This window comes from Athene noctua, chromosome 13, assembly GCF_965140245.1.
Source record: "Athene noctua chromosome 13, bAthNoc1.hap1.1, whole genome shotgun sequence".
NCBI lineage: Eukaryota > Metazoa > Chordata > Aves > Strigiformes > Strigidae > Athene > Athene noctua.
In genome coordinates, this window is record NC_134049.1 from 9339728 (window position 1) to 9628085 (window position 288358).

General features: G+C 44.7%; 2 protein-coding genes across 10 annotated transcripts; one reads left to right on the plus strand and one right to left on the minus strand.

Moving 5' to 3' along the window:
• The first annotated feature begins 3292 nt into the window (after positions 1-3292).
• On the plus strand, positions 3293-92894 carry CHD2 (chromodomain helicase DNA binding protein 2). Of its 9 annotated transcripts, none has more exons than XM_074916668.1 (44): positions 3293-3367; positions 5980-6208; positions 23290-23361; positions 24055-24145; positions 28321-28381; positions 33920-37084; positions 37419-37552; positions 53468-53675; positions 56443-56529; positions 62811-62872; positions 64239-64361; positions 64671-64820; positions 65720-65853; positions 66498-66723; positions 67435-67535; positions 68200-68244; positions 68403-68578; positions 69276-69400; positions 70029-70245; positions 70871-70960; positions 71854-72044; positions 73078-73266; positions 73761-73923; positions 74313-74465; positions 74983-75054; positions 76201-76350; positions 76971-77119; positions 77642-77738; positions 78617-78709; positions 79191-79364; positions 80331-80506; positions 81881-81922; positions 82925-83064; positions 83813-83951; positions 84090-84240; positions 85557-85679; positions 86002-86130; positions 86868-87005; positions 88220-88354; positions 89708-89886; positions 90256-90355; positions 90909-91125; positions 91471-91720; positions 92358-92894. In XM_074916668.1, exons 7-44 carry the CDS (start codon positions 37491-37493, stop codon positions 92689-92691), a joined length of 5490 nt encoding a protein of 1829 aa, XP_074772769.1. In that variant the 5' UTR covers positions 3293-3367; positions 5980-6208; positions 23290-23361; positions 24055-24145; positions 28321-28381; positions 33920-37084; positions 37419-37490; the 3' UTR covers positions 92692-92894. The 9 variants fall into 9 exon arrangements, with proteins under 9 accessions (XP_074772769.1, XP_074772768.1, XP_074772770.1 ...); XM_074916667.1 differs by lacking the exon at positions 3293-3367 and adding an exon at positions 5078-5714; XM_074916669.1 differs by lacking the exons at positions 3293-3367; positions 5980-6208 and adding an exon at positions 10374-10565.
• A 5771-nt stretch (positions 92895-98665) lies between these two features.
• On the minus strand, positions 98666-125216 carry RGMA (repulsive guidance molecule BMP co-receptor a). Its single transcript, XM_074917264.1, has 4 exons — positions 124866-125216; positions 117601-117716; positions 104727-105238; positions 98666-102276 (listed from the first exon to the last, which is right to left on the minus strand). Exons 1-4 carry the CDS (start codon positions 124877-124879, stop codon positions 101575-101577), a joined length of 1344 nt encoding a protein of 447 aa, XP_074773365.1. The 5' UTR covers positions 124880-125216; the 3' UTR covers positions 98666-101574.
• Between the last annotated feature and the right edge of the window lie 163142 nt (positions 125217-288358).

Below are 288358 nucleotides of genomic sequence, written 5' to 3' on the forward strand. Positions count from 1 at the left end.
AACCAGTTATTAAAAAACCATCTTCCATAGGCACATGTGCTGGTGCCAGGAGCAGCTCTGCTTTCTTCCAGGCAGCTCTGCTTTCTTCCAGCCCTGGCCACTGTTTCCCAGCACTGCAGTGCCCTCTCCTCATGCTGACGGGTGGTTTCAGCCAGATCTGAGCTGGCTGGAAGCTCCTGGTTAGTTGTCAGCTAAATTAGTTCCCTGACCCACCACCCTGGGTGGCTGCGTGTGGCCGAGGGTGGTGAGAAGGCCATCCATCTCTCCCATTCAACACTGCCATGGATTTGTGCCCAATTAAAATGACTATTAACTGTGGCCTTTGTTCGTAAGATTGACGTTGGCAACTTCTAATCAAGCATTTGGCTTGCAGAAGAGGTGGAGGAGGGAAAGGATCACTTCTCCATTTACCACGGATATGTTTAAAAAAAAAAAAAATTCCCCATGAGCAATTTGAGTGTGATACAGCTGGATTTTAAAATTCAGGATTTAGGTGTGGGAGGGATAAAATATATTTTAAATCCCCACTTTCTCTTCCTAGCCAGATGAATTTTGCTAAGGATCAGGTTAAGGTGGTGACTGTTTTCCATGTTGCCTCTTGAATGTTTCTGCCAGAACTGGATTTTTATGTACCATACAAAGAGAAAAGGTGCTGTAATGGAAGTGCTGACACCACTTCATCGCACAGCAGCCCTGCTAACGATGCCCACAAAGCTAGAGGAGCTGACTTGGCAGCTTATACGGGGCCAAGCCTTACAGAAAAGCTCTTTGAAAATGACTTACTGCTCTAAAAATAAACACAAAAATACTAACCTTCTTTGCACTGAATGGGTGGCAAAGTTGCTCTCAAATTTATTGGAGTCCCAGGACATTGTCCAGGGCTTCCCCAGCCAGCACTGCCACGGGACAGGGTTAATTGCTTGAGGTGTGGTGGGAATTGTTGGCTGTGATTTATTAACACTCTTTATTTGATACAGGAGGTACCTGAAGGAGAGAGGAAAAGCTAGTTGAGCTGGAATGGGGTGCAAGACTAAAGGTGTCTTATCTACACTGCGTCCTTCTGTCCCTGTGGGACTGCAGGAGAGAGCCACTGGCCACCAAGTGTCCTCCCATCCCCACACCCCAGTCCTGCAGGACTGTGCCAGGCTGGTGCAGTCCTGCTCTGGGCTTCCTCACACATTTTTCATTACCGTGATCCCTTTTGCTTGTACGGAGTGGAAATCTGTGCCCAGGTAGGAGAAACAAAGGCTGGGTGCTTTAAGCGAGGGGATTTACAAATCTAAGTCACTTTTCTCCCTCATTTGAGAGGGACGTGACATGTGGTCTTCAGGGGGTTTCCAATTATGTTCCTGGAGGAGCTGCCTTTCTCTTTTCTCCTGTTGAAACACACGTTGTGCCACAAACCACAGGGCAAACAGTCGGCAGAGCAAACCAACTGCAGGTGCAGGCAGCAACCGCTCTGCTTGGCGCAGGGCACACGAACCCAGGAGAAGTGGTACTACAGAAAATAAGTTGCTGTTTTAACACCACGTGAAAGCGCTTCAGCTGGGGGCACCACCATTTATCTTTATTTTTCAAGAAACCAAGTCCAAAGCTGAGTTTTGAGCAGAGCTGAACTCAGTTGTTTGTGGTGGGGAGAACTGTGCAAAAATCAGGAAGTTCCAAGGCTTGCTGAAGCAGAAACGCTTGTTCAAACTGAAAAATTTGAAGTGAAAATTCAGTGAGCCTGGGCCTTTTAAGAAGAAATTGTTGTTTTTACATAATGAGAGTTTCTCATGGCAATGCACCAGTGTTTCAGCAGAAGGTGACACCTACCCATCAGGACCCAGAGCAGTGGAAATGCAAGGGATGCTCAGAAGGTGCAAGAGCAATGGGGACATCACATCACAAGAGCTGGGGAAAGGAATTCAAAACGTGTATTTCAGTTTGGAAAAGCATAGGGATTACCTGAAAAGCAGGCAGAATGAGCAGATGTTTTAAACTCAAAACATGTTAAGGTGAAAAGCCCCAATGCAGCTGTGCTCAGGGAGGCCCCTGGCAGGGTGCAGCACACCCCTTACTGCAGTGCACTGCCTTGCTTTGGAAATCGTATGTATTTAGTGGCTGTGTTTACCCATTCCCCTGTGACAACAGTGTCCACTGTGTGGAAACCCAGGTTGCATTAGTAAAGCTGGAAAGCTAACAAAGCTGGGGCATCTTTGCATTCACTCCCTTGTGTGTGTTTATCGAGCTCAAACCCTTTTGCTTTCTTTGTCTCAGACCACAGCATTGGAAAGGCAGTAGAAAATTCCAGCAATTCCCTCCAGCTGAGCAGAGGCTGCCACGTGGGCAGGTCCGTGCATGACCACCGGTCCTCTCCACCATCAGATGTCTTTATGTAACTCCAGACTCAGACCAAGATTAGCTTTCACCCAGAATGCACATTTGCACTTCTTCCAGGGAGTCTCTGTAGGAAGCCTTGTGTGCTGCTGAAGGATTTAATTTCATTTCTCTGTACAGCTTGTAAAAGGTTTCTTGGAAACCAGATCTTTGCATTTTACTTGAGTTCACTTATCTGCCAAAAGCTGTTTCAAGTTACTGTTTCAAAGCCATATTAAATGAATCCTTAGGTAAGAAGGAGGTAGCAACAACATATATCTTTGTTGAGAAGTCACCTCTTCTAATTATGTTCCCTCCTTATAAGCTTTAATATCAAGGCCTACAAAATGAGGTCAACCTCTATTAAATGTAATGACTTTCCCTGTGGAGCTTGCAATGAAAGCAGCTCCGCAACAATGGTTTCCATTTAAGCAGGGGGGTGGGGGGGAGTTTCTATTACAAAGAAGTCCCCTAACTCAGTGCAGGGGCTTCATTTTCATTTGCTGGCTACCACAAAATGAAAAGATTTGGGTTGAGACTTTAACTAGTGCTTATCTGAGAAAAACAGACAGGAGAAGATGAATCAAAACACAAGACGGGGAAGAGCAAAAGCCACGTTGCTGCTGCAGCAGCTGACCTAGAACCAGTCTAGCAAGAAACACCTTAAACTGCCCGCAGCTCCCAAGAGGGCAGAAAGCACAGCTGCATCCTCGAACCAAGGGCCATCATGAGCCACAGCTGCATGCAGTGAGCAAAACGGTTATAGCAAGAGGAGCAGGCTCTCTTCTCTCTTTTTGCTGCAGGCTAGACATAGTTGGCTCCCATAGGTGCCCTGAGGAACAGGCAGCGTGGTTTGCTCCTTGAGAAGATTAAATGAAACTTGTAATGGATACAGGAGCTAATTCTGAACCCTGCAAAGAGCACTGTTTATGCAGCAGTGCTGTGACCATCCTGCTGGGCAGCTTTTGTGGCTGTGTGCTTGCCAGGCAGATGTTGCCCTGCCCAACTGGTAAGTCTGAAAATCTCTGATTTTTCACACAGCAAAAGTGCAGCAGTTTGAACGGGGCTGTTTAATGCTACTGTAGCTATTTGTGTGGCTCTGTAGCCTGGAATTTTAAGCTGGGTAGGCATAATGCTGTCTTGAAAAATAAGCTTTCTTTCACACTGGAAACTGGAGGTAAATGTGGCCATAACTTTTAAAAATTGCTGTTGCCCTGATAATAGTCTTAACAACTAGCAAAGTAAGTTTGCTCTTTCTTTAAAGGCATTTTCTCTTTCTGCAGCCTTGCAGGCAGAAATTTGCCAGGCAGTTGTTAAAACATTGCGCCTGCCAAGTGCAAGAGGGTTATTTTGGCATCAGCTCTCGGCTAATATTAGCCGTGCCGCGTTAAGGTCGCCATGTTTGAGGCTGTGTCGAAAGCAGTTTTAGAAAGGCAACTGCCGGCTTGTTCACCTCCTGCCTCTGGCTGCTCTGCTCTTCTTCCCCCCCCCTGCCCCCACTGCAGCTTAGCTCTCTGCTTTACATTTTTTATCACCGCAGTCAGTCGAAATATCATGCAAATGATATCTGCCTTTATTAACGCCTCAGCGTGCTAGTGACGCACTACAGCCTTTCTCGTAGGAAACAAAAAATTACCCTGGGGTGCGCTGGGATGCGGACCAACCTTCTCCGCCAGCGGAGATTCTCGCCCTTTAAGAAAAAGCCTGCAGTAATTTTCCATTACCCTGCACGGTCTTGTCTACGTGGCAAGAATTGTTTGTGGAGGCTGGAGCATCACGGGTGAGGCGCAAGGCCCGATCTGGCTGCCGTTGCTTGGCTACGCGCTCGGCATGCCGGCAGCACGCCAGGCTCCTGGGAAGCACCTTTGTTCCCGAGGAGGGATTTGAGTTGTGTTTCCATGCTGAAGGCAGGGGACAAATGCTGCCTTTCTCGAGCAGCCTGGCAGAACTGGAGCTTCTAAATAGCATGAGCCAGCCAAAATACTCAGTAATAATAATATGCTCGGGGTCCATCTCCCGTGATGGTTTCTCTGCCTTTGCACAAGGAAATGTCTTATAACGAGCTTGTGGTGTTTGTTTGCTGTTGCACTGATCATAACAGTCACTTAATCAAGGCAGTGTGTTGAATTGGGGAGGAATAATGACAGCAAAATCTCCCCCTGCTTTTGTTGTTTCCATCTAATAAACTAGATGGATAGTTGCTGTTCTGCAACTTGATAAGCAGATATTTTTTTTTTTTAATGTAAGCTCTGGAGTCCTGATGGGTGCGTCTCTGCTCTAGCCCACTGAGGGCTGTCTGAAATGCCTGAAATATTTCAAATGCCACCAGAAAAATCTGCAGCAGCATGGAGGATCGAGTTTACATGCTCTCCCTGCTTGCTGGGGCTAGGCTTCAAGTAGGGCAGCAGCGTTAGTGCAACAGGCATTTTCATGACGTCTCGAGCATGGCTTCAGCTCCAGGATAGCTTATTTCATTTGTATGAGGCTTGATACTTCCATTAATAACACAGCTTTGTGCTCCTCTGCTAGCAGCCTGTGCTGTCAAGGTCTCTCCCTATGCCAGCTGCCAAACCTATGCTGGTAACTGTTAAGCAAACAAGTCCTCCCTGTTAGGTAACGCTGCCATTTGCTTTTTGCAGCAGCTCCAAGCACCCTCAGGAGCGGGCCCCCAGGAAGAATGAAGGAACATGTTGTTTTGGGGTGTCTGGCTACCACTGGAAACCTGATAATTGAAAAACCTGGTATAGGGTGGAACACCCTGAAGCGTCAGCCTTAATTTTGCTTTGCAGAGTGTGAAGCCGCAGGGGAATTTTATGCTCATAACCTGGCATCCTTCATCACACAGATGAACGAACCTCACCCAGCAGAGCCCTGGCACAGCTACAGAGGGGACCACCTACTCAGCCCTGCTCCTTGGGGGGGCTCCAGATGAATCATGGCTTTGAGGCATCTCTCCCTGGGCACTGGTATAGACCTACCTGCAGCCCTGTGCCCCACCAGTGTTTGTCTCCTAACCACAACCTCTCTGAGGTTTATAGTTTGAAGATGTGGCTTCCTGGAGTTGCTCTTGAAAGCTGGCAATATTCTCTGCTTTCTGTGCTCCTTTTTGGTCCTGCTTCCTCACATCCAGTCCTTCTACCACCTCCTCCTCATCCCTGCTGCTGATGGTTGGGCTGATGCCCCTGCTATCTGGGGACCTGCACAGCACTCCCCATGTCCCAGAGATGGGCAGGGAGGGTGGAGCTGGGCATGTTTAGCAGCTTGGCTGTGAGCTCTCTCTCACCTGGATCATGCTTGTCCTTCATCACTGAAGTCTGCCTTGTATGTTGGGAATGACTGAGCAGGTGTTTAGGATGGTGAGTTTCCATTCCCCTAGGTCAAATTTTCCCATATGAATAAATCGATGGTTAGAAATAGCACCTTATCCACCTTAAACACCGCTTGGCTCCCCTTAGTTAACTTTTGAACTTATCTGTCCTTGGATTGTTGTTTTTTTTTTCCTAAAAAAGTCAACTACTGACTCTTAGCAATTTCTGAAAACCCTGGTATCCAAGAACATAGGAGTTTTTTGGCTCTTGAAAAGCAATTGTTAGTAGTAGCCCTTTTTCTTTGTGTTTTCAGATGTGAAAATCAGAACTTCTGAACTCTTGCATCTTTTCAAGAAGGCAAGCTAATACAGCAACTTGCAAAGGAGGATCCCTTACATGTGGCCCTGTGCTGTGTCTGCTATACAATGTGCCCCCACCGCGGCTTGCCTTTGCTTGGGATTTGCTCTGCACAATAAAAGGCGGAGGGACTGGTCTGCCAGGAAGAGGGTTTGCCTCCCTTGTTTGAGCAGTTAGGAATGTGGGTGAGTCACTGCCTTGTCTGAGGAATGAAACCTTCCATCCTACTTTCTTATGCCTTTGTTTTGCTTTTAGAACTGCAGTGTTGTTGAAGGTAACTCGCAGTCCTGTGGCTTCTCTGTGGTTCAGTCTTAACATCTGGTTTCACATTTTGTATTTCCCTCTTAAAAGCACATAGATGAGACTACATCTTTCTGTGTGTGCTCAGAAGTCCATAGGATCCAGCAGACCTCATGAGATCAGAGCAGGCAATACCACTTCTGTCCCCAGTGAACAAGGCTCGTTTTCAGTACAACCGGTGCAGCAGGGTGTAGTTCTACAGCAATGTCGCTAATAAAAATAGTGGCAATTTCCAAATACAAAATTAGAAGAGTCTTTGAGGACAGTCTGTTTCAGGAAGACAAGAAAAGCAGAGAAGGAAAGAACATGTAGGAAAGGGACAAAAAACACAGCCTGGTTTTCTAACTTTTCTACCTTTCAACTATTTGATTAAGCTTAGGGGCCAGTGGCCATTTTGTGAAAGAATTAGCTGATTTCAAAGGTTTTAAATACTTCAGATTATATTGCTACCTTTGAAAAATAAAGTTTGTCCTTTATGTGGATGCTTAACTATGAGTTTAGGTTCTTTTATGTTTTGCAGATTGAAAAAAGGAGATATTTTAAAAGACTCTTCATACATATGTTGTGCCATTTTACTGCAATTTGACATCTAATACTGATCTCTCTTCCTTATAATAGATAGCTTTCCTCCCTGGGTTTTTTTACACTTCGATTTAAGTCTGTCAGTTACTCTCAAAAGCTCAGTATTTATATTTATTCCACAGCAAGCATGTGATTTGTGTGACTGCATAATTACATCAAAATGAATTTGGTTTCCTTTTTGTTGCAAAATGTTCTAGGGCTACAGATACGATTTGAATGCCTGATAAACTCCAAGTATTGAGATTACAAGAAAAACTATCTAAAAAATCCTATGGATTAAGGTCATGCATGAGATCTTTAATTCTCCCTCCTGTGAGGTTTCATTGGAGATACAGTCTGCTCCCACTGACTCCTTAAAATGAGGAAGCTTGAAAAATTTACTAGACTCTGTCAGATTTGCTTTGCTGCTAGAGGAGCTGGAGGTGTTGAAGAAAGAGGGAACTGTGAGGAGAGAAAGAAAGAAGCAGGGACCAGGAGGGTCAAAATCCCTGCTGGCTCACAGCTTGAAAGGGAGGAAAGCCACCAAGATGACTCTCTTTCTGCCAGAATTTGATCCACTGTAGAATTAACTATATCAGAAGGGATGGTTCTTCCTTGTTGCTGTGATTGAAGCAGTGTTTCAAGGCTGCAGTTGGGACCAAGGCTCCATTGCGCTGGACCAAAGAATATATGTCTGTGCCCTTGCAAGTAAAAGATGGAAGGTGAGAGTAGGAGAAAGGTGGACAGAAGAATGGCAGTCATGGGGGGGAAGCATCTTGGCACTATGGAAATTCAGTTGTAGGTTTCTCCCCCCCCCGGGGCAGATATATGATCAGGCAATATGTCACAGAGCCTTGACTTGATGGAAGGTAAAATTGGGATTGCTCTCTGTGGGCCAGGCAGTCCCTGAGGCACTGAAGACCACTGCTCACCTCTAAATCTGCCAAGAGCTGATTTTTTTTTTTTTTTTTTAAATAGAGGTGGCCATTATTATTCTGCTTGAATTTGCTCTGGGATCACAGTTTTTTCCACGAGCTATTGAAAATCATCCAATGGGAATAACTTCCAGTAAACTGATTCTGACATTCAAATGGGGTGTATCCTTATGGAGATCAAACCACCCTGTTTTTAAGTTTGTGATCAGCCGCATGCAGTCCCTCTCAAAATAACCTGTGGATGTAACAATTTCACCCTGTGGTAGAATTATTAGTCACTTCTGTCCTTCAGGATGCCTTAACTAGGGCATCACTGCTGCTTATCTGCATGTCCCAAGGGAGCCTGGTGGTGTTTGTGCAAACCTGATTGGGCTGAGAGAGGGGTGGAGAAATGCAGTTCTCTGCCCAGGATATATTTAGTGAATGCAGCTGTGGGAGGCAACAGGAACAAGAGAGCTCTTGTATTGCCAGAGCTGTGACAGCTCACATGCTTAAATAATCTGCTTTTTTCTTAGCCATATTTTCCTCCCTCTACAGTGTTTTTAATTTGAATGTAAAGTTATACCTTAATGTAGTCAGAATTCTTCCTGGAGCTTAAAAGTGAGATGCGTTATGGTGCCAGCCCTTCAAGGGAAATAGCATTCAGCTTCCACATGCACTGGACCTTCTCCACGGCAAGCAGGGAGATTTCATTTAATTTTGATGCACAGTGGTGTAGGAACATGCCTTTCATGTACTCTGCAGCACTTGCTTGGACTGGAAGCAGACCTGCAGGGCTAGTATGGCCTGTCCCAAGCAAATAAACTCTGCTTCTTGCTAGGGCTGACGAGCTGGGGTGGAGAGGCTGCTTTCAGCATGCCAGGATGCTTCACTGTACTGTGCAAGCTCTGCTGGTCTTCTGGCAGCCCTGGGAGTCTGAGCCAATATTCGCTGGTATGTCATAGAATTAAAAAAAAAAGAGTACAAGAATAGGTTTACCGGCCTGCTGGGTCAAGTGGGAGCATGTTACTGCTGCTCTGCATTACATCTAATTTGTCTGTGCTCCCTGGCTGTGTTCAGACTTGCCTCTGGAGAAAAAGGCTGAGGCTGGGAATTCCCCATCCATCTTTTTCCCTGGCTTGTTCAGCAGCGCAGGACAAGCCATGAGCTAGTCTGCCTCGGGCATTAAAAGTTTATGACAAATTAAACTACAGAATATTAAAACTGGTTTTTTTTTGTCTTGATCTAATGGAGGGGTTAGAAAGGGGTTAGAAAAACAACACTGGTTGAGGGAGGTCCAAAGTGTGTCTTTGTGTCTGGGCACAGTCCAGGGATGAGGGAGACAGCCATTTCTTTCTTAAAGTTTGCCCCAATTCTTGGTGTTTTTCCTGAGAGGCTGCAGTGACACCACCGCTTTCCTCTGCCAGGGCAGCACCCTGACCCTTCCCACCCCACGGTGGGCTGCATCGCTTTGCCGTTCCCATGGCAGGGACTTGCACCCACCCGAAATCTGTATTGGAAGCGCAGCTCCTGTGGGTGGCTGCCATGGTTCTGGCACAGATCCTGAAACACATCCAGCTTCTATTAAAATTGTGTGGTATGTGTGTTCTGGATATAGCTGTCCCACCTTTGCATGCTGTGATTTAAGGGAGGTTGTGTTATGTATCGAAAGTATTTAGGACTAAAGTATGGGAAAATGCGTCTGGGAACAAATCTGCGCTAAGGTAGATGCCGTGGGTACCCACGCAGTATTTTCTGTCCTTACTCTCGCTGAGTCTGTGCCCGAGATTTGATTTTTTTCAGCAGTTAAATGGTTAACTTCAGGACTAATTGGCTTTGAGAGCTCCAGTCCTTTGCAACAGATTATTGGCATGCTGGTAAGAGCAGCTCCCTTCCTTCCCTTCCCCCATCATTATAAAAACATGTACTGTAGCGAGAAACCAAATACCACATGGCGCCCTACACGGAACCCATCAGTGCTCCAGCCCAGTATTTAGCACAAAAGTCCCTTTATATTTGGGAAGCGGAGGGAGAAAATTCTGGAAACGCAAGATCGCGGTGATAGCGGCTGAATCAGCAGATTTATTTGCACTGTGCAGGGGCTGGAGCGCAGAGCCCCGCGTAGCAGCCTGCGGGCAGAGCAGCGGCGTGGGGCAGGGTCCCGGGTGTTTCCCAAAAGCTGAAGGCAGGTGGGAGAGGCTGGGCGCTCCGCTCTTTGTCAGGTTACAGCTCTGCGGAGAGCTCTCGGGAGTCCCCGAGGGGCTGAATGTAAAGAGAGAAAAATGAAGGGTTAAAAAAAAAAAAAAAAAGTTGCATTTCTGGTTTCCAGCGGGGGATGTGTGCGTTTTTAGGCAGCTGTCTACAGAGGCAGTCGCCATTTCGTGAAGCTGCGTTAATGCAGCAGGAGGAGACATGTTGTGTTCATGGGAGTCTGTATTTGAAGGTTTTTCTCCTTGGCTTTAGGAGGCTTATTCATTCTACCTTCATCCTCTTTAAGTCCATGTGCTTTCATTTTAAAACTTAAGGTTAAAAAAAAAAAAAGTAATAAGTAAGAAAAACAAGGGAAAAAGGGGGAAGTTCTCCTAAGGGGATCTCTGCAACCAAAATCAGGTGTCTTTCCAGGAGACTTAAAAAAAATTCAGAGTTGAAACGTGGTTCCAAAAATGCCACCAAACCTGTAGTGAGGATAACCAGGATGATAACGTGGCAGTGCACCCAGCACCATGGAGGCACAGCTGAGGTGTTCAGGGAAAACATAGCACATCAGGTATGTTTTAAATAGAGTATTTGTTTCTGGTGTATAAAGATGTCTGGTCTGTGAACCCACGATGCTGGTTCTTTTTAACTTTAACAGGTTGACTTGACCTCCAGTATTGAAATACTAGTTTTGATCTAAAATCTCAGACTACTGCTAGTGTTGGAGAACTGCTCATTTGATCAAAAGAGAAGTACTGATAGTGACAGGAGCGAGGTCAGACTGAATCCCCCTCAGTACAAAGCTCGCAGAGCAAGCAACAGCAATTTTTGTTAAGGGTCTTGGTGCTGGAGTTTACTTTTTCCACTTTGGGATCTTTCACTTGCAAAATGTATTATAAGGCTCATTAAACAAGTCTGGGAGCTGGGAGAGGGAGCATTAATGCTGACATTTGGCAATACAGGCGTTATTGTTGCATTTGATTTTGGTTTCATATCATTTTCTGGTTTCAGAGTCAGGAAATGCTGCTCATTTATTTTTCATGTAGCTGTATTTTTATCCTGACTGCTTAAGGAGGCAGGGCTTATGAAATCGAGCTGTTAGAGGCCTTGAGCTTTTGATGTGATGTTCAGTTTCAACAAATTTCAGTTCTAGAGTTTCTATGCTCTGGGGGAGGCTGGAGGTTATAGAGACAAATTAGTGCTTCTGCTAAAGGAAGAGCTACGAAATGAGTGCAAAGGCTACCTTTTCTGCTTTCCTTGCTGACCAAACTGCCAGCATCTATGTGCCAGTTGACTGGTCAGTAATGTATAGCTCAGAAATGTTGCAGCCTCGGCCTGAATATGGTGCAGGAGTGGGGATGCTGCAGCAATGGTGTGTGCCTGCCGACTACCAGGGAAGCAGGCCTTGTTATTTCAGCTGCTCATAAAACACTTGATAACTTCTAACTGTGATCTCAAATCCAAAGTAGGATTGCAAAACGTATTAGTCGTATTTAAAACCCAGAGTAAGTCAGATTCCTCCATGTTAGCCACACCGGGATTTTGCAGGGCCTTTGGTCTCCTCACTCTGGGTGTGTGTCTCCTTTTCAAGCCTGTCACCTGCAGAGATTTCTCTTGAGATGGTGACTCCTCTATCACAGAAAAGCAATGTAAAGAAACCTTTTTGCCACCTCAAGATCATTACTTTCTTGATTTACCTTTGTACTCAGCTGAGTTTACATTAAATCTGCGGGTCAAATGTAACTTGAATGCAGCACGCACCCTTGATCAGCGAAATGTGTACTACAGAGCTCTAGTGTGGAGTTCGTGCCCATCTTTGATGTGTCCATGTAAGACTCTGCATTAGAATGATAATACAAAGCATTAAAGTTTTCATATATAAAAATTACTTTTCCAGCATATGCTAATGTGCCTTTCTGAACCTCTCAATTAGGTTATATTTTCTCCTAAATTTAACTCCATTTTATTAACATCACTTGAGCAGACTTCAGCTTCACTTTTAGTTCCAATTTAAATGATCTTATATATATATATATATATATATATAAAAGATAATGCTTTATTACTTTTGAGCAGGTTTTTTTCATGGAGAAAAGTACTGTCCCTGAATATTCATTATCAGCACCTGATATGCTAGCCAGGAGCAATTTAGTAATTGAAGTTTAAGCAAAAAAAGAGCTAGTTATTAAAGTCCCAGTGTTTAATTTTTGTTCATGTTATGATACTAAATTATTCAAGCATTTGACTTTATCTCCTATGTATATATACTCACGTTCTCAATTTTTTTTTTCTGGAGTGTTCTGTGGTCGTCTTTATCTTATACATTAGGTCAGAGTGTTCAATTGTACTGTTTAATGCCAGTAACATGTGTGGCTTGTTCCAAGAAAATTTTAGATGGTTTCCCAGTTAAATGCATTTTATTTTGACCTATTTGCTTCTACTTAAGTCTAACATTTGGTCTCTTGATGGTCAGTATTCTATTTTATGGAAAGGTTTTAAGGTATACCGAAGGAGATAAAGGTGAAATAGCATAATTTAATTACTATTATTCCTTTGGCTATTATTAATAAAAAATAGGCAAGAAAAAGAAATGTTGGGGGAAAATACAAAGAATAGTGATGCACTTACACCTGCACGTGCAAAACTATATGCTTGCTCTTACTCTTGAAATAGAGACCTCTGCTTTATGTTCTCTTTCCCTTCTATGGACTGGGTTAGTTCACTTCAGTTGCATTTTTCCAAGTACTGATATACATGTTCATTCCTAAATTCACTTCATATGCTTCCAAATCCTTAGGACAACATTCATTTTAGACACACTAAGAAAAACCTGGAGTGATTCCACTGACCTAAATGTAATTACTCAGCACTGAATTAAAGGTACAGGCACATACTCCAAATGTGTTTGGAGTAACACTAAGAGATCAAAATCTGTTTTTGTCATGAAATTAATTGTTTCTAGACAAAACAAGACACATTTGTAGAGAGAGGTAATAGCTTCTTGTTCAGTGCACTATTAAATCTTGATGAATGTAAGTCACATTTTGGGTGTGTTTAACCTTGTTTGGGTCTTCCACTGGGTGAAATTGCAGTGAATGTTGCAGTTAGATTTTTCAGTGATGAAGTGCTGTGGATGTCTTGCTCAGGATGTCTTGCATTCCCTCTGGTGCATTAATTGTACAAAAAGCCATTGACCTCATTTTGTGACAGGACTAATACCAAAAGTGTTTTTCTTGGGCTGCTTAATTTTCTCACCAGCTCACCTTGTAATACTAATCTTTGACTGAATATATAAAAAAATAAACTGTGAATGATTTCAAGCTGAGACAAAATTACCACCATTAATGGCTTGCTCAGAGAGGAAGTATTTGTTTCAGCATGCAAATCTGTTGCCTGCAAGAGTTAAAGCTGCTAATTCTGGAGTTTAGATGCCTGACATGCACAAAACTGCTCTAGTCCCTAGGCTGATGAGCTCTCCTGGCTGGATAAAGCTCTGGTAGGAGCCAGTTTATAGAGAATTGACTGTAGGAAGAAAATATAAAAGCTCATGGGAAACATCAGTCTGACACAGAAGCTATTTCTGTTCAGGTGACATTCTAATCCGAGCGTGTCCCTGATATAGTATCACTACATCAAAAATTGATTGGACTCCACATCTAACAAGGATGGACAAATACGAAAAAAGTTTGGTTTGAGCTGCGAATATAAGGGGTCTTCTCATTTACAGATATGGTAGATGACAACAGGGTGATTCAGTGTTTCTTCAGACTGTAAAATAAAAGAAGTATATGCTTGTAAGATTTCAGAAAAAAGGCACAGTTTCTTTTCACTGCATGTGGCAATTTGCTGAATAATGCATCATTTTGTCAACTATTATATAGCAATCAATAAAATGCCCTGTGGTGTTACCTGCACACAAGAGACAAGAATAAAGATCGTTATGGAAACAGGCTTGAAGCTTGCTTCAAATAAAAATCCCAGTTCTATACTTGCAGTTTTGGAGGACTGGGTTGTTTTTCTTTTCATTCTAGAGTAGCTATAATTTATCTTGTTCAATTTGAGTGAAATTCATCATGTTTGTAAGGCTGGTATGAAGCCCTTTACCTGCAAACCTCCAGGGAGATTTACCAAGAGAGTATAATTGTTGTTATGCTTGTCATCTAAACTTTCCAAAGTCTGCACTAGAGCTCAAATGGAGAGTTGGTAAAAAATAAAAATTAGAACTTATAATTGTTTTGGGATTTTTTTTTGTCCTTGATTTTTTGATGTGTAAACACATTTGTGCTAAGTCCCTTTTCTGCTTTCCCTTTTATAATCGTATTCCTCAAACACTTAAGCAATATAGCATCACTGGCTCATGTTTGCAGCAAATAAATTTCAAGGATGGATAGATAAATGCCTTTGGAAGATGAACTTTAGATCTGCACAAGTAATGCTAGAATTTCAAATTATCCAAGATTAAAACAAAACCCAAATTGTTACTAATTTCATTGTCTAGATCTTCTAAAAATGTATTTTTTCCCAGCTACATTTAAAATCCAAATATTCTGAAGATTTTGCTTAGAAGTTAGAATATGTTCTCTCTGACTCTCTACATAACAATCGTGTCATCTATTGGAAAATGGGGAAACCATATCTTTATTTTGCAACATAAGGTTGGGTATGAGTTTTAGTCTTGCCAATGCTGTTTTTTTAAGAGACTCTTGATAAAATGATGACCACTTCCCAGCTCAGCAGAACACTGCTATGACTGCAGACTGTATTTACAGCCAGAAGGTAAGATAACGAACACTGTTTGCAGGTTCTACCTTTTAAAGAAACTGAAAACCCTACCAATATGTCTAATTCTTGCATGTTTCCAGTCCTGCAAGTTTCCAAGCAGCAAACTTCATCAATACAGAGAAGTTAAAGTGTGTAAGTCAAGTCACAGAACCTGCCTTTGCATGCTGCAGCTATAAGTGTTAAAGTTCCTGGGAAAGTACACCTTAATTTCTTACTTGCTTTCAAAGGTGATTTCAGTAATAACCAAAGTTGCATCATTCTTTTTTCATGGAAGGAGACATGTAATACCTTGTTAGAACTCTTATAAATTCTAGTCTGTAAGTAGGTACAGGCAAAGTGGTCAATCAGTGTTTTTTCTGCCATGTCCCAGTCCTCTTATAAAAGTCTCTTTGGCTTGGTGAAATAGTTTGTTGCCTAAAAGCTGACCTTAAAAAACCAGATCATTTCATACAAGTAGCAGGGGTAAAGAAACAGATTTGTTGTTTCAAGCTCCAGTGGCTTATTTTAAGAAGCAATTAAATATATTATTAAACAGTCACCCAAATTCTTGAAGTTTGAAACAGTCTAGAGTTTTGAATTGTACAAGATTTCATCAAAATAAGGGCTACTGTATGTTTTCCACTCTTCTTATACCTCTAAGGCTCCTGTTTAAGGCAATGGCTGTATGTTAAATGTTGACCAAATGCAGCATAAGTACTTTGACTGAGGTGGCTACTATTACAGTTAAGATGGCAACAAGGGATAATTCAAAGATGATCTGTAATAATAACAAAGAACTTCAAGTTTTGAACCTCCTTAAGAAAAGTGGACTTGATTTCTCAAGAAAAATATGTATATATTTCTTAGTCAAGCTGATATAAAGCAGAATAATTAATCTTCTCACTAGACAACAGTTACTGGTCTTTGCTTTATTGTATACAGGAACTCATGCAAAACTGAAATAGTGAGGTGGGTGGGTTGTTCAAGAGCTCTTAGATCTAAAATTTGAGCTCAGGCCACAAGACCATGTGTACAGAAAGAATACTGATTCTTTGATGCATTGTGACCAACAAATTAAAAATTTATGTAGGAAAGACAGTTAAATCCCACAAAATATATTGGTACAATTTCTCACTTCCATTACACCTTTATAGTTTTTATTGAGAACTTATTTTTCCTTTGAAAACAAGAATAAAAAGAGCTGAATCTTGGTTAAAATTGCTTAATTTTGCATAAATTGAAAAAGCACTGGAGTTTAGCTTAGCAGACTGTGAGATTTGTTTCCTTTACCATATGTTTATGGCACTGATAAGAATTGTTTCTGATTATTCATGGTAATAAATCTTTTTCTTGCTGCTCACAAGGGTCATCGTTCTGAACATGAGCATCATAAAAGTGCTAGCAAACCCCACCATATTAACATAAGCTTATTTTTCAGTGTTAAATCCTAGGAACAAGAAGGGCGTATGTAAAAGTTCTCCCTATGTGTGTAGATGTGTTTGCAATTATTCATTACAGGCTGGAACAAAAGTCTGGATTTGAATTCCAGTTCCAGACCCAGAGCAGAATGAATAGCAATGAGCTGATTGCTAGAATTTTTATCCTTGCTGCTTCTGCTGTTACGACTTCTGTTGTGATAGCAGGAAAAACTTTTGCTAGGATCAATAGGCCGTAATTGTCTTAACCAGTCAGACAGGGCAGTTGGTTCCATGCTTAAAAGAACTTTGTCTTTATTTACATTTCTGTCATTGTTACTCTGTCACTGCTATGAGAGGTCCACAGACAAGAGCAGCGCAGGCGTAGCCGTATTCTCACAGTGTCTTTGTGTGTGCTGCTCCAAAATCCCAGGTTTTCAGGAGAGTGATAGAAGGTAATTTGAATCTGCCTGGACAATTACTGGGATTTTAATAGTGAATTACTGAGGAAGGAAACAGAAGCGGGGGGTGGGGGGGAGCAGATTGTTTGGTTTAGTAACATACTACAGATTACATACAAAAACAGAAAATAGAACTATATTCAGGACAAAGTGACAATTTCTGTGAACACACAGTTTGCAGGAAGTTAAATGCCTACCACAAAACAGCTTGCTGTGTTCAAAGGGCATCTGATACCCTGTTTGCATATTCTTTATTGAAACAAGCCCAACTATTATGTTTGGCTTAGGGCCTATAAAATTGTTGATTTCTCCTGAAAAGTGATAGAATTTTGGTTGAGGAAAAGTTTGGTGACATTGCACATCTCTCAGTCTTGTTTTGACTCCTGTTTTCCCCTTCAAAAGGCAGATACAATATTTAACCATTTTGTCAAACGTTGGAGTCAGATCTCAGGCCTTTCCATTACATTTGTGTCTCCAAAGTGCTGTGTGCTACATTTGCACCTCCTGTATCGCGAAGAACACGCTGCTTCACCAATCTTCTGGTATCCTCTGGTACAGAGGGCATGTTGGGGCAGGCAGGGAAGGGGCACTGCTCTCTGAAATTACAGTGTGCTTTCACATGTTGTCCTGAAGGGATAATAACAGTCTTCATGGGAGCTGGGGGGAAGGAAAAAAGGTTGTAGAAGAAAATAGTTCCGGTGAGTACCAGAAAGTGAGGTTGTGTGCCTCCATCTGGAATGCTAGCCACAGATGCAGTCTCAGAAAATAGTTCCCAAATTAGTAATGGAAACATGAAATTCTCATTATCAGACATGTGGTTCATAAAGCATGGCCGAAGTATTCGTTCTAATGATACACAAAGGAAGAAAGTGTGTCATCTAAAAGAGAAGAAACAAACTGTATGGAGGAATTTGCAGTTGTGTAGAAATGCTGAATTTAGAAGGAAAAAACCAAAAAAAGGGATAACCACAGAGGCAGTAGGAATGAGAATTTTGTGTTTCTAGAGAGCTGACCATAGGAGATAAAAATGTGAAAAAGGCAATGAGCAATGTTCTACTGTTTCATTAGGAAGGAAGAATGCAAACAGTTACTGGTACATGAGCAGCAAAGTTGTCTGAGTGCCCCAGCGCTCTACTTACGTTCACATATGTACAAAAAGAAGCAGAAGAGGAAATGGATACTTGTGTAAGCTTTTTCAGAGCTGCTTGAGGCCTTGGTGGCCAGGAAGCAAAAGAGCAGCACTGAACATATTTAATGAGGATATTAGACTTCCAGTAATTTTTTGATTACATGTAGCAGCAATACAGTAAGTGACTTTCAAAAACATTTTTGAATGTAAATGTACACGGATAATTTTTTTTGAAGAGGAATATATTATACTAGGTAGTCTGCTATAGTTAGAGAAAATCAGGTAACTGAGTATAAAGGTTAGGTCTTGTTCAGTTACCATCTTAGACTGTGGCTGGAGTCACTACTCTTACAAGGTGCAATTATGTCTTGAATGCCTGATCTCTCCCTTTCACGTGGTTATTGTAAGTGATCATACTTTATATATTTTTCTAGAAATGTACTTGAATTCTTGGAAGAAACAATAGAAAGACTGGAAATTGTACACTGAACTTCTACTCTTAGGCCTTGCCGTGAAGTCAGACCTTGCAGTGTTGGCTGAAAATGCCGACATAAGAAGTGTTTTTGCTGTGCCCTACTTTGATCTAGTTCCTGCCTTATCCTTGGTTGCCTCTCCCCCTTTCTTCACTGCTGGTAGCTTTCCAAGGAGACAGCATCTATGTTCTGTCCATGCAAATGCCTTTACATAGTTGTATGTGACTAGTTCCACTGAGAGCAAGAGGATGAGCCTTTGCAAGAGTCTGAATAAGAGTGAAGTTGCAGAACAGGCTTCCTCTTTCTGCAGCCTCTGTAGATTTCAGCTTGCCTTGTGGAGGAAAAAACCTCTTTTGCCCTTCTCCACTGAGAAGCAGTATCTGCTGTTTTGCTCCACCACTGGTTCCTTGGCTGGAGGCTCCCATGCTGTGGTACCTTTCTGCAGGCCACCACCATCCCTATCCTATATAAGGAAGTCAGCTTTTCTCTGCATTTTGAAAGGAAATCTCTCAGCTCAGAATAATTTTTCCTCAGGGATGTTAGCGATTGTTTTCAGCTGACCAGCTATTCTGCTGAGCTGGGTTGTAGAAAGCCAGACCACTGCTCAAGCCCAACTGCATGATTTCAAGTGCCAGACTAGTTCCTGAGACCTTCTGTAATAATTTTTAAGCATTTGGTTTAATTGCTGCCACAACAACCCACATCGTTAGCATAAAAAAGGAAGAATGGAACACCTTTCTCGCTGCTTTTAATGGAGTAAGCTGTGCAAATAAAAGGAGAAAGGCATGCATATAATTAAAAGTGACTGCTGAAGTATGTAAATATTAATTATGCTATTCTGTCATGTTTCCTGGGTGTGCCTCTCGCAGAGGAACATCATAACTGACTAGCCAAGGACAGGCATTTATGATGGTGACCAAGAAAGTGGGGGATGCCCCTCTTATCGTGCTGATATCTGAAGTGGTTTCCATGGCAGTAGTCAAAATAGGAGGCAGTGTCCTGGTGAGGTTGGCATACAAGCCAGTTTCTATGGTTTTGGCTAAAAAAAGCACCTGGTTTTATTTGGGTGTCTGTGGTGTCTTTGAGAGGTATTAAGGGGGACTGGGATTGATGCTGTGGACAGGCAGGTGATGTGGTTGCTCTGGCTCTTTCTGCCAGCGGGGCTTATGAGCAGGTTGAGGAGGAAGCCCAGAGCAGTCGGTTCTTCTCGGATCAAGAGAGCGAAGGTGTCTGTGGCAGCACTTTCTGTGGTGAGGTGGAGCTGGTGCCAGGGCCCGGGCCGGGCTGCCGCGTCTCAAGGGCTAACGAGAGCAGCGGCGGTGCCGGGTGCGATAGCAAACCGGGCCGTCAGGTGAGGGGTTCCTACAAGCCGAGCTGGGGGCTCCGAACCTCGCTGTGGGTCGGCGCAGGCTAAGGAGGGGCGCCTCGGCCGGGCTGAGGTACCAAGGGATTTCTGAGGCGTGGGCTAGAAGAGAAGGCGGCGCCCAGAGCTCGCGGGGTCACGGCGGAGCTGGGGCCGCCCCGGCCAGGTGGGGCCGGGGAGGGGGTGGCGGCAGGGCCCAGCGCCGCCGGCGGGGCGGGCGCTCCGAGCCAGCTCCCCGCCGCCGCCCCCCTGCCCCTGGCGGGAGGCTCGCGCGGACGGGGCGCGAGACCGCGGCGGGCGGGGCCCAGGCGCGAGGGGGCGGGGGAGAGCCAATAGGCGGCGGGCGCTGAGGCGGGAGGGGGGGGGAGCGCGGCCAATGGGAGGCCGCGGCCGCGGTGCGCGCGGGCCCGGGGCGGGGAGGTCGAAGGAGGGCGCGGCGCGGCCAATGGGAGCGGTGCGCGCGCTCGGGCCTGGCGGGGAGGGCGCGGCGCGGCCAATGGGGAGCGGGGAGCGGCGCGCGCGCAGCCGGGGGCGGGGCCTCTCGCCGTGCGTGCGTGTGTGTGCGAGTGTGGCGGGGGGGCGCCGCGCGCGGTCGGTAGGGGGCAGGGGCGCGGGCCCGCCCCTTCCTCGCCGCAGTGAGTAGTGAGCGGCGGCCATGTTGTGCGGGGGGGAGGGGAGGAAGGAGTTGAGAGGAGACGGGAGAGACTCTCTCTCTCACACGGCACAAGATGGCCGGGGAAGCAGCCGCAGCTGCAGCCGGGCTCCCGGGCGCTCTCCCCGCCGCTCCGAGCGGGGAGGCCCGGCCAGCGCCCCGGGTGCCGGTCTCGGGGGCTAAGTCGGGCCCGGCACTCTGGGGGTTCCGGGGCGACGGAGGGCGGCGAGCCGGGCTGCCGTGCGGGGCTGCCGACGGGCGAAGGGCAATGGCGGCGGGCTCCAGAGCTCTGCCCGCGCCTCTCCCTCGCCGGGCGGGCGCGGGGCCGTCCTTCACCGCGGGCAGGGCGAAGAGGGGAGCAGCGCCCCGTTCTCGGGGCCCCCGTTGCCTGCCAGCGGGCTGCTCTTGGCTGGGTAAGTGCCTCAGTCTCCTCGCTTCTCATTGTCCTTTGTCCTTGGGAGGAAAAACAAAATGTCCTTGGAGCCGGGAGGGGGAGGGGGCGCCTGCCTCTCCCTGCCCCCCCCCGCCGCTCCCTCAGGGGAGCCTTGGAGACCCCCGTTCGTCTCTGTGACCCTTTTTGGGTGAAGGGGGAGCCGCGCAGTTCGGGGAGGGAGCGGCGGGAGAAGGGGTGCCGCAGAGGGAGCCCGGCTCGGCGACCGCCCCGGTGACACTCGTCGGCTCCCGGGCTCCAGAGCGCTCCCCCTCCCCCTGCTCCTGCAGCACCGAGGGGGCTCCGCGCACCCCGTCCCCCAATGCAGCACGGAGGATGGGGGCAGCTGCAGACGGGTTCCCCAGTGCAGCAGTGAGGAAAGGGGGGGCTGCAGACCTGTTCCCCTCTAGTGCAGCGTGCAAGGGGGGTATCTGCAAACCAGCTTATAACTCCAATGCAGCAGTAAAGGGAGGGGGGGGAGAGGTGAAGCCTGTACGACATCATCAGTTAAATGTTTAGCCCCAAGTCCGTATCTGTTTAAAGAGCATTTGTTGCCCATTGCTGTTCAGATGAGGATATGTTTTCGTAGTTTGTAAGAACAAAGACGCCATGTCCTTTTCTCTTAAAAATAAAACTTGGTGGGTTTTTTGTGGGGTGTTGGCTTTTAACTCTTTCTAAACCACTAAGAAAAAACAGGCTGCGGATGAGACAGCTTAATACTTTACTGAAACAATAGATAGAAATATACTTCACTTGGAAAACAGCAGTTCACGTGCAGAACTTTAAAGAAAACTCTTACGTGCAATATGATTTTGCAATTAAAACGGTGATACAGAAAACTTACGAGCTTAAAAACAAAGCTCGGTCATACCAAGTCTACAGTTTAAAGTTGGTGAAATACTACAGTTGTGATTTAGACGACACTATGAGAAAAAAAGGTAGTTACTTAAATAAGAATTACGTGATAAGGAAACGAATGGGTTTGTGACATTAAAAGCTTTTAAAAAGCATTTATTGGGTCAGTTTTCAGTATTCAGTTTATGCATTTTTCAGGGAGCTTGCAGTCATTTTTGTTTACGTAGCATTTTTAACGTTGTTTCGATGGTTAATAATTTAGAAGTTGTACAACACCTATTGGAAGTCTTTCTAAAAATGCGAGTTTAAATGGAATGCTTGTTTGTTTTGCGTTGGCTCGCATTCGGCAATTAACAATTTAAGGGTAAAATTGTAATTCCAAAGGTATAAAAAGTCACTAGTGTGGAGCAAGAGGTAAATGTTAACAACTTTAGTTTTAATTGGAGATTGTATATAACCATATTTGTTGGATTTATCTGGTGGACACTTGTACAGAATTATAAAACTCCGGGCAGGTTTTAAATATTGCAGTTTGAGGTAAATCTACATTTTCGGTACTTCTTCAGCAAATACGAATCTATCATTAAAACAATGAAAGTTGACTTGGTGGTGTTTTTTTTTTTTTTTTTAAATATAAATACAAGTTTCAGCAACCGTTGGACTTCTATCACCTTTATGCAAAGTGTTTGGTATCTGTATTTTAGATTTGGATTATGGTGGTTTTATAACCCCAGCAACAGTTCTGCAGTGTAGAACAGGTTCTGACATACCCACTTTGCTGAAAAGAAAGTTCTAGCTTTAGGTGGGTGTCTGCTGTAATTTTTTAAAAAAATAAATTAGGGGATAATTTTTTTAAATAGCTTTGACTTGTTTCTTTCAGTTACCGAAAAATATTTTTTTCTAAAGCAGCTAAGTGTCTCTGAAATTAATCTTAATTCTTAACACATTTAATGGTTCTGCGGTTTTGTATATAAAAGGTGTAAGATTTTTAATTTAGATATGTTTTAATGTAACATTAAAATGTTTTTTAAATGCCCCACATATTTACAGAATGATTTCAGAGTTGAGAGTATGGAAGTGGTGATAAATATAACTGCTGCAAAATAAAATGTTAAGCCTTTTCACAAAAGGCGAGAAAAGTTGGCTAGAGGTGGTGCAAATATGGTGTTCCTTGTGTTAAAGAGCATAGTTTGGGATCTGATTAAAGGTTAAGAAGCTTTAAAACTGTATTCTGAAAGGCGAAAAAAGGTATCTTTTGGGGGGAGATCAAGTAACTTGCGACTTAAAATTCTGAGAAGCTGATGACAGAAGCCATTTTAAAATTACTTTGCTATCACTCTAGGTTTTATTTAATTTTGCATAGCCTACTTCCAAAGACTTTAATGTGAAAAAAAGTACAAGGGCTGAGAGGTATTGTGTGATTAATTACTCTTAAGAAAAAACTTAAATTGGCTAGACATTTGATCTTTAAACCATTCAAAATTAATGGGAGACAGAAGAGCAGATTGCAGTTATTCATGCAAAAATACAGATCATGCGTGTTGTATGTCAGTCACTTCAGTATTTTTCTTCAGCCAAGTATGTACAGGCACCCGTACTTTTATTTTTAGAGTTGAGTTCTAAAGATACAGTAACTGCTATCATAAGTTTTTCCTAACTTAATAATTACCTAAAAATCAATAAATTTCAAGCATCTGACTTGTTCTGCTGTTCCAAAGCAAAATGCTGAAAATTTCCATACTTTCTTTTTTTTTAGGTAGAATTCCATGAACAATACCATATTTCCTGACTGGCTTCCAGAAGAATCGTTCATACCTTACTTCCTTAGGTAAGAGTGGTTATAACTTGTGGTAGTATATTAATTTCCTTATTTTTTGATCTTGGGATTTGCCTTTTTGCTACTGTGCAGACGGGATTAAAAAAAAATCTAATTTTTAAATTGGTGGGGACACATTTTATAAATTATCTCGTTTTCCTAAAAGCTTTTTTTTGCAGATATGGATAGACTGTCTTAAAATAACGTGATGTTTATACTTCTGTATAAATTTTAGTCTACTAAGGCTATTTAAGTGGGTTGTTAGTTTTTTATATATGTATATACATACATATGCATTGCATTTGATGGGAAATGACAGTGTTTTCATATAAACCCAGAATTCTGTTCAGTATGTTCCATTTCACTAGTGAAAACGTGCATTGAACTTTAGAAATTGTTTGGGGTTTGTATTAAATGAATTTGTAGCATTAAGGAATTTGTGTGTGACGGTAATAACCCTAGAATTCAGGTATTCATACAGAAGGAGATTTTTGGGGCCTGTTTCTCATTTTTGGAGACCTGAATGCTAATGCTTGGCAAGGATAGAATATTACACTTTTGTACTGTAGGTAAAATTTTTATTAGTAGTAAGACGCATTATGTGTTTTCAAAAAATTTGTATCATTCATGAACACCAGAATTGTAGGTAAAACTTCTACCTTTGTTTTCAGACAAACCTGGTTTTGTATTTTTTTTTCTTTAAAGGCTATTTCTGGATATTGTTCTTCCTTCCAAAGATTCAGATGGCTGGTTGGGTAAAAGACCTTGAGCAAAACTCTGTACTGTGCATACCCAGGTATGTTATACTGTATTGTGTGGGGTTTTTTTTAGTATTATTATTCTGGAAGTTATTTTTTAAAATGCAAAATAAACATGAACATTTCAGCTACAGTGTTTTACCTTGTTGAATTTTCTTGCAAATTTTAGTACATTTGAAAACTATTAGTACGTACTAAATACAGTAATGCTAATGTCTACTTGCACATCTAAGATTTTTTTGTCACTCATAAATAAGACTTTTTTAAGAATCTGAGATGACCATGTCAACATGTTGTAAAATAAAGCTGAGTTTGAGTATTGCCATCTCTAAAGGACATTCAGTCTAATCGAACTTTAGAAATGCTTTTCCTTCAGTTCAAGGTATTAAGGTATTGGTTCATTAGCAAGTGACACTCATAAGCTTTTCTTCTCCAACAAATTGTTTTCATACAATAAACTTAAATTTATACTGAAAAGAGAATTTCTTACTTGAAAAGCCTCAACCTGTACCCAGTCGATATGAAGTATCTTGCTGTCCTTCTTGCAGTATAAACAGATTGGCTTTCTAATGTTTTTGGGATTTTTTTTACACTTTAAGGTTCTGCATTTAGAGACAGAGTAACATGTTACATTTGAGTCATGCTTTCACTACTGTGTAATTAAAAGTTGGGGATCTTGTTTGCCTGTCTTAACTGGTTCCTTTTCACAGCTTGCCATGCTAATGTCCTTCAATACATATTCAGGACCTCAAAGCGTAAGATGTCTTCATGAAGACACATGTATCAGCATTCTCAAAAATACTCTTAATTTATTTTTTAAAATTGCATAATTTATCATGATAACTTAGAAATACAGATCTTGTGTACATCTACCTGAGTGCAGCTGTTCTCTTTGGCTTGGATAAAGATAACCAGCTTTAGCCTGGTCATATGAGAAAAGTCATACACCGATTTTTGCATAAGCTTTTTAAAAATGTCTCTTTAGGTTGCAGTAAGGCACTGCTAATATGCAAGGCAGAATTCAGATAATAGTTATAGATAATAGACATGTACCATACACCATGGATGTCCAGCAACAAAACACAGCTAATGAACAAGGCTGTTAGCTATGTTCTAGAACTTCATTGTGTAACTGTCTGATACGAAGTTCGAGAATTAGAAGTTTGTATTAGAAATGATCTGGTACCTTAAGAAGAACAACAGAACATAGTTGAAATCCCACATGAATTTTCGATTTAGAGGGTCAAAATCACAAGATAGTGTGCAGTCTATTAGAGTAAAGGCAAGAGTAGCTTGATTCACATAATGATAATAATGGGACTGAACTTGTCAAGCTCAAGACTTGCATTCCTAATGTTCAATCCTTAAATGTTAAAGTTGCAACTTTGATTCAACTGCTCTTAAAAATAATTTAAAAATAGTGTGCTCAAGAGCAGAGTCATCTTGACTGACCTGAGCATTTTATGATGAATATGAAATTGAGCACTTTGGATCTTAATGTTCTTACATATTTTCTGTCATCATGCTGTTTGTGCTGAACAGATTATAGTAAAGAGTTTTAAATGTCCCTTGCTACTTTTGTGAGCTCTTTTGAGCTGTCTTTTCTTGTGAGAACAACATGTTTTTATCTAGTAGATGTCAGCTTGATCTTTAGGTTAGGTAGACCTGAGTAGGCTAGATGCACACTAATGGGGACTTTAGTAAAGTTTTTAAGTTCGTGACCACCGTAGAGCACACTAAGAAGGATTGATGAGGTCAGAATAATGTTTTCTTGTTGAGTCTTAATAACTTCTTCAGTAGAGGAAGCTGTTCCTCTGTGGTGATACAAAGCCATGTTAAGTATTCTCATAGAATTAATTTGTAGCATTGGCAGCTTATATAGAAAAACATTGGTGTGGTTGCCAAAATACTTCCTTAATTTATCCTAAGAAATAATCTGGTGTCAGGTAAATAGCTTTAAAGTGCCTTACCTCACTCATGCTGTAAAAGGAGATACGTTTTCCTGATTCTTGGAGCTAGCAGTGCCAGTCTTTTGGTGAAGGAGTCATGGACCTATGATGCGAGGCATGTTTTATGTGGCTTAGGCCATACTGTGCTTATGACACCTCATTCTAGAATTTAAAAATAAATATAAGCCACAGCTACAAGACTACCTAAAAAATATTAAATCCATGTTTATTTTTAAATAGGGAATGAATTTTTTTAATCACATGAGGGCTACAACAATTACTGTGAGTAGTCTGATTAAAAGATTTTTAGTTTGACATTTATTAATGTGAAATAGGAAATACAGGTGTTCATCTGAAAGTCTAATTTTTTTCAGCTGAAACTTGTATTTACTAGCTCTAGTTCATGGCTCTTGGCATAAACCTTCAGCTTTTCTGATGCAGTCTGTAGTTTGGGAGTGAATGTGTTTGGGATATTAAAATTCAAAACCTCAGAACAGTGGTATATTTTATAATGGTGGAAAAATGATTATTTGGGTGGTCATACGAATGAAATGTACTGTGTTGCTAACATCTTGGTACTGTTTTTACAAAACTCAATTATTTGGTTCATCTCTTCACTTCAGAGTAGAGAAGTTTCATTACTACTAAGTGATACCACCCTGTCAAATACTACATTGCTTTTGCAAAATCTTGCTGAGAGTAGAATGTGCTCTGGTTGAATGAGTAACTTTCTCAGTAGAGGAAGCTGTTCCTCTGTGGTGATACAAAGTCATATCAAGTATTCTCATGAAAGTTTCTGTGAAATTACCATAACTGGATACTAACTCTAGAATTAAAGAAAACAGGGATGAACTTGAATGCAGATGATGTATGTTTAGCTGTGCTGTAAATTATTAAAAGTAGCTGGGAGCTGTAAATTGAAAATCTTTCAGTCATTAACTTTACCTAGTCTTCATACATTAGACTGTAGTTTCTAAGTGGCTTATTTTGAGTGAAATGGTACATATAAGACAGAAAACGATTTAAAGGGCGTAAGTAAACCTCTTTACCTAGTTCATTTCTCATGCTTTGCATGACTGATAGATGCCTCTTGGATGATCAAAGTGCAGCAGCCATGTTGTGTTTCTTCTATGAAGTGCCCATCCACCATTTTAGAATTACTTCAGTTTTGTTCTTCCATTTAATAGCAGCTGTGGATCACACCTAAATCCATGTTTTAAACCTCTAAATTTCATGTTCATTTGGATATTCTACATGTTTGTGCCAGTTTACTAATGTAACTTTTTATCATTTCCCCTGTCTAAAGGGATCTTTTTCCATATTAATCATTTCAAGTAAATTATATCAACAAAGAAACTACAATTCTGTCATCAAAGCTTACTTTCTACACATCTGAGTAACTATGAATGTGAAGAGAATTTAGAAAATTGTAGAAAAATATGCACAGTATGCTATCACTGAATAGGTTCATTAATTTTTACATATTTAGGGTTATATTCCAATATAAGTAGATCCTGAGAGATCACAAGAAAAGCAGTTTGCTTGTCCATGTTAGGTGGATAACTTGTATGGCTCATGATAGTGGATGGCTTGAATCAGTTGAAATTTGTAGGGGAAAAAAAGGAGGGTTCATGACTTGTTTTAGAGTTTTAGGTCTTACTTTAATCTTACCTCTGCTTAAGGAGATTTTGATTAAATGTTTATTGATGTGGATTGCCAGTAAGTGTTTTCAAAGTCAAGTTCTCAAATTTGGACCTTGCCCATACATGGATAACTTTGAGATACAGAGTAGATAATCTGTTCTGTATCAGTGTGTTAAATAATTCACTGCATCTAGCTGATGTGACCTCTCGGTAAAATGAGTATTTTACATATTTTTATGTGAAGGACAGATCATTTAGTAGACATAGTTCTATTTGATGCCCAATTGATCTTTCCAAAAATTTCAAAAAAAGATTTTTTGTTGCTGTTGCTTTTTTCCAAGGGATTTGTCTACAGGATTGTGTCTGAATTTCTTGTGTGGTTTGCCCAGGTTCTTCAATAGCAGGTTGCCTAGTGATACTTCATTTTTTTTTTTTATAAAAATCTTTTGTACTGTATGCTGTGATCTGCTGAAAATGGGTGTTTTTTTCATGTGAGGATAGGGTTTTTGTAATACTCCTGGGCTAGTGCTCTGGGTTCTTCTAGATCCTTAAGTGTTTTGTGGGTATTTTAGTTTTGTTTTTTTTTTAATTTAAGTGTTTAATATATCATTTTCCCTACAGATGTGTTGAGGAATTGATTTACTCACTGTAAGCAAAATAACTGCTCTTGGTTGAAGCACTGGTAAGTTATTATTCCTAATAACATTTACTTTTTAGCTTTAAACCACCCACCACCACCCCCAACAGATATGGCTATAATGTTTAACTTACTGAAGTTTTTGGCTGAATACATTCTGAAGTTCCTTACAGTGTGTCTGTGTGTGCGTGTGTGTTTCTAGAAGGCTCAGAAGGACCACAGGATCATTCTTGCTGGGCTCGTAGGAAATGAAGCTATACTTGGATAGTACTCTCAACCTGTTTTGCTGGAGAACAGTTTTCATACCTAATTGTAGTTCTTTGATCTTCTCCTTCTGTGATTTGACTCCATATTTTGTTGACAACTATTAAATTGTAAATTTGCTTGTTCAGAAGGGTTTGGTACACAAATACTTGTCTCTGTAGAGAAGTACTACACATAATTTGGATACCAAATGGTGTGGAACGTATCATAGCAGGACAAACTTGTCCTACCAGCATTTCATGTTGTCCTTTTATGCTTCTGTCAGGATGAGTGAGAGTCTTTGAGCAGATAGTGAATGTCATATGTTCTGTGACTGTTCTGTTTCTGTTCCTCATTCATAAAGCTTCAGCTTTGAAGAACATGGTATGTAATGCTGATACAGTTTCCTGTATTAAACTGCTAGCTGATAGACTTCATTTAGGAATCATTCCTCATGTAGTCAAAAGGCAAAATTGGCAGTCTTGATTAGAAAAATTCATTCAGTTCTGTACTGGATGAATATGGGGACAGGGTTTTCTCCCAGTTTCCTTAACTAAAAGCAGTTTGGTCTTGATGACCTTTTGCTGTGTCTGGCACATTCTGTGACTCTTGGGAGTGGTGTCTGAAAAGACCCAAGTCCTTTTGTCTTCCTGTCTGCTTAAAATTCAGACTCCTTGATTCTACATTTTTAACTAGGACATCCATTGCATTTTGTATACATGAATTAACTTTTTTTTTTCAGTGGGAAGCTCTATTCCTGTAGAACTATGCTTTGGATTATCTGCTTTTCTTTAAAAGAGACAGTTTCTTGGAGACAGTTCTTTCAGTACGACATGCTACCTGATTGAGTAATGTCTGTCTTAGAGTGCAGACAGCTTGAGAAAATGTTGTTCCAAGATGCAAATATTCTCTCCTTTCAGTGGATAGATGATAGTGATTTTTCACTGTCCAGTGACGATGTATGTTAGCAGAGACCTTCAGCAAGCAACCATGCTTGCCTTGAACAAACTGCCATCAATGCTAGCTCAGGTACTAGAAAAGCAGCCACTCCCTCTTTGTATTCCAAAGTCCCATGCTTGCTTCTGATCTGCTCACGTGATGTGGAGACTAATGTAGAGCTCTTCCAAAAGGAGAAAGCAGTTTGTGGGGATAAGGTGCCAGCTTTGCTAGGCCATGTTACCATGGCCTTGTGCTGCTTTTAGGTACGATTCATTTTGAACCAATTTTATCACTGAGTTTTCAGTCATGAAGCAAAACACAATTCAGGAACTTTGAGGAATTCAGTTCTTACTGGGCATACATGTGCTCAGTTTTGGTGATCTCTGATTAGGGTTTCATTTCTTCTACTACAGTGTTCTGTAAGTTTTATTCTTTCAGAAGTCTTAAGCTACTTTTTACACTGCAGGTATGTGTAGAACAGCATATTTCTTGCTATGCTAGAAGTAAATGTTACTCCTTCCAACTGTTCCTTTCTTCCTATGCTGTCCAATGTTGCCTTTTTCCCCAGTCACCTGCTGTAATTTCTAAACATGTGACTCGTTTCATTTTTATATTAATTTTCATCTGTCTCCTACCTCTTTCTGTGAGCATTTTTTCTGTTTTTTTCTCATTGGATTGTAAGTTAGCTGTTGTCAGATCTAGCTTCTTCTTGAGCAGGAATTTGGCTTTTCAATTGCGCACAGAGTAATGCTTCTTTTCTGTTTTATAATCCTTACCTAAAGCAAGGAGTGAATGTGAAATTCTATTTGACTTAAAGAAACAGATGCCTTTAGAAGAAGTTGCTTCAAAATGCATTTGTAATCACATCCTAATGTATGGATCTTGAAAGATCTAGTATTACCCTCTGTGGTTAACATAGGTAATGTTTAATTGAAGCACCAATTTATTTTTTTTTAGTAGAAAGGGGAAGATACTTGAAAACACTAGGATCTTTATTGGAGTTGGCATAATTTGCTTAAGGCAATAAAATTTATTATTTAAAAATAGTACCTGCAAAAGAGTGCATTTGTAATTAAAGTCACATCTTACCCGAAATTAATTTCTAAATCAGAGAAACATGGCAAACAGCCTTTCTTGGCCAAAAATACCTGTTAATACATGAATTGTGCTTTTACTGCTGTGCTTACTTGAACATCTAATAGCAGTGAAAGCAGACTTAGGACTGTCTAGATTACTTAGTGACTTTAGGGAGACTGAACAGGATATTCGGAGATTGAACAGAAGTTACGGACTTTAGATGTCAATAAAGGGCATGTCTGCTTTTTCCTCTAGTGTAAAAGTTACCAGAGGATGTGTCTTTGAGAATAAAATCTTTCTTTAATGAACTTCGAAGTGTAGAACTTCAGGTTTGGTTTGCTCAGAACCTTATTCTGTCCATTCAGCTCCCTCTGTTGGAGTGAATTCCCTTTACTAGCAGTATGTCACCTCATTTTTAAGTTTAAGCTTCAGAGTGTGAGAAATTTCACTCTGGAAAACTTTGTAGATGTGTCTTATGCACTTGCTCTGATGCATGGGTGTTTTACACATTGTTACTGGCCTTCAGTCTCATGCTTAAATACAAGGGTTCAGTAGACATGAAGTTGCTGAGGCCATGGTTTTGGCCATAAGGGTTGTCTTTAATTGCTGTGGTCTCTTAATAGGTAGAGCAACAAATAATTACAAAAAACTGAAGAGAAAAACCTTTGTAAACTCAGATGTTTTAAAACTTTTTCCTTAAACCTTTAGATATGGTTGTGAATGGTTTCTGTCCGCTGATTCGGAGTGTCATTATGTTACCAGAGATTTGAAGGAAACTTTGAAAGTATTACATGACTACCCAGGTCCCTTACTTATCACAACCAAAATACTGTATTTGGAAACAAATACAGTAAATTATAGATAATAGAAACGTGGAAAATGAGATGATGCCTAACTGATGTTGCAGAATGGATGAAATAGGCAATTAAAAAAATTGGACTGTTCAGTGTCTTACGTGTAGGATCACTGCATATATTTTGGTGGAGGAAGTGTGTTTTGCAACATCATTGAAATTTCTTAGTAAAATGTGCCTTTATTCATAAGTAAACAAATGCTGTGAAATCTTGTAAAGCAGATGTAGATTTCACATGAAAAAGTGTGCAGATGGCTATTAATATTTTGGCCATTATTGTGGCATCTTTTTGATGTATGAATAACTTCAGAACAAGGGCTGTTGTAGCATGTTCGTAGTTGTTATATGTCATCAGTTCCGTTTACTGCTAATTATTTTACAAGGTCAAGAGTTTAAAATGAATGTGGGGTTACTTGCGGAGTTTTTGGTACAACCAAATGTAGGTGAACCTGGTAGGGAAACTTGCCCTTAAATTGGTTTTGGCAGATCTCATTAGTGTCTTAAGGCAACAGGCTAACCCAACTAAAAAGGGCCTTTCAAGGTTGACTAATATGTGACTAAATTATATTTTTGAGAGGTGGGGAAAGCTGATGCCAGTAATTAAATTTCGTTATGTAAAGCTTCTTACAATAACTATAAACATTATTTTAACAGTCATATTTATGGGGTTCCCACTGTGCTCAAGTTAGTACTTCTGAATATTTGATTGTGACAATAATGGACAACTTTGTGATGGTTTGTTTTTCATGTTTTGGTACCTTGTTCAAAGCATTAGCATTAAAAATTATTCAAAGTTCTAAATTATCTTCAAATGCCTAAATGGATTTGAAATTAGGCTAGTATACCAATAAGAACTAAAAAAAACCCCTAACCCCAAAACAACCCCCCAAACCTGTTTATTCAGTTTAGCATGGGGGGGAAAAATATTTCAAAATATCTGATTCCTGGATTAGCTGGGGAAGAGTAGAATTCTTGAAACAAAGAATTTTCTGCAAACTTGAGTGTTCAATTTCTGGTTCTGGAAATGAAGATCGTGTGGTTGAATGCTGTACAACTATGCATGTTGCACAATGCAAAGTGAATTACCAAATCCCGTGTTCCACTCCTCTGTGCTGTGCTCCTTTTCCATTGTATTTAAAACAAGGAAGTCTGTAGAGGAATATAGAACAGGACATACGGGCAGTTGTGGAAGTCTCTGAGGCTTGTTGCACCGGTTCCATTGCTCTTTGCTCTAACTGGTTATTTTGAAATGAGAATGGGGAAACTGGAATGATGAGACAGAGACCACTAGATGGCTCCACTGATTTTTGCTGTACTGTGGGCAATTTCTGCACCACTTGTGAGAATCTTCCCAGGATTATCAGGGGAACAACATAGTGGTGGAGTTGGCTTTGAGTAAAATGTGGTTAAGGCTGTACACATTCAAAAGGATAAGTTGTCGTTAGAGTGCAGATACTCAAAATCACAAAGATATTTTAAAACTTCTTTTCTATGTCAGTCTCTTCTGCAGTTAGCATTGGCTTTAGAATTATGTTCTTAACACTTAGTAACTTCCTGTACCTGATTTTTGCACGGTAGGAGGAGCTGTGGTGGGGTTTTTTAAGTACATGAGCTTATTCTCTTGAAAGAAAATGTGAAGATGGGGATGTTTGGTTTGTGTTTTTCCACGTGGAAGTCATTGATAGTTTGATTTGTCACTCACCCGTGGACTTGGTCACTGTTGTAGGAAGAGTAAAGTTGGAATATGGATCAGGAGTAGTACAGAGGTCTTGCTAAAGTCAACTAGTGTAACTTTTTACCATTTTCATCTGACTTCTGACACATCCTTTCCCACCAGTAACTAAACCAGTCATTCTGTTTACGTGTGTGTTTGCTGTTGCACTGTATGTCTTTCATGAACTGGAAAACTGGGTTAAGATGGTGCAATTGTCTTGTCCCCGGCCACCATCTCTATAGAGGAAACCAGTTTTCATGCCTATTACATTGGCTCTGATGGATCTATGCCTTTGAAGAAAGGAGCATGGACAGTAGTTAAAAAAATTTGCTTACTGTAATAAACTTGGTTTCCCACTAAGCTTTAGTAGATGGTTTTCCACTCTGCTTTAGTAGATGGGTCAGTCCAATAAAGATGGTTGCCAGAGCAAATATCTCAGATTTCCCACTATTGATTTCTCTAGTGTTTTAACACTATGGAGAAATTTCAAACTGAATTTATGGAGCCTGGAAGGGTTCTTGAACTTCTGATCATTCCTCCCCTACTTCTTTATAGTTTTGGTTAAAGTTTATATTTTTGACTCTTGAACTGATGATTTGACATTGTTCATGATAAAAGTAGATGTTCTGGAATGTGTGATACAGAATGAAGCATCAGTTATATGTTTAAACTCTCCTTAAGGTACAGTAGTTTAATGTCTTAGTTTAAAGATATGATCTGTATTCCAACAGCATTTTTCTTTTAATTTTCCATAAAGAATCCAATCAGATGAAGCGTGTCAAAAGGAGTCTACGAATGAGACACCAAGATGGCAGTTCCACTGTTGATTGAGAGGTTGAGGAAATGGACTAATGCATGAGTGCTGTGATATGTCTGTCCAAGAAAAGGATGTTAAAACGTGGATTCTCGTGTTATTAAACCAGAGAAGATCTGGGTTGGGATCATCCTATCAAAATGGACTTTGCATTTGAATTAGGGGACCATATCAGTGACTGTCCAGTGATGGATCTGTTTGAGAACTGGGTGGCAAAATTTTACTCTCGGGTTGTGCATGCATAACAGGCAAATTTCATTTGGTAAGAGATCTGTTGCTGTCCCTTTGGAGAAAATGTAATGTTTTTTTTAAGTGTCTTAATAAAAGGTTTTGGTTTCTTTCACACTTTGTGTTTGTCCTTTCTGGCTGAATATTTATTTTTTTTTCATTGTGTTGATATTGAAGTGGGTTTTTGGTTGCTATTAAAGTGAGAAATATTTTAGTTGCTAAGTACTAAAGGAAAGGTAAAATTTTGTGCTATAGTTGATTTAAAATGTGGTTTTCATTTGCAAATTATGTTCACTTTGCCATGACTTCCAATGAATTTTTATTCGCTGGTTTGTTCATTCAGGTGCTTATGTTAGGGGGTTTTAGTACTTGGCCTATTGTCAGAGTACTTCTGCTGAACTTTCTGAAGTTATTTTAAGATGGAATTGATACCAATTGAAGGCTGGGCAAATATGACAATAAAGGAGTACTTGAATGTTTTGTCTTAACATTTTTAGGTATGCTTCTTTGATTGTATATGGGTACAGAAACTTTTCAACAGATTTTCTGGATGATATACTTCCTGAACAGTCTATTCAGTCTTAAAATTGTTCTGTACAAGTGTCCAATCTACTTCACTGCTGTTTAATGTAGACTTAGGTACACGATCCTGTACCATGTATTTGATGAGAAATAATGGAGTTGGTTTTGATATTGCTACAGATGACATGTTAACCTTTACAAAATAATTTAAAAATGGTTCTAATGGTCAAAAAAACAATTTTCTTTCAAGTTTCTTGTGGATCAAATAGTTAAACTGTAGCCACCTTCCTGTGTAGGTTTCACCTGAAACTCAGTTGTCTTTGTTTTGTGCTGGAGGGCCAAGTTGACAAACCTGGTACTGACATAACTTAGGTGTTTTCTTTTAAAAACACAAACAAAACTCCACTGTGTGTTTAACCATTTGGTTTGCTCAGACTTCTTTGTAAATATCCATTTTTGCCGTGATGAATTGTTCATACTTGTTTAATCCAGCCATTTTGATGATACATGCTTGCTCAAGTTTGGTTTTTCCATGTGTTATATGGTGTTGGATACTGGGACCAACCTACAGGGATCCCCATCCAGATGAGTGGATTTCCTTGGTGTTACCCAAGATTGCTTGGAATGGTCTTGCATTGTGTTTTTAGTTCTTGTAGTTAAGGTGCAGGGGTCTTTTGTAGATAATCAATAAGGTGAAATTCTTTAAAATGGACAGTGGCAAGAGAGCATTCCTACTCAAACCCCTTCATGTGGAAAGATGATGGGTTGGTGGAGGATGTGAATGGCAAGTGTGTGGAGGAGTTGGCAGGGACTATCTTGATTCTACTGGTAGAAGTTGATGTTTTCATGCTGTTGGGGTGCCATGCCATGGATGTCCTCATAGAAACCCGTTAGCCCCTTCCCTCCCAGAGTCCCCCAGTGTCTGATTTCACTGTCTTGTTCTGATGCTTTTGAATATGACAGATGTCCTTGCACTTTAAGGAGTCTGTTGCTTGTGGGAAGACAACTGGTAGTTGGAATACAAGTGGCTAGGGGATGCTTGGATCTCCTCCATTTCCTATGGGATACATCCCCTCGCTACTAGGATGTTGTACTTGAGATGGTGCTTGGTGTCCAGTTCTACAGCTTGGCTATTAGATGGCTTTAAAATGCATTTGTTGTGTTAAAATCTGTTAATGAGCATTAATGGGTTAAGAAAGTGAATTAGAAATAACCCTTTTAATGGTGTCAGACTTATTTTACAGTAGTGCCTTGGCATAACTGATGAAAATTGTGTTGCTGTTGGATTTTTGTTGTTGGGGAAAACCACTAGGGAGGCGCTGTCGAGCTGGAGGGGGTTCTCAGCAATGTGGGGCTTTCCTGGGAGCGTGTGATGCTCTTGTCCCAAGTTTTAAGTGCAAGTGTTGGGTGACAAATGGTGGAGCTATTGTCTGGGGATACTGCCACTGAATTGAAAAAAAGTTACCCCTCGGGTGGGGTGAGCCCCAAGGTGGGTTGTTGCTGGCTGCATGGCTGTTAGCTCCACTTCCATTCTTTCAAAATGGCTTGCAACAGCACCACTTCCTGTCCAGGGAGGAAGTAATTTTAGCCCAGGCACTGAAATATTTAGCAAATCTTTAAAACAAAAGGCACAAATTCCATTTCTTTCTGGTTTCAAAAGGGTGCCTGAGCCACATGGGGTTAAGGTGCCCCTTCAGCTGGGGTAGTTGGAGGAAGCCAGGGCTCTGGGGGTAGCAGGCACCCTTTAGGTGGAGGCTATCTCTTTTTTTGGTAGAAATGAAGGGGTGGGTCTATGGTACATCACCTGAGTTGTGGGGTAAATGTAGAGAGTGTCAATCAAAGGCAGAGCTCAGAGCTGGGAAGGAGCTCTAGATGGCGGCTGTGCCTTAGAGAGAGCGCGCTCAGCTCCGTGCCTTCCCCAACACTTTACGCAACTTTCCCTAACTTTCGGGCAGCCTCAGGGGGCCCCCACAGCCCCTTGCCTCTCCTAGGCACTAATCGGGGGCCGAGCAGACCTTTTTCGGGCAGAAAAGCAGCTTTTGAGGGCTCCCTTTTCGTGCCTTGCTGGAAAGAAGAAGCCGTGGAGAGAGCCCAGGTCGTTGTTTTTCCAGCTTAGAAGCCATGGCGTACCTCCATTTTTGTGCGCTCTCCTAATGAGCTTTTTCCCCCGGACATTTTTGTACTAATTATCGCTTCTTTTGCTTTATCGGCATCATATTTTTGGGATTAGAATATATATTTTTTTTCATTCTCTGAAATTCGTATTTTATCATTATAACTCTAAATATTTTGGATCTAATGTTTTTCCACTACCCGAAACTAATATCGACTTGGTCCTGGCGGCGGTGCATGGATCAGGTAGGTGAGCAATTAATAATAATAATTTTTAGATTTCTGCCGTTTTGAGTACTTTGATTTTCGACCGATTTGAGCTGTATTGGGATGACGCAATAAGATACAGAGATTATTTGCATCCAGTGTTACTTTGGGAAAGTTTGCAGGATGCTCCTCTACTGTGTTTATTCTCGGATTTTTCTTTTAAAAACGATTATTTGTTTAAATCTCCGTTTTGCCGTGTTGATCAGTGTTGTGTATTGTTATAACAATATCATTGCAGCGTCAGGACTTTGTTCCTGATAATGAAAGCCAGTGAAACGAACTGGGACCTTACCTTTCTTTCAACTTTTGACAGTAAATACCTGGGCACAGGACTTCAAAGCAAACAGACACCCCTGACCCCCTCTTAATATTTAAGAATAAAAAGATGATGAGAAATAAGGACAAAAGCCAAGGAGAGGAGGGTTCAGTCCACAGCAATGCATCGAGGTATGATCTATCAACTTACTTTTTTTTTTTTTTGTAAAACCTGTGAATACCCCGTTTACTTTGACAGCCTTGGGTTACTGTCAGTGCTTAATACAAAACATTTTATTGATTTTGCTTCCTTTTTAAGGAATGACCTTGAGATTGTTAGCATGCCACACCCTAATTTTTTTGGTAGCAATTTCTGAAAGTTGTGTTGTGACTTAAGGGCCCATGTCATAGTCAAAAGGTACTGTACCTTTATTCAGGGGAGCCCTTTCCTCTGTATTATGTTTTTCCAGCTTTTGAATTTCAGTTTTTAGGTTTTTTGTGCTGTGAAAAATGACCTTGTCGGTTTAGCCATTGCTGCATTGCACCATTTTACATACAAGGCAAATTTTTCTTTGAAGAATCTCAGAAGTCTAAACTTTAACTGAGGGCCATACAGAAGCCTGGTGTAGTAGTAAATTATAGTAAATAGGTACAAGAAAAAGTTACATGAATGAAAAAAACCTCATTTTAAAATATAAACTGGAAAGTGCCTGTTTGTCTGATACCCCTTACCTCAAATTTTATTTGAGGTTGTAGAACTTTGATACTGTTTAGGTATTTTAGAACATTTTTATACAATTTAACCAGACTTTCTCCTGCTGGTGATAGTATTTCATATTATAAAATATACACTGGGACTGTTAACAAGAGGCTCCAAATGCTTTGCTTATTTGTTTAATGTATTTTTGCTCAGAGTGTTTTTATTTACTTTTGTTGAATAATGAGATTCTTTACAGATTTTTATAAACTTAACCTTGATGTGGGAAAAGTATGAAATACTGGAAATGTCTGTTTGCTAGGAATGCAGAAGTATAATTACTGAATTGCTGATTTTGTATTTTAAGAGTCGGCTTTTTTGAAAATTGGAAATTAAACTGCATTTTTGTTTTCTAGTTTGTAAATAACACTTGAGTTTTGCATTTTGTTAATTTTAATTGAATCGTGGCCTGTTTATTTTTCTCTGGTGTTGTCTTCAGTAATTTTTAACCAACATTAATAAAAAAGAATTCTGAACTGTCTGTATCACACGTGCCCTATGTGATGTTTGCAGGTGTTTGAATAGTATTCTTGATGTCCAGTATTTAACCTACCTTAAACACACAAACTTGAAATAGTGTGGGAATATATATATAAAATCAAATTACTGTAACCTTTTAACATAAACTTGGATGGTATTCTGGATGTATTAAAATTGCAGTCAATTTTAAAATCCTGATATGGGTAAGTTTGTTTAATTTGAAATTATTATTAACTAAATTAGCCTCAGGGACTGTTGAAGCATTGCATACAGCACCAATACAGAGTTTTAATAATAATGCAGTTTAAAAACACATCAGACTCTCACACCATTCTATCTTTATAATACTGTAAATACTGCACACAAAATACTGCCTCAGTTTTTTAAAAAAAATACTTATGATTCAGCTTATTTAAGTCTTTATGATTTTTTTTTTACAGTGTAGATAATCAGCAAAAGCAATAATAAGTATAATTTGTTCAGATAATTTAAATTAAGGTATTTTACCGGTGTTAGAAACATGCTGAATAGTAGATTAAATTGGAGACATCTCACAGGAGTTCCACAGAAAAGACGACCTTTGGGTTTTTTGACCTTAGGGGTGTTATATTTGCATAGTGTCTCATGTGTGCTTTTGCTGTTTTCACTGAAAGGTTATTTATCATAATTGATCAATTTACATGTAACACCTGTTGTGTGAGGTTACCCTTCTCCCCCTTCACAATTTTTTCTCAGAATAAACCTGCTGTGGGTAACATCCACTCACCTGAAGTGTGGGAACAATTGAGCACAGGATATTTGTAAGTGAGCCTTGTTGAGCTTATTTTTGAGCTGTGAGTCAGCTGAATGTCGTAAAATGGGCTTTACTTCCTGAGGTTGACTTGAAGTTGTAGGGGAAATGATTTCTAGGAAGTGAAGCCACCACTTTGCTTTACTGTAGCCCAGAAATGCACTGATGTCTGCACTTCACATGCTGCTGGCCAGCTTCCTTCCCAGTTGTGAGACCAGCTCGGCATCTGTGGAAATATGTGAAGTCCTGTTACATAAACCGTGGTGGGAGGCCTGGGTGATGGAGACTGGTGGAAAAAGTAGGTATGGCTGGTGCCATTCACCTGGGCTGGAGAAACAAAAATGCTGGACTAGAGAAAGGTGATAAAGCAGAAGAAAATACAATTCCTATACACCACCTTAGTGTCCTGACTGGGGGATATGTTTGGAATTGACTCCTGCCTTTCCAGTCCTACCAAAACACAAAGGCACATGCTGAATAAACAAAAATGCCTGAGAATTGTTCCCAGACAGATGCTTATTCTTGGGGAGGGAAACGGTGTTAACTCTTCACGGTTTGTAAGCTGAGGGCTGTACTTGGTGCTTTCCTAGATGAACAGCAACACCTGTCATTTGTGTATTGACAGTAAATCTTCCCAAACTTGAAGCTGATTGATTTCATGCAACTTTCTCCACCTAGGATAAAAGTTGGTAAGCTGCAGTTACTAACAACCACCACCTGCGTATCTGGGACTTATATTAAATAATTGAACAAAATCCTGGTGTGTTTTCTAGCATCTTCTGTGCTGCATTTTTGAAAGGCAGGTGGTATGAGAGGGTACATCCATGGTGCAGCCTTCAGAGGCGAGAGGCAGGCTGGGGTCCCCCTGACATCCAGAGTGAGTTTTGTAGAGGATAGCAAGTAACACACGATGGATATGTTGTTTCTCTGGTATCCCCTGGCCTGCGTCTGTAGCAGTTGCTCTTGCACCTCCTAAATACCCTTGTGTGTGAATGGTTTCTGCTACAGTAGCTGCAGGGCTGAACAAACCCTTGCATCTGTATCCAGCTCTTGGCTTCCCTAGCATTAAAACATTGGGTTTTGGGGGAGAAAAAAAAAAGGTTGGCAGTGGGTTAGATCTCAGCCTGTTTTTTGTTCGGAGAGCTGGAAGCCTGAGGTCTGAAATGGTGGTTTTTTTGCTCAGCAGCCACCTTACAGAGGCAGAGTGCTCTGCAGCGTGTGCTGCAGCCTTCACAGAGCAGAACACCCTTGTTTTTACGTGGCAGCCATTTTATGAAGATGTAGCTACATACGAAAGAGGATTGGGGGAGGAGGGAAACGAAGACGTTAAACAAAAACTGCCCTCCCTGGCTGCCGATGAAAGCAGAGGGCATCTCTTTGTTGTTTTGGTAGCGCTCGGGAAGCCCCGATTCCCCGCGAAAGGAGAGGGGAAGGCTGCACCGCCTGGCATTTTGGTGCGGGTCCAGTTCAGTCACAAAATGGCTGTTCCTTTGTGCCGCATAGCTGACAGACATACTGCATTGCACTGTGTGTACTCTAAAAACAGCAGGAAGTTGCTGGTGGGGAGTTCAAAGGCCATCTTGTGCTCGCTGGGGACGGGGATTGGCTGCGCTCGCTTGGTAACAGGCGGACGGTGGCGGCGGCTCATGCGGAGGCAGAGCTGTGCCTGCGCACCGTGGCTGCGCACCATGGCTGCGCACGCCGCACGGCCTCTCCCACGCCAGCCCCGGGCTCTGCTGGGATGTACTGGGCTGAACTGGGAGTGTGGCTGCCTTCCCTCGCTTCCTCTCATCTGGCGGGCGCGGGCTTTTATGATTTTTTTTCTTTTAATAGTGCAGGCTATTTTGAGAAGCAAGGGACTTGAAAAGGGAGTAGGGTTATTTTTGGTGTGGCGCTTTTCTTTTTTTCTTAAACTTCAAAAGGAATTGCAGAATATCGTAGTATTCCTGGAACGTCTGGCTTTTTTTTTTTTTTTATAGCATTATGGCTTTCAGCATCCTTTAAGTCACTACAACTCATTCTTGCTTTCAATATGCATTTTGCAACTGATTTTGAGCTGAGTGGAAACATTAAAACACATTTATTAAGACACCTTTAACTACCGGTTTCAAATTTTTGTCCAGGCTGACGGGTTATCTTTTAGCCGTTGTGGCCATCGTGTATGTACAGTCTGTCAGTTTCATTTGCACTGCTGGATTCTTTAAGGAGGATTTTTTTTTTCTCTTTTTCAAGCTTTAACCCTTCATGAAACTGTCCGGAGGCTTTTTTGAAAAGGGAAAATGCTTGATCAGTGTAGGGCACAAAAGGAATAATGTGCAGGGAATTCATATGAATAATGATGTAATCTGTGTGCAGCACAAAGGAGATTGTTCTTGTTTTGCTTTGTTACTTCTGTTTCACATTACCCTCTCAAAGGAAATGTCTCATCTAATTACGAATGCACAATTCTGAGACTTTCAACTTCTCTGTTTCCTGTTTCATGATTGCTGCCAGGAATGGATACAGTATATACAGCGCTATAAAAAAGGCTCACCAACTGCAAGAAGCTACATTTAGCTGCAATTTAATCTCTTTTGGATTGTTCTTTTTAGTTAAACATCTTTAATCAAATTTTATGTATTCTCTAAATGCATGAATGTTTTGCTGAACACAAAATGGAAGAATGGGAATAAAGAGCTCACCTGGTTAATTCTGTAACTCGGCAAAGATGCTTCTGTGGCACGCAGCATGAGCTGCTGCCGGGGCAGTGCTGTTCTTGTGTGCACGTGCACTCACGCATGCTCCCACACCCCTCCTGCCTAAATTTATTAGTGCCTTCAGCCAAGACAAGTTGATGTGGCAGAGATTGTAAGATTAGAGCCTGTTCCGCTTTCTGTTGGCTTGATGTTTCACCTGCTGTACTTTGAGGGCAACAGTTACCCTTATCTGCACCTTCCCCCATTTCCTTGACAGGCTGAAGCCAAACTCTCCCACGGTTCAGGGAGAAATAACATCGTGTTGCAGTGCCACGGGGTCATAGCCCAACTGCTCGTAGGGGATGGCACTTCTGAGAACACAGGATCTCACGTGTGTGTCTTGGGAGCACTGTGGCTGGCTGCATTTGGGCTACAATAACCTCATTTGCATTAAAACAAACACTTCCACTGTTAACTTTGTGTTAGAGCTTTGAGAGGGCTCGGAGGGGGAGGGCCAGGAAGGCAGTGATGTTTAATTTGAATCTCTACAACTCGGTATAGGGAGAAACCAGTTCCCATCTTAGTTTTCATGTTTTCACCCCTCGGAAGCTGTTCATATGATTAGCAGGTTACTGAGTTGCTAAGCCTGGCTCTGAGGAATTTTTATTCTGGCATGTCTCTTTATTCAGGCTTATCACTGCTAGTGTTAACGGAGCAGATGAGGATAGCAGTGGCAAATGTAGTGCAACTAGCCCTGTGGTTAAATGCCTGGGACTCTGAGCAGGAGTGTAGGGACTGAACATGACTTTTGAACTCAAGACAGCTAAACTAAACATACTTTGGGTCGTTTTGGCAGTTTATACTGAAATTGTGTCTCCTGATATATAACCTGGAGGTGTGTATATCCACTGTATCTTGTTTTGTATTGCAGACAACAGTTCCAGCAGGAATTGCAATGATAAATTAGACTTAAGTTCTGAAGATGGAGAAGCGCTTCTAAGTCTCCCATTGCCCCTAGCTGAAATCCAGCTCAGGAAGGTGTTGATAATGGATGGAGGAAGATTCTGTTCTGCATTATCTCTCCTCTCCTTCAAGGAAAATAAATACAAACAGCATGGCACTGGGGGAGGGGGGATGGTCTGGATTTCCATAATTAGATAAAAGCAGCCTTCTAGCAAAGGATGTACTGTTCCACTAACATTGTGTCTTACATAAATTTTTCTGGTGTGTTTTTATTAAAAGACGTGTGCTGAAATAACATTTGAAGATGCTCTTTCAACAGGTGGTGGTGTGCTTGTAAAGTCTGCCTTTATATCCTGTAAAGGATACTTGAAATGAAAGCAAAAATGACTAGATGAAAAATTCACATCTAGTGACTTGTAGTGAAGCCTTTGTAAGTCTGTCATACTGTTAATGCCTCCTTTTCTTGGAGCAGGGAGTGTCTTTTTGGATATAATAAGAAGTAAATTAATAAGTAGTAAAATGTTGGTGAGTCTTTCCAAATGTGCAGTAGCTCTTATTAGATCACTGCTTATGCAGCACCGCTGTTAAACTGTAGGTTTCAATATACAGCTTGCTTTATATTTATTTGTGGGCTGAGATAATCTACAGTGCAGTATATGCATTTTCCTGGTCTTGATTTCTAAGGTTAAAAAAATAAAGAAGTTTGAAAACAGTGATCTCAGATTCCCTTCTGGTCTTGTGTTGGTAACGCTCGCATGGCGTTTTGTCTTGGCAGGGCTTCTTTGGAGTGTGTTTGCCAAGCACCGGGTGCTTCACAATGCTTCATGGCTCACAAACCTTTACCCCGGCTATGAACAAGTGTGTTGCAATGTCAGGAATCCACTGACTCCAGAACATCTGGCTCCTTAGAAAAAACTTGTGTTGTAACTATTTCTGTTTCTTGCAAGTTTTATTGCTAGGTACAGATGACTTATAGAATTGCTACTATATTAATTATAGGAGTAATTTGCATCTCTTTCATGGAGAGGAACCTCTGCTCTTAACTACAGAGTTGTGAACTGGTTGAGAGCTTTGAATGCCATGTGCTATCAGTAAAACAGAGGCTTAATGATGAGCCTTAAATCTCTTGGTTAAAAACAGCTTTTAAAAGTCACTTGGAATAAAACCCTCAGGCCAGGTCAGGCTCCCCTCATCTGAACTGCAGGTCATCTGGAACCAGAAAGGAATTTGTACACCTTCGTGTTCTTATTAATGATTTTGGGTCCTAAATTTTTGTATTACTGCATTTCTTTAATCCGTTAGCTCTTAAAGGAAATTTGCAAACGTTATGGGAGAAAAACCCACTAGCCTTTCTGTACTAAGCCAAAACTGTGTGTGCACACTCCAGTCCCCCCTGCATCTACGTGTCCTTATAAAAAATGGGATGGAGCCTATGTGCAGAGTTCCCTTTGTGCTGCCACTGCCTTCAGCCTGGCTGTGTCCTGCTGTGACAAAGCAGAACCTGTGGTTGGGATGGCAGAGGGGCACAGCCACTTAACCCCTGCCTGCAGTCTTGGCCTTACAGGAAGGTCTGTGTCCCTGGGCTCCTTCCCTTGCGTGGGTGCGAGGAGGTTGGCAGTGGTGGGTGCTGCCGAGAGCCAGCCCGGGGCCTCCCACGAATGGTGGATGTGGAGCGCTGAAATGCTCCACTGCCTTCCCGGGGAGGGAGAGACGGGCCCTTTTCAAAACCCTGAGAACTGCAATTGTCCTTCCCCTTCTTTGTTAGGGAAGGGGCAGGATGCTGCCTTTGGAGATTCTCAATGGCACTCCTTAATCAAGCAGACAGGTTTTGATTCCTTTTGTCCCTCTGCTGCTTTTTTTTCTTCTTTTTTTTTTATTTTCCCACTAAACATCCCAAGCATTTTCAGCCTCTGGCTCAAAGATCAGAGAGTGAGCCAGCTCTCCTAATGATGAATGAACTGCTCGTTTTGCTCGCTTATGCAAGCATAATGTGGTGTCTTTGTAGTGTAGGAAAAAAAAAATGCTGCTTTTGGAAAATACTTGTCATTCAAGGTGGCCCAGTGTGCTTTACAGGGAGCTGCAGCAGAGTAGCCAGGGATATATTTAGCTCACTGGGTGCTCAGGATTACTTTGCCTTTGGCATTTGGGAGTCCTGTGCCGGGGCAAGCAGGGGTGATCTGAATGTGTGTGAACATTTCCCTGCCTCCTCCCCTTCCCCTCCTTTGAGCCAGGCTGGAAACCTGCACAATCCATTTCAGATGGTTATTTAGATAGGATACCTGCTGAGTGCTTAATTCCTCAGTTGTTACAGTAGCACGGTGCCTAGTGCTCTGTCAGTGTAATTAACACCCAGGCTCTGCAAGCAGGTTTTACAGCCACCTGTGGAAGAAGTGTCTATTCTCCATGGTAACTATTCTCATTTGCCTATTTAAGTAAAAAAAAAAAAAAAAAAAAGGTGCCCGGACAGAAAATGAGGTTGGAGAAATAGTTTTCTGTTTTTTGAAGGACGTTGGTTATCTGGCAGTGGCAACCCAGTAGCCTTGGAGTGTTTGTTGTGCCCCTTGAGTTGGCCAGATTATCTTGTGGGTATTCAGAGTTAAAAGATTTGCTTCTAAACAGTATGTAGAACCTGACTGTTTCGTATAGTCTAGTTTAAGTTCCTGCTTTAGGGCAGATCACTGTTAGGAATACATACTGCTCATGGGTACAGATAGCAGAGTAGCTATCTCTGGGATACTTTTCATCATCCACTCCCCCCTCCCTTTCCAGTTTGGCTGCAGGAAGTAAATTGGGAAAAGCTCTTACCCCAACTGACCATTCTCAATGCTTATCTCTCAGAAAATCTTTGCCTTGGGAGACAGGCAATCACTCCTTTTAACAGACTTTCAGAATAAAATAAAGGGAACCCAAAAAGCTATGAATGTATTTATCTTCAGTATCACAACGAGTGCTATTCAGTTAGCTTTCCTGCAAGCTCATGGTACTGTCTGTCAGGCCTTGGCTACGCTTACTATAGTGTTTACTCATGTTTTTTTTCCCAAGGCAAGGAATAGGTCCCCTGGAGTCATTAGTCCTCTGTGGTCCACGTATTATCATCCCCTCATTATCAAGTGTTATCCCCTCTTCAGCAGATGATCTGTAGCCAGAATCAGTCTGGTGTTTCTCCCTGATTGTTTAGCCAAGAGGTGAAATTTAACGTGGTTTGGTGCTTTTCTACAGCTACCATGTGACTTGGGTGCATGGGTCAGTATTCCCTGATGGGGCTTGTTTTTCTTTGCAGTATATGCAGACATTTCATCTATGTTTCTATACAGTGTCAGGGAACATCACATTTATAGACCAGCTAGTGAGAGGAAATGTTTACCAGCAGCATGTCATGCAGCTGAGTCAGTGCGTTAGCATGGTCAGTCGTTTGTCACCGTGTCTTTGTAGGAGAGTTTGTGTGCAGGTCGCTTTAGGAAGACCCAGGAGTTTAAATAATTTAAAATTGGTGTCCTGGCCCGGCTTTGCTGCTGTGTGCTTTGGCCGGTGCCCGTGGTGGGTGTGTGAGGCTGGCAGCCCTGGCTGAAGAGCTGCAGGGGCCGAGAAGCCTCTTTCCCTGTCAGAGCTGGATCCGACCGTTAGGCCTGGTCTGGAGAAGACGTCCCGCTCGGTTCAGAGCGGCACAGCTCGGCTGCCTGCCGCTGTGCTGGGGGTGGTGGTGCCGCATGGCAGCAGGTGGAGTGGGTTGACCTGGGCTCCAGAACTTGACCCTGCTGGTGCACCTGTGAATGGAATGTTTACGCAGGTGCAGGCCGTTGCCTAGGCACTGCCCGAGGGGGGTGTTGAGGAGCCAGGGGTGTCCAAGCTGAGCACTGTGGCTCGCTGCTGCCCCAAAATTGGGATCTCGCTTGCTCCTTTTCTCCTCTGCGATACCAAATGTGGTGTATTTCCTGGTTTCTGTGAAGGTTTGGTTGTGTGCACATTTGTGCAAATGTGCACACACATTTGAGTGGCTAAGTGATGTTTTGCTGGGCTAATGCTACTGAGTTGAGGTGGTTCGTGGAGAAGTTCATCAAGCGAGTCTGTGTTGGTGGAGGCACAAGGTGAGTGCTGGGAGCATGGGCTGTGGGGTCGGGGTGGGCAGGACAGGGGAGAGGCTGTCTCCCAGCTCCCTGCTGTTGACCGTTGGGTGGCAGCGAGCTGCCATGTGGATGGACACGTGGAGCTGTGTCCAACAATGTGTAAGGGTTAAGCGTACGTTTGCTGGAGGGGAAGAATAAATTTGGTTTCTGACGTTATGCAGCCCCCGATGCTCTGCAGCTGTGGGAGTTTGTGCCAAGAACCTTCTTGAGCCTGCATGAGGTGGTTTTGCTGGTGCTGAGTCCCTGCTGAGCTTGCGAAGCCCAGCAGAACGTGGCCATTGGGATTCAACCTTGTTTAGATTCAAAATGTTCACAAGAGTTTTTAAAGCTGGGAGGAGCTTGGCTTGTGGGAGGGTCTTGGGTCATTAATCCTGCTTTGTCCCCCTGGATGAATTCTAGTTCTGTCCCTCAAAAGCAAAATTTTGAAGTCTGCTGCAGAATGATACCAGTTAAGAGCCACCCCCTCATCAGCTCTTGGTTCCAGAAATGTGTATTGGGTCATTTCTTCAGCTTGTCTTGCACCTTCTGGAAACATATCTACTGTTTGTACTTGTTGAGAGCTTATAAAATGTTTTGTTGCTTTTAGCAAAGATGATCCCCTATAAAATGAAGTCATAGGTGAAATATTAAACGCCAAGGCTGGAGGCTTCAGGCACGCTGTAATTGCCTTGTAAACTTAGATGCCTGATTGTAAAGGGCCTTATCAGTGCCATTCAGCTGCTTATTTCTTGAAAGCAATGTGTCCTTCTTGGTAAGGGATGATTTGCTTTTCTTCCCCCTCAAATAAGGAGCACGCTCTTAATTAAAACAGAATTATAGCCTGAAGTATTTCTTAGAAGCCGGGGGAACATAATTGGCTGAGTTTTAGCAGGTCTCAATTTTTATAGGAGTTTCTCACTTCAAGGTTGGACCAGCGGTTGGACCAACGGTCTAACTGTAGCTTTTCTGAAGTTCATGGGTGTTTCTTTGCTGAATTTGGAGGAGGGTGGGCTGTTTGAGTCATGATTTTTGAGACAAATAATTATAGCTTACCCCCACTTACAATTTAATTGAAAGTAGGTCTTGTTTTGATGTTAACTTAGGGGCATTAAAGCACTTAAATCTCCAGTTATGTACAGTGTAAGGCCTGAATTGACATATAATGTTGCTAATCGTTCATACTCTGTTGGCAGGTAGAAATGCTTCCTGATTGTCTTGGTAACAGAAAGGATTATTTTCAGTTCTCTTTATTTCTACATTGATAGAATAAAAAAAGACAAGCACATGCCCATTTGCCTTGATAACAGATTGTTTATTAAAAGGTAATTATTTGCATCAGCCTTCAAAAAGACATACCAATTCTCACCTACATTTCATTTCTTAGTAGGGAAGCGTGTGCATACCTGTACATACAGATGTGTACGTCATCTGTCTCTGTCACTAGAGGAGTTGCCCTCTTTTCAGATGACAGTTGGCATCTTGGAAAAAAGAATTGTAGTGTCCAGATAATGTTCTGGATAAACCATGTGAATTATGGCTATTGATGTGTGGAAAGGCTGTGTCCCTGTGTCCTTGAAATAAAGCTTAGGGCCTGGAGAAACAAAGAGCTCCGGAATAAGAGGAGGCCAGTAATTGCTGCTCTGCCTTTAAACAAATACTGCCAAAGCTGTCTGGCCTCAGTCTAGTCTGGGTGGTTATAATTTCTTCCAGCTATTGGTAATAAATCTGATTGAAGAGAAGTGTCTTCCTCTTTCCTGAATCCCTGTGGAACATGGCACGCCAACATGGCTCAGCCACAGCCTGATGTTGCCCCTTTGCGTCGTGACAGTAGGGGTTTGGATGGCTGCAGATCCCCTTCTTTAGGGTTGAGTCCCTGTCCCCGCAGGAGGCTCTGTGGGACGGTGTCCTGCCGAGCCCTGCCCGTGGAAACCAGCTGTCCCCAGAGCTGCTGGGGTGTCATTTCCTTGAGTGGTGTGGCAATGCTTCTTAATAAAATTCCATTGGTTTTCTGAAAAAAACATGGAAATCTGGAAATTCTCCAATGGAGAAATTTCATCACTTGCTCTTAAGTAGACTGGGTTGCAAAGTGATGTGTTTGAGAGGGGTGTTGGGAGCAGATGTCAGCAGACTGTGAACGTGCTCAGCGAGAAGCCGTGTGAGAGTGGCAGGGTGACAGGCGAGCAGGGAGAGATGCCATGGACGGTGCTGGCAGCGGGGTGTAGCAGGAGAGCACAGCGATGAAGGGCTGTGGTGGTGGAGAGGGGACTGGAAGCTGCAGAAAACAGAGAAAGGGACAGGCGGCGGCAGGGTGTAGTGAGTGTGTGGGGCTGTGCATTTGGTTATTGCGGAGAGGAGAGGGACAGGCAGAAACGACCGTTGGCCTGGAGGGGTGGTAGTTCAACTTGATTTTCCAGCCCTGCTAGGAGGAAGCCATGCGATACCCCCTTCTCCTTCAAAACCAAGCTGGGACGGTGAAAGCAGCAGCCATCGGTGGCGGCTCCCCCTCGCTCCTTGCTGAAAGGGCTCGTTTTCTGTTAGTTCAGCCTTAGAGATTCTCGCTCACCCCAGTTTCTTTGTCCCCTGCGCGTGTTACGCTCTCCCATCTTAGCACTTGGGAGCAGACCCCGAGCCGCAGCCGCCACTGCCAGGGGATCGCAAGATGGTGGGAGAGGGATGGCTGTGAAATGGCGGCCGGGAGCCTGCCCGCCGCAGGGATCTCTGGAGCAGGTTCCCGCGGCGCGCGGCTGCCGCCCGCTGCCCGCTCCCTGCGAGAGACGGCGGGGAGCCGGGGGCAGGCCGGGGCGGCGCCGCTGATGCTCGAGCTGCTGCCGGCCCGGCCTGTTAGATTTCACAGATACATTAAGAATTTTTTTCTGAGAGGGGAAAACTCATTTCCGGGGTGTAAATCAGCCCTATTTGCACGTGGCTGTGCCTGTGAATAGGAGCTGAGTCTAGTGGTCCCGTCTCTGTAGCCCGTGCTGATTTCTGTAGAACTGCATGTAATTGTACAGATGCTTTTGCGCTTTTTTGCCTTTCTATTATTTATTTCTTGAGTTGTGAACTCTGAGCAGAGCCTTTGATGCATCTTGTAACTTTCACAGTTTTGTACAAAAGGAGAAAAATTAAAAAAGTGTCTTCCCTCTGCAAAACTTTCCCGACTCTTCTTTCATGATGTTATATCTGCAGTACGCTCTTAAATATTACCAAAGCACCCAGCTGCAGATCAAGAGCTGACTTGTAAGGAGATACTCGTTGTTCAATAAGTTTGTAGTATCGTTACTTTCTGCACTGCATTTTGGTCGGTGTCAGAGTGGGCTTTGTAATGTTGCCTTACTAGCGTGTATGTTACGTTGTAATGAGTCTTCAGTTTTCTTTAATTGGATTTTAAATGAGAAAAAAATGTTGCAGTGATTGGGCAAAGGTATTTAAATATTTTGGCCACACCTAAAATAGTTTGGCCTCTCATTGTTTTGCTTTGTGAGCCTGCATTTAAGTGAATATTCTGTGTATTAACCTATTTTAATGTAAGAGGAAAAAAAAACCACCTCAATTATTTGATGTTCTGCTCACCCATGACTGGCTGTTTGAGAAGTGCAGTCTGCAGACCATTGGTGTAATCCTTTAAATAGGAACTGCCCCAGCCACATGCCTGTATAAACTCCTTTCTGCTGCTTTGTTGCTGAATATATTCCTTTCATAAGAAGCAGGATATTTAATATGTGGTATTATGCATACAATACTTGATGCTGGCCTCTTCTAGAAACTGGATGTCAGATTTTTGAACCACTGATCCGTGCTAGGATGTAGTGGAGAGCTCTGCTGGAGCAACTGCTTATCTTTAATACAGCAGGATGGATACTCCAGTTCCCAACATATCCTTACTCTTGCTAGCTCTGAGTGAGCCAGATTCTCCCAGTAGGGCCAGTGCTGCTGGTATTGCTAATGCTTCTCTTTGTGGTATCACCACTCTTTTTGTTCTGGTTGATGAGTGGGAGATACTGGGCAGTGGTTTTTGAGGCTCATGTTTTTTTTCCCAAGGCAAGGAATAGGTCCCCTGGAGTCATTAGTCCTCTGTGGTCCACGTATTATCATCCCCTCATTATCAAGTGTTATCCCCTCTTCAGCAGATGATCTGTAGCCAGAATCAGTCTGGTGTTTCTCCCTGATTGTTTAGCCAAGAGGTGAAATTTAACGTGGTTTGGTGCTTTTCTACAGCTACCATGTGACTTGGGTGCATGGGTCAGCATTCCCTGATGGGGCTTGTTTTTCTTTGCAGTATATGCAGACATTTCATCTATGTTTCTATACCGTGTCAGGGAACATCACATTTATAGACCAGCTAGTGAGAGGAAATGTTTACCAGCAGCATGTCATGCAGCTGAGTCAGTGCGTTAGCATGGTCAGTCGTTTGTCACCGTGTCTTTGTAGGAGAGTTTGTGTGCAGGTCACTTTAGGAAGACCCAGGAGTTTAAATAATTTAAAATTGGTGTCCTGGCCCGGCTTTGCTGCTGTGTGCTTTGGCCGGTGCCCGTGGTGGGTGTGTGAGGCTGGCAGCCCTGGCTGAAGAGCTGCAGGGGCCGAGAAGCCTCTTTCCCTGTCAGAGCTGGATCCGACCATTAGGCCTGGTCTGGAGAAGACGTCCCGCTCGGTTCAGAGCGGCACAGCTCGGCTGCCTGCCGCTGTGCTGGGGGTGGTGGTGCCGCATGGCAGCAGGTGGAGTGGGTTGACCTGGGCTCCAGAACTTGACCCTGCTGGTGCACCTGTGAATGGAATGTTTACGCAGGTGCAGGCCGTTGCCTAGGCACTGCCTGAGGGGGGTGTTGAGGAGCCAGGGGTGTCCAAGCTGAGCACTGTGGCTCGCTGCTGCCCCAAAATTGGGATCTCGCTTGCTCCTTTTCTCCTCTGCCATACCAAATGTGGTGTATTTCCTGGTTTCTGTGAAGGTTTGGTTGTGTGCACATTTGTGCAAATGTGCACACACATTTGAGTGGCTAAGTGATGTTTTGCTGGGCTAATGCTACTGAGTTGAGGTGGTTCGTGGAGAAGTTCATCAAGCGAGTCTGTGTTGGTGGAGGCACAAGGTGAGTGCTGGGAGCATGGGCTGTGGGGTCGGGGTGGGCAGGACAGGGGAGAGGCTGTCTCCCAGCTCCCTGCTGTTGACCGTTGGGTGGCAGCGAGCTGCCATGTGGATGGACACGTGGAGCTGTGTCCAACAATGTGTAAGGGTTAAGCGTACGTTTGCTGGAGGGGAAGAATAAATTTGGTTTCTGACATTATGCAGCCCCCGATGCTCTGCAGCTGTGGGAGTTTGTGCCAAGAACCTTCTTGAGCCTGCGTGAGGTGGTTTTGCTGGTGCTGAGTCCCTGCTGAGCTTGCGAAGCCCAGCAGAACGTGGCCGTTTGGATTCAACCTTGTTTAGATTCAAAATGTTCACAAGAGTTTTTAAAGCTGGGAGGAGCTTGGCTTGTGGGAGGGTCTTGGGTCATTAATCCTGCTTTGTCCCCCTGGATGAATTCTAGTTCTGTCCCTCAAAAGCAAAATTTTAGTGTCTATATAATTATAGTGTCCAGATAATTTTGTAGATAAACCATTTGAATTATGGCCCTTGGTGTGTGGAAAGGCTGTGTCCCTGTGTCCTTGAAATAACGCTTGGGGTCTGGAGAAACAAGAGGGCTCCAGTGTGGGAGGAGGCCAGTGTTCTGCCTTTAAGCAAATACTGCCAAAGCTGTCTGGCCTCAGTCTAGTCTGGGTGGTTATAATTTCTTCCAGCTATTGGTAATAAATCTGATTGAAGAGAAGTGTCTTCCTCTTTCCTGAATCCCTGTGGAACATGGCACGCCAACATGGCTCAGCCGCAGCCTGATGTTGCCCCTTTGCGTCGTGACAGTAGGGGTTTGGATGGCTGCAGATCCCCTTCTTTAGGGTTGAGTCCCTGTCCCCGCAGGAGGCTCTGTGGGACGGTGTCCTGCCGAGCCCTGCCCGTGGAAACCAGCTGTCCCCAGAGCTGCTGGGGTGTCATTTCCTTGAGTGGTGTGGCAATGCTTCTTAATAAAATTCCCTTGGTTTTCTTGAAAAAAACATGGAACTCTGGAAGTTCTCCAATGGAGTGAGTTTTGAAGCCGCATTCTCACCCATGTGTGCAGTGCCTGTCCTGGGAAGCAATTGCTTCTGCTTCAATATGCCAGTGGAGAGTATCTGTTTGGGACCGTATGGTTCACACTTGCATTTAGGCTATTGAAAGCTTCTTGTAGCTTGGAGATGGCTCAGGTTTTCTTGCTGCATATTTCAAAGCCTGTGACAGTACAGTTAAAATGTGATCTCTTCTTTCTCTACCATCAGTCACTCAGCATCCGAAGAAGCCTCTGGCTCTGACTCCGCAAGCCAGTCTGAAAGCGAGCAGGGCAGCGACTCAAACAGCAGCTCGGAGTCCTCTGAAAGTCAGTCTGAATCTGAAAGTGAATCAACGGGTTCAAAATCCCAGCAGACCCCTCCTGAAACCAAAGAAAAACCTGCCTCTAAGAAGGAAAGGATAGCAGATGTTAAAAAGGTATTGCCCCTACTGCTCTGCATTAGCCGCGTTACCCCTGTACCCACCATGAACGGGCAGACAGCAGGACCTTAACGAAGCTCTCTTCACCTTCTCTGCCACTTTGCACAGTGACCAGACATCCTTTGACCTCTGGTGTCCCCAAGTCACTCACTGCTTTTTGGTCTGTGTGCTTTTGCCCTTCTGGTGTCATCCTTGTGAGCAGGAGCTTGTGTGTCTGTTGGAACAACCCTTTGGGCACCAGATAGGTAGTGGTGGGGCTGACTGGTGGAAATGAGGGGCACACACCTGATCATCAGTACATGGCCCTGTCACTTCATTCTCTCCCTCTGCCTTTCCACTCCTCCCTCCTGTCTCTCCTGTCCTTCAGAAGTAGTAAAGCTTCCCTGTGTGATACATAAACAGAACGCTTATCTAGGCTTTGGGACACTTCAGTTTGTTTCCATCACTGTCTTCCTCTTAGAAAAAAAGTAAAGAAAAAAAAAAAAAAGAGGAGGAAAGAAGCTGTTCAACTTTTATTATGTCCAGAATAGTGGTTCTTTGTGGGTTTTTTCTGAAGCTTCCCAGCTACTCACTAGCAATACTCCCCTCAAATAGGCAAGTTTGCCCTCCACCTGTTGCTGCACAGGAGGAAAGGGATTTCAAGTCTCTAATGCATGTGGTGTCCCTCTGGTTGGTGAGAACCTCCCCAGTGCAGAAGCTGTGTCTTGGGCACCTGCTTTACCCAGGTGGAGGCACCTGAGTAACGCAGTGTAGTGTGAGGTGAGAAAGAGGAACCCAAATACCCATTTGGAGACAGGAACTCTGTGAACTGAGTTTACATGGAGAGAGGAAAATCAGGTTAGGTCAGGGTTTTGTTGTTTGTTTGTTTGTTTGTGGTGTGTAACTATCCTATTGTTCTTAGCTGTGGTTTGCACTTTGCACAGCTTGTTCATGAGAGGGAGTTTTACGGAGAAAGTTGCTATGTATGTAAGGACTGAGAAGGAAGGGCATGCTTTCAGCTTGCACTCCCCACGTACCTGCAGGGGAGAAGTGAAGGATTTTGTTACCAGCTTCTCACAAATCTCTAGGCTGCTGGCTGAGGTCCTGGCTAGATCTCCTGTGTTCAGACTGCATTTACAAGGCAGTCGGGGTAAAACAATATTCAAATTCCTGTTTTATTGTTGGTATGTGGGGACTGAAGGAAGTTTTATCTTCCTCTGTGAGCTTCTAAGAGCATGTCCCTAACAATAAACATAAAAATTATCCTATGAGGGAGCACATCCATACGCAGGGTGATAATTAGCATGGATGAAACATGAAAAGGTCAGGGCACCCTCTAATAAGAAAGCCTCTCCCTTCCTTAATTTCTTTGTTAATGGGTGTTTTCCTTAGCTAGGTCTAACCTAGGCATGTTGATACCTGTTCCCCTTGAATAACCAATGCAATTAATTATTATATTATTGTTTATTTTGTATTTCTGTCTAGATACACCCATGAAGGTGAGGTTAATTTGCATTAGGTGCTATTCAGATTTGTCATGGGAGTCGATCCCTCATCCAAAACCTGTGCCATTTATAAGATGAAAAGACAAGTTCTTCGTACGGTTCGGGGAGTATTTTGAGTTTTTCTTTCATGTGAATTTGCCTTATCTGTACTCGCATGCCCAGCAGATACACACCTTTGCAATCTGTCTATTCTAGTTTTATCCCATTACTCTTTTAACAGTAGCAGAAAAATTGCTGGGCTGCAGCCTTGTATTAATCATGCTGTCAGTCCCAAGTTGCTGCTGCATCTGGCATTGTATTTTGATTTCCTTTTCCTGCCAAGTGGCTTGCAGAGACATTTGAGGACTGGAGGGAGAGAGAAGCAGGAGTATGAATAGGTTTAGAAAACTGTAAGAGAGTAAGGTCTGTTGAGGGAGAGAGCAACTGTTGGTGTAGATGTTTGAGAGACATGGTGGTGGTTTGTATCTGCCCTGTAAACCTGGTGTCCTGTGTCACCAACACAGTTCTGCATCCATATCCCTCAAGGCATCAGTTCTTGTCTCCCCCTTCTCCTCCTGTCCATCCAGCAAGAACAATGCATGCTGTTATACACAGTGTATGAAACTATTTAGGGCCTGGTTACAGCAAAGAGAGCACAACCATTCCCAGTAGTCAGCTCTGCACATCCACGTGTCCTGCGCTGCCAAACCACATTCGCATCAGTGCATTCAGGAGAAGAACCGGCAGCACCACTGCCTTGCCTTGCCAAAGGACAGGGTGTCCTGGTCCATTTGCCATCCAGGCTGGGCCACAGAATTCACTTTTGAAGTTGCTGCTGGCGATGTCTCATCACTGGGCTTGTCTGGCAGCCAGTGGGGTATTCCCTACGGAAAGGAATTGTGGTGGAAGCTGTTAGTGACAGTGAATTGTCCATTTGAGTTGGTCAGTCCATTCATTCCACGTGCGAGGCGTTGCCTCCTTTAGCGCCATTACTTGCAGAGGGCTGGTTGTCTGGATGCTATATCCTTCAGCCTGAATGAGCTGGGGGGTAATTTGTACCTGGTGGAAAGATGGACCACTGTAAGGATAATGCTGAGATAAAACATGCTGCTTTGGAGTGTTACCAAATACCCCAAAAGAATCATAATCCTTTTCAGCCAGTTTTTTAAAGTGTCCATCTACTGGTTGCTAATTCCCTAATGGTTTTATGCTGATTTATTCTAAAAACATTCACAAAACTTCTAAAATGTCAGAAATAATTGGGGTGAAGCAGGCCTTCTGATGGTCTGTTTATTTTGCAGATGTGGGAAGAATATCCTGATGTTTATGGGGTTAGGAGGTCAAACCGAAGCAGACAAGAACCATCGCGATTTAATATAAAAGATGAGGTAAGGAAAAAAAAAAAAGGATGAGGGATTACTGAACATATAAAACCAACCAAACCCAAAGAGCAAAGGCAGGTCTCATCTGCATATTTCCTTGTAAACACCAAGTCCTATCTTGGTTTGTGGATGTTGGAGCTCACAGTTAAGGTCCCAGTCCCGCAGTTGGATCCTCTTGGCCTGAGACCTCTGGAGTCAGCGGGACCCTGCGTGGGCTGAGATCTGCATGCACTGATCTGATTGCTGGAATGGGGCGTAATGCAAGTCATGCTCTGCTGTAGGAACATCCTGGAGAGAATGAGTCTGTGTGAAAAAAACAACACAAAACAAAACCAAAACAAAACACAACACAAATCCAACCAGGAATAAAGAAAACTTCCCAGAAATACCTCATAACAACACAGCAGTCATTGTTGCCCATCCCGGAATGGATCACGCTGATAATTGCATTTGTGTGTGTTCAGCTTTATGAACTGTCAGCTCTGGTTGAATACTGGGGAGTCTTATGCTTCAGTTGGAGGTGAGGGTGGTCAGAGCCTGGCAGACAAACCTTCTAATTGTTCCTTTTTCAGATCATTGGGTTTTTTCTGACAATCAGCTGCCACCTTCATTTGCATCTTTCTGCAATAGAGCTTTTCATCTGCAGGTCTTCAGGAAGGATGAGTAGCTACAGCACAGGGGAAAGAAAACCAGGGAGAGGCTTAGACTGAAAGTAAAGCTTGGGGCTTAGAGCTAGGTACAGAAACATGCAGTTGGGAATCTGAGGATAAGCAGCCAGATTTTCAGCAGAGTGGGAGCCCAGTGGGTGCTCTCTGACAGTCAGGATGTTTGTGCTTTGCCACTGAAAAGTGCATTTGGATGCTTGAGGGGTCCGAGTCGTGCAGCAAGCGCAGGTCTCCGGCTCCTTACTCTGGTGCGTTATCCTTGAGCCTTGCAGCACCCTTAGTGTCACCACCTGCCCCTCCAGGCTCCTGTGCTGGATGTCCCACATAGCAGCAGGTTAGGAAGGGGCTTGGGGCACATCATTGACTTAGCTTTTGTTTTCCTTTTCAAGTTCGGCAAAGCCCAGGCTCGCTGGCCACCTCTCTGTGCGATGCCCCGGCATGCACTGTGCTGGCGATGTCACACCCACCACTGACCTCCGCTCCAGACCCGAGTGCCCTGTTAGGGGCTCAGGTAAGTCCCATCTTTTTTTGTTTTACAATATTACGTGGTTTTGCAAATGTTGTTTTCTTTTTCGATATCTTTATTTCCTACTACTTAAGGTACGATAAAGTTTTTAAAAAAAAAAAAAAAAAATCCGAGATGTAAAAACTTTGCTATACCACAAAATATTGTAAAAAACAAAAAAAAAGTCCTCCAAATGACCCCACTGCCACCTTTGTGAAACAGAAAGCCAAAATTAAAAAAATTGGACCACCCTCTTCCCCTCTCTCTCCCCAAATCAACACTGACTGGTCCCTGTAGGGCAACTCCCATCTGCAGCAGAGGCCGGTGGAGGGTGTGACGTGTCAGGAGCACAGTGCTGGGGCCTCGCAAAGAGCAGGAGGAGATGAAAAGTCTTGCTTTTGGAAGACCTAAACGCCAAGAGAGAGGAAATAGCGTAGCTCAAGCCTGCATGGTGCTGAGCACTCCTTGCTGCTGCTGGATCTGGCAGAAACCCAAGGCGCTTGACACCTCTTAAGATTGCTTTTTACCTTCACAGGGTTAAGCCTGTCGCCAGTGACCTGCTCTTGTCGCTTGCTGCTTGGGACTTCCAGCACAGTGTCTAGGAGCTTTTAATTGCCTTCTTCCCTCATGCTTCTCTGCAGTATTAACAAACAGCATCGGCCCGGCAGCGTGGCAGGTTCAGAGCACACAAGAATCAGCCATCACACCTCCCCATGTGCTGCCCCGTGACTCACCCTGGTTGGGGAGATGGGGCGTAGGTGGAGGTGGTTCAGGTTTTGGGGCATTGTTCAATCACTAGTCTGTCCTCTTGAGACCAGCAGTTTGGGCAGGGTTATTTCTGTGTTAGAAATTACTGCCTTCTGGGAACTGCCCAGAGGCCACCAGGCACATTGTGTAGGTCTCTCAGCTGCAGTCAGAGAGGGTGATAACTTGTGATCCGTACCAAGGTGTGGGCTGACAGATCAGGAAGCGAAAGTGCAGTTTTGCATACGAGTACAGAGATGCTCAGAGGACTAGAGCTGTCTCCAGGAATAAGAGCACGTGTGAGTTTTTTAGTAAAAACTGTACTTGCCCTTGCGTTTTCTTTGCAGTTAATAAATCAGCTTCAGGTTTCAGCCAGGGGAAGTGAGACTTGCAGAGCCAGGTGCCTGTCAGAGTGTTCTGGGGTAGTCGAGAAATAAATGTGCCCAAAACCGATGCAGTCTTTTTACTATAAAAAGAATGATTTGAGATTGGAGTTAGTAATAAATGGCACGGTGCATCTTTTCTGTGAGAGGCCACAAGTCATGCACATTCCCAAAATGCAGTTGGTTTTATTATTAAATAAAAAATTCTGCTCATTTACATGTCTTTGCTGAAAATTAAAATGCTACCAGCATTGCTGGGAGAGAGAAGTTCAGCAGACATAAGAAAACTAACCTGGCAAGATGAGATTCTAATCCAGCTTTTCTGGAGCATTAGAGCTTGGCCTCTGTTAAACCTGAAATGAGCAAATCCTCACTTTGACTTTAGTCTGAAATATTTATTGCCTCTCTTTAAGCAAGTCTTCATCTCTCCTAGTGGACAGTGTGGGCTGAAGAGGCTCATCTGGACTGTGACAGTGGCCTTGAATCTCCGTTTGTCCTGCCCTGGGCTAGCAGTGAGGTCACTCGTGGACAATCTGTAGGACCAGAACTTCAAAGCTGCTGCTATGTTGCTCTGCTTGGTGCTATGTATGCAGCATCGTTATATTTTGTACAGTGTTGCTCCACAGCAAAATACGGCATAATTAATCTAGTAAAAGTGTGCACACTTTATGTGTTGGGAGAGAGAAAGAATAAATTAGATGGGAGGTGTCAGTGAGACGTGGAGAGGGAAGGCTGATCCCTTCAGCTGGAGGTGGGGAAAACAAATTGCAAGAGACCAGTTTCTAGTCCAGTTGAAAGTATTGGTGCAGGAATAAGTTGGGCATGTTTGTAGCATTTGGTAGGGAAGGGAGGGGACTGGGGAAGGCAAGTCCTCATTCCCTTGGCCACAGCAGCAGCACCCCAGGGGGGCAGCCTGAGCCCAGCAGAGCTTTGCCAGCACTGGTACTCAGGCTCTGAGAGTGAGCGGTGTGCCCCTGGCTCATCTCTTCCTGGGCTGACAGAAGCCCTGCTGGGGACTGAAGACGGATTTTGTCAGCTTAGCTTGTGTCATTCAGGGAGGTGACGTTATTAAAATTCAAGTGGCACACAGTTTGCCAGCCAGTCTGCTTCCTGATGATGGCAGGTGGCAGGCTGGAGTGCAGACGGGACCTCAGGTGCATGCTCTGGACCTGGCGTGCTCCCACCTTTCTGGTTATCGTCTGCACTTCCTTAACCGAGGAATTTACCGCCGGCCAGAGCCTGTGGGTTGATGCTGATAATGGAGCGTTACAAGCACAAGCTCTCTTTGTGCTGCAGAGTGCAGGGCAGAGGTGCACATCTCACCCTTGGGCTGATTTGAGCAAGTCGGTGTATGGTTTTGCAGCTGGGTCCTGAATTGTGGAATTAAGAGGTTGCTAAAATGTACTTATGCTTCCCCCCCCCCCCCTTAATATTTCTGTATAAAATGGTAGAAAGCAGCTTTCAGGCAGAGTCAGGATGCCAGGAGGAGTTGGTGGAAGGAGACATGGGTCGGTGGTAGGCGAGGGAGTGGGGAGGAGAGGCTGAGTCATGGGTGGCTGCACGTGTGGGGCTGCAGGCACAGTGCTTCCCCACACTCGGACTGGGAGGATGTGGGAGCACAAGGCAGGCAGATGACTCAGGCTGGGGACTGGCTGTGTCAGAGGAGATAGAGCTGGGATTGACATGCATCCAAAAAAGACAATGGTGTCTTTGAAAAATGTAACTGAAGGCGGCTGAATTGCAGTCACAAGTTAAATTTTTCAAGGCAGGAAGAGGTAAGGAAAAGATGAGTCTCTTAAGAAATGAGCATCAGCTTTACAGAGGGAGCGACAGAACAGGAGGAGAGTAGAGACATTAGGAAAAATGGACACTAGAAACTTGGAAAATGGGATTTTGGCAAAGAAGTGGAGTTAGTTTCAAAGAGCCAAGTTGTCTTTAGTTTTCTCCAAATCTGATCTTTGACAAAGAGCAGAAGAAAAATCCACCTCTCTTTTCTTGTGGTTTGCCAAAAGACAGCAAAAAGTAAATGTGCATTAAGGGACAGCTCTCAGAAAACCTGCCAAAATTGGGATAGCAAAGCAGCACACATCAGAAAGCGGATAAGAGATTACAAGAGAAAAAGAAAATTGAGGACTTTAAAACTTTGCTTGTTGAAACTAATCTGTGGAATGCTGGCTTATGTTGCAAGGGTAGGCAGGGCTTTCCATGGTGTTTGTCAGTCACTTGCTTCCTGAATGCTTGGTAAATGAGATGGAGATTTCATGCAGGGCCATGAAACAGGTGGATGAATATGTGTTCTTAGTAAGATATGGTGCAGAAGGTATTACTGTGTCACATGTAAATGTGACAAGCTTTCAGTCTAATGTGGCAGCCAGTGTTTCAGCATATTTTAATGGAAACACTGATGCAAGGGAGAGGACAATTTCTGTTGGTGGAGGGGAAGCTGGAGAATGGGAATAGAGGATGCAGAAAGCAAGCAGAGGGATGGGCCATGGCTCTCCAGAGCCTTGACTTTTTCATGTTGCAGCTCACACCATTTCACAAAATTCTTGTGTGAGCAGCTCTCAGTTGTAAACTGTGCTAGCTGTATCCAGGAGGGTGGTGAGTGTACCAGGAGATGCAAACTGCTGTACCCATGGTGATGGACAGACATTACCTAGACCTGAATGCTAGGGCAAAAAGTAATATGGAGTGGAAGATTTCCAATAAGCATGTAGAGCAAGCAGTCGTGGACGCTACTTTGTATCATTTTAATAATCCTTTAGAAATTTCACATGGGTGTCTTCAGTTTTCTCCCTGCTGATTTATATTTTCTGGGCAAGTATATAAGGTGAAGTCATCTGTTGGTTGAGGGGTATTGTGTGGTAATCTGTTTTTATGGTTGATTAGTTTTTACAAAAATAGGGTTGTGTACAACCAGCCTAAAGGATTTTTTTTTAGCTATCTTGGTCTGTAGGAGTTAATGACGCCCACATTTAAAATAGTACAGCAAGTAGTTAGAATTATCTCTAGATATATTTAGCCATAGAGACCTCACTGGTGGAGACTGGAGGATTAGGAGGAAGGAAAGCAGCATGACATAGCTCTGACCCAGTCAGATCCTTAGTGACTCAGGAAAGCAAGGATATTCTTGTGGCGAGAATATTGTCTTTTTATAAGAATTCCCTTCCTTATAGGCAGTTTTTCTAATGAAGGCGGAGTTCCCAATACATTTGTTTGGCTGCAAAAGTTTTTGTAATCCCCAAAACTAAGCCTGAACACCCCCAGATACTGCAGGATTCCTGCTGAAATCGCAAGTATGGGCGCTCACGAAAGGACATTCAGCCACTGCATTTGGAGTTAAAAGCCTTGTAAAAGAGCTGAACCTTAGTGCTGTGGCGGGCCATGAAGGTGCTGTTCAGAAGGCACAAAGTCACACTGCTGCCTGATTCTCGAGCATCAGGCAGGAGCGATGCTCTCCTTGCACGGTGGGCAGAGTAGCAGCAGCTGAGCTGCCTTCTCTCTCTCCCTCTCTGGGGTTTTGCCTCCAGCAGTGGGCAGTGCAAGGTTTGGTGGGTTAAATTCACCCCGCGGTTCTGTAATCCACAGGGTATTGCACACACTGCGGGTCTGCTCGGCCGCTGCCACCCCCGAGGTGGCATCTGCCGGGTGTGGGAGGGAGATGCTGAGGGGTAGGTGAGTCGCATCCTTCTGCCTCCCGAGCTCAGGGGCTCCAGGACAGGTGTAGCAGAGCTCTCCAGCCTTTCTGCAGAGTTACCTTCTTCACACTGAGAGTGCAGCGAGAATAACCCTGCAGCAGAGGGAACGGTACCAGGGAGCTGGCTGCTCTTTGTGCAGCCCCGTCGCACCAAAGCATCCTTCCAGCGCTGTGGTGAAGGAGCACTCGGGCTGTGCCCGGGCTCAGACCATGTGCATGCCTTTCAGTTGTGTCCTTGAGAAGACAGTCCAGAGTGAAGCCTACAACCTGATTTTCTTTCTTTTCAATTAAAGGCAAGTAGCGAGTCTGAAAATGAGAGCCCAAAAAGAAGAGGCCAGAAGCAAATGAAAAAAACGTAAGTTTATAAGGAAAGGGTTTTGAATAGTGGTACTTTGTTTTGGTTTATTTTTCAGAAGAGTAGTATTGAACTGTTTGATAGGCGTTGTCAACACAGAGAGCTTGTAAAATAAATTATTTAATATTTCCAATAATAATACTTAGGAAGACTGAAATTGAAATACAAATTTGAATCTATGGGTGGATGCAACTTTCCAACTTTTCTGTTGTTTGTATTTTCCCACTTTGCCTGTGATGGAATCTGAACAAGTCAGGTTCACTTTCTGTTGTCAGTCTTTCACTTCTCCATCAAGATACTAATTCTCCTTCAGAGATACTTAAAATAGTTTAATCCATTCTTCTCCCACCTTTTTGATTAGCAGAGAATAAAATGCCAAATTATTGCCCTCTTTTATAACACTCTGCTAAACCAAAGGAACTCCCATAAAGGATATTTTGAATGTCTGATCACCGTAACTGAGTTCACTTACAGTCACAATTCACTGCCTTTTTCCATCTAATAAGTACTTTTTTGTTTTTCCAAACACTAAACTGAATGGAAGGGAACTGCAAGCTGCCTGCTGGAGAAAACTGAAACATAGTCACATGATCCTGCTCTCTTTCTCCTGTTTCTCATGTCTTTTAATTTTTCATTTAGTTGTACACATCAGTGCAGGAAGGAATGTAATAAAGCACAGGGAGGACTGTAGTAGTATGGACATCTCCTGGACAAGGGAAATAATCCCTGTGTACTCTTCATGTCTCCTTGGAGAGAGAAGGGGCTCCTTCGAAGGGCATTTTGGAGCTGCAGTTTTGCTCTGAATTGCCCACAGAGAACGTGCTTCCTTCTAGTAATGGTGTGGTGTGATTTGGCTTCACGCTTGGAAACTTTAATTGCCTGAATTTAGATGTCAGGAGCCTTTTTGCTCCATTTTCCAGGCTACAAGGAGATCATGTAACTGCATGTTGTGAGTTGTAGTCCGTAAGTGAAAGTGAGCACTTCTCTTGAGATTTTTTCCATCTAATTTCAGAAATATAGAAGTGGAAAGAAAAATAATAAATTGAAGCACTTGTCCACCCAGTTGTAAGAAGTACAGCTCTGCCACAAGCACTGTTTTAGTTAGTATGTGTTAAGAGCCACTCTCCTGCAAGATACACTGCCACTACATGAACTAAAACCTAGGTGACTGAGTCATCTTCCTAAAAACAGAGAATCACACCATAAAATCCCCCATGCATTGCACTGAACAACCTAGAGTGCAGTTTTGAACTTCTTCTTGTAATTATGGCTTGCTAGTATTAACCTAGATGGTTTGGATGTTTGCTTAGCCAAGTATTTGTGTTGAAATATGATTGCCCTTCATGACCTACATTTCTGACCTTAGAAATAAATGGAAAAGAGAGGTTTCTGGTGAAGACGAGGATGAAGATGGAGGGGAACAAGGAACCAGTGGAGAGAGTGAACCCGAACCGAAGAAAGTTAAAGCAAGACGACCTGCCCAAAGGAGGTAAGGAGTAGTTTGTTCACTCTGTCTCTTTTTCTGCATTTGTCTTTTCTGCCTATACTAGGTGGAGAGGTAATTTCTATTTATCACTAAAGAATTTATTTATTTTTCTGCAATATTGCCCTTGTTTACAGTCTAGAAAACCTAGGACCTAGTTACTCTCTTGTCTACCCATTTCATGCTCCAGTGAGTGATGCAGTTGTTTCCATGGTAGTTAGAGCAGACTAAATCCCTAGGAGTCTAATATTCGAGATTCATGCTTTCTTATGGAAAACGCACTGTATTACAGCTTCCTATTAATTCTTATTTTAGAACTGTGGCCAAAACCAGTGTTAAAAAGCCTCACAAACCCCAGCGTGGGAAGAAGAGAAAGAAACCGGTCTCATCTGAAGATGACGATGATGACGAAGATGATGAGACCCCCAAGAGACAAACTCGACGAAGAGCAGCCAAAAATGTCAGGTATCAAAAAGTGTGGGGTTGCTTGATGATGAGTGCTGGCTTGGCTGGGAAAGAGGGGACACCAGAGGGCCCTGGCTCCCCGTGTGATTCTGCAGAGACCCTGCTCTGCCCTGCAGATATCTGTTTGCTGAGATGTGGTTCGTCAGACAGATTCATGCTGCGAACATCTGACTTCTCTCTGCCTTGTTTTGCCATCTGTAAAGGAGGGAATATTTACCAATCCCTCTTAGAGAAGTGTGAGGATGTTTGCATAATGTTTCTAAAGCACTCTCAGATGAGATTAAGAATTGCAAATAATAGATTAAAATGAGTAAAAGGGAGCAGCTGTGCTAGATTGGACCAGTTGTCTGAGAGTGGCTGATAGACAGTGCCTTGGGACAGAGCATTGAGACATGGTAAGGTAAAGCATTATCTGTTCCCCAATGTACCTTCTCACCTTTTGGAAGTCCTAATAAGGGGCATGCAAAGAGCCACCATTTTTGGTGGTTAAATGTTCATCAAAGATGAGAAGTGTAGTTCCTAGGGTGGTGTAGGCACCCATGCAGCCTTTCAATGCTCTGCAGCCTCCGGTGTTAAAATAATCTGTCACCGGATGGAGGAAGCTTCTTCTGTTGATGGTCTTGCTTCTGCTGCAGGAATTGCTCCACCTCCTTGTGAAGCATCTGGTGTTGGCCATGGTCAGAAAAACTATATGGACAAGATTAGTCTGATAAACTGTAGCTGTCTGATTGTCTCAGGGAACAATACTGAATGGTTAACTTAAGAAATGACGTGCTGAATGTGCACTGAATCACAGGGTAAATGCTGGAGGGGGCTTGCTCCAGTGTGTGCCATTCTGTGTGTTTCTGAACTGGGAAGAGTCAAGAGCTTTTCATCAGTTTGGTTTTCATCTTGTTCAGTTACAAAGAAGATGATGATTTTGAGACGGATTCTGATGACCTGATAGAGATGACTGGGGAAGGAGCTGATGAACAACAAGACAACAGTGAAACTATCGAGAAGGTCTTAGACATCAGGCTTGGAAAAAAAGGAGGTGCGCAGTTCTGGAAAAAGCCTTCATTTCTGATGTCAGTCATGTGCATTCCTAGTTTGTCTTGAGCTGATGCAATGCTTTTCAACTTCATAGTGGTGGCAAGGGTTGTTTCAGTGCTCTTTACCCTTTCTTCTGTGTCTCTTATTGATGTCTTCTAGCAGCTTTTGTAAAATCTAGTATTGAAAAACCTAAAATGTCAAGTTTATGTGCTTGGCAGCTTTCATTTAACATGCACACATTTTAAAGACACAGTCATTCTACAATTCTTGCTTTTCTTCTCTTTGAAATATAAAATAGATCTTCCAGTAGAGTCAGTTTTCATAGCTCCATTGATAAAACCATAATGAAGATAAAGCCGATGTTTTTTCTCATAGCCTTAAAAAAGTGGGTTTGTAAAACTGAATGGTTGTGAACATTTTCAAAAGACTTTGAAATATCCTTAAAAGACATTTGTGACAGAGAGATTAAAAAAGATTCTGTTGTATGGAAAACTTGCATGCCTGTCTTATAGGGTTGCAGAATCTGTAGGATTTTATTTGTGCTATGTCAGAAGATGCATTAGAAAAATAACTTTCTGCTCTAATGCAGTTTATGTCCAGTGCTTGGTGACAAAGGTACCAACTGCAGCCCGATTTCTTTTGCAGCCACTGGTGCTTCCACCACAGTGTACGCAACTGAAGCCAATGGCAACCCAAGTGCTGACTTTGATCCTGAAAAGGATGAGGGAGAGGTTCAATACCTGATCAAATGGAAAGGCTGGTCATACATCCATAGCACATGGGAGAGTGAAGAGTCCCTACAGCAGCAGAAAGTGAAGGGGCTGAAAAAGCTAGAAAACTTCAAGAAAAAAGAGGAGGAGATCAAGCAATGGTATGCTTTACTTCAACCAGTGATTTGAAAAATCTTTTTTAGCCAGAGGTTTGCAGAGTTATGACTGAATTTGATTTCTTCTTGCAAAGCACATTTCATCCAAAGCAGTTGTTTTTGGTGCACAACACTCACATCTCTCTTTGTCTCCTGATGAACATCCCCCCTTATAGAGATGATATCTGTGGCTGTGGTGTAGAAAGAGAGAGGAAGAGGCATGAAATCCACAATATTGCCACTTCCAGGCTTAAGAATTGGGTAGCTGACAACAAATAAATGGTGCACAGATTCACCTGGCCTAGGAGGTGACATGAGGGCTTGCAGCTTTATTAACCCTTGTCTGTATGCAAGCTTATGCATCAGTTTATGTCTGACCTCCCCAGGAACTATAAGAGAAGCTTCGATGTGTTTCCAGAGTTGATAAAGCTGGAGTAGAAGCTTCCATCTCTGATTCTGGTTTTGAGACTGATTCTTGCAGAAGAGTAAGGTGTCGTTTAACAGGGAAGCAATATGAACATCTATGACATTTGCTTCTCAGTAATAATTTATAATTATAGGAAGCTTTAAGAAAAGTCATATAAGCAGTAGTCTGCTTCAGTGACTTGTCTGAATAACAGAACCTTATAGGAAAGTAGAATTTCTATATGTGGCCTCCATAAGCATTATGACAGAAGCATTATAGTGGATTTTTGTTTTGGATTTTTTTGCATCTAGGCTGGGCAAGGTATCACCTGAAGATGTAGAATATTTCAACTGCCAACAAGAGCTAGCTTCAGAGCTGAACAAACAGTATCAAATAGTGGAGAGAGTAATTGGTAAGTGAACCCAAGACTTTTGTAAAGGGGTGAAGACGTGGGAACTTTAATCTCTAACGACAGCAGAATGAGTGTACGGTTCACTCTTCTCTGTCCTCTAGTGTATCTGGAGAAAAACACTGGTGTTAAGTGGATTTCAGTGTGTGAAATCCAGGGATCTGACGAGTAGAAATCCCAGTTTACAGACTTGTGTTTATAAGCGATACAAATCAATTGTTCTTCTTGCCTGGAGTGTGGGACGATCCACTGCTTTCCCAGGGGATGTTGAAGTTGCTGCTGCTGAAGTTCTTTGACTTCAGCCCTTTGCATGCAAGGTGTTTGCATCCAAAGCAGCAGTAGATGCCTGGCTTTTGTGGGGACCACCTTTAGTGACCTGGTTGAGGATGTGGTTAGGCTGCAAGGCAGCTCAGGGGTTAGATTTTCATGATTACTTACTAAAAATAAAACCAGGACTTACTGAGCACTTCAGTAATATCACAGGCATGTCAGTCAGAGGTGCTGGCATCCACTTGCTTTGGGAATTGGCTTGGAGAGCTGTTGAACCAATTTCCATACAATTTCTATAAAAATGCCTGTGATGGGTGGCAGTGACACTGCCTGCCCTGCTCCCTCTGCTGGCTGCCAGCACTCCAAACCCTTCCTCCCCTTCTGTCTCCAAACACAGCTGTGAAGACCAGCAAGTCTGCGACAGGACATTCAGATTTTCCAGGTAAATGAGCGTTTTTTTGGTCTCTCTAAACTGTTCCTACTAGTTGAGACCTGTCTTGTGGCTGAACGGGTGGTTCAGACTGCCCCTGTGAACCAGGCTTGTGGTTCAGCCACAGAACCACAGTTGCTGAGGTTTGGGCTTTTTTGCATATTTTGCAGCAAACAGTCGCAAAACATCCTCAAATGACCCTGAATACCTGTGTAAGTGGATGGGGCTGCCCTATGCTGAGTGCAGCTGGGAAGATGAGGCTCTGATAAGCAAGAAATTTCAGCACTGCATTGACAGCTTCAACAATCGTAACAACTCCAAAACAATTCCTACCCGGGACTGCAAGGTTTGCTTGCTTCTCTCCTTACTGGGTTTCTTCAGGCTGGGTGGTGACACAAGCAGTGGGAATGTGAAGTTTTGTCAGGATAAATGTCAGGGAACATTTTCCCATCCTCCCACCAGTGTTTGAATGGTGGTTTGCTGTTCTTGTACTTTAGGCAGAGATGTGAACCCCTTCTAGTTTAATTTATTCTGTGCACAGTGAGAATGTTAGGTCCCCCTGGGGAGTGGGAGGCTTAATTAATCCTTACAAAGTGCTTCCTCCTCAGAAGGAGCTGCAGCAGAAATGCAAAGTTTTAATATCAGTTGGATGAAAAAACAGCACACCTGGGAAAAGAGGAAACCTACAAGATGCTGATACAGTGGAGGGGAGGGATGGAAATAGTGGGAGAAAAACCAAAAGAGGACACAAAGAAAGGGGAGCTTGTTCCATCTAGTGTGCATTATGTGTAACTTAGTGCACTCTTGAGGGGACTCACAGCCCTGGTCATCAGAACCAGAGAACAGCAGGCAAAACATAACACTGCAGAGTGGTTGTCTGGAATGCAGACATAAGCACTGGCTAGGAAAATGTGGACAGACTTTAACCGATGAAGAGATACAGAGTCTTTGACAAATTCATCGAATTCATAGATTTCATTGCTGAATTTTCAGCCTTATTTTGTCTTTTTCCTCAGTGGACTTAATGGCCGAGTCTTTTTCAGGTACTGAAGCAGAGACCGAGGTTTGTTGCCTTGAAAAAACAGCCTTCTTACATTGGTGGGGAGAATCTGGAGCTGCGAGATTACCAACTGGAGGGCCTCAACTGGCTCGCTCACTCGTGGTGCAAGTATGTGCAGATGCTATCTGACATTCGTTTTGTCTCTCCTGATTTTTGTCCCAGTAAGATCTGTCTCTCTTGTTTTCAAGTGAGGTCTTTACCTGACCTCCTTCTGCACCTTGAAGGATTTCGAATGTTATCACACCCAGCTGCATTGCAGATACTGCAAGCAGGAATTATCTAAAGCATGAACTTAAGAAACCTTGTGCAAAAACAAGAAGCATTTTCCCTGTCTGGGCCTGTTCACACGCTGGACTTGGCTGCTATGTGAGCTTACTACATATCAGCCCGAATTTTCCATTGCCTTAACTGAAAAAAAGGTTTCTGGCTCAGCGTACACACTTGTTGAAGTATTTGAGAAATGTCCTTCTGAAATTAGGCCACCGATCCTGCTCTTCCTTTGCCTTTGTCCTTTCTTGCCAGTTTGAAGCGATCATAGTCTCTTCCTTTTTGCAACTTACTGTGCTACCTACAGTCTGGATGTTGCTGGGATTCGCTTGGAAGTGTTTGGATAAATGTTTTTGCACTGCCCCCTTTCTGTCCCTGTCGTGGATTGCTATTCATGCTGGTGTGCAGTAAATGAGTAGTGGCAGAAACATACTCAGACAGCATTTATGCTTTTTCTCTTCTTTCTCAGGAACAACAGCGTGATCCTGGCTGATGAAATGGGACTGGGCAAGACAATTCAGACAATATCATTCTTGTCATACCTCTTCCATCAGCACCAGCTGTACGGCCCTTTCCTGGTGGTGGTGCCCTTATCCACTCTGACCTCATGGCAGAGAGAGTTTGAAGTGTGGGCACCTGAGATAAACGTGGTGGTTTACATTGGAGACCTCATGAGCAGAAACATGGTGTGTAATCAGAAAGCAAAGGGTGCGGTGTTGGGTAGAAATGCTGGGTGCAAAGCAGCAGTTTCTCTGTGACGTGTGACACGTTCTGCTGGAGGGACTGACAGGTAGTACTGGCAGTACTGCAGGCAGCTAGAGCTGGTGTAGCTGAGCACTTGGGTATAAATCACTGCTGCGGTGGCTTTTCTGCCTTATTTTCCCTCTTAGACTGGCTTCTCTCGGAGTTTGGAAACCACTACTGTGCTGGGCTGAAACATGCTGTAGGAAGGAGTGTAGCAGTGTAGAAGTGTTAGTCTCCTATGTTCTGAATTACTCAGATGTTGAAGCACACAAGTGTTGTGAGTTTAGTGGTGTCAGTTGTAAGGTGATGCCTTCATTTGGCAGATGAGGGTAGTGTTACAGCAGCAAGTTTTTTGACCTTAATTTGTTATCTGTGCAAGGGCAGTTGAACCATGTGTGCCCTAAAACAAGCTGCTCCTTGGGTACCCTGAGCTTATCACATGGCTCCTTGAACAGCAGGGTTTCAGACTTCATTGGAGTCTCTGGCTATAGCTACACTAAAATTATGATTGTTAACTCATTCCTTTTGATAACATTGGTTGAAGTTAACATTTGTCTCCTCTCACAGATACGTGAATATGAGTGGATCCACTCTCAGTCTAAAAGATTGAAATTCAATGCACTTATCACAACATATGAGATCCTTCTCAAGGATAAGGTGAGGAATGGTCCAAGGATGTTTTTATTTAGATATTCTCTTGCTTGTAAAGGGGGAAGCTGGCTCCCAGCTAGTGGGTTTCACCTCTTTCCTCTGTGGTGATGGAGAACATATAGCCACTATTTGCTTTTGCTTGCCAGTAATGCAGAGGGAATGTGGGATACCCGTTACAGTGTCTTCACTCTTGTACTGCACAGTTACTCATTTTATTTGTAAGACACCAGGCAGGACAGTAGCTGGATGTTACCTGGTTTAATTCAGGCTAGTTAAGAGGACAAAACATTACACTAAACTGCTGGACACAGTGTTAAAAATATCTGGATTTGTGCACTGATGAGAAATCTGTCTGCTCATGAAATGGTCATCAACCCTGTCAGTACATCACTGAGTCCTAGCAAAAAGCAAAAAGCTTAATACTAAGAAAAAAAAAAAATCAAAACTCTCAGGTTACCTTAACTTTATAGGCTTGTTTGTCTGCTCTCCTGCTGCTGCTCCAGTGGAGCCAGTGCTACAGCAGGGCCCCAGGGGCATGGAGAAAGGGAGGAGTAGGGGTCTGGAGGAGGACTGTGCTTTCTGGGTAAAGCAAAGGTGGATTAAAATAAGTATAATTGCTGAAAGACTATTCAGATATGGCAGGAGTGCTACACAGCATGGCTAGTTTTCACCTTTCCGGGAAGTAAAACTAGTGCTGGCATCTTGTTTTTTTAACAAGAAACTCTTGTGAACCCCACTCTATTGATGGTGGGTCTGGCACCGGGGCTGAGACAGGACATCCTAGAAAGCACACACTGCAGTGCTTTCTGGCCATGGAGAGAGAGGCATGTGCAAGGTGGTGAGGCTTGTCTGACTCGGCACCTCCTTAGGGCTTGTTTTTTTTCCTTATTTTCCTCCAGGCTGTTTTGGGAAGTATTAACTGGGCCTTTCTAGGCGTGGATGAAGCCCATCGATTGAAAAATGATGACTCTTTGCTGTACAAAACATTGATTGATTTCAAGTCCAACCACAGGCTTCTGATCACTGGGACCCCACTTCAAAATTCACTCAAAGAGCTCTGGTCCCTGCTGCATTTCATCATGCCAGAGAAGTAAGTCTGTGTTAGGTCCTCTAGAAAAATACTTTTGTGTCCGTTCTTGTCCATTAGATAGACTCAAGGGAGTGAAGAATGGCAGAAATCCCTGAATTAAACTCGGTGCAGTTAGATCAGTGAAAGGGGAACAAACACTGGTGGGGAAGATCAGAGGTTAAATGACTAACACAAGGAGTATTTCTGGCAGCAAATTGAACGGGGAAACCTAATACTGCCTTTCCAATCTGTCTGCTGTCTTAGAGCCATCTCTAAAAAGCTGAATTTGTTTGAAGAACTCATCTCAACCATTTCTGAGGTTTCCAGTGCCTTGCGGTTCAACCACACTTGCCAGCCATTTTATGGCAGTCTCTGGGGGTGTTGCTCAAGGGTAGTGCTGTCTAGCTGATTGTTCACGTGTCCACATCGTAACAAATGTTTTGTTTTCTTTAAAACAAAATGGGTTGTGTGCGTTGCTAAGGCTAAGAGAAACATGCACCAAAACTCACTAAAATTGTTTGACTTCAAGAAGAGCTGTCCCCCAAATTCTTTTTGTTTCAACACAAGAAGACTGAAGGAGAGGTTTGAGGTCTCCCAAGTGGAGGAGAAGAGCAGATCTCCGTGTTTCAAAGGAGCTGTTGGAGGAGGCAGCAATCCAAAAGAACCTTCAGAGCAATATTGAACACAGTGCAATTGTCAAAGCCCTGCCTAAGGGAGGACACTGGGGAAGGTTCAGAAACTGCTGCTAGGTAAACACCAGCAGGAGACAGCAGAGTGGAATACTGGAAAACTTGGGATTTTGGGTCCCAGGAGTCAGTGTGGTGCTCAAAGATAAGATGTTCGGAAGGCATCTAAGCCCAGAGAGCTTCTAGCTTTGCTACCAATCTGTTTAGTTAGCCAGGGCAGAGTGAACCTTTTTATCCTCCACTGTATCTCCGTTAAATTGAAGATTTGCTGTCTTGTTGTTCAGCAGGAGCATATATGATATATATACTGTTCGATGTGATAAGACAAGGTGTTTTGACCCTTCCCTGCTCCTCATTTCTGTTGCTAGGTTTGAGTTCTGGGAGGATTTTGAAGAGGATCACGGCAAAGGTAGAGAGAATGGCTACCAGAGCCTTCACAAAGTCTTGGAGCCGTTTCTCCTGCGCAGAGTGAAGAAGGATGTGGAGAAATCTTTGCCAGCCAAAGTGGAGCAGATCCTCCGTGTGGAAATGTCTGCTTTGCAGAAACAGTATTACAAGTGAGTCATATATTTTGTTACTGGGAGTGCCAGTAGAAATGGGCCCATCTTTCTCTGTGCTTTGAGAATGTGTTTCAGTATACTGTGTCCTTCAGAATCTAATGTGACAGCCATCACCTGTAGTACCAGGAGCTTCCCAGTAGGAATCTGGGTAGGTAGGTAGTTGGTATCTTGCCTTCTAAAATAGGTTGTAGAGTGATAAAATTCAGCTGGCCAGCTTTGCAGGACAGAGACTATGGCTTTCCTGGGGGAGTAAAGCTCCCCACAAAATTGTGGTGCTGTTTAATATTAAACTGTAATAATATGAATAGGAAGGTAAAATCAGGGTTTCTAGTGAGGAAACAGCAGTATCCTGTAGAAGTGAAGAGAGATTGAGGGAGGGAATTAGAGTGATGTCTGAAAAAGATGTCCCTGAAAGTTTTGTTGCTCCAGGACTCCATCATGCCCACTCTGCGCTGTGAAATGATCTGGACTTTTCATTTTCCTGCCTGCAGGTGGATTCTGACAAGAAACTACAAAGCTCTTTCAAAGGGAACGAGGGGGAGCACATCTGGTTTCCTGAATATTGTGATGGAATTGAAAAAGTGCTGCAACCATTGCTACCTTATCAAACCCCCTGAGGAAAACGAGAGAGAGAATGGCCTTGAGACCCTGCAGGTGGGCAGTGTCTTTGGTTACCACCTTTTTTCCTTAACTTTCGTCTTTCTTCTGTCCTCCCACCAAGATAAGATCTGGTGAAGCTTTAGCTTCTGCAGCTTCTCCATTAGAAATAGTCCTCACAGCTAAAGCCACTTGGATCTCCACTGCTCTGCTTGCACTGTAGACCATGTTTTGTGGCCATCTAGAGTGGGAGTTGCATGCAATATAAAATCTGTCTTGGATGATTCATTCTGCGTGTGACCTCTGCTGTATAAATCCAGATGATGTGATTAGAGATGTACAGGAGAAGCATGACCCCAAAAGAACCAAATCTCTGCATGTCTCTGTGTAATGTGTGTAAGGGTAAGGTTGGAAAGTATCAGCTGGAATGATGGTTACTTCTTCAGTCCCTGATCAGGAGCAGTGGAAAGCTAATTCTCTTGGACAAGCTGCTGACCAGGCTGCGGGAGAGAGGCAACAGAGTGCTGATCTTCTCCCAGATGGTGAGGATGCTGGACATCCTGGCAGAGTACCTGACTATCAAACACTACCCTTTTCAGGTGAGAAACATCGGCATAGAAAACAGTGGGGTTCACTTGAAAATTCAAGAAAATGTAGACAGAGCCTGAGCAACGGGTTTCATTGACTTTCCCAGAGATTGGTGGCTGGGATTGCCTGTTGCACTTACTGAAAGACACTGGAGGGAACTGGGAAGTCCCTTCATTTCAGTGTGGCCCCATCTCTGCAAAACGCCTCCTGTGACAGGCCCCTGCTTTGGCCTTCGTCCTGTGATAAACCCCGAGGAGAGGATAGCAAATGCAGAGACCCTGGCTGGGAGTCTGTAACGGGAGCTGCAGTGTCACCCCCTGTGTGACTGTTCCCTGAGCATGCCCTCCTCCTGTCCTCGCGACACAGCGGGCTAAGGCAGTGCAGTTATTTTTAATTGGCGGTTATTTTTAATTATTAAATGCTCCAGGCAGGGAAGGGAGCTGTAGGTCTCCCAGAACAACTTGGGTGCAGCAGTTCCTCGGGACTCTTTTACCTTCTTTCTTTTATCGTTGTTGTTGATTTTTTCAGCGCTTGGACGGCTCGATCAAAGGGGAGATCCGAAAGCAGGCGCTGGACCACTTCAACGCTGACGGCTCTGAGGTACCGCAGCTGGGGCTGTGCTGCCGCAGGAGGGTCCGGGTGGGCTGCCCGAGCAGCGGGCGTTTATGGCTCAGCCACAGGTTCTGACTGCCAAGAAGGGGATTAGTTCAGTTCATTTCTTTTTACAAGACCCCAGATACTTTTAAAGACACAGACATAGCAGGTTTTGTAACTAGCCGTATTGCTTATTTTAAATCTTACACATCCAAAGCACAGGGCTGCAAGTTGCATCTCCAGAAAGTCCTGAAGAGGCTGGGAAGAGCCAGAATTTAGCAATTCTCTCCCCATAGTCTGGGGAATGAGATGGTTACTAAATGATTCCTTGAGTCTGAAGCTGGTTTGGAATATGAAATGGCAGAGGCAAAAGCAGGGTTTTAAGTGTCAGCAGGCAGTGGAGTCTGGTGTCAGAGGTGAAAGTCTCCAGCGTAATAGGAGAGGGCATCTCAAGCCTCTCGTCTGGGCTTGCTGACTCACAGTGACTGGTGCAAGGCACTTGTTTTGGGCCACAGTCAGCACAGCCTTGAGAAATACCTGTCCTTGCTCCAGAAGTCTGGACGGGGTGGGGGGAATCTTCGCTGATGCCCCTGCATCAGCTAGGTGCTTCATGATAGTGGGAAACGTAACAAATAAAGGTGAGAAGGAGACAACAATATGGGGTGGAAAGGAGCAGGAATGCCCACAGATGCTGCTCTTTCCCCTCTCCTGGGGGAATCTGCAGGGGCTCAGACATCCTGGCTCTAACCTGGCACCTCGTGCCCTTGGGCAGTGACTCAAACAGTCCAGTTGCTGACTCACCCCCAGCAGGCTTCAGGCAACAAAAAGCATGTGTTCACCCACTACCTTTGTAGGAGTCTGGTGAGCAGTGTGCTCTGACCTTCCAAAGCGGCTGCAAGGTGCCCTTTCCCTGAGCCATTTGCTTTGCTTTCCCATAACAGTGTATGCTGGGCTCTACCTGGAATAGCACAGGTACTTAACCTGCATGAGCAGGGCATGTGGGAAGGAAGTGCTTTTTCTGCTTTCGTAAGAAGCATGAGTGCAGTAGAGCCCTCTCTGTGTTTCCTTGCATAGCTTTGAAGTCACCACTGCTATTTTATGTCCACAGTTACAGGCTGGCTAACCCACAGATGTTTTTTTTCTCTCCCCCAGGACTTCTGTTTCTTGTTGTCAACACGAGCTGGAGGGCTCGGAATTAATTTGGCCTCTGCTGATACTGTTGTTATCTTTGACTCGGACTGGAACCCCCAAAATGATCTTCAGGCTCAGGCTCGGGCTCACCGCATTGGACAAAAGAAACAGGTTGGAAGAGTAATCTGAGTCGTTTTGTCTGTGGCTTCAGTGTGAGCATCTAAATGGGCTCCCACCTCACCAGAGCTTCTGAAAACATGGTCTTTTTGGCCCCAGTCCTGAGTCCAGAGAGTACTGCCAACTCAAGGGAGGCTCATTTAAAAGCCAGGAAGTACAAAATCAGCTCAGGTTTGCCAGATGCCAGGTCTTTCTATTGACTTTGGATTCTGACATGGTTCAAAACCAAGAACCCAACCTGTGGCATCACACTTCTCGGCCTCGTGGACTGTTCTTTCTTGCCCTGAAAAACTTAGAAAGTAGAATATCCACCTTTATTAGGGTTTAATTAGATATGTGAAAAGTTTGATGATAGTTTGGATTTAGAGGGATTGTTTCAGAAGATTTTTACTCTGTGCTTAGTCACATTGCATGATGTGTGTTAACCAGCCTGATTTTAGCTGATCCTCCTGACATATAAAATGTGATGGTTTTTATTCTAAAGAGACACCTCTGTGCATGAAGGGACCATGTCAGCAGGTTAGTCTCCTGTGAAACCACTGAGGGATGCATCGCTGTGTCAGCAGAGTGTGTTCAGGTCCAGGAAATAGTTTTGGTTTTTTCTTCCCCTTCAGGTGAATATTTACCGCCTGGTCACAAAAGGTACGGTAGAGGAGGAGATCATTGAGAGGGCCAAGAAGAAGATGGTGCTGGATCATTTGGTGATCCAGCGTATGGACACCACTGGCCGGACTGTTCTGGACAACAACTCTGGGCGATCCAAGTAAGTGATTGTGTCCGGAGATAAGAGTTGATTGGTACAGCATGTGGCGTAACCAGCTTCACCTGCTGGCATTTCCCAATATTTGTTTGATAGGGTACAGGGCAGAAGGTTAATAAATAATTGCAGCTTCCACTAATTTGGCTTACGCAACCATTAATTTGGACACATAGGATAAAGATGATCAGAAATAAAAGAATAGTTTTAAGGCATTACTTGCTTTTCCCTCAGTCTTCTTCCCAGAGATCATCCTGGTCTGAGAGAACCTGGTGGTGGTCATGGAACAGCTGCAGTTTGGCAGTGACCTCTGACTCTCCCCGTTTCCCACCAGTAGATGGAAGTTATTCCCTTTACAGAAGTTGTCTGTGCTAGAGCAGGAAAGAGATGAATAAAAAAGCTTTTTATAGTGCTGGGTAGAAAACATAGTCCTTGCTTTAATTAGGAAAAACTTTGGTATGGTTTTGTGCTGTAGCAGTGCTGACTTAACAGCTCAAAGCACATTTTCCTTCTTGTTTGTTCTTGCAGCTCAAATCCTTTCAACAAAGAGGAGCTGACAGCTATTCTGAAGTTTGGAGCTGAAGATCTCTTCAAGGAGCTCGAAGGGGAAGAGTCAGAGCCTCAGGTAGTTTGAAATTGAAATCAGATAGCTGTTTATAGTCCCCTGCAGGTCTGCATGGGGTATGGAGTCTGTTAGCTCCCTCTTTATACTTGCCCAGTGCATGAGAATAGGTCGGTGAATAGGGCATGTGTGAGTCCAAGAGAAGCTGAAGAAAACTGGAACTGAAGTCTGGAGAAGCTGAAGCTCTGGGGTTGGGGGATCAGGGGGTTGAGGAGAGCCTTGTTTTAAGGAGTTATATAGTAACGGTCACCAGGAGAGTCCCTTGGCTCCTGAGGATTCCTTAGCTAGTTAGAGCACAGCCTGCTGAAAGCTCATCTCCCTCCCTCCTCTGAGCACTTTGTCAGCATCCCTTTTTGATTGTCAGCACAGTGAAGTCGGATAGGTCGCTGTCTCCTGCCTCCGTGCAGCATTGCTTGGCAGTTTACTGTTGAGTGCTTTGACCAGTTCTCTTAATGACAAGAGTAGCAGAGCTTCCCCTGAGGGAAAGAGTCCACAGTTAACATACCTTACTGTCCGGAAATTTTCCAGGCTGCTCAGCCTCAGTATTCTTTTCTTCTGTCCTATCACCCTTATTTCTACCTTCTGTACCACTTGAGATAGTTCATCGGGTTGACATGGCACTGAGGGATATGGTGGAGTTGGGAACTGTCAATGTGAGGTTAATGGTTGGATTAGATGATCTTCAAGGTCTTTTCCAACCTAGATGATTCTGTGATCCCTGCCCTCAGTGATGATGCCCTGCAGATATCTGCACTTTATTTAGCTCATATCAGCACAGTGCATGTTTAGCTATTGCACCCCATGAGTCTGTTCTCAAAGCCTCTTATTTCCTGCTGTGCTCTGCACCCTCTGCTTCATGACTTTTTCTTTCTGACTGGTAGGAGATGGACATTGATGAGATTTTGCGTCTGGCTGAAACACGAGAGAATGAAGTGTCCACCAGTGCCACCGATGAGCTCCTCTCCCAGTTCAAGGTACAGACTCACCCCTGGCTCTGTAGTGGGGTGCAGGGATGTGGCCCCCCACATCTTGCTACAGAGGTCAGGTCCAAAACAGACAGAACAAATCGGGCTCCGTGAGAGGTGACCTGTACAAAGCAGTTTTCTGAGGGGTTGTCTGGGTTTGGTAGCTGGGGAGGTATGTAGGTATTAATTTCACTTCAAGTAAGTGGTTTTGAAGACTGTGAATAAAATGCAGAATTTACCAAACTTGGAAACAAACCCAATAACTTACAGAGGCTCAGCAGTACTTCTTAAACTGCACGTACTTCCTCAAAAGCTGCTAGCCCAAAGACATGGCAAGGAACCAGGAATGTAGTGACATAGGGATCAATTATAAAGTAGTTGTGGAAATGTTGGCAAAATTCCTATGGAGAAGGAGTTGAGGCTTAGCAGACAGCTCTGGGGTATTCCTGCCAGGGGAGGGAATGTTTAAGTGTTCCTTTGCTTATAAAAGGTGGCCAACTTTGCAACCATGGAGGAGGAAGAGACAGAGCTGGATGAGCGGTCCCAGAAGGACTGGGATGATATTATTCCAGAGGAGCAGAGGAAAAAGGTGGAGGAGGAAGAAAGGCAGAAAGAATTGGAGGAAATCTACATGCTGCCTCGAATCCGGAGTTCGACTAAAAAGGTACAGCCCATCTCGAGGAGCTGAGAGGCAGGAGGAAAGAGCTGGCAAAGGCGACGCTCAAGTGAAGCCTCTTGCCATCCGAGTGCTTCTTTCCCTCCTCAAGAGTTTGTTGGGGGTAAAGCACAGAGGTAGCACAATGGCCCCTTGTTGGCATCGTGCATTGAGCCCATGGTTTGTAATGCAGTGTGAGGGTCCATACTGGATTTGGTATGACTTGCCTTGTCTTAGCAGGCAAAATAAAGAGAACCTGTAGTGAGGACGGGGCAAAATAGCCAACTGTATAATGCAGATTTTACTGCAGCTTATGCCATTTTCTGGCTGTTTCTTTTCCTGGGGCTCTCTAGCTCCCTGGTCTGCTCTTGCTTAAAGGTGGCTCTTTCAGGCAAAAGAGATGGCATCTTCTCAAGTTCTTTTTTAGATGATGGGATCTACCCATCCAGCCGAGTCCCAACCCAGTCCCAACCCCCAGTCCAACGGAGAGCAGGCTGTGCAAGGAAAGCTCTTCTGGGATAAGGGGACTTTAAGGGGCTGTGAACTGCTATCTAGGATAAGCTGGGGAAAAACATTCAAGTGAAGACTGGAGAGAAGGATAATCAATACTGGATGATTCCAGATTCATTTCTGAGGTGTCCTGGTTTTCAAAACAGCCTGAAGGACTGTGGCACAAAACCATGGTAATCAGTATGTTTTAATACAGCTTATACCTTAGTAAATCAAAATACAATTGTGAAATTGCTGCCTAGAAGGCTCTAAAGGGACGATGACCACCAGATCCTTTGTTAGCTGGGAACTGCAAGGGTGTGTGCAGCCTCTCTGGGTTAATTACATGGTCTTCTGCATCTTCAGGAAGAGATGCCAAGGTGTTTTACGATCTGAATGTGAAATAGTGCTACTGCATGGGAGGGACAGAAAAGGTTGGCAGGTTAGCAGTTGTTAACTGTACTGCTGTTTTTCTGGTACATACAGGCTCAGACAAATGACAGTGAATCAGATGCAGAAACTAAGAGAAGGCTTCAGAGATCATCTGGATCAGAAAGTGAGACTGATGATACCGATGACGAGAAGAGACCAAAGCGCCGGGGGCGTCCTCGGAGTGTTAGAAAAGATACTGTGGAAGGATTTACTGATGCTGAAATCAGGAGGTCAGTTCTGAGCCCAAGAGACAGTTCAGAAAACAAATATAGAAATCCCATGCAGGTGGAGAAAACCCCAGATTAATCCAGGAGGTGTTTGCCTGTAAGCACGTCAGTGGTTTAGGTGGAGCTGGTTCTCAGCTGATGACCTTAACATTCAGGTCTGTGCAAAATGGACTGGGTTGTCTTTAGTCAGGCTGCAGCGAAGCTGATACCTTCCTAAAATTAATCCTTGTTGTAACTGCCCTTCCTGGGCCAAGTGGATTGAGTTTATCCCGTATTACATGTGAGGTCTTAAGTACCATAAGATACAGAGCTGGAGAAGCCAAGGACTCTGGCCTTCCTGACATTTTTCTGGCAGTAGTCCTGCTGATTTGAGCTTTAAGTGAAAGGCAAGCTCTGGCAAAATAACCCCATGAGAAGCACTAGTCCCGTTGATCCCAGCAGTTGCGTATCCTCTTCTGCGCTGTGTCCCTGAAGCCAGCTGGGGGCTGAATTCCAGAGCGATATTTTCTTATCGTATCTTCTAACTCCTGAGCCTTTTCCAAAGATCTTTGTTTTATGGCTCTATCCAGATGTTCAGCCAAAGTTGGAGAAGAGGGGATTGTGAGTTTTCCTTGACTTTCATTCCATCTCTGAGTTGATGTATTTTTAAACAGGAGATGGTCAGACTTTTCAGATTTTGGTAGCTGTTTAGGTTATTGTGATGTAGCAGAAAGAGGCTGAAAGAACACAAGATGAAAGAAAGAAGGGGAAATATTAACTCATTTAAAAAATAATCTGTAGTTGAAGCTGTTGGGTCTACTCCCAGCACAAGGCACTGTTCAGTTGCAGTAACAGTGTCTGACTCTTACCCTAAAGTTGTGTGTTAGCCATGGCAGTGATTTTCACAATAAAAATAAGATATAAAAATAAATAGCAATCCTTGTCTGCAGACCTCTGTGATGGATTACACCACATTTGGCTCTTCTGTGATGGGTTGTTATGCTTATAGCCTGAGCGTTAAAATTACTGATGACATTGATTTAATGCCTTTTTTCTTCTTAGAAAAATGGAGTTAATAATTACCAACATGGTGTGAGCCAGTGCTTGCTTTTAATTTTTTTTATGCTACAGTTATGACTCTCCTCTTTTTTTGCTTATCTGTCAAACATCCAGCATTCATAATAATGTTGTGTTCTTCTCCAGCCAAGGTCACAAAACTCTTTGTGGGGCTTAATGGATTAGGCTTCTCAGTCCTGAGTGATGCTTAGCTAATCAGTGTGGAATGCAAGGTTGATAACGTGGCAAGCTGTAATTAATATATTCAAGCATCTTTGTGATATTGGACCCACTTTGTATGGCAGTTGGTTTAGTTTCTGTTTTTGTTTTTTTTTTACTTAGGTTTATCAAGGCTTACAAGAAGTTTGGACTGCCTCTTGAACGGTGAGTCCCAACCTGGCCCTGCTCCAGAGGGTTATCATGGGAGGACATTGTGTTTGATACAACCTCCACGGAGAGCACAAAGCTTTGCTGTCGTGTGATCAGTAACCCAAGCACTGCTGTACGGCCCCTCCTGTCTCAGTTGATGGGCACTGATGAATGCTGGCCAGAAAGCAGCCAGAGCAGTAGTGGCGCCGGGCCGCACACAGCATCATCCTGCTGGCAGAGTCTGGCCCTTGGGGCATTTCCACTCTGCCTAGAAAGGAGAGGGAGCAGCTGTCTGAACAGCAAATGCTACCCAGAACACTTGCCAAGTTTCTCTATGCATATTAGTTTCAAGACTGAATTTGGAACGTCTTTCTCTTGCTGCCATATCCCTCTTGAAGGGAGGCAGGGGGAGGCACACACCATCCTTGAGCATGGGTCTGCAGGGCCCTGCAAGAGTGATGTGACCCAGCGTGAGGGAGGGAGGGAGATGGGCACGTGTGCTTTGTCTGGAAAGCTGTAGCCCTTGCTGAGGTCTCAGAGCTGAGGGAGGGATCCCTGCATGTATTGTATGATAAATGATTGTGTTTTTTCAGCTGGTTGTACTCTTCTGTTGTGAAACGCAAGGTTTGCGTATGGGCCTTGACGTTACTAACTTCAGGCAGGCAAAAGGGACAGCAGATGGCAGCTTTGGACCATCAGATGGAGTTAGTATGGAACAGAAAGCAGGAAGAAACACTGGACAGTCACAGAGGGTGTCTGTTGTGCCCATGATAGACAGTTCTCACCTTTGTTTTAATACTAAACAATCCAAAGGATTGGATCAGTTATACTACATCTGCACTGTACTGAAGCTGTTAGACCTAAAAAAAGGTTGTTGTTTCCTGCACAGACTTGACTTGTGAAGGTTTCATACATTCGTACAGCATTGACTACTAAAAGCTATGAAACAATTGCTCAGGAAGTGACTGGGAGGAGATAATGGTGTATCAAATGCAAAACTTTTTTCCCCTTTCCCAGGCTGGAGTGTATTGCACGGGATGCTGAGCTGGTGGATAAGTCTGTGGCTGATCTGAAACGGTTGGGGGAACTCATCCACAACAGCTGTGTGTCAGCAATGCAAGAATACGAGGAGCAGCTGAAAGAAAACCCAGGTGAAGGTAAGCAAAAGGGTTGTGTGCTGCTGTTGTTTTTGGGGTGTTCCATGGAGCTGGTGAGAAAACTGTTTCCTTGCTGGATGGGGAGGCATGCCACATTGTGACTAAAAAGCAAAGAACAAGCACACATGTAAACCATCCCGTCTTTGCCAGGCACCTCTCACTAACAGAGAGAAATACCTGAGTCTTCTGCTTGCACTGGTAAGTGCCATTTGGGTCTGTTGGCTTCTCCTGAACATGAGTTTTCATGGGGAGAGGCTGAAGTAATCAGCTTATTTAATGCTGGGCCACAAGGCAAAGCTGATCATATTTTAAGTGCTCCTGGGACTGGGAATCAGACTGGTGCTGTGTACTCCATGGTAGAGCTGGATCCACAATTAGCATTTCCCATAGCTGTCATCATCAACCACTCCATGTATGGCTGTTCTGTGCTGTTGGTTTGGAGATACAGGGGTCTGGGCTGGATTTCCTGCTGGGTCTCTGCCTGTTGCAGCTGAACAAAACTACTGAAGCAACAGCTCCAATGTATTTAGACATATTTTTAAGAAAATGATACTGGAAGGTGTTTGGATTGCAGATCTGAGCAAGTTAGTGAAAGAAAACTTTTATTTTGGGTCTGCCTTAGCAGACAGCCTTAGGTTTAAATAAGAGGTTGTGGGCAAGATCTTGATCTCTGTGTGTCTAGACATTTTTACAGAGGCACTTCTTTCTGTAAGAGTTCTCTTAGTTGCCATGCTTTATTGTCGAGCAGGGAAAGGACCTGGAAAAAGAAGAGGTCCTACTATCAAGATTTCTGGTGTCCAAGTCAACGTGAAATCCATCATCCAGCATGAAGAGGAGTTTGAAATGCTGCATAAATCCATTCCCACGGACCCAGAGGAAAGGAAGAAGTGAGTTTGGCTAAGTAGGCAATGCAGAAAGAAGCTCAGGGAATTTAGATTTTGTAGTGGAAAGAGAATAGCCTAGATATGTGGGTTTGCTTTATCCTCCACAGCATTAAAAGTAGCTCATGTTTGAAATGTCTTCAGGTACCGCCTGACGTGCCGTGTCAAAGCTGCCCATTTTGATGTAGACTGGGGAGTGGAGGAGGATTCTCGCTTGTTAGTGGGAATTTACGAGCACGGTTATGGAAACTGGGAGCTAATTAAAACAGATCCAGAATTGAAGTTGTCTGATAAGGTAGGTCACTTTACTTGTTGTTTGTGTTGGGTCCATTGCAGTGTTCATAGACGACATGTTTAATTTATTCCAGAAACAGATGTTTGTTTGTAACCACTCCAAAAATAATAATAAATAATAACGAGGAAAACAGTGACCTCCATGGAATGTTGCATGCTTGATGGAAAGCAGAGTTGCATTATTTGATTGGCAGTAAATTTTCTCTGAGCATTACCATATGAACCACACTGAAATAATGCAGGAAGAAAATGATAATGCTGACATGTGTGGTTACATGCACAGTATAGAGGGTGCATTGCATAATCGTGGCTTGATAATTTCCTTGAGCATCTCTCAAGAATCTGAGTCTGAATTTCTGTGTGGAAATAATTTTTCACAGATTTGACACTGCTTATGTCAAGACTGCTCTGTCTTCGCTTTGAGGGCATAGTTACATGACTGGCTATGGTGGCAAAGCCAGCTGGAAAGCCTCTGTCTAGTTCCTCTGTTCCTCACTCATTCCCATAAGAACTGTTTATGGGGGCCCTGTTGAAATTTCGATCCAGGTTAAAAATAAGCTGCCATCCTTTGTGTCAGCACAATGGAAGGAGAGTGAACTGCAGCACAGGGCTGAGGAACACCGACAATCTCTACACCAGTTTTCCTGCCAATATGCTACATTCCCATGACATCCCCGCTGGTGTGTTTAGCAAAGATCAGACTGTGGCTGTGAGCCCTCCTACATGAAGTTCAAAAAAGCATTCTACAAAGGGAACAATTATCTGAGACATGCCGGCCAATTTCCAATAAAGTATGAAGGTAACCTAGTTGGCAAACTGAGATACTTCCCCCACAAAGTGGCACCTTGCAGCTGCCTTTTCCGCTAAAAATTCTGCATCTGTGTCATTGCTGTGGCAGTGTCTCAGGTTACCAGAGGGGACCAGCCTGCTGTGACAGAGCTGTCACAAACAAATCTGATGTGTTAAGGAGAGTGGACTCAGTTTTGTAATTTAAGGCCCCAAATCTAGTTTGCAAAGTTTTTTTTTTTTTATTTTTGCATACTTACAAGAAAGCTTGTAGAGAATCTAGAGAGCTGCCTTGGGGTCCTTTCACTTCTGCAAAAGACCAAGGGGAGGGATGGTTGCTAGGAGCTTTGCCTTTGGCTTTTGTCTGTGTGTAAGCTGGAAGAAATGCTTTGAACCTTCTTGTTCCCCCAGAAGGTGAAGCATCTCCAACCATCTGCTGGGTCTGGAAGAAATTCTGCTAGTGTGTATCTCTTTTGTCAAGGATTGATAGGTGCATTTGTTTTGTTTTGTTTTTTTTCTTCTTTATCAAAGATCCTACCTGTAGAGACAGATAAGAAACCTCAGGGAAAACAGCTCCAGACCCGAGTTGATTATCTACTGAAACTGCTGAAGAAGGATCTGGACAAGAAAGAAAACATGAAAGATGGGGAAGAGGTGAGATGTGGCTGCTTGATTCTGGGGGTTTCAGGCTGAGTGATGGACTGGTGGCAGGAGTCAGCCTCTGTTCCCAGGTCACTGAACATCATCTACGTGAAAGAATATGGACTTGTCTGTTGTGTGATTGTGTTGTGATGCTGAAGTGATAATTAGTAAGGGGCAGGTGATTATTACACTTATTGAAGGACTGGGGCTCATCAGGCTTCCTGCCGCCCTGCAGGACCTGCAGCTGTTTTCAAGATGTTCAGGAGATGAAGTATGTCCCCAGGAAGTAGCTGTAGATGTTTCCTTGTCCTGACTTGTTCTGTGTTTTCACCAGGGCAAGCTAAAGAAGAGGAAACCACGAGTAAAGAAAGAGAACAAGGCTCCCAAAGTCAAAGATGAGCATGGGAATGAACTCTCCTCTCCTCGTCACTCAGACAACCAGTCAGAAGAAGGTGAAGTCAAGGTGAGTCAACTCGGTGGGCAACAGCTTTTCCAGGTTTCATTGAGCTATGTTGTTACTGCAGAAATCCACCTTGAGAAGCAAATTCCCTGTGGAGTTGGGGGGGCATTAGAGAGTGCATTCCCCCAGGAGATTGGCAAACTCACAAAAACAGCTGTCAGTGTCAGAGGACCTTTCCAACCCACTCTTTTAGGTTAGTGCTTTAAGGGTTTGGGGGGATCCTAGAATGGCCACACACATCCACATATTGACTTGGAGGAAAGGTTGTCTCAGGACAAAGTCTGTTGCCCTTATAAAGGAGAGAAAGAAGAATTGTTTCCCTTTCCTTTTCAGTTCATCAGCCAGTGGTGAAGCTGGAGTTTACCAAGGTTATGCTGTTGCTTAGAAAACCTTCTGTCTTTGAGTGGTTTGGCTTGTAGTCTAAGGCTTTTTGTTCATGTGCTGATCAGTATCTACCTTAGGGGCTGAGCGTTCTCGAGCGCAGCAGGCATAGGAAAGCAGTGCTTATCTACAGTTTGCCAGCTAGTAAGAGGCTGGGGCTCGTCTATTTTTTATACCCTTTTGTCAAGGGTTGGGTGGATTGCAGCTGGTTAAGCAGGGCTTGCTGTCTGGTTAAAGAGGTGTGAGGGCAAATTTGGATGGACCTCAAAAATTGCCTGTGTGTCAAGGATGTAAGTTTTATGGAAGAAAGTTTACGTGAGGTGATGGACTCCAACTTTGTGCTGTGACTGATTTTCTAGGAGGATGGCTTGGAAAAGAGCCCAGTGAAAAAGAAAAGGAAGAAAGAGAACAAAGAGAACAAGGAAAAGCAGACAACCACTAAGAAAGAAAAGGAAAGTGACAAGGAGAAAAAGAAGACAAAAGACAAGAAAGAGAAGGTATGTGGTACTCTCAGGAGCAGTTTGAGAGAGAAAAATTTCTCTGAGCAGAAGGGCAAGTTAGGAGAATTGGCATTCATTAAAGGCCTGGTGTTACAGGGTGTGATACATCAGTGAAGCACTGTGGGGTGAGGTATTACCTTTTTTCAGCCCTCCTGAATGCTTATTGTGAAGAATTGCAATAAAAAGTAGAAAAGACAATATATCCTAAAGCTGGATGAAATGTGAGCAAAAAGGAAGAGATTTTGTCAGACTGCCTTTAAAGTACAGCTGTCCCTCGTGACAGCAGTATGGCCCAATAGCTGATGTTAAGAAAGGAAGGAGGAAGAGCCGGGAGCATTCAGATCAAAGTTCTGTTCAGCTGTGATTTATCACAGGGTTGTCAACAACTTATCTGTATTCTCCTTTAATTTAAACTCACCCCAAATAACCCAACTGTCCACACCATCAAGACTGTAAGTTGGTGGTGGGGCTGTTCAGGACTCACCAGAATGAATGTTTCAACATCAGTGGTATGTTGTGAACTAAAATGTCCCCTAAATTTTGGGTACAACTGCCCTGAGGCTGGGTTCAAATTGGAAGGAGGGTAAAAGTTTCTGTTACAATGACCTGAAGTGCCTGTCCAAGGAACAGGTATGTACTGCATGCCCAGTGTGTTTTGACAGTGAAGTCACAAGTGCAAACCAAGGAATTTTGCTGCATGTGTAGGGGAGAGTTTGCTTTCTGGTGATTTTTGGTATGACTTTGGCTCTAAAGGGTTTTGACTGCAGATAAGTTGTATAAGTCAAAATTTACACTAACAGGCCATGATTTGAGGTTGCTTTTCAGAGGGTCTGAGGGCTAGCAACATCACATGACGTTGCAGATCCTCATCGACAGGAGACTACTCTGAGCTCTGTCTTTTGCAAGGGATATATGTTCTTTAGCTTAACCTTTCTTCCAAGTCTTCAACATTGGTTTTCTCTCCATGAGTATGAATATCGTATTCATGTCCAAAATGCTGGCTCTGATTTCTGTCTGCTCCCTCAGGGATGAGGTAAAGCTAAGTAGAGGCATTGCAGCTAAACTGTTTGAGATCTTCGAAGGAAAGTTGTAGGAGCAGTGCCCGGGGTTTAACAAGTGCCAGTAACAATAGTGTGGAGGTTGTTAGTTGGATCACTTGGGATCCTGCAGTCTGGCTCATCATGTGATGTGTGTAATTCGTCCTTGTAAAGCCTAAAGGTGGTGAAGCCAAATCTGGAAGTAAAGGGAAGAGATCACAAGGTCCCGTCCACATTACCGCAGGGAGTGAACCGATCCCCATTGGAGAAGATGAGGATGATGATCTGGACCAAGAAACATTCAGCATAGTGAGTATTTTCCTCTGGAGATGGGAGGGCAGTGGCAGAGAGCCCAGCAAAGCAGCCAGGGTTTGCTTACATGTTATTCAAAGACATGTTCTAGGTTTCAGGGTGTGAGCCCCCTCCTGGTGCCCCACAGTGATTTCCTCTGGCTGGTCCTAGAGCGTGGCAGAACAGCCCTTGACGAGAGTTGTCCGCCAGCCTCCTCTGTGCCTACCAGCTGCCTGCTGTAAATGGCACTTCAGCTGGAAGAAACTTCAAAGCTCTTTCAGCTCCCGATTCTCACCAAGCAATTGCGATGTTAAAGGGTTCAGATAACTCTCCAAAATGTAGCTTTGCATGAGTGCACATGTTCATCCCCTCCCTCTGCCAGGGATGCCAGCCAGGGCAGGAAAGGGCAGCATATCAACAGAGCATGCAGAAGGGCTCTCTCCTTCAGCTGTTAAGTTCCCACCGTTCATTTGACAGTGCTGGGTTACAGAAACCCTGCAGTGTCTCTCCTGTAGAAGCCTGGGAGCCATCGGGGCTCTTCCAGGCAGGGAAATACAGGAGAGTATTGAGGGTGACCTTGTATGGCTGTAGGAGGTGTGGTGTTGTCTGAGCTGTAAACACTTCCCTAGTTGTGTAAATGCTCTTGCAGCAAACATGCCTGCAAGGATCCTTGTAAAAATAGCCTTTTAGTAAAAGTTGTCATGGCAGACTCTACTTGGCCTGACTTGCACAAGGAAATGCTGAAATACCACTTTTTAAAAACAGTTCTCTAAATGCAAATCTGTGTATTCGCTGCAGGTCCTGTGTTATTTTTGTCTGTTTTTCTTTAACTTTCCCTCTGTGATACGTGAAAGGTCCAGTCAGGCAGTAGAAACCTGTCTGATTTACTGTCTGTGCGCAGCGTTGATGCGCACAGCTGAAAAAGATGGTGCTTTCATCTCATGTCTTCCAGTTTTGGTAAAAGCAATAGATTAAAGAGACCACAGATGGGGATGGACAGGGAGGCTATTGAGTGAGCGCTCATTCAGCTGGGGCTGTTGGTTCAGCGTGTGGATGCTCGGTTACGCTTCCCTGCCTGCCGTGGGATCAGTGCGAGAGCAGACCGTGTGCAGTTATGGTTTGCAAAGCAAATTGTTCCCCTCTAAAAGGTGGGGGCAGTGGAGGTGGGGACACTCTTGTCTTTTCCTTATTATTTTCTGCAGCATGTCTAACAAATTGAAATTTTCATAGCTGATTTCTCCTTGCCTAACGGTCAGATAAAGCTAGTATCTTGTTCTAATGAACTTTTTCCAGCTCTGTCTCATTAAGAAGGGAACAGTATAGAGCCCTGTGCCAAATTAATTACTTTCTGCTCTCTATTGCTTTTTCAAGTGCAAGGAAAGGATGAGACCAGTCAAAAAAGCACTGAAGCAGCTCGATAAGCCTGACAAGGGACTGACAGTTCAGGAACAGCTGGAGCACACACGCAACTGCCTCCTAAAAATTGGGGACCGCATCTCTGAGTGCCTTAAAGCCTACACTGACCAGGATCATATCAAGCTATGGAGAAGGTGAGGGATCATTTTGCTTCCTTTGGCTGGTCTTTGATATTTTAAAATGGTAGTTCAGAGACTGATGGATTTTATGTGGATGAGTGTGTGATTTGCTGCTTCTTTAACCTGTGAAATCTTGTGTTCTGTAGCCCACTCAAGTTGTGCTGGTTTCATTTAAATTGTTTTCAGAGCTAGTTTAGATAAACTAGTGCACACATCTTTATTTTACTTTGAAGAATTTGGTTCCGGTTCTTGCAATCGTCTTGTCCTGAGCTGGGTTGAGACTGTTCTCCAGGGAGGATAGATCTGATTTGATGTTGGTTTGAAAGCAGTTGGTAGTTAAACTGCTGATGTAGCAATTAACATAAAATGTTCATGTCCTCCTAGGAACCTATGGATATTTGTGTCAAAATTCACAGAATTTGATGCTAGAAAACTGCACAAACTCTACAAGATGGCTCACAAGAAAAGATCGCAGGAAGAGGAGGTGAGATCTGAACTGACTTTCCCCCTCTGGTCGCTGTCTTTAGAAGTTGTCACTCTTGAACTGTCAGTAATTTCTGCCACATTGCTGGCTTTCTTTATAGTTGTTATTGGCAGTCTGTGGTTTTCGTAACATCTAAATAGTGTGATTGCATTTGCCTCCTCTTCCCTGTGGCAATTTCTCCTTTCACCTAACAACACTGGTCACTCTGTCCTGGCTGTTCTGACCAAGAAGCAGCATTGCTTGCTGTGGCACGTTGTGTTGAGTTGACCCTTAGAGTGAAAAGCCTGGGAGTGCTCCCCTGTAGAGACAGGATGTAGAAGCAGAGCTGCATGGGGCAGAACTGTGCCTCTCTTCCACCACGTTTGTACCATTGCTGTTCACACCATGCTGGGGCACAGATGGTTCACCCAAGTCCTCAGAAGAGGTGGGTGGCCCACAACATGGGGAGTCTGCAGAAAAGTCCAGAGCCTGACAGACCAAGGCCATTGATCACATAATCTGAATCTTACAGTGGAAGAGCAGTTGATCTGTAATCCTCTCTTCCACCCTGCAGGAGCAGAAGAAGAAGGAGGACATGTCCAGCATGAAGAAGCCATTCCGCCCAGAGCCTTCAGGCTCCAGCCGCGATTCTGTGATGTCCCAGTCTCACGTGCCTCACAATCCTCATTCCCAGAAGATCCACCTGCCCTCTTCCCATGCCCAGCAGCAGATGCACGGGCACCCACGTGACAACTATGGCCATCCAAACAAGAGGCATTTCAGCAACACAGGTGAGCTTTCCCGTCTAACCTAAGGGCTGTTTGCTCTTGGACACAAACCCTTCTGTGACTCGTGGCTGGTCAGGTTTAAAGGTGATGGGATAGAAGGTATATTATCACTGTACTTATTGCTGGACTAGAAAACACAATATAGTGATGAAAAGAGTATAAGAACAGGACATAATAAGATTTTCTAGAATAATGAAAGAGAAATTCAAAGAAAAAAATTGGGTCCACATAGTTTAGGGAGAAGGTCAAAGGGGCACAGCAGTAGTTATAATTTCTTTGAGAATTTAGAAAAAAAATGGGCTTAAAGTAAAGTGTGAAAGACCCTTACTGGTGCTTTCCTCATTGCAGACCGAGGGGAATGGCAGCGGGAACGAAAGTTCAACTATGGTGGCAACAGCAACCAGATGTGGGGCGGGGAGCGGCATCACCAGTATGAGCAGCACTGGTACAAGGACCACCACTACGGGGATCGGCGATCTCGTGGAGAGCCCCACCGGAGCTCTGGGAACTACAGACCAAATAACCTCTCCCGCAAGAGGCCATACGAACAGTACAACAGCGACCGAGACCATAGAGGCCACCGAGATTATTACGACAGGTAAATGCCCTTTCATCTCAGAAAGCTGGAAGGAGAGGCCGCACCTCGATGACTGTGTTCAGTTTTGGGCCCCTCACTACAAAAAGGACATGGAATTACTTGAGTGTGTCCAAAGAAGGGCAATGAAGCTGGTGAAGGGTCTGGAGTTGTATGAGGAGCGGCTGAGGGAACTGGGGGTGTTCAGTCTGGAGAAGAGGAGGCTGAGGGGAGACCTCATCGCCCTCTACAGCTCCCTGAAGGGAGGGTGCAGAGAGCTGGGGATGAGCCTCTTTAGCCAAATAGTAAGCGATAGGACAAGAGGGAATGGCCTCAAGTTGTGCCAGGGAAGGTTTAGACTAGAAATTAGGAAGCATTTCTTTATAGAATGGGTTGTTAGGCGTTGGAATGGGCTGCCCAGGGAGGTGGTGGAGTCCCCATCCCTGTGGAGGGGTTTAAGAGTCGGGTCATCTTAGTGCTGAGGGATGTGGTGTAGCTGGGAACTGTCAGTGTTAGGTTAATGGTTGGACTAGGTGATCTTCAAGGTCTCTTCCAACCTAGATGTTTCTGTGATTCTGTGAGTTTGCAACTGTGTGCCTGGCTGCAGCGACCAGGCTTTCCTTGGGGAACTGATCTCCATCCACTCGTTTTCTCTCTGCAGGCACCACCACGATTCCAAGCGTCGACGATCTGATGAGTTCAGGCCTCAGAACTACCACCAGCAGGATTTCCGGCGGATGTCTGATCACAGGCCACCCATGGGCTACCATGGCCAAGGACCTTCGGACCACTATAGGTCCTTCCACACAGACAAGTTGGGAGATTACAAACAGCCTCTCCCTCCACCTCACCCTGCAGTGTCGGACCCTCGCTCACCTCCCTCTCAGAAATCCCCTCATGATTCCAAATCACCTCTTGATCACAGGTCACCTCTGGATAGGTCATTAGAACAGAAAAACAATCCAGATTATAACTGGAATATTCGGAAAGCATAAAGTGACTGAGAGGAGGAAAGCGCACATCGGAAATACTTGGTTTGATGCAACAGTGGCTGGTTTCTCCAAGCCAGCAACGAGAAACTCTGAACATGCTGCTATCATCTTGCTGGGTCAAGGAGGATTTTGGGGGGGTTGGTGGAGGTTCTGGTTTGGATTCCTGTTTCCTTTCCCCTCTTTTATCATTGAATGCTGGAATCAGCCTTACTGCCTCATTCTTTGTTTTTGTTTTTTTTTTTCACCACTTTAATGGACCCAAGGGAATTTTCTCTAGCCAGTGTTTCCTCAAACCAAGAAGGTGGATCGATGCTGCTTAGGATTGTGTCGAAGGCTGTTTGCCTGCTCTGACTTGACATTATGTGACAGATGCTGCTTTGGGACTGGGGGTATAAACCGGTTGGGCTGGGCTTTGTATGTAACCAGTATAGGGCAATAGAAGGATATATTTGAGGAGGGACAGGAGAGTCCCTCAGCAGCCAAGCTTGGTTGAAAGAGGGACTCAGTGTCCCTGCAGAGTGACTCCAAAGGAGTTGGAACCATGCTGGTGACAATCCATCACTTTCCTGGCCACGTTATCATTTCTCATGTCTTTATCCATTTCAAGAAACTGGCTCTGCTTAGATTGTTGTTGTGTCCCCTGCAACAGAAGAGTTGTGGGGATCTTCCTCCCATCTCCAGGGCTGGAACTGGCAAATCTTGACTCCGAGGGACTTTGGGATATTTTAAAAAAAAAGGACAGACTTCCTTAGCAAAGGCTTAGTTCACTTCTAACCAGTAGGAAAGAAATTGGGGTGGGAACAGTATTTCCCAGTGGACAGGGCTCAGGAGTTCCTTATAAAACTCCTCTTCTGACGTGGGCAGCTTGGATGGTCCAGGAACTAACAGATGCTGGCTGGGAGCTGCAAGGTCAAAAATGGCTCCGGGCATCTGGGGATCCTGAAGCTCCTAATCCCCCTGCTGCTGAAATGCTCCCATCTTTGGGCAAGTCATTTCTCTCTGCGCTTTGCAGAACAGTGATCACTAACCTTTCCTGCACCCAAAGGTTGAGGGATGATAGCGCAGACCTAAATAGGAATTCAGTGGGCTGATCACTGTTGGGTGAACAGGTCACCTTCCTGCCACCCTTCCAGCAGTCAGCAGTCACTCTAAATTGCTCTGAAAGACCTCCTGTCTGAGTGGGAAGTGTGCCTGGGGGCTTAGCACCTAAGTGAGCAGGGAGAGAATGAGGAATTCAGGAGTGGGTCCTTAAAATTCCTTGGAGCAAATATCTTAGGAGCCCGTGGTGGCAGAGGGAAAAGACGAGTCTGCAGCCCAGTTCAGTGGACTTCAGAGCAAACACTCCTCCAAGTATTCAGAACCACAGCATTTGATGCAGAAGAGTGTCCAGCTGGCCAGAAGTAGCTTGGATGATTATTTTTCAGGTCCTAGGTCTTTGCTCATAGAGTCACGTCCCCGGAGACCACAGAGCTCTCCCAGCAGCCTGGCTGCCCTGGGCATGGTGTCTGGGGGTGTGTCATCTCCCGGAGGTCAGTATTAACCACCAGGCTGTTCCAGACTCCTTTTGGGGGGGGGGGGGCGGGAGCTGGGCCTCCTTTTAACATGCCAGTATTTGACCCTAATAAGCTGTGATGTCCTTTTCCCAGAAAGACTGAAAGGAGATGGGTGTTCAGGGCTGGCTTCCTGACTCCAGCCAGCCCCTCGAAAGGCGCACACAGACTGACACTAATAACCCCACATCCCCCTTCCATGCAGTGCATCCCTTGAAATCTGCTACCATCACTCACTCCTTTCTGAGCCCGCTGCTTTAATGGGGCACACGGGAAGTGCTTTCCTCCCCTTTTGCTTTTATTTTGCAAGTTTTCCACCAAATGCAGGGCAGTTTTTTCTTCCTTAGGGGTACTGTATTGCCCTGAGAAAGTGTTACGCTTGTGTTTACCTGTGCAGGAGGACGTGAAAGCATGTCTTCCAGTCTCCCATGGAGCTGCCGGGTGATGGGAGGTGTTGAGAGAGCATATTTCCACAGCATTTCTCACTAAGCTGTGATTACAGGTGTGCTTGCTGTGGTATTCAACAAAGAGGTCCTTTCTTTTCAGAGGTATTAGCTTTTAATGTGAAAATGGAAGAAACCTCGGAGGGGCAAAGAGAATTGTTCTTTTTGTTCGCCAAGTGGTGCTATCATGTTGGAAAGTTTGTGCCATACACTTGTAGCAAAAAGCAATACTGGCCAGACCAGTGTTACAGTTGGCGCAGGAAAACTTTGAACCCCAGCAGGAGGCATTTTCTGTGTCCAGGTGGGGGAGTTTCTGCTCGTCCCGGGTTCCAGGTAGGAGGTTGGTTGGGGTTTCTTTCTTGTGCAACACCAAAAGCTTCACCTGTATCCACCGAAGAGCTGTCCCCACTGTTGTGTTAGCTGATGCTGAAGTTACAGTTTTGTTCACTCATGGTGGGTGGGTCTTTGCTTTGGCTTTAATGAACCTGGAGACCTCGATTTGGGAGAAAGTCCTTCCTGAGCACACACAGACATGCATTTTTGTGTCCCCTCCACAGAGGGACTGTAAGCAGACACAGTCACTTGGATGTGAGTGGGATAGGAGGGGACAGGTCCACAGCCATAAACTCCACTGCGGTGTTTGTGTCAACACCTGGTACAGCTCTTCCTTCCGAACCAGCTGCAGGATTCCCTTGAGCCTCTTCGCAGGAAGAAGTAGCATCTTGCTGGGATTTTATTTTTTAAAAAAGAATTTTTCAGCCTGACCCCTTTGGAAATGGTGTAAAGTCGTGAATTCGCGTGATGGAAGTCCTGCAGACCAAAACCACCTGCTGGGACAGGCAATGTGGTGCCCAACCAAAATGGATACTTAACAGCGCTCTTAGGTGAACAGTTTAAGTGATCCACACAAAAATACTATTCCGCTTTCACCCGTTTCCTCCTGACCTCCACCTCCCCTCCGGGGAGAGAAGGACTTTTACTGTAAAAATGTGGACTTTTAAACCTGTTGACTAAAAACAGTAATTAATATTAATTTATATTTGTGAAAAAAATGCCACTGTCCTAGTGATTTCTGATGTAAATATGTTGTTTATATAGTAAGTATTAAATTTTCCTACATTGTAAAACTGCTGTACTTTTGATTCTTGTATATTAAAAAGTGTTACTGAGATTTTCAGAACCGCGCCAGCGTGGTGTGTCTGGGTGGTAGGTACAGTGGCAGCTCTGGTGGAAGCACAGCATGAGCACCTAAAACCAGGGCTGTTACGGGATCCCAGGGCCCTTTCCTGCCAGCCACGGGCATGCCGTGATGGGTATTTTCACCATGCAGGAATAAGCATGTTCTTGGCTGTTTTACATAGTTTCAAAGTCTGCGGTGATAGACTTGGAAACCCCTTTGGATGGGAATTTCCACCCCATCAGGAGAAGCTGTGTATTTCCTCCCCCATTTCCACCAGGATTTCACTGGGATCGTACCAATGTTTGTGTGTTTATCTACCCTCTGTCTTTTCTGGATCTCTGTGGGTGTGTAAACTTCTTTTTGACCCTTTCTGGAGAGAATTCTCCTTTCTCTAGAAGTGCTGCTCCCACTGTATCAGTGGAGTTCCCTACCCTGTTCCCAGCCCGTCCCAGGCAGGACGTGCCTCTCCCCTCTCCCCAGGCGGGACGTGATGGCATCCAGCAGGCTGTTTTGGTTTGGTTTTTGCTCTCCACCCGTTCACAGTGAGGCCCACACGGCAAGACACGCTTCAGGGGTTGAAGCCATTTCTCCCAAGTTACAAGAGCTCATTGTAAAAAGGGCTTTTCACACCTGTAGCTGCTGGGTCCAGCCTTTCCCAACCTCTCTGCTGCTGAGCCAAGTTTCAGCCAAGAGTGAAATTTCACAGCTGAGCTACATGCCCCTGAAAAATGGATTTCCTAATGGAAAGAGTGACAGGCTGTTTGCCGTGGGGCTGCGGCAGGGGAGGGGGATTGGCTGGAGGGAGGTGCAGGGACTATGGAGACCTGGTCCGGGTGTCCCTGCCCAGAGCACAGGGGTGTGAGGCAGGTGATATTTTTAATTCAGCGCTGGCTCGTTCATCTCTTACCCAAGGGTACCCATAGGGAAGCTGGAGAAGCAGCAGCCTGAGGAACCAGAGCAGAGGGGCAGGTAAGGATATGGTCACCCTAATGCCAGGGGGCATGGCATTGGCTCCCCGGCATCCCCCCGCCAACCCAATCAGCAGCACCACGCTGCAAACAGTTAAAATCCTGAGGCCTCATCAAAACTGATGGGGAGGTGACCCCTTGACGTGATGCAGCTTCCCGAATCTCCCTGCCAGGCAGGTCCAGTTGGTCTCCCAGGAGCGTCTCCTCCATCAGGACAGGGTCCGTGCAGCGCTGTGGCCATCCCAGGGCGCTGGGCTGTGTCCACCCTGCGCGGGCTGGTCGCTGCTGCTGGCGTGTATCGGTGAGGGACCATTGCCCAGTGGTCAGCAAAGCCGTTGTGCAGCCGCAGGGAGCAGGACCCCCAGCCCTGCCTCGCACCCTCCCCAGCGAGGGGACCGCAGGCCGAGAGACCCCGCTTTTTGCTTCAGGCCGTGCCAGAGAGGACCCTCTAGAGGGCAGCCAGTTCCCAGCAAAAAGCCGTTTTTTGGTGAGCAATATTCTGGAGTTGTTATTCCCAGACAGCCGGCTGTGAAGAGCAGCCCGGTGACCGCGGTGTCCCCGCTCACCCCGAGCAGTCGGACGCAAAGCTCAGAGCAGCCGAGGCGCTGGCCTGAGGCCAGGCTATGGGCAGGCACAGCCAAAACCGAGCTTGAAACCATACCCGAGACATGAGGCTGCGGCACTTGAGCAGCCACCCACCACAGGAGGATGTGCTTCAGACAGAGGGGTAGGATGGGACGGGACCTGGGAGCCCCCGGGAGCTGCCCACAGAGGCTGGGGCTGCCCCCTCGCCTCCCGTGGAGCATGACCTGGAGCAATCTGAACCTCTCGGATGCCATATGGTCATTGCTGCCACCACTGCCCGTGTCCTGGTGTCCCTGCATGGCCTGTGATTAACATCCTGCTCACTGAGGGGTCACCGTCCCCTTACACCCAGCACTTTGCCCCACCAGGAGATGCAGGTGTGCTCTTGCTGCTCACTCGCTGCCCAAGGCTGGAGAGCAGAGGCCCTTTGGTGATGGCCTTTTGGTGATGGCCCTTTGGCAGTGCAGTGAGCGAGGGAGACCCCCAGCTCCCCGTGCTCTGGGCAGTTTTTATATGACTTTGTAGATTTGGCTAAAGCTGAGCTCTTGTGAGCTGATGAAAGTGCTGTCAGAGGGAGCGGGTTTGGCTCTTTCCAAAAGCTGTTGGTTCTTCAAGACTCTGAAGGAGGGGGAGGTCAGATCTCAAATCTCTCATGCTGGGTGTCTTTGCACGGATTTGCAAACACAAATAATGTGTTTTCCATTGATGCCTGTGTCCTACCCGGCTACAGTGTCTCCCTGGCCCAGCTCCCTGGCACAAAGGAGTCCTGCAGCTTTTCAAAGGAAAATTAACAAGAAGATTGCAGTTTTGGTTTCCCTCATTAGAGGGCAGTAACAGACCCAGCTGGGGACAAGAGCGATGTCCAAGAAAGGGGAGATGATCAAAAGCAGGAATTAGGAGGGATATATCCGAGCTGCTGGGGTGAGCAGGGGAAGGGCAATGGTACCCACCTGGACTCCACTGTTGCACATCTCCATTCCCAGTGAAGCTCAGCTCTGATAGTTCATTAACTGTATTTTTCCCCCCCACACCCTTTTTATTTTTCTCATTATTTCTGTAGATAAATTCAACTCCAGAGTAAAATTCTCAGGAGAATTTAGGGCAGAAATGGGCTCTCAAAGGGTCCTTGGGTTACAGGTGGAAGAAAGCTGCTTTAGAGCGGATGCGGAAAAGGAGCAGCATTTGCATCCTGCGTGGCAAACAGCTCCGACACACCGACACTCTGTGGCAAAAACCCTCCGACACACCAGGAACAAAACAAGACCCACTCATTTATTGTCAAAAAAACCTCAAACTTTACTTGTGTTTCTCTCAATAAATAATTTACAGTATATACATGCGGTGACACTCCCGTGGGTCTCAACACAGGGAGGAGGTGGGGAGGCCTTCTCGTAATGCCCCCCCTTTGCCTAAGTATTTTTTTGTTGTTTCCAAGTATTGGGTCTTTCTTGGCCACACTTCACCTTTAACCAGAACTGGGTCAAACACAAACCAAAATAAAGTGCTTCACTGTTTGCTTCTAAAATAGGGATACCCCAACCACCGTACGACAGCTGGCCACCACTGGAGTGCTCACCTGGACAGCGGGACTGAGCCACGCCATCAGCAGACAGACTTTTCCTAGCTGGAAATTGCCCCTAAACCACAGCCCATTGTGCCATAGGGCAATCACTTGGTATGGCAGGGAGGTCTTAAGGGAAGTATTGACTTGTTGTCACACTGCAGCTTGGACAGCTTAGACTGCTTTTAAGAAGCACCTTGTCTTCAGAGGAATGCTTTGCACAGCTGCTGTTATCTATGGGATAACACAGAATCACACAAGCATCAAGGTTGGAAAAGACCTTGAAGATCACCCCAGTCCAACCATTAACCTAACAGTGACAGTTCCCAACTGCAGCACATCCCTCAGCACTATGTCAATCTGACTCTTAAAACCCCTCCAGGGTTGGGGACTCCACCACCTCCCTGGGCAGCCCATTCCAACACCCAACAACCTGTTCTGTAAAGAAATGCTTCCTAAAATCCAGTCTAAACGTTCCCTGGCGCAACTTGAGGCCATTCCCTCTTGTCCCATTGCTAATTGGTACTTGGTTAAAGAGGCTCATCTCCAGCTCTCTGCACCCTCCTTTTGGGTAGCTGTAGAGGGTGATGAGGTCTCCCCTCAGCCTCCTCTTCTCCAGACTAAACAACACAGCAAAAAATAAATGTTCCCTCTTACCCAGTGACAAATATTAGTTTTCAAAACTTGCGCTTTGATTTTCTAGGGAAGACAAAAACTTGGTTCTTCCTTGAACAAAGGAAAGAAAAAGTCCAAATCAGCTTGGCTGAGCAATTAGTGCATTGGGAAACTAAACTGTCCTGTGCCACAGTCCAGTGGTTGCTCTCCTTGGTGCCTCCAAACTGTGATACCCTTATTTCAAACCCTCCCTAAACAGAATACCTGGGGCACCAGCAAACAAAGCGAGGAGCAAAGTAGTAAACACATCTTTTTGTTTCTTTTCTTTCCTTAAACATTTAAAAACCAATTACATCTCTTCATCTGTACAGTCACACGAGATCAATGCCAGGGCTCTATATATTAAAGAGACAATATAAATTACATCCATTAACACAATTTTGCATTTCTCTGCTGCTTTACAAATGGAGCTCTAGAGCTGTTAGGACACAATGAATAGTCACGTTGAGTATTTACACCAGGCTGCCTCTTGGCACCAGTTCAGATTGCCAAACACAGCCTGTTCCCACCTCTTTTGGTGCTAGCTTGTCTCATCATGCCCAGAGACCTCCTTTGAGAGAAGGAGGTGCCCCCAAGAGTGACACGTTTTGGGGCTTCTTTCTGGGAACCTCCCCCTGAGGAAAGGAGGGGAAGCCCATCAGGAGGTCTCTAACATGCAGACCGAAGATGGTCTTGCTGTTTGTTCGGTAAGCGATGAGGTGAACCACAGAGGAACACGGAGAGGAGGAGATGGGCAGCACTATGTGGTGGGGGAAGACTACTGATGGTTTCGAGGCAGGGAACAGACATTTGGAGGCAGTTGGGGGGGGTCCTCTGCTGCATCCCATCTCCTGGCTGGATTTGTAACATTGCCCCATTTCCGATTCAAGCCCAGAAGGGCTTAAGGTGCAACTGGTCTGCAATGGGGTTGCAAGTCGTGGCCCCAGGATGAGGAGCGGAGCAGAGACCTAGCAGCAAACAAACAGAGCGCGACGCTCCTGCTCCATCCCAGGGCCCGGCCGAGCCACGGGCAGACGAGTGGGTGCAGGGCTGGAGGGAGGTGCGGATCAGGTCTCCCATCGAGCAGCCTCCCCGCTGCCAGTTTTAGGGGACTGGAGAGCAAATGGTGCAAGGAACTCATTCAACGCTGGGCAGAAGTTGCAGAAACCGCTTGAATACTGGCCAGGTTTCTCCCATTGCCTTCAAGAGTCTCAGTGGGTCCAGGCAGAGACAAGGGAGCCAGAAATAAAACTACTGAGTGAATCAGCCGAATGAACTGGCTAAAATAGAAGATGCCCTTTGAACCACAGCAAACGCAAGCCGAGGCTTGAGGAACGTGTCCTCCTTCCACCCAGAAGATGCCTGGCACCAGTGGCCAGGCAAGTGTGGGACCGTTCCCCACTTTGGCCCCTTGCACCACTTCCTGCAACAACGGGGCTGTGGGCAGAGTGGGACATGCCCAAAAAGCAGAGCACGGCCCTGCTGAGCAGTGAGCCCAGCCCTGTTGTGCTGGCCAGGCTCGGCCCTGTCTCACTGGTCGGTGCCCTTCTGGCGGGCTCTGCTCTCCAAAGACAAAGCCACGTTCACGCACACCAATGTCACATTCACCATGTGCATTTTCGGGGACCTGGGGGAAGCGCTACAAGGAGGTGGGGGCTCCTCAGGACCCACACTACTGGGAGGAGGAGGAGGAGAGCAGGAGGTGAGGAAGGTCCAGACAAGGTACAGTCCAGCAAAAACTCCTGACTGGTCCCACTGGCAGCACATTCCTCCCAGGCAAGAACTGGGAAGATGGAGGACCTGGTGCGAAAAGAGAGGGGCTGATGTTTGAGGACAAGCCACGCAGCTCTGACATCCAACCTCCTATTGTCCAGCACTGCCATCTCCTCCCTGGTTCCCTCCTGCTCCCCATTCCCCACTCTCCATGATGTGAAGGAGCAAGCCTCTATAACAAACACAACCAACTCTGACTCAAACACAGCAGTGCTACCCAGAGGGCAGAGGGGGTCCCTGAGGGAGCCATGTTGCCCGGGGCCAGGTCCCGTGTCCTTTCATAGAGGTGCAGCTTGTCTTTGTTGGAGTGAAGCATCTTCACGTCCTCAAAGGCATAGTAAGCAGCCAGCATGAAGTTGACGTCCCCTGTGGTGAGGAGGTCGAAGACGCAGGACTGAAAGTAGAGGTCCTCCACGGGCAGCTTTTCCCTGCATTTGGCCGTGGCTGTTTCGTACGTGAAGGCCTCGGGGGAGGCTGGCAGGCTGGGTCCCTTCCTTCGAGCACGACCCTCTGTGGCCTGAGCCGAGCGGATGGTCTGGAAGTCAATCTGTTGGTTGAGTGGACAACCGCGGAGGCACAGGTAGAGGCCCTGACTGTCCCGGTCCTCCACGGCATTGACCACCTCCTCCGGCATGCGCACGGCGAAGGTGAGGTACCGGCCCACCTGCCTCACCACGATGGTGGTGCCAATGTACTTCGCCTGGATCTCAATGTGCTGGCCCGACACCTTCTCGGTGATCTTCAGGCTGTTGGCTCCGTGTTTGTCCCCACCGTTCTTGGAGCCATCAGCAAAGGCAGCAGGGAGCTCGTCCATCTCTGCCTGGTACACTTTCTGGTCCACACACTCCTGGAAGCTCTTGAAGATGATGGTGAGCTATGGGGAGGAAAGAGAAACAGGCTTACAACCAGCCACGACCACCTGAGAGCACATGGCCACCACCAGGAGAGCTGGGGGACCTGTCTGCTCAGCTCGGCCAGGAGCTTCATCCTAAGAAATTGCCCAACTTCCAGGCACCCAGACATGGTCATCCTGCTTCAGCACAGGGGTGAGGACACCATGTATGGACTCAAGACCCAGCAGCTGGACTGAACATACCACCTGGATCCGCACTGTTATCTCCAGGCCCAACACAGGAGCTGCCTTGTAGCTGGAGCTGGGTGGAGTATCACTACTCACAGGCCTGTGGCGACATGCCTGTGCATGCAGCACTGTCTTGCCTCCAGGGCCTGGCAGATGGCAGAGGAGGATGAGCCCTGGCTTTCTCAGAGGTGGTGGAGCCTCTCCTCTGGCTCCCATGACATTTACATCCCAAAGGCTGGGCCTCTTCCCTTTCCTGGCCACTCACAGACCAAGTCTTCTCCTCTGGGCTCCAGAACACATTGTGCTCCACCTCAACCACGCAGACACACCGTGTTTAGCATGTTTGGGTGGGCAGGCCCTTCTAGGGATGATATGGGCGTAGACTGAGCCCAACATGGCTCCCCAGCCTTGGCTGGGCTCAAACAGGGGTCCCTCACTGGAGGAAGGTCCTCAGCACTTGCTCCTCCCTTGCTGACCTGGCTTTGGGGGGAAGGCTTGAGGAGGAGGAGGGGGAGGAAGAGTTTGGATGGGAGGAAGAGCAACTGGTGTTTCTCCCCATGCAAACTACGCTTCCTCTTTCACCTCCTGCAGACTTGCTCTTCTTCTTGCACCTCTTTCCATGAGGGAGGAGCAGGGGGACCTCCGGCCATGTGGCTACCACGAAGGGGCAGACTGAGACATGGCCAGAGTGGGGCAGGGCTGGAGGAGAGACAGCTCCAGCAGCTACAGGGCGGGTATGCCTGAGGGCTGAGTATGAAGGGAAAAACTGAGGCTCCCTAGGGACTGGGCTGAGCACAGTGGTGCTGGTGAGGAGCACAGAGCTGTCCAGAGCCCTGGCGAGGTCCCTCCCTCCCACCCACTCCTCTGCCGACTGTCCAGATGCTCCCAGCCCCGCGGCAGCTCTTGCTATCGCCTCGGTTTCAGGCTGTACTAGCCCTCGCATGGACCTCCTGCTACCTCCTCTGGGTCCAGCCCTGCCTCTGGGCAGACCACTGAACATCATGCAAAAACACAAAGAGCCCCATGGACCCAGAGGCTCCCATCCTTTCCAACAGCACATGGTCCTCTAGCAGTAACCCAGTAATGCTTTCCACAGTTCATGCTGCAGATCTCATGACTAATCCCTCCTCACCACAAGCCCGTGAGGCAGATAACGGGTGAAAAGGCTCAATTAAGATGGTGATCCTGGGATCCAGACTAGAAATTGCAGGTCCCTGGGGTTCTTAAGGACCACCTTCCTCAAGCCAGACTTCCTTGCAAGCTTCAGCAGGTTTTGATGTCTTTTGATAGGTAAGAAGTTGAGAGCCTCATTAAGTGTCTTTAAGGAGGTTTATTAGGGACAGGTTAAAACCAAAATGCCAGCTCCAGCTCAGGCTAAAAAGGGGGACATTCAGATCTCAGACACAATCCCTGTCCTACATGTGCATCTTCCCACAAGCAGGGAGAAGCAGAACTCCCAGACATGGCAGGACATTTTCCAAAAGTAAGCGGATGCCTCCTGCTAAGCCTCCCTTTTTTTGGCACAAAAAATGGCCTGTTACTTTTAGAGCTTGCACCATAGAGCAGCATAACAGTTCATCAGCTACAGGTCTCTCCTGAAGCTGAGGTCATGCCACACAAGTCCTGCTGTATCACGGCAACATTTTCGCTTGGGTTTTCTCAGTGTTTGCCTTGTACCTCCAGGGTGTTTATTTAGGCTGTCAAAGTACCTCCAGAACAGACTATGCTCCACAAAATGCCTTGACTTGGCTGCAAACCACAGAGACAATTACAAGCCTGGGCAGAGGGGAACGTAGTATAAGGAGCTCAGCTCCCTCTGGGCTTTTCCCTGCAAGCTGGAGCCTCCCTGGAAGGCAGTCCTGGGTTTGCTTGGCCCTTGGGTGTCCCCCAGAAGGTGCTACAATCATTCCTGGTCTGCTTGTTCACAGCAACCTGGAGTCCTCCAGAGGGGAGCCCTCTTAATTTGCAATCCCCCACTTTGGCCGTGGTGGGGGATGCAGCATCTCAGCCTGCTCATCATGATGGGGCTGGATGTGCTCAGGAGGAAACCACAGGCCATTTGAGTGAAGGAGGGGTCAAAGATATTTAGGGCCAAACACTCAAAATCCAGAGGAGTGCCCACCTGGTCTTACCCTCCCCAAGGAGATGGGCAAATAGTATGGAGAGATGGTGGAGAGAAAGGCTGTTCAGAAGCACCTTTGCCCTTGCCCACCTCTGCTCATGGGAACGGGCCCGAGGCTCACCTTGCTGGTGGCGGTGGCCGTGGAGCCAGGCAGCACCGGCGTGTTGGTGACCTGGACGTTCAGGTAGTTATTGTCTATCAGCGGCCAAGCCCCTTGCACCTTGCAGGTTTGGAAAGTGTCTGTGAAAGTCCTGAGGTGTGGGTCCCCGAAGAGCCCGCAGTGGGTGTAGTTGGGGGTGGCTGAGTGTTTGTGAAAGCTCTTCTCATAGTGGCAGATTTCGGGGCTGTCGGAGCGCTCCTGACTGTCCCCGGGGGGCAATGTCCGGAGGCGGGGCTGGGACGTGGGGCCATCCTTGGAGCAGTTGTGTTGCGCCATGAGATCGTCTATGCCATGCGCGGCGGAGTGGTAGGCCAGGTCGCCCCTGCAAGTGCGGGCGGTGCGGCGGGTGCAGTGCGCGTAGGCGCGCAGCGCCGTGCAGAATTCGGGCGCTTCTTCCGTGCCCAGGTGGTGGGAGCCCGACGTGGCCGCCCAGAACTCAGAGTTGCACTTGAGGATCTTGCATGGAGATGTCACTGCAGGAGGGGAAGAAGACAAGGTGGTCAGTGCTTGCATGCCTGTGACTGGGACGGCCAACTCTACCCCCAGCAAGAGGCTGGTGTCCTCCTCCCACAGCCCAAACTCATGACATTGGCTCTACCACATGACAAGACCTCTCTCACCAGACGTGACACTCTCACATGACCCAACTCTCATGCATCAAAGCCAAAGAAACCAACAGGATCTGCCTCAATTTAAACCAAGAAGAGAAACAACATTCAACTTTTAGATGAATGCTCCTGGAGGGAAAAAACAGGGTGGGGAAGAATGCGATGTATTCATTAGCGGGAATTTGGTGGGATCATTAATGTGGGGGGAGATGCAATGGGGTTTTTAATGTCCTTTTAGGGTTTGACGTTCAAAGCTCTGTGCGGCATGAATTATTGTGCGTTGCGTCCAGACTGAGTTCCATGAGGGCAAAAAATTTGTCTGCCTTCCATTTCCTCCTCTACAGGCACGGGGAAACCCAGCCCTGGCATGACTGCTGTGCCCCAGCCCCACATCAACGTGCCGAGCTTAGAGCAGGATCTGTGCCGTGACCAACCCTGCACCAGAGCCCGCGGCCACCCCACCATCCTCATGGCTGCAGCGGCGCTGGGAACAGTGCCTGACAGTATCCCTGTGCCTCCAGAAAAAAGCAGGAGCCAAAAAAACCTCTTTAACTGCTGTGTGGCTCAGCCCAGCCCCAGGAGCCAGTTCCCCACCACGGCCCGCTGAGAGAGAACAAGAGGTGGAGGAGAAAAACCGGCGCAGCAGGGTGCGGGGATGCCAGCGGAGCCCCCGCCTCGCATTGCCCACGCAGAGGCGAAGCCAAAGGCAGCAGGACCTTTGCCGCGCTCAGCCGGAGCCTCGGTGCTTGCTGGCAAGGCAGAAGAAGGCAAAGAAAATTCAGATCCTGTTTTTTTCCCCCCCAGCGTCTGCTCCCTGGGGCAGCATGGCTTCCCTGGAGCAGACTTGAAAGCAGCTGTGCAGAAAGCACATGGCCATCGCTGAACATCGCACAGACACTGCTCTGCTGTGCCAGTCTGGAGCCTTGCTGGGTGAACCCAGGCTCACACCGCTTAAAATTCATGGCGTTTTCCTTCCTCTCCTCTTAATCGAGTCCCTCGGAGGGCTTGGAGACAGGATGGGCTCAGGCACAAAAGGCAGCAGAAGGATGAGAAGAAAAGCCCCACCATTTCCAGATGCTTTCGTGGTGCCTCTTGCAGGCATACGCGTATACTGCTGTCTCAGGGTTTGTTTAGAAGTAGGCTGGTAAGGCATCTTGTGCCAAAACCCTTTCAGATTTGTTTAAAAAGAAAGTTACAAAACCCAGTATTGTTTCAGGGAAAACAGTATGTTTTAGTTTTAAACACTGCAGTGCTGGAAACCTAAACATAGTTGGTGCTGGAAAATCAGAAAGGGAGACTGAGGCTATAAAACACTAAGCAGTCCAGCTTTAAGAAACAAGCTTGCGTCCTCTCCCTTTCCAAGAAGAGTGAAGTGCAAATAGGAAATGGTGACAGGTTCCTCACAGTTTTAAAATTCATGTTTAATAAACTCAGATGCTAGCAACAACACTGAGAACCCAGGAGCTGTTTCATCTTGGCAGCATCCCATTTAAACCTGCAAGAAGGCTGTGGAAAGTCTTTAACTCATCACTGACCAGAGGTAACTTGATAAGAAGCTTTTAACCTGGGACATGGGCTCACATTTCTGCTAAGCCTTCTGCATGTACAGGTCAAATTTAAAAATATTTATTATTTCATATCCCTTTCTTTCCCACCCTAAGAATGTGATTTTCCACCAAAGCGAGTTTGCTGGCATGAGGAATGCAAGCAGTGGCGTTTTGGTGCAAAATGCTCGTGGTGCAGTTGTGGGTTGATCAGGGTGGAAAATAAGGAAATTGCACCTCATTCCCTCTGACAAGAGACTGCAAGCATAGCTTTGCAGATGCCCAGGACCCTCCTGGGGGGGAAGCCGGGAGTCAAAAAAAAACACGCAGAAATTGTGACCAGTGCCACCATTGCCGGTTATCCCAAACAGCTGTGGCATCAGGCAATTAAAATCATTGCTCTCCTAGTAGTTATGCTAATGTACAGCTTGAGGATGCCTCGAGGTTGCATGTGGCCTAATGCACTGTCACTGCAGACAGACTTGCCAGCACAGCCCCGGGAGGAGCTGGAGGACACATCCCTGGACAGGCAGGACCCGCACACCCCACTTCACCTGACAGCTCAGTAAGGCACCAGGAGGCACTGTGCGAAGCGTCCTGTCCAGAGACACTCCAGCAGAGTCCGGGCTGCAGCGTGCTGGCTGCTGTAGCCCTTCAGCTGCTATGTGGATGCAGCTTTTTAGTAAGAATAAAGCCACAGCCTATTGCTCTTTTAGAACAAGCTTTGTTCGCTTGGATCAGGAGATGCAGGCGAGAGCTGTGGCAGCCTACGGACACAGCAGGCTGCTGCAAAATGGTCCCCCCACACTCCATGACACTCCATCCCTCGACACTCCATCCCTCCCTGCTGCATCACCCCAGGGTCACACATGACTTTATAAGGTCTGAATTAAAAAAAAAAACAAAACACCAAACCAACAAAGCTGAGGGCAGGGAAGCCTATCGCCTTCCTCCCTGGGCCTGAAGGGGGAGCGTTCTTCTTTAAGATGTTATCGCTCCAGTTTTGGCACCCGTCCCCTTTTTGCTGTTTCGCTCAGGGCCCCATATAAGGCCACATTTCCAAAGCCAGGTGCCGCAGCGGCGATGTGCGAGCGGGGCCACACGCCCTCCCCGGCCCCGCACGCTTGGGCTTTCTCATCAACGTGTCGGACCACACCGGTGGCCACCGGGTTTGGCAAACCCCTGGCCCTGCTGGGGAGGGACCAGGGCTGATAAAGGCTGCGGAGGAGCAAACACGACCCTCTCCTCCTCCTGACATGCACGCCTTGCCTCGTCCCCTCTAGCAGCAGCTTTGGCACAGCGGCGCAAGCCCATTTGTACCCGGGCCAAGAAACGATGTTTATTCAATTTCGCATAATCTATTTTCCATCGACTCGCAATGGATCTGTTTTTCAACCACAGATGACTTAGCACGGAAACAAATCCCTCTCAAGCAGGAACCCAGCAATGCTCTCCTGGGATCTGTGAGACACCCCTGCGGGTGGGTGATGCCAACACCCTTGTCTGCCTCAAAGGGTCCTTCATACCAGGGACAAGTGACTTCAAGCCCTGGTAGCCCAGCCACCTCCCAACTTCCTCTTTCAAGGTCTTGGTGTCACTCAAACCAGGCACAAAATTTTCTTTACTATCTTGGAACTAACAGTTTCAGAATATTTAAAGCCAGAAGAAATTGTTGAATCACCTGGACTAAGCCAGCTCCCCCGCCCGCAGGCCGGTGCCCCACATTTGTTCAGGTATACCTCCCATGAGGACTTCTGCAGCCTGAGCAGTCTGAAAAGCCACCCCTCTCCTCGGCAGGCTGTTTAGGAGTTTATCACCTTTACAAAACGCGGGTCTTGGTTATAAGTGGATTTTATCTGACTTCATTGTAATGACATAAAAAGAACCAGCAATTTTCTCCAAAGCAGTAAAAGGTCCGTTAGTAAGCTGTATGTTTCCCACAAAGATATTTACACACTGCAATCAAGTCACTTGTCAATCCTCTAGATAAGCTAAACGGTTTGCACTTTTAAGTTTTCACTGGAAGGTGTTTGCCCAGCCTCACCATCAGCCCTCCCCCCGGCAGGCTTGTTTCCTGCAAAACCTACCACCCAGTCGGACGGTGCGGGACACGCTCACCAGTCACCCGTTTCGCCGGGGCACTGCACCGCAGCGGGCACCGAGATGTGCTGCTTGGCTGTGACCTTCTCCAGAGCTCCCAGTTTGCAAAGCACAGGTCCTCCATCCAGCAATATCCCATGTGTGTCCACCAAACACACGCTCAGGGGCCCGGGGTATCACACGACCCAGGTCCTGCTGCTCTGCCCTCATTGTCGGTACATTATATTACACACTGTTAAATTAAGTGTTCAAACATATTACACGCACACATCTAACTTTAACAGCCTTTTAATTATCAGTGTCCCCTATTTTCCCCGTCAGCTGGTGTCAGGTTACCTGGATTTCATTTACCCAAATCAAGCGCTTTCAGAAAACGAGCACCAAATCAACAATTCATCTGTTCTCCTGTAATTTCTCTAGCAACGAGAATTGCTGGAAATTAATTTCAGTAAGCAAAAGACAATTCTTTTAAGACTCTTGGGTGCATGTTAACTAGACCTGTTAATTTTAAAGCGTTCACTCCTAAGAGATGTTGTTTAATATTCTCTTGGTTACTAACAGGCTGGAAAGTATTTCATCACCCACATGTGATGCAAATACATCATCCCGCATCTTTCCAAATATATGGATTGAAGTGTAGATGTGCAAGCCTCACACATGCAGTAAAGGGCTTTCTTGGAGAACACAGTAAAACGTAATTACCTTTGGCCTCAGATCTGAGCACCTAGACTTAGGCTCCTAAACACATATTTATTTAAGTAATCTAAATAAACATATTTATGCTGACAACTCAATAGGAAAGGCACGATTCTCGGAGGTGCTAAATACCAGCAACATCTACCAGCTTCAAGGAGATGTGGACTGCTCAGCTCCTGGGTGGACAGCAATAACACCAGCACCAAAATGTCCCCGAAATTAAAAAAAAAAAATAAAAAAAAATAATTCACACTGCTAGTCAAAAATGTGGCTGATGGGATCCCTTCCAGCAAGGTTTCAAGTCCAAAGCAAAACCAGAGGGGATGAACAACATCAGCCCTTTGCATCCAGCCCCTCACGCTGTCCCTGTCCCGGCAGAGAAGTCCACATGAGCCACACCACACGCCAGCCATGCTGGTCCCACATCGCAGCGTGGGCCATGAGACTAGACGTAAGAAATTTTTTTACGATGAGGGTGGTGAAACACAGGAATAGGCTGCCCAGAGAGGTGGCAGATGCCCCATCCCGTGAAACATTCAAGGTCGCGGTGGACGGGGATGTGAGCGACCTGGCCTAGTTGAAAGTGTCCCCACTCACTGCGGGGAGGGTTGGACTAGGTGACCTTTATAAAGGTCCCTTCCAACCCAAACTATTGTATGATTCTATTTTACGACACACATCAACCGGCGCCTCATCATGTCAGGGAGGGAAACGAGCCCATCGGTGTGTCCGCAGCCCTGATGGATGGGTGTCACGGGCAGGGGCAGCTCTCCCGCACCCCACAGGGCACCGTGGGGCGAGGAAGACCCAAAGGCCACCTGACCCAAGCTTCGTGAAAGGATTTGTGCTCGATGGCAGCGCCGGGCTCTTCCAGCGACCTCCTTTGAACTGTTAATCAAGCACAATCTTGCAGAATAATAGCCTGGTTATTATTGCCTTGTTTGCATAACAAAGAGGCCCAATAAAACTGATTTGACTGTGCTCAGAGGGGGTGTGAAAGATCAGCCCTGAGAAAAGAGCTGCAGGAATGCAGCAAACTGCTCCAAAGCCTCAACCCAGGAAGAAAGACAATGCAATTTGCCATCAAGAAAAGCCCAATAGACCAATAAATTACCCATGTGCAAAGGGATTAGATCAGGTTTCAGTTGCACTGAAGTGGGGGGAGGAGGACTGGGAGGAGGGAACTGGAGGAGAAAAATAAACCTGACTCTCTTAAAGCGCTGGAGCTCATATTTTGCAAGGGCGTGCATGGCGAGGTTGGCTCGGAGGGGCCACCTTCCACCCTGGGGCCTGGGTTTTGTGCTCTTTTACACTGGCAAAAGCAGCAGATGCACTAAATCTAGGCAAAGGAAGCACTGATAGAGTGACTCTAGATGTAGCCGAGCACACACCTCAGTCCATGCAGTTTCTTTTAACCCAGTCTTTGTCTGGCTTCAAGAGGATGCTGGGGAAAGGCTTTCTCCGGTTCTTTTAAATCAGAAGAAGGACACAGAAGGAGTTTTCTCGTTTCAACGTGTGTCAATCACTAAAGCATCTGGAGGACCTGCCACAGCCAATTCCCTTTTGTCCTCAGCGCCGAGTTCATGGCCCCCCATTTCTCCTCTCCGGGCGTTGCGGAGACACGGGGCAAGCACAGGCAGGAAAAAAGCAGAGTCAGTGTCTTCACCGGCTACGGCACGAACCGTTGGATGCTGCCGAAGGAGCCCTTGATCGTTCCTGTCACTTAGTCAGCTCTTCTGGCTGGGAGAGTCAGCTTACCATTGACCCGGCATGCTTAGCGAGTGCGAATGCATCTCTCCCCAGCCCCCCCGGCCAGGCTCACCCTGACATCCCCACACAGGGAGAAGGGCGAGCAGACACCACTGGAGGCACATCACCCATGGAGCTGGTAGCTGGGGCCACGAGCAGCAGGCGATGCTGCTCAGAGAATTACTGGCAAATCTTGAGAAGTACAGGAGGCACAATGGGCTGAAAGGAGGAACCAGGAGTTTACAGCCAAAGCAGCAACGGTCACAGAATTTTCTTTTAAAACTTCCATCCTGGGATTCCGGCTTCAGCGTTGGCTTTGCTGCAACCACTGAGCTTTCACCCCCTCCTTGGAAGCAGCTCTGGTGCACGGTTCAGAGGATGCAGGTTTTGCTCCACCATGAGCTGGTGGATGGAGGACGAGGAGGGAGGGAAGCGATCTCTGATTCTCCATCTGCAGAAGGGTGCTAACGAAGCTGGCTCCCTGCCACGGCATGCCGCGGGCTGGAAAGCTGTGCTGGAGCTGCACACACCTGACTTTCCCAGCTGGGGAGCACCCAGCCACTTTTCACCAACAGTTCTCAAGAGCTGGCAAATCTCCTTGAGGGGAACGGTCCATTTTACAGATGAGGACGCTGAGGATGTGAAGGGTTTCACCCAAGACGAGTCCAGTGGGAAGAGAGATGGATTTGCTCTCTCAACCCCTGCATGAAAGGTCACCCTCTGCTTCCTCCCCCAGCCAACACCACCCATGTCCCCATCCTTCTGAAGTAGCAGTACCTGGACAAGGTCACCTTTGCCAGCCACCCCCATCGCCAAGTGTTTCGAGTTTCCAGCAGACATCACTCTCCCCATGCTGAAGCTGTTTTCTCAGGGTGCCTTTGAAGGCTCGGCTGCCACCCACCAGCGCCCGGGGGCCCCCCAGGTGTGGCAGCAGGTCCTTCACCCTCCTCCCCCTCGCCTGGGCCGCAGTGGGGCTGGCAGGGAAATGCTTTCTGCTCACAGGTGTGGATTCCCTCTAGGAATAATCATCCCTGCCGTGCTCTTGTGAAATTTCAACCCTTCAAACACAGAGGTAAATGAGACACAAAAACGAGGAGATGGAGAAAAGCCCGGAGCACATAAATCTGGATGAGGCAAATTTATACAATTAAACGCCTGCCAAAAAATTGCGGCATCTCAATCGGAGGCGTTGGTTTGCGCACAGGGCGTGGGGTGGCAGCTGCCTGGCTGGCAGGCAGCAGCCCCATGAGCCCACCGAAAACCCACATGGGCACCCAACTGACGCTGGAGCCGCACCCGGGGACGCAGGGGATCTAGTGGATCCCCTTCTGCAGGCTGGGCTCCCACCCGGCACCAGACACGCTCCCCATCACTCCTGCCCCATGGAAGACACAGTATCTGTCCCTCCTTCACAGCCACAGACCTTCAGAGCTTATTTATTTCTAAACGAGTTTGACTGATGGCCCCCCCGGGCTCACATTTTAATTTTAGGAGAAACAGTAACTTTGTAAAACTGGAACCCACCTCTCCAGTCCTGCTGCTCCCCACCCGTCCATCCCCAGTACAGCGAGGCTCTGGCATCACTGTGGGCTGGCAAAGCCCAGAGCCAGGATCTGTCCCTAAAACATCCTGCCACATGTCCTCATCATCTCAGAAAGGGCCAGCTGGAGCGTGTCACATGGCAAGGAAAAAAAAAAAAAAAGGTAGCTTGTCCGAAAACCAAAACGCCATAGATCATTGCTAGGGCTTTGGGGACCAAAGTCAACAGCTGTCCAGGAAGGAGAGGAAACCGAGGGAGGAGAAAACACTCTGGGCTCAAGCGAAGCTTGCTCTCCGCCTGACCCATAAAATCCCTATATACGCAGGGATAGCTCTGCTTGCTGGGAATTAAACGGCCAAACTCCCCTGGATGCTCATGCAGCGGAAAGTGGGACTTGACACCCTTCTGGTGCCCCACCCTGAAGGACTTACTGTTCTCCCACCGGCAGGGACGCCAGCCTCCAGCTGCCCCACACCACGGCCAGGCCATTAGACAGAGCAGCTCAGTCTGCGCCTACGAGGGCTGCGTGTGTGTAGGAGCCAGCTTGTTCTCCGCAGTCAGAGCCCGATGACTTCATCAAGGGGATGGCATCTGGTTTTGCAGTTGGCCATAATTCAATTCTCCCCCTTGCTGCAGGAATTTCAGCTGGTGAAGCAGTGATTTACTCAGCCGGGCTGCACTTGAGTGCAAAGCAATCTTGAGGCTACAATCGAACGCCCTGTTATTTTGAGAGCTCATGGACAAGGGAATAAATATCCTCTTCTTTTCATTCCAGTAGTTGCCAAGTGCAGGGTACAAAGCTTTTTAAAGGCATTTAGGGGCTCTCCTCTTACAAGTGCGCTCCGGGTGCCAGTGCACAGCCAGGCAAGGCCCTGCCTGCACAGCTTGCTCCTGATCTGCAGCATCAAGACAGGATTTGCCAGGACAACCAGAAAAAGGCCAGGGCACCCCCACACCTGCCCCACCACAGCCTGCATCTCCGAGCATCCCCCATCCTCCCCATAAGCACTTCTCTGTCACCCCAGCACAACCACTCCTGGCCTGCAGCAGCCCCGAATTTACCCTGGCCCCCTCCAAACCACATGCAACCCCAATGTTTTTTTGGGTCCTGGGTTCCTACACTCGCCCTTATTCCAAGTTTGGTGTCTGCTCCGATAGGAAAAGCAAATCAAGTCAAACCAAATCTATCCAGATGGACCAAACCCCTTTGTCTTTGACCTTCTTTGCTGTCCCAGGACGGCTCATTCCCTGGGAGCTGCAGGGCTTGGCCGGGGGGTTCCGTGAAGGACCGATGGGCTGAGGAGGGGCTCACGCAGGGTATGCACCACCCTGCCAGAGCCCATGGCTGCTTTATGGGATGTGCTCATCAGGGAGCCAGATGAGAGACCGCAAAACTCACTGTCACTGGGGCCTGATCCAGCACCACAGTCCGGCTCTCCAGGGACAGCAGGTTGGTGCAGAGACTGAGCAGAGCCCCCAGGTTAGGAAGTTTTTATGGCTGCCCAGCCCTGTGAGCACTTTCATGTGCACATCCAACTCGGCACAGCTGTCTGGGCCACGAAGAAGGAAACCTCAGCTGCTGCCATGATAAACCCACAGTCACTCCTAGTATCCCCCCATTCCCAGTAACCAAGGGCTGGGAATTGTAGGATTTCTGTGTAAAAAAGCAAAGTATCCACCCCACCTGCATTAAAGGCAAGGCACCTCCTTCCAGCCCCACAATAAGCCTTGCTGGCAATTGCTGAGAACTCCCCGTTGCAAGTACGAGACCGGCTCCGAGTGAGCAACAAAAACAGGGAAGCCAAAATATTTCCAGGTTTACGTTTGAATCCCTCCCTTCTTCTCCGTCCTGACAACATCCCGTACAGGCGCGCTCCTCCCCTGCTGCCACCTTCCCCGGCCCCCAGCCCAGCTCTCCGTTTGCAGTGTTGGGGAGGTTCTAACAGCCTCTAAGCCCCTCTTCTCAATTTCGGCTTAACGCTGCGATCACGTCCCTCCCTGCTGCTGAGACAAAAGCCATTTATCAACCGAGCCGATACACCTCCAGTAGGGACGGATCCTTCTCTGGAATCAACTGCATTGCCCAGATGGACCAAGGGCAGAAAATCCCCATTTTATCTGGAGGCAGAAATGTATTACAGCCAGGACGGCAAAGACGAACTGGGAAAGCCAAAGCAAAGCGGAGCGAGCAAGGCTTCACATCTGGGGCAGAACACCCAGGGCCAGATTTGCAAAGTACAAAAGGATTTGCAGGAAAACTCAGCACAGCCTATACTGGGAGGCACAGGTGGGGGTCAGCCGAGCACCCCAGGAAATCAAGGTCCCAGCTGCGGGGGGGGCAGCGCCCCTGAGCATCCAGTGCTGGGACTTGGCACAAGCCCCGAGCAGGACTTCTGCCAGGGAAACTGTCAGCAGCGGCCTGCTCTGCCCAAATCTCCTTCCCCAGCTGCCCCACGCTCAGCGGTCACCCTGACCCACGCGTGGGGGGACCCACAGCCCAAGGGTGCTCGATGGCGGGAGCTGCCCAGGAGGTGTGAGAGCAGCACAAGCAGGAATCCAGCCTGGGGTGTGAGTGTGGCGGTGGAGGGGTTAAACAAATAAATAAACAGGGCAGGACTTGGGGAGGCACCGATCCGCCACGCCGAGCACCCACTTGGGCAGCCTCCAGCAGCCCCCCTCACCCGGGGCGCGCAGGAGGGGTGCAAAGCCTCCTCGGAGCTGGGAACCTACAAATTCCCCAAGAAGCACAGGGAGGAAAAGGAGCAAAGGATACGCCAGGGAATAAATCCTCCCCCTTTTTCCTACCTCCCCAGCCCAAAAAAGCTTTCAACGAGAGCCCCCGGCGTGCTCCCAGCCCTGTGCATGGGCAGCACCGTGTCTGCCTGCGCCCCGCTCCTGCGGGCCCCGGATCGCCTCGTTCTGCCAGTTCCTTGCACCTTATTTGCCTGCTGAAGGGAGAAGCAAACAAAGCAGCCAGCCAGATCTCCTATCAAGTTCTTTCTTGCACCGTAAATCTCACAGCCTCAACGCTTTGCAACTCAACCGCTCCGAAAAGGGCGTTAAGCAACACATATGGGAGCAGCTCCAGAGTTTCCAGAAAAAAAAAGAAAAAAAAAAAAGAAAAAAAAAAAGGGGGGGGGGTCAGCTTCCAGCTTGCTGGGAAGTCCCCTGGGAGAAGTGGGGGTCCAGAAGGACACCTCAGTGCTAAGGGCAGCGCTGAAAAGCCTCGCTTCCCTGAGATAGGGCTAAGAGGGCAAAGGGGGGAGGAAGGGCGTAAAGCAGTTATTTATTTATTTACTACGTGTGTGTGCAAGACTGCTTCACCTACGGTTATGCAAAAGAAATGCAGAGGCGATTTAAAAATTAATAAATTATAAAGGAAAAGGAAAGTTTTACTAAACTAAAAAGATAAACAGGGAGATTTAGGCGTTAAGAGGTTTTCTTTCTCCCTCCTGCTTTCTTTTTTTTTTTTCCCCCCTTGCAAATGAAAAAAAAAAAAAAAGAGGTAAAGAAACTGGAGAGTTTTGGAAGGAACAAATCCGCCTCTGTGGACTGGGTTTCCCCTCCCCCAACAAAAACAAGCACTCAGGGCTTGAAGGAATTTGCAGGCAGAGATCTGCCAAAAACATTGTGAAAAACTATGGGGGATTCATTGGAAACAGATGGCGTTTTCAGCTGTAATTCTGAAATTCTCTCCTTTTCTGACACAATACAAACAAACCGGGGATGGGGAGGGGGGAGGCAGAGACCAGCCGTAGGTGCGAGCGGCCGGGGGTGCGCGGGGAAGGGCGGGCGGGCGAGCGAGGGCTCAGCCGGGGGAGCCCATGCTTGCCATTTGGTTGCCATCCCGCCCTCGGACAGCACAACACCTCCCGGCCCGGCCGGAATAAATTTTCCGACGAAATAATGGTGCTGAGCTCACAAACCCCCAGGCCGAGGCCGAGAAGGGAAGGGGGGGGGGGGGCGCTCCGCGCATCCTCCGCCGCCCACCGCGCTGCCCGGCCCAGGTGAACCCCCGAGGCCGTGCAACCCCCCCCGGACACCCCACCTTTCCCGAAATCACAAAGCAACGACCCCGCCCCCTCTTTTACCCCCCACCCCACCCCCCCGCAACCGCTCTCCGGCTCTTCCCTTCCCGGGGGGCTCGGAGCGGGGACCCCCCACTGCATTCAAGGGCAGAAATCTGGCATCTGGGGTGCTCGGGTGTGGGTCCCCCCCCCTTCCTCGCAAGGCGCAGAGCACAGCCGGGAACGAGAGAACAACGTAACCTGCCTGACGCTGTCAGAACAACCCCCGGCTGCCTTCGCCGGGGATTGCTTTGATTCCGACCATCTCCTTCCTTGTGGGATGAGGCAGCAGGGAGACAAAGAAGATGAGGTCAAGGAAAAACACCCACCGCAATCGCTTGGGGAAAAGGGAATGAGGGGGGGGCCACACACTAAAACTGATCCCCACTTGCTTATTTTAAACATGTGGCAAACTGCTGCAAAGAGAGGGAGAGAGAAAGAGGCCCAGAGACAGGGGGAACTGAGGCGGCTATCCAAGGGCTGCGAGAAATAAAGGAAAAAATTCTTCAACATAAAGAGGCTGTTCCTTACCTGAAGGGAAGATGCAGAGAAAGACAGGGAGGATTTGGAAAAGTCCCAGGGCTGTGGATCCTGCCCCTCTCCCCATACCCATCCATCCAGCTCGAGCTTTAACCACTATCCTCTCCCTGGAAGAAGAGTTTAAAAAGGAAAAAAAAAAAAAAAAAACAAACAAAAAAAAAAAAGAAGGGAAGAGAGGAAGAGGAAAAAAAAAAACACAAAAGGGAAAAATAAATCAATCGAAAGAAAGAATTGAAAAAAAAAATAAAATCAAAAGCCCCACATGGCTCCGCGGAGCGGTGCAGGGACGGGCAGCCCCAGCTCCGGTGGCCTCCGCACTGAAAGATTACACAGAGTTTTTCTCCTCCTTCTCCTCCTCTCCTTCCCCTCCCATTACAAACCAGCCCAAACCATCAATCATCCCGGCTGCCCTCCAATGCCTGCATCCTCTGCCTGCGCCGCCTCCGCCCGCCTCCCCGGCCATGCTGCTCCGGCGCGGGGAAGGGGCGGGGGACGGGCGCCCTGCACCGCAGCCGGGGGGCGAGAGGGGATGAAAGAGCCTGGGAGGACCCGGAGAAGGGGGTTGCCGTTGTGGGTCGAGCCCCCAAAGCCTCCCCAGCCCTGAGGGGAGGGGGTTGGGGTGGCCGTGGTTCCACGCAGGACGGGCTGTGGGAAGGGCTCTGGAGGTTCTGCCGTTTCCCCGCCGTCACGCATCGCAGCTCGGTTGCAATTTGGGAGGGGGGTTTCCTCCCACCCCCCTGGATCTGGGCCCCCGGCGCGCCCTCCCTGCCTCCTTCCCATGGGCCTAACCAGAGCGCTTCGGATTTCTCCCAAGTGAAGCGATTTGGGGCCAAGAGGCCGTTGTAGGGCAGACGGGGGAAACTGAGGCAGGGAGAGTCTGGGCACCTTGTGCGGGGCAGGGATTGCGAGAGCGCTGCTGCGGCCCCCCAGCCCGCTGGGGCATGGCCCCCCCCGGCACGGGGAGCTCCTCTGCGCTGCCCCAGCCCTGGCTGCGCAGGTGTGAGCGTTCCACAGCCTTTCCGGGTCCTTCACCGGCACTGGCAGAGGTGAAGTAAGCTCAGACGACTCGGAACAGCAAGTGTCATAGATCCTTATCGTCAGACGACACCCCTCAGAGAGGGGGTGACCGCTGGGGGTCCCAAGTCCAGCTGCCAGCCCGCTGAGGACTGACAGAGAGGACTTGGGGTACCTGCGCCTATAGGCCTGGGGGAAGGTGTCACCAGTTGTGTTGGCACAGCTGTCCTGGGGGTCTCACTGTGAGCTCCCCGTAGAGACCCTCTGGGCAGTCCCTGGGCAGATGGGGGTCCTGGGAGCACCCTCCCTGCTCACCGACCAGGGGGATGGAGCAGCAGCTTGAAGCACACAGGCATTTGCCTGCTGGGCTTCAAAACCCTCCTCGTTTCCACTCCTGGGATGCCACAGTGTGAGGAGGTGAGCAGGACCTGCAGCCCCACCAGCCCAGGGGTCTGCTCCACCCAGGAAAGGGCTGGGCCGGGAGGGAGGCATCCCCTTAACAGCCCACTTGGATCTAGTTAAAATTTCTCTTGAAGGGTGTTTTAGCCACAGTGAACTAAGACAACTTCCCTTCAGAATGAGAGTGCGCACGGGTGTAATAATGCGTTAATTAATATGCTTTATTTTCCCTGATTTGGATCCTTAGCCCTCCTTCGGTTGAGTGTCCCCTTGCCATCCTAATGTTTCGTTCTCCTTTCTCTTGGGGATCTTAGACAAAGATTAAAAGGATTCTGATTGTTTTACACAACCCATCTCCCAACTCTGTAAACGCCCTTTAACAGTGTTGTTTTTCCTCCTGTAGCTTGGTATAGGCCAGGGATACGCTTCCTGACCTTGCTTCTAGCTGTCCTTGGAAATCCCCTTCTCTTCCGCTCACAATCACCCTGAAGGATGCTTTTTGGAGTGAGGATAGCTTAAAGTCTCCAAGAAGAGTTTTTGATCTCCTCCTGTTGTGCACTGAATCTGTGATTCGGCTACAACAAATATTCCATGGAAGGTGAGGTGAGGAAGAGGAGATGGGAGTAAATATCTACAAAGCAAAGGGACCTAACAACTCCCATCTAGTTCTCCTTGGGGAATTTGAGCCCCCTTGCCTCCAAATGAAGGAGGAGCTTCACTGGGGCTTTATTCAGGCTGCAACTGGAATTAAAATGCTGAAGCTTTTTACATCTGGGACCCAGATGGGATCCAAAAATCCTGGGGCTTGCCTGCTTGACTGGAGATCTGTCTTGGTCCTGATCCTTCTACAGCTGCACTCAGATGATGTCCACTAAAGTCAGAAGGAGCTCTGTGTGCAGAAGAGCTGCCAGACTGGGCTGAGCTGGGCAGGAGATGAAAGCTGGCAGGCCGGATCCAGACCTGTAGCGCAGGCAGTGTGGGAGGAACGCCTACTCGAAGCACCTCTTTGTGGGGGATGTCAAACAGGGGCAAATATGTCCAAACCCTGCCAGCTGCTGCTACCACCCAAGAAGAAATGCCTGCTGATGGGATGTGGAGGCAGCTGGAGCTCGAAGGGGCCTGGGGAGGCTGGAAGGAGCCTGGGGGGAGGAGGGAGAGGGTCCATGAGCTGAGGAGAGCCCAAGCAGTGGGGTGAGATCCAGGGGATGGGATTTCAGACCCCAAACCCCTCCTCCTTCTCTCACCCTGTCCTCTCGCAATGCAACTTTTGCTTTTATTTCAATCTGAAAAACATCACTTCTGCTATTATCTCGCCTGATGACATATGGCATGATCTATATTTTTAACTCAAAAGCCCATCTGAATTATGAACTTCTGAAATTCAGCTGTGAAATAGCTGCTGCGAGGCTGGTTTGATTGTTTGACCTAAAGCGCCACTTTAGTATTGCCATTTTTTTATCAAGCTGACACATTGCAATGATAGACTGGAGTCCAGTTTGAAGCATTATTTTTAAAATAAGACCCTTGTTGGAGCTTCTGCCTTCGGTGTAGGGAAAACTGCGCTGCCATAAAGCAACGGTCCGATGCCCCTGGCTCCAGTTTGTAAAAATTTCTCCTTGATTTTGTTCAGTTGCATCATGCATTGCAAATGGGATTGCTGTTTTTGGCACTGATCAAAGCAGCGGATTTCGCTGGAGAAAACAACAGATGTGTCCAAACCGTAACTGCAGAGCAGGGAAAGGCCCCAAATAAGGTGTGTTTCTGAAATCCTGCTCCCCCTTCCATGTTTTTCAAGTAACCTTCACCTTTCTGATTAGCTTTAAATCGCCTACTGAATCGCAGGCTGTGTGAAATTTGGATCTCTCCCTCATTTAATGGGGGTATCTAGGCTTGGAAGTGTGGAGTGACTGCGTTTTCCCCAGCTTCTTTCCTTCTCGAAGCCCAGCTGGGGCTCCCCGTTCAGGCAGCGCCGAGCCCGATGCTCTTTGCAAACAGTATGTGGGAAACCACCCACCGCTAAAATGCAAACACCTCTGAGGCACAGCGGAGTTACGCGGTGCGGCGGCTCAGCTCCGGGGCCAAAGGCACCTCCGTGGTCATCTACACGATGATTCTCGTGTTTGGTGTCATTACGGAGGGGTGACATGCAAATCACGGCCGGGGTTAGCCGACAGCATTCTCCGAGGTATTTGCAGGATGAGCAGGAAGGTTCCCAGTTCCCAGGGGAAGCTCAGCTGAGATCACTCCTCTGAACTCTCCTTCGCCCTGCGTCACCCCGTGCATGGCTGTGGGCTTCAATGGGGCTGAATGGACGTGTCTAATTGGAACCCTTAGGTTTACAGATGATACCTCCCCTTACAGCCTTCCTAATGGAATTATTCACTACCTGTAATTATATGGCTAAAATAGTAAACATGGGTATTTCTGAGGACTGTAACTAGTAGTTAGAGGAATGGATGTCAGGGCTCCTGGCCTGCTCCTGACTCTGCCATGAACTTTCTGTGTAGCCACTCTTCACACAACTATCTCCATACAGCTTCAGCACGTGCCTTTGCCTGCTCTGCCTCAGGACAAGGCATTCAACGAACGCTGCTCGTGGCCTGGCTGGGATAAACTGTGATCACCCATGCGGGAAGCTAATCCTGAAATGTTCTTCTGAAATGATACGTGTTTGGGGTGAGCAGCAAAAAGCCAACTGCCCCCTAAAAGAGGAAGAAAGTTTGAAGTGGAAACCCCTGAACTGTTGTCTGGGGAGGTTTGACAACTGATCCCAAAATGTTCATGGGAGTACAACCAAACAGCTGTACTCTGAACAGTTCCCTTACTAAAGAGAAAACCTCTGAGCAAGAAGAAAAACAACAAAAAAACACCCCTTCATCTTTCTGCAGTAACAGCCACACCCCTGATGTTTACAATACTGGAAAACGCTGCAGTTCATTTTGAAGACCTTCCTTTTGCTCATCATTCAGATTTTTTATCGCTTTAGTTTCCCTGGCTGACAGCAGGAGCAGAGGCTCTCCCTGAGCTGTGCACCTCGAAGCTGCCGACTATGCATCTAAACCTGCTTCCCTCCTAACCTGTTGCCTTGCAGTACAACGCCTGGTAGAGCAGCTGACAGGGAAAGTTCCCCCCAAGGTCTCATTAGTGCTCTGCGCTGAATTTCTGCAGTAATTGAGTGGGGCAGGCAGGTGATGGCACAGAGCTGAGCTTTGAAGACTGACCCACTCCTGCGTAGCAAAGTGCAGAGAAGAGTTTGCTGGTTTAGCTAATCCACCTCTCCACAGCTGCCTCTGTGAACATCAGATTTGCCAGTCTGGCTGTGTAAAAAGAGGCCAGTGGGTTGAAGGTGGGATAAAACACAGCTTTTGTAGCAACAATAAATAAAATAGTAAGAATGCTTTGTTGACCTGCATCTTTGCATCCACGGATTAACTGATTAACAGCAGCCCTGACTGAGTATCCCTGCTGTGGGATCTGTCTTCGAAATGCCTGCTCCAAGCTCACAGCAACAGAAGTCACCTCTACATGCTCACAACCACCCAGGCTGGACAAGGGGAAGGGAGGATGGGCTGGTGGAAAACTTCCAGTCTCACCCATGACAGAAAGCAAAACAAGCAGGGATATTTTCAGGCAAACAGGGTTCATCACGTCAACTTTTTTTGACTGGTGGCATTCATTCGTTTCTCTCCCTTTCCCTTGCTTGCAAAGCCCTGTGGGGTGAGGCCTGTCTCCTACACATGGGAGCATGTAACCATCCCTTGTTCGGCCGTGTTTGGAGGGCTGGCTGGAATTCACCATCTGTATATTTAGTTCTCTGCAGGGAACTGGTCTTCCTGGCCCAGTCTCCTCTTTGGGGTAAATATCAAGCAACATCTCTTCAGTGTATCTTCTTCACATCTGGGCTCCCCTCTAAAAAAATAAAAAGATGGACTGGGAGGTTCCCAAGAGCAAATTCAAATGGCCAAATGTCAGCTCAGCAGAAAAGATGGATAAATCTGAACTGCCAAAAAATGAACAGAAGAATTGCAGAGAACTGGGTACTTAGCAGCAGAGACAGAAACCAGTCTGTGTAATGGGACAGTCTTTCTCTGATGCTTTTAAAAGCTACAGGTATCTTGAGAAAGTGCACACTGTTCCCTAATTACGCCTCCCCAGCTGACAGGTCAGCTAAGGACACCTCCTGGATCTCATTTAAAGGTGGGAGATGGCTTCGGGTGTTTGCAAATCTACAGCTCTAGCCCTTTGAGAAAGGGGCGTTTGAAGGGTCCTATGGAAAAAACTCTGTGAAACCCAATCTCCTTTCCCAGGTCCCCTTCTGTCAATTCCTGACAGCAGCAGGACGCCTTTCCTGAGCTCTTGGTCACAAAACACTAAGTGACGGGGTCATGAGCTGATTTAAAACTTTTTCCTGGTTATCTGAGAAAGAGATTCCTTTTTATGGGAAAAAACAATCAAACAACTTTAATACAGCACCTCTACAGGTATTTCGGCAAATGAAACTGGGAGTTTTTGTGGAGGGAGAGCAGCTCAGAGGTGACACGGGGACTCCTCCTGGGAGCACCTGGTTTGACGTTGGGCTGGGACTAGGGCTGGGGCTGAGTTGAGACTGGGTCTAGGACTAGGACTAGGACTAGCGTTTGGGCTGGGCTGGGTCGGGACTGGGACTGGTACTAGGATTAAGGGCTGGGGCTGGGGTTGGGCTGGGACTAGCGTTGGAGCTGGGCTGGGACTAGGACTAGGGCTGGGCTGGGAGCAGGGCTGGGCTGGGACTAGGGCTGGGCTGCGGCCCCGCTGGGTGGTGCTGTTATCCCTGCGCCGTCTGCAAAAGTATCCAGTTTATAAAATAAATGCAATCCAACGCCGCCTTAAACCACATGACATAACAGCAGCTTGCGAGCTCCCATTAAAATCTCAATTTGGGGAAATTGATTCTACCTCTGAGCAATTGCGATGCAATTACTCCAACAGGCAGCAATCAAGAATCACATCAAAACAACACCAAACTTTCATCTCCTGCCTTGCAACCACCACCACAACAAAAAGCACCTGTCTTGCAAACACAGCCCGGCTTCCTTAAATGCACAGAATGTTTAGGAAGGGCAACGTGCAGGTCCCAAGAGTGGGAAGCAAGCCTCGACAGGGGCTGCTCTGCCTGGTGCCTCTGAACTATCCTCACTGGGGGCTCTGTTCTGTCCCCCCAGCTCCTGGCTGAGGTTTTGGCCAATTTACGGACTCAGTCCATCAGGAGCAAAGTCTCCCCCCGGCCAGACACTCTCCAGCTGCCCATCCTTTCCCTGCGCACAGATGTGGCCGTCCCTGCCCCTGTCCCACATCTGTCCAGCTGTCACCCCCCCCTCCCCTTCTTTCCCCCGGAGCTTGCAAACACCCCAGCGCTTCGCAAGACCGGGAGTTAAGGCAAAGCTTTGTGAAAAAAAAATATGAAACGCTCCGGTCTCGATAATCACGACCAGCCCCGTGATGAGCTATCCAACGGAAAGAGGAAAATATTGGGGAGGATATTTTCAGTTCTCATCAGTGGTCTGCAAGGAATTATTCGACTGACTTAGCCCAGCAGGGTGCATTTTTAGTGGCAACCATCAGAAGGGAGGATAAATGAATAACCGCATGCACACCAGGCTAGGATCAGGCCGGACGGAGGGAGCGAGCTGGGCAGAGAAAATGGGGAAGAATCGAGGTTTCTTGTAAAAACAGCTCGGGGAGGGAGGAGGCAGCCGGGGACCGGGAGCGACAGCCTCAACAGGTCCCGCGGAGGAAGGGCCATGCAGGGAGCCGGGGGCAGCATGCGGCGGGGGGGCCCCGCGCAGCCCCCCGCACCCGCTTACCTTAGCGGCCGCATCAGCCTCTCCAGCCCGCCGCGGGGGTCGGTGCAGGGAGCGGCGGCTTTGGCTTTTTTTTTTTTTTTTTTCCCCCTTTTTCCTTCCAGGAGGGGTAAATAAATTAAAAAAAAAACCAAAAAAACCAACAACAAAACAACACACAAAACAAAACAAAAAAACCCAAATTAAATCAAAGCCAGTAGTAAACAAAAGCGCCAAGGGCAGAAGTGGCAGTGGCAGGCGGGGGGTGCGGGCGGCCCCCCCCTGCCCTGCGCAGGGCAGCCCCGGCGGGGTGCAGCGCGGCCTCGCTCAGCGGGACGCGGGGAGCCGCATCGCCCTCCCGGAGCATGTGAGAGGCAGCGGAGGAGATAGAGCCAGATAGGGAGGTCCCCTCCCTCCCTCCCTCCCTCCTTCCTCCGTCCCTCCTTCCCTCCGCACACGCTGAGCAGCGTCGTTAGCTTGCGGCGGCGGAGGGAGGGCAGGCGCAGCCCCCGGCCAGGCGGAGGGGGGGGGGGTGTTGGGGGGTTCCCCCCGTTGCAAAATCCACCAACACACACACACCCCGCACAGCCCCAGCACCCCCTTCCCTGTGCAGGCAGCCAGGGCTGGGGGAGGTGGAGGGGGGCTTGCAGGGTTCACCCCCTCCCGGAGGGGTGGGGATGCTCCACCTGCAGCCGGAGTGTATGGAGGGAAAAGGGGGTTTGGGGGGGCACCCCCTCTCCAGCGACTGGGGCGCATATAACTGCATCTTTCCCCTGATGGGGAAGGGATGGAGACACCAGGCTGCCCCAGTAGCCCCCCCCCCCCGCCCCAGCTGCCCCAGCACCCAACACTGCCTGGAGTTGGGCAGTGTGGCTGCAACCCCCTGCCTCCAGCCTCCCCTGCCATCGGGGTGAGCACCCATCTCCCACAGAGGCCTGGGCGGACTGATTTTGGCACTCATGGGTACCGGGGTGCCTGCTTTTCTGCCGCTGCGATGGGAAAGCTCCGGGTACGAGGCTGTGCCAGCCGGAGTGTCAGACACACAATTAATTACTGCAGCCCCAGAGCCACAAACGCGCTAAATATGCTGTCGCCGTAGTGTGTGGATAATAGCAGCCCTTTGCAAAGTGTTTCTTTCTCCTCTTTCTTTTTTTTTTTTTTTTTTTTTTTTTCCCGTGCAAGAGACAACAATTGCAGAGAGCACACAGCAGCTCTCCACTGCTTGATTAAGTCGGCAGCGAAGACAAAATGTGCCTGTACAGCTCAGGCTTAAGGAGGGATTTCAGTGTGTGTTAGGTACAAATTAGAAAATGGATGTGATCTAATCACAACAAATCTAAACAGCCCTGCTACGGAAACCCTGCCATCAAAGAGGTCTTTTTCTTAAATGTGGATACTCCGGGCATATATAGTCCTGACAAAGGAACAGCGTGTTTGTGGATGAAGCAAGAACAGAGAAAAGACTGGGGAAAGCCTGATGTATACCAGATAAGTTATCAGCTATAGAAGCATCGGCTTCCTTCCGTAATAATTATTTGCAAATCGGTTCTCAGTTCTGGATGCTGTGGTGTCTGGACAGTACAGTATAGACAGAGCCGCTTCTGTCAGGCCTGGGACGCTGCACAGACAGGAAACCAGGCACAAACCCTGCCTGAGAGGAGAAGGTAAACTGCTTGTTCAGAGAAGCCCAAGTGAATGCGGCAGACAAAGAGGAGGGGGGAGAAGTGATGGCAAGCCCAGGCCTTCCTGCAGGTGTGCACAGTGGGTCGGGCTCGAGTCCCAGGCTATAAAATACTGTACGCTGGAGCGTTACTAATCTGAGCGCTTGGGGACTGTGCCACCACTGGTTGGGGGGGGAGCATTGCCACGGCAAGCACATCAGTTTGGTTGTGCTGTGGAAGTGCTTCCCTGAGAAGACAAAGCACAGGACACAAGAAATGCTAATGCACAGGGCGCGGGAAGTGCCTTGGTAACAGCGGCAGAGCATCGTGGCTGCTGAGCCTGGTTCCTGTGGGGAGCCGGGAGCCCCGGAGCAGGGAGGCTCCCAGCAAAGCTCAGCCGCCTCACGGGGACTCTCAGAAGTCTCCGCTGGCCACTTCCCCCAGTTCTTATCAGCGTGCCGTTAATCTTTGGCATCGCAACAGGAGTTGGCACCTTCAGTTCCAGGTGCAAGGTGCATGTCTTTGACCTTGCCATTTCCACCATAAACACCCAGCAAGGCGTAGAGTGTAGGCGTAGGTGTAACGGCACCCCTCTGCGGGCACCCTTCCGCATGAGCTTCACCCCTGGGGCGAGAGCAACGCCTGGCTCACAGGGCATTAAAGTAGATGCAGCAGGTTGATAACTGCAGATCGTGGGAGAAGGACTTGATGGGGAATGGACTATTGGCCTTTTAGGCAGGCTTCAAGAACTGTGGTGTAATTTTGCTCCTGGTTGTAAAGTGCAGCTAGGTGCAAATTAAATCCACAATATTTAGGTTTCCTTTTTCTTTTCTTGTCCTGGGAATTCCCAGTTTAGTGCCTGGGACCAGTTTCACCTACTTGTACTGCAGATGAATTTGCCACTCTCCCTGCACAGGGACCTGCTTGGCCACAGAACAAAGAAAGTAAATCGCGCCAGTACACTTTGACCTTCCAGAAACGGTTAAGACAACTGAGTAGGCCGTTAAAGGAGGAGCTTGGCCATGGGAGAAGAGGGGTGGTAGTTCAAGATCCATCAGCAGCAGGCAGGTGTCTGTCCTGAGGAGCAGGAGGGTTCAGGTGACCTGGGGAACGTTGATTGTTGGGTGGGGGCATGTGGCAGAGATCACTCCACAGCTCACTGAAGCTGATGGAAGTCATCCTCAAGGGTTTGTGGGCATCACCAGGTTGAGATGCAGGGGCAATGAAGAGTATGAGACACATGAGCTTTTCCTTTGCCATTTTCATCCATGCACAAGAGTTGCCCCCATCTATTATTTTGAAGGCATTTTCCATGCTGCAGCTATCTTCCTTGACCTCTAAAAGATCTGGCTGATCCTGATCTCAAGATGAAAGATTGCCACCTCACGGGTCGTGAACACCCGTCCGTGAGATTAGGCTCTGAATTATTAATACAATCAATGACTACCTCTTTTCATCCTAGAAGAGGCACAAAGGAAAGCTACGGGGGCCCTGAAAGGGAGGGAGGATTCTCGAGCAAAGGGGGAGAGTCACCAGTGGAAACTGGTTTTCTCTGGGTGGAAACGCCTCCTGTGTCTGTTTTATTTTGGAGGCAGGAACAATGGCACCATTCAGGAGGTGACGACCCATCTGTGTTGGTAGGGCTGATGGTGGCACTGAGAAACCCCCCGTGGGGACTGTCTGTCTGGGGAAGGGCATCTTTCCTTCCAGCTCCTTTCCTGTATTCAGTGTGTCACAGGCTAAACCAAAATGGGGTCTCCAAAAGCTTAAACTTCAGAGCTAAAGCATGTGGAACCATCAAGGAGGGGAAGGACTGAGGAGCAGAGATATGTGCTTATCCTTCCAGTGCCACAAAGCTACTGACAGCTACACTCTGTTACCCATGCAAGGAGGTGAGACCTGACCCCCCGGCAGGTGACTGAGCCTCTGTTTTGTGGGGTGCATTTAGCTCTGTATGGGGTTTCTTCACCATGGGGAGGACATGGATGTCTCCAGACGGGAGCCCAGCAGCAAACCAGTGTGGGAGGGACTGCAAGGCTGAGCATTTGCTGCCTGCAGCGTGGAAGCCTTTCCTTTCCCCTCTCCCCTGTGAATGCTTCAGTGTGGAGGTGCTGTCGACTTGTGCTGTTGGGTCTCTGTTCTGATCTTTACACTTTGCCTTGGCTTGGGCCTGACCTACCTATTTGGGACGTTTCAGTGAAATTGGTTGCTTTCTGCTCCTTTCCCTGTTGCATTTGGGAGGAAAGTACCATGGCCCCACTCTGATCAAGGACCAGGGAAAAGGCACCACTCCCCAATTCTGAGCCCCATGTAGAAAATGAAGCCAACTGGAAACCAAAAATAAAATACTATCTTCACTCCATTTTTCAAGAGGTTTTTTTTAAAAAAGCTATTGTACTAATAGAGCTATTCTTTCTGGGCAGATAATGCAAAGCATTGCTTGAGAGCTGGCCAAATTGTCTGAGAAACATTTTTTTCCTCATTTTCATTAAAGTTCATATCAACATTGCAAATAAGATAAGAAAAGAAGTGTACAGTTACAATTATGTAGTGCTTTGTGATCACAAACAGATTCTGTAATCCCTGCTCAGGGGGTTTTAGAGCTGAATTTAGCTTATTTCAGAGCATAAAGATGAGCTCAGCCAAGACTGCTCTCCTACTCCGTATGATCCTCATCTGTGCTCTGGTCACACGAGAGACCCGTGGCAAGCCAGGCTGCACAGCCAAGCAAAATCTCACAGATGCATCAGCTGCTCTGGCTGGGGACCAAGCCTCCTTTTTTCCTATGCAGCCATTTATTAATATTCTTCTATCTATTACTTTTAAATTGAAGCTTGCTTTAAACATCAAAACCTGATATCGGTTCAACTGTACCCTGAGCAGTAAATGCACAGCATGGCTATGGAGAAACACCAGAAGTCCTTTCTCTTGCCAGATATTGCTAGAGAAAATATTTAAGCCTTGGTTCAACAGAGAATTTATAATTCTGCCATGCCAGGAGTTCACTGCTGCTGAAAAGCTGCATGTGGGCACATAACTTGTCTGCCAGAGACTCTGGTGAAAAATGTGAAGCTCCAGCAAAGATACTGTGGAAAAGGCTGTCCTGAGCTTCACATCTCTGGGAATGAGCCCAGCAGCAACTGAAGCCAAGGAGTCATCCTCATCATGGCTAGGAGTGAGCATTTATGGGCTCTGACCTGGTCAACGCTGTCCTCTCTTAAGTGGGGCCATGGCCCATGGGCAAAGACAGGATCCCGAGCAGGTGGAAATATTCCTCCTCCCTTGCCTGTGCTTCTAAACTCTCTGACCTCAAAGTATTTGCAGCAGCCATGGGAATAGTCCCTTGGGTTCAGCATGGCCATCCTATGTTTAAATTTAGGCACAAGTTGAAATACCTGGCTGAGTGTAACGTTTACCCCTGTCAGTTATATAAACTCAATAGAGCGATGCAATCCACAGCAAACATTAAATTCAGTGCCAGGCTTCACACAGATAAAGCTATAGAGACAGAGAGATGGACAGGAGTCAAGTGCATCTGGGCTTCTGGGGAGCAACCCCAGCTGCTCATGGCTTCTGCTGTCATTCCTTGACTTTACGTCATAAGATGCAAAGAGCAAAGGATATAAGGTCAGTGGCAAGAGGATGCCCCCTCAGCAAAAATAGTCCTTCATTGTGGTACAGAGCTCTACCTCCGTTTCCTGGCAGCTGTTAGAGAAACATTTCTGTATCACAATATCTCCTAGAGGAGCCTGCGAAGAGTAGCTTAGGGAGGCATTTGGGGTTTATGTGAATTTGGGTTGCAGTTTGCAAAAGTGCTTCATTCCTATAACGCTGATTAGGTTTACTGTGGAGGCTGGTGTGTTAGAGGCAAGTCTGGCTACAAGGTCCATAAAACGTCACCTGCCAAGCAGTTTGGAGAACCTGAGCCTCCCTTGATAATTCAGCCCCAGCAGGTGCCTCAAGCAAGACACGGGGCTGTATAGCCTTCAGTTCACAAGGCTACATCTGAAGAGAGAGTGTTGGGGAAAAGTTAAATTCAGTTGGAATCGGTTAAGGATTTTGGTGGTGTTCTGCAGAGATGGTGTTAACTTCAGTCTCAGTCACTTCCAGAGTTGATGACTTAAATCTAGAAATAAAGAGTAACGGAGATTGGGCCTCCAAAAAGCAGCAGAGCTGTGTGGAGGAGTTCAGCGCCTGCAAAATGGCATGAAGACCCTGAAGAAGCATTAATTCTGCTGGGCGAAGGCATCTCAAGACCCTTCTCCCCCAAAGCAGCTTTTCCAGGCTGTGTGCTGCCCGCTCCAACAGAGATGTTAGCCCAGCATCCCCATCCCTGGCAGCCCAGTGCGGAGCCCCACCGTGCACGGCTGTGATGTCCCCCTCCCCGGGACCAGCCACCCTCCCCTCGCTGTTGCCGGTGGCTCGCTATTGCTGGCTGCTCCGCTCCAGCGCCTCCTCGCCAGGGGAATACAAATTGGGCAGCGCTGAAGCATATGGAGGGGAAGAATGCTCAGCTGTGAATTTCGGGGATGGGTATTATACAAACCCAGCCACCAGCACATCACCTTTTCAAAGGCTTCAAATCCGCTACAAATTGCTTCTGAATGACAATGGGAATTTCTTGCCCTTCACAAAGCCCCCCATATTAGCATCTTTATTGGAATAAACTAGCTAATTTCTGCAGTTGGAGGGCTGGTCTGGAGAATCCCTAATTCCAATTAGATGGATATTCATCAGCACCCCGACCCTTGCGGGGCAGCAGGGGAGGCTGCTGTCTGGTCCGGCAAGTGGCTCGCCACCTGCCCCAGTCCGGTTCAGAGACAAAGAGAAGGGGAGCGCTCGGTCCCCAGGGCCAGCAGCAAAGCACGATAGTGCAGGGACTGAGGGGTCCTTTTAATCCTCAATTTGTTCTTTGTGGCATTTGGTAATTCCCAGGCACAGGGTGGGGAGGCTGAACCTGTATTTGCAGGAATAATGATAAATCTGTGCCCTTCACTATCCTTCAGGTCCCTGTATGACAAATCTATGTATGGCTAAACCAGGCTGACTGACTGCAGCTGGACTGGAACACTTCAGGAGTAAAAGGAGGTATAGTCTGTCTGTCTATCCATCCTGAACAACTGTATGGCAGCTTGTCATTAGGTTCAGCATTTATTTTGTAAAATAGTTAATGGGATTTCTCCAAACCAAGGGCTGATGCTGTGCAGTTGGCAGTGTTGCAAAAATGAAATTTCTTCTTTGTTGCTAACAATAGATTCCATAAAGAAAAACAAAAAAGAAGAGAAAAGCCAAAGTCCATAAATATAAATATCCCAAATCTAAAACTTGATGATCTTGCAGGTAAACAGAGCTCATTTCTCACTATGGACTGAAAAAGACTTGGGAGAGTTTTTCCTAGATGCCTGCTTCCTGGAACGGGCTTTACTTGGCATTCACAGTGCAGCACTGGCCTGGCCCATAGCTGGGATGGCTCAGACTGATCCCACAAATAACCCTGAGCTATAGCCCAGGTACCAGCCACACTGAACTAACTGCAGCACTATCAGAGGGAGCAAGGAGAATGGGTGATGTGCTTTCTTGCCTGTAGCAGACATCATTCATCTCTGATCAGAAGTGGCTCAGATCTGTTGGGTTCGGTGGCTCTGTCAGCAGAACAATATTTCCCCTTTGTTTTTATGTTAAACTCTTGGATTTGACCCATGGGGCATAGTTGTCCGGGAGTACTGAAGTCTCCCTTATGTCACTGAGGGGGCGACAGGTCCTTAGGATTTTATTCTCTTACAAGGTCAGACTAGGTGGAGGAATTCTGAAAATGTCTCATCTCTGTGCTGAATAAACACAGCCCGAAGGCAGAGCGGGGCTAGCTTTGACACTGTCTGTCTAATCGTCAGAACAGCGAAAGCCCCCCCAGATGTGCAACATCACAGGCAAAGCTGGTGACTTCGGAGTCGTTATAAATGCTCCGTCTCTTCCAGTGTGCTGTGCACCAGGCAAAGCCACAAACTCACGTCAGGTTGCTGTTTCCATGCTTCTTCCCCGATGGATAAATGCTGGCTCAGCCTCTCCCCATGGTGTGGACTGAGAGCAGCTCACTGCCTTGGTGCAGAGCACCAACCACCCAGCGTGACAAGCCCGTTCCTTTACCTCCCTCCCACCTCCTCTGAGGGTTAATGGAAACAGGAGATGGGCTGCTGAAATGCCAGTAAACAAGGCTCAGCTGCCGGTGGGGGGAGAGGGTCAAAGGACAAAAATGAGGACAAGTCTGTACGTAGCCCTGCGGCTGCTGCTGCCACCTGCCCCAGCCCCAGGATGGAAACTACTGCTTGACTTTCCTCCCACTGAAGGTGCCACCCTTCATCTACACTGTGTTTATTTGTATTTCATTGTATTTGTTAGAGGGTTTCTTCTCCCTTAGTCAATTGGCTCATGAAGGTCCGGTAGATGCAAGTTGTCTCATTCTGTTTTTTTTCTGAGATGGAGGCACAAGGGTTCCAGCTGAGGAGGGGGTTTGACCCAACACGTGCAGAGCAGTGTGTGTTTGCTGTCCATCCCCCAAACCTCCGGGCCACCTCCCTGCCCGGTGCGACGTTACACAGGCAGATCACAGAGCGAGTCCGAACCATGCCGCTGTGTGCTTTGTGATCACGAATGAGCGTGGCTATGGACTTATTTATGCTGGACAAATTACGTTTGATAATTTCTTCACCAGCCACTGATAGGCAGCCACTGCTGGGGTGGGATAAGAGAGCCTTGATAAGGTTTTCCTACCCCTTGCAAGTGCTCCTATCCCAAGTATCAACCATCTTTCAGCAGTGCTCTGGTGGTGGGATTAACATGCATTAGGAGTTTTTGTTCTCATCTCTCCCAGGGAGGATCGAATGCAGTGAAATATCTCATTTTGCTGGTTGCTTTTTGAAAAATGTGTGGTATGTGTTAACGTTAGAAAGGCAAGGTCAGAGGAACAGGACCATAGCACACAGGGCTGGAAAAACCCTTTTAGGACATGGAGTTTGGTCCATGTTATCGTAGCCCTATTTGCACTGTTTTAAAAGTAGCGCAGTTGTTTACCCTCAGCACATACGCTGCAAGGCTGTTGCTGGATCACAACTGTTTTCTGTGAAGAAATGTGGAAGAAAAGCTGAGGGTCTTGTGTCACTTGTTCTTCAACAAAAGACCAAACCCTGTGCCAACTCAGTGTGAGCTCTGTCTCCTGCACCCACAAGCATTACCTTTCCTGGGAAGGTTTTCACTTTACCTAACAAACACAAGTTGTTGCTGATATTTATCCCGGTGTTTTACATTGGCCATTCAGGCTGAGGGAATGTGAACTTGAGTTTGAGCAGTGTTTCAGCAGAAATCAGCACTGAATGGAGACTAGTTTGTAGGAGACAGGATGGGACGGTTTAGGAAGGGTGTTGAGAGTATCATATCCAGCTGAAAGAAGCATCAGTGCAGGCAAGTTTAACCACCAAAAGCCGTTTAGCTAGCACGAACGTATGAACTATGTTGCTACTGGCATCACATACAGCTATTAACTGTTTTGCTGATTAAGGATACCAATTAAACTTGGACACCAGAGTTAAAAGAGTAGGTGTATTTTACTGCTGGTAACTAAATAATGTAACAGAGTAATACAGAAAACATACAGTAAGACAGAATAATGCACTTAAAGCAAACAAATAGGACTTAAAGTGAACAAATAGGGAAATACAGGGTAATGCATCAAATCATTACTACACGAGAAAGAGAATAGTGATTAAGAAAGATCCACCACCACTTGCATACGTTACCATCATCCAGACCTGCAGTCGCTGGGGAGCCCCGGTTACAGTGAGGGTTTGGAGATCCTTTCCCGGCAAGTGGGAAATCCTACTTGTGGTGTGTCCATTGTAGGTGAGGCTTCCAAAGCTGCTGTAAGAGGGTCCAGCCTTATATACTAAAAATCAGCAAGGCAGAACAGCTGGCACCTTTGTTTTGAGCGGAAAATATCTGGTTTCATTCTCCCGTTGGATTCTACCCAAAGCCTGGCCAGGGCTTGGGGGGAAAACCAAGGGAGTTTCTAACATGGCCGAATACTTGGGTTCTCAGCGTTGAACAGGCCTGAGAAAGGAAAGTTGGATACATTCTCTCAGCATTTCATCCTCACTACTGATTATACTCTAAGCTGCATCTTTCGCTGATGAGTTTACATACTTCGTTAATGACTACATGCTAAGTTAGTGACTTTGGCTTGGGGCCTGTTGTTCAGGGTTCAATACTTCAACACTTTAGCACTTTTTACATCGGTATAGGTGGTTTATTATAACTTAGTACAATACCTACTAGCACAATGGTTACTAGTTATGAAATATACAGGATTCATCTATAGGTCAGCTCTGCCTTGGGCCTGTTGTCCAAGCCTTAGCACTTCCCTAAGCCCTTTGATGGACAAAGGGTCCCATGTGACATCCGATCCTGAGTTTTCAAAAGCCTCCAAACCCAAAGTTGTTGCTGAATCAAAGGTAGATTTTCCAGAAATGCCTGGGCTCAAACCTGATTGTGAGCTCTCTCCAAACTGTCCTGGACCAAGAGCTGATGTCCCATCCAAGTCAGCAACCATGGATGGAGTAACGGTTGGACTAGATGATCTTCAAGGTCCTTTCCAACCTAGATGATTCTGTGATTCTGTGAGTGGATGAAGTGCTGTGGTGGTACTGGCTGATGTCATGGCTGCTGGGCTGGGAAGGCACAGGTTATGTTTTATGAGGGATGAGTCTCCTCTCCCTATGGCATGAGTATTGTTGGCTCCAGTTCCCTCATGCTGAAAGTTTTAAAGGTCTGATTGCACCCTGGATACCTGACGGGCAGCCCTGGGCATGACCCTTCTCCAGCCCTTTTTGTAACAGGGCAGCACTTTGTATGTCTTTTATGCTCTTCATGCCCACAGAGCTCCAGATGTGGGATTAAAATTAACTGGGGTGGGCAGTTCTTGAGGGGACATGACCTGAATCTGGGGCACCCCAGCAAACTGCACAGGGCTTTAGGGGATGAAATAAAGGAGCTGATGTTAACATGGGGATGCAGTATGGTCCCCCAGAAACCCTGAAGGCGGACGGGGCAATGAAGGAACCTACTCACACCAGCGTTCGTCAGGACGCTGTGACTAGCAGTCACGACTCTGCTCATGGGAGATTTCCATTTACAAAGTTACAAATAATGCACCAGCAGGAGTGAGCAGGGAACCAAAAAGATGGATTTTTCAACTGTTAGTTATCAAGGTCACATTGCATTTATGTTGAATTTTTCTGCTGTTGTGTTTTAATTTCGTTACAGTTGTGTTTGTTAGGATATAGCCGGTACAAGTATGGATGAGCATTGAGAGAATTCTTCCTGCAGAACATGCTGTTTTCCAAATGGGCACTTCATGCATTGCTTGTTCATAGCAGCATATTTCTGGAAGACGAGCAATTTTCTTCCCTTTAAAAGGACTTGGGGAAAAAGGACCATCATTTCCAGGCAGAAATTTTTCTGAGGAGGATATTTTTGTGCCTGGCTAAGGAGAGACATGAAAAGGTCAAAGAAAATTAAAATCACATGCTCAGAACATTTCAGGGCAGGTGTTTTTCCTAATCCAGAATTCAGTCTTTGGAGGGTGTATCCCAGGATTTATGCTCCTCCTAACATTTCACCTGTTGCACTAGTACTGTAGGGCGAATGATTTCATAACCCTAGCAGCCTGGTTTCTCTGGACCCAACTCAATAACATTGCTTTAAACACATTGCAACTTTTGCAGCTAGAGTGAAGCCTCAGACAAGCACTCCAGTCTGGCTGCTCATCATTGCATTTCTCTTGGCATGTAGGCTACGGATGAGGAATGCACAGAATTTCCTTTTCCACCCCGTCAGATCCTCTGTCTTGAGCCTGGCCCAGCCCCAAGAGCACAACGGATGCAGCTGGAGAAGGGCAGGTCCAATCTTGCTGCTAAGCTCCAGTGACACTTAACCTCCTCTGCTGTGTGATCAGCCAGCAGCTGGAGGTGGATGCTAATAAGTGGCTGAGCATCAGCTGCTGCCTGTTGAAATGGGTTGTTTGTGAAGGAGAAGGACTTTATTTCCCAGGCTGGAGGAGGTGATGGAGACTAGGGCTCTTGTGGAAGAACAAGGAGGTGACCTTGAATCAGAATGAAGGTGGTTTCCTGATTTTGCATCTTGATTTTTCCATTGGTGTTGGTCTACTTGAGCAGGTAATGGGACTGTAGGCTTTCCCTCTGCCTGCTAAAGATTGCTGCCAGCAGCCTTGTACCAGTGTGAAAACTGACTGCAACTAATTGTAATTTCTTAGTGTCAGCAGTAGGTGGGAATCAATAGGGAGCTCTGAGCTATCAAATAATGAGACCAGTTAATCCTTTGTGTTGCTCCAGCACAGGCATTAGGGAGGAACGTTAGCCCTTTGGGGTAAACTGTCTTCTTGGTGACACCTATGCTCTGTGAGACAGCGAGGCTTTCCCACAGGTCTGTTAGCTTGGCCTTGGTTGCAATGGGAGCTGTAAACACAGGATCAAATTCTGTCTTATCTCATCCCTAAAAATTATTTTTCTTGGCCTGGAATGGAGCACTAACTGGCTTCTTTCCTAAAGCAGCTGTACAGCAAAACCGGGATTGAATGAACCTCTTTCCCTTGAGCTTAGGAACAACTCAAGATGGGTAGAAAACTGCTATTGCATCACTGATACAGAAATAACTATAATTCACACCATGTACAAAGATACCAGAGTCTGATTACTAACAGTGATGCCTGTAGTGGTCAAAGTTATCTTTACTGCATCAGGAAAACAGGTTTTATCCCAAGGATGCTGCTGAAGAAGAGGCTTTGGTTTTGTTTGGTTTTTCTTTGTTTTTTTTTTTTTTTTCTTTAAAGTGGAATCATCCCAGCAAACTGTATAAATTGCTGGAAGAAAGTCAGACTTCAAAAGTAGTAGAAAATATTCCTCTTCCTTCCCACACAATATATATTTTCCTTATTGGAAGGACAGTACCTTGAAAAAAGCCTGTAATAAAATTTGCTGTTTAATTAGTCTTCATTTTATTTATGTATTTAATTTTGCTGGAATGGTTAAAGGCTACTCAGGTTGAGGGAAGTTCCTTTTTTTTTTTTTTTTTTTTCTTCTGTGTGTTTCCCTATCTTAGAATTTTTAGGACTGTTAAATGTTCCTTCTGATTTTGCTAGGAGGTCTTCCTTGGCTGTGTAGAGGCAGGTTTGCTTAATAATGTTTATTAACTTAATCAAAATATTAACAAAGACCTCTTTTAAACAAAGTGCTGGCTAGGCACTGGAATGAAATAACTGTTAACAAAACCTACGCGTTTAAACTAGAAAGGAACTTTTCTGTCATTCAGCTTTGTGTTCCTAATTGTGTCATTATTTTGCTATTCAGTAATCATATAGACCCCAATTCTCACTTGATTTTTCACATCAAAAATCAAAAGAAATTTCTGCAGAGTTTTTCAGGCTTGTCTCTCCAGCAAAAAGGAATCCTACCTTAATTCTCCTACATATTGCTGGTCTCTGGCCTCTTGGCCAATTATGTTGGGTTGGGTTTAGTTTAACCCAAAGCAATCATCAGGTCACGGTGACTCTGGAAACAATTTATTTTATTTTTTTTTTAAACTGAACTATTTTGTTCTTGTCTCATCCCTCCAGTTGCTATAAAGCAAAAGGCTTCAGTTGTCTTTTCTCCAGAGAGATCAACAGCAGCATGCAGAACAAGTGCTGTGCTAATGAAATCCTGTCTTGGTTTAATTTAAGGAGGGATTTCAGTTAAACTCTGTTCAGTGTTGCCCCCCAGCACAGAAGTGCCCTGAAAGTAGGTCAGGCTATGGGACAGTTCTGGAGAGATCAGGTCTGGGGGCTGAACCTGGGCAGTGGTATCCCAGTGCTGGTGTTATCCCCAATTCCTGATGCTTTGCTGGCTATGATGGGGATAGAGCGGAGGGGAAAATGTAACCCTGGTTTCCTTTGTATCACCAGGAATAACTTTGTGATGTGAACAGCCATGCTGCGATTCCCTGTCACCCTTTCCCCTGTGCTGAGGATGCCGATCAAGCGGTGGGGAGGAGGGAGGGGGCTGCCATTCTGCTGCTTAGCAGAGCATCCCAGGACCTCGCACAGGTTGTGTGTGTTGTACCGCTTCCTCCGCGGCAGGCAGGTGAGAGCACAGCCCCACCTTACCAGTGCATGGTGTGGAAAATCCTCTCCCGGACTCCGAAGCATATTACAATGATGCAGGATGTACAAAATGGACAGCATTTGAAGTGTTTCCTTATAGGATAATCAGAGGAAGTCATTGTATTAAATATCCATTTGTGTCATTAGCCTTTTATTTGGTGCTTTGTCCAGACATCCTGTTTGCTTCCCCTTTGAAATAATGAATATATTTCCTGTGTGACGGGTCCGATCCGAAGCTCCCATGTAAAAGCAAGGCACCGGGCTGAGATCAGTCATGTACTCGGTGGGGAAAGTTATCTCCAGACTCATCTTGTGTGAGGAGTTTTGGGATAAATCTAGAGCAAAGTTTAATGGTTGCCCTTAAAACCGCACTCCTTGGGCTACCCTGTCCTGAGGTTATAGCTACCTGCTCCCTGTGGTACAGGGGAGAGGTTTCTGGCATTTGAGACCTCATGCTATTGTGGTGCAGAATTACAGCAACATCACTGTGTTGTCCTGACTGGTTCAGGGATCTGGTCCCACTCCAAGGGTGCACAGAGCAAATGTTGAACCATAATTCTGTGTATTAGGTGCTATCAGGTGTAAAGAATTGGGACCTCTCAGTCTTTAAACCTCGGAAGTCACAAAACTGCACTACATCCCTCTCCCTCCTTCCAGTTCTCACGGAGAAAGCTCCCACTGTGTTTCATGCAGGAAGGATCAGTGTCCAGCTACCTGTTTGCAGTAATTGCTTTGTCCCTGCTACCTTAGTCAGCCTCAGGGGTTGAACCTGGCATCTCCACAGCTAGCACAAAAAGCTGCTGTTTCTAAATCTGCATCTGGGGAAAGAGATGGAGGCTTTGTATATGAGCCCTGGAGGTAGAGGCATGACATATGCTAATGAGTAGATGATAGCCACATCCAAGGTACACATTAAATACTATGAGAAATGCTGTGCCAGCATGTGGGATCCCGCCCCAAGAAACAGCTGGAGGAGCTGCATAACCCCTTCGAATGCCTTTTTACCCTTGACTGAGGTGTGGAGGGCAAGAGGGAGGGTAACCAATTATTTGTGTCTATCAGACAAGTGTTAGTCTCTTTTGCTGCCAGGATGGGAAGGGTTAATCAGGGAAGCACAAGCCCTAAGGACTGGGACTGTTGTTCCATGCAGATTGGCTTGTTCTTGTTTCTTCTATTGATCGCAATCACTCAGAGCTGTGCCTGTAACAAACTGCCTTAAATCATTGCAATCATAATAAGCACACCTTGGTAAATAATGCATGAGATGTCCGTAAGCCTATCTTCATTAGAAGGAAGGTGCATATAGAGCATGGTAATCATCTGGGTTTGAGTGGGGGCTTGGCTGGTTGGACTGAGAAGCAGTAGCTGCTAGGGATCGGCCCTGAACTGAGTTGGGTTTCAGGAAGGCTCCCCAGCCCCTCAAGATGTTGGAAATATAGACAGGCTCCTTTTCATGTTCATGAATTTTACACGAGATGTTTAAAACGCCTTCAGGTTTCACAGCATAACACAGGTTGGGCGGAAGTGGGCTTGTGGCAAGTCTCCAAATAGCATAATAGCAAGGCATCACAATTAATAGTATTTAATATATCTTAATGACAACAAAACACATAGTGGGTAACAAGTTTTGCTGTGAAAGCCTCATAGCCAAGTTAATGGTCTGGATATTAGAAGCCTTTGTTCTGAAATGCAAATTAAAAATGCTTAGCTTTCCATTTGTCTTGAGGAGCAGAGTGATGTTAAAGTGTTGAGCTTCTTTAAGGCAACTTTGCTCAGGCTGGGGGTTGGTGTAGTCCTTGTCCAGATCCCACAGCAGGGCAGGCTCAGGTGCTGCAGCCTTCATTAGAAGGATCCCAGAGCAAATTGCAGGGAAAATTAGTTAGGCAGAAATTTCCACCTCCCTTTCATCCTAGGGAGATGATTTTTTTGTTGTTGTTAATGACGATGATAAGGACAGTTTGGCTTTTGTATGGTTAGAAGAGGTGGAGGCAGAGGCAGAAACATTCCTGGTTATATCAGACAGCTGTGGATGGTGATGGGTCATTTCACTCCATTATGGTTTCTGGCAAGTGAGTATTAAAGGGTGTGTGAGGGCATCGTTTCTCAACGATGACTTCATTTAGCTGTCTAAACAAACAGCCGTTCTTCACCAGGTGCAAAGGTCCTTGTATTTGTTTTTTTCCTCCATGAAGGGAAAAGAAATACCTCAAGTGAAAATAGCACCAGTGGATTGTATCTGCTTGACAGCCGTGGTGGTCTCTACCTCCTGCAAAACAGGAGTGAAGTGAACCATGGCAGGGAAAACTCACTCGTCCATTCTCAGCCCTGATGGGGTGCCTTCATGGCCAGATGAGTAGGTTCAAAAGTCTGGACACCCAAACTCACAGACCTTCTGTTCACACTGGTTGGCTCTAGGTTGTCTGTATCCAACATGCAGGTCTGCTGAGCAGTGTCCACAGTGGACTGAGTGCGTAAAGTCTGAGCTTGCACAGGGCATGAAGGTCTTGTAGGAGCAGTTGCTAAGCCCCTGAGGTGTGTGCTGGAGGGAGGGCTAAGCCTTTGGTGTGTGCGATCTATCTGAGATTGAGTGGCTTCTCCTAAAACACAAGTGTGGGAACTGATCTTGTGGATGGTGGCTGAGTCCGGCCTTGAGAATGGGTGAAGAGACAAACCTGGCTGGTAGCTCAATTACACGGCGTCCTTCTGCACCTCGTCTTCACTGGTGCAGCTGCTTGCATGCATCAAGCTTCAGTGATCCCACTTTTCTTTAAGTCAGGAAGCAGAAATTTGGAAGTACTGGGAAGTCAACTGTCCCTGGAAGGAAATGAATGTCCTCTTTGAGAGTGCCAGCTGGTTTGGAAGAACATCTCCACTTCACTTCTTTCTTACCAAACTCCAGCATTTTATAGATGCAAACAATTTAAACTTACTTCAGATCTGTAAGTAGGCCACATCTTGGATATATTTAAAAACCCAGCTCTCCTGTTGGCAGCCACATCTTAAACTTTCATTAAACTGCTCTACCTTCATCTCTAAAGCTGTGTTTTTGTCCCTGATATTCTTGCTGGAAGGCTGTTGCAGAAACAGTTGGTGGTTGCAGTTATATATAAGGAAGAGTAGTAGAACTTTTCCTTTTTAAAAACACATTTCTGAGTGTCAAGCTCAGTCTTATCTCCAGGAGCAGTCTGAAAAGCTTGAGATGATTTTGGGGTCTCCCCCCCCCCCCCCTTATTTTTGCTTCTTTCTAGTGTAATTAAAGAAATAAATCCCCCAGCAGCTCAGTTCCACCTATAGCAGAGCTCCACAAAGAAAAGTGATGATCCTAGCTATTTTATAGTTAAACTTTATTTTTCTGCACTTTTAACTGCATCATCTGTCACAGAGAGAAGCAGAATGACAACAAGAGAAAGAGTCAGTAAATTTTAAGCTGGTCCAGTTAGACTGGAGAAAAAAAAATATCAGCAAACTCAAGGAAAAGCAAATAAATGGGGAAACGTTACCTGGGCTGCCTTCACCTTCCCACTGCATTGCCTCGGCTGTTGCTTGCCTTTGCAGTGCTCATAAGAGATGTGGCTATTTGTAGCCATGAAGCTATTGGTCTGGTCAAGGTCCCCTGGATGTGGCGCCCCAGGATGGGTGCCCTGTGGAGGGGCCTGGGGTGCTGGGTCAGAGTGTGGTGTGTGACACATCTCTGCTGGCCTGGCTGCCTGGGGAGGCAGATGGTGGTTAGAGCCCATCAGACTCACTTTCTTTGGTAACCTGAGCCAGGATTTGAGCCGAGGCCTCCAAAGGTGAAAGGCTAATACACTCGCCTCCCTCCCTGCCACTGAGCCCCCCTTGCTTTGTTAAGGCGATGCACTAACTTTGGGAAATCACTCCTGCAACCCATAAATGATGAATGAAATGAAAGCCCCGCTCAGTGTGCGGGGATAATGTGCTGGCTGCTGGGTTGTTTGCTCTCTGGTATTCAGCAAACAGGCTGCAAAGAAAGCTCAGCAAGATCCTGGACAAAAGGAGAGGACAACCAAGTGAAGAATTCACTGGCGTTCAATTATGGTCTGGAATTTAATCCCAGTAGGTTTGGTAGGGCTTCCGCCCCCCAACCATTTGCTCCCCAGGCAAAACCCATCTTGCAAATAGGTTTGTCTGTGGTCTCAGGACAGCATGCAGAGGTATTAGGCTCATAAAGGGTTTCTTATTCACATAAAGCCCTGTAGATACCACAGAAGCTTGTATAGATTACTTCTGGGTGAGGCCATAATGCTGGAAGTGAAAGGAGCTGGGATGTTCTTGTGGCTGGGAAATCTAGGCTGCAAGGAAGAGAGGGGTGGTTAAAGCCCATAAATAGTTCTCAACTAATGAAAATGCTGGGTGGGGAAAAGGGGAAAATAGCTCCTTTTTAAAGCAGATGAGGCAAACATGCCTCCCAACATATTTTCTGCTCATAAAACTCAGTCTGGGTTTCTAGGTAACTAGTGGAGATAGATACCCCAGGGAGAAGTTTCTAAGGGCTTCCCACAGTTACTAGATTTGAATAACCAAAAGGAAGTACTGGCTATCAACCATATCTCACACAATGTGGCTTACTCCATCCCACCTCTCCTGAGGCTCGCTTCTGTGAAACCAATCTGAAAGCCTGGGGGTCCTTCATATTGGGAGACTCAGTGTTGGGGTCCAACATTCGCAAAGCACAGGACTAAGAAGGACCATTATTATATGATCCAGTCTGACCGCCTGGCTAGCTCTGCTTAAATTTCAGTTTTGTTCTCTATGTCTGTGTGTTGTCCTGGGCTCTAGGGCCTGCCTGTCCTCTCACAGAGCCATCTCTCTTGGATGGCTTGTTCACCTGCTGGATGGGGTTTCAGTGTCTGATGGGCGTTCATAAAGTACTGATCCTGCTCTGGATTTTATTGCTTCTTTTTGCTTCATTTTTGAACATTTTGATTCTATTTCTATGCAGCAGTTACTCTCGAGCTCAAATTCTCTTCTGGTCTCAGGCCCCCTTCAGTTCTGCCTATAGTCTTGCTGTGCTTTGTAATAAGGTAGTGAGTCGAATTGCTTATCAAAGTCACAGAGAAGTTCAAATGTTGGGATGGATTTCTGTTCCTTGCTGGCCATGCTTTGCTTGCAAGACCAGGCTGTGCTTGCAAACTGTGGGTGGATAAGCAAGGAAAAGTGCTCCTTCTTTCTTCCATTGCGAGAACCAGTGGTCCTATTAAAATTATTTTGAACCTTTGTCCCTGATTCTTGAAGATAGTTAGCTTTACCCTAGTTAGTATTGCACTGGAAATAAGCGTTCAGATCCCACATAAGCCCTGATTTGAACAGAGGCACTACAATGCAATCAAACTGGATGAACATTTGGTTTACATGGGCCTTTTTCCATACTGGCTCTCTGTCTTCACTGGGATTCAGACCAGTTAATCCAGTGTGTGAAAGATTATCTGGTACAATTCTGCAGTCCAAAACAGTCTAGGGTTCTTGCAAGTCGTAAACTGAATCTCAAATCCAGGGAAGCCTTGAATGGCAAAGCAGGGAATCCAGGTGGGCTAAATACACTACTGCTGTTTGTGCACAAGGACGACTTAAATCTAGATGACAAACTTTGTGTTAGTCCCTGCTGTTAAAAAGCAGCTATAGAGAATGTAAACAGCCAGCTGATCGTCCCTGCAGTATAAGCAGGCCTCAGGATGGAGAAGGTGCAGGTAATTTTCCTGTTTGCAGCCAGTGCTGTGGTGGGCAGGCAGCGATGCTGAAGGGACAAACAGAACAGAGATCATTTACTGTTGTGATTGAATTTAATATTATTCATATGCCTATGCAAACTGGTGGCCACCCATGAAGGTGAAGGGTAGTGCCTGTATCCTTCCCCTCGTGCAGAGGAAGGCAAGCTGCTGCTGTGTGTGGAAAGGATAAATTCAGAGGAAGGCAACAGCAGGTGCCTGCTTCCAGAGAGCCAAGCCTGCACAGGCAGGACGGCTGAATACGGCTGTGATGAAATCTGGTGATAAGTGCGTTAAAAGGGGGTGTCTTTCTGCAGATGCAGAGGTCAGGTGTGACTGTCTGCAAAGGCTGGGAAAACTCTCAGTGTCTCAGGATTAATTAACACAGGCTGCCAATCTCTGCAAACACAAGCTGCTCTTGTGTCTACAGGGTAGGAGCTGTAAATGAAACACAACAAACTGTGTGGCTGACACGTGAAGAGAAGAAATAGTCTTATTAATCAAAGTCTGGATAAGATTGTCTGGGGAACTAGTTTCAAACCCATCTTGTCAGGCCTGGGACCAGCCAGTTGCTGTTGCTGGCAGAGATGTTGGGTAATCCCACTGGTTGATCTTGCCTTTGCAATGTGCCATTTGCCATAGCTGTTATCCAAGGTCTTGGTCCTCATCATTTTGTCCTAATGGCCCATTTCTGCTTCCTGACATGGCTGTCCTTGTCCCTGCTCCCAGCCAACCCACCCTACCGTGCCAGGCTGACCTTTGTTGTTCAGGGTCCTCCCCCCAAAAGCCAGGGAGTTCACAGGATGGTCTGGTGTGACTGGGCCTTTCTCTGACCTCACTCTTGCTTTGGTACACCTGCCCTGTCTCTAGTTTCTTGACTCTTAGCATGCCTGAGCATTGCTTTAGCCCAGGCTTGTGGTTTAGTACAATCCCAGATTTCTTTGTTTCCTGATACCTGCTCCAAAACCAGTTCTAGTTGGGCTCTAACCACCTAGACTACCTGCATCATTTTCTAGCTGAAATGATAGTTTGAGTCCCACAGGAGCTGCTAATGTCTGTTCATGTATTTAGCAGAGGCTGACTCGTGTTGTGCGGAGAGGACTGTATGTTCTATACATCCCTCCCTCCCTGAAGCCATTGCTTCAGATCTATTTTATTCCCTCCCACTAGACACTCTTTGGGAGGACAGATATAAATTAAAAGCAAATTATGCAACCGGATACCATCAGTCAACAGACACCTATCTCTGCCCACATACCCCGAATAAATGAAACCACCATCGTATCTGACTACAGACTATGGAAAAGCTGAGGGGGAGGTTTGAAGGTCAAAACACTCAGACACTGTATCCATCATGCATTTGGGCAGATTTTGAATAGTGCTGCATCAAGCAACTGCCTTTCCCTTCGCAGTTACGCTTGGAAACGCTGGCAGTTTCAGGTGACAGCTATTGGATCAAAAAGCAGAAAGGGGTGGCATGAAATTCCCTTTGGAGAAAAGACGGATGATGCGCGTTTGTGTTCACTGTACCGAGTACCTGATGCAGTCTGGGGTCTGCTTCGCGTTACAGGGAAGATTCTCTCCTGTAGCTGCTACTGTAGATGCACAGCGCTGTGGAGAGTGCTGACAGCCAGGCGAGGAGGTCGGGATGACGGGGGTGCAGGACACCCGTTCGTACCTTACTGTGGGAAGGGTTTGCACAACGCCACTTTTCTTTGAACTGACAGGCAGTATGTAGCCTTCCTGCTCCCCAGGAGCTCAGCTCCACCCATGCTGGAAATCAGAGTTGGCCACATCTCATTTCCAGCCACCTTCTGACCAGTGAGAGATCTGGTGTCCTTGGATCTGTCCAACACTCTGCACTCCAGCCAGCCAGCCACCCCCTCCTCCCAGCTGCAGTTCACCTATGTAAATGCGACTCCCCATGAAGTCCATGCTTGCAGGGCTTTAAAAGACTCCAGACACTGAAACCTGACTGCTTGGGGCTGTGCTGCAACCAGCTGGGTGCTGTTTATTGCCCCAAAAGCTCTAATTGCAGGAGCTAGCAAGGCAGTGCCGACCGAAGGGCTCAGCTGCAGGCTCCTGTTTCATCGGAGGCGGCTGAGCACAGCAGTTATTCTCTTCCCACTTTCTTCCATGTGAGGATTTTGTGTCTCAGGATGAGATACAGGTCTGGCAGCTCAGTGTGAGCTCTCAAAGCCTGAGTGAGAACCCAAGTCCCTCTTTCTTCTCTGCCTGACTTTTCCTTGTAGGTGGTGTGGGGCTAAGCTGAACCTGATGTGAGGCATGCTCCAGCTGGTGTCCATAAGAGATCCCCCATCTTGTGCTTCTGTCTTGTTCTCTACAGAGCTGAAAAGTTGAATTTTCCTCTGAAAACCAACTGTTCCTCTGGAGGAGGGTGAGGCCATGCCTGTCCTGGAGCTGAATGCTCTCCCATGGTGGAAGGTGAGGTATAAAATTAAGCAAATGAGGAAGCTCATGGAAGATGAGAGTGAGCTCAGGGGTTCAGCGTGAGGGTCCCATGGAGCAGAGACCTTGAAACAGGTGTCCTTGGGGCTGGGGACAGCCTCTTGCATGGTCTGCCCTCCATCGGTACCTGCTAAGCTTCTCCATTCCTGATTTAGTCGATTATGCACCAAGAATCTGTCTTTGTAGCATGTCACCATCTCTGGAGATGGTGTTCTCTTCCTCACATTTGCTTCTATGGCCATACAGTAGGAGCAGGAGAGTATTTATTCTGCCTGGTTGAGAAAAGCATCCAAACTACTGTCTCTTGCGTATGGCTGAAGAGTGCTGATGGATGCAGTGGGTAGGAAATGCCCAGATTTTCTTTAAATCACCAAATTCTTTGCTCTCAGTGATATCGGATAGTGCTGTAGTAACTGTCTCTGGAACTGTGAGGCACCCTCTCTCCAGAGCTGAAACCAACCTGTTGCATTTCAGGTTGGCTGGATAACATCTCCAGTGACAAGCTCAGCCCACAAAAAAGGCTTGAAAGATATTACTGCATTTCCCAGGAGTGCCCAGCTTTTGAAATGCCATTTCCCCTGGTATTAGGAGTTCTGGAAGCTGAAGCCAGCCAGAAGATCAGTATCTTTAACTGTATTTTGAGGACTTCTTTTGGGAAAAGGCATCTGTACATAACGAATTGTCATGGGCACATGAATGGAGTGTTGAAAATCAGCTGAGGGGCAGAGCATATGGGGGAGGGTGTGTCTCTGGGTGTGCTGAAAGGAAACGTTATCTCCAAATTGCTCATTAAAAACTTCATTTTAATGTCTTGATTCAGATCCTGTTTATTCCAGTGCAATTGGGAGTAGCTCCCCTGAAGCAAAGCCCGTGCCCAGCGTTACGGCAGTGCCAGCCAGCGGGCTTGCAGCAGGAGGAAGGTGACAGCAGAGTCAAGCCCCACACCTTGGACTCCTTAGTGTTTTGGAGCACCCAGTAGTTTTAACTTGACCTGAAGAAAAGCTCCATCTGAGGGAATTTCTCCATTAGTATTGAATATAAGCCCTGGCTGTTGATTCTTTGGTCTTACCTGGCTTTGATCATCAGCTAGTCAGTCCCGGGTCTGCTGTTCCTGAGATCCAGTAATGCTGCTCTGGCAGATTTTTGAGGCAGTTTGAGTAGTCATTCAAACGCTGTTCAAAACCCTCATCTAATAAGCTAGTAGCAAAGCAGCTTCCAGAGCTGTATTCTATTCCAGCAACTCCCTTTGCCAGCTAGAAATTACACTATTTTCCAATTTCATTATTACCTCTGTTTTTTATTATAGCATCATTAGAGTGAGAAAACTGGAAAGGAAGCGAGGATTGTATAATGCAGGAAATAGTGAATTAATACCTCTACCATATGATGGAACAGTGCAGAGCTGTGGCTGTGTCAGGAAAATAGAGCAAATAAAGCTCGTGCTGTCTGCATAAGGACAAGAGTTCGCCACTTGCTCTGGGGAGTATAAACTTGCAAAAAGAATTATTTCTCAGAAATGCAAGATGTGCATTTTCTTTTTGCATGCACGTATGCTGCTTGTGAATAAAGCCATCACAGGGATATGGAGTACAGGGGGAAAAAAAAAAAAGCTTTTATGGTACATAGCACATTGGCAAAAGAAAGCTGATTTATTGCCTGAGAAATCATGTCAGGGCATTTTAAGGAAGGGCCTATGTATGATGATAACAAAGAATTGTCTATTCCTTACCATGTGGTTCTCCAGTGCTAAATCCTGAGAAGTGTTTATTAGCTCTTGAGCATTTATAACTACCGCCTTCAGTGGGCTGGGGTCTGAATAGGAAAGTGCAGCTCACGACAGCCAGGAATGTGGAGGGGATTGTCTTTTTTATTCTGAAAGGGTAGGCAGCACTAAATAGTGGAAAACACCCTGGCTATTTTCTTTTATTTTTTTTTTTTCCACTTTTCAAATGACTTCTATATTTTCAGGCTCATTGACCTTACACTGACATACACAAATCAGACAAATAACCCACTATTTACTCTGCACCCTGAAATTTCTAGTGGAGCATGGAAATTCAGCTGTTATAATACATGGAAATGGCATTGCCTGCAGTTTCTGCGGATGCTCGAATAAAAGCTTTTATAAAATGTATCCCTTAAAAACCCATTTCCTTTGTAGTAACACCAGAAAGTAATTAAATACGGGTATGTATCATTTTTATTTTGACACTGTCTTTTGAGAAGTTAAGTAAGTGATTAGTTAGGGTAAACAACTCCGCAGCAGAAACTGTATGTATCCGTTGTGCAGTTGTCAGACCTCAACAAATGTGCTTTTAATAACAGCTTGTTACTCAGTTCGCTGGGTTGCAAATAGATGCAGGTTTTAGAAACAACTTCTTATTTATATATCTTCTGATCATTTTGAATGCCTGACAGCACCGCAACAAAGATGCCTCTGAGCTGAATAAATATCTTCAAAGGACTTGCAGGCAATCCGATAACGAAGGGGAAAAAACCACGAATATCTGTTGAAAAGCATCAATGGGCAGGGAACTATGAATTTTTAAGGTATAAAATCCGGATTATACATTTCTAGAGTCTCTTGAAGCTTTAGACTCTTACAGCCTGTTGAGAGCAGAATGATCTCTGACTTCCTGCGCGGAGGCCAGCGCCGGGGTGGAGGGATGCAGCTGCTTCACCGGCACGGAGCCGCTGGGCAAGGCTGGAAGGGATGCCGAGAAGCGTTTTGCATCACCTGAAGATGCACAGAGGAGGTGGAAGGAAGCCGGTCGTGCTGACCTAACCTGTGCTGAGTCCCTGGAAAGGCACTGCCTCTTGGGCGCGTTCCTACTGCGGCTGCAGAGATCAGGGCGGCAGGCTGGAGCGACCCCCAGCAATGCTCTGAAGGTCCAAGAGTTATACAGGCAAATTATGGGATGTGAAATAAAATACTAGGCGATCGATGAAAAACATACATTTATTGAGATGTAACAGTCAATTGCATGGCTGTTAAACAGCTATAACTATGTATTAAATAATCAGTTCAGCTGGTATTTATTTAATATAATCGCAGCCTATTAAACCTGAATTAAGTACAGAGTTAAGTGTCTCTGGGACACACAGCTGAAAATGGTGCCAGGAACATTTTATGTTGCCTGAAACCCTTTGTGGAAAACTCCCACAAACACAGGCTTTTCAAAACTGTCCTTCACTTGACAGGAGAAACGCAATGAGATTTTTAATTCTGACCTGAACTGTGACAGTTATCTAGAAACTTTTACCTAGTCTGAGACTTAATGTAGATGCATAGTTTCTGCAGATCAAAAATACTTGACTGACTTTTTGGAACTGTTCCTTTACAGATTTTTGTAGGGTTTATTTTGCTTTACTTGCACATCTTTGCTCCCCTGATTGCTTGATGCTTATGCAGTTATTCACACCAGCCTAAAGTGAGTCCAAAGTAAATGTAAAATGCTGCTAAATCAACAAAGAATTTGCTCTGACCTGGCTGGGCTTACAAATGGGAGATGTGAATAAGGAGCAACTCTCACTCTGTAAATGTGAGGTCAGAGGACCAGAGGGGACATACAGTCCTCAGCTCCCAGCAGCTTCTCGTTTTCTTTCTACCAGCTTATGGAGGTCTGTGCCCTGGCTCACGGGCATGGGCCATCGGTGTGATTTACTCGATGTGTGTTCAAGTGCTGCTACGAAGGGTGCTGGTGCCAAACACCTTGGAGCTAGTGCGCACTAACACCTGGGATGAAGCTTGTATCTGTTACTTAGTGAAATTGCTGCTGTTGATGTTCTGGGTTTGGGTCAAAGTATTTCTATTTTTGCTTACTTTATGCCTCTTCTTTCTCCTTTTTAGTGACAAATGAAACCAAGCAAAGACTCTTGTCTTTCAAAATAAATATCCAGACTGAATGCCACATAAACTGCATATGGTGTGTGTTATAGATTTATTTTCTTGAGAGCTTGCAAAGAAAAGCTGCTGAAGTCAGGGCAGACCCTCAATGCCTGGGCTGTCTGAGGTATTTTACGTGCAGATTATTTGTGTTTCTTTTACTGGGCTTTGTGCCTTTCCCCAGCTTCCTGAGCCGATAAGTCATTTCACCATTCCCAGGGTGTGGGAGTGCTGTGGAGAGCTGATGGCAATTTATTGTGCCCATCAGAGATGAGTCCCCAGATAGTGGCAACTACAAGTGGAGGGGAAGGCGAGTGAACCCACGCGGGGTGTGATCCTGCCTCCCAAAGTCTCTCCTGTCTTGCAGCGGGGGCAGAAACAAGACAGGATTGCACTAACTGGGCAGATCCTGGTTCCTGTGGAACCTGAATGTCTCTGTGTAATGAATGCTACCACCGCAATCCCTGTTCCCCTCCCTCCGGCTAATTAGCCCGTGTTTAACACCCAGACAAAACCCTGCTGCACCTGCACTGCCTTGGGAAGCACAATGCTGGGGCAGCCAACAAAGCGGCATGGCAGGGACCCCAACACGCTGAAAGCCCTGCCATCCCTTGCAAGAACTACTTTGAAAAAGGATGATAGAAGGGGGTGGGGTGGGGGGGAAGAGGAGGAGGAGGAGATTCACTCACTTAGACTTTTTCACTATTGGAGAGAACGGGTGAAAGCCCCACAAAAGCGGCTTAATAAAAAGGAGAGGGAGAACAAGGCGAGAGGGGAAGTGCAGGGCAGGCTGAAAGGAAGGAGGGCTTTCCAGGTTGTATTGTCTCCTTCGCCCTCCAGAGATCCTTAGTCAACGTCTCAAAAGCTGTCGATGACATCAAGTTGATTGGTTTTGCCGCAGCCATTAAAAGTAGCTGCTGGAGAATCAATGCGGCCATCTTCCGCGCAGGAGCCACTTGTTAGGAGGACAAAACGAGTCTCATTCATGGGCACTACAAAGGGGCGAGCTCTGCTTTGATGTGGTGATGGATGGCCCCTTCACCTGTTTCTTTCCTTGGGAGGAACCATGCGATGCATTTTCATCTGGCTCTCTGGTCAAGTTCTTCCTAGAACTAGCTGCAGTTCAGCAATAGGTGAAACTATTCATTTTCCAGAAGAATACCAAAAAGTCTTTAATGAGAAGAATAGAAATAATTTTCTACCTTTCATCCAAGAAGGGTAGACTTATTCCTCCCTGGCCCATACACATATGGAAGGAAACCTTATGTAGAACTTAGGTTTTTTTACAGCCGGTTGGATGACAATTTGGCTAACTTTTAGGACCTGCCTTTTGGAAGATGCTGCTGATTTGCCATAAATAGTGGTTAAGTTTCAGATGTGCCACGTGGGGGGATTCAGGCTTCCACATTGATCGCTTTGCAGACTCAGGAGAGAGCAAAGCGGGGTACATTTCTCACAGCCACCTGCAAGATGACCTGAATTGCTACGATTGTTTGTCTGATAGATGAGCTGTGCTACAGGAGGGAAACCAGAGACAGGATGGTTAAATGACTTTCCTGAGATTGCTGAGAAAGTAGGTGTTGAGGATAGCTATAGATCTCAGGAGATTCTTAGTTCCAGGCCAGTGTGGCTATATCTTTAGTCATCTTGTTATTATTTGTACAGGATGGAAAAAGTGGAGACCACAAAGCCCAGCTGAGATCGCAGGTCTGTTGTGCAAGGTGCTGTATTTCTCCTTGGATAAGTTAGGGCTCCTCAATCCCCAGGTTGGCGCAAAATTCCTGAGAGAGGTCTTGCTGAAGGGAGTCTGTTCCCTGTGAATGAGCATTCTGACTTAATATTCACAATTGTTTGTGCTTAGGAGGTCTGGGACACCCTGAGCACATCCACATCACATTCACAGCATCCTCAGGAACACCAAGGCATTGTGGACATGGGTGGGTTGTGTGTGATTGACCAGACGCAGGGTGATGCCCATGGTGGTGGGATTTCTGGCATCTGAGACTTCAGGACAAATGGTCAATTAGGAGACTGCTCATAAAAGCAGTAGTAACAGTCATTACAGGCTTCAGCCATAACATGGTTGATCTCGAAACATGAGCAGAATACATTCAGGCTTAAATAGGAGAATGATCAGAAGGTCAGTCCCAACAAGAATCCCTAAGAGTCTAATATGCTGGACATAAATTAGTATCATTAGTTCAAACACCTCGAAAATTGGAAGTAAATTACTTTAGACACTTAAGACAGATGGTATCCATGCACCAGGCAGAGCCGGACAGCCCATCTCTCAGGGCAACTCTCATTCCTCCCTCTCCTGTGAGGTGGATTGCAGGAGTGAGATAATGGGACTGTTGCTTGATGCTGATGTGAATTCCCTGAACCTCGGAACAGCAGATGAGAGAAGGGGAAAAGAAAGTGATTTTCGTCTGGGAACAGATGATTTTTCTGGAAGTACTGCTTCAGTTTCATCCAGAACACGAGCAGCAGAGAGAAAAACTAGTTCACTAACTCAGTCTCCTGCTGCGTTCTCCTACAGTGATATAAATATGGCTGGAAAATGTCTGTACTGTTTATTACTTTGAAGTCAAATGTTCACCGTTTATTTTCAGAAACATGGGAGAAGAAATGCTTTCTGGCTGGCTTTAAGTTGCTAGGTCATCTGACAAATTTCCCTTTCCCCGTTCCCCTGCTTTTATATACACACGGCAATGCAGACATGGATATTTTAATGTATATATTAAAACTAGACCAAACGCTGGTGTGCTATTCGGAGATGTGCGGCATAGAAGTAAATCACTGAGGAGAGCAAGTTCTGCTCCCTGGCAGCTTTGGGTTGCTCAGGGCTGCACAACCAAGCAAGACACAGCTCCTGAACAAACGGGCAGGCAGGTGGGTGCAGATCAGACCCTATGGGCTAAAAGACCACGCACTGTTTTCCTGTGGGTTTAACAGGGGATTCAAAATGTGTTTAGGGCATAGCTGCAGAGGGTTCATCACAGCTCTGACAACTTCAAGTGGGGAGAGTGTTCGCGGCAGGGAGAGGGGAGGGCTCGTTTCTCCATTCCCCAGGGCTATGCGGTTGAACAGGGGCTGCAGCCTTGGGGGACCCTGTGGAGGAGGCTGCTATGGAAGTGGTGAAGGAGAGGACACAGAGGACAGCTGGGTCAGCTCCCCCTGCCTCACCCAACTGCATGGAAGTGTCCCCAGGGCATCCGCTCCAAACAGCCAACCAAAGTGAATCAAGACTTTAAAGAAAACACAAGGTTAAAGATTATTGAGCTCTTTTGTTTCCTATGCGTCAGGTTGCTATTATTTGCTTTCTGACCCTTGTGATAAGATAAAACAAAAAAAGCCCTTGAAAGGGTGACTTAAGTCTACCCACGGCCATGAAAACTGGAGGTGCTGTTCTCACAAGCGATGAGATATTGGACCTAGAACATAGCAGAGGGCACCAGGGACCAATCCCTCACCTGGTGCCACCAAGAGCAAGCTAACCTTGCCTGGGGACACACCATGCTTTCCAAATCTCTGCCTTGCCCTCAGAAAGCTTGTGTTGTCCTGTCTATGACATGGGGGGCAAGGCTAATTGCATAGCTCGAATGCTAGGAGAACAGCTCCCTGAGAACATGACCTACTCATTACACTCATTATCATTATCCACGCGATGGATGGACAACCACATGGCCTCCAGAGTGTTTTGTGCACAGACCTATGCACTGATAGAGAGGAGAGCTGTAACAGGGAGGAGGGTAGGGCCTGGGGTTGTCTTAATTGAGTGTTAATGGGTCCCAACTGGGAGACAGGCTCAGCTGGGTGCCAATTACCCTAATTGATAAGAAGCTCTGACTGGATCCTTGGAGGAAGCTACCTCCTCACTGAACTTACTAAAGGGAGTCTGGAAAAAGGAAATAGCTGTTGCTTAAAAGGGGAAAGCCTTTGGTTATTGATTTTTTTTTTTTTTGACATTATGATTTGGAAATTTGCTATGAAGCAAGTGGAAGGATTGAAAAACAATCTGTGTGATCTATGTGTCGTGGTGAATGAGGCTGCAGTGGAGGAAACAAAAGTGCTTAGAAGAAAGTTTCCCAGGGCAGGTGGAAGGGAGCCTTGGCAGAGCTTCCTGATGGGTGTCTCCTTGTTCAAGTACTTGTAACAGAAAACCTAGAGCTGCTTCTTTCTATTTCTGCTGTGGCACTTCCCCAGCAAGTGAGCAGGGCTGGAAAGGGAGTGCATGGAAGCTACAGGCTGTAGGGAGGGTGGTGGGATGGCTCTGGCTCCCTCCATGCTTGTTCGCAGCTATAAACTGCAGAGCTGTCCGCATGGCGTGCAGGGGCTGGTGTATGCTGGGGGGTAGGGTCCCCAGAGGCCTGCAGTAAGATATGGCTCATCTATATCTTAGTATGAGGAAGCCTATTTGGGCTTGGGATAGCTCTGTATTTGCTGCTGTATGAAATATCGGGCTCTGTGTCAGTGTTGCGTAGAGAAATGGGGTCAGGGGAGAGCAGCCTTTTTTCCTATATGTCTCTAAGCATGCTGGCAATACTGATGTGAATGACAGATTTTGCCTTAAAATAAGATGGTTTCCTTCCTCCTGGGACCTGGTTATTACAGTTGTTGCACACAGTTGGAATAGATGGGCCCAAAGGAAATGGGAGCTGCTGGTTGTCTTTGAGTCTGGCAGAATTAACCCTTTGCAAATAAGAAAGAAACTGAGGCATGGAGTGATTGTGCACTAAATGCAATCCAGCAAGTCTAAATTAGCTCCGTTCTGCCAGATAAACCAAGACTGTAACCACACAAGCACATCTGTTGGTGAAGATTCTTTGCTAATTATTTTGCTGAAAATACTAGAAACTTATTTTTCTTGCCAGACTGATCTGTGGCCCTGACTCTATTGAGAGATGGCACCTTCGGTGTCTCAGAGCCCTTTAAACCTTTCACGCAAAGGGTTTTCCTTTCCTTTAAGAGGAAGGAGTGCATCAGGCACTGTGTAGCCTTGCTGCAGTGCCAGGCACTGGTAATAACCTCATTAGAGGATACCTTCTTCCTCTCTCTTTTTCTCTCTAGGACCGTAAAGCACTTGCAGATGTGACTGCAACTTCCAAGCATGGCTCACCTGCTCTTTGCAGTGCTTGGTCTTGATGCACCTCCAGGGACCTCTTTAGAAAGCCCTAGTAAAAGTATCAAAAAGATGACTGGATGTTTTTGTTAGAGCAGATGTATTGCCTCCGATTTGGCTTTCTGGCTCAGGCTTTGTTGCATTGTTAAAGCTTTATTTTTCTATGAGCTGCTAAGGTACCTGGGCAGACCAAAGGTCTCATTTGCCCAGCACCTTGCCTCTGAGGCTGTACTTTTGTCCTCATTAGTACTGGCTTTGTGCATTGGACTAGTCAGTGATACATCTGCCTTGGATCACCTGTTGGTAGGTGCAGCACTTGCACTGGTTTTACACCTGTATGCTGAGGAAGCAGGTGTGTAGGCAGTTGGATGCTCTTTAATGCAATGGAGACACCTAATCTGTCAGAATTAATCTGCCAACATTTTTGGAGCTTGAAAAATAAGTGAGTTTTTATTGGAATGGTACCCTATGCCATTTTTAATCATGTCTTTGAGCTATAACTGGGCAACACATGTTGGACTTGATGTGTTTCTTGAATCACAGCCTTAGATGGTCAATATTAGATGCTTTTGGAAAGAGGATCAGAAGGGGGCAAGTAAGGAGTGATTCTCCTCATATTATTCTCTCAGATGATGTTAACCATACAAGAGTGGTCATAACCATATGAATTTTATCTGCCTCTGCCAGCAAAAAAGGGAAAGTACAACAGACATCAAGGAAACCAGCACAGTCTCATCCCCGAGCGCACACTGCTGACTTATCAGCTTTTAAATTGCTGACAAATGACAAGCTCCTGTAATGATCCAGTTTAGAGGGTACCTTCTTGGAGAAACACAGGGATGCTCCTGGCAGGGTCATTACTGGAAGTCGTTAATCACTGATTTGATATTCAAAGCTGATGGTGAAGTCAAAGCAGGTCAGCATGCTAATGGTCATCAGCGGTGGCAAGGACCAATTTCCACAGAATTATTGTCAGTGCAAGCAGCAATAAGCAGCTCAGAAAAGGCAATCTTTTATTTTTAAATGGGAGCCGGTATGGGGTGGGCTGTAGGGGCAGAATGAACTGCTGCCTGACAGGAGGCAGATTTGCTTCTAATTGGGAGAGGCGAGCAGTCAGGAGAGATGCAGCTGTAACTCCAGGGGCAAGCAACATTTCACAGCTGAGACCATCTGCTGTCATTTTCGACAGAGAAATTAAGCAAGGTAGTGCTTCTGGTGAGCATGAGGGAGCGGGTGTGTGTCATGGGTGAGCACCAGTTGGGGGGTGAGTCTGTGCTAGTGACTGGAGAGCAGTCCTTCCTCGACTGCCTGCTCCACTGCGGGAGGTGGGCAGAGCTGTGTGTTGCCCAGTTTAAAGGTGGAAAATAAACGCTGGGAGCTCTTGAAGTCAGTGCTTAGCCCTTGTCTGGGAGCACACTGTCCAGAAAGACTACAAAATACCCTTCTGTACTGAGTACAGCTGTAAAGACACCCCAGGAACAACTAAGGCAGGTTCAGGGTGTGTTTTCCCCTAGTCCCACATGGTGGTAGGGAGTTACCGTCTGGAGCACAGTTGGTGGGAACTGTTGGTTTGCTAACATGGACTATTTGCTGTGGACCCTCTTTGTGTTTGTGTGTAGTAGTTTCCTGCTCTGTTAGATCAGCTGAGTCAGTTTTCCATGAGTGTGATGAGTTTAAAAGAATTTTTATATTAATTTTATTTTTGAAACACCTTGGTAAGTGGCTTTCCCTCAAATGTTTTCATTTGCTTTCTTCAGAAGAGGAATGAGAACGCTGATTCTCACCAGGAGCCAGAAGTGGTGCTGTGCTGTTATGGCTCAAAGCAGTGAGGGGTTCTCCAGCCTGCAGTTATTCCTGTGCTCATGGGTGAGGAACTTCTCCGCTGATGGCCCTGCAAAACTGGAACAAAAAGACTGTCCCTGCCCTATATATCTCCTCGTCTAACTCCATCCTGTTATCTCAGACATTTTTCTTTGGGAAAGAAAGATTCCAGCATCATGTTAGGGATTACTTGTTACTCTGAATTACTGAGTCAGGGTATGTGCATCTGAGATGTCTTGAAATTATTTCTCTGCAAATGCATATTTGGTGTGAAGACAATACCTCTGGAAATGGAGAGAGCAGGACAAGTGCTGTTTGATCACAGTGACCTTTGCAGAAGGCGGGTTTCCATCTGGGGATGAGGCAGGAGCTTCACCCTTCAATTCTCTGCTCCAGTGGCCTTTAGCTGGTGCAAGTTTTACTGAAATGGACACACGTGTACTAGGAATTGGACTTGAGACCAGCAATTAATTTCACATAATACCTTTGTTGTCCCTGACTTGGACCAGATTTGAACTAGTGACCTGGAGATGAAAGTCACCATAGTCCCTTAATAGTCCCCCGAGGCAGACAGGCAGCTTTCTGGCTGGCTGTGCTAAAAAACCATGGCCAGGCTATTTCCCTGCCTCCCTCAAGTTTAACCCTCTCCCATCCCCTTTCTTTCTTCCCACCTCCTCCAGCTCTCCTTTGCCTGCTGGGCATGACCAGGATAAAAGGAAGAGCAATGAGAGCCATATGCGAAGCCTTTTAACCCCTCTGTAACGGCCTGCGGTGAGTCTGGCTGGGGGGTGAGTTGTCCTGGGCTCCTCTGGGTTGCTTGAGCCTCCAGACGTGACTTCGAGGGGACTGAATCAAGTGGAAATGTATTTGCTGGAAAAAAAAAAAAGGGGGGTGAGTGTTCAGGAGTAGAAGACCTGTAACTGGCACTGGGTTGTAGAGCACAAGGCTCTTCCTGGTTCCTTTCATCCTTTGATGCTGATAGAGTCTATACCCTGCCCTAGTCCCCTGCATCCCCATGTGCTGGAAACAGCTGCTGGGATGAGTTGGAAAGCAAATTCCCAGCATCTGTGGTGTTGCAAGTCTGAGTAAACACAAGGAACTACCCTTTACCATAACACTATCTTCAGTCCTCCTCTTAATGACTAGGAAAAGCCCTCTGGCCTTGCATCTTTCAGACAAGATGCAAGATCATCCATTTTCCTGTCCTCTGTGTTGCTGAGCTATAAACCTGCAACTTCAGAAGCCAGTGTAATACTGACATGTCCTCAGGTGAGGAGGTAAATTGACTGTGGTTGGGTTTCACTCATTTCGTAGCCAAGAAGTTTATAGCTGAAGCTATCTTGCCTTGAGAACCTTCAGAAATAGTGCTTGAAATGTGTTTCTAAAAGGGGATTAGCCAAACCTGAAAGTATTTCTGAACAGCTCTAACTGAAGAGAGCAGACAGGCAGTGCCTGTTTGCATGGCTCATACCTTGACTTGTCTTTGGCCTGTCTCCCTACCTCCTCTTGATGTGCCAGGGCTCCTTGTCTGACCCTAACTTTGCAGGGAAAATGTGGGAGTGTGATACCCTAACTGAAATCCAGGCTGGATAAGGAGCAAATGGAGACTGTTCTCATCTGATGGCCAAGCAATGTGTGTCCTTGTGAAGTATCAGTAGCTGTCATCCCACCAATGCCCAGGCCTCCTCTGGGATGTGAAGTAACCCCTTGGTTCTGGTGAATGGTCTTGTTTCCTCTTGCAGTAGAGGTGCCGTGTTTTGGGCTGCATCCTCACCAGTGAGAACTCCATCTGCTAAGTACCAAGTCTTGTAGCTGTGGTTGTGTGATGGGGAGGTGGAGTTCTCTGAGGTGTGTTTTATGAAGCCTAAAATGTGAGAGGAAGAGGTGAATTATATCCTAGGAAAATATCTCATTTTGGTGCTACCCAGAAAGTGTCTTGCTGTGGTCTGGTGAACACCAAGAAGTGACGGGTGTGCTTTGGCAGCAGAAGGCAGCAGTGAGGTTTGTGCTGCAGAAAATTCCCACCCTGGAATGCAAAGGATTTTATGGGCACTAATAAATTAAACCTCATGTATTGACTCTAAAAATGCAGTGGTAATGAACCAGCCTGAATTTACAGATAAGGGGAGCAGAACACAGAGTAATGTGCTCATTTCTCTGAGGTTGTGGGACCAGCAGTATGGGTGGGATAGATCCTTTCTCCTGTGCAGTGGCCTTTCCTTCAGGCTCTTGCTCCTTGTCACAGCATAACCAAATATTTCCCTCCAAAATCTTTCCTCTGATTTTCATCTAGCAGTACATGGGGTATTTGCTAATTGTCTTTAACAGTTTCCTCAGAAAATGAGGCTTATTGTCATTAGTCTGGCATTCTCTATTCAGAGGGATGATTCTCCACTGGAAAAAAAGTTCTGGAAATTAGAAAAATGCTGAAAACTCCATATGTCCCACTGTTCTCCAGAGATGTGCCTGCTCAGCAACCTCCCCTTCAAGGGCTGGCTGCCAGATTAGTGACATGAGTTCGTTAGGAGGGGGAACACGTTTCTGCAGGTCCCATGCTGAGGAGTGTGCAGGCGGGAGGGAGCTCTGCAAGGCCTTCCATGTCTTCCCACCAGCTGACATGGAAACAGGAGAGGCACCCTTTCCCCAGCTAATTTTTTTTTTTTTTTTTCCTGAGTCCTCTTCCTCTTTCACAGATGTCTTAAGGACCTTAAGAAGTCTTGCCTGTGGACTCTTGGTCCTGATGAAGAAGCAGCTGCCTGCAGGCAGAATAACTCCCTCTTGGACAGCTGGATGAAGACATCACTCGTCAAGCATCAGCCCTCTCCAGGTAACAAATCTCCTGCTTCTGCTTTGCAGGAATGTCTGCAGTCACAGCTCGCACCTGAGGCTGTCAGCCTTCAAAGCCCCTCCTGCCCCACACCCCGTGCTCTCCTGGGGTGACCCCCTCCCTGCTGCCCTGGGGAGGAGGAAGAGTGTACACACACGTGCTGCTTTGGGGTTTGGCCCCGTGTAGCCTGAACGGGCTCCAGTCCCAGCCAACCACTTCCCAGCTGTCAGGGCAGTGAGGAAATCTCGGTGCAGGGCAAAAGGGGAATTGGTCCCTGTAGGAAGGGAACAAACTTCTACTTCCATGCTGGAAGGGGTCATTAGGATCTGGCACTACCCTCCCTGAGCTGCTCTGCAGGTGCCCTGCAAACCCCTTCTCCTTCCTTCCTCCTTCCATTCACCCAACCAGGCTGCTCTACTCAGCCCCCAGTGCTACCTGTGCCTTCTGATCTCCCCTACTATATAATAATAGTACACTTTACACTAATCTTTTTTTCCCCTGGGTGTCACAAAGTGAGATGGGAGAGCAGGAGAAAGGATTTACGTGAATGTGAAGGACATTAGTTCAGGAGGTTGGTCCTGGTCAGTGAATTAGTGTCCCTTGGTGTCTTGCCACAGGGAGGTGATGAGATGACAATTCGGTCAACCTGCTGTCACATGGGAGAAAAATGAAAGGGTTTTCAGCAGCAGGAGTGAGGGCTGGCAGTCCTGAGAGGGACTGTGCCTGCCTTATGTTGCGTGATGGCAGGAGACGGGACCAGCTCCGAAGGCTGTGGCTGAGCTGTTTAGAAACAGGTTTGGGGTTTGGGTCCATGCGCAGTGAATCTTGGCTCATCTGCTCCGTCCAGGGATCAGGCAAGAAGGTTGTGATCCCCTTGTGCAGCAACATGAAGTGCAGTAACCATGTGTATTTTGCCTTAGAAACTGTGTTGCAGTAGACTAGATGATTGGCTTGTTAAGCTTTCTGGCTCCTTGTAGGGTTTTCAGTTTGGTGTCAAAAGCAAATTTCTGAGTACTGTATCTGCCTTGTGTGATGTGCTGTACATGGGAGATAGGGTCTTTGAAGCACTATCATGTTTTTTTGCTAGAGAAGCCTCTCCTTGGACCAACAGGAAATATTTCTCCAGTCCTTGCCATGTGTCCCAAAGCATGAATTGCCTCTAGCACATGGGGAGGGTGCTGAAAATAGCAGCATGCAGACCTTCCTTGGGAAAGAAAAAAAAAGAAAAAAGAAAAAAATGGACACATGGTAGGCACCAGGAGGGAGGCAGTGATGGAGCCCTTCCAGGGAAAATAACCCTTCGTTATGGGTCACGGAGTAAACACAGATGTCTTGAATTGTAAGTAGCTGGAGGAAGCAGAGCAGAGCCATCGCGTGGTTTGCAGGAGAGGGTTTGCCTTGCGGGCAGGCCTGCTGGGTTGTTGGCCGCAGGGCGAGACAGCAGAGCCCAACTTGGAAATTAGCTCTGGGGATGGCAGGAGAGCCCTGCGTGGGACTTGCCGATTGTCCTGGCCCCTCGGCTGTCTGGGAGCAGGTTCCACGTTGGCTTTTGGTCTGTCCTGCAGTCTGAGAGCTTTCTGCCTCCACCTTTGCCTCCCTGCTCACTGCACAGAGCATAGTTCTGATTTTTTGGCGTGAACTTGAGGTAGGGCAGGGAACCTATGGCACAGAAGAAAAGGAATCAAGTCTGCCAAATTCATGCCTCATACATGTTTTTACTAGGGTGAAGAATCAGGACTTGATCTCCCATATATTACTGGGCAATCCCACTTTTGCTCACAGCCTCAAACCTTGAGAAAGCAGACCGTTAAAATAAATCAGACTTATTGTGGGTGAGAATTGGGAATGTTCCCTGAAAAGGAAACAGAAACTATCCTTCCCAGGCAAACCTGGGTCCTGCCACAGGGCTAACCTCTGCTGCAGGGAAAATTGTTTGTTTCAGTTACTTAGATATGAAAAATAAAAGGAAGGAAAAACCAACAAGATTTTTTTTAAAAATAAAAAGCAATAAAGCATTAACAAATAGCTGATCCTCTTATTCACTTCTGGGTGAGCAGTCAGGGAGGAGCACCATGGTGGGGTGTGTAAGTGCATGGCAGTAGTCCTCCCTCCTGTGAGCTCCCGGCTCCAAGGGCTTAGCCAGCTGATGCCTGTCCAGTGCTTTCACCAGTTCTCCACTTATATTTCGTGCATCCTTTGTAGAGACTGTAAAAGAAAGAAAAATAAAACTTGAAAAATAAAGGTGAGAGATTGCAGGGATGTCATCCTTTTGTTAAGCGTGGAGATCTCTTAGCAAGGTTTCCTTCTGAAACTGAATTTGACTATATTTCTTATGGAAGGGAAACAAGAGTTGCAGCTGCAAAAGTGCTGTGCGATGAGACATGGAGCAGCTCAGCTCACTGCAGCAAAAAGGGACCTGGATTCTGACCTCACCCGGGCTGCAGGCAGTTGCAGGAGGAATAAAAAGTAAATCTGGGCTTATTGCCATGAAAAATATGATGTCTTTATATCCTGACCTAATTGTATTAATTCTTCATGGCAAATATCATATGGAAGTGGCTGATTAGTACCTAGCAATGAGAATGGTATTGGCCATCTGGTACGCTTGGAAGAAAAAAAAAAGTCAAGATGAAACAAAGCTGAAACACATAAGTCTTTCAAATAATGAATTAGCCGGATTCATTAGATTTCAGTTCACATTTGTCTTTCCTGACACTTGTGTATGAGCTGGGCATGAGGCAGTTGCATGGCTGTAGCTAGGAGGAAAGTAACGCTTCCGAGCTGACAATATGCAGTGAATTGCGGTTATTTTGCAAGTAAGACTCCGTAAGAAGCAAGTGGTGTTATTCTGTTTTACCTGACTTACTGTCAGGCTTGCTTTTGTTCTGGGTAATGCTATGTTAAGTTTCTATGAGTCCTTACCCAGGGAGTGCAGCTCATTTATAGGCAAAATTAATTAAAGTTGGCCTCTTTTTCCTTCCATGAGTTAAAGCAGACAGGGAAACTGATCTTTTTCTTATGTCTTACCTAAGCTTGGAAAAAGCATCTGAGCCTGGTTTGGCAAGGCAGTCATATAAATCCTTTCCTTTAAACTGTGCATCTGGCTGCACAATGACAGGCAGCTCAAAGACAAAAGACTTGTCTGTGCTTTTGCTCTTGTTGATTTTTTTTTTTTTTTCTTCCCCCCAGTCCTGGGAAAAGATGGTATAAGAGAATGGCATGCTGCACTGACCTGAGGAGCACTGCAGCTTCTCTTGTGGTTTGACAGCAAAGATGTTCCATGAGATCTACCAAGTCTGAGGGTCCTTTTCTGAGGCATGCATGCTTACTAAGTGAGATTTGACTTCAGATGCTAAGATATTGGGACTTTTGCTGAAGAAATTTTTTGTTGTTGTTGGAATTAGCCAGGAGGAGCCCAGCTTGGTTTAGAAAACAGGGTGGGAAGCTTGAAATGAGTACTAGAGGGCTCCAGGGGGATGACAAAGTGGCTGGGTTCCTTGGATGGGTGGGGAGAGCGGTCAGGGAACCTGGGTTTGAGTCAGTGGTTTCCATCTGTGTAAGGGTTGGCCAGAGGTGAGCTTGCTCATCAGCCAAATGTCCTTGCTGGACTGGCTACTCATGAAAGACCTGGGTGTGCCAAAATTTGTTGTGCTCTGCAGCGCTTCCTCCTGGAAGATTTTTGGGGAAAAAGTTTTCATTTATTTTTGTTACTGGGGTCTTTCCTGCACTGCACCTGTGTAGTCTGGAAACAAGTGACTAGTGGCAAGATTGGATGATAGGACACTGGAATGGGTGGTGGAAAGGGGATGAGACCTCTTGACTGAGACAGTAGAGACCATGTCTGTATGCGTGACGCCAGAGCTCAGTTAACCTCATGCTAAGTCTCTGGAATCAAGGAGAATATGAGCAACGTTGTCTTGAAGGCAACATGAGGGATGGTAAAAAGCGGTGGATAAATTTCTCAAGCAATCGAATATGAACTGTTATTCCAGGATAGCTCCTAAAGTTTCATTTGAACAACATATGCTGCTACAGACTAGACTTATGTTCAAACGTATAGACTCCTGTGGTTTAGACTGTTGGTCAGACAGCACATCCCCTGTGTTGGGGTGCTACAACATGTGTGCAGTGGTCTGAAAGTTCAGTGCCACTGTTGTGATGCTGCTCAGAAGGGAATAGGCTGAAGCAGGCATGCTGTGGGGCTGGTTCTCACCTCTTGGAGGTGAGATGTCCCATGTGTGGGACGTTTCTATTGTGAGGCATAACAAATGGAGCAGTCCATTTGTTATACCTGAAAAGTCACCACAATAAACATTATGAAGAATCACTGCAAGTTGCTGCTGGGGTGCAGAAGACACAAATGCTTGGGGAAACACCTTTCTTTCCTTCCCCAGATTTAGCTTCAGTCCCCACCTCTCTTTACCCTCCCTAGTCTCACCTCTCTGTGTCTTTGCTGGAGCACCACATGCTCCCCTGAGTGGCTACAGTTTTAGGGTGGAATGGGTTGTTTTCCATAGCTTTAAGAGTGATTTGGAAGAGGCAGCGTTTGGCCCAGGGTGGTTCACAGCCTTCCCAGAGGCAGGACATCCTGCAGCCCCAAACCTTGCTCTTACTGCTTGATGAAACATCATATGTGAGCATCATCCTCAGCTGCAGATTGAAGGAGTAATTTCTGATAACAAAACTGCTCTTCTGATGAGGAAACAGGGTCCTAGGTGTTCACAGAGAAACAGAAATGTGATGTTATCCACTGAACAAGAGCAACACTGTGAGCTGGCGTGAGAGCCCTGGTCCCTTGGTCCCAGGTGTGGTTACAGGGAGGAGCTGAGCCCCTTTGTCTTTACGCTGTGTTTACTACATGCCTAATGAAATCTGGTTTTCCTTTTAATTTAAGCTTGCCCTTCTTTCCTCCTCCCCAATAATTAATGATCAGCACCTTAATCCAGCCTGATTGCTAGACAGACCAGGAGTGCTCTATAACCGTGGCCTTTTTAACAGGCTCCTTATTTAGTGTGCTTGCTAGGTAAACAAGCTGGGGGGAGACTGCTGTGGAGTAACAGATTTCCCAAACACTCCAGAGCTGTCAAAGCTGTAGACCAAAGTATGTGTGTTCAGAGCCATGAGAAAGAGTCATTTGTCACTGGCTTTACTGACAGATGCTCTTAACTGCGCCTTTCTCTGAAGGGTGAGTCGTAGATACACTGGGGAGCAGCAAGGGGTTTCTTCCTTGGGCTTCAGAATAACTGTGAGTGGTAAATTTATATGGTTATTGAAAAAAACCCTAAATTTGTGATATTCATGGAGGAGCCAGGTTCCAGGGACACAGCCAGCACCTTGCATCCCCTATCGAAATGGGTGCTGGAGGATCCAACCTGGCGATGCTGCAGGATGAAGGCTTTGTGCTGTGGGCTGGCACTGTGCAAACATCCTCCCATCTTCCCTGCCTCACCTTGACTAGATGGGATCTTTCCCTGGATTCACTTCCTTTAGGGTTATAATGATGGATTTCAGACTTCTACTGTAGATATTAAGCCCATTCCAGGGAAGTAGTTCATGGCTGCGGCTGTTGTTGGTTGCAGTGAGCTGGGGTCTGGTGACCCCAGCATGTGTCTCTCTTGGGCTGCAGGTTTTGTTCTTATTAAAGGTACAGAACTGCTGCTGAAAATCTTGCTGTTGACCGCTGAAAGGTGGCTGTCAGGCTGTGGGCATCCAAGAGTTGGAGTGAGACTTTCCCATTTATTTTACTTAGATGCAAACAGCTATCAGGCAGGAACCATTTTTGATCGTTCACAAAATCTGTCTGGGTTTTGAATGAGTGACCTGCAGGTCAAAAGCTTCGTGCCCTCTTCAGTCCCTGGAGAACTGAGTCCATTGTTGTCCATGCAGGTACAACTTGGCTTTCAGTGACTGCTTGCTTTTGAAGCCAAGTATGCAGCTCCTGAGTGTCCTCTGTGTCACACTTTGGCTTTTCACATCATATTTTTGTTTCCTAAGGCTAACAAAGTGGGAACCAGCAAGCCATGCAGCTTGTAGTAGGCCAGAGCCAGGCTTCTTCATCCCTCACCTTCTTTCTAAATGGTTGTGGCTTGGGTAAAGCTCTACCTAATGGCAGATATGATCAGGCCACTGTCTCCTGCAGCCTGTCTTGGAGATCATCTCATGAAACACATACGACTGGTCCTCCCCATCCCCTACCGAGGAAGAAACTTTATGATAATATGGCCAAAGGTGAATAGTATGTTGAGGCCAAACTTGTACATTATTCCCACTTTTGGATGGATGGTGTGATGTAATGAGCAGTTAGGTGTTGTCTCTGCACTGCTGCTTTCAGTGATAGCACTAAGGACAAACATTTTGTCCTAGGATCACTCCATTTCCCAGAGAAGTGGTTCTCCCTTTACTTCTCCTATGGACTCCTGATGTTTGTTCATCGCTAATCTAAAAATAAACAGCATCTTGCTTAAAAGCAAGCCTTTGCCAGCTGATTATGGGAAACCTAAAATATACTGAACTCTGATTCATCAGGGCATGATAAGATTTGATCCTTTTATAACTGGTATGTGGATGACTGACTGCTTTATAAATAATAATATCATGTGATTAATATGACACATAAATTATAATTAATAACAACATTCCATGGGGTGGGAAGGGTGAATTCAGCCAGACACCTTTCCCACCCCATCCCCATCTGAAATAACATGTCTGTGGCAATAAAGCAAGTGTTAAAAGTACACCTGGCATGGTACAGGATATAATAAATACTACAGAATGAGTCACAAATAAAAAAACAAGCTTCCATTGATGAAAAAAATTAGGAGAAAGATAATCAGCAAGTGACATCAGCTGCAACTGACGGCACTGTGCAAATATGCATAATTATGCAAGCAATTTGCTTAGCATTGATGGTATCTGTTATGAGGTAAAAACATCCTGGTGCACTGTGGGAAGGTCCATGCAAATCACAACGGGGCCAGTGCTTCCTAACTTGATTTAGAGCTTCACTGAACTATGGATAGTCCCTGCAATTGCTTAGCCTCTGGGGAACTGGAATGGTTTCTGCTACCTGCATTTTCCACACGTTTGCTACAGCTGTGACCAAGGCAGAGATAATTCCCACCTCCAGGGATCAGCAGACTAGGCAAATATATACTTGCATTTATTTGATTAAAAAAAACCCCCAAGAACCCACCTTATACCAACCTTAATGTATGTTTGTTCATTTGTTCCAGTGTTAGCAGGACCCAAATGTATTGCTTTCAAAACACTCTTTGCTTCTCTCCAGCAGTTTTACTGCTTCCAAATATGTTCTGTGCCCCAGCTCAGCAGTAGGTAGTTATTTAAAACAATACATTTATCTTTATGTGCAGCACTTTCTCAGAGGTCTTGGCTTGTTCAGACTTTAACTAGGCTTTTGCATACAAATTTAATGTGTCATTGTGGCATACTTAGGAATAATTAATCTAGAAGTGTTACTTGCAAATTAGTAGTAAGGACAGACTTGTGAACCCAACCCCAGCAGTGTTTTTTCCTTTAAACGCTCGAGCTGATGACAGGTTTGATGTGAGAGTGTCAAGTGACATTTACTAGCCAGGAGTATTTATATTTTGGATGTGTGTGGTGGGAGATTTTTTTCTGCTCACTTTTTTCTGTTCCCAAATTTTGCAGCTGTGCTTTGATTTACATGAAGCGGACAAAGTTGCAAGTTTACAGTGTTCCAGTTCCTTCCCTCATTAGAAACCAGAATGGCAATTCCAGCAACCCCCCCAGGAAAGGGGCTGCAATATTTTACATACAATATGATGGCAGTTGAACTTATGAAATCTTGGCCAAGATATGGCAAATATAGATGTATCTGCCATAGCATGCAGCTTTTCTCTGTTAAACATGTCACAGAAGGCTGTAAATACTTTAGGGGTGCAAGCGACAGCTCTTTTGCTGCCCAGAAAAGCTGGCTGACTCCTTATTAACTGCAGTACCTTTCTGAAAGCACAATGTAAAATATTTGGGATTTTTTTGTAAGATGTGAAAAAAAAAAAAAAAAAAGGCAGCTGCAAATTCTCTCAAAAGCTTGGAGGGGAGGGAAGGCCTCCTGTTTCAGGATATAAACTGGCTTGTTACAGAAGGGGATTGGGAGCAAACCTGCCCTGAAACAGTTGGGGCCGATCCCCATCGGAGTCAAGATGCAGGACCAGATGGTCAGATCTCCTTTGACGATTCTGTTTTTTATTTACGTGAAAACAGTTGAGGATGAAAATTTGTAACCAATTCTTCTGTGAACGCATGTAATGAAAATGAAGAACTGAAGTTCACTACCTATCTGATTGTCATATCACTAGGTGTATCAAACAAGGAGCAAGCAGATCAGGAAGGAAAAGCATCGGCTCTCTTTTTGCTTTCAGGGACCAGCAGAAATACAGAGAAAAATTGCTGGTAGTTGATATATCGACCAGTTTTTGTTATAACTTCAGTGGTTTTTTAGCTGAAAGAGAAGATATGATATGTCTTGATTAAATGAAATGTCATCTGAGTGTTGAATTAATTATGTAGAACATGGGCAAGGACTTGGTATTGTGTTAATTTGGCTGCTCTGGACAAAACATCAATAGGCTCTTTGCAAATGATAACTTTACACTGTCATCTATGGAGGGATTTTGCAGCTCTTTGCAAACACGCAGCTTTGCAAGCTTGGTAGATGTAGGAAAGCATTAAAATTTCCCTTTTGTACAAGCTAGAGTAGCACTAAGAAAACTTTCAGGCTTTTTCTCTGCAGTTCAAAGGCCACAGGGGTTTGATATGCGAAGGTGTGTAGGACTGGACCCTAAATAAACCACTAAAACCCTTTCTGGTGCCTCAGTCCTACTGAGTTGCATAGGACAGGCTGAAGAGCTGGTAAGAGAAGACCAGATTCTGTGGTCTTCAGTACAGAAGTTTTAAAATGAGTATTAAGTTGTTCCCTGCCACAGGCAGGGTTTGGCAAAGATGAAGATTATTTTTACAAGCCCAGGTTGACTCAAGTGAGTTGTCACATACTGCTTTCTGGGAAAATGCAATTATAACTCGGGAGGTTCTCATTTGAAATTATTTTGGCAGATACATTCTTTTAAAAATATATTTATGCATGCTAAAGCAATAGTGAAGATAAGGCGATGGGAAAGTGAATCGAAGTAAAAGTCTGAGTGGAGTCATGTTTTGTTTGAGATGTGCTCAAAGCAAATTTGAAGATATTCCCTGGACTTGCCATTGTGGGTTTTTTTAGGGCTTGAGGAGGGAATGAATCTGACTTCTGGAACTTTGTAAAAGTGATTGAAACCTGCCTTTTTGAAAGACTCTGTGGGCAGAGATACAATTACTGATCTACCCACAACATCTCAGCCCTGATTTGGGTTATGCTGGGGGCAAGGCACGATAACAGTGCTGGTTCACTGCCTGCTCAACCCTTCACCTTCTCATAAAGATGGCTAAAGCAGATTCTGTTATGTACCTAACACAGGGCCGTCCCCAGCCAGGTAGCGTGTATAAATTGCAGGCATCATTACTGGCAATCGTTGTGTGAGATTTTATAGTGCAGATGTAGTTTTATGGTTATTATTTATTTTTATGGTTCATTGGATTAAGGCCCCCAATTTACTTCATAGCTCTCCAATGTCAACAATTATCAGGCACCTGCTAATTGGGGCTGGATCAGAATCAGCAGCCTATCACTGAAAATCTCCATGGGTGACATTTCTGACACCCCTGAAATCAATGGCAACAAGCCCAATGACACCAAGAAGGCCAGAAATTTATCCTGCTCCTCTATGCCCATCTCCAATGACAGGTCTGCAGAACTCGGAACAAATCCTGATTTCCATACTGATAATAGCTAATGAGGCATGGAGGAGCATCATTAAGTCATAAGCAGTATTTGCATTAGTGGCTGGATGCAAGGCGGCATCAGAGCTGTTTTTTTGTTAGTGGTTGTATAACTGAGTAGGACAGTCTTCTGGAGTATTCAACCTTTGGATAACGATGAGAGAAAGATAAAAGATAAGAGAAGAAGGAAGAATGATGGCATCATTAGAAGAAAAGGGAAAAGAGTAAAAGTATTAACTTTTTTTACAACATTTCTTAAAATTAAAATCCCTACAAAAGCAGCAGAAAATGGAAAATAAACTGTAGACTTGGCTGTAATTTGGTTAAAAAAAAAAAAATCCTCTAATGACAACAAAAATGTCAGACATAATTGTTGGTCTCAAACACTTTTAAAGCCTTTAGTTAAATTCAGTTTTTTCTATGCGTCTTCTATGGGGCAAAATATTAAAATATAGTGTTCCCCACCTGCTCTAATAGTGGCAGAGACCAACATGTGTGACGTGATCCTTGCGGCCCCTGTTGCCACCTGTGCCGCTGCTCTCAGGTGGCAGAGCCTGCAAACGTGGTGACAGCTGTAGTGTAGGAGGGGTAGCAGTTTGGTACGTCCAACCTGTCTCTGCTGCAGGCTTAGATGGCAGATCACGGTAGTTTTTCTGAACTGTGCAAACAATTGACAGATGTGCACCAAGAACAATTTAAAAATGTGCGTTTGATAGATTTTAAAAAATAATCCACTCGTGTTTGGTGGTGTTCTTCTGTCTGAGAAACCACTAAATCTATCGCGCTCTGCTGGTATGCCATGCAGGGAGGCTGCAGACCCCCTGGAACTGATTCCCCCAACCTTATATTTCACTTTCCTTTTGATTGCTCTGTCATCTTAAGACTTTAGATAATAGGCCATTATTCTGAGAATTGCTATTATATTTTATTAATAGGATGGGGGGAAATTTATTGTCACAAACTCTGAAAGATTTGCACTTGGAGCACTCACAGCTTTTGAAAAGGGCAATTCATTTAGCTGCCTTGTTTGATGGATGAAGACTCTCATCTCTTCTTCCCTACTTTTCCAGGTCCTACCAGCATTTGCCACCCGTGGGGGTAGGTCCCCTTCAAGGTCAGTGGCAGGACCAGCAGTTTGGTCTCCTGGTGTCCAAGCATCGCCCAGAGCTGAACTGCCACCAGCCACCGCGGTGGGTTACGGTGATGGAGGCTGGGTTAGTGCTGGTGGCTGGCGACCAGAAGATCTGAGTTTTCCTCTCGCATCTGTGCGTGTGGGTGTGTGTACACGTACGTACAGCCAGAACAAGTCTGTTCCTGTTTGGGAGATCAGTGTCAGTGTGTTTTGTAAGAGCTGGCCAGGCTCCTGTTTCCACATTACTAACCAAAAGCAGTTAGCTGTTTTTTCGGGGGCCTCTGCTTTTCCAAATCAGTGCATGGCTCTGCCTCTTCTTTTAGAAAAGGGAAGGGAAGGACATACTCCAGAGCCATTTTTACCAAAAGCCTCATCGTGGAGATGCATTAGCAGTTCATCCTGGTTTGGTGGGCCTGGGCATTGCACGTAGTGTGGCCAATGTGCTGTAGTAAGGGAAGGAAAAACTCATGCTGGGGGATGGGGACCAACTTGTAAAAAGGTTTCTGCTCCCCTGGTGCTTACAAGAAAGGAACAAGTACGGACATGCTGGATCAAGCTGTGGCTCCCTCTTTGTCTCTGTACAAATCATACCTTCTCCAACCCTCCAGAAACTTTGAGCAAGGAGAGTTTTTTTGTTGGGTTGTTTTGGTTTTTTTTTTTTAATCTAAGGTGCCTGAACACCTGAGGCTGAAAATCCTCTTCTCACTTTTGCCTCCCCTTCTTGTTCTCTCATGTTGGGAGTCTCCTTAATTCATTATCCTTGGTGGGGGTAATCTACTAATTTGCAGCATCCTTGAGTGTCCATAATTAGGTCCATAATGGGGGTATTTTAAGCATCATTATACAGTTGGAGATGGGAAAAGGAGAAAGGAGTGTTGGATGAAAGTGGCTTTGTGGCTGGCCTGCCTCTGCTAGCAGAAGGAGGGGGAGAGGAGGATGACTTGTTCCAGTCAGTGCATTAACCCATCCCACTGCCTCTTGAGTTGTAGCATCTGGGGAGGGAAACACAAACAGCAAGAGGTGGCCCTCAGGGGAAATAAGACACCTGCGGTGGGAATCAGCTTTTAGTTACTAGCCATTGCCTGACTGGGTTGGTTTTTTTTTTTCTTTGACACATTTTTTTCCCAGCTCCATTTTCTGTCAGACCCCCCCCCCAAAAATGGTATTTAATCTGTAAATACAGCCTACAGCTGGAATAAATGTATGCATACCTGCACCTTTGACTAGGTTTAGGTATTTTTTGGGGGGGAGCAAAGTGCTTCCATATTCTTGGATAAGGGTCGTGCATTTTATTCAGAGGAGGAATTTAAATTCATAGCTCCCTATTACAGATGTAACAGCTGGTCTTATTAGACTTGCTTGTATCCTAAATAATCTTTTGCAGTCACTGAAGAGCTGGTTTACAGGCTGAAAGAGGATGTTGCAGTCTGGCCTGTGACAGCTGGAGAACAGGGGGGCTGTAAGAATCACCCACCACCAAGCTCAGTGATAGTGGGTGCTGGAAAATAACTGGCCTGACACCCAACATCTGCACTGAGCTACTGGGGCTCCTGCCTTTATCTTGTTAATGCAAAGACTTTAATGTCATAAACCGACATTGACAAATTGATATTCCATATGGAAGGATCTGAAGATGATCTTCCCTGGAAGAAATGCTCCCAAATATTCTTATTGATGGAACTGGAAATAGAAATGGGAATTATTGACTGGCTGTTCAAGCTGCAACCAACAGATTCAGCTGCTGAAAGAAATCAATTTGGAAGTCACTGGGCGCTTATGATATTTTAGTGGTTCATTTCCAACATTTCTAGTCATATCCATTCAAATGTCAAGCTTCAGAAATCTTTTACTGTGTTCAAACAGTTTGATTTTCAAAGCTGCTGAGCTGTTGAGAACATTTAGAAAATTGGAACAAGGATGTTGGATGCCCAAATATATACTGAGGAGCCCAGGTTAAACATCTGGGGTTGCGTGCTTTGTTTCTACTATCTACAAATTTATAAAAGTAGAAAACAACTACCACGTTGCTCACTACTTACCATCAATTTGTCAAACAATTTGAAGGTAGTTGGTTTTGTTATAAATCAATCAGTTAATTCTGTTGGTTAATGCACTTTGTTACACAATTATCAGGCTGTAGAAATTTTCTGTATGTTAAGACAATAAATCCTTGGCACTGCTGTTTTCGGTGTAATTCACATCTAGGAGCAGCCAGATTTATTTATTTTTTTCCATTTTGATGTTTTCTCTGGTTACATCTGGTTCTTCTGCAGTTTCCTCTCTCTCTCTGCTGACTCCTTGATTTTTAAGGTCCTGTCACTTCTGGGCATGGAGTTCAAAAGGTCTTTGGGGAGACCTGGTTTGTATCCTGAACTCAGGAGTAAATGTTACAGGTTCCAGTTTGCAAACAAGGACACTAATTATTATTGTTACTTACTTATCTCTTGATAGTTACTGCAATCCAATTAAAATTATTGCTGTTCCTTGCAGGTGGCATATTCCTTCATTTGAACTTCAGGAGGCATAAACAACAGTAGCTTGTGGAGAAGATCCTCCTGTGGAGGGAAAATTCATTTTTGTTAAAAGAAAAATTTAGAAAAAACATGCAGATACTGTGGAGTGATCACAAACCCCCAGCAGTGGAGATTTAAGCTGGTAAATATTGTAAACCTTTCGATAACCCTTATATGACTCAATTTTAGTGATGTTGAATGAATGAGATCTTGAATTACCAACAATTTCTAAGAAAGTAGTCAAGAGAAAGCATGTCTATGCATGCTGGGACAAAATGTGTTTTAGAAAAAAAAATAGTTTTGGTTAAAAAAAAAAAAAATCATCACCATTGTCTTTCAAGTGGTTCCTGAGAAAATTATCTTTAACGAACTGCGGGAAACTGGCGTAATGATTTAAAGTTGGACTGGAAAGTTGCACGCTACATGTGGGTCCTAACAGTGACATTAGAAGTAACATATACACTGAGCTAGGAGACAGATATTGCTTTAATGAAAGGCATAACGGTGACACTGCATGAACTTAATATTTAGCCAGTGACGTTTACACTTTGCAAGAGCCCAGGGGAGGCAATTAGGAGGGCTGTAGAAGGAGGGAATAATTTTACCTGTCAGGTTTGTAAGTGGGCAGCTCTTTGTATGTGTGTGCATATGCATGCATATTTGTATGTGTATGAAAGATCCAGAAACTAATGAAATAGAGAGACTTGGCGGGGACTGTCAAGCCTGTGGTTAGAGGTGGGAAAGGAGCTATTTCCAAACCCACAAGATTTATTTGTGGAACTGGTGGGTAGGTAGGGGGTGAAGTTAGCAGATTTTAGCCTTCAGGGCTTTCATCTGCTTTAAATTCAGTTTAAAAAATTGCTAATTGTAACAGTAAGCAGGTAAGTTACCCATGTACATCTTACAGATGACTTAATTATATTTTTATTTAAAATTTGTTCTCTGATTATTTTGTTTCGCCCCCCCCCCCCCGATTTCTCAGAATGTGACTGGGGATCTGTAGGTGGGGGAGGCTCCGAATTCAGCACTTGCAGCTCACGGGCCTCTGAATGGTACAGTTCTGCCCAAAGTTAACCTGGCAAACCAGAGCTTTCCTTTTGGGATGGAAAATTAAATGGTGTTAAGCTGGTGTTAAGAGCTGTACAAAAATGGTCCTTGCTCCAGGACCTTGCAAATACCAGAACTGCGCAGCACGTGTGCTCCTGCACTCACAGGAAGGTTTGGCGGAAGTCTGATCTCAACTTGATGGTCACCTTGCTCTTCAGCTCGTGCTGAACCCCAGATTTTTCATCTCCACTGTTTTACGGGAGGTGTGGATCTACAGTGTTTCACACCCAAGGCAGATAAAGCTGATGAGGGACAAGTGCACAGAGCTCCAAAATGCCAAATCCAAAGTCATTTCAGTGTCAAGTTCTTAATGATTTTCCATTCTCTGAGATGTTTGTAGGGTGATTTTGTTGTCTTTCTCCCCAGACAAGCCTTCTGCCCCATCTCAGTGCTCAACTGAGGCACCTCTAAGTTTCTTGCTGTGGAAGAAGGTGCTGGGGACAGCACTGTGGACGTAACTAAGACTTCCTTGTCACCATGTAATTGGCCGTGCCACCAGCCTGAACCACCTGATGTCCCCTCCTGACCTGCTGGCTGGTGCAGCTGGGGCCAATCCCCACCACAGGCGCTGGGAGGGAACGCACAGTAGGAGCCAAACTTCTCAGGAACTTGGCTCTGGTGCCCTGAAGCAAATAGCAGTGATGGGTCCAGGTGTCATTGCTTCTTCTCATCACCCACCTAGGTACTGCCCTGCCTCTGCCAGAAGTTGTTGGCCCGTATCTGTTGGCAGTGTGAAAAGATGGATCAACAGCTGCAGCAGAGCAAACTCATCATCAAGAAGTTCTTTGAGCTAAAACCCTACTGTGACTCTGAGGCAGTTATTGTGAGGGGGGATGTGTACGAACTAGAGCTTAAAAACTTGGCTTGAGCCAAGGTCAGAGAAGATGCCTCACTTAGCCTGAGGAATGCTTTTGACAGAGACATATTGTCACCACATCTCTTGTCTGGGAAAAATTTGTACCTTTCCTGCAAATTGAAAGATTTCACTGAAGTCCAAATGCAGTAGAAACAGCAGCTTGTCTCTTGATCATATTTTTTTGTTTTAAACCCCATTTCTAGTCCAGCAATGCGGAGAAAACACAAAGCTCATTCAAATAAGCTTTTTAATGGAAAAAGTCACATTAAATCTAAACCAATTTCATGATCTTGTCTGAGTCATGACTTTTTAAAGACCAGGGACTGACGTTGCAGTTAACGTTGTGTTAGCAATGCTCAGTACTTATCTGTGAGTAGAAAGGTGATGGTGAGGAAGGGCTTGTGGTGTTATTTTTCCAAGGGCCTGATGGTTTAGCTATCTAATTTGGGAAGCAGGACTATCTCTGACTGACTCTTATCACCCTTTCAGCGAGGCAGATAGCAGCCAGCGCATTACTCACCGTTACCCCATAGATATCTGGTTTCTGAGTATGTGTTATAAAACGTGGCAGCTGAAACAGTGAAACCTCTCAGCACCGGGCACCGGGAGGTGCCTTCAGCCCCATACAGAGAGGTGGAGTTGTCCTCATCACTACCACAGAGGCTGCTAGAGCCTTGATGGCTCTGCTCTGTTGTCACTCAATTAGTCAGTTCTCCTGGGGATTAAAGGGTGGGGAGAGGATAAATGGTTAGGAAAGTTCCCTAACTTATGTTACTCTTGCCGAAACTGCAATAATAAGGGCAACTTTATTATAGTTAGAAAAGAAAAAAAAAAAATAGCCCTTCTCTATCTGTTTCTGTCTTCTCCCCGGACAGCTGGTTGTGAGGCACTAGGAAGGGATTTAACCTCTTACTAGGACTTTGCAGCTTTATCTTCTGTGCAGGGTTTCAATGTGCTTAGCTTGTATAGGTAGTTTTTATTCCTCTTTTGCAGATGGAAAATAGAGCCACGCAGTTCAGAGGTGCCAAAAGCTACTTGCTGGAAATCCAGCATCCCCCTGGCTTTGGGTGAGTTAGTGGCACAGCACAGAGTGCAGCTGGATTGCCCTGCACTCATCCAGACTTACCCCTTAGGACGCTCACATGTACTGGACGTCGGTGGTGAATCTGGACAGGCAGCAAATCCTCCCATCCTTGGGAGTGCTCCCTACTGTGATGCTGGGAAAATGCTATTAGGTCTTGCTCTTAAATGTTCTTCCAGTGTAAAAACGGGAATTTTCAGAATATGGGTTGAAGCTTTCCCTGCAGTTTTGGAGAATGCACTAGGCTCCTTTCTAGCAGAGGTGAACTTTCTTTTGCTCTCATTGGTGGTGTGGGGGAAGAAAAAGGTAGAATGGAAAGTGTTTGCTATTTCCTCCAAGTACGGTAGAGAGGCTTTAGGGCTGCACAGGGCTCTGATAACCTGCTACGCCACGGTGCTGGACTAGCTGGGGGTGTGACAAATGTATAAAATACATGTTGCACACAAGCTCCTAGCTCCCTTCAAAACAGGGCTCATGCTTTAACTTGCAAAGATGCAGAAAGGCTGATACTTATTTTTTTTTGCCTGTGACAGAAATGTTTGTTTGTAGACAGTCTTCTGACTTGAAACAAAACAACCAAACCACTCTAAAATCATTTAGCAAGTTGTCTCCATGCTTTGTGACGGACCCTATGGATTTGCAGATCTATCTGCTTGTGCATGCCTGTGATATGTAAAAGAGTGAAAATGGACATTGTGAAGGTTGGAGACCCTGGAGAGCTGTGGGTAGAGCCCTGCCGCTGGGTGGGTAGGAGGAGGGCGCAGGTTGCTCTTGCTCAGCGTGACGTGGGGTGCTTACCACACCGAGCAGTGTTACTGAGAAGCACCCGTGGCTTTGTTTCATCACTCTTAAATCTGTCCCCAGTGCAAACTGGCCTATTAACCAGGAACCCACTGGTCTGTGTGTTTGTGTGTAGTGGAGAGCACAGACAGAAAGGAAGTAATAGTTAATCACAGCAGTCAGGAAGGATCAAAGATTGGCAATTTTTGACACACAAGATGTTAGGTGGTGCTAAACTCTTTCTAGACTGATTCCAGCTTGAACACAAAGCATTTTAACCTCTTAATCCTCACGTCTGAGTTATAGCTCAGACTTTCAGGGCTTTGTGGCTTTTTGGCGATTCTCTCCTGTGTGTGACCCAGTCCCAAGCAAATAGCAAGGCACCCCTGACTGTTGCATAGAGCATGTTGAATGTTGAGCGTGGTGTTAATCTTGCAAGATTTTAGGGGTGTTTTTACCTCCCTTACTGACTGGGAGGGGAATCCTTACTGAGAAAGAAGCAAACATGAAATAACTGTGGATGTAATATCTCATTTCCCATTTTGATTTGTAGAAGCTGGACCCAAGTTGCACCTCGTTCTTCTGAGGAGACCCCCTAACCTCCCTGCGCTGCCTTCAGGGAACCTGTTCCGGGGCTCTCCTCTGTCTCCTCCGTCTTCCCACCTTAGCCATTCACTTACCTTCTCACCAAATGCTGAAAGGTTCCTCCATGCTTCCCAGTATGTGGACTCTTGCGACTATGTAATATCTGTATATATTGGTTGTAGATATGAATGCACTATTTTGTTTTGAGTCTTGTTTGTCTTATTTTTGGTTTGCATATTTGGGCTTGACATGAAACCCAGCGGAGAGACTCTCACTTAGCCAAGGCCATTTTTGCATTCGCTACAGATGAGCGTGGTGCTCCAGGGAACCAGTTTTATTCCAGGCTTTGCCAGTGATTCATTTCTGGATGCTGACTGTGTGATTCCCTCTGGGCCTCAGTTTCCTGTTCTGTAAAATGGAGATAATACCCTTTTATGGCACGGGGCTGCTTTGAAGCCTTTACAAAATACTCTGATGTGTTTGGATGAAAGTTTCTATAAAGCAGATTTAAAAAAGCATGCAGCTCTCATTGAGGGGCTTGTATGAAGTGAGCAGGACTCCAGAATTAGTCCCCAGGATGAATGTGTCTGTGTCGACCCCTCAGACAATGCTGAACACTGAAACAATATTCGTGTAACTTTTCTAAAAGCATCCACTGTTGGTGCCCGTGGCAGGGTTTGCTGCTATTCATTCTTTTTGTTTATTTTATGTAAATCCTTTTTCTTTCTCATTGAAAATACAAACAAAAAGGGGACGACAGAAAAATAAAGAATTTTCTCTGTAAGCCCCATAAAATTGATTCATCTCAAAGTTTTTAACAACACCAGCCCTCTGCCTATCTGTCTAATTTTAAAAGAAACTCTCCTCTTTCTCCTGGCTGTCGTATTATGGGGGAAAAAAACCCCTGAAAACAGAAATGAAAGAGATGCAGAATTTTTGTCTCCTTGCTTTTCTCACTCTGGTCCCTTTATGTGTGCTCTCCCACCTCCCCCTCCTCCATCGCCCTCCCTCCTGCTCTGCCTCAGTTCCCATTGAAATGTCAAATGCAGCAGTTGTCTGCAAGTGAAAGAGGGGCTCCCTGGTGGGAACAGGCTGCCCTTCTAACCTGAAGGCCTCGGCTGTTCTCTTCTCCCCTTTTTGGTGTTTCCCATCCCACTTTCTCAGCAGATGTTGTGTGGGGCAGCACAGGCTGTAAAGGAATGAGTTTCTTTTCACCTGGCCATGTGAATGGGCTGGCACAGAAATGCTGGCTTATTCTCTCAGACTCTGGCAACAGCTTACACAGAAAGAGATTGTTTCTAAGAGCTGTCTTTTTTTCTTTTTTCCTTTTTTTTTTTTTTTTTTTTTTTCAGAAGAAGATAGGGGGAAAAAGCTGAGACGCTGGCTGTATTTTAAGCTTCCTCCTTGGGTGCCAAAGGAGTCCGTAGAGTTTTGTTGCTGCTACTTTTGTTCCTTTTATAGTTTCAATTCAAGCCCCAGGCTTTCAGCTCCCTTTTGTCTTAGTCCTGCTTTTCCCAAGCAGTTGACATGAGAATCGTTTCAGCAAGATGGTGGAGGCTCATCCAGGAGCATTGCCCCGGTTTAGTCCAGGGCTGTAGTTTTTGACTCTTTCATCACCTGAGTTTGCAAGAGAGTGACATTTCACATGTTTCTGCAAGGAAAATATTTAGTTTCAGAAGAGTTCTGCCTGAAAATATGTGACAATGGGGTGCAAAAATGTTCAAATTCTGTCCTAATGTTGAATTTTGTCACTGTGCTATTTGAGATGGGAGAATCACATTAAAGGTGGAAGAAATAGAGTGTGGGTGAGTTTTCACCCTTTCTCCTTTTTTTGGCTCCCTGAATGTCTGACTTAATGTGGCTGGTTGTCCCCTGAAAACTCCGCTCTCTCCTCATCAAGACCTTGGGCATATAGGGTTGGTCAACTGAACTGCACCAGAGAGGTGCCGAGAAGAGAGATTCCCCCTGTGGCGTGGTTGTCTTCACTTGGCACCTCCGGAGCGCTGTCACTTATCAAACCCACTTGTGGTCATGTCTCTGTGCTCTGAGCCCACTCATTATATTGAGATTTGATCTATATTCAACGGCAAATTATGTACCTGGGATAGTGGATCATTTGATTCTCAATGAGAGAAATGCACATGCTGCTGATCCTGAAAAATGGAGCTGTCGTTTACTGATTTAATGAGTAAATAATGAGCTATTCTGAATTACTGTAGGGATATTATGCCAGTGGTTCTCTTTGGATATTTATACACATTTTAACTCCAGTTGTTTTTTTGGTGTGTGTGTGTGGTTTTTTAAAAATCTGAAGTTTATTTTTGCAGTGGTGCTTGGAAAGCTGTAAATGATCCACAAGGAATTAACAGACAAAAGTCCCTGGCTCTGCTCCACCCTATTGAAGTCAATGGCAAAACTCCCATTGACTTCAGTGGAAGTAACAACTAGGGCCTGTGAGAGTAAACAATAAATCAGTTTTATAATCAGAATATCTTTCTAAGTCCTGGTCTCAGTGCTTTATGTGGCTGAGGCGTTAGGTGCTTGCATGATGATGAAAAACATAAATTACAAGCATCTTCTCAGGTGAAATAAAGACTTCTGAAGGTGAAATTTCTAAATTTCAAAGCTCTGGGTAGGCTTCAACTTTCAGGCAATATTTTGGAAACCTGCACTCAAATTCTGTTAACAACAATACATGCAATGTGTTTGGGAGGTTGAATTGACTCTCCATCCACTATGTAGCCAGCAAGTGTATGAGAACATTTTCCCTTTCCTGTTTGTAAAAAGTGCAGTTTCTAGAGAGGAGACGTGGGACTGGAGGAGCAAGCAAATTGAACCTTCTGCCTGGACAAGCGGACATGTCACAGATACTAACCAGAAGGAGAGTGTTCATCTCCAGCCAGTTATCCTGCACATGCAGTGCTTGTGGTCAGAAGTTTGCAGAAGCGTTTTTCCCTGTGCCTGTTCTGGCACATGTATCAGTGTTAAAACTATTCTGTTAAGTAATAAGATGGTATATATAACTCAGAGGTATACTTCTGATTTCATCTGTTCTGTCAGTAGACTCCAAATTATTTAATGAAGGAAAAAATATCTTTATCTTGCATTTTACATGGGGGAACTCAAGACTCCATGGCACAGCCAAGTATACAAGGACAGAGTTCAGCCCTTTCCTAAGTCCAAGTCTAGCATCTTATCCCCTGCCTTTTAAAGACTTTATCTCTAAAAAGTGTCTTGAGTTAAGGGCTCTGTATTGTAAAGTTTTCCTATTGACTCCTTTCCTGGAGTTTGTGCCTTTTGGAGGAGATGGGGCATTGCTAATTGCTTCAGCTGTTCTTGACTGTTGCAGGGCACTTGAGCAGAACTGTGTAGCCTGAGTGTTTGTGCTTTGTAAAATAACCCTTTGGCCTTGCAGAACAGAAGGATTAACAAGTTTAGCCTTCTTGATTTGTTTTGAATTATTTTGTATGTGATAGTCATCTAGGGTACAACATAGCTGAAGGTAAGGCAAGGTTGGCACTAGATTATCTGAAAATGAGTGCCATGGAAATAAAGCACTATTGTTGCTCTTTGAGCAATGACACTGACCGAAATAAAAGACATCTGGGTAGGAAATAGCAGGCTGCTTCCAGGGAGCATCCATGGTGTACCTCAGATTGCCATGAATGCTCGCCCTGCTAGGCAACCAGTAAAGGGAGCTGCAGGCAGCTGTAAGCCAGGCCAAAAAGAGAAAAAGAAAAAAGACTAACCCTGAGAAAAAGGAGTACGTTCTTCCTAATTGTGCTTTGGACTGGAAGTCTTTTTATTCTTGTCTTTTGTTTCATTTTTCCTCTTCCTTTTCATACCCCAGCAGCAGCCAGTGGGTCTCAGCACTGGAGAGCGCTGGGTGGCCATATCCCACCCCTCCTGCTCTGCCTGACCTTCAGGTGGGTTTGGGGCTAGTTGTAGGAGAACTGCAGAACATCTGAAGGGTGGACTGTGCCACATGGCATGTGGCCATGCGAGCTGGGTCAGTGTTGGCCGTGACCCTTGGGAAACCCGGCATCTGCTGAAGGACACAGAGTCCAACTCTGGATGTTGGTAGAATTGCAGTTTCACCTAAGGATAAACATTCAGCCATAATGGACAAGATTTGCTGAACTAGCTGGTGGCTAACATCATGTTCAGAGTGTTTCCAGCCTTTAACAGATATCTCTGAACAGTACTTCGAAGAAGACAGTGGTGGACAGAAAGAGGTGAAACAGCATGCCCATGGTTAGATGAGAAGTCAGTGGCAGAGAGGAGAATTAAATGTGACTCTCCCCTGCCTAGGCTATCACCCTCACTTCTGGGCTATCTTTTCTCTCACCAGTTTTTGCAAGTTAAAATCACAGTGTGAAGAACAACAAAAAGGGTGGGGTTGCTCCCGAGAGTGGGAAATCGCTTTGGGCAAGAGCTGAGGGGAGCTGCAGGGCTGGGGAGCTGGACCAGCACCAGGCAGCGGGGTGAGAGCTGTGGCAGCACCAGTGGAAACTGCTCTGAGACTGTGAGGAAATGGGACCAGGAGCTGTCTGGGCAGGGAGAGCAGCTCCCTGGGGTGATGGTCTTACTTCTCAGACACATTTCTTGCTGTCTGATTTTGATGTTTCCCTGGGCTCTCTTTTATAAGATGTGGACTGGCAACAAATCGGTTTTAAAGTATTTATCAAAATTCTTGATTAATCAAAATTTATCATATAGTCCTCCCATCTTTAAACCGCTGAGCAGTGCCACTGGAGCAGGGATACTCTGTGGAGGTCAGGAGGTGCTGGAAGTAACCTGAGGCACGTCTTGCCTTTCAGCACAGGCTGGAGGCTGAAATGCAGGGAAGGCTGCTCGCCTGGCCAGCTGTAGCTCAGGAAGCAGCCTCAAGAGGGAGAGAAGGCTTTCTCACAGGCTTTTGCAACCAAAGATTTCAAAGAGAAATGCCTTTAGAGAAGAAAAGGCTGGGCTTTCTGGCTGTATAAAACTCAGCCCTGTAAATCCGTTTTGTGGCTTTATTTTCCTTGATGCTCCTCTTTGGCCTGATCCTTCCCTTTGCGCCCACTGACGACTGGGGACTACTTTCTAAGCCTAGAAACTATAAAGCTTAGCCTGGGATGAGGATTCTCACCTAAATGGATGCAGGTCGGTGCCTTTTCTCCTCCGTCAGAGATGCATCATTCCCATGTGTGACAGGACAAATAAACTGGACAGGAGGGGAACGAACTGATTAGTTCCCTCGAACTGAAGGATTCCCTGGCACTGTTTTGTTAATCACTGGACAAGGTTAGCACAATTGGACAAATGACCAATATAATACATAACAAATGGAAAACACTCTACTTCCAGCAAAGGAGCTGACTATTTAAAGGCAGTAAGAGGTTAGCAGCACCAGCCCTAGCAACAAGGACAAAAGTTACCTCAAACACGTAAATGAAACAGAGCTCCAAACATGAGGCCAAGGCACCATGAACCCACTGTATCATGCTATTAATAGGACGGGATCCTTCATTAACTGCTTGAAGGGTGACGCAAAACATTAGAAGAAATTTGCTGTGCACATAAAGAAGCAGCTTGTTGCACCGTATCTAATTGCCAGAATAATTATTTTCTGCTATGCAAATTACCAGGAGCAAATTCACTGCAGTACATTTATGTGTATTTAATTATCATCAAGATCTGGAGTTGAGGGACTAGATTTAATATGTTCATAATGAAATAGCCAGAATTTGTGTGTGTATTTGCAGAGAACTCGTTATTTTACCACAGCTGGATTTGTTTATTTTAAATAAATCATTATGGCAGATACAGTTTCTGCGTGTTTGCCCATTTGCCGATTTATCGTAAAAATTGTGGTTTCATTTATATGGGTGGTTTCTATCAAACACACATCACCCCTCTTGCTTGCAAGCTGTATGTTTCTGTATGTTTTAAGGAGGAGCTTGATGTAAAGAGAAGATATTAGTTTATGTATAAACCAAAAGTAGAGGAGTAGGAGGAATTAGGGTGACTTGGATGGATTAAAGTTCTGTAATGGACCATGGGTCTTCATACTTACAGGCTGAAAACTTGAATTCTAGCTTCACCCATTTGTAAGCTAAAGCTGTTATCGTTCGATGGTTATTTGATGGTGTGCATAAGGCAAGTTAGTGCTTTTGGTTTCTAGTGGATATATTTTCTCATCATAACAACAAACAACAGAAGTGGATGTGGGATGCAGGATTATCACTTCTGAATCCAAGATGGTCTCTTAAATTTCAGACTTTCTGGATTAGAGCTTTACTGAAGATATCGGGATATCAGTTTAAGGCTCAGGTTATAAGAAAACATTAAACTTGGGAAGAAATACTTTTGCCATTTAAACTTGTGTTTTGGTTGTTGTCTGTTAATGGAGCTCTTGGAAAGAAGGATCTGAAAGCCAGAAGCGTAGGTGTCTTTTCAGCCAAAAAAAATCATGTTGTGTAGTCCCCAGGAGTGGTGTGTGTGACCAGATCCTACTGAAAAGAAAAAAGAAAAATCTGCAGCTCTGGAGATGCTGCTCCATATCACTCCAAGCTCTGGTCAGGAAAGCTGATCAATAAAGGGCAGATTTATTTTCTGGGTTTCCTGCCTCATAGCTTTGCTTACTTTGATCTGGAAGCAGTAACCTGGATGCAGTTGGCTTCTACTTAACACCCAACTGTTAGCTGTGGTCACTGTTTCTAAAATAAAGAGGGAGGCTCCCAAGCTGGCCAGTTCACTGTGTGCCATGGTGGTGCCAGGTGAAAATGGGGTTGCAATGCAATTAGAAACACAGACCGCTGCCAAGCCTTGCTTTGTGTTTCTTTGTGTCCTCTTGTGGATATCAAATCAAGTTACAAAACACAGTAAACCAGGGGTAACAAAGGGTCATGAATGTATTGTGCTGTGGCACAAGTGGTGAGATGGGGCCAGCTTCTGGTGACATCTCCATGAGGGTGCCCACAGGACCCTGATTCAGAGTGTCCCTGAGCTGGTTTGTGTATAATTGATGGGTACCCGGAGGTTCTGCCTCCCCTTCCTCCCCAGGATGTCCTTTTCTGTGTTAGTTTATTTTTTAAATAATTAACAGGCTTTGTGACTGCCTGTCTATCTGTCCCCCTGGAATTCCTTTCCAGCTGCTCTCATCCCTCACCACAGCCCCTCCCTCTCCAACCCAATGCACTTTTCCTTTCACTGTATCTTAAAGTGGTGGTTTTTGTTTTAACTTTGTGCAGTGAAGCCTCAGAGCACTTTTTGAATGAGGTAACCTTTGCTGCTTGCTGGTATCCTGAAATCTTCATTTTCCTCCCCAGATGCACAAGGGAACGTTCTGCTCCTGACAAACTGATTTCAGTCTGAATAATTCAGGACAGTAAGTCTTGCCTGGTGGGCACCTTCTCTCTCTCCAAACTGCCATTATAAATTGCCTGTTCCTGTAGCACGAAGGGGTGGGTCCAGTTGAGGATGGATATGGAATGCTGTTTGTCCCCTCCTGCACATCCTCTCTGTGGCCGGTGGTGACTGCCATGCGTGGGTTGGTACGGCTGCTGTGGGTTTGAGGTTATTCAGGCAAACCTGTGTGCACCTTCTGCAGCTGTTGGTAGCAAGGACAAGAGCTTGTTCCCTCTCTCTTCCCATTGCATTCACCTGGCTGTGGTGCTGGCAATGGTAGGGGCGCTAGAGAAGCTGTAGCACATCTTCACGCCACTGGGAAAATCATTTATTGAAGGTGCTTGCTTCCCTTCTGCTGCCACGTTGGCCTCTGTTCCCAGAATAAAGTCCGACTAATAGAAGAAGAGAAGCCCCAAAGTACAGTAGAGCTGCTGGAGATATTTGCTCTTATGTTTTGGGCTTTGTATAAGCGGTCAGAGGCAAGGGTGGATGCTGTGCCCTTGTGGAAATGGTGATTTCTGTGTAAAAGCCCAGGATCCCTGGAATGTGCTGGTTACTGGGCATGTATTTGGGAGTAAGGAACGCTAAGACTATGCTTGTGGAACCTGGACCTCTTCTCATTGTCAACAGAAGACTTTGTCAGATTGTTCCTCTTCTACCTCATATGAAGACCACCTACCTATTTTAACAATTTTATAAATAACCTTGCTTCCCATCTTTACTTGCCTAGGCTTGCTGCTCTCCAGATCCATATTTTAATTGACACACAGCTTGTGGCGTGGCTGGAGGCTATGCCAATAATGCACATATTCATGGCACGGCAGGCAGATAGGCCCCCTCCCTCAGACACCATCATTCAAAGCAAACATCAGACAATCAGCCTCCTTTGATGTGGGTCCTCGGTTTGCAGCCTCAAAAGAGGAATCTTTGGAGCCCCATTTACACTGTTCCTTATGCCAGACATTGCAGCAATGTCATAACGGCCAAGCAACTGTGTCCCCAGCACAGTGGAGGGAGTATTTTGCAGTTCTTCAGCAGCATGGTTGTGCTAGAGAGTAATCAAGAGCAGCCTGGGCTTTGCAGGCATGGGTGCTGTTGGGGGAAAAAAAAAAAAAAAAAAATTATCAGGGATGAGGAGTGGGCAGGGAGGGTGGGTGATAGGGCTGGTTGTTGGACCATCTGAGACACTTGTCAGAGGATGTTAGCCCTGCAATTAGAAGCTGAAGAGAAGGGAAGGGAAGGGAAGGCAGCAGGAGAAATGCTGCAGCAGGGATGCCTTTGTGTCAGCATGAAAAGCTTTTTTCTCAGCAGGGCTGCTGGGATTTGCTCAGGTCTCCTCCCAGATAAATTAACTCAGTACAACACCTGCTCCTTTAATATGGCCAGGCTAACACCACTGCAGACCTGGCCTTTCTTTCTCTCTCTTTTTTTCTTTTTTCTCTCTTTTTTTTTCTTAATGACATGGAAGCAGCCTGTGAACTTCCTTCTCCTGTTTTCTTCCCCTCCTAAACCGCTCTTTCTCATGGAGGGTGAGATTGTTTCCTCCAGCAGAATGACTGGGAAAAAAAGCCAGTTGAAAGATTGAGAACAAAACCCCACCAAAAAAACCCCTCAAGCTGGCAAGAGGTGAAGGGTATGTAATTGCTATTCCTTATGCAGCCCACTAAAGCTGCATGTTTTAACCATCTGAGGACAGCAGGGAATTTTCTTTTCCAAGAGAGTCAAATATGGGGTTTGCATTTTCTTTCTTTTCAGGAGGGGTGTGGGGAGAAAGAGGTGGACTTCATTTTCCTTGGGATTAGCTAAAGCTCCTTCCACTTTTATGCTGGCAACATGAGGTTTCATCAGACCTCTGATCCTGCGCTGAATAAAAATATAGCATTACCATCAAACTGCAAAATGGAGGGCTTGAACTTAGCTGGATTAAAGAGCATCTGAAACAGCATTCTTCACTTAATGGAGTGATGGTGTGGGGGGCTGCTGCTGTGATGCCCAAATCAGCCCACATCTGTGTTGGAGCATAAGGGGGGGTCCTCTCCACTGCTGCTGACCAGAGAATCTCGGGCTGAGTTTTCTTCCAGGATATTTGTCTTGGCTCAGATGTCCCACTGCTGTGATTCTGTGGATTTATTCTTGACAATACACCATTGGTGACAGACTCGCTAATCAGTAGGGTGCACCTCATATTCATGGAGATGTATGCATGAGCTTTAATTGCGAATAAATGCGCTGAGCCACATTTGCTTATAGTTTGGTGTTTGCCTTTCCCATATGAATAAACATCCTTGGCTGCCCGTCTCTGTCCTACATGAACTCTGATAGCACTTTCACAGCCTGTTTGCCACCATTGATTCTTGGTTTGCTCTTTGGACACTTTCTTTGACAGATTTTGCAGGCTTTTCCCCTCCCCTAGAAGGAAGCAGGCTTTTTCTGACCTCCACTGATGGTCCAGCATATTGTGGGTTTAATGGTATATTTTACAATGGAGCAGAGACCTGGGAGAGTCCACTTGTGCCATGTTGTGTCTTGTGTCTTCCGTCTTGATGAGTGCCTGCATGCTTGGATGTATCCCCATATGTCCAGTAATGAGCATGGGCTAATTGCTTAGGCAGATAGAAAAATAGATAGGTAATTTGTAGCTATTTAATTTTACATTAGGCAGAGGGATGTAGGGGCAGAGGCTAATGTTGTTGGCATTTCTTTTCAGGGTTGTTAACCAGATATGCTGCCTCTGGGGCATAACAATGCCTCCCTTGGTAGAGCTCTCTAATACTTTTATTACGTTCTTATTAATTTAGCAATGGCCTAAAGTCTGTGAGGCACCTTCCAAGGCATGATCCCTGCCCTGAGGACCTTACAGACTAATTCCAAAGCATGATACAACTGGGGATTACTCAGTGAGGGCAAGGGCCTAATGGAGTAAGAAATGGTTTGTATTAGATAAACAGATAAGAATGAATCAGTGGAAGAGTTAATCACATCGTTCCTTGCAGGCATGCGGGGGTAAGCAGCTCCTTAGGAGGTCTGCGGTGTGGCCGGTCAGTTCAGCAAGGTCTTTCCAAGTGGAGAGTATGGATGAAAGTTGTCTCTTGTCTACCAGCTCCACGTGGATGGTTGCTCTGGGAAGCAACGTGCTCCAAGTGCAACAAAGCTAACTGAGTAAATGGTCTGGTCAGCCAAAGCATTGGCTGTGACCTCCAAAACCAGACAGGTCCTGTCCCCTCAGGGACAAAACCACCTCTACTCCATCACCCCTCTTAGCCTGTGCTGCTAAAAGGACTGGGACAGTGTTTTGATTTGGAGTGAAATTGCAAAGCTGTGCCTTTTTTGCTAAGGATTTCAGTTCTTGGGGAGCCACAAACTGATGGTCCCAAACAAAAGAGCTATCCAGGAGACTCGGGAAAGGGCCAGAGGCGAGCGGGGGCTGGCAAAGGGCTCCTGCTCAGGGGTGGCCGAAGGGCCCCCCCGCACCCTCTAGCACCTGTCCTCCTTGTTTGGAGACTGTAAGCTGCCCAGCGTGGCCAGCGGCTCGTGGGACAGATGGGTCTGCAACAGCTGAGGGAGCTCAGGGCAGGAGGGATGAAAGCGAGACGACGAACCCTCCCCTCGGTGCCTCGGCAGCGCGGGCTGGTGTGAACCGGTGGGGAACATTTGGTGTCCATGTGGCATCTGGCAGCAGAGTTTGCTTCTCTGGCATTTCCTTTGGTGAAAGGAAGAGCAAAGCAATTCCCTTCCAAGCAGCTGCTCTGCTCCTCTGGGAGGGAATAGCACCATCTTCCTCTGTGCCGCAGCCCTTCGGGAGGGTGCTACAGCACAGCCCGCTAAACTAACATCCCCAGCCCCAGGTAAACATCCTTTGCCCTCATTTACTCTCTCATATTTTTTTACTACTGAGAAAAAAACCTCTCTACATCACTTTAAAAACTAGTTGCTGTGGCAACTGGACACAGGGTTTGAAGTGGCAGGCTCTGTCTTCTTGACATCATTGTTTGACTTTCAGTTGCTGGAGCAACAGATCGCTGGGAAGAACCAGCGAGGTCGAGGTTTCTCTTTCTTTCTTCCTCCACTTTGCTTTTCTTTAGGGCCTGAGAGCACCAGCGATGGTTTTCTTTTCACTGAAGACACGCACTGTTAACATATGATCGGAAGATGTCAGGCTGTATTAGAAGAAATGGAGGTTAGGTCAAAGGCTTGTTACAATGGGAGAATTCCTACAAAACTGAAAAAAAAAAAGGGAGAGAGAATGAATGAGTCATTATATTTCCCAAGATCAGAGGGTTAGAGATGTGGCTCTAGCATGCTTGGTGTTAGGCATTTACCACAAAATATTTTTCTACCGGTTGTTCTGAACCCCATATTTTTCCAAAGCAGAGACATAGCTGGGGTGATAAACAGAATGTAAAATGCTGTCAGATATAACTATAGCAGTCAATACTAAAACGTAGCTCCTTCATTTCCTCTTAATGAAATGTTACACTTACAGCTTCCTTCCAGAAATTTCTCTCTGTCAGTGTCATCTCTGGCCACAGAATGGCTGTTTAACCCATCCCAGACAGTTTTCCTCTGTGGTGGGATACAGGAGGAGATATAGGACAGCTATTTACTTAATTATTGGTCTCTAAAAGTTATGTGTCCTCTATGCTGAATGTCCTGGACTCTGACAATAGCCTCAGGGATGGTGGGAGGGTGCTGCCAAGCAGATGCACCAATGTCACCCTGTGCCAGGAGTGCAGAGGGACCGTGTCCCCACTGGGGCAAGGGTATCTTGAAGATGATGCACTGAGATTTCAGTAAGCAGAATGCTGTCCTTTATCAAAATGCTTATGGCCAGGAACACTCAACTCCATTCTCCTAGGCTGACACTCTCCATTGTTTTTAGGCACTGTGGAGGCTAACAGCATCCCAGTGCTAGCTGAGCTTTTTGGGTGAACAAATGTTGTGTTCCTGCACAGAGCTCTCTGAGATCTGGCTGTTTTTTCTCTGGGGTTAGTGTTTGCAGAGTCTGAGGGGACAACAGCTACTAGCTTTTAAGCTGATGCTGAATTTGCAGTACTCTGGGTTTGAGTTTAGAATTTCTTCCTGGCATGAGGCTGACCACGCATGGTGTAGAGGCCAGAGCAAGGGGGAGGCTGGAGGTAGGATGATGCATACACTGTAATACCGTTTTGGCATTATGCGTTGAATTAGTAATAAGTGAAATGTCAAAGCAGGGGCTGGTTTTTGGCAAATGCTTTATGCTTGAAACCTAAATGATAAACTATTGCTCTTTCAGGAGGCTAAACACGTCCTTGATTGCCTGGCAAAATATCTGTAGGGTTTCAGTTTGTATCAGTAAATCAGGAGTGGCCTTAAGTGATGCTGTTGGATGGAGTAGGATAAATTAAAGGTAAAATGCATTTTTTAAATAAAAATGCAACCAGAAGCTAAAAGTAAATTTTGAAAACAAAATTAGAGAAATAGTTTAAAAAAAGAAGTGAAACCTGTTGGTGTTGAGGTAAAGGAAACCGTCATTAAAAAGTACTTGAAAAGCTGAGCTTTTCTTGTTCGGAGAATTCCTGCTAATGTATCTGACTGTCCAGCTCATTCTGGGTTTCCATATATATATATATAAAATTGCAAGCTTTTTCGCAATGAAGTTATGGTTTCAGCATTACACCCTCACTGCCCACAAAATACACAGAATTCAAATTAACAAATATACATGCCTCAAAGTCTACACAATGTCAGCCACAAATATGCATGCAAGAATGCTGGTTGCTAGAGTTCGGAGTTAGCTATTAGTGAACATTTGTATGGCGTTCAGATAATTTGTTCTTAAATGCCACACACGTACCACATGGTTCAGATGTGGTTTGAGGAACTATAAAATGGGATTTCAAACTGGTTCTGTCCCTACTCTTAAACCCATGGCTCAATTAGGGCTCAGATGCATCTCAGCTATAGGGCTGGCGTCCTGAGTCTGGGATATTGTGACTAGCTGGGTTTTGTGGAGGCTAAAAGGCATGTATGCAGCTGCTTATTAGTGAATTTGTGCACGTGCCAGTCTGCAGTGAAATGTACTTGAAATAACCTATCCTAGATGCCTCTATGAGGATGATGGCCCTGATGATTTAGCTATTTCGGTTCCAGCTTGAATTATTCATGTATTTGAAAACACTCATGAATTATTTGTGTTTTCACTAAATATATAATTTAAAACCCAAATCCTTCCGACAAAATATAAAAATGAGATTTATTTATTTATTTTTGCTGCTCTGAGATGCTGCCCCCACCCTGAAACAGCCCTTCAACCACAGGCTCGTGGGGAGCTGCAGTGTCAGGGCACAATGATGTCTTAGGCATCAGCATCCCTGCCTTAACCTGAGCCAACAGGAGATCAGCCCCTGATTCAGCATGAAAAAGGAAGACTCTTACAAAACTTAACTCTAACCCAACTTGTTTTCTTAACTTTTGGGTGCTGGGTTTTTGAGAATGGTGACTGTCTTGCATGGGTTTAGGATACAGAGTCTGCTTTCACAAGCTGATGCATCTGGATTTAAGGATGCCAACAGTAGATCAAAAGAGCTTGATCCCTGCAATACAAAGTCCTAATCTGGTACAAATTCACAAGCTGGTTCAAATGCATTCAGCTGTTCTGGTGACATAACTTTATCCTAGCAACCGTTATGCCAGGTCCAGTACTGTCTGTCATCTTCAGGCTGACATACTGTGGCCAACTAACTTAAAACTGGAGCACATCATATCATGTGCGTGGGCTAATTCAACAAAAATGTGTTTGTGCTTGATCCAGATCAAATCTCTCCTGCCACGAAATCTGGGAGTACAACAGATGTGATATTAACAGACGTGGAACCACAGTCTAAGTCTCTCCCCCTCCCCAAACATCTGCAGCGGAGGGGGGACTGCAGCTCTGGGAGGAGGCATCCTGTAGGGACAGCAGTTCTGCTCTCGTTTAACTGTGTGAACTTCCCAGTGCTTACATTAATTTTAAAGAAAGCACTTTGGCATAACTGACATAAAATCTGGTCCTTTTACCTCAAGGGGTTAGTTTCTGCCAGGGGAAGTTTGAGTAGCTGCACGCTAATGAAGCATCTTAACATACGATGTAGTTTTTCCTTTTTTTTACCCCCTCACAACTCTTTCATCGCAGTAGAACTGCTTTATCTAGCTACTACATTAATAGTTTTTTTTTAATCTCTTTGGGCTTTAGATGATCTGAAACATCTGGCTGGCCAAGCAGCCTTGATTTCACCTGGATGTGATATTGCCCTGAACTGCCCGGTGGCGCTGCTTGAGTCCTGTTAAAAATTATCCCTTCCATTTCATTGCTTCTGCGAGACCAAGATCTGTGATTTTTCCTGATTTAAAAACAAACAAACAAACAAAAAACACCCACCCCAACTCATAGTTTTCCATCAGATTCCCTGGTCCTTTTTCTCTTGTATTGACTCTACATTCCACTAGAAATCTTTCCCTTTTTAGACACACGCACACACACACACACACACACACACACATTTGCTGATTAATGTGCTTTCATTTTGTCTAAAGTACCAACCTCTTATAGTGACTGCTTGGGGTGTGTGTGTGCGTGTGTGTGCGCTCAACAAAAGCCTTTTCTCTCTTCATCTCTGTGTTCTGGGACTAAGGCCAAGTTGTGATTGTAATAATGTAATCTCTTCTGAATACTTGAAGTGATGGGAAAAAATGAGATTTTGAAAATGAAATAGATTAATCTATACAGCTAGAGGGGGGAAATCATGCATTTTAATTAGCTCTTGAGAGTAATTTTCCTTAAAGTAGTACAAGCCAGGTGTGCAAAAGTATTCTCCTGCTTTGAGAGTCTTGCCTCTCCTTCTGGAGTCCTTGGAAAAGATGGTGACAAGTGACAAGTTCATTTGGGATGCTTCTGTTGAAGGGATTGAACATAAGGCAACTTGACAGGACCTGATTTTTCAGAGGTTGCACTTATGGAACTATCTGAAAATCAAGCTCCTCTTCCCCTAAAAATGCCTCAAAAATTGAAGCAGCTGCTCACTTCAGCATGCAGAAGGACTCTATTTCTTTTTGTGCTTGTGCACATGGGGGAACGGTGATTTATCAAGTTATTTTATTTAACTTTTGTTCAGGATGAGATCATTCCCTAAAAGGTGTTTGCAGTTTATTACCTTGCTGACTGGGGCTGCGAGCTGTTCTGCTAGCAGAGAAAGAGGGTAACACATGCTTTTCACTGGCCAGGGGCGCGGGGTTTGTATTGGAAGAGGAAAGTTGACCTGCTGTAACTCACCGTACGCCTGCTCCTACTCTGCCTCCTTGTGAAATGAAAATTGCTTGCCCACAGCATGGTGCTTGTGCCTGTCCTCACAGCCTGGGCTGGGAGAACACACCCAGACAATGGCCATCACTTGGCTGATGAACACCGTATGTTAAACCAACATCATCCAATGACTTCTGATGGGGCACCAACACTCTTTGAAAACCCTTCCTAGTTGTGAAGCCACCTGATAGTCACCCTCATTTCCTTTTTCTTAATGAGAAGGGGGAAGATTTCTGCTGTTATAAAGGAAGTGTAGTGATTGGGACTGGAGAAGTGTGTGATTCCTTGACAAAGATGTTTTTTGGCTGACTGAATCTAGTCTTTGCCCAGAGCCTCCCCCACTTCCCTCATGCCAGGTGCATAACAAAAATCTCCCATCCTGGAGTGCTAACAAGCTCTTCAGCCTCCTCTTTCTGCCCTGATTTACAACTGACTGCAAAGGACATATGATTTTAGAGAATGTGGTGCTTACCTCAGTCTGAGTTTAATATCCCAGCTAGGCATATTGAAATTTTTCAAACTTCCTTTTGAATCAGTCACTTTGGCATCATAATGGCTTGGGTTGCTCTTTTTCTTAAGTCTGTTTTAATTCTTTACCTTTGTATTTTAGCAGCAAGTTGCCTTGAATTTACAGTTCCTGTTGAATTCCTCTATGAATAGCACCTAGGTTTCCTACTCTGCAGCTGCAAACAAGGTTTAAAAGCTTTTGGGATTTCTTGGCAGCTAATAACTCCCAGACTTCAGCATAGTTCATTTTCGAAATGTTTCTCATGCTTCAATCTGGACAGCGTTATGCAGGTCAGGGAATCCTGTCAGACTGGAGGCCAGGGGAGGATGTTCCATCAAAAGATTTTTTGGCAAATTAAAAAAAAAAAAAAAAAGTCAAAAGGACCATTAGGAATACTGCTTAATATCCTTTCCATCCAAAATAGGAAAAGCACCTGTAACTGATGCCAAGCACAGGACAAAATAAATAAAAAAAATCCCCAAGCAAAGACCTCCGACTGGAAATATTTCCTGAATGATCTCACTGAGAATCCCGTAAGTGGCTGGATCAGTTTTAGGGAAAAGGGAACATGGGCTTGAACTCCGTACTGAAAGACAAGAAAAACCTTCAGAAAAAAAAAATGAGCCAAAGCCAGATGCAAGCCATCAGAAGTGCTAGGATTTTTTTCATTCCTGATTAGGACTTCTTGACATTTACACAGAAAATATCATAGGGATACAGCAAGACTTGAGGTGAGGAAACAGGTCTAAAAAGTGACATAAAATTATGCACGTAGCATTCATCCTGTGCCCACCCTGGTATAGGTGAATATTGTCTTTATAGACCTGGTGTCAGTACATGAGGGATGTGGCATGAGCAGCAGAGGACTTGTTTCATGTCATCCTGGACTTAGGTGGCTCATCCAGCTGTGCTGTACAGTAAATGTGTGTGTCTTTGAGTTGTCCCAGAGACAGGACCCTTCCAGACTTGTGCCATCACCTAGATTTCTATTAAAGACTTGCACTGTTAACAAGAACAACCTGCCCCATCAAACTCATCACCAAGATGGGGTTTGTCCTTAACTACGAGTGGATCTTTGCTTGCATCTGACCTCAAGTCAGATATTGTCTCTTTTTTTTAATGACGTGTCTGCAATTAGTATTTATTTTAGATCTAATCAGTCAGTGCATGTCAGCTAATGCCTCAATAATTATGATCTTGCTGTCAGGGAGGAAGGAAATTAAACCTCAGGAGGTCACATCAAAACTGAATCTGCTTGCAGTGTAACAGGGGTTCTAGGCAGGACCGATTGTATGAATAAGGGATAGGCACTTAGAAGGTTTAGAGGCATGATCCAGAAAAAAATGCACAAGATTTTTTCTGTATATTTGGGCCAAACTGAGTCACCAAGAGAAACATTTGGATGGGTATTTTCACCTAGCAAAAACACCTGCTTAGAGCTGGATCTTTATTGTACGGAATTTCTGTGACTTGTTCTCTGCTTCACTTCTACCCTTCTAATTTTATCCATTCAAAGGGGATAAACTGGATGTATCTTAAGACACAAATTCCACCAGTCCTTGCTTCCAGCTGCACTGAAAATATGGCAAGGCATTTTCTTGTTGAGCCTAAGAAATGTAAAACAATTGGATCATACAGATTAGATATTTTCAACCTGTAAATTGCAAATGAATTTGAGAGGTCTCCCTCCTATTTTAACTGCCAGGAAAAAGAGTCTTGAAATCTTTCTTTTCCACTGCAACATAGGATCATGAGATAGAAGAGACTGAGACGTGCCAAAATAAATCCTCATTGAAAGCTTGCTTGGAGCTTTAGAAAAGATTTGAAGAACTTATCTGAGTTGAATTAGTTTGTCTAATCCTAGTGGTAATTTGGCTGGAGATGTTCACTCAGATTTACTGCAGGCTGCGTGTTGTACTTAGACACAGGCTGAACAAGAACAGAGAGTCTCAGTAAACTTCCATACCACCAGCTGAACACCTTCAACTTGCCAGACTGATGCATTTCATCAAAGTGGACTTTTCTGTTACAATACAATAGCTGAATGCAAGGTATGAGCCTGCAACTACAAGTGTGTTTAGAAGGGAAAGTAATGCATATGCCATATGGTAGAAGTTGATGTCTGGTAATAGATGTTTCATATATTCCAAGAACATCATTTGCTCCAAATGAAAATTCATACTTTTTAACTCTTGTTTAACCTACAGTTTGGTTTTTAAGTTGATGTCTTGGTTAATTCTGCTTCTACTTGGTTAGTTCTGCTTTCCCTGAGATTTCATAGCATCTCTACTGAGTGCTATGCCCTTCCTGCACAAATGCTATCTGTGGTCTCAGCTTCACGTTGCCCTTCATCCCCGGTGCCCCCGCCGGGAGGGCTGTGCAGTGCTGACAGCTTTTAATGAGCTGCAGAAATCCAGAGCACAGAGGGTTGCTTTCAACGGAGGAAGGTGAGGTTATCTCTTTATTTACAATCTCAAAAATACTCTCGGGTCCTGGGAGATGAAGGGCCTGTGCGTGTAAATGTAAAAGACAATTATTGTGGTGTTACTGGCAAGTGAAGATGATGGAAACACCATGACAGAACTGTCCCCTGGCAGAGCTCTGGTTGGAGAAGGCCCTTCTGTCCCAGGCTCAGCATGCTTCAGGACCGTGCCCATTTCATTGAACGCTTATTTAGAAGAAACAGGGGAAAGAGGTTTCAGCATTATTGCATAACTCAGTATTTCAGTGGGTTTAGTTTCATGTTCTGATGCTTCATTTCAAAAAAACCTTTTTTTAAAAAAACTTTTATAGTACTCAGCTGTAAAAAAATAAGTTACTTATTGTGCCCTTAAAAAAAAAAAAGAAAATTACTAAAGAGCTTGTAAGGCTCAGGGTAAGGCTTAATCTAATTTTCAGGAGAGAAGTGATCCTTAATCACTTGATAAGAATAGTATTGATAAGTTCTCTCTGGATAATTTAAACCTGTTTCAGTTCAGCAAAAACAATGCCTCACCTATTTTGGGTATCTTCAGAAAAATCACCTCTAAATCATATTTGTACATCATCCTTTAGAAACAATTATGGAAATGCAGCAGTGTCTGGGGTGGAGGATGAACAGTGTTCAAGACAATGCTGGCACTGCTCAGCACAGGACTTCCCTGGGCTGTAAATGAACAAAGATCCCATTTTTTCCCTGAAGTTCTTAGGGGCATGTAAGGTAGCAGAGTATGTTCAGTGAATAGCTTAGGAAGAACTATGCAACTGGAGAACTGTCTGGTGTCTCCTCAGAGCTTCATACAGTGCCTTACTTGGGGGGAAGTGTTCCCCACTGCTCCCTGACCCCTCCAAGCTTGTCCAGGAGAAGAACGCTTCTACCAAAACCCCGTCCCAGCACCTGCAGCCTTACACAGACATCTTCAAAGGCAGCTGGGCTCTGGGTTCCAGAGGAGGTCTTTGCCTAGCCAGAACAGTCCTTCAGCTGCTGCACACCCCATATATAAAACATGTATATGTATATATATACACCATGTATATGTATATATTTAAACCATGTATATGTCCTGGACATGGTTACACTTTTCTCCCTGTTTTCTTTTCTTCCTCAATATAGATGACTCTGATCAAGCTATGTAACTTGAAGTACATATATGTGGAGGTCTTGTGAGGTCTTTGAACTCCAGTGAGGCAAAGGAACACATGGTTCAGACCCCCACCAAATAGGGTGACAAAAGTGGTATCTGATGAAGACCAGGAGGGCACATCATTGGTTCAAAGCAAGGGAACAAAAACAGAGTAGAGAATTGCAGCCAATGTGCTGGGAAAGACTCCAAGAAAATAGCAAAGCTGCCTCTTTGTGTGGATGAGACACGTTAACTGGACAATGGAGTGAAGAAACACCAACAAAGAAAAGAGAGACCTTAATTTGCAGAGAGAGACCTTATCCAGTGTTGTCTTCTTCCTCCTGGACTGCTGCATTCATGTTTTGGCTGGTGCCAAGAGAAAGTCCAGAGGAGGTCTTGGGACTTTGTGACAACCCTGAAGACTGTAGCACTCTGCTTTGTGATACACAGACCACACATAGCAACAGAGTAAGGTTTTCAAGCCTTGTTTTCCACCATTTAATGAGACCCTGGCTGCAGCAAAGAGAAGAGCGTCCTGGGTCTCATTTCATGGATTGCTTGGATGTTTTGCTGGAACAGTATTGGCGATGCACAGACCCAGCTTTTTTCCCATGCATGAGGGCAAGAGAATTTAAGAAGAGGGGGAGAAAGGAGACTGCTTGTAAGAAGGAGAAAGCCTGTATATTTTTTTACTTTATGAGCATATAAGCAGCTCACTGTTACACTAGGTACAGGTGTTGGCTTGTCAGTTTTAATATGGTTAAAAGATGCCTAGAACAATGGATGGGCTCCTGTTAATGGAAGAATGGTCTGTATAACTGGTAGCAATAAATAAATATGTAAATCTCCAGCAAAATTAAAGGCACTTTTAGCTGCTGGGGGAAGGTGCTGTTGGTTTAAATATTTTTTTTTTTTTTTTCCAATAGCTATACTATTTCCTATCAAAACAAAATCTCTACAAGGAAGAAGACTGAAGAGTGATCCTCATGCTGAGACACTGTGTGATCAAACTTTCTGTACGGTTATGAAAAGGGAGACATAAATGTTAGCCTAAACGCTTTAACTGGCCATATAAAAAACTTCCTCTACAGCAACTGTCATAGACACTGGCACAAATCATGAGCTGCATCCTATACATCAGAAGATCTGGAAACTGGAATGGACAAAGGTCCCTAATTAAAACCTGTGTTGTGCTCTTAGGTGACTGCCACAGGATGGAGAGGAGCAGGGAGTTATTTCATTTTCTGAAGAAACAAGACAGGACTACCAGCAGGAAAGGAGGTAGCTGCTGGAAAATACCCACTCCTCAAGACATCAACTGGCTTTTGGCCTACCTGGTGTGACCTTCTGCAATCACTCTTCTAATTTCTACATTGACTTAACCAGTCAGTCCAGTCAGTGCTGGCAGGTTGCATTTTCATGTCATTTTTCTCAACCCATGGGCCTGGGATGAGATGAATATCTGTCTCACAGTGGCACAAAGAAGAGAAGCTTCCAGGACTTGCAGCCTGCAGATGTACAGATAAAGAAGAGAGGACATCTGGTCTCACCCGCAGTCTGTTGTTAGCTGGCTGCGATACCAGAGAGACAGGCTCTTGGCAGAGGTTTCTAAAGTGGCTTGAAGTGGGGAGGAGGGAGGGGTTGCTGAGGATTATGCGTCCTTATTCTTTTGAAAAAGCAGGAGGGTCTTGGGGAGAGGGCTGGGTGAGCGAAGCTGCCAGATGTGAAGAGATGCTCAGCCAGAGGAAAGCTTCCAAAGGCTGAATCTGATTTTCGAAGAGAAGGCATGCAGAGGTATTCCCATGCAAAGCTTTCACGTGCATCTCCAGACTGGTCTCTCCTCAACGTTGCTCACAACAAGAAAACTTTTCAGGCTAGTGGTACCCTTCCCCACCCTCAGCCCCCACAAAATGCACATATCAACCAAAGAAATACAAGTTTTGGCGCTTTTTTTTCAGGTTCTTGTTATTTAAAGAAAGAATAATCTCACATAAGGACAATCTATGATCAACCTGTAAAGATACTTCAAGGTTTTGCTGTATGATAAGCACAAATAGAGATTGACTATCTAAAATTCATGTATCCCCCTGAAGTCCCCAACTCAGAAGTACAAACATCTCCCACACACAGAATCACCTACGGTCAAATTCTCTGCTGGTGTAAATTGGCAGAAATCCACTGAATTCTCCCATAAATCAATTTAATTAAAAGTGTCTTCTGATGTGTCTTTGTTTAGCAATAATGTTCATTTGAGAAGGTGTTACGGCAGGAAAACAAATCCCTTCTTTACATTCCCTCCCCCCAACCCCCTGGCTCAATTTTAATGTTTTAAAAAAAATATTTATTTTTAAAAACTGGAACAATAAATGTATTGTTCACAAAGAACCTTTTGTTCTGCCAATACATTAACTCAGAAGAACGCTTATCTATGGTTGTGTATTGGAGAGGGAGGAGACAAAGATCTGGTGCAATTCACAGGTATAAATTGTCCATATACATAACAAAGATGAGTTTGCATGATAAAATAAGACCACCCTCCCTGAAAAACTATACCTGAAGCATTAAAAAAAGAATACTTTTCTGAACTTCTGAAATAATGTGATTTAAGAACTTTTTTTTTTTTGGTAGCTTTTCTACAAATCTGACTATTCCACTGGAACAAACCCATTAGGCCCAATTCAGCAAGATGCTCCAGAACTTAAATTCACCAGCAAATCACTTAACCACATGCTTAACTTTAAGCAAGAGTCTCAGGCATTCAAACCATTCGTGTGTGATTTATTCCTGGCCTTTTGGAGAGCAGAAGGAATGCAATGTGGCCAATCCACAGCCGATAAGGAGGCAAAACCAAAGTGACAGAATGAGGTGTTGGGAAATATTTGCTTGACTCTGAATTTGTGTATTGGCTGGAAAGGGTTCAGATGTTCTCTTGAACTCTGTAGGGAATCCTCATGGTTTTTTTCCTGCTTTTCACATGGGCTTTAACCGACTCATGGGCTCTTAAGCCCCATGTGCACTTGTACCATGACAGAATCTAGCATGCAGGCTTCAGGACTGCTTTGGGAAGAAATTGGGACAGATAGCCAGTCTGCTAGATTGCTGTGGTTGTCAAGGGTCAGCCCTCAGACAGGTTTCTCTCCCGTTCAGTTTTCAGTGCAGCCATGATTGTAGGTCACTTACACTTACCTTTATGTCAGGAATGTCAGGAAACCTGGAATGTCAGGTGTCGCTATTCCTGTCCTTATTTATCATAGTCCTAAAAAACAGTCGTGCTGGAGACTGTCAGAGCAGTCATTCTTCTAATTGTGATCATTTTGTATCCATATTCAACTTCTTTCTTCCGGTGAAGGAGACATCCAAACTGTGCACTTAGATACCAGGTAAAAGCGCATGTCCCTGTGTAGTAAAATTATATGGTATGTCTGCATTGTGCTTTCTTCTTGTTTCATCCCACCCCAGGCTTCTCCCTCCTCATCCCTCTGACCAGGGAGGAACTGTCACTCAGCCACCCTTTCTCTTCAGAGCACCCCAGAGGTTCACAGCCCACCAGGTAAATGGGTGCTGTAATGATCAGTATCTTCCAATGGTTTGCAGCAAGAAGAAAGTCCTGGCCTCCTGGGGACTGAAGAAGAAACCTGGGAAAAAATCCAGTCATATACTCTGACTAGGAGACTAAAGATATAATGTGCTAATGTAGGAATTTGCATGGAAGTACAGAAGGCTTCAGCTCCCCTCTGGTTGACTTTGGCGAATGGACTCTAGTCCTACGTCACCTCATGGCTCACCACCACCTTTGATTTCTCCTCCTAGGTAGATAAGGGCTGCATATTCCTTGCTATTCAGTTCTGCAATCCTCACTGAATGCAAATGTAAAGTTCTTTCATGCATAAAAAAGAAGGTTGTGTCAGTGCTGCTATAGCGAGATCATCCACTGAAACCATATTTGCTTTATTAAATCCATTTTTCTCTGAAGTTTCCCCATCGTATGTTGGTTATGTTGAGCTGATGAGACCTCCCCACCTCCTGAGATGTTTATAAGCTTTAGTAAAAAATTTGATGGACAATTTTGTCCTTCGAGAGAAAGGATTTCAATTTTAGCCTGCATTAAGCAGGGATATATTGGGGGATAAACTAATACTTCTTACTCATAAGTCTTATTTCATTTGATCCAAAGCACCTTATTTTTCAGAGTTAAACATTACTGCTGGAAGTAATTTTAAATTTCCACTACATTGAATCCTAAGAATAGTTCTGAATTGACCTTAAAACGTATATGTCTTTTTGGGGACTGAAAGAGGAAAAAGAATCAGAAAGGGAGAAAAGAGAAAAGACTGCAGGAGCTAAAAGAAAAAAGACAATCCCTTCATCACCTAAATAAAACCCACTAAGTGTTGAAATGAGGTCGAAAGATATTCGTTAAGACTGTGAAGTAGAAAGGCAGCAATTATTTCTTTGGAAAGTCTCTCTTAAGGACTTAAGTACAAGCCTGGAGGAGGCTGCCTCCAGCTAGAAGGAATTGCCCCTGGCTTTACCAGGAGTGAGGGAAAGAAAGGAAGCAATTACCCACTGAACAATGGTGCATTAAGACACTCCTTTCTGTTTTCAAAACCAAGCTCCCTCCCCAGTGTGTTTTCCAGCTGGGTGAGAGGAGGAGATGGCCTCCTGGGGAGGCAGCCAGCTGCAGGCAGGGAGCAGCTCTCTGGTCTCTGGCAGGGCCCTGGATGGCCGGGCAGGTGCTGGAGATGGAAGAGAGGAAAGTGCTGTGGGACTTTTGAGGTTTGCTCCTTCCTTCAGGACCAGGTAGCTGGAATTGGGTTATCGCGTGGATCCAGTTTTGGCAAGCCTTTCATCATTCCTGTTCCTCTCCACGCTGACTCCTCCCCACCCACCAACTCCCTCAGCTGTCCTCCATAGCCAAAACTCATCCAGAAGCTTCTTGCCAAGAGGTCCTTGTGTTCTGCTCCCTCCTCAGTTTCTCTGGTGGTTTACCAGCTGGCTGAAACACTGAGAGCATGATGTGGTTTTGTCATGTCCCCATGCCCCCCGCCCCCCCCTTTCCCTCCCCCCAGGATGGGAATGGACAATGCATGGCTGCCCCATGAAACCAGCCCAAACCTCGCTGCAGCTTAGAGGAAGCAGAAGGAGGATAAAACTATCCCTTCAGGCAGATTCAGCTCAGGCCTGGAAATTGGCTGAAGAAGAGGCAGAGGCACACAGCTGACCAGAGGGAAGAGGCAGGGGACATAAATCCTCCAAAGCTGGGGCTGAGCAGTCGTGCAGCCCTATCCTGCAAGAGGCTGGAGTCCCTCCACTCCTCTGGAAGTTAACGGGAGGTGGAGAGGATCAGCCAAACATGCAGAAGAGGCAACCCTGAACTCCTTTAAAAAAACCCCACCTTTTTCAACTAAAATCCAAGCCAAACCAACGCAGCCCCCCTCTCAAACCTTCCTTGCTCTCAGAGCAAATTTCAGAGTATCTTGCACGCAGCAGAAAGCTGCTGGTTTTTAATGCATTGCTACAGCGGCGTCCCTGGTGGGGTAAAATAAATCAGCGGCATACATGGCCCCATGTAAAGGTCAGCAAGAGGCGTTAAAGACAAGAGGCCCTTCCAGCCTCCACCGCCGCTTCCAGGGCAGGCCAGGCGGTGGAGGGAGGGACGGCTCCGTTAACCGCCCACACGGGAGCACTAACGGGGTTTCAACACACACGTGTGCTCTCGGCCGCTGTACCGCACGTTCGCCCTCCAGGAACGGGGGGTTCACCCATCTCCATTGCTTGGCCTTACAGGAAAAACCCTGGGCATTGGCTGTGCCCGGTGAACTGCGGGAGCCTGATCTGCTTTACGAGGCCTATAAAGTTCCTGTAGGCACTGGCAGCCCTCTCTGCTCCTCCTCCAGCCACATCTCCGCCTCCTCCCTCAGCCAGGCACCCAGCCTTGGCCTCCGGCCCCAGGGCTGTGCACAGCTGGACGGTATTTTTGGGCTGCTTGGAACAGCCAATTCCCACCGTCTTTCTCAGCCAGCCTTGTTCCTCTTTATATATAATGTTAAAACCTTCTTCCTGTTCCTCCTCCTGTTGCCTTATTCTTACACTTTGCCTTCCCTGACCCATTTCTGCATTTTTCTTTCCCCATCCATTTGCACTTAGGTCAGAGGGATGCTTTCCCATCTCTAGGATGCTTATTTCTGATTGTCACCTGTGAGTAGTGTTTTGCCTTCCTTCTCATGACTCTGTCCCCAGCTCCGTATTTCTGCCAAGGTCGTATGAAGCATGTACAAAGGCATTTGTGCAGCCATGGGTTGTTCTGCAGGCTGAGTGACTGGAGGGGGTTGCTTATCTGGGTGGAAACCACCGCAGTGCCTCTGTGGCGCGAGTGCACCCTCCATGCCTGTCAGCCTGCCAAAAGCTGCTGCCTCATTTACTTGTGCGCTGCCTCATGTGTGTTGAAGGGCATTTTTCCCCTTTCGTTCTGCCTATGGCTATTGCTGCCTTTAAAGAGATTTTGTTCTCTGTATCTGCAGGTCAAAACACTTGAGCATATGATGAGAGCAGGGCTGACCCCTGTAACGATGGCATCTCATGAGGTCAGCAAGGAGCCTGGTTTTGTTCCCTGGTCAAAGGGAATTTCTTGCAGCCCCTCTTGGGGCAGTCTCTGCAGGAAGAGGTATAATGGGAAAATCAGTCAAGGTGGGGCTGCAGTGCCCCCAGGGGCTTCAATGTCTATCAAAGCTAAAAGAACTTGATGGCTGAAATGTGGACTTTGAACTCATCTAATGATCTGACCTTGATGCTCTCTCAAACTGACTGAACCCTTCTAGGCCACACCCTAGATAGTGGCATGGATGCAGCTGCTCTTGGGCATCTGTGTTACAAGTTCCTGATGCCTTCACATCCATTAGAGCATGTGTCTATTCAGCCCATGAAATAGTGAGTCAAACCTGCTCTTGGGTCTCAGGAGCAGACTTCTCCCCCACCTATGGGGCTTTTGTGAAACCAGAAGCTTGCACTAACTACCACCTGAGCCCTGCCTTGGGGTGTACTGGTGGAGGGAACCTAAAGACAGTGAGGACTTGGGGAAGGTCTGAGGAGGATGGGAGCAGGGTCACAGCTGAGCCTACTCACAGATGTCCTAAATTTAGCTCCTCTCTGTTAATATGATGGAAAGGTGATAGCCAGCAGGGTGGGTGGAAATAATGGAGGTTATGGAGCTTAGCTGTTGAGCTGATACCCTTGCTCAAAGAGTACATATACCCACTCAGTCCCCTGGGAGATCTTTGTTATGCTGAGTCTGGTGAGAACTGCAAAACACAGTTCATTCTCTATTAGTTCACCAAGGTAGGACTTGTGCTAGGGTTTTGCTAAGAAGTAATTTTGTTTTACTTGAGGACTGACCTGTTGCTCTGTTCTCCTGTCTCACCTATGTCTGGTGATAGCTGGGAATAAGGAGTACTCATAGTTGGGAATAAGTACAGCCTGCATAGAGCCGTGCATGGCTCCCCTCTGTGTGCTCCTCTGCCTGGCAGTTTGTAGTCCCGATAAAGTACCGTCTGGGCTGTATGTGTCTGAATATCCAATGTGACAGCACCTCAAATTCCTAGTTTATGCTTATTAATAACAAGCTGTAAAAATAGCAGTCAGACAAGATGAGATCATAAGGCTGATCGTGGGATGCCATATGCTGTTTGTTTTACTGAGCAAGCCTCACACAGAGGAGACCTGTGCTCCTTTGCCAGAGCAGGGTGGGACTGGGGGGCAGCATGGGGGTGTATGGGCTCTGTCCTATTTTGGACAAGGCCCCTGGGAGCGGAGAGGCACTGCTGGCAATTGTTGAAAATCTCTAAGTCTGAGGAGCAGTGGGTCTGTGGGCAGGAGAAATACAGCCTGGGTTTTAGATAGTGTTACCTGTCTTGGCTCTACTGCTCTGCTGCTATGGCATGTACGGTGGATAGAGATTGTCCAGACCAGCATATCTCTATCTTTTTGGGGTGATAGTACCTTAACCGAAGCCAAAGATTTTTCCTCTCTCTTTTCATGCTGTTTACTATGAAGTTAAGATTTGAAAAACCCTGGTGAGAAAACGCTGGGCCTATTTACATTTTGTACGTGATTCAAAAAGATGATGTAGATCTTGGCCAGCAGTGGAACAGCAACATTTTCTGTACTTAAGAGTGATATTTCCAGCACCTAGCAGTGTCCTATTTGTCTTTGATAGTCCTCTGGCTGAGAAGTGTTATTCTAGATTAGGACTCTTCAAACTTTGATAACTCATGGACAACTGTGCTGTGTTAGTAAAGTGTGAAGGGCAAGAACCTGCTCTTGGCGAACCCGGGCCAGGGTGCTGGTGACTTCTTTTGCTCAGGAGATTTGCCCGTGTTACACCTGGTCTGTGGTTCATGGCAAACATCAGAAACAAACTTTCCGAATCCTTCCCTCAGTTTAAGGCATTCATTTTCTAACTTACGCTGTTGCTCCCTTGGTAATGCCCTGGGCTGTGGAGCTGCGTATTCAAATCCCCCTGCGGACCCTTGTCTGTTCCCCTTGCTGGTGCACTGCTGCCTTGCCAGAGGGGCTGGTTTTGGGGGGTGATTGTAATACCCAAACTAGCCCCTTGCTTGTCTGGCCTAAAAGAGGCTCAGGTGCCAATTAAAGCTTGCACAATCAAGAGAGAGTGGGACCTTTGGTAATATCCCTTCTCAATGCCGCAGGTTCTGCTGTCCCAGGATGTGTGTATGAGTCATTGTCTGGAAATCCAAGTGGCCAGATGTCCGCCAGATACTGCTGAGCTCCTCGAGTTGCTAACTTCAGCAGAACGGGCGAAGGGAACATGGCCACTTCTTCCCTGCGGAGGTGGCGTGCAGGTGAGGAGCTCAGCACATCCCTGCGGGCGGTGGGGCAGAGAGCCAGCGCTTGTGGGGCCTGCCCCAGGGGAGGCATCTGCAGGCAGCTGGGCCCATCTCCGTGCCCCGACTCGGGGTGGGAGCCGAGGTTGTTATAACAGCTGCCCCGAAGCACTCGCTCTCCAGCTGCTCTTGGCTGCGGTGGTGATGGCTTGCAAGGAGCAGTAAGAGGGACCCCTGCAGGTCCCTGCTCCAAACAGCTGGGCGAAAGCTCCTCTGGGTTTTGCTGGTGCCAAAGGCTTTTATTTCTTAGCACAGGATTAATCTGAGGGCTCTGCCCCTCACCGTTCCCCTCCAGCCCCTGGACTGCAATCTCCATGCAAAGCACCAGCGAACAATGTTGCTGTAGTGTTTGTGTGGGGAGTTTCTGGAGGGAGGCAGAGTCCTGCCTCAGGCTCTGGGTTGTGTGTTGGTTTTGCAGCCAAGATGGTATTCTTTTACTTAAAAAAAAAAAAATAAAAAGCTTGCTTTCCAGAATTTTTCACGTTGTTGAGAAGCCTGGTGGCAATACAAAATGTAGATATTCTATTGCTTCTCAGCAGTGGCACATGAGATTTTTTTAATGAAGAATCAATAAAATAACCAGTGTTGAACTTATTAAACTCTTTAAAATGTTATGAAACACCAGGGACTCCTGATTTGAGGAAGGTCATTGTCTCTTGAGCAGAAAAACACAGCTTTCTGAGAAAAAATGTGATTAGATCTAGCTGATAACTTGTTGGCCAAGGCTAATTGTGTCTTTTTTTGCTTCAGATCCACCTCCAGCCTGACCTATAGCCCTGAGCTCAGCTGTACTATCGGTGGGCAGCTGAGTCCCATAAGTCTTCATAGGTCAGGCAGTGTTCTCCCTTCTTGGAACGGGGAAATCAGCCAAAGCCCTCAGTCTCCATTGTGATGAATAGGGCGCTGCAAGGAGCAGCTCTGCTTTAGGTTGGCTCCCTCCTCATCAGTACAGTTACTCTATGAGCACTTTGTTCACATACATGCCCACCTTGGGGGGTGTATAGACTAGGGCTCCATAATGCACTGCCACGCTCTAGGAGCGCAGCAGAAAATACCCTTTTTGTATTTGTCCCTGAAGAAATCTTGCTGGAAGGTGAGTCGGGGCAATGGCTCTGCAGGAGCCTGTTGTAATTGCCAGATTTAGGATGTTGGGTTCTGAATAAATCTCTGCTTTTACTTTGCTGGGATAATTCAGGCTTGAAAACTGAAGTGACAGCTTATAGCCAGGCTTTTCAGTTTAGCTTGTCTAAGACTGTGCATGTGTATATGTGGCTAAATGCAAATAAGCTGCTCCCAGAAAACACAGTCACAAATGCGAAACTTATTATCCGCATGGACTGATGGCGTGAGCGACTGAAGGCCCTATAAATTACCTTCTTTCTGCTCAGGGTGAAAATGATACTGGTGCTGTAGTCCCTGACGGTAAGGAATGGCTCCCTTTCTGGTTGGACGGGTTTGATTGGCCACTAATTTACTCTCCCTCCTCTCATAATTCAGCACAGCTTTCTTGATGCACTCTGCCAGCTCTCCCCGCTTTGCTGCTAGGAGGATTTTCATGCAAGTGAATTGTGGATTCTAGTTAAAACATGTACAGAGCACGCTCCTGCTTGATGGCTCTGTTCTTAGATGTCACAGGAAGAGACAGTGTTTTGTATAACTGCAAGAAAAATACCATGTTCTAATTAGTGTAATTTATAGTCCCTTGCAGGCTAAAACAACAGCTGATGAGTCATGAAAGTTCCTTCTTCTGACATTTGCTGAAAGAAATGTTATTTTAGCTCCCATGACTTTTGGGGAGGGGGGAGGAACAGGGTGGGGAGGGAGCAGTTGGTCTGAAATGCCTCACCCCTTCTCCAGTGCCTACCTCCTGAAACATAATTCCTGTTTTAAAGTTTTCTGGTGTGTTGCTCTGCAGTGAGGAAACATCAATTACGGCCATGTCTCATTATCAGTCACGGTAGATCCCAGTTTGAGCATTCATATCTGGACCGGAGTTCCGGACCCAGTTGCTGTTGCTGGGACAGGAGGTGTTAATAGCTGCAATACTGTCATCATTGAACTTGATGTGGCTGAGTAGACAGAATACTGGACCTGAAGGTCACCCCATGCTCTATAACTGGGAACTGGTGTGTTGTGTACACCTTCACTGTGGTCAGGCAAGGCCTGAGCACAATGTGGGACCCTCAATTCCATTTTCAAGGATGGTCTTGCTACTGAGTTGCAACCTCTTCCTCCCCCTGTGATCCAAGACTGATCAAACTGGTCTTTGCGAAGACGAGGCGGTTGGATTAAAGCAAAGTTTTTTTCCAAGTTGGTTTTTCCACCCTGAACTTGTCACTGATGATTAGGTGAACTGAGATAAACAGCTCAGGACCTGGTTGTTAACCACAGGAGTGACAAACACAGGGGTGAGGGATCCTTCCACCTTGCCCTGGAGACTGTCCCATGTCATGTAAATCTGGCTCCGACCATCAGAGGTCAGCAATGGACCTGCCCAGCAGTTAGCTTGGCTCCTTGAAGCATGTGTCTTTCAGTATAAGGGATGACATATGGACTATTTTGTTCAACATGTGTTGTCCATGCATGTGTTTGGAGTGGTTACTGACATAAAATGAGATCCCTGGAATAGTGGTGTCTACAGCAAGCTGTATGACAGGCTTTGCCCACAGCAAAGCTGAAGATTCCTTTAATGATTTTTTTTTTTTGTCCTGGTGGCTTGCTTTATTTGGCCACCATAAGATACAGGCATTCTTCAGTTTATTTTGTTGGAAGACAGACTGTTGTTCTCAAAGAATAAGTAAAATGAAGCCAGAATGATGGCTACCTTGCATCCGTATCTATGCATTTCAAGAACTTATGGAGGCATTTAAAATATTATACTGGAGAAAAAAAAGTACAAATCTGAATCAGGTTGGGTGAAAAGAGTTTCAGAGTTTACCTAATGACCTGTCAGTTATGAAGGGTCTTCAGACAGCAACCAAAGTGGCAGTTGTCTGTCCCGGCTGCAAGTGTATGAAGGACTGTTTGTCCACAGACTTTGTGTTCCTAGAGCTGTTACTTCAATTCTGGTTTAGTCCATGACTGGAGAATTTTTTTCAAAATTTCATGTCCTCATGGCTGAAAAATCTTTGCTGTTTTGACTCTGTTGGGAGTGTGCACTTGAGAGTGGAGAGTCTGTGCTCAGGAAGAGGAGGCAAAGAAGGCTCTGAAAGTGGTCAGGACTGAGCCTGGTAGTACTTGAAGATGTGAGACATGAGGATCCTCAAGCACAGGGAGTCTTACTGGGGTGGGGGGAGCACAAAAAAGCCCCAAGGAACTTGGTAGAACTTTGAAGGATTTTTGATGGCCTTTGCAGAGCTTGCTGCATCTGGAGCAATGTGTGACCTTTGTTTTTCAGGCTTATCGGGGTCAATACTAAAACAAGATCAAAAAACCCAGCAAAAATACTGCTTTGTGCCCATATGCAAATTCTCTGTATCCATGGAACTGTACAAAACCAGAGTAATTCTTGAGGCAAAAGATGATCTCAGCTGAGTGGTGCCAGATAACAGGATTTCTGGCAGACAGACACAATTTTAAGGTGATTTTCCCAGCTATTTTTATGGCTGTTCATGAGATAGTATATAATCCATTGCTGGCACTTGCAGCATTGAATGACTTTAGAAAAATAATGAAGGATTCAATAATTTCCAGAATAACTAATTTCTCAGGGGGAGGAAAATTTCTTTCTTAAGGACTGTACTTAACCTGAAAACCTCAAATCCCCAGGTAGATTTATCAAGCTGCTGGTTGTGAAAACATATTGGCTCAAACAGCTTTTGGGTAGATGGATCATCCAAATGAGGCCTATCACATTTACTGAGGAAATGTCAGGGAAAAAAAAGCAATCAATTCTAATTAATCTGAAACTTCTCTTTACTGATGCATTCAGTCTTAGTTTATCTTTTTTTCTATCTTTGTAGCAAGAGGCCTAAATTCCAATGTTCACATACTTGTACTGAAGTTTTAAGAGTTGTGACAAAACCAGAAGCATTTGAAAGCAACATCCTCAATGCTTTATCACATTTTTGGGTGAGGAATGCTACTTTTCAGTGTGATTAATAGCAATTTGTAGATGACTTCTAGCTCTTTCCTTCTTGGTCTTAATTCATTCTTCTGCCTCTTCTTTCCTTTTTCTCATCAGTTACTCCTGTGTGAATATTGTTTCAGTCCCTCCAGAGCACCAGGTTGGTATCTGAGTAGCCCCCTAGAGAACAACTGATTTCTTTCTGGTTAAATCTGTGTATGTGTTACAGACCCTGCAGAATAGGAACACAAGCAGAGATTGCTGAGGTGTTTGTGAAAGACTTAATAGCTGCTTATCAATAGCTTTTCCTCTGGGTCTGTATGTAACAGTTGGGGTGACTCTGCAATGAGGTCTGGTAAATATTTGCTATTGTGCATGGAGATCTTTTTCTTTATGCCTGCTACATATTAAGGATAGCCTTGATGAAAAGGCTGATGCTGCTGCCTGAGGGCCTCCTTGTATGATAAAGAAATGTTGCCGTGCTATGTAGCTTTGCTGGAATGGTCCCTGGCTTTCACAGGGAAGGGAGATGGCTATGAGCTGTTAACCTTTTGTTTGTGGCTCCCTTCCCAGAACTGGCACTGTTCTTGAGAGTTGCCCTCTGCATCTCTCCTCCCACTTGTATATCAAATGACTTCTTTCTGGAGAGGCTTTCTTCCCTCTGACAACAGCAGCAGTAGTCTTGGGAACAGCTACAAAAGCCTTTCCATACACTCATGAGAAATACCTCTGGAAATCGGAATCTTTGGGGAGATGTTACAAGTTATTTGTTTCTTACCTTCCTACTTGAGAAGGGTCTTGATGAGGGAAAGGATAGGTCTAGAACTAGAGAAATATAGGGTGATATTAAGCCAAGAGATTGGGCGAGGAATGCTATTCAAGTGGAAATTGATGCTTTGAAAGCTGGGGGGTCTGTGCTACATACTTTGGGAAAAGGCAAGATGAGGTTTGATCAGTGTCAGGCCATGGGAATGCTGTGAACATTGAATGGCATGAGGCAGGGCGGTCACAAAAGACAGGACTGCAGCTAAACGGTACAATGAAAAACCAGTAGCACTGCTAGGATGTATTGTCAAGCAAGAGAAATCATCCATTGCAGCTTGGTTTTGACTACCACTGTGTAGGAGGCTGTCCATCACAAAGATGGCTGGTGATCAGCAGGCTCCATAGCTTGGTTGCCCAAGTAGATTCTGGCCCAGACTAATGCACCTCTATAAAAATGGAGCTAACTGACGTTCTGGTGATGAAATTTCTTTAAATGTTGTCTCCAGAGATATCTCCTGAGGTGTCTGTAGTCCTTGAAAGGGTCCTAGCCTAGGCTTGGATATCTGGAGGGCTTAGTCTGGACATGTCAGTGGCTCTGTTTATCCCTTCTGTCACACATCCAGTGAAGGGAAAGGTCAGTGCCTTGGACAGAGACTAGAAATATGGATGGTATTTCTGCCTCTGAGGCAATTCCTTTGTGATCCTATAGGCCACTCTTCACATATCCAAGTACACTGACAGGATTTAAGGGCCTTATTTTAGGGAGCAGTACCCGAAGTTGGTATTTCAGATACTGTGTCTTTGTTTCTCTGAGTAACTAGGACATAGCTATGTGCCAGGGCTATTGTAGGACACCATCCATGATGCCAAACCTTGAGCCCTAGATCTTTCAATGGAACTTCCTATCCAATTGCAAAGATAAAATTCCTCAGAACTCTAAAACTCAAACTCTTAGAGCATTCCTGAAATTGTTATGAAATTATACTAATACCTAAGGCAATGTTTAGATGTGGCAAGCAAAGATGCCCTGAAGCTGTTGAGACTTGCTAGTTACCTCTTAAGTGTATTCTAAAAAGGACTTTGTTTTTTGACAGAAGTGACCATGCAAGGCCTGTGCAATGCCTGGGTAGCTGTGGCAATCTGCTGCTTGAACCTGGAAATCGATTGCTGGTGGGCAGGCAATGCAGCTTTCCTCAAGCGAGGACCTGAGCAAAAACATACTTAATACTCTTAAAAATCGCTTTTCACCGCCTGCCATATATCATAATCAGTGTGGCTAGGGGAGGAAAGGGGGGAATGTCGCTGTTGCTCTGCTCCTTTGTGTTAAAGGAAAATCTTATCTGAAAAGCTTTAAATCTTTTCAGAAAGGTAGCCCTCCATTGGAAAGGCTGGAATAAGCCTGGGCATTACACCTTGAGAAAGTGAAAGTCACTTTAAAATTCCCCATTAGTAAATTGTTATGATCATACATGGACTTGTTCATTACGCATAAATTACAGTGGTGCTCCAGTGGCGAAGCACAGCATAGGGCACAGGGAGGGGTAAGTTCAGCAGCTTGTAAGCACAGCTCGTGTTCTGCTCTCAGGATGTTAGAAGGTACAACAAGAGCAAACTCCTTGTCTAGACCATAATTTATTCTTTCTTTTAGGAGTGTCAAGATCCTGGCTGACAGAATCTGGTTGATTGAGCAGTTGATCAAGAATCTGAGCGAAGCCTATATTTTAGGAATTAATTCATGTAGCAAGGTGAATATCTTTCTCTGAGCTGTCTACATAGTCTTGCTGGTGACTGCATATTTCAAGTCTTACCTGCAGAGTTCTCTCAAACCAAGACGCTCTGATTTTTTTTTTTTTTTTTTCTGCAAGCCATCAAAGACCTGCTTTCAGTTAAGGAGAAATTGGGTTTGGTTTTAGCAAAGATGGACACCACATGTATGCAAAATGTCTATGTGTCTTGACCTTCATGCAGCAAAGGAAAGATTCAGTGATCAAATCAGAGGCTGTCATGCTTAGTCAAGCAGATCTGAGTCCTGCGTTAGTATGCTTTAGGATACAAACATGTTGTGCTCAATTATGCAGAGAATTAAAAGTTGTTGCATATGTTCTTATATTCCAACAGTGCATTTAAGCACTGGAAAAAGCTTCACTGTGTGCATACCTTGTTAGATTGCCAGCCTGTGTCCTGAAATAAAGTGGAGAAGCCCTGGGACTACTTCTGCTTGCAGTGTCAGATAGAGAGGTGGTGTAGGGCAGATTGAATGCACCCACACAGCTGTGTCCAGAAGAAGGCAAAAGGGAAGAGAAGATCTCAAGGGAAAGGATGTGGTTACTTGTGGAACTGATTGCAGAAAGCTGTGAGCTGGGAATGGGGAAGAAAGCTGCTAGATTTTCTAGGAAAGACTCCTGTGGATCAGTGTGACAGAATGAGATGGGCTGCTTTTAATAATATGTTCAGAGCTATTTCTGCAAGAACAATGAATCTCTGTGCCTCAGTCACTCCCCATCTGTTTTCAGATCTCATCTGAAAACTCATCTTTCCTTCCCTTCCTCTCCCCTTCCGCCCTTTCCACTGTCGTTTTTATTTTAAGTTTGCCTCTCTGCTCTCCAAAGCCTTTGTGAGGATAAAGTTTGAATGAGGCAACAGGCAAGGTTACACGCATTAACCAGCAAAGCAAGAGCTAATTTATTTCTATTGCACTCATTTTATTTTCTTCACACCAAATATCTTCATAAATGAAATGATTTAACCTTCTGAGTACAAAGCATAAGCCAAGGAGTTCTGGATTCATGTTGTGAAGTATTGTAAATTAAAAAAGGAAAAGTATTAATACCTCCCAAATTTGATGCAGTTTTTGAGATGATTTGGGTGATACTATTTGCTGTGGGAAGGATTATTGCCTTCACTCCCTGAGTAAACATGAAAAGGAGTGTTGTTTTTTTATACAAATATAAAAAGGAGCAAGGAGGGGAAAGATATTTTTACCTAGGTGTGTCCTTCGGTGATACTCCAACATGAGTGAAATGGGGATATGAGGTGTTAATGGGTTGAAATCTTTTAATGCATTAAACATAGTCTTGGGCATTCTCTCTTTATGCTCTTCCAGTTACTCCACCCAAACTGCTCTCAAGGGTATGCTTCCCCTGGGTTAGACTAATGATCTCTCTGGTCTTCAGTTAGAGTGCCTCTGTTCAGCAGGTATTTCCAATTTTTCATTAGGATAATTTTGCTGTGTAGATTTCTCTCTTTCTCCTGTCAGAATACTCAGCTGTATGCTATTATTCTCTTCAGGTAAACGGCCACCACTTCCCTTTCCTGGGCCAGTGCATGTCTGGCAGGAGCCTGACAGCCTCCTGTCTTGATAAATGATACAAGCCTAAAGGGCAGTGTCTCAAGCCGGTTCCTGTGCCGGCTGAGCGTGCGCACGTTGGCCAAGAGAGCTTGGGCATTCTTCTTGCTGTGGGAAGTTTACACTAAAGGTCACAAGAAGATTCATTGTGCATAATTTTTTTCCCCAAAGACAGTACTGAGAAGTGCTACGTGCCAGGAATGGATGTTGGTGGTAATAAGGAATAGCAGTTTACCCAGGCTTGCAGCCTACTGTAAAGAGATTTTACTTGCAGCGGTCCGAAGTCCTTGATGGAGAAATGAGCAGAGGTCTAGAAGTCTGTCAGCTGAAAATAAAGTCAAAGAACAATGCCTTATTTGATAATCTACACTGAAAGTTGTTCTCTGGACTGCAATCCCATTTTCCTTTTTATTTTAAGACTCGCCTCCCTCCTATGGGTGTTAGAAGTGTGCAGCGTTAAAGAACGCTGCAGTTGTTTCTAAGCACTGGCCATCTGAAAGGCCTTAAACCTTTGGGGCTCTGATGTCGGGTAGTGGGGCATTTGGAACAGGTAGACTGAGAACTGGTTAAGTTGTGCTGTTGAACTAATTAGCAGGAGCAGATCAGCCTTTGAGCTTAGTGAAACAAAGCCTGCATTTGTCATGTCGCACAGCTGTGGGTATGCCAGGCTTTAAAGCTTATGAAGCTCTTCTGTGAGCCCCAGTGGTGAAGAATAAATTCCAGCAGCTATTCTGTCCCCCTGTAATGTCTCCCTTCATATCCACGCCAACCCCATGCCAAACTAAGAGAAGAGTTTTTTTCTATGAAACGCTAAACGCATAGCTATGGATCGGCTGGAATAACACAGTCTTGCTGTGAAGCAACCCTGAAAAGGAGTAAAAAAGCACAAGCATTTAAACATAAAATGAAAGGCTGAGAACCCAAAAATCCACTAAGAAAAAAAGCAGACTTCCCTGTTCTCATAATTTCTAAATAAATGCCTTATCAGGAGCATTGCTATGGCTCATGCTATTTCCCTGCTATAGTTACCTTGCAATAGTATTTTATCCTCCCTTTCCTACAGTTCTCCTGCATTGTAAATGAGACCTTGTGTTTTTCCCCTCAGCATCCACTTTATTCTCTCTTTGTGTCCACAGATCTTAGGATGCACTGCATGGCAAGGAAGAAAATAAATAAGCAGAGTTAATTTGTTGGTATCTGTTCTGAACATGATTGCTGTTAATTGTCAAGCTTGTCCTCTTCTGGCTGCAAAATTAAGCTGGTTGAAAATAATCTACTTTGTGCTTCTGTACTTGGCTGACAATATGCCAGTCACCAACTATGGGTGTGATAAATGCCCAAATGTATAAAATTTCTAACTGGTTCTCCATTCTTGCACTTTCAAAGCTGTGCTTTTACTTTCAAGTTTGTTATCCATGTGCCTGTTGCCTCCGCCACCTCGGACAATGAAAACTCAGCAAATATCTCCAAATCAACTGGCATTTCAGACTTTGGCCAGCCTGTGCAGCCCCCTGAACCTAGGCACGCTTGTATGGTGATGCTGATAACTTGCTTTCTAGCCATGTTTTTGCAAAATTCTCCTGAGCAAGGTCATGCTGCTACTGAGCCAAAAGCCTGTGGGCTAGGCAGGTAGCATGTTAATTCTGTAGGGGGTTTACAAGCTGATTTTCTTTTGGGGGTGGCGTGGGGAGGGATGGTGTGTAGGCTTAAAGCTATTAGACCAAAAAGATTGCATCATTCTGGTCAGGCAATAAACACAATGGAAGATTTCTGCCCATCTTATACAGCCAGAGAAGCAGTTATATATGGCTCTTTAGGATGTGACATGTCATGCCATGTGCAACCACTATCTGATAAAGGTCCTAGCTTTATAAGTCTAGAGCTGACCTCTTTTTAAGGTGTAATAAACCTCAGAATTGGACTGCTTTGAGGTAGGGGTGGATGTGCTCACTGCATAAACTGATACAGGCTATAAATATTCCCTTTTCATTATGTTGCTCCTGTGAACACAGAGCGCTGTTAACGATGCTTTGTTTTAATACCACAGTTGGTGCTTTTGATCCCCCTCAGGCTTTAAAATGATTGACCAGTTATTGTCCTGGAAGCAAGTAGCCTTGTCTTGTGTCTCTTTGGGAAGGGATGGACAAATATTGAGGCTGTGCACTTAATAACTTTCACTTGTGTCATTTTCCCTGGAGATCCATGAGCAATATATTTCTTGACTCTAAGGTAATGGTTCAAATGAAACTTTGATGCCCTGAAGAATATCTGCAAAAAATAGAGCAAGGATCTACTCATTTTAACCCAGAGTTCTTGTTTGAGCCTGAGATAAAAAATGCAGATGGGAATCTGATGTTTCTTTGAGCCCAGATGCATCTGAAATTAAAGATATATAGTTGAAAAAGGCTGTGAACATCTTGGCTGCCAATTTGAGCATGGTGGAGCAGGGAGAGCAAGTGAGGGTAGCACAGACAGATAATGTTGCTCTTCAGTTTGTTTTCTTGCTAAAGTAGAGTTTTGAGTAGAGTTTAATTGTACGCAGAGGAATGAGTGAGAAGAATGTAGGTGTGATTTAAAATAATGAAATGAAGGATAATAGCGTAACAGGAAGACCTAATTAGGGGCATTTCAAAAGGGAAGGCATGAACTGGCTCACTTCTCTGCCCTCTGAGTTTTTTTGTAATCTTACTTGCTCTAGTAACTCATGCAGTTTGATTTAAAGTGTTCATAGTAATGGGAACTCTACTGTTCCATAAACAAGATGACCTCCCCATCCTGACCTCTGGCCCAATCCTCAGCTGAACATGTCCCTGCCTTCATCTCATCCTTGTAGTCTCATTTCTTCACCCTCTGTGATGGTGGGACATATTCTAGCTCTTTAAGAAAGAAAATAATCCTTTAAGAGAAGATCTAAAATTTTCTACCTAGTCTTAGAAAAGTATCCATGACAGAGTGGCACGAACTTCTCTCCTTTCAGATTAAGGTTTCACATAAATGCCAAGGTTGTGATCTATATAATAAAGTCAGTACTGAATATTTTACAGAATTGTATGTTGAACCTGGGCAAGTGCAGTAGTTCCCAGAAATGGGCAATTCCTCATTATTTGCATTTTGGGAAAAGTCAGCCCACCCCTTAAGAACAAAAATGCTTTTATACCTCAGCATGCTACAGTGCTTGCAGTGCAGCAGTTGATCACATGATAACATAAATAACAGGACAGGCTAGTGGAGTAACATGAGTAATAAAGCTGACACAAGAACTTGAAAATAAAGGAAACTCTGAGAATGCTCTCATGGCATGAGAGCAAAACGTCACAGCTGGAGGACATCGGAGTTCCCAGCGAAGATGCGGTATTAGAGACACGGGTGAATGCATTTTTTTTAAATGGGAAGGGAAAAAAGATTAATAGTTCGGAAGGGAAACAGTGTAGATTGGTTAGATCGCTGACAAACAACACAGGAGCTTATAAAAATACATTTTTAATGATTTGGGTGTTTGATGTGGTATTTCTGTAACCATATCAGGAGCTTTGGCTGAACATTTGAGTTGTTAGAACCATTCCTGAATCTTTGGGTAGCAAAAGAGTACCAGAAAGCAAAATGGCATGATTAAGTCACACAGAGCTTGGCTGTAAAGGAAAGAAAAATTTCCTGCTTTCCAGACTCGGTCCAGCTGGATGGTTGAGGAGGACTGAAGGGTTCTCCTAGATCCTTGGCTATTATTCACCACCTGTCTTTAAAAGAGGAGCATTTCCTTACAGTATTGTGGTTATTTACACAGCACACTGTTTTTTGAGGTCTAGTATACCTCAGTAGTATAAACCCACTGTTTTATTTTCCTTTCTCCTTCTTCCATGTGAATGATGGCACTTGATAAATTTTCAATGAAAGGAGGTTCTAAACAATTATTCCTCTGTGGGGAAATGGGACAGGGTGACTCAATGGGTTAATCTCGACTTTCTTCCATCATGGCTGCTTTTCTAATTAGAAATGCTGGCTGGCAGTTTGCATTATCAGGAGAACACTAGAAGCTGGGCTGTGCTGAGGCCTTGCAGGCAGTATTTCTCCTGAGCTCTGGGAGCCACCGTGCTGTATGGTGGCGAAAGACACTGGAAACTCTATCATGGCCTGGCAGGCGGATGGAGACGTTCAGCCATTTACCAGCCAGTGTGAGCAAACTGATAGCAATTCCCAGGAGCTAGATCCTAATTACATTTCTCTGCTTGGGGATCATTTGAACCTTTAATGAGAAATTGGTAAGGAGAGAGGGAGAGGTGGCTTTTTATTACAGCTGAGGAGAAGGAAAGGCTTTGCTGCCAGGGAACATGGTCTCCTTCCAGTACTGTGCAAAGGTAGATGCCTTTCTCACCCATCATAGAAACAGTAGCTGCTCCCTTTTCATTGAAGGAGTGGACAGGTTTGGCTCAGTTAATGTGTTTTGTTTTTTTCCTCCCACATGTTGCTTTCTGGCAGCAAGATCTTGCTTTACAGAGGTGGGTTTGGCATACTGTTCCCAGTTCTGATATTTGGAGGAATTTCTCTCACTTTTTGGGGAGTAGGATGGAGGGGAACAGATAATTTTTGTCTAACATTTCCAGTTTAGTAATGTCATAGGTGGTGAAGCTACCGGTGTACAGAAAAGATTGTTTCTTACTCCTCACAGACTTCTGATCTGGCCACAAACAATTTATGGCTAACGGCCCCAGGTCAGACATATTGATGTTCTGCCCTCTGCCCCTCTTTGTAGAACAGGACCAACTCAGGGACAGAACTGAGTGCTGCCACAGCAACTTTACCAGGATTTGTTCAGAGATTGCACCCCCAGTTGTCTTTATGGATGAACCCTTGAGATTGAAGACTGCTCGTAGGATTGTTGGTGCAAAGTCATGGACTAGCTTTCTGGAGTCCACCATGTCCCTATAAACTTTCAAATCACTTGATCTGGGAACAGAGCCAGTATCAGACAGTCTAAGTCAACCAGACAGAGAACAAATGCTTGAATAAACTGTTCCAGGAATGCCAGGAGGGAGTTGTGGGATGTCCCTGACAAAACAGCTTTAAAAGCTTGTAGTGGTTTTATCGAAGTCTCTTCAACTTGAAGAATAACAAATTGCAAGACCTAGCCCACTTTCCTTTTAAGTCCCAGTGTAGTTGGAAGCCTTTTGATGCTCACTCTGATTTCTGGTTACTTAACCTAATTAAATTCTATTGCTGCTATCAGCATTTTGGGACTTTGACCATCTAAGGTTTGTCAATATTGTTCTTGCCATTCTGCACTAATTTATCACAGATTACCTCTTGTTAACAGTGGGCTTTTCAGATAGAAGGTCTTATAGCTTCAGTGAGCAAATGCTGATCACAGCATATGAACGGAAATAAGCTCAGCTGTAAACAAAAACAATTTGGGGGGTTCTTCTGTATCCCATCTTTTGTGATGCTGAAGAGGTGACTGAGAAATAAATAATGTGAGAAACCTATGGATAGTACATGCTTCTCCTAAAATGAGGAGTCATGATGTTCTTACAGTACCATGAGAAGTTCTACCAAGGACGCTGCTGCATTTTTCGCAGGGGCAATATGGAAGTTACTGCCTCTGCTTCCTCTTTGAGTTTAAATGTTTTAGCTGTGTGGTGTCACCATGGGAATGAAGACACTAAATCCTCAGCAGGCCCCTGGGAACCTTCCGTACAGTGTCAGGATGGTTTTCCAGACTTTGGGCACTGGGAAGTGTTTTACTGTACTCCCGAGGTACTAGTGTGGATGGTATAGTTTAAGCTGCTGATCTTCCACTGCCTTATTTGTTCTACAGACTCATCTTTACCTTCCTCTATAAGCTTCCCACCTGAGCAGCTTTCTTTAAGCAGAGAACAACTGGAAGGGCTTTTAAAATAACATCAGCAAGCTTGAAGATGAGAAGATAATTTCACAAATAACTAGTCTCTGAATGGATACTAACTGGGAGTAGGTGAGCATGTTCTCTTCAACATTTCTTGTACAATGATTGTGGGTGTTGGCAGAATCTGCTGAGGAAGGGATTAGGCTTCATATTCTGTAAACAGCATCTACAGCTGCTGTTGGAGAAATGACATTGGGCTACATGAACAGCTGATCTAATAGGAGATTCTTATGCTCTTCAGGCAGTCATATCTATCCTTTTCTCAGTATAGATCAGGGTCTTGTAAAATAATCATTGCTCTAAAAAGGCTGGAAGTGCCCTGTGTGTATATCTGGCACACTAACACAATAGAATCTCCAGCTGAGACCCTGGCAGAGTTTGCAGCCAGGTGCAATACTAGCTGAACCAAAATAAAGCATCTCAAGTCAATCCAGCTGGCATCTTGCTGAATGTCTCACCTTTTGGCATAACCTCCTCATTTACTCACGCTCCTTATTGTGATAGCTCTTGCTGTTGCCCGCAGTTCCTTTAACCATCATAATCCACACTGATGCCCGGTACCCAAATGGTTAAATACATTTGGCTTTGCTGTCCTCCTCAGTCCCTGTAGATTGTGTTGGAAGAATTGAATGAAATTGATAGAGCTAACATTACAGTGAGCAAAACCCCCTGAAGAAAGAGTAGATGGGTGGATAGAGAGAATGACCCCAAAGAAAACAGCTGTCAAGGGCAGCTATTGGTTTATCTTTCATGGAAAGAGAGACGTAATGAATTCTAAATTAAGAGAAACTAGAAGCAAGGCTGTTTATCAGCTCTCTGCTGCAGCATAAACAGGCACTTTAGAAGTATCGACTGCAGTCTCACTTAATGTACCAGTAGGTACACTTCCTCAGTGCTTGAGAACACCACATAACCATCAGGTTAGACTAAAGCTCTAATATTTTAAATATGCTAGGTCAGGGCAAGAGCTGTTTTGCATCTTGGTCTCCTTTCAGAGGGTCTTTGAACAGGGTTTTTGTTTCTTTGAAAACTAAAAGAACAGTATATGCATGTGCAGCCCAAATGACCACTTGCTAAGGAAGCCATAAGGTATGAACGTAGGTAAAATCCCCAGGGATAACAGTGTGTAAGGGTCTCTTCTTTGCAATTACTGGGGATGCTGAGAACCAAACAGCCTCTGAGTTAAATATAGTACGGGAAATATCAAAGAAAATGTTATCCCACCATCTTATCTGTTCACATTCTGAGAATAATTGCCTCTTTGTAACCTCACTGCTCAGACCCAAGCTGAATATTTATCAACTGACCATACAGGGGTAGTAAGCAATCTGACAACTGACTCCAAATAATGTAATAAGGCTGACAGATGAGTTGTTCTTGCTATTCTTGACTTTTTTTTTTTTTTCCTTCACAGCCTGTCTCTGAGACACGGGATAGGAGAAGTTATGTCTGCCCAAAGAGGGGTTTGTGCCATGAGCATAGACTCAGATTAACCTCTAATTTAAAGGCATTTCTGATGCTGCAGAACATCATAACCTAGATGGGATCCTGAATTATTCAGAAACACATTTCACAGAACATATTTTGCATGTTGTCCACAGAAAACCTATGTGAAATCTGCCTTTGAAAAAAACTCATATGCTTAACATCTAGTTCAGCGAAGTGACCAACATCTGAGCCTGTATTTGAACAATGTTCCCAGTAGCAAGCTTTATAAGAGATGACATAACATATCCTATTATCTTGCTTGATATGTTGAAAAATATCTTAGGAAGTAGTGAGCATTTAGCGGAATATTATTTTTGCTTAAAATTTCCATCAAATCTGATTCTACCATGTCTTGAGCTCTAGTGTTTGTTCTTTGTTTAGACAGATGGCAGCAGGTTTCTGCAGCCAAATAACCTGTTGATTTTTTTGGCTTTTGAATATCATCATTATTGAGCTGCAGCTCTTGGGGGGAGGGGGGCTTCAGTACTAATGGCTAAGCCACAAAGCCAAAGATGCTAGAATTGGGTCTTCCATTCCTCCATCAACACCACTTTCCCTTAGCTGAAGCATCAAAGATTAATTTGTCTCAGTGTGTCAGTTTAATAAGGTCAAAATCCAGATGCCAAGGATGAATATGGCTTATTACGTTATCTCCTTGTGAAAACAATCCTCACCATCCTCTGAGGTGCTTTGACTCTTGTCCTTACTTGGCCACATGCTCTTTTGTCATTTTTGCACATTTTCATGTCTTTAATTAAAAGAAAAGACCTTCCCCATGGAAGATTAATTAGGATAAATGTGCTGCCATTAATATCTGCCATGTTTGGAAAGAGATGATTCACCCTGTGATTAAAGCCAAACGGAATCTGGAATCTGAGGAGTAATTAGCCCTCAGCGGCTCGTAAGTCTGAAGAAAGCACTATTTATCAGTGGCAGTGCTAATGCAATTACTTCTCCACTGCAGCCTCCTGGAATGATAAATCATAGCCTGAGCATTGGGAGAAGCTATCAATTCAAGATTATGCTTCTCTGAGCCTACAAAGAGGAAAAGAGGGGAAACAAAGGGACAATCATCTTCTCAACATCTCTGATTGTATCAGAACTATGGAGACCAATTGAATCTGAGTGTCTCTTCTGCACCCATTTCTTTCTATAGAAAGCTGCAAACCTTTACAAAAATCCATTGCAACTGATTGAAATTCTGGCTTGATTTTTTTTCAGGGAACTGAATCCAAGAGAAGTTTGTGTTCAGTTGCTGTGAAAACTGGGCAGAACAGCTTAACTCTGCTGAAGCTGAACTTCTAATCCATTTTTGCTTGGAGCATTTTTGCTTGCTTTTTCCTATGATGGTTTTGTTTAGGAGTGGTTGCTGAGCAGTTTATTTTAAGCTGCTGCTGCTGTTTGCTGTGTTGTTGCATTTTTAAGACTGTTTTGCAAATCTGGAGCACCTTTCCTGTGGGATCTGAAAGGGCTATGTAAACATTAATCATCGACACCACAAATATTCTCCTTTCCTTCATAATGCATATATGTATCCACTGTTCCAGTGTCTGAGTTGAGGCAGCAAGTGGTAGAGTAAGTTATCTGTGCCCCTTTGAGAAACCAGGTGCATCCTTGATGATGCTCTCCTCACTTTAGATAAGTGTGCCCTTTTTGCATGAGGGATTTGTTCTTGAGGCTTCCAATTCCCACATCCCTAATAAAAACCTCATAAAACTGGATCTCTTGCAGAGCAGGTAACCCCTGTCTCTTCATTCTGGTGTTTTATAGGTGCCGTTTTTCAAGTGTGAATCACCCAGCATTGTACCACATCAAAAGTAAGCTCAGCTCTATCAGAGAACCTAGGCCATTCCTAGAGCCTTTCCAATTGATGCCATGAGACTCTGTGGCATGCACCTTTCATTAACACTGTATTCCTCATTCCCCTCAATTTCCTGTAATGAATAATTTGGAATAGACCAGCCAATAAAATGTCTGGAGGGTATGATGGGAATGTGATATGCTAGGAGCTGATTGCTGGCCTGAACCACAGGGAAATGGCTTGGTCTGTTGCATTATGGTTATACACAACAACTATGCATTTAAGCTTGACTTCTTATCTCTGAGTAGAGCCCAAATAAACAAGCACAGCTGAGGAAAGTACAGTGGGGATCAGACTAGATGAATTCTTCCTTCTTACAGCTGCAACTTGCTGATAGAGTTGTTCTGGGATCATTCTCTCTATTCTCTCTGACATGGAGGAATTTGTGTCAAGACTCAATCTGTTTCTTACACAAGCTGAAATAGTAACCCTGGTTTAGGTGTTGTCCGAGCATCTTTGTTGGAACTGAAGTCTGTGTAGGACGGGAGACATGTTCAGTGGTTTTTGTTGACCACCATCATAGGTACTTTCTGTAGTATTTCACATCTGCTGTTCTTGGGCCGGAGATGGGGATAGGGTTAATTGTGGAGCAGTGGTGTAAAGATGAAGCTTGTCCTTCAAATTCCAGGCAGGTCTTCGTTCAGGAACATAGAAAATGAACAACGTTTGGGATGCTCTTGTGGCAGGTGTTGATTGTGTTGGTTTTTTAAGCAGATGGGCAAACAAAGACAGACTGAGATTTCTTGAAGGGAAAGATAACAGATAAAATTATGTTAGCAGCTGCTGTGTTGCATTTGTTGACATGCTGTCTGAGTATGGTATGTGTCACAGTGGAACAGCTCCAGCATCAATGGAAGAATACTAATTTTTTTAGAAGCTAAAAGAGAAGAATCTGATGTCGCCTTTGTCCGCTGGAAAAAAATGTAATTACCTATTGGTCCTCTTATAGAAAAGATCTGATATGAGATGAACATTTTTCTGACGTGATTTTCTTTATCAAGTGTATCCTTGACCTAGCTAGTGAATTATAGATGCTGTTTGTCCTGTATCAAATACATTCTTTTTGTTTTCATAGTGCAAATATAGGGCAGGTTTGATCAGTAGAGAGTGGTTTCCTTTTCTAGGTTCAGTTCTCTCAAGTAAAATTTTTGGGCTAGCAAATTGTTCCACAAACAGCTTGTGTTTGTAACATTGGCCAACAGACCATTATGAAGATTGAAGGGGTTCAGCCCAAAATTCAGGGAAAAAATAAATGAAGAAAAGGTAAGGACTGTTTTGTGAGGTTAAAAAAAAATCAATCTGTATTTAGACAAGTGGCTCTGTCATAGTGTCATGACAGCAGCCAGTTAAAATCTTTCAGTGAGACATCAGCAGCACTTTTAGAGCTTGGAGCCATGTGGTGAAATAAGCCACAGGCTAATATAGTGGGACTGGTAATATGAAAGGTGGTATTAAGAAAGTCCCAGTACTTCTTTATGTTAGTTGTGTGGTAGAAAATTAGCTCCACAAACAAAATGCAGAGTGAGAAGTGGTGGGCTGAAATGACCCATTGCCTTTTTTATGTTATATACTTCCTCAGGTAAGCATGAGTACATCAATTTTCTTTCTAGAAGGTCAGTAGTGGGAGCTATTGGGTTACCAAGGACATGGATTTCAAGAGACATTTGAAGTGTAATTGCTTGACTGGTTCTGGTTACCCACAAGGTTGAGTTTATTAAAGGGCTGCAATGGGAAAAAAAAATGGCCAAGACATGTGAAGATTGACTTGATTTTTTTTTTTTAAAAAAAAAAGTGGTTTTTTTCCCCCCACTGTAAGAATGAGAAGCTTCTGGTTCTTGATGCTTCTGCCTCAGGCTCAGTGGGCCAAAGGGAGAGATTAGGGGGGTTGTTCCCTGTTATAGGCACTTGTTGCATAAATCTAAATTCTGCACTCCATCCCAAGCACTTGTTTCCCTGCTCACAGCACCAGCGGACAGGGAGAGGTGCTGGGGATGAAAAGGAAAGGACTCTACCTGGCCCTTAAAATGATCTGTTAGTTGCTTATTTATATTCTGTGGTTTGAGCAAGTGTTAAAGCCCTTGCTGACTTTGCAGTGGTAAATAATACTAACGAGCTGAAATGTCGATACCTCATAAAGCTAGGGATGTTTCAGTAGTGCACAATGGGAAGTGAGAGTGAGACTGGCTTTAGATGTAATCTGGACACTCAAACATCTTTCATGGAGGCCAATTTTACTTTTTTTTTTTCCCCTCCCCGAACTCTCTTTGTCATTTGGGATGGCTGAATGGATTCAAATAGAGACAACATCAAGTGCCTCTCTCCCATTCTTCACTTCCAGCTGCGAAGGCAGTTTAAGCAGAGGTGGGCTCCCATTTTAACTGGAGTCAGTTATTTCCCATATATTTGGTGAAACATTCAAAGACTCCTACCCAAAGTGAATTTTGAAGAGGTGCTAAAGAAAAAGTATATTCCTGAAAGCAGCGTAAGACGTGACTGCAGAAACTGTTGATGACATTTAGCTTTCTAGGTAACAGGCCAATTCTGCTGGCCTTACAGTCAGTGAATCTACCTAATCAGCTCCCATATGCTGCACAGTAATCCCAAAATACTCCGTATTACCCCTGGCTGAAATTTAAAGAATAACCTAGGTATTCTTTAATCATTTAATTATTTACTAAATGATCAGTTGTAGTTCTTTCAGGAAGCAGGAATTGGGTCTTTTTGTTCACTTCTGGTTTTGTTCTTGAGGTGTCTGAAAACCTCAGTCGATGGTGTCAATGTTTTTTCCCTTTTTTGTTCCTTAATGTCTCAAACACTGCCTGTTTTGTCAAATGCTGGCTGAGGTTGGACTTGGAAGTATTAAACCAACATTTAACAGAACTACCTGAGTAGTCTGAGAAATCTAGGGACAGAACTTCCTCTTAAGAGATTTAAAGCCCTTTCCTGGAGTTGCAGGAAAGTTTTCATCACTGTAGTAAGCTTCCATTTGCTTTCCTTTGTTTCAGCCTGAGGTTTATTCATCACTTAAGGGTTTCTTTCTTCTGTGTTATGTTTTCTTCACACCTGCAAAACCGATCAAAATTCAGCACTACTTTTAAAAAATGCGCTTATTTTCCTCATTTCTTGAGAAGAACTTGAAATGTTAACAATCCAGTTTCTTAATCAGTTTCATGCCAAAAGCATTATGCGCGCAAATTTGGCAGTTAGCTACGGAGCTGCTGACTAGCATGCAACTTCCCTCTTTTGCTGGAATAGCCATGAGTATGAGCCCAGTGTGTAACTAAGTTTGTGCTTGGACTACTAAGTTACACAAGTGTAAGGGGGGGAACCCCTGCCCTCAGAATCAGTCCCGTGTTTTTACAACTTGTTGGCAATTGTTCTGTTGCTTTCATAAGGCAACTGGGTCAGTTGTTTTCCTTCTTGTATCCCTGCAGCACAGCATAAAGCAATTTCTATTTGGAAATGGTTTTGGTCATGTGGATGAGAATGTGGTGTGTTGACGGGGTGCTGGTGATATCAGTCCCATGCTGGTAACCCCTGTGACTGGAGGGACCAACTGGTTCACTTAAGCAGAAATAACATTTCATGTTCCTAACCATGAAGGTATTTTTGGACTTCCCAGGTGCCTGCTGAAGTTTAGTTATGTTGGCAGCTGGAGGTACTCCAGTTGGTCCTGTGCTTCTTTACTGTTCTGTTTAGTGTTTCACTCCTTTATACTAACATATCAAAATGCTGGATTAAATGTATACTATATGGACATGTTGTACAGGAGCTTCAAGACATGCAGAAGGTGACTTGTACTACTGCTGTCAAAAGGGCTTGTCAAAGTTGCAGGCATTTGTGGCTTCCTTGTACTTCTGAAACATGCAGTATCATCTTGACTTTAGAGACACAGATTTACCTGAGGTGGCAGTGCACAGGGAATAGAGTCTCATGTACTCTTTCCCTTCCCCTTTTCTATGGGCACCCTCAGCTCAGTGGGGCCTTTCAGCATCCAGTAACCACCCTCAGAGGCCGCAGCGAGAACAAACTGTGTGTACTGTTCAGCCTGACAAGAGCCCCATTAGGATCCTCTGCTCACTTGTTAATAGCAGATGCCCATGATGCTTGGCTCGCGTTCAGGAGGAAGCCAGCCATCAACACTCAGCAGCTCTGTAAATACAGCCAGCAATGCAGATGCCTTCCAACAGCATCCAACACACCATATTGGGTCTTTGAGTTGAAAAGCCCTTTGCTGTTTTCTCTCTGAGCATGATCTGGTTGCCTTCATTGTCAGCCCTGCGTAAATAGATTAGCAACTGCCCTTTTAGCTGAGGGAACAAGGCAGACAGTTTAGGAGGAATGTGATACGAATGGGCTAGAAAGCTCAGACCTGAAGGATCATTGCAAATATCAGCATTCCCTACTGGTCAAATGACAGGCCTGGATAGTATTTCACTGCTGGATCTATTTAATCTTTTTCCTGTGCCATTGGAAAATGGAGAACTGTGAATTTCCTGTTTAATGCTTCATTCTTTGTGCAGATGGAACCAGAAAAACATCTTTTAAGACCCAATATTATCATAATCGTTTTTAAATTTTGTATATTTGCAGGTGTAACAAGCCTGGGGGAAAATAAGATATTTTTAACATTTGTGCCACTCCAATGTTCCTGCAGTCAGTGGAATTCGCTGTTCATTATTATTGCACTATTAGTGACGGATGTTCTGCCTTAGTGAGGAACGTAGGAGGGGTTAACATTGCTAGCTTGCACATCACATAACTGGAGTTGAGTGGATCTGCTTGTGTCCTTGTGTCTGCATGGTGATTTGTAATGATTTAATATGTATTCTGTTTCTTCTCATGAAGGAAGCAATGGGGAGGGATTATGTCCCAGTGAATCTGTGCATCATAGGATTTTTCAGGTCCACATTAGAGCTCAAGGCATAGACTGACAGTGTAGGAGATAGGTATGAAAAAGCCTATGAGAGGCAATACACATTATTCTCTTCCTGGTTGAAGAAAATTGCCTCAGCTGCTGTTGCAGGGTTTTGGTCACCTCTGTCTCAGTTTGGGCTGGCCAGTGTGAGGGCATCCCAAAGTGTGCATCAGCCACTTGGGAGGCATGAGAAAGGGATTTAACAGAATCAATCCATCAGGAAATGTCAAGCACACCAATAACATGTCAGGGATTTATGCTTTTCTGTCTTTCGAGGCACATGGATATGTATGGTACTTGTCATTCCCTACTCCCCTCCTAAATGAATCTTTTTAACAGAAATCCCCTAACACCATGTGTGTTGATCATGAACTCCTTCTCTGCCCCCTCTGCATTAAAGTCTATTGAGATCATTACGCTTGCTCTGAGAGACAAATCCTTTCATGACTACCTCCTGTAGCTGCAGAGACCTCTAAACGCTGTTGTCCCAGCGATGCCAAAGTATCTGCAAAGATTTGTGTCCAGTGCAGCAGGGGAAATAAATTTTGACCTTAGACTGGATGAATCAAAGTGAACATTGAGGGCTCTGATCTTCTTGCCCCACCTTGTCTCCTGGCCCATGGATTTTGTTAGTAATTCCAGCTTGATCTGGTGGCTTTGCCTACAGCCTGGGACAGGAAAGCTTTCTCTCTCTGTATGGCTCCAGTAGAAACAGTAGTTTATCAATTTCCACACCTCACTGGAAAATAACAGAGATGAGACATCTTGAGCAGTTTATATTTAAATGTTTGGCTGGTCTTATTCTGGCTAGGAGACTGAAAACTAAAATCATAAGTAGAAATAATGCAGGTTGGGGGAATTCTGAAACTCAGAAAGCTGTATGTGTTGACCCTTTGCCAAAACCCACACCTAGATACATCATGAAAAATACCTATAGAATCTATCTGCTTAAGGATCTGTAAATGCTACTATTGCAGTGAGGAGATATATATGCATTTACATTAGCCTAAAATGTGTTTTTATTATGCTATAACGCTATAGTCACTCATCTAAATATTTATCACAGCATTTGGAACTGTATGTAAGTCTATCCACTTAGCTAGTGATTTTCCCTTGTGTGGCATACTTTATGACTCAATAGTTAAAATACAGTCAGTTCACCTAAATGGTACCAGTGAGAGTGGATGCTTTTAAATTTATGCCCCTCATTACATCTCCAGACTGCGTTTTATACAAGATATTTTGATGACAATTGCTTTCTTTTATTCCAGTTTGCTTGAATTGCAAATGCTGTGCATCAGGAAAAGTCAATTTTTTTTCTGTATTGTAATGTGCTAAGTCCTGAGGTGACGAGGCTTCTTGGCTTTGTCATGATGCAAGGAATAAGCAGAGAGAAATCCTTAACTAGGTTTGCTGTCCCTGGGAAGTTGAAGATGGTTCAGTTACAGGTCAAAACCAATTCTGTGCAAAATTCTAATTTGAAAAATGTTACAAGAAGGAAATATACATCATTAACTCATTTCTATTATAGGGATAACTATTTTTTCCCCTTCATCTTTCTTTCAGCCAGTAGTCTGGGGAATCTGTCCATATAATTAATGATATCTGATTTATGTTATTCAATTATGTCTGTCTTGCTATGAAAAATGACTGTATTATGCACACATGTACCTACCTTTCATATAAGGCCTCCAAAACATGTTCGCTGGAGTAAGACAAAGGAGTGCTACAGTTTAATGCCTGTGCTTGACAAACAGCAGATATGCTCCTTCCTAGGAGCTGGAAATTGAAAAGTCAGTTCCTCCTGCCTCTTGGGGATGAGGGGATGGGAAGAATGGAAGACAGGGGCAAGACAAAGAGAGAGGTTACAAAGAAGGCTAAAAGGGCAATTATTCTGTCCTTGCCCTTTTTAATGGACACTCTGGCTGGCAGTCTCTGTGGGATGTCCAAGGACTGTGTTAAATGGATCTTCTCGTTGTTTTTAACAATGTAGTTTGTTAGGGTAGGTCTGAAGCATGCTAGGAAGGAGGTAGGAGTTTAATGACTGTGAGGTCTTTCATTTCCCATGCTGAATCTCTCCTGAAGGTTGCCAACCCAGAATATTTCAGTGGAGCTAAACACATTTCAATTACTATTATTTTTAATGAAAAATAGATGTTACAACTTGCTTGGCACTTTGCTCTGGCCATGCCTTGTTTTAGCTACAATTATTTAGAAGAGCGCTTAAGACAGGCTAGTGAGATGTGGAGTCTTTGCAAACTGCAGTATGAATCTAATTTCAAGTGACATTTGGCAACCCAAGTAAGCATTCACTTGGAAATCTGTTTTGTCTTCCATCTACACAGAAGAGCTCGTGCTCCCACCACAAAGCATAGAATGCCATGCCATGGACTGGAACCATGGGATGGATGCTTTGCTGAGGTACAGCTACGTGCAGGGAGCTCTACCTACCCCTCTGTGCTGGCAGATGTACATGTGTATGTGGGGAAACTTTTTGTCATTCATATGTGGCTGCAGCTTCTGTGTTGGAGGATGCGAGGCAAGTTGAGACCATGTGAAATAAAGAAGAAAGGAGGAAGTCAGATGCAATCCCAGAAGTATGATTAACTTTGGCAAACTAGTATGGTTCAGTTACTCATGTATTACTTTTCACCTGACTGATACAACCCGCAGGCTTCTGAATTATCTGTGCAGACTGCAAATGGCATTAAAAATCCTCAGCTCTCATTAAAGGTATCAACAGAGCAAGTGAATCCAGAAGGTGAAAAATCTGAATTGAATCTAATCTGTGTGAACACAAATTTTCCTGGAGGTTAACAGTCCTCTCATTTCCCTTTAATGAAAGTCCTGTAGGAGTTTGGTGTGCCCAGAGTGGTAAGTCTATCTGTTAGATAATGATGTGCTGTTCTTGAAGCTTCTTTACTCTGTACTATGGTTTGGTGAATGCCCCTTCCTTCTCTAATGGTCATCTGTGCAGGTCCTGGTCTCCAGCCAGCCCTCTTTCTCCAAGCAACCACAGCTGTACAACCTCACCAGTCCTACTGTGTGCGTAAAAGGAGGGAGGAGTCATCACAGGAACATCTTGAACTTGAGCTCTTGTTCAATAGTTCTGTTTTATAAGCTGGATTCTTTTTGACTGAGGGCTATGCCAAGCTTTACCTTCTTTGTGTACCTTAATTGCTGTCCTATTTAACATACATAAGTCACTGCTTATTAAGAAAAATCTCAACTAAACTGTAGCATCTGGTTTTCAGTGGGATTTCTATTTCCAAACCAGTTTTCCGACTCTTGGTTGTCTGGTGATATGAAGGTGTGAACTGACTTGCTGAAGGTGGCTGAACCAGGAAGAATATCTGCCTAGTGTTTTATTCCCCTCAATGTCCTTTATAACGAAGTCTCATTGTGCCACCACTGATTCAGGTGTTCAGTGGTACAAAGTGTCAGCAACTCCTACAGGTTAATTGAAGCAATGTAGGAGGAGGAATGGTCTCTCAACCTGGTCTGTCTGACACACTGGGAAGATGCTGCCAGATGCTGGTATCCTCACCATACTGTTGTCTTTTCTCAGATGAAATCTATGTCATATACTTAAAAAAAGGGATGGGGTTATTTCTTCACTATTTCCTCATTTAAAAAAAAAAAGCTTCTCACAACTCAGGAGCTGCCAGCAGTGGAGCAGTAACAGCAGCTGGCTCATCCATCCCCCACAGTCCCCTTCTCCCTACCTTGCATGTCCCCTGCTTTCCAGCCTGTGACACATCACAGTGCTAGCCACATCTTCAGCTCTGGGCCTCTGGAAGCTCTTTCCAGGCTGCTGGGTGGATTTTTCAGTGGTCAGTCCTGTTGTATTTTTGCAGCCTACATGCACTAGTGCAGAATTTGGCCAACATCTCGAACTTTCAGCTATAATCCTGCACCTCCCTTTTGGCAAGACTTTTTATAAGACTTTTGCATTCCCCCAGCCTTATTCCTCCTGAAACCTCCTTCCCCCGCTAACACCTTAGGCTGGCTGAGGTCCTGGAGTTTCTCCCTTCCAAACGAAGGGTCTGGCAGGAGAAGGGATTGTCCCCCAGCGCCAACTTGGTGGTGGTTTCAGCTATTAGGAGAGCCCTAAATTAAGAAGTTTTGCTTGGCTTTAAGGCCAGGATTTCATAATTTTCTGCTTTTATTAGTTTGTTTGTACTTCCTTAGCCCCTGGATGATAGATTTTAAACCACAGACCTTGCTGCAATCCATCTCTGTTCTTTCTTAACTGTGCTGTTTGGCTCAGTCCAATCCCACTAGACACTCAGCAGAATGTCTAAAAAGCTGCAAGAACTAGGAAAAAAAAATGCGGAGAGGAAAAAGGGAAGAAAACCTCCTCTTCCCCCTTTCACCTTCCAGAAATTTTGGTTTAGCCATGCATGGCCCAGAAATGAGGACTTTCCAAGACAAACAGGCTGCATTATCACACCAGACTCCCCTGGCAAGGAATGAATTTTAACAGCCTAAAAACATATTTTTAGGCGGATGGGGGACAAATAGTTACAAAGCAAACACTGAGCGTGTTCGCAGGTGCTGTGCTCCATTGTGTTAGCCAACCAGATGTTCTGTGCTGGGACACTGCCCTGGCCTTTTCTGGGATGAAATGTCACTCTCTGGATGAAATAGAGCAAAACTCTGTGCAGTTTCCTAGAATGAGCTGAGCATTTAATTTGTAAACTATTAATATAGCTGCGTCTTTGTATTGGGCAGGGCACCAGTCTAAATAAACATGTAAAATTTGACCTTTAGAAAATTAACTACCATTGGACCATAAAAAGCCAGACTTGCTACAGCAAGCTGTGGTGCATTTAAGTACTATGGCAGTGCTTTTAAAAACTGTTGTGCCATGTGTCCCTGCGGGGCTGGGAGGATTTGGGCAAGCCGTCTGTACACGACATTCAGTTTGAGTGCATGAAGGGTTTGTGGTGGTGTAACTTGACCTGCTGGAGCTGTGTACTACCATGTGCATCTTGTGGTGTTAGGGAAAGGTGACAAAATGTGGACCCCTGCATAATTCAAATACTAAGGATGTCTGTCATTATGTTGCTTAGTTGTGCTTTCTCTATTGCTTCTACAGAAGGCTGAATTTGGGAGAAAACATCTCCAAACATTAGAAGAGTTGTGCTGGGTTTTATAACCAGTGATCCAAGAGGGAAGTTTGATCAGACACCAGGGTCTAAGCAGCTAAGAGAGTAGGCTTTGCTAATACAGAGATACTTTTTTTCTATAAAGGCAGGTCCTTTCTGCACAGGAGCAAATGAATACAGCTAACTGCTTCTTTGGATTGATGAATCTTTGCCTGTGTGATGTCCAATGTATGTTTCTTTCCCTTTCTAGTTTTGCTGTTACTGGAGAACAGCAGCAAAATTTCTTATGAAAATCAAGCAGTTCATATTCAGCCTCTACTAAAGAGCTCAAAGGAAGAGATTAAGATATTGACTCTCAAGGTGGCTGCTCTCTGTTGAGGCCAGTGGATGCTTTCCTCTATTACATGCTGCATCCAGTAACGTGCTGACTGATGGGTTTTTCCTGAATGAGCAGAAACCTGTTTTCCCTGCAAGGGAACTGGCATGGTCTTGGCTTCCCCTCCCTCACCAGCCAGGAATTACCTTTCTTCTTCCTGCTCCCTCTTGCCTGATGTAAAAGCAAAATGGAGGCCTCTCTTTTCTCACATTTATCACAAGGGCCACAAGTCTGGCTTTGTTTTCCTGTTCTTTCTGACCTTATTTCACACATCTTGTGCTTGAAGCAGCACCGCTAACTGATAGGAATTCAGAGGAAGCGTACCGGTGTCAACTACTGTCTGCTCTGGGATCTCTGGAGAATATTAATCATAGAATCATAGACTTGTTGAGGTTGGAAAAGACCTTTAAGATCATCAAGTCCAATCGTTAACCTAACATTGCCAGGTCCACCACTAAACCCTATCTGTAAATGCCACATCTACACCTCTTTTAAATATCTCCAGAGATGGTGGCTCATCCACTTCCCCGGGGAGCCTGTTCCAAGGCTTGACAACCCTTTCGGTGAAGAAATTTTTCCTAATATCCAATCTGAACCTCCCCTGGTGCAACTTGAGGCCATTTCCTATTTTCTTATCACTTGTTACATGGGAGAAGAGACTGACACCCACCTCACTACAACCTCCTTTCAGGTACTTGTGGAGAGTAATAAGGTCTCCCCGAACCTCCTTTTTTTCAGGCTAAACAACCACAGTTTCTTCAGCTGCTTCTCACAGGACTTGTGTTACAGATATTTCACTGCTTCGTTGCCCTCCTTTGGTCATGCTCCAGCACCTCAGTATTTTTCTTATAGTGAGGGGCCCAAAACTGAACACAGTATTTGTGGTGCGGCCTCATTAGTGCCGAATACAGAGGGGAAATCACTGCTCTATTCCTGCTGGCCACGCTATTTCTCATAGAAGCCAGGATGCTGTTGGCCTTCTTGGCCACCTGGGCACACTGCCAGCTCATATTTTGCTGGCTGCTAATCAACACCCCCAGGTCCTTTTCCAACAGGCAGCTTTCTAGCCACTCTTCCTCAAGCCTTTAGCATTGTGTGGGGTTGTTGTGACCCTCATACAATTGGTCTTGGCCCATTGATCCAGTCTGTCCGGATACCTCTGTAGAGCCTTCTTTCTCTCAAGCAGATAAACACTCTCACCCAACTTGGTATCATCTGTAAACTTACTGAGGGCGCTCTCAATCTCCACATCTGGATCATTGATAAAGATATTAAACAGAACTGGGTCCAATACTGAGCCCTGGGGAACACCACTTGTGACCAGGTAGCCATACTTGCCTCATGTAGCACATTTAGTGCCTAGTTTGGAAACCTCTGCTTCTCTGCTTTTGTGAAGACAGACTGTGGGACTGGAGGGAGCACTTCTCATTTGTGCTGATGGCTCCTCTTGAAGATTTTCTCTGTTAAAACACCACAGGCCAGGTTGTCACGTACACAAAAGCCACATCTCACCTCTCTAGCGATGCATGGCATCCTAGGGTGGATGTAAATAAAATGGCCCTCAAAATTCTGTTTGTGTTCAGAGTTATGTAAAACAGACCTGAGAAATCAGGTCTCTGTGTGAGAGGGAGGATGCTCAGACAATTAACAAAGTGCTGCTGTGACTGTGACTATCCCCAAGCACTTGAGCGCTGTTGATTCCTTTCCACTTAATAAACCATTTATACATGGGTTGCTTTTAGCATGGAGCAAAATATTTCTTCTCACTCAAACTGTGATATATAATTATTTAGCTGACATCAAACATGAGCAGATACTAAGTCAAAGGAATGTATTTGGTCCTGTTTCTGTAATTCCACTTCCATATTAACAATTTTCCCCCCTCTTTAAATTATATTTTTATTGAAAACTTCAAAGGTCAACTTAGACATTCAGAGAAAATTTGTAACTCAGATTGTTTAGTATTCTCTCATACAGCACAGCCCTACATTACTCTGTGTCAGCAAATTAAGGAAATGAAAGTTGTGGCCAAGGATTACAATAGCGCTAGTGTTAACCTTTTACAGCATATGGCATCCTATCAATTTTAGCCACAGGAGAAACTTGCTGTTCACATACAGCAAGTGGGTGTTGAAGTTTTTAATCGAAAAATGAAATCTTGCCTCTAGGAGAGGAATATAAAGACCATAGATCTTCCTTGCTGCTGGATAAACCTCTAAAGTAGCTGAGATCTTTTCAGCTGATCTTTTCCTTCATCCATGTTTTTCTTCCTTTCTTTTTCACTTGGACAGAGGGGCATCTACCCCACTTGACTAAAAGGGCAATAGTCTAGCATAGAGGTATGTGGGTGCCCATATATTCACAAGATCGAGAACCTAGGAAGATGGATAGGTAACATACAGACATTTTCTTCGTCATGAAACCTTCACGTTGCAACGAGGTCTAGCAATGCACATTCACCTAATGTCAATCTTCTGTGTAGTCCTAGGGAGGTTAATGGGATTGCTCAGCTGTTTAAGTACCTTGCTGAATGGAGGTGATAATTAATCAGGCTGCTAGTTATGTAGGAGAACTGAATTTTAACATGTTTGTTTTACACAATAGTTGCTGTATACTTGCTCAGAAGGCACTTGTTTAGAACACACTTGTATCAGCTGGGCCAAGAAAAAACTAATATATCAGTTTCACTTCATTGCTATTCAGTGTTTTTGATTTCCCTGGAATTGTTTTCCTTTCCTTTCTGATGTGGGGTTTTTGACCTGCTTTTCTCTGCAACACTTGAGTCTTCACTCCAAATCAGAGCAGCTTGCACCCTGTAGTCTGGGAAAGGCTTCATTTTGGTCTCTTTAAACTTAGAGGCTAAAAGCGATATGTAGATGGTTCTAAGACATTGTCAGAAATAAATTTCCCTGGGGGGCTGTGTAATAGGATCAGAGTTTATTGAGTAATGCTCAGTTAGTAGATGGTCCAAAGATTAGGAATTATTTTAGCTGGGGCATGAATAATTGAATTGAAGGCAAACTAAAGTCAATGATCCCACTTATCACTTTCTATTACTGTAGGACATGATCATTCAGTCTTTCATATTCCACAGAACTGGTGTTAAGTTAAAAATGATATTGCAGGCTGAGCAGATGAGGTACACACCAAGGAGCCTATTCATACTGTCATGCCTAGATGACTAAACTAGGTAGTCCGTAAATGCTCTTTTGGAGAGAGAGGATCTTCTTCAGAAAGGATTTCAGAGCCCCTGAGTTAATCTTCTGCTTTGATTTGGCTTTAAAGGAGGTTTTTTATGGCTTGTGTTGCCTGCACATCATCACCTCAGTGATGGGTGGGAGACTTACAGTTGTTGCTGGACCAGGTTCAACATCCCTTCCCAGTCCTGAAGAAAGATGTTTTTTAAGGGTAGTGCGGGCATGCCCTTTTTCTACCCACTACTATGCCCTGTGGCTTTAGTGCCTGCTGGAAATACAGGGTAGGCTGACCTGTGTGTCTTCACGGGCTGTTTTTAATCTGATAGTTCATTCAGACCTTGCCTAGCCCATCTACCCACCTTCCTCTCCCATTTCAAGCACTCCACATACTACTAGGATGAACTGAGTGTTGGCCAGCCCCATAATTGATTGCTTTACCAGGAGCGAAGAAATGAGCCTTGAGTTGCTGTGAACCACTTCTAAAGGTAAAATGGGATGGTCTGTATGAGTACAGCCCTGCATGTTTGACACACTGGGAAAAGTACAAGCCATGCTTTCGATCTCCCTGTCTGCAACAGTGTCCAGGATCAATACACTACAGAGTGAAACAGTGCAGAGGTGCTTAGAAATAAGTGTGTGACCTGTAGTACTGATTTTGACATCTTAGTCCTTGGGAAGCATTTACATGCCCAGCTTAAGTGTTTGTATCATTAAAACTTTATTGCAAAGACATATCGTACTGTACAGCATGTCTAGGGTTATGAGGTTGGATCTTTTATTTCTTTAAATGGACTCTTGCTGGGAGGATGGAGAGCAGGGGGCTGAGGTTGGCTTGGTTGACTGTGGTGAAATGGAAAGGATCCCACGCCAGCAGAAGGCTGGAACTGGGAGATGAGTCATGTAACTGGGAGATGAATCATCCTCTAAAAACCCTGTAAAAATACCCTTTTTCTACATTCATTCTTCTGCTGGAGTCTGTGAGCTAAAGAGGTTGCTGTCCCCAGATACTTTGCCACAGAGCCCCTCATAGGGTTGCTCTTGTAATTTTAACTCGTTTTAATAAAGATGATCCAGTTTGCTTAAACTCTTATGAGCTCATTTTGACAGAAAAGACTCATCTAACAAAGGTGCTAATAATATCCTACAGAAGGAGAGTTGGAATGCACTGAGGATCATAAACTTGTCATCCCACATAACTGTAGCCAAAAGAAGGTGGAGATTCATAAGAAGGAGGTTGAGTTAGCCTTGAAAAACAGGTCTGCTGCTAGATTTAGCAATTATAAAATCTGTTAATAGAAGGTTTGTGGGTTTTTTGGGTAAAGAAATGCTGAAAGAAATTGAGTTTTAGATATATTTTAGCTATCTTGTAATCTCTTCAGATATGCATAGGGGGACCTAATTCTAGCATTTCACATCTAGGTAATGTTAATATTTCACGTGAACCATTTTCAAGACTGTGGTGTTAACAGAAAATGGATAGAATGTCTTCTGGGCTTATAAACTGACAGCCATTAATTTGGGAATGCAGTAACTAATACTAGACTCATAGATTTGAAATAACACTGGAAAATGAACAGGCAGGGAACTGTGCATAGACACCTGATGCTAGAGATTGTTTCAGAGGTGGATTCATAGGAGAGTGATTCAGAAATGCATCCCTGATGCCTGGATATCCAACCTGCTCTATAAGGTTCAACACACAGATAACGTTAGTAGTGTCAGGGGTTGCATCAGATAACATCTGTCTTGCACACAGAAGCCAGCACGTTCAGTCAAAGTTAAACACAACTTACAGCTGCCAAGATGAGGGGGATGGAAATTGTGTTTCATGCTAACCTTTGGGATGTTATCCTTTTCTCTTAAACATAATATTGAAGGTCTGGACTGTGAAAATGTAGAGTTACTACTTATTAATGTTACTCTTTTTTTTTTTTTAACTAGGAGAAATAAGTCTTGATTGCATCAGAAATATAGCGACTTTATGCTAGGCAGGACTCACAGAAGTGAAGCTGACAGGAGGCGGCCGGACTACAAATTAAAAATGAAGCAGAGCAGCCTTTTCTCATTCCACCAGCTCAGAAAAATATTGAAAGTAAACCGCTGGCAAGTAGACAGTGAAAAGCAAATTAGATTTGGGACCAGATGGTGTAGATCAGTATAATACAAGTTGATGTCAATAAAGTGGTGTGATTAACGCTGCCAAGAATATCACTCATGATCTTTTTCAATTTCAGGTGTTATTTGTAGCACAGGTGAGGCAGTTACACACAGATGCGTGCACGTATCATTTTGGAAAATGGGATTTAATTGAATCTCTGTTCCAAGAGAAAGCAGTAATTTGTATCCAGATTTATCCGTGAATGTTCAGGCACCGCAGACTGTCCTGGAGGGGTGAGTTTTGGTCTGAGGAGGGAAAAGAATAGCACATCTGTAGCTGACCATGAAGCTCAGTGCAGGACTTGATCCAAAGCACTGGAGCTCGGGATCCCCGCTGGGAAGGGACCTGGAAGGGCTTTGACTTGGTGCTGAGTACGTGTGAGAGCCTCCCTTGACCACTTCTAGTTTTCACATCCGCGTCCCTCAGTGCCTTGGAAGAGCTCTGAAGGATTTCACGGTGCTTGCTGCCTGGTCTGTGTGATTCCTTACACACTGCCAGCAGCCTCCCTTTCAAGGGCAAAATATTTACCCGAAATGCAATTCTCCCTCAACTTCAGTCAGATTGTGGGTGATTACTTATGTAAATACTGTTGCAAAAACAAGGCATGCTTATTCTTTGTTTTTACCATGGTCTGAAGCAAGAAGAATTAGGGAGTCTCACAGGAGAGACTTTTTTTTTTTTTTTTTTTTTTTTCCCAAAGACTTAATGTATATCAGAACTGTTTAGCTAAATCCCTGGGCTTTTCCAGATATGTTCCTCACTGACTAATTTAGAGTACGCTTTGCAGTTATGGTCCAAATTAATAGAAGATTCAACTTCAGGAGTATCTTCATGGTGCATTTTATGAATTAATCTATTAGTTAATTGTTGATAAGACGAATCATTACCAGTTCTGTATGCCAGTTAAAGCATGACAATTTTGTTGTATTAAATGTAAGTAATAATAAATTACAGCTGGCATTAAAACTATCCCATCTTGTGTATGCTGTTAAAAATATTTGGACTGACATTTCGTATGAGAAAACTCTTAAAGAATGGACAGAATGAGTTGTTTTTTATATATAAATTTTCTTTGAAAATTAGTGTCTGATAATTGGGTAATGTGTGTTAGGATGATGGATGTGATTTCAGTATGCTTTACATAATTCCAATAATTATATTTTTTTTTTTTCTTAGTAAATATGAGTGTATCTAAGTGGACTGTTACCTCATTAATATTGACTTACTTTTGTCAAAAAAAAAAAAAAAAGTACTCATCTTCACTGTTGTTGGGTATTGCCTGACCATAATATATCCTTGAGACTCTTCATTTTCAGAATGTCCTGTGAATTAATTATGAAGAATTCTTCATACAGTCAATAGTCTCAATGCAGTAGTTCAGCTTCTGATGGCACACTGCAATTCTATATGCATATATGATAGAAAAATGAGATTTATGTAAAATAAAGGCCTCACTAGTGGGTTAGATACAAATCTGCAAAATAGAGTTGTAAAAGGTGAGTTTGATGATAGAATGAAAAATATCTTTAAAAATGAGTCACAGTGTCTTGGGTGATGTAGCTTTTTTCCGAGAAAAGTCTGTTCTCAGGATCAGGGCATCCTTGGCAAGCTTAAATGTGCAATCAACATCCTTTCACAGAGCTGAAGCTCTTTTCTTTTTCATGTTTTTGGTAAGGAACTTAGGAAGAGGCTTTGGCTCAAGTTGGAGATGGGTGTCCATCATAACTGACTTTTTGTCATTTTTGCCCTTAAGTAGACATGAAATAGGCTAGCTGTGAGAGTATTTACATATTTCATTCTTATGTCCTGTACATTGACACGAGAATTTAGACATTCAGATAGAAAATCTGATTCTTATAGATGAATATTTTGTTTTCTGCTTTTTGAAATACATTTTTAATGATAATATGCAAGTTCTTCATTCTCCAAATGTCTCATTTTCAGCGTTATTTCTGCTCATTAATCACATTAGCAATTCCTAGCCTTTGTAGCACCCCAGGAGTTAATATATTCACTCCCTTTTGTGTGTGTGTTTATAAGTGTGTGTCTCCCCTTTGGTTTGTATTGAATCTGAAGCCTGAAGTGACGATCAATGGCTCAGATTATTTCCTTGCTGTCAGCTATTGACTTTCTCTCAGCCTGATATCAGAGCTTCTGTCCCAGGGTGATGCTAGCAGGGTAGAAATAGAAGGGGGAGAGCAGGCAGGGAGGTGATGGGAAGCTAAAGAAAAGCTTGATAGAAGTCTTGTACTTAATGTATCTGTAACTGAATATACATGAAGAGGGGAAAAAATTGTCACAAACCTGCAATTTAGGGTGTAAAATCAGAGAGGCTGAAATTACCTATCATTGATGCCAAAACTGGGATAGTTTTTTTCTAAGATGTTTGGTTTTTTTATATGATGAATATTGTTCCACTCAACCTGTTTTGAAGCTGAAACTATTTCATTAGCTAAACCACTATGATGGTTGGGCAGTGTGGTTTCCCTTCATTACAGCAAAAATAATCAGGACCAGTATGTGTGAACACAAAGTCCTCCAGGTTTTGGAGGAAGGCTTTTTATCTGTCCATCTGTTAAAGTGTGGGTTCTTGATTCATCATTCTCTGCTGTACCTATAATCACCTACACCAGTGCACAATAACCACAGAATAATTCCTAATTAGAATAGTAGCATTTTACCTTTTCTGGTGAAGAAGATGCTGAAGTGTCAAAATAGAGAAAAAGGTAGATGCTTTAAAAGAAAAGTGAATTTGACATTAGAATACTAATAACTTTATTTCCTGCTATCATAAAAATCTCTCTTCCAAGGTCCCAGTTTTATATAGGTCAGTAATCATCTTTATCTGGAATTCTTTAGGCTTTGGATGAAAAATTTATAAACTTTTAAGTGATAGTATAGATGTGGAGGATAATAGGGAGAAAATGGAGTAATGGTGAAAGAGAAGCTAGGCATGGGTGACTCTTTGAAGAACTGGGAGTTGATTTTGGAAGAAGAGAAGGTCCTATGTTGGTCAGTGTCTCTCCAACTTAGCTGCTTTCCCCAGCTCTGCTGCTGAGGATAGGGAGAGTCTTTCAAGCCAAGAGAAAATTTCCACTGACCTCAGGGGACTGGAGACCTTGGCATTGCTCCAGGGCTGGAAGATGTAGAGGGAGAGTGCATGTGGCAGCCCTGACCCAAAGCCCAGACACCAGAGTGGGCAGCTGGACAGACAGGTGGGATGTTTTCTGTCTCCGAGTGATGGTATTGAGTGAGAACTGGAAGCTGCTCTGCTGCTAGGTGCACTGGTGCCATGGGTGTGGAGGTCAGAGAGGAAAGCCAGGAGGAGGAAAGAATGAGTGTGTCTGTGGGTGGGGAAACCTCTTGGTTTTGGATCTGTTTTGGATTTGATTGAGATACTGGGTTGCTCTGATCTGTCAAAGTTGGGGCTGTAATTAGGAAGCTCGAGGTGCTGGGGAAATTTAAGATAAATGTATTGATTAATGACACGATGTTTTAGGTAGCTGAGCACAAAAGTTGGCACAATCTCTGCACAAGGGAGACCCCATTCTGTCATAGATCTACCTGGGATGGGATCCCTTCCTCTCCATATGTTTATTTTGTTGGTCAGTTCAATCCTACGTTTTCATCAATACAGTCCATCATTAACATACATACCTACCTATGTGTAAATACAAATATATAAACTAACTTCAGCTAGGATGAAAAGATAAACAACTACCTTTAATAGAATTTCCTCCTATTGGATCTGCCTGAAAGCAGACAGTAGAGTTGCTTGTTTAGCCCAATTTAGTTTTCATTTAACCAGACCAGAGAGTCTTTAGTACAAATGACATGTGGACACCACGGTAGCAAAAACGCTGTTTACTTAATCAAACATGATTAATGCATTGGTTTTACATTAGTATCTGCTTTTCTCCATGATGAGAGTAGTCAAGGGATTCCCTTTGTCTGCTAGCAAGGAAGAACGTGTTTTTTATCCTATCCTGCTTATTGTGCAGTCATGTCAGCAGTAAAAAATGTGTTTAAACATGGCTTCTTTTATCAGTGGAGAGATCAATACGGCAACTTTCTGAAAGCATAATTCAGTTACATGTGTTGTGGGAGACTAACGTGAACTCTCTTGGTGAGAATGCTTTTCAAATAGTCAGGGAAAGACAGAATGAACTTTATTTCTGAACAGGGTAAGATTAAAGGGTTTTCAAGTGTGCTTTGAAAATATCTTATAAGGGAGGATGGTTCAGGCTTACAGCGGGACCTGTGTAACAGAATGGGAATAAAGCATTGATGCAGATAAGGTTTGCCTTTGCTTCCAGTGGTGGAGTCAACAGAAAACCTCTGCTGCTGAATTGGACCTAAACCTAATGATGACAGTTGTGGATGGTGAGGACAACAGCTAGATGGATGTGTTGACTTCAAGTGAAAGTCACCACTGAAATGTGAAGTTTTCACCAAAGAAATAACTGCAAGGGCTAAACTCTGCCCTGAGATAAGCTGAAAGATTTTTAAGGGGCTTTGAGAGGTGCTGGTCAGACAGATCCTTGGTGAAACTTTGCACTGTGAAGCATTCTGAAGCCAGTTGAAGGAAGCACTGAGGTGCACCATGATCTTTTCTGCTGTTCTTTCCTGTGTAGGACATGCTATTAAAAGAAATACAGCACTATTGTTTGATGGCTTTTCCCAGCAGGAAAATGAGGAGCTGACCTGAGTTACTAAGCAGGCTACCACAGCAAGGTTACAATTTGGCTGGGACCAGATTGAAAATTATACCTCGAGTATGGTGTAAGAGGACTTTGAACTACCCCCTGTCAGAGTTTTCAGGGGATTACTTTCTGGATTTTCTTTTCCTATTCATGAATACCAAGGAGGTTTTTCCTACTCCCTTGCAAATGTGTGAGTCCTCTTTAACTCCAAAAAAGTTTGGGCCAGTACCTCCTCTAGACTCAGTCATTCACTGTCTCTCCATCATCAGTCAGGATAAATTTAATTACTTGTGACTATTTTTTATAGCATGCTCACAAAATCTCATCTAGAATCAGAAGACACATCCATAAAAGCTACTGAAATCCAGTACATTCATCACATAATTCACCGTAAAACATTTCTTCCCTCTTGCTGATGTATTTGTCCTTAGCACATTGTCAGCCTGGTTGTACCTTGCTACCTCTCTGCAGAAACGTTTTCATTTCCAGACTGATTCCTGTACTTGTCACAGTCATTAACATGTAAATACATCTCATAAAGCACTGAAATGAACTCATAATTATAGCTTTTCCAGCCATTAACACATGTGATAGTTAAGTCTGATTATGAACTACGCCTGTCCACATTCATTGGCAACACATTCCTGTGGGTCTCTGTTTCTTTGCCTGCTTTGAGCTGGACTGACTTGGGAGTCCATAAAGCTAAAATCTAATTAATTAAATAGCATTACTAGTCCTTGCATTGGGCTTAAATGTGCAAGAGAGCATTTCTTTTTCCCGCTTATTGAAAATATCACCCTAGAAATATGAGTCCCTGACTTTGAGAGATGCCCTGGAATTTAACAGCCCATTATTTTTCTATGGGCAATTTATTGCAGTCAGAAGTGATACAGTTCATGGAAAGCGGGTGGATGGATGGCTGAATCATTCCATCACCTGTCATGACTCATTCCCATCATTTCCCTCTCTTCATGAAGGGTGCATAAACATGTCTGCAGACTTAATCATGGCTGAGAGTCTCTCATTAAAATATTACCTTGGTTAGGGTCAGAAAAATGGTTATGTAGCCCCATGGCTAGACTGTAGAAGGGAAGGGGATTAAGATCTGGACTGCTTCATTCAGAGGACGATGTCCAAACCAAAAACATGCTGAAGGACTTCAGCCTGGGCTCTTTCCCTTGAGCTTCTCACCTCTCCAGGCAGTTCCTCAGATCTGATTTTTTCAGGTGTTTTATAGACTACTGTTTGGCCTGGCCCCTGTGTGGTAAAGTAGCATACACTTCATGTGTATTCTGTCCTCCTTCCCCAACAGACTCTCACAGAATGAACTGTGCAAGCCCTTTTGTGGCTTGGCTTAATCTGCCTTCGAAGTGTGCTCAGAGGGTTTACCCAGACAGTTCCTCCTGAAAAGTGCTCACTCCACCCGTGCTCCAATCTGACGTGCTGTGAGCTGACCTGACCAAATGCCACGTGGTCACAGTTAACTTGAGCAGAATTTATTAGCTTGCAGAGGGCACTGCATAATCCAGTCACACAACTTCTCTTTTGGAGCTGCCTTGTGTCTGGTCAGGTTGGAAGATGGGCAAATGTATCTGAAAAAGGCTGTAGCCTTAATGTATGTGTATCTTCTGCAAAGAGCTATGGGTTTGTGTTTTTTTGTTTCGTTATTTTTGGTGGTAATAAGGTCCTACTGCAGAGTTAATCAAGTGCTTGAAAGAAGGCATGTGTGCTCCTAGGGGCTATTTCTCTGATGCAGCTAAAATCAGCAAGGTGGTTGGATTGCTTTGCAGGTCAGGAGCTTTCATTACTGACAACTGCTGAGCAAGTCCCAGACTGGAGGAAGTGAAAGAAAAAGGTAGTATGGACCAGGTACTCCAACCCCATCTCTAAGGGATGAGGGAAGAGAGAGAGAAAGAAAATGACTGGATAGTTTTATTAAAAGCTGTTTAACACATGCTTAAATCTGTGCAGATAATGTTATTATTATAACAATAACATCTTATTATTTGGTTGCTGTAATGCTGAAGAAACGTAATCAGAGATTAAGATTGCACTACGGTAGGGATACCTCAAACAGACCAGCAAAAATACAGTGTATGCCCAAAGGGGTTTATAATCTGGATGTCACATACTGTCGATAACAAGGTTTCTCCAGGCTGAGCACAGCAGCAATAAGCTTATGCACCTGTTGGCTCTGTGGAAGAAACACAGTGCACAGTGCCAGTGGGGAAATGAAGGGGTTTTGTGGCTCTGTGGGTAACATAGCAGTAGGCTCAAAGTGGGGCTGGGGCTGGTGGTCCCCGATAGAGGAGCATCCCCAGAGTGCAGTAAAGCCTAAGCGGGCTTGAATTGGCCATCGCTTGGCCTCTGGTGGAGCTCACAAGTCACGGGCTATCTCTGTCCGACGTCTTCTCCAGGTCTGTGTCTCTCAGACATCACCTCAGCAATTGCTGTTGGCTCTTCTTGAGCTGATTCTTCATCCCTGGCTGCGCCCTGACGTGATGTAATTATGCGAGTGCGGTCCCTTTATTGCACTAAGAGCATAATGGCCCATTGTTCTAAAAACAAAGGTAGGGGGGAAAAAGCTGTTTTACTGATTAAGTAAATAAAAGCATGCCTCTCCAGTCCTCTCTCCTCCAGCACCCTGTAATCTGCCCAGACTCTGTGCATCGTCACCATCCACTCAGCTCTTTGCCCCCGAGTGCCGTGAAAGCGGGCAGCGTGTGGATCTGGAAGGCTGCCCTCGCTCTGCTCGCTCCGGTCCAAGTGGTTTTGTGAGTCAGGCGCTTCGCTTTCGCACAGAAACCCGTACTCTGTCCTGCCTTTCCATTTGCTCATGCCCCTCTCCTGCCAAAGTAACCATAGTGGGGACGGCGTGAGGGGGGGGGGAGAGGAGAGAAGTGGTGTTGCCAATCTCTCATTAGTTTCTAGATGCAGAATGATGGGGGAGATGCATGTGAGAGTCTAATAATAATGAGCTGAGGTCCCAGAGATGGCGAGCAAGCCAAGTTTCTTTAACTAACGACTTAATTATAATAAATTTGAGTCTAAGAGCACCAGGCAAGTAAATCAATCAACCCTTGCAGGCGGGCTCATTAAAACTAGTAAAGTACAGACCAAAAAGGTCATCTTATTAAAAGGGATTAGCATTTTCCAGTTAAATCCTTTGCTGCCCATAGGTGTTAGGAGAGAATTTGGATTTTGAGCTTGTCTGTTGTTGCAGTGGTAAAAGGGCTGACCTTGCACAGCAATAAATGCCTCCGGTCCCTGTGGCCGGGCTCTTGTCTGGCCAGTGCCCACGGGCAAGGCTGTATAAGCTCTGGTGGACCTTTGCCAGGCTCATCCAGCTGTGGGTTGCCAACTGTCCTGTGGAGTACATTGAAACATGATCGGGGTGAGTTCTCTATTGCAAAATACGGGTGAGCTTGCTCTCCAAGCTTTTCTCCAGGCCTGTGTCGTACAGACTGAGACATCACCTCAGTAATTGTTGTTGGCTCTTCTTGCAATGACTCTTCCCTGGCCGTGCGGGATGTCTCTTCTCGTGTCAGGTCTTAATATATTGTAGCCCTCAAGCTGCATTTTCTATCTTTGCCTTTCTTTCCTGGATGAAGGATGCAGTACTTTAGGTTTTCTAGTGCTTTGAGAGGCAAATTTTCACAGACCCTATTATAATCTTGTCCCTTTAGGAGATTATATTTACCTTGGAAGAAGCATTAAACTGAGAACAGCTATCAAAACAGCTGGCATCCTTCTTCCTGTTTTTCTTTTCTATCAGATACAGTGGTGATGGCGGGAGAGACATTTTTTTTCCTTTTCAAACTTTCCTCTACCCACGTTTGCATTCCAGTGGTGACCCTCCATCTGTGCAACACCACTCTGCTATGTGGAAACGTGATATGAAAATTGCAGCATTGTTTGGAGAATCCTTGTAGCTGGAGCGGTGGGGCTTGCAGGGGATGCTGCTGGAGTGCTCCTACATTGAAATTCTGGTGGTAACTGATTTTATAGGGGAAAAAAGAAGGCTGTCAGTGTCTGTCATTGGTTGAGCAAAATATCTACAGTCAAGATGATCTTTTCCACTAAGAGGAGACCTCAATTAGGAAGGTGGGAGGGGAGGGTTTTGCAGACCACCCCCTATGTTGCACACCCTCAGAGACGTGTAGGAAATTAATTAGAGAATCTTGCAGCAGTTCAGGAGTTCATTCAGAATAAGCAGTTACGTATTGGAAAATATGGTGGGAGAAGTAAGTATGAGAAAGAGATCGAGCATCTCTTTTATCCCACTAGGCTTCCCTTTTCCATAGGAAGTACTGAGAGTCTTTCCTGCTCTGCTTAACCCATCAGCAGGGCACATTGCAGAGAGTGACATGCTGCTTGTGGGAGGAAAAAAAAAAGAGAAGCCAGTCAGCCAACACTGTGATACTTGAGGATGCTTGTGATGTCTCTCCATTACAGCAAAAGATTGCTGAGCAGGAGGTATGGGAAGGCACAGGTAGGTAACTACCAGTCTGTGCTCCCTCCTCAGCTCCAAGAACTTGCCGGGGAACCATCGGATATTGCCACTTAACTTTTCTGCATCAGTTCTCTGATTTGGAGCATAATACTTCATTATGTTCATATCAGCTAACATGTTCAGATGCAAGCTGTTATCGACTACATAACTGCATTTCTGCTTAGTTCAAGCCCTCATGCTCCCTCTTTTTACAGTGTATTGGGGCTGCTGTAATCTGCACCCCCGCCAACACTGAGCGTTACAGTGCAGAGTTTGGAGCCACTTATGCCTATGCCTGCAGGCACCTTCGGTTTCACACATCCCTTGAGCCTCTGTCACTGGATTGGCAAGGATTTCTTGTCTTGATGAATGAGTTTCCTCGAATGAAGAGGGGCCCCTTATCCCCCCCATCTTTAACAATCTTTCCTACTTCCATGGGGCAGGGACAAATTGAGGACAGATCCAATACCACCATCACTGTATGAGTTCTGTCAGCCACTGTGATCAATGCAGGACTCAAAGTAGTAGAGTTTTATTGCAATACTATAGAAAATACCCATTCTTTGTTCCCTCATATTTCCCCTCCCCACCCCCTTCACGTCCCTTAAGCCTTTGCCGCAATTTCACCTCAAATCGCAAACAATTACTCTTTTTTTTTTTTTTTGGGGGGGGGGTGGGGGTGGGGGTGAAGGGTTAAAACAATAAATATATTGGTTCCTGTTTTGCCTCTCTGCCTCTCTGGGCTCCAGCTGGGTGCAGACATGGAATAGTAACAAGTCCATGGGAAAGGCTCATCTTCTCACAGCAGCACTCCAGGCTCAGTGTGAACTTCCCAGAGCACAGTGGCAGAGCTGAAGCCCTCACCGATGCTGCCAGGAACCTTTTGCAGGGAGTAAATCAACAGGGCGGTGATGATGCGTGTGTGAACCCAAGCAGGATTAAAGTGCGTATGAAGAACACACTTGGTCCTCAGATGAGTTAAAAAAATTATATAATCTGTGGCCATTGGCAGTTGGCTATTTCCATACTGTGTGTCTCTGGCTGGTACCTTCTAGGCCTGGAAAAAAATTTATTTCTGATATAAGAGACAAACATGAGGTAGCAAGATCCACTTAGTGGTGTGTTCTGGTGTCCAGATACATAACAATAACTTGGTTTTGCTTTCACCCTTCCACAGCAGGTGCTCTGTTTTCATGAACCGTAGCTCCTGGGGGCCAGGTGGACGGTTTCTGCTTACTTACACTTACTTTCCTTTCTGAGCTGGCTCAAATGCTTCAAAAAAAAGCAGAGCCAAGAGAGATCTTTGGTGCCCCAGGGGCGAAGGGACAGGGGGTAGAAGGAAAACCAAGGTCTTCCAAGGCTCTCTGAGCTGCTGGCACTGAGGGCATGTGAAACAGCAACTGCTGCAGCTGCAAACTCTCCATGTGCAGCAGGGTAGCAGCCACTTCTCGGCACATTTCTTGCTTTCTCCCCCGGCAGAAGGGCTGTCCACCAGGGGTACAGGTAAACCACAGTCCTGCATTGCCTGATGCTGCAGCAGCCGATCCTCATCCTCACATGGAGAGTAAAACTTATATTTAGTCCTGCTAAATGCTTTCTGTTCCTCAGTGATTCTTGGTGGGAGAGAGGGAATACTGCATCTTTGCAGATCTATAGGTTTGCCTGGATTTGTGTCTCAGCCTGCAAAATAGCAAGAGCTAAGGACAGAGAGGGACAGACTCATCTCTGTGTGAAGACTGGCATGGTGCAGGCAGCCTGGGTGGTCTCAGCTGAGTGAAATCCCATTTCTATTTCCCTTTGGCTCCGTATGTGCTCATGGAGAGTTACTGTGGCTCAGTTGTCATTGCTGTTTAGCTATAATAACCTGATCGTTGTCTCGAAGCCCAGTTCGTGGGAATGTGAGTGACAGCTCTGTTCCTAACCTAGCCTTAGTAGGGAATGCCAGTTCGTGGGGAGGTCTTCAGTATGTTGTGCATAGTTTACCATGATTTATCTTCCAGGGATGCAGTGGAAGGGAACAGCCAGGTGATGGTAAAGTTGTGGCAGGGGGGTCTCACAGGTGTCTTTGCACTGCAAGGTGGCACAATAACCTTATGTAGTGATGCCATTATGGGTTTTTTTTTGCTAAAAGATGCTAAAGCTCAGAGTCAGAAGGGCTGGAACGAGTGGACAGAGGTGAGAGAGCATTGCTGGATGTCTGTCATGTCAGCTTAAGGGGGGGTCAAAGTACCAGAAAACCAAACTCAACAAGCTGCTCCAAAATGTGCCTGATGCTACTGAGCACTGCACCCTTTGCAGTCTCTTTGATTAAACACAAGAAATGTCTTTGTTTTCATGCATTCTTTATGGAAAAAACTAAAGGAAAAAAGCCAGGGAGCTATGAGACAGTCTGTACTTCCCTTACCCCTAGCCAAGCAGTAGAGAGCAGTGGGAAACAGTTAGCAAAGGTGTCAGATTTTCTCTAAGGGCAGCCACAAGCCTCTTGTGCCAAACACTATTTGACATTTAATTTAAGACCCATGTAAAGTAACAGCCAGAGCAGGCAGCAGGCAGAGTGTTCCAGTTGACAGACTGGCTCTATTTGCTTTAATTTCCTTAGTGTGATGGCCAAGTTTATCTGCGAATGAGAAATAGAGTATATTTTTTTTTTTGTTCGCCCATCATGAAAAGAGAGCACTGTTGTGTTCAGACACCGTTTTGGGCTTCAGGTGGCCTTCATTAGAGGGCATAATGCTAGAGAGCTGTGCGTCAGTGACAGAGGAGCCAAAGAAAGTTGCACCTCTTTGATTAAATAATGCCAAAGTCATACGCTGGATTCCTGGTCTGAACTGAGCCATTCAGCAGGTGTAAAGATGGAGAGAGGATCTGTGTGTGGTGGCTAGCAGCCTCACAGCCAGGAGGTGTGTGGGGGAGCAGGGAGGGTTTCCTCCTTTCTTAAATGTGGGTGTCACCACCACTCGGTGCAGAGGGGTTTACATGACGATACCATCATGTTGTACATGTGCAAAGGGACTGTCCGCAACACCTTTTCTGCTCTGTGTGGTTTGCGCTAGAAGCTCATGGATAGGGAAAGAAAGGTCAGGGGTGGTGATGGGAAGATTGCAAAGGGGTTATTTTCATTCTAGTTGCTTTTGTTTTCCTGCTGACACTGGGAAATGGCTTTAGCGTGCTGCTAAGGAGCTGAAATGGGAATAAAACCTACCTAAGTATATGAAGGGAGTTTCTGGCTGAGCCCTATGTGAAGAAGAAAGCAGCAGTGGAAGCTGGGCTGACTGTGCAGCTAATACTGGCAAAATGGAAATGTTAAGAGGTGATTGTAGAAGTGAGTCAGAAAATGTATGGTACTTGATTTTTTTTTTTTTTTTTTTTTTTTTTTTAAGAAAAGAAAGGTATTTTATCAGCAGAGTGAAGTATGATACCTCCAAGGGTGCAAGTTTGGTGATGAAGGTGTGGAAGGGTTATGTTAGCTGCACAGGTAAGGAATATCAGGGGAGGAAAGGTCTATGAAACAAGTGGTTTGCTGCAGTGAAGACCAAAGGCAGCTGCAGATCATGGAAATGGTGGGAGGAGAAGGGCTCCCCAGGCAGTGGGACAGAGACAGCAGCCTGGAGGTGGTGTTGGCTGCGTGGAGGAGGACTTGGCTGCTTTTCCAGGGTCATTAGGAAGTCTAGACTTTCCCATAAAAGGGTCCCATTTGCTGAAGAAATCCTTGGGCTACCAACACCCTGAGGGCTTCACAGGGAATGTAAAGGCATCCAGAACAGCCTTGCTACAGCAAGGTACCTTCCCGGAGTTTTTAGGTACGTATGGACCTTGGAAGCTGACTTTGAGGGAGGCTGACAGGAGCGAAGGTGGCTCTGGGGCTGGCCCACCTGGTGGTGGGGGCACTGCTGCTCCAGGCTGGCTGTGTTTTGCTCCTCATCAGGTTCCCCGCCTAGCAGACAGGACAGAGGAGCCAAAACCAACTGCATTCCTCTTAGAAAGCCAGAAAGCAAATAACTGCTTCTGTGTGCAGATGGAGGCATTTGAGGAACTCTATTCATGCAGCTGTTCCTGAAACTCAGATAGGAGACTTCCACCTCTGTGACAAACCTCCCCTTGGTGCCTGCTGACTTGGGGGTTATTTGACCAGTGGGTTGGTGCCATCCTATGGCTTTAAGTACTTCAAATACCAGCTGCCCTCCTTATGTAGAGAGCATCTCTCAGTCTTACATAACTCAATGGGAGAGAGCTTCTCTATAGCAGTGTTCAGAGTAAATCACAAGCCCAACCCCTTTCAGATCACAGAGTATGCTTTTGTTCCTGTTAATGGAGCTTGCCAACTTATGCTGCAACTTACCTTGGAAGGAGAAACCAGAGTGAGTTGCTAAAGGCAGGGAAAAAATGAGTGCAGCTTTCTAATTGAGTCAGGAAAAAAAAATTAAAAGGTTGAGAAATGCTTTTCTTGAATGAGGGTTTGAACGCCTGGGAGACTGGCGATTGTTGGATCCTGTTCTTTTTGCAAGCCCAGCTGTGTTATCCTTGTCTTAGGGCCCCCTTGTGAAAATCAGTGTCAGAAAAGACTGGCCTGGTGAACCAAATCTTGCAAGTCCTTCCCTAGGATAACGTATCTACTGATGTGAATGAGCACTGGGGACAGACAGTGGTGCCCATCCCAGAAGAAACAGTGCTGGGGGGCTGCAAGTGGATAAAGAGAGAGCATGGTCAGGCTTCTGCCCAAGGGAAACAGTTTGCTGAATGGAAGAAACCTCCTGGCATCTACACAAACTTAGATAAAGTTTCTTCAAGCCTCGAGGAGTTTGTAATCTAGCTGGGACCAGTAGTATGATTTAGACAACCATAATGCAGTTGGAGATGATACCATCTTGGGAAGATGTGACTAGCCTGGGACCATTGCGAAAAGGTCTCTGTGTGCCTTTACGTTTTTGTGGCATTATTTCTTTTTCATAATGGGGTCTTCCTGAATGGCAGATGGATGGTTCAGCAAAAAGAAGAATGTGTATTATAATCAAACAACCCACCACAATGTGGGAAGGAATCCTGGATAGCACTATGGGACCTTCCAAAACTGGTCTTTTCTTTGCTTTTAACAATCCAATTTCTCGTGTGTTGTGTGTGCAGAGGGGCTAATTTAAGATGAGTTTATTACAGCAGAGGAACTGGAGCAACTCCAAGTACATTGCCTATATCCTGGAAATGGGACACTGCTTATCCAGTTATCTGAAGTTTATTTTCAACAGGAAAAGGAAGGGCTTGAGTTCTACACAGGATAAAATCCTCTTGGAGTGTATCATCTTGTTCTATGGTATAGGACAGAGTCCCAGGTTTCACTAAAATGCTGGTTTGCCTCCTGGGTCTGCTGAAAAGCTGCTGTGTCAGACTGGGGATCTTTACTGTTCAAATGGGAAAGTATCTCGCAGCAGGAGTGAGATATGACGCTTAAAATACACGTGATAAGCTTTATCTTCCTGTCCCAACCCCTTTCACCCACTGCCATGATTAAATTTGTGAGAAGAGTCATAATAATAAATAAAGTATACATTACTGAGGGCAAAAACTCCCAGGAGGGGAGCCACTGAGTGGTACAAATTGATACAGGCACATTTAACAGTGAAACAATGGGGCAGACTTTGACTGAGGAAAAACATACTGAGAGTAAAATAGATTTGGCTGTAGGACAGTTCCCAACAACAGTAGCAGCAGTCCTGTTACCCAGACTAATTTTAAACACTCTTGTAGGCATCACACCCATCTGGGCCTGGTTAGAGAAGGTTTCAGTCATATGAAAGTTTTGGAAATGTCACCTTTTCTTTAGCCACGGAAAATATTTTCAATCAATGGAGATAATTTCTTTCCATTTCAGGCATTCTCTCTCTTTTTTTTTTAGCAATGAATTTTAAAAAGAAAAATTGCTTCGGAAAGGTGAGGACAAGGGAACTTTTCAGCTGGTTTAGCACAGCTCTTCCTTTAAAGGAGTTTTGAATCAGCCACCGTCAGTCCAGGTTTTTTGCACTAGGCAATGGGATCAAGATGAGTTGGAAGAAATGATTAAAAGGTGAAGATACTTTTTCTTCCCGTTCCTAACACAAACCTTCATCTTCTGAGTTAATAAGTGGGTTTGCATATACCGGCAGCATCAGATGCTCCTTGACCTCATTATGCAAATGAGCCAGAAAGGGACAGGGAGTCAGTAACAACAGATAAGCCACCTCAACGACAACTTTGCTTCAAATTCTTGCTTCTTCCTCTGGTACATTTCTCTTTCCTGCAATCAAAGTGAATCCAGTATGAAAGCTCTTTTACTTATTCACTGGGATTAAGCACTGAGCTGGAAAGGTGTGAGAGTTATGGAAAAGATTCTGCAAATGGCTCAACCCCTCCTGGAGTGCCTGTGTGGGCAGCCTGAGGGCATCATGGGCTGTGGGTTGGGAGGGCATGGTGCTCCTCACTGGGCTCTTGGGGGTCGGGAGGGACTGGATGGTGCTGGATGGTTTTGTGTTTGCTCTTTGGATTAGGTCTCTCGTAACATGGTTTGGAGCACATATTTTGTGAAGTGAGAATGTGCTCTCTGTTCACTTCTTACACACCTGTTAGCTCCACAAACAAGCCTGGCAATTAAACACAGAAGTCAAATCCCACAAGGAGCTTGGTTGCATATGCTAGAAGATGTATGTATGTAATAAACAGTATTATGAGGTATACACCCAAGCCTATTTATGAGTTACCATATGAGAGAGAAAGCATCATCAGAATACTGAATAGGCTCAAATAACATATGGATTTATAAGCTAGATCCACCTCCAACCTCTTGTTTCATCTTGGATAGGTCATTTAGCTTCTCTGGGCCTCAGATCCTCTACTGAGTACATCTGTGGTGATAAAAAAAAATTTTTTTTAGCTGTTTTGTCTACTCTGATTCCTAGTACACTGAAACAGGAATTGCCTCTGTGCACATACTTGATTTTGTTGGGACTTTTACCAATACTAATTAACCCAAGTATTGCTGTTGCATTTCAGATTATATAGAAGCAAAAGCAACATTACTCCTTTGAGTTCCCTTTTCTGATTCATCATAGCTACCTCCTCTCACGAGTAAGTGAACAGGATTTTAGTCATCACATGAGAACTAAACTTTGGTTTCCATGGAAGTCAGGTACCTCTGTACTCAGCAAAGTCCCGTTATTACTCACCAAAAGAAGGGCAGCCAACACTGTACTTCAGCTGTAGCTGACAGGCAATTTATCTGGGACGAATCCCTTAACAGTGGGCTTCAGCCTTTCCTGAAATCTTATCCCTTGCCTCTCTGCACAAGCGAGCTGCCGGCTTCATGGAGCGGCTCATTTCAGACAGATGCTGACAACTGGAGCTGAGCGGCCGTGAGGGAACGTGACGGAAAGCTGCAGCAAATGTATTAATTGCACTGGTTGGGGAGGGCTGCTTTTTCTTTTTCTTTCTGCAAAAGTCTTGTGTGTGGAGGAAGCCTTGCTGAGTTTTTCTCTTGTACGGTAATTAACTAACACAGCCCAGAGCACTAGGCTTCTGCCTCGCATCCCAGGAAGGTGCGTTATTAACCCAAAAGGATTTGATACCCTCCCGCTGTGTCCCGTTTTCTCTGCTCTTGCCTGATTCTCCTGCTTGCTTCAGCCTCCCACATCCATTAAGATCTTCTCAGTTGCCCGTGCACAAACCTGACAGGCTCATGGGGAGATTCTAAAATGATGCTGGTTCAATTAGCAGGATATAATTTGCCCTTTGGTGAAACCCTGGGCTCCCCTGCCAGGCTAAGCACTTGCTGCCAGGGCACTTAGCACAAGGAGGAGCATTCCCATCACATCTTTCTCACTGGCAGGTCACAGAAACAATGAACCCAAGAAGCTGCAGGAAGAAAGTAACTGTATTTTTATCCCAATTTTAATTTTCCTCATGAAATGCAGTTCAGAAACAACCAGAAAGCTCACTTCAGTTACCCGGTGTGAACAAACTAGCTGGCAGCTGTAGCTTTTACTGCTGACTGTTTTTTTTTTTTTTCTTCCCCATGAGCCCCTCTTGCAATCTGAGTTCTTCTGCCCTGTAGGTCACAGACAGTTTGGTACACAGTATTCTCTCTCTATGTTGATCCAATGTTTTTCTGAATGAATTGCTGTTTGCTGTGGTTGATAACCTCCTGAGTACTCAGTGTTGCTTCTCTCCCTCACCTCTGAGATGTGTTGAAATATCTGAACAAATACTAATATCAAATCATATATATTCATGGTGGCTATTCCCAGTTTAGCTGCACAGACAAAAATTTTCGCATGCTCACCAAAAGCAGAGAGATGAGTCAAACCTCAAGTGAAAGTGATGTTCAGAGCAGGGGGAGGGAAGGAAACACAAGATGTATTTTGTTTTTTCTCAGCGTTCAGCCACTTTGGACAGTAGCTGTTCCCGTGAGATCTTTTGGAAGTTAGAGAGGTTGCAAATGGATGAATTTGCATGCTTTGATGGTGGAACTTCTCACACTAGAGGAGGTCTTCTCCTAGAAAGAATATGTGGAAAAGGCTGGTGGCATCTGCCCCTGCTGGGGCAGGGAAGAAATCTGGCCAGAGCTGCAATGAGAATAGTGCTGGAATTTGGTCTGGCTGCACTGGCTCTCATGCGGTGGGAAAAACCTGCCCTTAACTCTAGTCTTAAGGAATGCTTTTTTTTTTTTTTTTTTCATTGCTTCTCTTTCCCAGGAGACTTCCCTGGGTTTATAAACGACTGCATTTCCCTTCAGTGTGACAGCTGCAGCTTCACCTCTTCTCGTGTGAACCTGGAGTCAGGTCAGGCTAAAATGCTGAATCTTTTCTTTCTCCTTCCCGTGGTTCTCTGGCCCCCTCCTTCCTTCCCCATATCAACTGGCTGTATTGCCATAACTTGAGGATTAGCTTTTCCCTGCAGGACTGAGCTGAAATGCAAGTGCTTTACTGAGCAAAACAAATCTCTTCAATATTAGCAAGGCAAAGCAAAATGCTTGAGCACATGTGTTTTTTGTTAGCTGACTTCTCCCCCAGCCTCATGTTTGGTCCCAGTGTCAGATTCCCTCTTAAATATGCTTAGGAGGTCACAGAAAGCAGGTGAATAGTCATACAATAAAAATCACATCACACCTCTTAAAAAAAAAAAATACATCCCCTCTTTCCTTCTTTCCCTCCTTATGCACAGTAGAGGCAAAGACCTGATTATGCACTCAGTGGGAATGAACTAAAAATGAGTTTTCCTAGCAGGTTTGAGCATGGTGATGTAGTCAACAGATCAGGCTTTTGCAAATGAGCACAGAGAGTTATAAGGTGCCCTAAGTTAAGCAGGTAAATATAGGTCAGACTCTCAGCTGGTGTAAATTGTCTTCCCTGGAGTGATGCCACACTGCATCAGGGTCTGACTTCCAAATGTGTGTGCTTGTGCCAGCTGGGTATTTTCGGGAAGTATATATTGAGTAAGACACTGAGAAGATGGCAAAGGTATATATGCGGAACACACCTCTCAGTGTTTAGTGCAGGTGTGTGCAATAAAGCTTGGATGGGTTTTTTGAAACCATGACTCAGTTCCTTTAGGAAGATCAGATACTGGGTTTCTGTTATGTTAGCTAGGAGTGTAGAGCCAAGTGCCCCAGACATCCCCAGCACTCCTTAACTGGTGGAAGCTCATACGAATCTCTGATTGATTTGACCTTACAAAAGCAATCTAATAAAACATTGAGGTCCTGGTCTTTCCCGTGGATTTTACAACTCACCCCAGTCAAGGCAATACCTGCATGCTGGCAGACATGTGAACTAACTCAAAGAAAGCTAGCTTGAGCACTAGTGACATTGTGAGAATTTAATCCTTTTTTTTTTTTTTCTTTTTTTTGTCTTTAAATTCAGTCTGTCCAGCAAAATTCTCTGTCTAGGAAGATATCTCCAGGTAGCGTTGTTCTGAAGTGTGTTTCAATTTAGTCTCTTAGGGGACACAGTAGTGTTGTGTGACAAATATTCATTCATTTTACAGCCTAGACACTTGCAACACAGCATAGAGACCTGCAGTATGTTGTATCAGTAGGCTCTGATAGAGCTGGGTGCCTGCTCCCAGCAAAAAGGCCAGACCTGTAAACCCAGACTGGCTGCAGCCATTACATCCTCTCTCCCAACATCCATCTGCCCTTGATGTAATTGTAGTGATCTCTAGATGATGTTTAGATGATGCTGTTATGCATTTAAAAAAAACCTCCAACAAACTAGGAGCTCAGATGGATTGCACAGACTCCCAGCAGCAGAACAGGGTGCCAGGGGAAGGGAAGATGCTCAAAAAGTGGAATTAAAAGGGAGAGTTGAATGGCATGGTAGGATTTCAAACAAAAATATTTCTTCAGGGTATCAGCAGTAATGTTTATGATACAAGTGCACATCCTGCAGTGATCCCCTTGGCTGACTCTTTCACGTCATGGAGTGTGGAGGGAGTTCAGCCCTTCCTCAGCCATGAGTCCTGAACCAGGACCCTCCAGGACGGTTGCAGTTTGTCGTTGTCAGCTTCTGTGTGGGTGTAATGCATGGATCATGACTACGCAGGCACAGCAAGGGACATCTTTAAGACAGGCTGTTGACTTGCACTCCAAATGCCTTTTCCTTGCTAGCTGGTGGCACACAACTGGTGCCATTCAGCAGCTGCCCAACAGCAGCAGCAACTCTAAGCAAGCCGTCTCCCTGTAACCATGAACACGGTCAGGCTTTGCTGCACATGAACATACAACAGAAGAGAGTAAGCAACTTTCTTAAGTTATATAAAATCTTCCTTTTCCACTTCTGGGTTCTATTCATGTGGGTTTGTGTGTATACCCTGATTTTAATGGCCAAGAGGTGACAGAGTGAAACAACAGAGAGAAGGGTTGAGAAAACTTGGTTGTGTTCAACTCCATGCTTGGGGCGTTTACTTCTCTCTACTGGGCACAACTAAAACTGAACAGCACTAACATGTGAAAAGGTTTTTAAAGAAAGATCATGATAGATCAGGGCCAAGACCTGCCTCTTATTTTACTGAATGGTATGTTTGCTTCATATTTGAGGTACCTTTGAAAGGGAAGCTGTCATGGTGTATGAAGGTGTGTAAGCTATGAACCTTTGTATAAACCAGTGAATTTATTTGAGTTGAGATTTGAACTCAGAAGTTAGTCTTTGGGCTGTGAAAAATATTCTCTTTGTTATTCTAAGATAACTTTTCCTGGCAAATAAGTATTCCGGTTTTTATCACCTTGATGTTTTTTTTTTTTCTTTTGTTTTCACTGTCCTGCACTCTCCTGAGTCCTCAATGCTCTGTTATTTCCAGTTTTCGCTGATGTAAAATAGAGGATGAAAAGACCAATTGAAACAATTGTAGCAGAGTAGGTTTTCAACCTCTAACATCTGCTTTTATTTGCTGGCATATTGTGAGTCTTAAACAACATGTTTATAAAAGTGATGTGTGATGCTCAGATGAATGCAAGTGTAGTTCAGAAGTGCACAGCCCTGCAATTTATGTAATAAATATGGCTATCATGTTCAGTAAATTCAAAGCCAATCGCCACATTCTCAGGATGACAGTATTTGAAGGTGTAGCTGTGTAATTCTACTAATTAAAAAGTTGGGAGAAAAAAAGGTCACAATAATTCAGCCTATATCTTAGAAATCCTTTTGGCTATGAAAAAAGAAACAATCAAAACTCTTGGTGAAAAAAGTTTGACCTTTTAATTTTTTTTTTTTTTCTTTCTGCATTTGGTCATAAAATCCATGTAATTACATCTAAGGGCTCTTGGTGATCATGATGATAGTGTTTCAAAGCAACTAATTTGGAGCTTTAGTCTCATAAATAATAAATGGCAGTTACTGTAACACTTGCTAAACAGGGGGTGAAACAGCCCTGGACCACTGGATGCTTTCAGGGTGTTCAGTTGAGACTGAAAAAAAAAAAGTCTTTGATGTGGTGGGTAAGAGGGTAGATGTGCTTGCATTATGTGTAAACAAAGAGGTATTGAAAATATTTTTTGCCTCTGGAACATGTAGATGGAGTGTTTTCCCCTTCTTTAAAGAAAATTGTAAGGGTGAAAATGGAAAGGGAAGTGACAGAAATGAGTCTTAGAAGTTCATCTCGTGGTGAGAAATTTGAGATTATCAATAACATCAAGTTTTTGAAACAAATCAGTAATCCATAGGTATCTGTTTGAAAACATAGCAAAAGACTGATTAATCTCACAAGGGAAAAAAACAAACAAACAAACAAACAAAAGCAATGTATGGCAGCTTGAAACAGGGTTTTTTTTAAAAAAATATTATTTTTGAATTTTTTCTCTAGTGGTAGAAGTTTACTATTAGAACAGCTTCCATAGGAGTACAGTGGCAATACCCTTGCATGCAAACATTTCTTAGATTGACTGTTTGTTTTTCCTAAGAATCCAATTTTCTATTTCAATCGGTAGCAGAGTGCAGAGATCTGCATAATAGTGTGGAACATGTGTTACACATGAGGTCATAGTGAAACACCCATTGCAGCCACCTTGTGCTTTTAACATCTGAGAGGATGATGAAGAGCTCAGTTGCATGCTGTAACAAGAAGTTAAACAAATAAATAAAGATAACTTCTTAAGACAAAGTAAATGCTCTCCACACGCTGGGAGTAAAAATGTAATAGTGTCCTGCCCCTTTTAAGCAGCCTCAGGAGGAGGATCAGGGAAGACTGGCTAAGTTTAAGTTGTGCTTTTACACTGATTCTGCCCCCTGCACTGCATGACCTACAAGACCTGCTCTAGCTCACGTCCTCTGAGGGCCTGGGACGTTCACCAGAGGTGGGGACAGTCTACACCCTGAAATGTAACATCATGCTGGAACAGAGGACTGGTTATTGAAGTGGTGATTGCTTTGAACTGCTTGGGACCAGCCACATGGGATGCCTATGTGGTGTTTACTACTTTAGACAGGAGCTTGGCAGCAGCAGTTGAGCAAAAGATATTCCAGGGAGGAGAAGGCTGGGAATGATGAAAGAAGGACCTGCCCATTCAGCTAGAGATGAGGCTGCTGTGAGATACAGTCCTGTTTCTCTCCAGCACAACCGCTAGGTTTTCATAATCCACTGCCTTTTTTTATAATTAGGTTTTGAGTTTGGACATTTCTTTCTCAGTATCACATGACTTTTGCTTGTCTTTGCATCTTGACTCTAGCTTGGGAACTTGGTGAGTGAGGTTAGGCTTGGAGAAGGACCTGCTATAATGATAAATAAGGTGCAACCAAAGCCATGGGCCCCAGATAATGGATGTTCCATTTCACAGGATGCACCAGTTTGAGGAGTTTAATTTCTAACTAGTTAAAGATCCGTCTTGTGAAAAATGACTTCCCATTTCTAACCTATAATGAAAGTAAAATAGTGGAAAGACAGATGAGTTAGTGCTCCTAGTAATCTGTTATGTAGCTGGGTGAGAAATAAAATCATTTGTCTCTCCCCCTTGACCGCCTTTTCTTACACAAAATAACTGTGTAATTGTCTTAAACCCTGAATAGAGAGTGTAGTCTGGAAGAGAGAGGTTCTTATATTTCAGCTGGCTCACAGCTGTTCGTTTAGAGAGAACAAGGTTGTGTGTGTGAAGAGAATTCACTGGGAACCCATTTCTCAGAGCTGTGACCCTTTTCCTGTTTGTCAGATGCACTGATTATCTGGAATATGTTGTCTTGCTAAGTATTGTGTGAGATTCTGGCAATATAACTGCCTTTGAGCCCAAAAGGAGTCCTTAGCTGGCTGAGACTTGGGTGGACAGCGTGAGATTGTGCACTTCATGGACAGTGAGAGGAGCTGGATGGAGCCATGGAGTTCAGATCTGCACCTCAAATATGTGGGTGTTGGGAGCAGATGTGCACAGGAATCAACACTATAAAACAACCTGAGCCCTTATGGTGTTTGCTGTTGGGTTTGTTTTTTGTTTAAAGTTTCTGAAACTCCAGGTGTTTTTCAGTTCAGTGGACAAACAAAAAGTGATTCTGTTACAATTGACCCAAGAAATTTCAATTTGGAGGATATTTTGAAAATTTGCATTGTTAAAATTTTTATGGACTTTTAAAAATTGTTAAAACAATGCAAAGGAATTTTGTGGGAGCAAGACTGTTTTTACTGAGTTTACTGGAGCAGGGTATATTTTTTGTTCTTTCCTTAAATCACAGTCCTAAGTGCTAATTCTGAATGTTCTCTGAATCCATATAGATTCAGAACCTTTTTTTACCACTGCATTATGTAGGCTTGATTTTAGAGCTAGGCATGCCAATGGGCTTACCATTAATTAGGGAGATTGATATTTTTTCTGATGATACTGGAACCTGGTGGAGCTTGGATCAGGAGGGAAAAAAGACATCAGGAAGCATCAAGAAGCCAGTATTTTGGCATGTGGCTTGAATGTTACCTTCTAGGGCAGTATCTTTGTAAATTGTTTTCCTAAAAAGGGACCAGTTCTCTCTTAATTCTCTCTTAAAGAGGTTTTTGTTTTGTTTATCCTGGTATGTGGCATATGAAATTCAGAGACTATCAAGTCTCTTAAGTTTTATACAGGGATTAGCAATGCTATATCTTTCAATACAAGCTTTCAAAACCATCAGTATTTTATTGTGTTGAGGCAGAATTTTCCTCTTCTGAGAGCAGAAACTGTGCTTTAATTGTAATGGTGATAGTAACCTTTTTAACAATTGGAAGATGTAATATGGAGAAATGCAGAGCTCTTGGCATAGAGGAAACTTTTGTAATTAAATCAATGAGCTAGCCTGTTGAGAAGTGAATGACCAAAACCTGTATAGCTCTGTCCTCTTTACGTAATCCTAGTGGTGTGGAAAGGGCAGTCTCTTCCCAGAAATTAGCAAACAATTCACAACAATAAAGGCACAATGCACTTCATCATGATGAATAAACAGTCATGGAGGAAGTTCAAGTTTATATAATTTGATGAGGGAGGAGGCGAGTCAGGAACCAACACACCCTCGAAAAACCAGTGGGTGTGAAGGGGATTTCTGTGCTTTCTTCTCTGCTGCAGGAGTGAATTGATGGCTAAGAGCAGGCGTTGCCCGGCAGTGAGTATTGTGTGTGTGTGTGAAACCTGCCCGTCATCCTTCAGGGCTGGGCCTTCAGGGGATGTTGGGAGCTTTCGCCTTCAAGGAGTGTTGGGAGTTTTCTGTCTATGAAACGCATCAAGACCCTGAAGTCACAGCTGATAGAACATCCCAGCTCTGAGCAGTGAGGTAACCCAACCCCCTGGTAGAGAGCAGCAGGGAGTAAGTTTGCTTTTAGGAGGGCCCAAGGATGGTTTAGGTAGCTTCTTACTGACACAGAAGGATTGCTTTGGGGAGGGATGTTACGTTTGTTTACATTTCATAGAATTGTAGAATGGTTTGGATTGGAAGGGACCTTAAATATCATCTAGTTACAACTCCCCTGCCATAGACAAGGACACCTTCCACTAGCCCAGGTTGCCCAAAGCCCCGTCCAACCTGGCCTTGAACCCTGCCAGGGAGGGGGCAGCCACAGCTTCTCTGGGCAACCTGTGCCAGTGTCCCACCACCCTCACAGTAAAGAATTTCTTCATAATATCTAATCTAAATCTACTCTTTTTCAGTTTAAAACCATTACCCCTCTTCCTATCACTATGCTCCCTGTTAAAGAGTCCCTCCCCATCTTTCCTGTAGACCCCCATAGAGTACAGGAAGGCTGCTATAAGGGCAATCTTTATTTATGGATTTCTCCTTGATCTAGGTTCTTCGTGTGTGGGACTGTCTTGTTAAGACTTGATTGTGGCTTAACTGTGTGAAACCAATGAGTGGGAAGTTGTCCCCTGAGCATGACACAGCAGGGCAGAAGTTCATCCTATATTTTACCTCCTGCATGGATTAAACTCTTCCTCCAGTAAGACTTCACCAAATGAGTTTGGCCAAAGCATAGTCGTATGTGTAGAGGTGCTCTTGTGCTTGGGTCTTTGGCTCTAGTCTGCTTCCAGCCTTAGTGCAGGAAGGTATGAACACCTTGGCAGGTCGTGAATAACCTGTCTGTTTTGCCAGATCTCTCCTACTTGACTGTTACCTCTGTGTTCCTCCATGGACATGCAAGATGCAGAGCTGGTTGGATGGGAAGGAACTGAAAGGTACAAATGGTTTGGAGCACGAGTCTATTAAGGAAAAGCTAATGTCAGATAATTTTCATGGGAATGGCAATAAATATTGTCTACATGCTTTTGACTGGCCAACCTGAAATGTATTCATAATGGAAATTAGTTGGATATTTCAGTCAACTCAGTACCTTTCATTAGTCCTGAACCTTATTTAAAAACAACATTATTTTAACATGTTTTTAAAGCACCTTTTGCTAACATGATCCAGGAGGCTGTGCAAAAACAACTTGGAATAATCTTGAAACCCATACAAGGCCAAGCCAGAGAAAAGGAGCCAACACCTTTGGGCAAAGAAAACCAGAAAATCTAAGGAGAAGAGCCAGGAAGAAGGGAGGGAAGAGATGTTCATGGAAAAATCTACCTCTAAAGCAACATGCTGTCCAGAAATGGCTTTTTTTTTTCCTTGAGAAATCTCCATGTAAAACCAATGCAATGCTTTATATATTTATTCAGTTTTCTCATCAAAAGACTACTCTAACAGTTGAGATAACACCTAGTGCCAACAAGTTATTGTCTATGGAGCTCCTTCAAATAATGAGCCTGTGGTTTTTCTGTTAATGGAATATGATATTAGGGAGTTTGGGTTAAATACAGCATAGGGCAATGGCAATGTTCAGCCCAGATCCTAGACTTGTTTTTGTATGATTGGTTAATTCATGAATCAAGGAGACTAGGTGTTTAAATTCCACGTTCCTGATAAAGAAACAAGTGTCCACTTGTTATTTGAATGATGGTGTCACTCACAGAGTGGGAAACCTCCTCACATAGGCCGCTATAGCAATCCATACCCAAAGCAGTCTATTTGCTACATCATTACTACTTGAAACTATCCGAAAATGCAGTAAGTAATGAGTAGGACTGTCTTTTCCAAGGTAAATATTTAAATTGTGAAAGAAAGTGAACCTGAAGGCTTCAGCATATTGAGGCTGACCTTTCTTGCTAGGTCTGTTGTACTGTGGAACAGTAAGCATTTGGAAACATGTTGTGATGGATGAGATGGGCAGGGGAGACTATTTCTTTTTATTCTTTCCTAGCTTGGTGCCAGTACACACAAGAAGGGATAGTGTAGATTTTTCTGTCACTCCCTCTGTCACTGTAAACTGAATGTTGTTGTTGAGGTTCAGCTGAAAGGTTTTGGACCCTGAATGAATTTCTAGGTGAAATTTTATGGCTTTCATTTTCACTCAAGGTCAGACCTGAGGGTGACAGAAATTATTTCACTTGACATTTTTGTTGCTACTTCAGGTCTACATCTTCTCTTGGGTATCTATCACATGCACCATGCACCAGTGACCCATCCAGCAGCAAGGGCCAGCAAGTTCATTTTTGGCTATCCTCAGAATTCTGCAGAAAATTATTAAAATATTCTCAGAAAGTAGGGCAGCCAAAAGTAGACCTGAATGTCTGAACCTGGCTCTCTTTCCTCCAGTAGTGTCTCCCAGTCTATGTGGAAACACAGTCATTTGATGCCACCTCTGAAGGAACATTAAGGCACAGCTGAAGAAAATACCTTTTACGGTAAGTCTGAAGTTTGTGGCAATCCTATTCTGAGCATACTGACATCTAAAAGACTGACAGCAGCAAAGATAAATATAGTAGCACAGCAGGGGATCTGAGAAGAAGAGAGGCATATTCTGCTGAGAGACTCTGTGACATCCTGAACCGCATCAGTGGAGAAGTCCCAAGATTTGCCCTGTTGGATTCAAAGACACCGACTGAGCCTGAGGGAAGTTCCAAGGCACAGGCTTTTCCTTTCTTGAAGTCTGTTCCCACTGGCTGGAGTCCTCCCAGAAGGTTTTCAGATCTGGTAATACAGGATCAGAAGCTCATTATAAAGTTGGTCTGTTCCTCTTTTTGTACTTCCTCACTGTTTATATTTGTTGAGGCTCATCAGGACTTAACTTCTGTTTGAAAGTAGGAATATTGAACTCTGCTCTACTTTTTCTCTTTTAGTAAGATCTGGAGCAACCCATACTTGTAAAATAGATGGAAAAGTAAGAATAGTCCTCAGGTCAGCCAAGACTTAGAAGGGGAAGAGTTTAATCTGTTACAATGATAGCATTTTGTTGTGCTCTTAAATTTAAGATGTATCCTTAATGGTCCACCAGTAGTAGGTAGAATTCCCTGCAAGGATAATAATGTAGTTTCCTGCCTTCCACTGACCTACACCTGTTTAGTGAGTTTAGTTTATAGTTTAGGGATGATGGAAATGATGTAGCTGCAGACATAGCTCTTATTTGTACATCTAGTAGAGGCCTCTATTCTGTTGAGTCCCATAGATGCCCTTTCTACTTCTCTAGGTAAGGATATGTAACTGCAATATGAATGGTTACTGAAGATTTAGTGGGGAAGGAGTATCAGCCAAATGCACACATTGGTATTTCTTTTTGCTTTTCTCTGCTTATTTAATAATAAACCCAAGAGTGTCCCCTCTCCTTTTTGCATTCCCTGTGAATCTAGGCTCACTAAAGAAAACTATGTATTTGAGAACAAAACTTCTCTCTCAGAAATTTTATGTACACCCTTATATAATATTATAGCAAAGCAGCAAAAATGTTTACAGGAGAGTTAACCAAGTAATATGTATATATACGTGCACAGCCATGCATGTGTGTGAATTCTCTCTGCAGGATAAATACCTTTTGTGATGGTTTAAGGAAATGTTGAGCTACCAAGTGGGCTGGATAGCAGTTTTTTGAATAGCTGTGTTTTTCCCAGACATCATTTAGAAATAAGCTTCAACTGCTGAGGCAAGAAATAAATAAAAATGCAGCAAAATTTCTCTGATGGGGATTGTTTGGCTTCTGCATGAGCCTGGGCAATGTGGCTGGACTGAGTTGCCTTAGGAGCTTCACATAAAGAATGCGTCTCGAGCAATGCACTGGAAATCTTATTTAGAGTGCTAGTTTCAGAGACTACTAGGTACTGCAATTAGATAATGCTTGTAGAATCGAGGGAATAGAAAAAATAGTCACGTTACAGCTGCCCTGTGTCTCAAAGCTTGTTTGGAAACACTTTTAATTGCTCTATCTATCATGCCATTCATTTGGATTAAGAATGGCTAGTGCTCTGTGTTGCCCAGAAGCAATAATCTCAGCAAGACCATGTTCTCTTCACAGCTTCATTAACCTCTACAATAAACAGTCAAGGCTTTATGGTATAAATGTTCATGGAGTTCTGCAGCAATTCGGGTGGGCCATCTGTCTTATGAGGTAGCCACGGGTGAATGCTAGATAGCTATTTCCTAAGGAGATCAGTACAAAAATCCATTTTTCAGGGGCCTGCGGATATTGCAGGTTGACCCTAGCTCTTCTGCACATCTATTCCCAGAACCCTCTTGTGGGCACCTTCAACAGAGCTCAGGGTAATTGGGAAGATGGAATCAGGAGTGTGTGCTTGGAATGTCTGCACCTTTTAGTGTGGAAGTCAAAAGACAGGTTGCAGTTATTTCCCTAGAAAATAAACAGTGCTTTTTGACATGCTTCATCTTGCTGAATTTGGCACCAGACTGTAGTATGCCCTAGCTGAAGGAAAGAGCAGGGTGGAGAGACCTCATGGAAAGATCTCCTGGATAAGCTTCTCTTCTCATCTGAGAAGTGCTTTGAGAGAGGAGCGGAAAAGGGGAGAATAACCCAGCCATGCAGGGACTTGGGCTGAGTGACCCACAAACAGGGAGTTGGCTTTGGGAAACTGTGTGCTCAGATGGTCCTTTTGGGCAGTAACTAAGCTGGCATTTACAACAACAGGTTCCAGATAGAAAAAAACCCCAAACGCAGAAAGCACAAAACCCAGAACACAATAGTAAATATATTAGCACTAATATATAAAAAACCCTCTGTGACAAAATCCTGAAGTGGTATGAGTGATGTGAGGAGAGAATGTGTGGCACCAGGCTCTGTGGTTATCGGGGCTTGACAAGAACAGGAGTAGGAGTTGGTTTATGAGGTTACGTTAAAAGAGGAGCTGAGGAGGGAGTTCATGGTGTCCTACACTGGGTTTTGGTCTGAAGTAGTCCCTTAAGCTTTTAGAGTAATTGCTTTGTAAATAACCCCGTGATAGTGCTGTAAGCCTGTCCTATCGCTAGCTCTGCTAAGGCTCCATAGGAGAAGAATCCATGATACTCTGCCATGTAAAATATGCAATATCTGATTGTGATGAGATTGATTCAGGCTGTAATGATGTTACATGCATGCTAATAGACCCATATTATCTTGCTAATATAGCAGTGCTGCTTCTGTCACAAACTTTTAAGTTCAAGCTTGTGGCAAACAACAAAAAATGGCGTCAACGTTTATTCATGCTCTGGGCTTGCAATACAAATTTCATCATTGGTCTTTGAGTCATTTAATGATGATTGGAAATAACATTTTCAGGGAGAAATTGCAAGATAAATTCCAGTTTCTACTTGGGCAAAACTTGTTTTCAAATCTAACCTCTCTGTCTCTTGTTTTCATCCAGGTACTCACAGGAGTTTTCATCAGCCAACCTAAACTCAGCTGCCTAATAGGCCAGCAGCTACCAGAAAGGAATGGGCACCTAGCAAGTGAATTTTGGGATGGCATGGAGTTTTATTGGCACTATCTACATTTTTTGAATTTCTTCATCTTTCAAAAAATGCTTTAGAGGTCGATCTGAGTCTTGAGAGGAACTAGTCTGTGAAATAGCAACAGATTGTTTTATATACAAGCTACTGGAAAATAGGCAGGACCTCTTCGTTTAGCTGATGAAAGCAGAGATGGCATCTTCTAAATTCTCTGGGCCTCTAGCCAAATTCATCCTAAAGATAATGGGTACCACAGGTAATTTAACAAACAAAGAGCCTCTCCCCGCAGCTATGTGCAACTGCTGATGGTTACCTAATCCTGCAGCTGCACACAATTGCTGATGGTTTCATGATCCTATCTCCAGCTATCTCTATGTGGTCCACTTGCCTCTTTTACACTGCAAAATATCTCGCTTGCTGTGTGTTATGGACTATCTTGTGGCTGGACACTGCATTATAGGCCGTTTATCTCTCTTTGCTCTAGATCTAATAGAATTTCTCTTGATTTGATTCCCCTCTGGTTATATATTTTTCTAGTGTACGGAGGAAATGCTCTTGACCAAACAAGGGCAGTTGGTGAGTTAGGTGAGCTTATTAATATTTCTGAGTGTCTTTGAGTGAAAGAATCTGCTGTCATCCTTCCTCACTGTTCTTTCTCCCTCTCTCTATTGCAATATACTTTTATAGTCAGTGAGATCATGCATTCAGAGATGTTGTCTAGATGTAAACTTGCATCTATTAATACGGCTGTGTGAACTATTCCACATCAGCTTTCAGCAGCAACCAAGGGTGTTCCCATTCCTTCATTTGTGCTTTCCTTGTGGAATTTTCCAATGATGAAACAAAATATATATCAGGCAGGATTTATATCTAGGCTGTAATATCTTTTTTAATCATGAGATATTCCATGGTCTCAAACCATTTAGTTCTCCTTATGTCTTGTCTATTTTAAGGAAGATTTTTCTGATCTGTTTTAGTTACTGTTTCCCCTTTGAACCTCTTGTTAAACTCTGGATCAGGTTAGGTGGACCTGTGGAAGCCAGGAACTAGTTGGTTTGCCCAAGGTCATTAGTATCTGTGTTTAGATCCTAAGAACTCTTACTTGGAACCATTTGCTCTAGTTACGACAGATAACAACATAGCGCCTGTACTGTAATTTTCATCTGTAGATCTTGAATTTCTTCATAAATGCCTGTCAAATATTCACAACTTCTGTATGGGAATGAAAAGCCCAGGTAAGTGAAAGGTCCAAATCCCCAGAGAGACTAAAGCAATGCCCTGTTCCTTTCCTCCATTCCAAAATGCTCTGAATGAGATGCCCAGAATTCCAGTATAACATGCTGGGAAGGCTCGGGATGTCAGTATAATACAGAAAAGCCAGAATGTGGAGTAGAAAGCAATTTAGTGTAATAAAGGGTTAAGGGCTTACACAGATGTAAGGGTGGGGTGCATTTAGGTACCTTATTTGCTGCTCCTGGAAAAGATTTTTTGTTGTTCTTTTCAAATGGTTAAGCCACTTTTTGCATCTTCAGAACAAGAAGACAATAGAGCCACTTAGAGTTTTGACTTGGTAACTCCTTACAGTAACTAACTCCACATTCTTGATTCCCTGGGATTTTCTCAAATAGAACCTCTGAATATAGATTCTCCCTCATTTTGTTTCCAAATTCATATCTTAATGGTGGAAAGGAAACATGCACAGCAAGAAGCAGGTCCTATGAATGCCAAATGATTTGAAGATCAAAAAATCTTGCCAAAAAGCCCATTGAAAGCAGAAAAATTTTGAAGGGCTGAGCCATGAGGAAAGTAAGGCTGGACACTCCAACTGGTTCTGGACTATTTTGGTCTATAGTGTAAATGGATGCAGAGAAAATGATCTGTTTGAGAACATACTTAAAGCAAAATCTTGAGTTTACTCTTCTGTGTGAAAGCAATGAGTGTGTGCTTCAGTTGTTTGAACTTCCTTGTAATTAACAGCTGAGTACTTCCTATAAAGCTGAGCAGAGTAGTTAAAGAGAAGTGATGACCTGGTATATTTGCACTCGAGGTACCTCTCTCTTGAGGTCTGTTCTCCTAGGACAATTATGGTGTTTCTATTTCCTCTTTGGAGACTATGTAATTTTATTTTTTTATTTCAGTTTTTAAATCTAGCATGAAGTCTCCCCATCTATGCGGTAAGTGATCTGGGAAGTGAATCCTTTGATTTAACTCCATGAAAACAAGTGAATTCAGCTTCAGGGTTGAAACTGGCTACTCATGAATACACAACATCTGTTTGCCCTAAGAATGGCTGGGGTTGTAACCCCCACTAACGTCTTGTTAGTCTTAGGTGTTCTGCATTGTCAGATTTGGCCAACACCTTGTTTAACTTAGAGCAATTAGCAGTTGTACAAATAGAAGTTTCCCTTTTAAACTCCTCAGACTTCTGACTTTTCAGTGGGGATTAATGCTGTTGGATTTGGTCCTATTTGGTTCCACTCTTCAGTTGCTGCAAAGGTTTACCTGTTATTCCTTAAGCCTAACTTCGTGAATCTTTTTGGAGGATGTTACTTCAGTGTGAGATAGTCTCAGAGCTTTAGTTCAGATCCACGCTGTCTGACTTGTCCCTGTGGATGTAGACCTAAACCCCAAAAGTAACGATGAGTTTAGACCCAACAGTAGAGTTACTGCATATGTAATTAGTGCAAGTCTATTATGTCATAGATGACATGAGCATAACCCTCCATGTTGAACTGGAGTGGAAATATGTTAGCTTGGAAGAGCCTGATTTGTACATGACTCCATGTCAGAAACAATTTTCATATTGAGAAGAGAATATTTGCATTTGATTACTAAGAGGTGCTGTGTTTAGTCAACAATTATTTATATTTCTGTATGAGGGGATAAGTAATTTGACTTATTAGTAGGCAGATATATACAGATCTTAATCAGAAGGCTTCAAGGATTTATATTATGTATTTTACATTAAAGCACCGTTCTGACTGTATCTGACACCCATTAGTCAAACTGGAAATTAATATTTCTGGTTTTGATGATACTTACAAAGAGGAAATCAAGCTTGTCATTGCCCTTCATGCAATGAAACTGTCTCTCATTTCATGCAAAAATCTGGAAAGTTTTTGTAAATCTCAAGATCTGATGATCTTGGGTTTTTTTATCAGTTCATCCAAGGTATTATTTTCCTGAGGAAAAAGATGTTATTTTCTTCTTTTCATGAACCCTTTTTGTGTGTGGGGGGGGGTGTGGGGTAAGGAACCATGCTTACTATGAGATTTCATTTTACTCCATAATATTTTAATATATACAATAATAGTGAATTACTGGCTCAGAGTGCAGTGCTGAAACACATACATGGTTTAGTCATTTGGACAGTTACAGAGCTTTAAATCTGACTGGATGATGGATGTATAACATTTAGTGAGACTTTCTTATTTACAGGCTGATTTGTTTTAATCAGAAAAATTTTAAAAAGTTTTGAAACTAAAAGTCTTTAAAAAAACCTTTGTCAAATAGCAATCTTTCAGAATTACCAAAGAGGAAGAGGAAATTTATAATTATTCAGCAGTGTCTTCGCCCATGCAAGACAAACTGGTACCTCTCTACAGATCTTACTCTGCAAATTTCTCTGCTTCTTTCTTTTAATCTGTTTTTTTATAAGCCTTTCTGGCTTCTTGCATTGGAAGGATGAACTGCATCTGTCAGTTGTGAAACAAAGTACAGGGAAATGCATTTTTTAGACTTAACAGCATTTCAGTTTTGGGCCTTTATGAAAGGAATATTTTTTAGCTGTTGCTTGGCCAGGTTAAATGTTGAATTACGGATTTAGATTTGTAGGTGCACCTGAACCAAATCGCTATTGTCCTCAGCTGGTTTTGTTCCCTATCTTTTACAACATCTGCTGTTATAGATCTGATAGCTTTGGGTTATTGCCTACCTGGGCTGGATTTCTGATAGCTAAACATCAGGTCTTCTCTCAACTGGGTAGCTCAATGAACTGTGGGCTTCAACTTTTATCTTTCATCGTATTCTCCTGGAGACAAGATAGATAATAAACAATTCATATCACCCTATTTTGGCAGCCCCTGTTCAAAAGGAAGGATGGTCAAGACAGAGAAATAAGAGAATAGTGGAAATATCATTTTATATGTTTAAGAACTCAAGCCATTCAAAGGAACTTGTATAGCTAGAGCTGGCTGGTGATGCCTGGCTAAATGTTCTTATCAAGGAGCACATTAGCATAACTGGCAAATGCAGAGTACTTAAAGGGCACCTACAGGAAAGATGGGGAGGGACTCTTTAACAGGGAGTGTAGTGATAGGATGAGGGGTAAGAGTTTTAAACTGAAAGAGGATAGATTTAGATTCGATATAAGAAAGAAATTCTTCACTGTGAACGTGGTGAGACACTGGAACAGATTGATGAGAGAAGTTGTGGCTGCCACCTCCCTGGCAGGGTTCAAGGCCAGGTAGGACAGGGCTTTGAACAACCACCTGGACTAGTGGAAGGTGTCCCTGCCCATGGCAGGGGGGTTGGGACTGGATGGTCTTTAAGGTCCCTTCCAACCCAAACCATTCCATGATTCTATGAAATCTCTTGCCTAACAAGTCCCTGTAGGGGTCTGTTGCAAGTCTGTGCTGTAGTTCACTCCAGGTTTCTTCAGTCATGAAAGTAAGTCGTGGTTCAGCACAAGACTCCTATGACCCCTTCTACAAAGGAGGGTCAAGGCGGGGAAGAAGCACTGCTCTCTCTGCTAACACCATCTGCCTATCAGTGACAAATTAAAAGCTCGAGCTTTGCAGTGCTGAGCGTTCATCCTGTTTGAGGGACACTGTGGTTTGCTACTCACAGCTATCTATATCCATTAGCCATGCTGTAGGGCAGAACGAACAGAGTAAATAGTGCTCAGGCTTTTCAAAGAACCAGTAATGAAAGCTTAATATGTTTAGAAAACACAATGTAATGTTTCCATTTCTTCTTGTCTTCTTTAACCAGTGTTCAATATGGGCCTGTCTTACTGTGTTACTGCCAAGTAAAGGTGTGAGCTTGCTACTGCTGCGCTGAAGGCTAATGCTGTGAGAGAGGGATGAGTGAGCAAGGACAGCCACCTTATAATCCAATACAACACAACAGTGTCTTTGCTGGGTAAGCTGACAGCATCTTGCAAAAATTTTTTTTTAGATAAATCCTTTGCTGATTGAGTAGCTGAGGCACATATCTGAAGATTCCCCCAGTGTAGATATAAGCTGATGAACTGTGGGCTTCTGGGTTTTTTCACTCATACAGAGTCTGCTAATGAACCTTCATTGCGCCTTTGAAGAATCCTTTACAGTGGTGAGAGGAGCAGCAGATGTGTCTGAGCGATGTGGTTTATGATGCTGTCCACAGTGTGTTTTTTTCTTTTCCCCTCCTTTTTATTTTTTTAATTTTTTTTTAAATTTGGCCTACTTGAAATAGGAATGCTCTGATGTTACTTCCTCGAAAGTCCTTCAATTACTTTTGCAGGAATAAGTAACAGGTTTACACTATGGAAAATGAGGATGCCAAGGGGAATGTCAAGTTGCGGAAGCTTCTCCCTCCTGACAGACCAATTTGACCATGAACTCAATTGTTTTCACCTTTTTTATTTCTCAGGGGAGTAGGTCTATATTACAGGGCCCTGGCCCCTGCAGGCAGGACATCTCCAATCGCATCATTGTTGGAAGCAGCTGGGAAACTGGAGAAAGCTATTGCACAAGACATACTTAAAGCTGCAAACAGGGCGAACATTATTAGGGATGAATTTCTTCCTGAGCTGGGTCTGACAACCATCAGCTGAAAAAAGCATTGAGAGAAGCAGCTGGGCACGGATTTCTGAGGTGACAGAAGTAAATGATAATGTGAGTGCAAAGTAATGAGCAGAGTCATGATAGTCCTGCCAAGTTACGATACAAATTTTAGGGTCCTGTTATCTGTCTTCATGAGGCCTTTCTTTCTGCAACAAACTTTGCCTACAGGCTCAAATTCAGTGATATTCTGGAATGTAAAGACCTATTTGTGCTTGCAAATCAGGTACTTAAACTTCCAAATCCTCATTATCTTTGTATCTTTGTTGTCCAGATTATATGAATCCTAAGGGTAAGAGAAGGAGATTTCAGTCTGTGAAGCTGTCATCCCGACACATTTCATCCAGGATTGTGGCATTTGGTAAATGTCACATTAACAATTAAGGATGAGGTATAACCCAGAAATATTCTTAGTAAATGAATAGAGGTCCTCTTAAAGGCAAAAATGGGGAACCTTACTATAAATATCTCCAGAGAAACATGTTTCCTAGGTTGGACACTCTGACCCTTCAGATCAACGGCAGAACACAAATAATTTCTCGCCTCTGCTTCCCGTTAATCAGAAACTGCTAGGGCAGGTTAGGGAGGTAAGAAGTCCTCGCTTAAGAAGATGGCTTCTGTGGAAGGTGTGGTGGGCTGCTACCTGCTCTGCTGGACAGCGAGTGCCAACCCTTACATTGTGCTTTCAACTTCAGAGAGCATTTAAGGACCAAGTGATTATTTCAGTGTGTTTTAAAATACATCTATGCTTAAGTAACAATAGTTTAGCAAATGAATCACTGGCACAGTTAACTGGGATCTGGACCTTCAGCTTCTTTTTCTATAACAGTTTTAGTGGGAGGGGAGAGTGAATGGGGAATTTTGTGATAAATAAAGACTTGCATATGGCAATAAACAGTGACTTTTTTCTCAGAATGCTAGCCTTCTTTATTTACTTTTTAAAATAGTGTGGAATTATTTTAGACCTCAGAAAAAAGAAAAAAATTATTATCCAATGTAGCACTCCCCCTTTAATGAGATTTAATTAATAACACTTACCTGAGTCGATGTCCTCTCCAGAAAGCGGTCAAATAGTCAAGTACAGCTTTGTACTTTGTCTTTAAGGCACTTCATAGACAACTGCAGGTGCTCTTGCTGTGAGGCATGATGATGCTATTCCCACTGGAATATATGTCAAAGTGAAGCTCTGACAGTTTAGAAACATGATGGGGAGAAAAGCATCTCTGGATGATGCTGTCTGGGCATGGCCAGTTCTGTGGCAGTAAAATGCAATCACGTAAGTGAAAATGTGGACAAAATGATGCTGTTGTCTCTGTGTGACAGCTCATTCAGCTATCTTCTGGAGATCTCCTTCCTGCCAAATTAAAATATAGGCCTCTAAAAGCTCTTCATGAATCTCTAGACATCAGATGAAGATTGTTGTTGAAATTTTCTGAAGTTGCAGTCCCAAATGCCTTTACTGTCGAAACATCATCATCATGTTTTTGCTTGTCACAGATGTCTCTCATCCAGGCAATGTTTAGACTCTTGGTTGCTCTGCAAGTCTTACATCCACATTTTGTCTATGTCTTGTATAATATTTGAGGCAGTGGCTTTTTCTGTCTACTTTAAATAAAACTCATATCCAGGTGCTAGCTTTTATTTCATGTCAGCAACATAATTTTTCCTTTGACTTTGACAGATGCTGTGTGGCTCAATTACAGGAACTGTATATATCACTGTGACTGTATTGCTCATGTATTTTGCATCCTTCCCTTTCTAGTCCACCAAATCACTTTTCTTCACTTTCCAGAGCTTTCACAGACTCTTCCCCACTTATCTTACAGTCTATCAAATGAGATCAAAGTTCCTGCCTCCAATCAGCCCATAGTGCTGGCCTTCATCACCTGCTCATTACTTTTTCAATAACACATTTCTGCTCCTTTCTCCCAGGCAATCCCTTACTCTTGGAGGAAACCCACCATTAGCCTGCACACATCAGTGGCCATTATCCTCCCTGAAGTCTGTACTTTTTGCCCTGTTACCTAATGATAATGATTAGGCGTATGGAGGCTGCGTGCCATGGTGATCATCTTGGTCTCTCAGTTTCCCTGTAATTTTTCCTCTTTCTGCACATTGCTGTCATCTCTCACCTTTGGATGGTGACCTTTTTGGGGCCAGGGTGGTCTCTGTATGTTGTGTAATGGGGATGCAAAATTAGCAACGATAATATCTAAAGAACTTGGAAAGATGAAGAATATTCATATTTATCCTCTTAACTCAGCATAAATCTGGTCCAAGCAAGACTTCACAAATTAGGTACTTATTTAGCAGATTTTCACTGTCCTGTGAGGCAATGAGTTAGTTATGTCTTTTATTCAATTTTTTTTTAGATATGGGAGTACATTCAGTCACAAGATCTACTCCGCAGTTTGCATCTATGCAAATTTAAAGATGTGGTGATGTCTCTGCAAAAGGACACAGAGAAAATGGTATGAATTAATTAAGCCTTCGAATTAGTGGACTATTCAAATATTCTGGGTGGAAACTTTAATGCAGGGTTAAAATTGCCCTAATTCACTTTGGAATAAATATTTAATTTTAAAATAGTAACAGAGCTTTTGGAGACATTGCTATCTCCTCTTACTAATTTTTTCTGGCTTCCTGGTTTGCCTGGGTAAGAAACTTAATACTAGGCTGGGGACTGAATTCTCTCACTGACCTCTCTTCTGCTGATCCTTGGGAAGTGCTGGAGATATTTGTTTGACTTCATGCCCAGATGCATCTCTAGGAGTCTTGTGGTCGCCCAACCATGCTTGGAGTCTGCTCCTGGGGGCTCAACGCGTGCAGCTGAACGTGCGTGCTTCTGGGGCATGCGTGTCAGTGGCAGGAGGTTGCTCAGACTGTTTTCAGCATGCTGTACCACTGCTGCAGGGAGACTTGGGGCTGGCAGTAGCCCCATTTGAAAATGGACTGGAGAAAATGGATTGCAGCTTGCACAGCTCACTGCCTAAATCCAGCGGTGCAATTCTTTGTCCCTCTAGAGGAAGACAGGTGATTACATTTAGCAGAAGAGCTGGTAAATGGAGTCATTCCTTTGACCATCTTTTATCACTATCAGAACTATTGTTCAGGAAAAAAACCCATAGTTGTTTGAGGAGATCAGACTATGTGGCAGACTTTTAACATCATTTCTACTTCTGGAATATGTTTCTGCTATGCACTATGAATATTTAAGCGAAAACCTCCTCACCCCCCACAACATTAATTTTATAGATGGCTAATTAATTATCCTCCCTATGGCAACTGGCTGTGGTTTTTATTAACTTGCAAATCAAAAGAAGAGTCTGAAAAATGACAAGCTAATATTTTAATAAGGTATGTCTTCCATGTTTATTCGTATTTTATTACCCAGCAGTCTGTAAAGTTATCTATTTAATTTGGGAAAACGCATTATTGCGGTTTGAGTAATCTCCCATGGAAAAAAATAAAGATTATTTTGCAACCACAGTGATGAAATATATTGTACTGCAGTCACGGATATGCTAAACAGATCCATATCTTTGCTTAATTTAAGTAAATCAGAATCTCACTCTCCCATTCTAATGATCGCAACAGTAGTGTTAATGTTAATATAACCCTTACATCAATTTTCTCTTGATACGGGACATTCCTAGATGCGAGATTTCTACCTTGCAGTTTCATGCTGTAATTTTTTTTTTTTTTTAAGCTTTTGAGATAAATCCTGGGCCTATTTCGGCAACAAGTGTTTTGCAATTGGTTTTGATGAAGCCAAGATTTCACTGGTTCTCTCTAGTCCACAAAACCCAGAATTGTTCCAGCAACATGAAATGAAGTTTGTACAAGCAGCTCTTCCACATGAAGAGAATGAAAAAGTGCAGAGGAACTTCTGCCAGTGCTTGCTTCATATCGAAACTATTCCGAGGAAGATTCTCAGAAATGAGGGTGAAAACTCTGGGAGGGGAAATAATAACTGCTGCAACATTTTCATAGCTGTTTGTACCCTTTCCACAACAAATAATGCTTGCCACTTGAGGTCCTGCGGTTTCTGTGGCTTATCTCAGGAAGTAACAAGCTCTTGCAATCCTGGCTGAGTTTAACAAAGTCACTAATTGCAAATTGCTTTGATTTCACTTTTCAGCTTCGTGTCCCATGGAACACTGTCTCCTGTCTGGGACCATGCCTGAAGGTGGTGACAGATTCCTGCTGGCTGGGGGCTGGTGTGTGTCCCTCCCCACTGGAGACAAGGCAGCTCTGCTAAATGGTTGCTCTTTATCCTGCACTTTCTACCCACATTACCAGAAGGAACCATCTCTCTAGTCGTGTGGATCCACCTGCTGTTTCATCCTGCTTTGGCCATGGGAAATACCAGATGTGTTCATGGAAGATATTGGGTGCCCATAAAGGGAAGAGGGGATTTCTCACTCACCTCAAGGCCAGCTTTCTGAGATGAGCTCAAGTCCTCTTTGAAGTGCTGAAACAAATTGCTCCGTTTGTTGCCCTGTTGAAAACTTGGCTAGTCATCACTGGCTTTCCTTCTGAAGCACAATGGTTTATAGTCTTCATATTTCCTTTGTTCTACTGGCATAATTTAGAGATTTCTTTTTTATTCGTATTTTTGTGTCAGTTATAGAAGGGGTGTGCGGAAGACAAGATAGAGAAATTATACTGAAAGAAAGAGCTGTCAAGGTTAATATGGTGCATTTCTCATTTTCTGCAAGTGTGGAAAGAAATATTTGTGAGGCGGTTGTTTGGACAGTCTGTTCCAGCTTTAGAAACCTTGGCATATTTAGAACATTTTGCTATATAAAACGTATGAGTGCATGCGACTACTATAAATCCAGATAAGTACAGCACTGGGCAATGCTGCTGCCCCCATGGTCTGCAAGGTGTCAGCAACTGTGAATACCCACAGCACCTGTTGGGTAAGGGCAGCTCCAGCCCCAGGTGCCATTAATAGGCAGGAGTTTGCTCCTAACAGCAGCTGGGAGCAGACATGAAGTCACGTTATTATCGATCATCATCATATTTACAGGTTTAGTATAGCTGGTTTGTGTCTACAATGAGAAAAACACTATTTTGGATAGCAGTAGTATTTTGTCTGCCTGGGTGATTAGTGTTTCATTTAACATTCTGTTAACCACTTGCCAGACTCGGAAGGGATGCAAGCTGGTGTGTGTCATTGTTTTCCAAGACTGTTAGGACATTCTTTATTTAATTGGACTTTGAGGGAAACTTTGTGCTAAGTAACTCAGTGACCAATGTGATCATATTGAGTAAGCAAGAACCATGTGTTGGTGTGTGTGTGGGTGAATTATTTTGTTTTATTAACCCACATCATGAAGCTTCAGTGGAGAATTTGAGTTGGTTGGACTCTTATGTTGGCTTCTATCTGCAGTGAATACTGATGAAGTAGAGAAGTCCCAGTGTTGACATGGAGTGGAGCAGGCTCGTTCGAGTGTTAGCTCACTTGCTGGAACTGAGGTCAATGTGTTGGCCTGGTGCTCTGTGCTGAGCCAGGGAAAAGGGCTGTGGTGAGGGTAGGACTGCATCCAACCGCAGTGGGCTTGAGCAGTGGGGATTGCTGGTGCCCCAGTCCATCCCACCAGACGTTCGTTCTACTTCGCTGCTGCTCACACCCAGAAATAAGACTCCACATACTGCTGCAAAGTTCTTCTCAATTCTGTTTTTCTTAGTGTCTGGCACAGATAATGAATTTTGAATTCCCTGGGATAATTAGGCATAGTCTGAAAAAATCAAAAAGGACTTTGCCTTTGTAAGAAGTTCTATTTCACAGCAGTAATAAATCTTGCTAGGAGTTTAGGATCATCCACATTCCTTTTTTTCTTCTCAATCACTTAAACTTTGGTTTCCCTCCTTGGGGTGTCACCGATAAATATCTTGCCTTTTCACATATTTAACTAACCATTTTTCACATGCTATCCAAATCTAGATCCCTACCATCAGTAAATGATATGAAAAACACTTGATTTCATTCTAAGCTCAGGAAAATGGAGAAATCCACACCCTACCAGCTTCCCTAGAAAATGTAGCAATCACACTTTTTTTTTTTTTGTCAAATTTTGCTGATAACCTTGCTGTATTTCAAGTTAAAGAAACTATTCTTTTCATCCCTGGCACCAAACTAATTTAATTTCCATATTTTCATTATCTTCCTATTAACCAATAACACTCTGCAACAAAGAAGCTATTTGAAATATATAATGCTACAGCCATTCCATGCTGCAAACTCTCAGGGGCACTTCAATAAATTATATCCTCATAATGAAGAAGTGAGGGGAAAGAGTGGCAACAATGGATTTTTCTCACAATAGAATGAAATCGGGATTTGATCTGATGCAACATGACTTACTCACAGCACAGATAGAATATCAAATCATCCCTGCGAAATTTAAACCTTGCTATAATCCCCCCGTTGTATCCATTGTTCTGATGAAACCTTGAAGACTACATATAATAGTTTGCAAATGGGGATTTAGTTGATATAGTTTATTTTTTTCAACTTGCTCAATTTAATTATCCTCAGCCTACAGTCTAATTTATGTGTGTTTGATGTCACTATTCATTAGGAGTACAGATACAGCCTGGAAAGTGACTGTGAAAAAATAAATGCAGCTGGGTTCCCTTCTTAAACACGCTGCACTGGTTATATACTGGAGTTGTGTTACCGACCGGGTTTGGAACAACACCGCCAGAAAAAATTACTACCTAGAGAAGCGTAAGAATGTGAGTTTGTATAAGAAATGTCTGTAAAAGTTGTAGTATCAAAAGGACATGGTTCTAATTCTGTGCCAGGACACAGATCTGATTCATTAGCTGTCACTTAGAGGAGAGACAGACAGACAGACCCTAAACTAGAGTTATGATTTTCAAGGTCACTGGCCAAATTACAAAACTGGCAATATGTTTAATTGTGAGTTACTGTGAAATGGATTTGTTTGGTTTTTTTTCTTTCCCTTAAATGAAAATTCCTCACAATGTTTTTAAACAAATGGAAGGTTTTGTATATTCAAAATGAAATATTTGGGTTCTTTTTTGTTTTAAGCACAAACTATGAAATGAAGGTCTTTCTTCTGAAAAAAACCCATTCAAAATGTTTTTGATTTTCACTTGTGTGGGTTTTTTATTGTTTCAAAATACAAATATTTCCACAACCAAAACAATTTACTGACATTGACAGAAACTTGCAGATTAGTTTTGATTAACTGAAACACATATTTCTAAGAAAGTTATAGACATTGGTTTGGCTGACTCTTCTCTCTTAAATACACTATGAAACGACGTGACCAACCCAGGTCCCAGCTCAGGAGCCCCTGAGTTTGTTAGACACCAAATCAAGATGCTGCCTCTGCTGGTCCCTCCATCTCTGCGAATGCAGGTGAATCCCAGTATTTTATGCCTGCCCAAGTCATAAGGGAAGGAGGTTTCGCAGTTCAGGCAGGGAGACACCTGCTCAAGAAAATCCTTTCAACACAGCTTCCTCCCTCGATCCTTCTTGTCCCTGGGTAGGGGGGATTAGCGAACCACTGGAAATCGGAACGCCAAACCTGTCGCTCTGACCTCTCTGGCAGTTGTTCCTCCCTGCGGATGGGTGCTGCTGAGTTACGGGGCAAACCAAGTGGGGAGCTCTGCTCTGGGAGGTCTGGAGCAATCTGCAAGAGCAATCTTCGCTTTTGGCTGGGTGTCTTTGCCTTCTGAATGATATAATAGCCACTGGGAAATTAATAAATAACTTGTTAAAACAAAAACCCCCATCCCTCCCCACCAAGACCAAATTCCCTCCTGGGGTAGAGCAAATGGTGTTGTGCCCGTTTGTGGGAGGTCTTGCTTGGTCTCAAAATCCTTGCTTGGGTTTAGCTGAGATCTCGGGTTTCAGGAGCGTGGCCTGTTGCCCTTGTTTCCCCGGCCGTGGGGCCGAGGAGGAATTTCTCAGTGCCTGACAATTGCCAGCTGGCTGGAGCTGCTGCTGATTCCACGGGGGATCCCATGGGCTGGCAAAAAGATGTCAGAGGCTGTGAGAGATACGCTCGGTCCCAGTCAGCCATAGGTATTTGCTTGCATTTGGGGTGCTTGGGTCTGGAGCTTCTGAACTACTGCATGCCAACGTGGTGATTGCTTCCAGTTGTCTGAATTAAAACCCACCTATTTTCACTATGAAAAATACAGCCTGCGTAGCGATTTTAAAGCAATAGAGTGAATCATTATATGTACCAATTAAATCAACCCTTCCAGTGACAAGTGAATATTTGATTTTCTACCCCCAAAGGACAGTACATACCATATTACAATATGGTGATATTTTCTAATAAGTTATCTAGGTGACATCTTGCCTCTGAGGGGAAGAACAAAGAAGAACCAGCTCTTTCCTATTTATGTCTCATCTCCATTATGCATAAGGGCACCAGTCTTAGTGCTCTGTACCTTGTAAATGGTGATAGCTAGGAGAGGAAGACTTCCTTTGCTGCTTGCACATGTATATATGATTTTGAAACACGTACAAAGCAGTCACAGAGGAGTCAATCCTAACTTTGCCTTTCCGTCTTCCTTTCCCTACTCACAATCAAGTAGTTATCTCAGTGATAGTAAGGGAAATATTAGGTTGGATCCTCCAGTGACTTTTCATCAGCATTACTTCATGCAGAGCCTGATGCAAGGTGAGAAATCACACTGGTTGTGCAAGGAGACCACATGAAATTTGCTGTTTTGGGACAGACACTGGCTCTGTATGGGAGCTGGGATAAATGGAAGGGCTGGGTTTGCTCTCTTTCAGTTTTGAGGATAGCCAAGAAAAGGATGATTTGTCCCTCAGCACCTCTTTTCTCATTTGTGGAGATGGTGATCCCAAACATTTCTACTGGGGCTAAGGTTTCGTGGAGAGCCAGAAAAAAGACTGTGTGAGGAGTATTTCTTGGACCCAAGGGTATGCTTGTGGGGCTTTGGAGGCTTTCAGTGGTTTGCAACATTGAAGAGAGCTGTTAAGGTTATTAAAGTAGAAATAATAAAGTATTAATTAAATCAACATTTGACCAAGTAAACTGGGGGAGAGGGAGATACATGACAGCTGGTGGAACCAAGTTTCACAAACTTCTATGAATTTTCTCTGCCCCAAAATCCTTTCTTGGTTCTTTTTTTTGTTTGTTTTCAAAACCATAATGGCATCCACTAAGGAATCAGGAGCCACACAGTGGGGCTCCTGTAAGTAAGCAAGAAAAGCAGGTGTCTCATAAGAGAATTTTGAATTAATTCACACTGAAAACATTTCTTTGATTCACTTTGCACTTATATAAGAAAGTACTTGTTGGGGCTCAATTCCACTTGAATACAAGACACTAACTCATTCTTCTGTTTACTGGGAGCTTATTATGTACTATTATCTATTTGTTAGTAGTTGGATCAACTAGTTGCATGCAATTTGTTTAATTTCAAGTAAGCTTTCTGAACAAATTTTTCTACAATTTTATCCCAGCAAAATATGACAGAAGAATTGGTTTGATGGGCTGTTTTCCCTAGTTCTGCCTCCAGAAGGGTTTTCACAGCTCTCAGATAGGAGTTGTTGTGGTTTAGTGCCTCAGAGTTGCAAGTAAATGGCAGTTCTCCACAGGGAAGGATATGTCTGAAAAAGGCTCAGCCTTCTGCAGAGAGTGGAATAACTGCAGGAGAAGCCTTAATTGGGTGCTGGAGGGAGGAAGGAAAGAAAGCCCTTGACAAGTTGAAATATTTTTCTATAGCAGCAGCATTTTAGAGACACTTGTTAATGAAGATGATTGATTGGAAAATGAGTCAAAGCTTTTAAATCTTTAAAAATGTTGTGTTTTTTTTTTTTTCTTCTTGAAAGTGGATTCCTCATCTGATCATGAAGACAAGAGAATTTTCCTTTCCACTTCCAAAGAATTAAAAGTTCCTCCAGGCTCAATCTGAGAAACACTATATAATTATGCACAGGACACCTGGTGCAGTTTGTGTGACAGGCAGGATGAAGTGTCTGGTTTGCTTTTGAGAGACAGAGAATGGTGAGAAAAAAGGTGTCATACCTTTTCTAAAAAGTGCTTAATAATGTATTTTGTCAAACAAATTAACACCAGACACCCTTCCCAAAATCCAACCAAAGCTAACAAACAGCTGGAATATTACCTGACACATGACCAGAATTTTTAGACAATATGTATTGTTGCTTCTCATGAAAAATAATGAAAAGAAAGTAAATGAAAGAATGTTTTCAAATGGTTTTATTGTCTAGTCTAGTGAAAGTTCTAGTCACCAGCATTGGCAGGGAAGGTAGAAATAATGGTAGCAATATTAATATCCATCTTCTGCTTATGTCTCACTTCCAAACGCATGAAGTATAGGCTGAGAAGATACATTACATCAATGTAACATTAATAAGAGCTCAAATATAAAAGATTCCCAAAGTGAAAGCTTTTCCACCAGTTAATTTAGATTTGCTGCCTATTTATATTTAATAAATAAAATATATCTTTTGCTGCCTACCTAAATAGCTGGCGCTCATAAATAAAATACTGATGCAGTAGAATTTGAATATGAAGTAGTGAATATATTTTTAAAATGTGTAAGTTACGTGAGGCAGAACAAAAGTAGTTGGTAGGCTGTATTGCTTTCTGTGTATTCGGTCTTGCAGCCTTACTGTCACTGCATGCATAGTTTATATACCTTCAAATTGTTTGAGCTTTAATGGGCGTAAAGTTTAGGAAAAATTAAAATTCAGTGCAGTAGAAAGCAGGGTTCACCCCCCCCACACTTTCTTAATTATTGTTATTATTTTTTTTTTAATGGGTCTGCTTCAAGCAAAATATTCATTTCAGAAGCTCTGCCCTCAGATAAATAGCGTATTTTATCATAATTTTAAATCAATGAATATTCTCCATGTGCTCAATGTCAGCTGTGTGTGTAAACACCTTGCTGAATCAAGGCCTCTTCTGGCAGAAACCCTGAAGTCTCCACACCTCTAAGAGCGAAGCTGTTCACCTTGGGAAACGCACAGGCTTCATTTGTAACGGAGAAGCTTGTGCTAAATATACCTTCCTGCTGATCCAGGGTGAAAATGAACTGATTCCTTGTTCAAAAGTGTGCGTAACTGGCTGGTTTTGGCTGGCTGTTTTGCAAGGTGTATGGGGTGTTACAAGCACAGCTGAATTCTCCTTTCAGGTTTGCACTTCAATTCTGGTGACTTGCAAACTGCGCTTACAGTCTGTGCAGCACTCTTTTTTTCTTTTTTTTTTTTTTTTTCAGGGTCACATGCTGTGGTTTTTGTCTTTAAATGGTGGTAGGAGGGACTGGAATGATTTTTCCTCTGTTGGGCTGGCTTTATCCTCTGAATACGCATGACACAATTTTGGGCTGGGTGCCCAGGTGATCTGCTAAGCCTTGGATCTCTTCAAAAGATCTGCACAGAGAGATAGGGAGCAGGTTTCATTCCAGCTCCTGGGCTCTTGTTTGTGGTCTTCTGTGACGGTTTGGTAATCCTAGGAGCTAACAATAATAATACCAAGTGTCATTACCAATGGCTTTTGTAATCATCATTATAATTCTTATTCTGAATAGCACTTAAAGCACATTTTTATCGTTCGTCGACAATAAAGTGCAGCCTCATAAATATTTAACTTGTCTGATTAAATTATCCATGCTGAAACAGATAACCGGGCACTTTAATAAGCTTAAACTAAAATCTTGCCTGTTATTATCTCCCTGGAGAAGAGAGAGAAAGCGATAAAGGTTCCCCTGGCCCAGGTGACCCTCGCACCATTCAGCTCAGCAGTGGGAGATTCTTATCAAACCTGAATGAGGTCTCTGAAATGAAGACGAAGTTGATGATAATTAATAGTAATCATTGTCTGTCTTTATGGCTCTTCAGCCTATGAATACTAGGAGATGACAGAAAGTCTGCATGGCTTCTCCATTGTACAGCCAGATAACCAAAACAGGGAGAGGTGGTGGTGGTGGCTGTGCTGATGGAAGGGTCCTGCTGGAGACAGTGCAGAGCTGCGATGCCTTAGAGATAGACCACCAAACCAGCTTCCTCTGTGTAAAGCCCCCTTTCCTGCTCCAAGTCTGTACAAAGATTTTTAGGGCCAGAGAAGACTGTTATGGCCTTCTCTTGAGGCACACTGAAGCATGCCAACAATGGGATGCCACCCAACTCTCTTTGTTTCAAGCCCTCTGGCTTGCAGCTGGATGAAAGCCTGTTTTTTTTAATTGAAAAATGAGATTATGATGGCAGCTGCTGTTTTTCTCTGTTTGT

Coding starts and splice junctions, on each gene's coding strand:
- RGMA (XM_074917264.1), bottom strand. Junction 105,239..117,600: donor TCTCTGCATCTTCCCTTCAG/GTAAGGAACAGC, acceptor CCCCTCCTGCAG/TGACATCTCCATGCAAGATC. Junction 102,277..104,726: donor CGGCCACCGCCACCAGCAAG/GTGAGCCTCGGG, acceptor TCCTCCCCATAG/CTCACCATCATCTTCAAGAG.
- CHD2 (XM_074916668.1), top strand. CDS start 37,491: ATGATGAGAAATAAGGACAAAAGCCAAGGAGAGGAGGGTTCAGTCCAC. Junction 66,724..67,434: donor GAGGAGGAGATCAAGCAATG/GTATGCTTTACT, acceptor TTTTGCATCTAG/GCTGGGCAAGGTATCACCTG. Junction 73,924..74,312: donor ATGGCCTTGAGACCCTGCAG/GTGGGCAGTGTC, acceptor TTACTTCTTCAG/TCCCTGATCAGGAGCAGTGG.